We start from the raw sequence: 281,981 nt of genomic DNA on the forward strand, positions 1-281,981 counted from the left end.
GGTTTAATTGATTGTAAATTTTTGAATATGGTAGAAAAAAAAAAGTAAGAAATAAACTTTTAAAATAAATGATGAAACTTTGTATTTTGATCAAAACTAAAAAAAACGAGTCTCTGAATTAGATTGATCGTAAATTAGGTTGGTAGTAGATTACAAGTTATTGATAATTCATAATAAGTTCAAATTTGTTTTAAAATGATAATAAGCGAAATACAAGATATAAAGAAATAAAAAATGAAAAGAAATACAAAAATATTTTAAAAAAGGTCTGGAGGTGAATTTAGAGGATTAGAGAAAAACTAGAGTGATATTTTTATTACTTTGAATGTCGTTTGTATAAGAGATGAGAGATCTTTTATAGGTTTTACAAATAACTTCCATTTAACACTCTTTTTTAAGATTAATAAATGAAAATTCACAATTGAATTTTGAGTCATTTAATGTCGTGCGCATTATTTATAACAAAATTATTATTTTCATCTATTAGGAAATAAAATGAAATACAATAAAAATTATTAAGTAGTTTTAAATTTATTAAGGAATAATTTGAAAATATAAAAAAAAGTTCATATTTGATCTATTATAATATTGCTAAGGATGAGAGGTGTGGGACACCTACCATTCCATGGCATGGCCCCTGGGAAAAAAAATAGATATCTTCAAGGCACTTGTTATGGAGACAAATCAAAGTGACAATGAGTAAATGAGTGGAAGTGAAGAGAATTCCATTTTGGGCATGTAAAATACAATTGAAAGTAGCTGCAAAAAGTGGGGGAGTACTGGAGATTCTGAAACCCAAAGAGATCTTCTTCAACTTCTTAGATTCTCTCTCACGTTGCCCTTTCTCCATCACATAAGCTTTTCCCTAAAATTATTTCTCCATTTATTGGGTGGGGTATCAAAGGAAGCCATGCCTCTCTGGCCTTTGAGAAGGTAACAATTTATTTATTCAAATTTATATTTGTGTGAAAATGACATTGCATTTGGGCATTTCAAAGCCAATATTCTAGTGATAGAGACTCCCTCACATGTAGCCCTTTTCCCACTTTTCCCTTTTATTTCTCTCTTTGAAATCAAAACCCCCTTCCAACATACTTGGAAAATTCCAACCTCTTTACCTACTTAACTCAATTCAACCCCCTTGAATTAAGATGGTTTTAAATTAGGTTCATTCCAATCGGGTTTTGACACGTCATATTTTTTTTCTTTTCTTTTTAAAAGCTAAAAGTATAATTTTGATAGTGTAAATGTTTCGTTAAATTACTTAAGATTTTAAGCTCTTTTGTGAGTTAAATTTTTTATTTATTTAAATTATTAAAATATGTCCCAATCTTGATTATTTTCTAATATATTATATTCATTTTTTCATTTTCGAATTAAATTTCAAACATTTAGTCATCTCGATACTGAAGTCAAGTGTTATCACTAAGCTTTGAAAAAAATCTCATCCTCTTCATTCGTAATAATATGATGTTGAATGTTTGAATAATTATTTAAAAAATTCTCGATCTCTCAATTTCTAATAATATGATGTTGAATGATTGAGTGATTATTTGGCTTGAAAAAATGTTATTATAAAGTTAATTTTATATATAATAGCTTCCCTAAGAAGCAATATTTTTTTTTAATTTAAATTTTTGTATAAATAAATAATTTTAAAATCTAAAATGAGTCCACCTTAGCTTGGACCAATTTTCACGATTCTACTATTTTTTTTTTTTTTCACATTTGTGGTTGTAGGGGTCCTATTAGTGATACAAGTTCATCAAGTGGGTTGATGGATTGAAGTTGGACTCATGGACACCCTACCATACCTCAATCTATTATAATTATTCACCAAATCTTAGTGATAGTCAATATTAAATAAAAAAAATATCTTCAAAGTTATGAAACAAAATATCATTTTCCTACGTCCCAATCACCCTCTCCTGGCCCCAATAGTGACCAATTTTTCTCACCCATCATTAGCCATCCATTCACAAGTGGTGCACACAAATGGAGCATGTTTCAACTTTCTTCAACTAGTGTGAATAGGAATCAAGGAATAGATCACAATAATTAGCATCATATAACAAAAAATTTTAAATTATAAAATTTTAAATAAATTTTATTATGCTTAAATTTTTTTTTAACATATCTAAAAGAGAGAATTTAAAGAGACATTTAATAATTATTTTGTCAACTTAAATAAATTGATGAATAAAAGATTTAAAAAAAAATAAATTTAAGATATTTTGAAATATTATTTTAATGTCTTTGAAAAATAATTAAAAATAAGAATAAAAATAAAAAGCTTATGCATTACACATGAAGAGAGAGTGATTTAATAGAATATTTTTTCTAATGATTGAATTTAGGTTGTAAGTTTTTTTCAAAAGATCAAAAATTAAGTTCATTTATAGGATTGATTAAAAATCTATCAAAAAGTATTATAATAAGGTGATGTCACGCGTATAATTATTTAGGTCTTATTATTTTATATTTTAATTATGTTTGAATTTTAGATTATTATTAATTTAATATCTTAAATTTTTCTTTGAAAATTAAAAAGGAGGGAAGAAAAGGGGGGAGAAAATATGAAAACGTTGGAAAAAGTGAATAATGAGGTATAAACAAAGCCAACATATCAAATCAAACACCTTTTTACCTTGAAGAGGTTGGACTTTGGAGAGGAGAGAAGGAAAGCAACGAAAAAAATAAAGGAGTCATATTCCAAAGCGATGATGAATGATATGTGTGTGGGTGTGGGTGTGGCACTGTGTGGGGGGGCCTCCATTCTCTGCTGTCACATTCCACCTTTTCAATTCGAAGCGACCTTTTCTCCTGTGACTCGTTCTCACTCGGCCCCCAACCCGCCCTCTCCCATAACCCAAATCCTGTTAACTGGTCCTGCGACCAAGGAGTGAGAGAAAATGGGGAAAAGTTTGGTTATACGTCTACAGAAAGTGACACTGAGTGTACTGGGGTTGGCCCACTGGGTGAGTGGACACGGCATCTCCAATCTTCAATCCTTGTCATTCTCGCTCTAGAAAAAGGCAGGGAATGAATGAATGAAGAAGAAGGTGGTGAATTGCAGAGAATACGTGGAGATTGAAGGGTAGAAATGGGTGCGGAAGTCGTAGAATCTATGCTCAACATCCGTTCGTGAAAATGCCTCAATAAGGGGACCCACGACCCACCAGCAGGGGCGACCACTGTGGCTCTCCTCACGAATAAATAATTTGATTATTGTCTGGTTTTTTTAAAAAGAGAGTTTCTTTTTTTTTTTCGCTCTGTTTTTTAGTTGTTATTTATTTATGCTCGCCGGCGATGCCTACGTCGGTTAGCTTAGCCAGGCAATGCTTGACGCCCGAGGCGGCGCACGCGCTGGACGAGGCGGTGGGGGTGGCGCGACGGCGGGGGCATGCCCAGACGACGTCGCTGCACGCCGTGTCGGCGATGCTGTCGCTGCCGTCGTCGCTGCTCCGGGACGCCTGCGCGCGCGCGAGGAACTCGGCGTACTCGGCGCGGCTGCAGTTCAAGGCGCTGGAGCTGTGTCTTAGCGTGTCGCTGGACCGAGTCCCGTCGACCCAGCTCGCAGACGACCCGCCGGTTTCGAACTCTCTCATGGCCGCCATCAAGAGGTCTCAGGCGAACCAGAGGAGGCAGCCGGAGAATTTTCAGTTGTACCAGCAGCTTCAGCAGCAGTCGTCGTCTTCCATTTCGTGCATAAAGGTTGAGCTCCAGCATTTGATTCTCTCCATTCTTGATGACCCTGTCGTGAGTCGAGTCTTCGGAGAGGCGGGTTTTCGAAGCTGCGATATCAAGCTCGCCATTGTTCGACCCCTGCCTCAGCTTCTCCGATACTCCCGATCCAGAGGTCCGCCTCTGTTTCTCTGCAATTTCATCGACTCCGACCCAAGTCGCCGGAGCTTCAGTTTTCCCTATTCCGGGTTCTTCACTGGCGACGAGAATTGCAAGCGAATCGGGGAAGTTCTCGGCAGGGGAAAGGGGAGGAATCCTCTGCTTGTTGGCGTATGCGCATATGATGCGCTCCAGAGTTTCACAGAGATGGTGGAGAAAGGAAGATACAATATTTTGCCTGTGGAGATATCTGGGTTGAGCATAATTTGCATCGAGAAGGATGTTTTGAGGTTTTTCAATGAGAATTGCGACCAAGGGCTGATAAATTCCAGGTTTGAGGAGGTGGGTGTGCTAGTTCAACATTGTTTGGGAGCTGGGTTGGTGGTGAATTTCGGAGATTTGAAGGTTTTTATCGACCGCGATGATGCCTCTGTTGGTGTTGTGAGCTATGTTGTTTCCCAGTTAACAAGATTGTTGGAGATTCATGGTGGAAAAGTGCGGTTAATGGGAGCAGTCTCGAGTTATGAGACCTATTTGAAATTTCTTAATAGATATCCATCTATTGAAAAAGACTGGGATTTGCAGCTTCTGCCAATCACTTCTCTTAGACCTCCAATGGGGGAGCCCTATGCAAGATCGAGGTAACTGGCCAATCTCGCATTTCCATATTAGTAGGCTTCGACTCAATTCATATGTGTAGAAATTGTCTCAACCACTTAGTTTCAGCTCCATGAGGTAGTTTTTAACGCATACAGATCTGTTTATAACCACAACGAATTAAAATACTAAAGCATGTTAAGTATAGGATATTATGCTATTGCCCAGCCTCTCCAAGTTTACCAATTTTAAATTATGACTCCAATTTTATATTTTGAAGTGTATATACGACAAAGATCTTGATTGTCTTGTGAATTTGATACAGATACCTTCCGCTTTAAGTTATTTATAAATTTAACATAAGTTGCTTTGAACATCCTCCTTCTGAAAGGCTATTAGAGCCTGGGATGGTGAATCATGGTTTTGAGGGATTATAAGAAAAGGTTAATTTATTTTAATTTTGGGTCCTGTCATGGAATTTTCTTTTGTGATGATTCAAATAATTCCAGGATTATCTGGGTGAAGTTCCTGGAGAAGAATTTAAGACTGGTATTCACACAAAAGGAGAGGCTTAGTTGAATATGCTGTTCTTATTTGTAGTTCAGGCTTATGCTTCACAATTTTGGTATGATGTACTGCCATGAATTCATTACTCCAAAAACTAGGTTTGTTGAGAAAGAGTTGAGATAAATTAATATTTTGATTTTTCTTATTCAACATCTGAATGTTAATTTATAGACAAATATGTATAGATTACCTAAAGAGGTTTTTAGAGAAGAACTCTTTTACTTTAATTTTTATCTGCAATTATAATTTTGACCATGTGAGAACACTTCTTTCTTAATACTTCGAGTTGTTTTGTTTTTTATTTTATTTTCTCAGTGTTTGAAAGCATAATAAAATTTCCTTTGTCATACTATATATGTGCATGTGTTCTCATGGCTGTCGATGTCATGTCTTGATCGGAGAGTGGAAGTTTTGCTCCACACTAGTGAGTGGACCGTCACCAATAATATGAAAGCTAGGACTATGACTGTTAACAACACCATGTTGTGCGGTCCTAATGAAGGAGATTATGTCATGATCACTTTGTGTGAGCTGAAGAATCTACTGTAAAAAATAATGAGAGACACTTTTGCAAGAAGTGGCTTCAGGAACACTGGTTAGAGGTGACAATTGAAAATCTTTGGGCACTCAAACTGCCTAGTTAGGGCATCAGGTTTGTATCACCATAATGAGGTAGTAATGGATGCCTTGTTGTATGCACAAACCTCCACATGAAAGACGTGGGTAGCCATTGAGAATGTCAAATATTGATGTCCTATCCCAGGTAGCTGATATGACGAGGAAGTTACTAATTGAGAAGGTGTGGGCCCATATCATCGACACTCGGAGGATTATTAAGGAAGCTAACATGATGATCACCTTTAGCCATGCTTATCTAGATGGTGATACTTGTGTGATACCCTAATGAAAATAGGCCATGTGTTAATCTGGTAATTGGTTTTTACAGGGATGCTGTCAATTGTGATGACTGAGGTTGTGTCATGTTTAGTTCTTTTCCCCATGATAGAAAGATAGTTTTGAGACCATAGCATCCTTGTAAACGTCCACCTCCCCTTGAATATACTAATTTAACGTACCCTATATTTGTCTGCACAGGCTTCTGTTACAGTGGTGCTTTTATTCCACCATCTATCCTCATGTAAGTTACTAATTGTTGTTGATCTGGTGTATGATTGTTAGCACGAGTAATTAAGAAGCTTCAATAGTTTGTTAGAATTTGGATCATCTTATTCTTGAGGTTGGAAATTGTGGTTTTAGTGGTTGAAGATGAGTTTATTTCATCTGATCTGTTGTTGTGTAATTAACAATGTGGTTCTCTGATTTTTGTTTTTCCTCTTTTTATTAGGTGGTAGGCAGGTACCAAACCTTACATGTTATGTTTTACTCGAGTAAATTCTAATGTCATTTTTTACTTAGATTTTAGATAACGAAGAATGCTATCTATTTGTGATCAGGCTTCTAATTTTATTTTTTTTCCTTCAGGCCTTCTGAATATCTTTGGGTCCATTATGCAGTCTTTTTCCATGTGTTCATTTAACTTCTGACCATTTTGTGTCCATTGTATCTCACAGCTCTGTGCTCATTATGTGCTTACAGCTTGATGGAGTCATTTGTCCCATTGGGTGGGTTTTTTTCTTCCCCTTGTGAGCTGAAGGGCCAGTTAAGTGGTTCATATCAATTTACATCTCGTTGTCATCAGTGCAATGAGAAGTGTGAGCAAGAAGTGGCTGCTCTGTCAAAGGGAGGATTCACTGCTTCAGTTGCCGATCAATACCAACCTAACTTGCCTGCTTGGTTGCAGATGGCTGAACTTGGCAAAAGCACGGCATTTGATGTTGCAAAGGTGTGTATTTCCTTCAAATTTATCTCTGAAACTTTTATCAATATTCACCCATACCACAACTCAAAGAGCTACATGCTTCTTTGTTTGTTGACCCTAGTGATGGCCAACTTTAAGTGTCTACTGTGAACTAAGGTCTTAAAGTCAATATTTTTAATGTTATTATTAGCACATTTGAAACAATTGTTTTTAGAAAATGTTTGGATAGGCTTCATCATGATGGTTATTCTTTGACCTAAAAGAATTCCTTATTGGTGGAATCACCATAATATTATATATAGCGTCATGCTCTTACAATAGCATTTTTGGTCCATTATCCACAGTAATTTTTTGTATCTTGAGCAATATCTCGGTGGCTGTAATTCATTCATTGGAATTATATTGGCATTGACTTAATCTTGTGGGATTCATGAGAAAAGCTGATGTACCATCTGATGTAAACTGAGGAAATTTTACATTATTTATGTAAAAGCAGTTTCATTTTCTTCAGTGCAGGCCAAAGATGATGGCATGCTATTGTTGAATGCTAAGATTATGGGGCTGCAAAAGAAATGGGACAATATTTGCCAGCGTCTCCAGCACACCCAACCATTTCCCAAGGCAGATTTTTATCGAGTGGGTTCTCAAGTTCCATCTGTTGTGGGATTTCAGGCTGTCAAGGACTCGAAGGAAAATGCTGATAATCATCGCAGCAGCAAAACAAATGCATCTCCAAGTGACAGTGGGTGCAAACATGCAAATTCATGTGTGTCCATGGATCTACAAAAAGTTCCGGAATCGACTCCAAGCACTCCACTTCCTCTAGTTTCCAAAAATGAGAGTTTCCTATCCAAACTCTTTGAAAAATCTTCAAAAACTGAAGAGCATGAGCCAGGGAGCCTCCAATCTCGCACTTTATCCACCTCAAGCGTGGGTGATGGTCGAACATCTCCTACATCTGTGAATTCTGTGACTACAGATTTAGGGTTGGGACTGTTTTATCCACCAAGTAAGCAATTAAAGAAAGATGCAAAACAAACTCATCTGGGACCTCTGCCAGACTTTTCTAGCCGCTATCCTGCAAATGTTGACCTGGTAAATGGGAGCATCTCAAATCCATCTTCATCCTGCTCATGTCCTGATTCTTGGGGCCAGTCTGATCAAAGAGATTTCAAGACGCTTTTTAGAGCCCTTACTGAAAGGATTGATTGGCAACATGAAGCCATAAGCGTGATTAGTGAAACAATAGCACACTGTCGACTGGGTAATGAAAAACGGCATGGAGCAAGTCCCAAAGGAGACATATGGTTCAATTTCGTAGGACCTGATAGGTTCAGCAAGAAGAAAATTGCTGTTGCCCTTGCAGAGATATTGTATGGACGCAGGGAAAGTTTTATCTGTGTGGATCTCAGTTCCCAAGATGGTATGATCCATAAAAGTGCAAACCATGGTAGCCAAGAAATGAATGGATACAATGTAAAGTTCAGAGGAAAGAACGTGGTTGATTATATTGCTGGGGAGTTGAGCAAGAAACCCTTGTCTGTTGTCTTCCTCGAAAATGTGGATCAGGCTGATCTGCTGGCTCGAAACAGCTTGTTCCATGCTATTAATACTGGTAAATTTTGCGACTCACATGGAAGAGAAGTCAGCATTAACAATGCTACCTTTGTGACAACAGCAAGATTCAGGCAGGGTGACAAAGTTCTATCTTCAGGTAAAGAACCTGCTAAATATTCTGAGGAAAGAATATCAAGAGCAAAGGGCTTGCCAATGCAAATTTTAATTGGATATTCTCATAGGGAGGATGACCATGACAACTTTGGCCACAGCTTGAGCCTATCCATAACCACGAACAATGGCATCTCTAACCAGATTTTTCTGAATAAAAGGAAGCTGGTTGGCAGCAGTGAAACCCTAGAGCAGAGTGAAACTTCGGAGATGGCTAAGCGGGCACACAAGGCATCAAACACATATCTGGATTTGAACCTCCCGGCTGAAGAGAATGAAGGGCAAGACGCTGATCATGTAGACCCTAACCCCAGGTCCTGGTTACAACATTTCTCTGATCAGATTGATGAAACAGTGGTTTTCAAGCCATTTGATTTTGATGCACTGGCTGAGAAAGTATTGAGAGAGATCAGCAAGACGTTCCACGAGACCATTGGTCCAGAGTCTTTGCTGGAGATCAATACAAAAGTCATGGAGCAGATCCTAGCAGCTGCATGCTCGTCGGACAGGACCGGAGCTGTGGGGGATTGGGTGGAACAGGTTCTAAGCAGGGGATTTGCGGAAGCTCGAAAACGGTATAATCTCACTGCCCATTGTGTTGTAAAACTTGTCCCTTGTGAGGGGATTTTCATGGAGGATCAAGCACCAGGAGTTTGGCTTCCCTCTAGAATTATTTTGAACTGATGTCCCATGAAAACCTCATTCTTGTAATTACATGTATACTGTAGCATTTAGCCTCCAGAAACCCTTCTTTTTAGCCTGTTAATCCCATAATTTGTCTGGGGTTTTTTCGGGTTGGTGATTTGTGATTTACTTCTATATAGAAACTGCAGTTGGAGCTTGTGCTCTTATGTTCAAATACTAAATCAGTGCCTCCGGCATAGTTTCTTAGAAAACACCCAAGTTTTTCAGCGGATTGCTTCTCAGATTGTCTAAATGCCTTTTAAGTTTTGGAAAGATCTATGGAATTTTCCTTTTAATTTTCTTTAAATTTCTGTTATATTTTTCTATCCAACCAAACAAACCTCCTTTTTTTTTTTTCTCTTTTCTTTTTTTCTTTTTTTTTTAAAAAATTCAATAAAAAAAACTCGATAAAAAATGGTAGTGTTTAAAAAGAGTCAACGGAAAGTCTCGGTTTGGGTCTAAATAAAAGTTCGGGTGGGCTATAAAGTGACCCGAGGTAGAGCGAAAAAGAGCCCAGGCGGTGTGTCCGTACATCTGTTGGTGCCTGGATCTCTCTGTGAAAATCTCGAGCTGGTTTCAGATCTCGAACCCTCCATGAAATGGCTTCCATCGACTCCAGTCCTCGCACCGTTGAAGACATTTTCAAGGACTACAAAGCTCGACGCAGCGGCGTAGTTCAAGCTCTCACCTTCGGTACCTGTTCTTTTTGCTTATGTTTTTGGTCCTAATCTTCCGTTAGGTTGCCGAGAATTTGAAGAAAATGAAAAAAGAAAAGTGTGGAGTGTTGCTATAGGAAAGTAATCGAGTTGATTCTTGTTTTCAAATCGATCTGTGTTGATTTTCTTGACGGTTTGGTCCTTTTGTCTTGTTCTCAGATGTCGACGAATTCTACGCGCTATGCGATCCAGGTCAGTTCGTTGTACTTGTCACTCGTATTTAGTTTTGTAGCGTGCTTGGTTGCGGGGCGCTGCAGGGAAAATGAAATCGGAAGTTCTGCATTTTTGTGTTGTTGAAAATTTTCTGCTCTTTGTTTCTTTGCCTTTGGTTTCCGAGTTTCTGGTTTCTCGGAAACCGAACGGAGCATGAGCGCTTGTGATGGCGATTTTCAGCTTCAGAGTTTATTTTACTTAGGATATCTGTTATTGCTTGTTTTTAGAGAAGGAGAATTTGTGTTTGTACGGACATCCGAATGGGTCATGGCATGTGGCTATGCCAGCGGAGGAAGTTCCGCCTGAGCTGCCGGAGCCGGCTTTAGGGATTAATTTTGCAAGAGATGGGATGAACCGGAGAGACTGGCTTGCGTTAGTTGCTGTGCATAGTGATTCTTGGTTGCTTTCTGTGGCATTTTATTTTGGTGCTAGCCTTAACCGTAACGACAGGTGTGTTGATTTTGCCTCTATATTACTTTGAGGCATTGCCCAGATTATTTTCCTGTACTGCTGCAGAATTAATAGCACTATAATATTTTTCCTCACAGATATGATTATGATTTATGCAAGTTGAAATATCACCCCACAGCAACATGCGCAAATAGCCAACTTCATTAAGACTTCTTATTGCCATAAAGTGCTAGTATCCTAGCGAGCATTAGAGATATGGCAAATATTTCTTCCAGAATCACTGATTGAGGAGAGGTGTGGGTATGAACTGAATCCTAGTATTAAAAATTTAATGAATTGAAACCTAATAGGGTATGAAACAGGTTACTAAAAGAAGGATAAGGGGTATAACACTAAGAGACAAATGCAAATAATAATTTAGTGGTGTTCTGCTCTTACTAAGTAGCACATCAAGAGGCTGGTAAGACTGTTTTTTCTCAAAACAAGAATGGATTTTGAGATATAAAAGAACAATGTTGCTGTAGGGATGGATTGATCATGACCAAGAAATTGATCATCGATTTAGTTTGAGTTATGTTTTTCTGGTTAACAAATGTTGGGAATCCCATGTCTCAAAATGTAATTTTATCAATTATTGGGGATTTGATGGTGTTACTGAATTAATGATAAGTTGTTAGTTTGCTTGTTTTCATTTAGTGATTGTTTATATCAGTGGTTTTTGTTAAAGATTATATGAAATAAAACCCTAAGAAATTGACCTTTGAAGTTTAATATTATGGACAATAGGACTAACATGTATTATTTGGTGAACTGAAAAATGTTTTCAATAGTTTTTCTTCAAATGGTTAATGCTTTAACTTTCCCTTTTTTTTAATAGCCCCTCTGTTTATAGGAATGGTATTGGAAAACTACCAATGCTGTTGTGCTTGTAATATAGAAGTACAGGTACTTGCTCCATTACAACCCTTAATTTCTTTAAAATGATGGAAAATGGCTTCTGTTTTGATGTTTGAGAAGCCATTTTATACACGATAGCTAGATATTATTCCATGGTGAAGGCTACACTATATGATTTAACTCCTTTCTAATACCTTTGGAAGTTCATATCCTATGTAAGTAATGCGATATGTTTCTTTCTATTGATTAAATTGATATAAGTGAATCATAAAACAGGAAAAAAATAAAGTTTATTTACAAGTGACCAAAAGTGGAATGATGCTTTTTTTTTTCCAATTGCAAAGTCATTAAAACATTCATCCTCATTTACTATTTCTTCTGCTATTTACTGAATCTGATTCAGTTTACTTATTTGAGACTACTTGATGTAGGACAACCCTATGATGGTTGCCTACACTCAAGGGTAGGTGGGCTAAGGTTTTATCTTTAGGGTGTAAGGAGAGGAACAAGGAATAAATTTTATGGTAGAGAAAATTATAAGATAAGAAATAGAGAGAAAGAAGAAACAATGAAGAAAAGATGGAAAAACCTTAGAGTCTCACTAAGGCCTTCTAGGAGTCTCACTTAGAAGAAAATCAATGAAATCTCACCATTGAGGGTTGCAACCTTGCAATGAAAGAAAGTATAATATTATTCATCAAATTCATTCCTTTGATTTACATTGATTAGCCTATTTATAGGCTTCTCTAAGAAATCCAAGGTCTACTAGGACTCTAATAACCTATCATGACTCAAATTCTAATTATATTATAATTCAACTAGCTAATCCTAATTAGACTCCAACAAATATTAATCATAATTTAATTCTAAATAATATTAATCCTACTTTAATTAGGACTAATACTAATTCCCTTTTTTGATATATATCTTGAAGATTCATCCTCATCACTACTGTTTTCATTGAAGGTCTCCACCTATTAATTCTTAAAATCATGCTTAACATTCCTATGACTGACATTTTATCAGGTCCGCCCTATCTTAAATTAATTTTAGATATGGTTCTATTATGACTAGCTCAACTGATACTGTCACAAGAGGTATATCTTGGAACACCCTCTTGAGGTTCCAAACCAAACTCATTGATCTATGATTTGCTGGCTACAAGCCTACAACTTGGTAAGTTCATGTTAGGCTAAAGGCTGACCAAACTTTAAAGGGTTGTGCAGGTTATCCCAAATCAAATCCAGCTATTTGCAGTTACTCAACCCAAACTTGAGTTAGATAGGGTTACCTTGGGTGGAATGATGACCTTTCCTGTAGTTTCTATATCAAACCTTTTATGGACCATGTTCTGCAGAATATTATATATATATATATATATGTGTGTGTGTGTGTGTGGGTGTTAGGAAGGGAGGGTTTGAAGGGAACAAACTTGAAACTACTTCCCGTATCAGAAGAAAGGGGCAAAAATGTTTTGTAAAGACAGGGAACATACAAAGAACTAAAATGATACATAGAGTGCAACATTTGAGAACAGTTAGGGCTTGGTTTCTTGTCTTAATAATGTTCTAGCATATGTTACTAGTTTTTAAATTTATGTGTATAATAGTTTTTGTATCCAATTATCCATTAGATCTGGCTTCAGTTGGGTGGGATGCCTGGTTTTCAACTTGAGCCCAAGCCAACCTTTGGTTGAATGGGGATTTTTCAATATGAGTCCAATTATAAGTCCAAAAGTTTAAGACCAAGTTTCTCATTGGTTAGGGTAGGGTGGGCTAAGGTTGTGCCAGCCTGCCAGGTTAAATCTACCTAAGTTGCAGCCTTATCATTCAGAATTGTCTCAGAATTCTTGGACCTTATACAACATATTGTCTGTGTGTGCGTTTAGGTAACTGTTGTATATCCAATATCAGTAACTTAAAAAAAATTATTTACTTCTTATGATGCACCTATGATCCCTAAAATTCAAAAGAAGACATTCTTTGGGAAAAAGTTATGGCATATGTTCATGGTAATTAACAATAATACTTTAATCAGAAACATATGCATGTGTTGGGTGATATTGTTAACACAGTCTAGCTTCTCTAGGATGCTACATATTAAAAGATGACATATGAGTACAAGTGCACAGCACACTTTGAAGAGGTGATGATGGTACTGTGTGATAGAGAAGTACCTAGGTTCCTCAAGAGGGGGAAAATTATTATGTTTAATTGTTTCCAGAGTTGAGTGGAAGTTATTGGGCATTTTTTTGTATTCCTCCCCCTGGTTCCTCCCACTTCCATGCACACATTCTGAATAAGAGCCTTGTCTGGGCCAGAGCAGAGTGGGAGGCTTCCTCGAGTCATTTATGTGTTTGTTGCAGAACATAAAATGTATTTTTTTCTTGGTTTGTCGTGCCCCTTTATTTGAAGGGATTTTTGGATTTAGTGGTTGATTTGGTTAAGTGATGTTTATGCCAAACAATGCTATTTTTAGGGGATAATTTTTCACGATTGTATGCTCTTTGCTCTTCACTTAACAGGAAGCGGCTATTTAGCATGATAAACGATCTGCCCACTGTCTTTGAAGCTGTAACCCAAGGAAAACTTGTCAAAGACAAACCCACTATGGATAGTGGAAGCAAATCGAAGAGTAGCACGAAGGTGATCGTTTGTATTTAAACATTTTATAAACCATCTATACTCTTTTCCTAAAGCCTGGATTCACGATGCTGCCTTATCTTTGCAGAGATCAATTGATGGCCAGGTGAGAAATGACCTAAGGCCACGAGATGAGGGCTATGTGGAGGATGACGATGAACACAGTGAAACCCTTTGTGGTAGCTGTGGGGGAAATTACAATGCTGATGAGTTCTGGATCGGCTGTGACATCTGTGAGAGGTGGTTCCATGGAAAGTGCGTGAAGATAACACCAGCCAAGGCTGAAAGTATCAAGCAGTATAAATGCCCTTCTTGCAGCTTGAAGAAGGGCAGGCTGAACTAAAAAGGCTTCTGAAGGAGTTAACCTTCTTGTTTCATACCCATTTTCTTAGGATTGCTGGCTTTTCAACATCTTAATGTTCACCATAACAAATGCTCTTTTTAAGGGAATTGAAGTTCTGCTTCTTCCCCTACAATGCCTGTCTCAGCACTTTTTCATATAAGACAGTGTTTGGTATCATCTCATGAAAGTTCTAATTTCAGGATATGCTCTATGCCATTTGTTTGCAGGGCCTTCCTGGATTCAACTTCACTCAGTCTTCTCTGCCATGGCCCGTCCATCTCTGCTCTGCTTTTCAGGTACTTACTCTCACTTACTGACATACAAATGGTACCAGTTCAGGATTTTCTTGCACTAGGGTAAAGGATGTTATGAGATGATGAATATATCTAGGCTCACTGTAGATACTAGTAAGAATAGCCTGATAGAATCATTATGAACTTATAGCATGAACTAATTTGAACAAGAATTTTAATTTCTAAAGATTTTATGAAAGCGGAGTACTCTTTTTGGATCTAGGAAAAAAATTGGACTGAAAGTGGAGGAAAATAAAAGATGGGTTTGAATTTGTTGAACTTTTCTTGCATACTTTTTTAAACGGGTTTGAAACGTTATTTAAAAATAATTTATTTATTTATTTATTTTATTTTATTTTGTTTTTTTGCATTTTCTTTCAATATTTTTAGGACCAAACGTAGCTTAATATCTAAATAAGATTTCATTTGAATATGAGGGAAAGAAAATAGTGGGGAAAAAGTAGGAGGAAATAATAAAAAATAAAGCATAATTTTATATTTTAGGATAAACTAAGGTACCAAATTGGTAATTATCAAACTCTCAGCCTTTTTTGTTAAATGTGCATACAAAATTTGGGTCATTGGATGAAAAATACAAAGAATAGGAATATCGTACAAATGAATGAGATTAATATACAAAATAATAAGATTTAAATGTACATATGACATGAAATGGTTGAAAGACACCATTCATATGGTTTTCCATATTGGAAGATAACTTTTTAAAAAATAACTTCAATATAATTTTGGTTTTTGTGAAAATAACTTTTTTTTTTTTTTGTGAAAAGTAATTTAGGTGTAAATTGATTTTTTAAAAGATGAAATAGTAAATTTTTAAGAAAACAACTTTTTTGAGAGTTGTTATTCCAAAAAATAGTTTATCTGTAAATTAATTTTTCAAAATAAAAAAAAGAAATAGTAAATTTTTTAGAAAACAGCTAAATTTGTAATTTCAAAAAGCAATTTTTGTGTAAATTGATTTTTTAAAAATAAAATAGAAAATAAATCAAATTTATTTTTTTAAAAAAAATAATCTTATAGTGTTTTTAAAAATGAAAACTTGTATAATATAACTACATTTTTTTTTATGAAAAGTAATTATATTTTAGTATAGAAAGCGTTTTTTTAAAAGAGTAGAGTCAATTTTTTATTAGGAAAATTATAAAAGTTGTCCTTTTAAGAGACAATTTTTCAATATAGTCAAAATTGTTGTATATTCCTCGATGCTTTTACTACTCCCGCTTTTTAAGATTTTTGTTTTTTATTCGATTTGCTTTAGATGTTAAGAAAACTCTACTTTTTCGTTAGGCATCACATCTTTGATACTGCAGTTGCATCCTTCTTAAATTTTATGAGTATTGACATAAGCCATAAAAGTCATGGTTGCCTTTGGAGGTAGGGTAGATATGTTCCTTGTGCAAGCTGACACAGACATGTTTCCAAACACAGGGCGGCAAAGGTCCCTATTCCGGTATTCTCACATGGCTAATAATTTTGAGCCGACTACTCGGACCTTGTGACTTGTCAGATTTACTTTCCACTTTCCATTATATATCAATCACCTACTTATTTGTCCGGATCCATGAGAAATATAGAGCCAGTGTTTTTAAAAACAGTTTCTACCGTCCGCTTATAAATTATTTTTAAAAACAATTATTTATTTTTATGATAAAAAATAATTTCACCTGAAAAAAAATAGTTTTTAGACAATTTGGTACGAAAATAATTTATTTTTAAAAACATATTTTAGTTATTTTTTAAAAATATTTTGATTATGTTTCTAAAAAAATTCATTATACATCACTGAGAATACCTTTACCTTTACCATAGTTTTACGTCAAATATAATGAGAAAACTGTTTTGTATATTTAAGTTTTTGAATAGAATTTTATTCTTAAAAATTGTTTTAAAAAAATGTTTTTGAAAATAATTTTCAAAATAGTATCAAACATGTCCTTATTTTTTAGAACTGATTTTAAAACTTTGCCAAGCACACCCAGGCTATGAATGATGTTGGTTCTTTTCACGTCTCTTTATGATATAGATTTTTTCATAAAGACTCTTTGAATAATATTTACAAAATATAATTTAGTTACATATAAAAAATAAAGATTACTTTTTATGGCACTTAATCACTGTCATGGTTTGGTATAAGTCGATATTCGATGGTAATTTTATATCCGAATACCCCACAACCAAACCTAGCCTGCTACAATACAAAATACAAATCAATTTCAAAGTTCCCATATATATATTTATTTATTTATTTCTTGCTATTAATAGATTATAAAGGTATTCCCCACTGTTCCCATGGCAGCCGCTCATCATCGCTTATCTTCCTCTAATTTAATTTTTTTATTGTGGGGCTTCAATCATCACTCTTCACTCTTGCCAATTCTATAATCATATGACATGTGTTGTATAACAACGCATGGTATTTTTTTTAATTCTTAATTTTTGTGGGCTTACAATGAATCACATCATCATCGTGCTTCAAAAATATTAAAAAATAATGTCACTGATAGGATGAATTATTCGAGAACCTTATTTTGTTAGATTCTCTTGAGAAAAACATTTAAAAATAATATAAAAAAAAGCTTAAATTGTAGGACCCTCTTTATCAGTATTTGATTATTTGTATTTATTTTTTTAATTGAGGTGCAATAATGTTATGCTGAAGCTTTCGAGTGGGTGTGATGTTATATTGAAGTTATAAAAGATTTGATTTATATTTGTTTAATACTCATTGATTTTCATATAATACGATGTCAAACATTGCTCAAGATTTGTCACTTAATTTTTGTTTCTCAAAAACTTTATTATTGAAAATCAATTTCAACTAATTATTTAAGTTATTCTTAAAGCTTTTGAGCCTTTCCATAATGCAAACAAGATATTATTATCCCTATATTTAATAAATTATAATTCGATCAATATTATCGACATTGTGCCATCATAAGAATTGTAGTGTATAATAGAACACCTTATATTTTGAGTTTGATATTATTCATTTTTTGTGGGGTTATAAGGAAACACAATATCATCATGTGTTTTGTAACATTAATTAGATCATTGATTCGGTTGTTGTGTATATAAGATTTGGAAAACAACATTTGAAATACAGTATTATTAATTAGATGACTTGTTGGATAATCATATTATAGTTAAGAACATGAAAATTTTATGTTGTTAATGTTCTTATTAATGAGTTTAATAAACAAAATAGTATTATCTTGTAGAAACTATAGTGTCACTAAATTATAATTGGTTTATGTTTGGAGGTAGGGTTGATATGTTTCTTGGAGTAAGGGTATAAATAAGGTTGATTCAATTAGTTTTTGGTAAAAAATGAATTGAATTGTTATAATCGGTTTTATATGAGATAAAAATTGAATTAATCAAATTTTGAGTGAAAAACCGAACCAAACTAAGCTTTTTGAGGTTGGTTTGATTCAGTTTTCCTGGATTAGTTTTGATCCAACTTAATAGTCTTTTTTAGTTCTAAACTCAATTATAAATTTGTGTTTTTTTTAATCCAGAAACTTATTAATTTGAGTTTATATTATACCATAATTCTAATTTATTTTTAAAATTAATTGATATCAACTTGGACTTAATGTAAAAAAAATATATTAAATATAATTAGAATTAATTTGATCATAATATAAAAAAAAATGAATTACTTTAATAAAATCCAATATAAAAAAACTTATCAAATATTAAACAGTTATATAAAAGATTTAAAATATTAGTTGGTTAAATTTTTATTGGTTGAAAAGTAAGAAAATTGAAAATCAAATCGACAAAGTCTGATTTTCAAAATTTTCAAACCAAATCAATTTTTTTTATTATTAAAAACTGAATCAATATAATCAATTTTGATTAGATTGGATCAATTTGTTAGCTTTTGTCTATTTAAAGTAATAATTGATAACCTATCAAACAAATTATTTTTACTTCAATTTGCATAATAAAATTCTAACTCAATTCAATTTTTGTCACCCCAAGTAGGGTGGAGTTAAAAATATGGTACATGTACCACCATTCTTAAAAAACTACTAAGTCTAATAAGCATGAGATTTCCTCCACTTCGGAAATATTATATTAAAAAAATAAATAAATAAAACTTTTCAACGATAATTTTTTATCCAAATACCCCACTACCTAACCTATCCTAAGAGTGCTACAATACAAAATACCTAGTAGTATTTTATATTTATATATTTCTTGGGATTCATAGATCATAAAAGTATTCTCCACTTTCCTGATGGCAGCCAGCCATCATTTAATCCTTACATCCCTAATCTTCCTTTAGTTTTTTATTATATCCAGGGGCTTCATCCATCACTATTGCTAATTGTACACCTAGGTGATATGTGTCGTGTAACAAGGCATGCTATTTTTTTCTAATTCTTAATTATTGTGAGCTTACAATGAATCACATCATCATTGTGCTTCAAAAATACTAAAAAATAATGTCATTGACTTTGTTAGATTCTTTTGAAAAAAAAATGTTTTTTAAATTTAAAAAATACTTGAATAATAGGATTCCTATTGATTGGCATTTTGTTATTTGTATTTCTTAATAATGTCTTTTCTTAAGCCTTCGACTACATTACTTGAATAATGATTTCTTTTATGTGATATGATATTGAAACAATAAAAAATTTGATCTATACTTATTCCATACCCATCAATTTTTATATAAAATACCGAAAGTTTGATGCTAAATTTCTATCATAATAAAGGGTCATAGTTTCATCGAGTCATGACTCTTAAACTAATGATATTATCTTAGAATTGGGTTGAGTCATAGTTTCTTAAGTTTGGGAGATTAATATGTAATTTGAAAAACGTTCTTAAGTCTATTACAATAAGTTTAAATCATGGTTTTTTAAGCTCAATGAACGAGTTATATAAGTGATTTTCTTCTTGAACAAGTTTGATTCATGGTTTTTAAGTTCAAGGGATGATTCACTTTAACGAAATTCTTTCAAAATATAACACCAAGTGATTATGTTCTTTTAGAACTCATGGGGTAGAATGTCAAATATTGCTTAAAAATTTGTCACTCTATGTTCATTTATCAAAAAACTTCATTATTTAACTACTCATCTAAGTTACTATGAGCCTTTTACCTTTAATAATGCAAACAAGATATTATCTTTAGATCTAATCAAATTACAATTCAATTATTATTATTGACATCATACAACTATATGTGACACTTGTGGCTTAAAATGAAAGATGTTATATTTTGGGCTTAGTCTTATCTATTTTTTATGGGGTTATGAGAAAACACGTTATCATCGTGTGCAATGTAACATTAATTGGACAACTGATTTAATTAGTTGTTGTGTAGTTGAGACTTAAAAGATAATATTTAAAGTATAATATTATTAATTGAATGACTTAATGGATAATCGTATTATGGCTAAGAACATGACATTTTTACGTTATGAATGTTTTTGCTAGTGAATTTTAATAAGCAAAATATTTTAATTTTATGAAAACTCATGTGAAAAAAAAGAATTCAAAAGCTTATTATTTTTTAACAAAAATAAGACATTAACTACAAATGAAAAATAAAATATCTCCATTTTGGTTTCAATTGAAGATCATTGATAAGATATTTAAGGATACTCATTCTCTTTTTAGTAATTCTTCATTTGCATTTTTTAAAATATCTCTATCATTTTCATTGTGCTTTAAATTAGTAATATATGACTTCGATTAAAAAAATCATAAAAATATGTGAAAATAATACAAATACATGATTAATAACGCAACTATGATATTAGATATTTATTCTGGACTATCTTTGATTCCTATTCAAAAACATGATCATTTTTTTCTAATAAAAATGAGACAAAAAAACAAACTAGATTTTCATATTTCATTCGATTTATAAAGAAGAACATCAATTATTGAGAAAGTTTGAGTTTTAGGCTGACACGGAAGGATTTTGTCCGTAGGCCACACCATTTGTAATAGCATACTACTGTCTAGTGTCCACTCACAAAAATGAAGTACAACCCAATTGATAGAGGTTGAGAGGATCACATAAACAATATGGTCCCTACCCACGTTCAACTTCTCCAACCCATAATCAAAGGTTTTTCCATATAGGTTCACTTTTGGCCTCCCTTTCATCCTCCTCCACTCCCATCTCATCCACAATCTAGTAGTCTAAGTGGAGTCATCAAACATGAGGTATATGGTCTACTTTAGAATATGTTTTTTTAGGGTTGGACCATTCATTTTATACTTTTACGATTTTATTTTAATAATATTTTTATTAAAAGTATGGGTAATTTTAATATTTTAAAAAATTATAATTAAATTTTTAGATATAACCGAATGCAAAACGTGGTTCTTTCTGTTTTTTTAAAAAAGAAAGTGGCTGTACTTTAAGAATCTGACTTTCTTAAAAAAGAAAGTGTTTACTTATAATTAAAAAAAATTTATAAACATGAATTATAAAACATAAGTAATTATTTTATTATCTTATCGTATCTTTTTTTTTTTTTTAATAAAAGTAAGAGGCTATATTTTCAAAATATAGATAAACTACATTGAAAGATATAAGATTTATATTTAAATATCTTTAAAAATTATGTTTATCTTTTTAGCATTCTAGAAACTTTCATCAGCGGGATTCATTGACAAACACTATCTAATGTCATCAATCACCTCTAACATAACGACAAACATTATCTAATGTCACTCATCACTTCTAACATATTGTTACTATCATTCATTAACAAGTATTTACTTTGATTTTTCCAATCAATATAAAACACAAACAATAAAACAACTATTTCAATTCCAAAGTTTCAAATTTCAAACCAACTAACTACCCTTTTGATATGAATAATTAACACTTAGTGGGGTGGGGCCTCTTGTCATATTCAAAAGCCAGCAATTATCTAATTGAAAGTTAATAATTGATTAATGAACATCACACAAAGCTAAAAATAGTTTTTAACATGTGATTGTTTTCTGTTTTCAATATCAATTCTTTTGATATCATCTCTTTAGTTGACACTATTGACTAACAAAAGCATTATTGATACATAGAAAAATGGATATTCACTTGAGCACGACAATGTAATAGCACCCTTATATTATTATCTATTTTAGTGGTAGTTAAGAGCCATCTCGATAGGTCATTAAGAAAATATTAAGTTAAAACTCACATGTGATGTTAAGAAATAAAGTGGAATTTCTAATTTAGACTTCTATGGTACTCGAAAGCCATAGTCACATAAAATAAAGTTTTTTATTTTTAACTTAATTTTTATTATTTTATATTATAATAAAAAAAATTTAAGATATCATACAATGAAATTTAAATTGTTAGATCTTTGATACATTCAAAATCAATAATATCGTAACGTTGAAATTCAATCATACATATAAGAGATTTCGATTAATTAAAAATTCAATGTGATATCGATGGGGTCCTTTGGATTTCACTTAATTGATCATTAGGGAAATGAAAATTTGAGTATGGGGCTATGCTAGTAGGCCATGGATGCACCCAATAAAATGTTTTTAGGGACACATCTTCTCAAACCCTAAAGATTTTCCTGGTAGTGAAAGGGTGAGAAGGCTGCACTTTAATGGTGGAAAGTGCAGCCAAGAATGATGTGATTTATATGAGTACTAGCTCACTTTCATGCTTATGTATGCTAAAGCCTAATCTTTTCCTATTACCCACTAATTAATCACCTTAATCAGCGGAAATTGAATCAACGTAGAGGCCCCATCTCCAACATTGACAGTAAACTAATTGTCACATGTGATGAATGAGAGTTCCATCAAATTTCTGTATCTGTTCCAATTCTATTATTACTGTAAATCCCTCCATGATTACAAGATTTACAGTTAATAATCGACAAATGCGACTGATCATTATTGCTATCTGATCTACAACCAACGAACAATAGAGCTGGCTAGCTATGTATTGATATACATTAATTCATCTAGGGGACTTTAGAGATTCAACTTGGGATTTGCCTCTTGGACCCCTCATCCTTATGTAAAGTCTGTACTGATCAAATGTCATGCCTGGGTACAAGGCTGGTGTATCCGGTGTCACGAGCGCCTTCACTGGCTCGATCAGTATATCGCTCTTCGGGTTGTAGAAGAAGGCGAGGGACACGCGTTCTTTGAGCGAATTCACCATTACTCTATGCTCCACACTCTTGTAGATTGCATTGCTTAGAACCTAATCAAATTCCAGAAAAGAATAGAAAAAAAAAAGGTCAATCTATAGCAGTTTTTTCCTTTATTTATTTTGGGAATTAATAGCAAAATGATGAGAAAGTGGAGATGGAAAAAAAAGGGGCGTGTAGACTATATAAGAATGGTAGGACATACTGTGAGGACAAGTTGGTCAAGTAGGCTAGTGGGGGTGGGGTTGTTAGGTTGGGAGGAATCAAAGAGGAAATTCGTGCACCTCTTGTTACTCTTGGGGAGCCTTAGTCCTGAATATTATCTCTCTCCTTTCTCCTTTCTACAAGTACAAAAAAAGACAAGCCGAAAAAACACGTTTTTGATTTTTATTTTTTGACTAAAGCTGAAGGTGCCTCAATTGGCCCATCATCAAAAGGATGATGACCCCCTCCATGTGCCTATGGTTCATGCATCCCAACAAAATACTTCCCACCCCTAAAAAGAAGCTCAGAATAGAGATATTGGAGGTCCAAGTACCTGAATTTGATCCCCTATGTTGACTATGAAGGCATGCGGAGCTGGTTTAACAGTGATCCATTTGTGGTCCTTGCGTACTTGAAGACCGGGAACATCGTGATCCGGTAGCAGAAAGGTCATGCCACCAGGGTCTGAATGGGATGAGAGACCCAAAGTTAGGTCAGGCTGTGGACACCTTGGATAAAAATTCACCCTCAGGCAGGCCCCTATGTCGTCCCCACCAAACGCATTTTGTAGATACTCTTCCTTTAATCCAAGGTTTATAGACAAAACCTTCATTAATTTCCCGGCCAGTTCGACCACTTGTTTGCCATACTCCTCAATCACTTCCCTACAAAATATACTACTAGTTATTGCATTTTACTTCACTATGAGTAGTCTATTTGAGAAGCAGAGAGATGTTATCGAGAGTTGAAATTTAATTACCTCAAAGCAAGAGGTGGGGAAGGCCACTTGTTATGATCTTTTAGCGAGGAGGGCCTGTAGTGGAGGAAGTAGTAGTCGCTCCAATCAAGAATGGCACCTTTTTCTACTCCTAATCGGCTTCCATACCCTTCGTATGTCTTGGGGGAGTTTGCGTACACTTGCTTCATTTCCATTGGAAGATGAAAGAAGTCTCGCCATACCTCGCGAGCTTGGTCCATCAAGTCGGGGCTCACGCCATGGTTCACGACCTGGAAAAAACCCCACTCTCTACATGCTTGGTAGATTAGCTCAATTATGGAGGAGTTCAGCATAAGACCATGCTGATCATCAAAGAGACCTTCGAGATCAATTACAGGGATATTCGTCTGAGTGTTCTCAGAAAACCCCTCAGGCCTCTCCATTGATGGTTTGATATATTGATCAGGGATCACAGCCACGCCACTATCAGACAAAGATTGGACCCTGACTATTGGCTCAGGCCAATCTTGTGGGCAATTCATGTCTGGCGCCTCTGGCTTCCAAGGTTGATCCTTTAAAAGTACGATGAAAATTCAGCCTATCCAGAGAGAGAAAAAGAAAGAAAGAAAGAAAGAAAGAAAGAAAGAGAGCGAGAGAGAGGGGGGGAGAAAAAAAGGAAAAGGGATAAAAGAGATGAGGCCCTGGAGGGATTGGGATTGGGATGGTAGTTGAAGAGTAAAGCAGTGAGGCTTGTATTCATTCATCCAAGCGAAGTGGACGTGAAGGACAACGTGAAATTTGTGGGCATATAAAAAATGAAAAAACAAAGAAGAACAGCAGCTTCATTTGTATGTTTGCTGTGTGTGTCTGAGGTTGACAGGCCATTGCTCTGCTCATCTCTCTCTTTCTCTCTCTGCCTTGTTCAATTTGATTTACTCCACACCCACCATCGGTCAACATTGACATTGGGGTTATATAATAATAGTAATAGTAGAAATAGTAATCATATAAGATCAGCCCATCGGTACTTATCAAAGTTCAAATTAGGACATATTGTACCAATACACCAGACAAGAAATATCTGAAATAAACGATTCCAAATTATCAAGAAATTAAGTTCAAATTGTACAAATATATGAGACATAAAACATATGAAATAATCATGTACAAATAAACAAACCTAAATTATGATAAAATTAACCAAAATTAAAATCTCTTATATAAAATCATATCTAAACAAACAGACTCGATATATAATAAACGAAGTTTAAGTATTAAATAATATGTATGTATATCAGATATTGATTGATCTACCTTGAAATATTTGAAAACCAACCTCCAAGAAGAGTCAAATTCACTCAAACAATTTTTTTTACTAAAAATAAAGGAGATTTTATTCCCTTATCAATTAAGTAATGAAAATTGAGTTAATTATATATATATATATATAAAGTAAAAGGCGATGGAATAGGTAGTGAAGATATGACCTAAAATATTTGAAAATCACCAAAATAGCTTTGAAGCGATCTTATTACTGAAAAAGTGAAGATTTCCTTCCCTTGAAAGCGAGCCATTGATTTTTGAGCCAACGAACCCACCATAAAGAGCATTCAAACTTATATTAATCCATACAGGTATGCCTAAAAGGAAAGTGAGATTCCATTTGCATTCACAAGATGGGTTAATATATCAGATTCTTACGTTGGATTTTTGGATTTGATTGGATTTTGTAATTAAAATACTTTATTTGTCTCATTTAAATGTCATAAAAAACATAAAAATAAACTTAAAAACATAACAAGAAAATTGAATTTTTGTACAAGAAATTTCAAATAATAACCTATTAAAAAGAAAAAAAAATAAAATTTGGTAACTGTTTTTTAAAACTATTCTAAAAAATAGTTATTAAAAACATTTTTTGTAAATTATTTTTAAAATTTTTTTAATAATTTATAAAACAAAAATTTATTTAAAACCTGAAATGTTTTTAATATTTTAAAACATATTTTAAAAATAATTTTTATGTTTAAAAATTTATTTATAATTATTTTTTAAAAAACAAATGAAAACATATTAGAGATGTTTTTTAAAATAAAAAATAGAAAATAATTTTTTTTTATTAAACATATTTTTAATTTTTTTTCCTTTGTTCTTGTTTTTTTATTTTGAAAAACAAAAAATTATTATAAAAAACAATCATCAAACAACCCTAGTGAGAAAATAAATATCAAATACTAACCTTGTTTTTTTTCCCTCTCTGATATTACGTCCACAGTGTCGAAAAACAGAAAGTAAGAAATGGATGAAAATTGAGGAAGAGATCATGGATCTTTTATAATGTGAAGAAGAAGAATGAGAAATGGAAAAGGGCCACGTCGACAGAAAGCACCAAAAAAAAGGGCCATTCTGCATGCAATTAAGACAACACGTGGAGGAAATGATTTTCCATTTTTCCACGTGCCTAATTACATTAAATCCTACCGACCGACTTTCTTGGTTTTTTTAATTATACAGACTTTTAAAGCTATAGTCATTTATGACCTAAAGATGACAGGAATGTATGGGTACAGCTTTCCTTTTTCTTTTCAAGGAGTTGGTGAATTATTATATAGAAACTATGGGGATAGAAGGATACATTTTTTTTTTTAATCAAACCATTTAGATAAAATTTTATTTAAGAATTCAAATATTTTAGACTTTGTAAAAAATATATATATAAAAAAAAAACACTTCTAATTTATTCTAGAAAGTAATTTGTTTTTAAAACAAATTTTGCAAAAATGATTTTCTATTTGAAGTTTAACAAACATGTTTTATAATTTAAAAAATTATTTTATATTTTAAAAATTATATGTTTTAACAAATGGTTACCAAATAAGTTCTAAGTTTTTGAGAATGCCTTTTAAGAATAATTATTAATTAATTTTTAACAACAAAAATTTATTTGAGAATTCAAATATGAAAAAAAATAGAATTCTTATTGTTGGTGTATTCAATGTTTAATGAGATTCAATCTATCCATAATTGATTCTTTTCTTCTCTTTTATAGACAAACGTCCATGATCACACGACTAATCATCTCGATCTACTAGTACATATTTGGAGGCACATTCTAATCTTGTGCTTTGAGGACATGTTCGCCTTTATGCCCCTAAAATTACGCCACTTTCTTTCTTGTTTCAAGACTCACGTTTTAAGTGTTGTCGATTACCGACAGTTTCAAGAAAATATCAACTTCGATGCTTCATCCTGATTGTATTGAATGGTTTCAAGCAATAGAGTGTTAGACCCAAACCCAATAAAACGAACTGATTATCTATCAAAACAAAGTCGAAGTGTTCAAAAGTGCTCGCACACACACTTATTCTATTTTTTGTAAACTTATGGTATATTAATATATACTCAAAGCTCATGTTTTATTTGTGAAAATGAGGAGTAATACTGGATATCTCATTTATTTTCTTCTTCATTTTCATATAATTCTCATATTTGGATAATTTAAGAGATAATTAAAATGAAATAAAATTGACTTCAATAGAAATAAAATTCAACTTATAAGTGAGATTTTAATTCTTACTAGTTATGAAGTATTTTGATTCCCTAGTGCAAATTATTTTTAAAAATTTTAAAAATTAAAGACAACTTTTGGATAAGTTGTCTTTAAAAATAATTTTTTTATTTTGCATTTGTAAAAACTAAATTACAAATTCAATTGATATAATATAAACTAACTTAATCATGTTTTATTAGAAACAAAAATAATTTTGTAATTCAAAATAAATAGTTTTTAACAAAACATTAATATTAATAATATAATAAAATCATAAACTATATATATATATTTATAAATATTATATTAACATCTTATAGAAGCATAATTGATTTATTTTATTAAAAATAAATAATAATAATAATTCAAAATTAATAATTTCTAATACTAGTTTATATAATTTTATATTTTTATAAATATTATAAAATTTTGGATATTAACATAATGAGCCAAATATTTCATTAGATGCATAAATTTATTAGTTAATCGCAAAGATGATATTCTAAATTTTTTATTTAATCTTTCATTAATTAATCAATTTTTTGAGTTTCAAATTATTTATAAAAATTATAAGATTTATTAAATAATTAAAAACATTAATTATGTCCATTATTTTTTATAGTGATTATATGTATTTTTGGAGTTTCAAATTATTTTTTAAAATTATTAATAAATTTAATATAAAGTCTCATTTGATTTGAAACTCATTTTCTTTGGTGAAAAAAGATCAAAAAATTAGTTATATATTTTACTTTGTTTTTAAAAATTATTTCTAAATAATAACAACCAAATAGTGCTAAAATAATTTTAAAATAATTTTGTTTTTTAATCATAAGCCCAAATAAGTTTTTATTATTTATTAAAAAGAACTCTCAAAGATTTTTTTAGGTGAAAAAAAATATATATATTATGTACAAATATTATTGTCAATTTATTGTTTTTCATTTTTATTCCCGTTATTACTTAACATTGAAATAAAAACAAACTATGAATTGCTTCAGCTAACATTCCTATATGCTTCTGTGAAACCAAGGTTTGGTTAATCTCGATTTTAATGATAACAAAACAGGGTTTAAAACTAATGATTATATTTCAAGTGTGATTAGGCAAGACGATTTTCAAAGTGGCAATCACAAAGACAAATCAAGTCAAGGAGAAATCATGAACAAAAAGACCACCTCAAAGAGAAGTGTTTTTCAAGACCCAAGCTTCATAAGATCTATTTGTAAATTTGTTTGTGTACTAGGATTTTCATGCATTATATTCTTTATTTATGCACTAAAATCATTCAATAGTTATTTTGTTTTAAATATTTTAAAATTCGATGATTTCATATTTTCAACTAAAACCTTATGTCAAATGTTTTTCAAACTTGTTTAAAAGGTTTTAAGTTGAAAAAGTTAGCTGTTGAGCCAAAAACGGTTCAACCGGTTGAACTGGATTAGGAACTGGTCGACCCTCAACTCAACCGGTCTAGGAATAAGTCGACCCACAGTTCAATCGGTCGACCGCCAACTCAACTTGTCGAGGGGTGCAAAAAACTTTCTTTCTTTTCCAGAATGGTTGTTCAACCGGATGATGAACCGGTTAAGGTCCAACGATCACCTGCCAAGTATTAAATACTAACGGCTAGTCAACCGGTTGACCTCCAACAATTAGTTTGACTTTTTTCCTCTATTAAAAGACTCAAAATCTTCATTGTTTACGAGCTTAACCTTCCCAAACATTTCTTGAATATATTTGAGCCTTGAAAGAGTGTTTTTTAGTGCATCATTGTTCTAAAACTTGCATATCTTTAGTGCATTATTCAATCCTAATTTTTTTTGTATCATTTGAGCTAAAAGTTTTTGTACTAGGATTTTGTGAGATTATTTATTTATAAATCTTTGAGAGGAAGATTCTCAAGTGTGGGGTATCACTTGAGAGGTTGTTCACGAGTGGGGTATCTCTTAAGGATTGTAAAGGGTGCTTGGAGTCAAAAGTCCAAGATGGTGGATTGGAACCATAATCCAATTGTATTGCTTAAAAGCTTGGTTTGGAAGCCTTGAACTAGTGGAACCTCAAACTTGGAATTGAAGCTGGAGGAGAGTGGATGTAGGCTGAATTGCGTCGAACCACTATAAAATCTTGTATTTGCATTTTCTTTTCTCTACTCTTTTACTTTATATGCAATTGTCTTTGTATTATTTTATTATATATTTTTATATAATAAAAATATATTATATATTTTTATATTTTTTATTTTTAATAAATCTTGAAGAGTATTATTGTGGTTTCCACGTGAAAATAATGGAGGAGAGCAATATGGAGCCCATATGGTAGACCAAATTAATGAATCCACGTGAAGTGTATAACCTGTACATGCATCATACTCCACAATAAATATTCAAAAGAAAAAAATCGTCCTATTATGAATTAAAAGTCGGGGGGGGGGGGGGGGGGGGACATTTTGTTATAACTTGTTTACCTTTTTATCCTTAGTTTATTTGAATATTTACTAAATTGCCATTCTACAACACCTAATTGACTCATTAAAAATAATATTACTATAATTTCAATTTCTTTTCCAATTTAGACACTTTTTGTTATGATGATATTTTATCATTGATTTTATATTATATATACCATATTATTATTTATTTTGTTTAATAATTATATCATTAGGAATGATATTTCTGTAATTTCAATCAACTTTAATCCTCTTTCTTATTTAAACGTTGTGATTATATTTTATCCTTATTTTATATATATATATATTATATTTAATCACTCCAACCATTTTTCCCCACGTAGACACCACTTCTCTATTACCAGTGCCACGTCAGTTGCACCTTTTTGCAAAATGATAAAAAAAATATGAAGCCAATTTTACATTAGTCGCCAAAATATAAAATTTCTCAAAGTTTTATCCTTCATTAAGACTTTTCACCCCTTATTCAAACTATACATGAAATCTCAATATTTTTTTTTTTCATAATATGTTTGGAGAGTGGAAATAGAGAAATTATAAGGTATAAACATACTTGTTTGGATAAAAAGGATATTTTTTATGTTAAAATAAAAGTAAAATTAATATTTATTAAATGCAAATATTAATAATTTTAAAATTAATATATACCAAATATATAAAATTTAGATATAAATTTTTTATAATGTTAAATTGTTATTTTTATTTTAAAAAAATATGTATCTGACATAATCAGAAGTGTAGGCACAAAAGAAATAACAATAAATTTATATTTAAAAGATAAAAATATAGATACAATCTTTTAAAATATTCTTTAGAACAAAGAATTAATTCTCTTATTCCATAGTACAACAAAACTAAGAAAATTCTTCCCAAATATTTTCTCCTTTTTTGTGTAAATAATTCATTTATTTATATAAATTTATGAATTAAAATAGATTAATTTCAAAATTAAAATAATTATTTGAATTTAAAATCATTTTTTAGTATTTCAAAATACACAATACCTAAAAGCTTCCCCACTCTTTTTTTGTTGAAAATAAAAAACCAAATGAGTCACAAAAGCTAAATTTTAAGACAAATTGGAATCATTAACTATTACTATTAACTATGAATTATGAATTCATGAACAACTCTTGAATTTGAATCTCAAATTGCATTTCCCTTATGACATAAGGACACGTGGAACAAATCTAGTTTATGAACAGACGGAATGATGATGAATATTATAAATTTATATAAAATATAAATTAAGACAAAATGGTTACCATACATTTTAGTGATCAAGATATATATATTTTTAGGTACATATATATTTTAGGTCTCCTTCAAAATAAATGTTGAAAATGATCGTTGAAAAAACCAAACTTCTATCGATTGGAAAGGATTCCATCACATTAATTCCAACAAGGGAGGTGTGTTCCTAAGGGATTACCTTCCATTTCACACCCTAAACAAAGCGAGGAATTTTGAGGGGCCACAAGTTCGACAGAACCTATCTAACGACATCATGGCCTACAATAATTACTTAGAGGGAAGTCGTTGCAATTAAGATACAACAACTACCATTTTAAGAGATTATCCCGATTTTGAAAAATGAATTGAAAAGGTTTGTCAAATACATAATTTTTATAAAAACACACACCCAAACATTAATCATTATGTGTTTTTAACTTTTTTTCAAAATCATTCTCAAATGAATTTTAAATATTAATATAAATCAATATAAAAATGTTATTGAGCTAGGACATATATGTTTTATATATATATATATATATATATATATATATATATATATATATAGATAAAATATCAAAATTAAAGCCATACCCTACTAATACATTTGAAGTCTATAAAAAATTCAAAGAGATTATATTAGTCATTTTTATTATTAAATAGTAGAGTAAAAGTTGTGTTTTTCAAGTGCTATTAAGTTAGTACTAATGAGAATTAATTTTAAATATAACTTTATATAAAATTGGGGCTCCTTTTCTTTAAAAAAAAAAAAAAGAAAATGAAAAAAAATACGAATAATGACCTTTAGTCATAGGGAAAGGACTAAAGATGTGACCATATCACCCCATTGCCTACTTTTTTTTTTTTCTTTTCTCTCTCTTTTCCCTTCACTTTTTCTATTCATTGCAATGTTTTCATTGTGATCCAAATGTCAATTTCTAGTACCAAACTGTTAGTGCATGCTACCTATATGTTCAATCTAATCATCATGTCTCCTCAGGACCTCAACTTCATACATCATATATAATGACAAGGGACCCTAATAAAATCTTACTACCAAACACTTTGCTCCCTTTGATTATTGATTAGTTGCAATATTTACATCTAAAATTCAAGTGAAAAAGAAAATATTGTATATATCTATATTTAATATTTTAATATTTTTTTCTTGATTTTTTCTTAATTATTACATATAAGAGTGAATATAATATTAAAAAAAATATCATAAGATATAAATATTTTTGTTTTATGAAATAATGGGTTGTGTGTGATTATTTTGAAATCACGGTTTTTTGTCTTTAAACGTGTTATACAAATATCGACATAACTTATGACAAATTAAGATCTCACAATTTTAATTCAAGTATCATTGTTTTCAAAGTTTATGGACTTAGTCAAAATATTGTGAATACAACCGTGATCAAACAATTTTGGAACTTGTATTTTGAAATATAGATCTTTTAAATGTGCAGTATATAAAGATTGATATAAGTTGTAATAAATAAAGATCTCACATCTAATCTAAATGTCTCTGTCTTTGAAAATTATTGGCTTAGTAAAAATATCATAGAGATCAACATGATAATTTTCAAGGGAGGAAATTTCCACCACCCGTGGTACTATTCCTTAACTAGGGTTTTGTGGATTGTGATCATTTGGGTTAAAATTTAAGCTACAAAATGCTAAATTTGGGCAGCCATGAGGTTTGTTAATTACTTTTTGTAAGTGATGTCACAAAAAGACGGGGAAACGACATGTATGATGGAAGAGCTTGTTTCACGTTTATAAAAATAGTACATTTGAAAATATGGAAAGAAACCCACTAGCAGGTTTGGGCCATTTTAGTGGAATATTAGGTAGGCCAATTTGAACCCCTTCTAGGAGACCTTTTTGACTGAAGAGATGGGACACAAGCATATGGTTCCTTGTTTTCCTCTTGATTTTTTCCTATTGGATGAGGCCTTTTTGTTAATCTTATGCAAATTGCTTAATGTGAAAGAGAGATTAGATTGATTTAATTAACACATTGATTCAATCATACTAGGGGGATTATTATTAAATTGAATATATTTTATTTTTATAAGTTTGATTTTGATTATGGGTTCATCCATGTTAACTTTTTCGGTTTAATGAAATGAATAACATTTGCATTTTTAGGTTAAATTTGAATAGGTTTAATTGATATAAATTAAAGTATCATTAAGACTTTATATTTAAGATAGAAGTTAAGAAAAGAAAAATTCTCTTAGGGGGTGTTATTTTATTTATATTTATTTTTACTAAAATTAATTTATTTTCTTACTTTAGTTAAAAAAAATTTACCTTTTTTTTCTTAATTTAAAATTTAGTTTTAAAATTATTGATTGGATATAAAAAATGTTAAAATATTTAACCTTTCTTAATACTAAAAGTGAATTATCAAAAGTATAGTGAATCTATTGATTTTTTTTTTCTTTTTATTTCTTAATACTTAATAAAATACAATATTAAAAAAATAACAATTTAATACTTAATTTTGTTAATGATTATTTTAATCTTAAGTTCTAATTAGATTTAAGTAAAATAAATAAATATCACTTTAATGTAAATGATGAGTTAATTAAATAATGTTATTGATGAATATAAAAAATGTTTGACTTATTTTTACTTTCTATTTGCAACTCTAAATCCATATCAAAACACTTACTATTTTTGGAAAAAAATTATTTTCTAAATCAATCACTAACTAAGAATCTTTTATTTAACTAACAAAGTAGCTCCAAAAGTTGGGAAATTAAATAAAAGATAAATATACTCAAATTAAATGTGAAAAATCAGTGGTGGGCTTATGATTTAAGAAGATACGATCCTCTGTGTGAAAGAGAAAGTATAAATTGAAATAGTAGAAAGCTAGTGGGTTGTCACCATTGAGATGTGAAGTGTGAATACAAGATTTAATGTGTGGAACAGGAGATAGACTGAGGAAAAATAAAGGCAATAATTGTCACATGTTTTAATATTTCTTTTTTTCTTGTTATCAACTAGTTGGATTGGATAGAGATCTCATCCAAAGTAAGACCAACAAGTTTTTATTGATTTTTTATTACAATATTTTAAAATTTTGAAGTTGATTTAGAAGACATCATCTACCATAGAATATTAGGTGTCTGTATCTTGATTTTATTCATTTTATTTTTTTTCATGTAGATCTTACTTTAATAGCTTATATATGTAATCTCATTTTATTGTATGTTTAAATAATTTAAATTTTAGATTTAAAGTTTAAAATTATGTAAGATTTTCCTTGGAAATGAATAATCAAAGTAAATAAAAATCAGAATAATTGAAATGAGAAAAAAAAAAAAAAAAAAACCTTGAATTAAAGAGGAAGTGAAGTTTGAAATTTACATAAATTATTTAATAATTATTATTTTATAAGTTAAGATATACATCAAGTTGTGAGTTAAATATGATGTGGCAACATTGGGAATAATTTATCCTTTTTTTTTTCTCATAAGTTGACAATGCTACTATTTAGAGTCTTAGATCTTTGTACTGCGCCAATCATGCAATGAGACAATTATTCCAAAAAATAATAAATTTTCAAATAAAAACCATTTAAATTAAATATGGAATATTTCAAAATCAAAAAATAAAAATGACTGAATATATATATATATATATATAATTTTAATTATATAATTATTGTGAGCTGGAAAATAGAGCAATTTATTAATGAAAGTGACATAATAGTTTTGAATATGAACATTCCTACTATTGTGATGGAGTGCTTCTTTTGAACTCTGTGGTAAGGTCTTGTACTGCGCCTAATAAAGACAAGACAACCCTCCCATAGTTGCCAAAAATATTTGAAAATGAGTATGAAATATGAAAACCCCAATAAATTCCTATTTCTATCCTATTCCAATATTTGCCAAAATAATATGATCGGGCTGTTTATCCATGATTAGTTTTTATGACGCTTTCGCCTATAACCCCGCCTTATCATACCTCTCAACCTTATGATACTTGCAACGAATGAGATCTAATTTGTCACCTTCCAAGATTAAGTTATAAATCAACATAATCTTCATAATCTTTAAACTAATTGAAACTTTGCCATCATTTTGTCATAATTTTCCCTCCCTCCTCCCAAATTCCCCCTTTTCATAAGATAATGTTTATAGGATCTTTATACGTGTACAGTAAGAAATTTAACAAGTAAGATCTTATTTTAATTTCTAAATCAATTGCAACAAGAAGTTTTCGTGTTCTCAATATATATGGCTCTTGTGCATTTTCTTTAAAGACGCAATTTACAAGCCAAATTGTGTTATACTACTTAAATCATCAAACCCAGACTCTTCTAGATCAAATTTGTAATCGACAAGTTATTTCATTCAAAGTATAAATCAAGTTGAACTCCTCTTTGTATTTGTAAAGTCTCTACAAAGAATGAATTGATATTTTTTTAACGGAGAGATCAACTATGCATGCCTCACGGTTTGGAGATGACTCATTTTTATAAAGTTAATATATTTATTGTTAATGTATTGTTAGTAAAACTAAAACCTTTCTATTTAAGAATACAAAATATTTTTATATGAATTTTGCTTAATTTGTTGAGGATTGTTTGATTATAAAACTAACTTTTATAAAATTATTAAATTTGATATATTTACCTTTAAATGTTAAGTAATGAGTTTACGAAATAGAAAGAAAAAAAATGTTTTATAAGTAGTTGTAAGTTTTGGCTAATGAAAGGCACAAAACTATTTTGAATACTAACATGATTAATCACTTAAATTAAATCAATAAATCAATGTCTTAAATACCTTTTTAAATTATCATAATTGTTTTGTTACATTTAATTAATATTTGAAATGACAAATTCATCATGATTTGTATGAGTTCACAAGGGTCGATATCCTCAAGTTTTACTAGTCGCAAACCTAATATTACGTTTGATTAACATTGGGTTGAACAAGTTTTGATGTATGCATATTGCCATGTGTCATTTAAGGATTAGTTGATTTGTCATTACATATAAAGTGGTAGAAAAACAAAATTAAATCATTGAATACAAATTTTGTGAAGAATCTTACAAATTTTTCCAATGATGCAAGCTTGGAAACACAACTAGATAGGCCATTTAACTTCATGGCCCATGTTAACAAGCTAAAGAAAACCATATACCCACCTACCAAATAATACCCCATGTAGATATGAGATTCATCATTGTAGGGTAGGAACTTATCGTAGATCTTTTTTGTTTGTTTAGCCACATTATTTGGAGATAGAAAAAATGTGGATTTTTTCAATATATATGCATGTATGTATATTTTTCCTAATTTATTTTTGTTGTGGTAATAATGAATTAAAGATTTATTTTTCCTAATTATTTGATTTGAAAATTAAGAAAATGTTACTTAAAAGTTATAACTTCCTCGATGAAAAAAAGAAAAATTATTATTACGATGAGTTTTTCAAAAATTGATGGACCAATGTCTTAAAGAAATGGACCAATGTCTTAAAGAAAGCAAGTTGAAACTTGCAAGAAACGAATATACATGAAACTTGTACTCATAATTGAATTTAAACCTAGTAACTTCAATTATTGATTTGATGGCACAAAAAATAAGTCCTCTAATGCTTTAAACAAATTAAAGAATAATAATAATAATTAAAAAAAATGAAAATTTCATATGTGCTTTGCCTAGACAATATAAATTCTATTGTTAATGAACCTATTAACTACATATTTGAGATTTTCCCTTTATGTTGATTCTTAGAAAATTTGAGGGGGAAAATGAAGAAAAGAAAATAAATAAGAAATTAGAAGGAAAAAAGTGATAAAAAAAATAAAAAATAAATTTAAATTAATAAATTATTTTCACATGTTTTTTCAAATCAATTTAACTTATTTCCTTTTCTATATAAAAATTAAATCATTTGAGCATGTATAAGTTTCTAATTAATTTTAATTATATTTGATTTTCTCTTAAATTTTCTTGATAAACCAAAAATTAAAAAAAAATTATTTTTTATAATAACTTTTTTCTTTTCTTAGCATTTTCCATAAACCAAACATGATTTAAGAGTATAAAATTTTTCTAACACAAATGGGTTAAAGGTGGCGCACAAACCAGCTGTCCAACTTAGGCTAGTAGCAGAGGGTAGGACCGTACGGACCACACTAAAACCCAAGGAATCAGACTTGGATTGCAGTGGACAGCTCGGCCCATATCGTTCATGTGGATAGCTCAGCCCAAATCATCATGCTTGGGTCAAATGAAATTTCTCACCATATGGCCATCCATTTTAGATCATCCGAGAAATAATAGTAATAATAATATCAAATACTAACATTACGTTTGGATCATTATTATTATTATTATTATTTTAAAAATAAAAGCTCGTATTTGCTCTTATATCAAAAGATTATTTGATTAAAATCATCCCAATTTTATTAATATGCCCTTTTCCATATTTAAACTTGAAAAATAATCAGTTTTATATATATATATATATACATATAAATGTCCTTCAACATTTGTATCATTTTCATATATATTTTGGAAGAATAGAGGGTGTTTTGGTTAGAAAAAAGGTTATTTTTTAGGCTTGAAAATGCTTTTTAAAATTTGAGGAAGTAAAAGATTTAACTTTCTCATAGTCTTAAAATATTGAAAAGTGCTTTTAAGAACATGAGATAATTTTTTATTTTTTACATAAAAGTTCTAATATTTTGTATAGGAAAATCTTCTATTCAAAATATTTAGGAGAATTATTCTTCATTTAATTTGTGGTAAGAAAAAACTGTTTTATAATATTTCTTAAAAGCAATCACAATTAATTGGAATTTGATGATATAAAAATTTTGTGATAGATGATAATCTACTCTTGGTAGTTCCTTCTAGCATGTAGGTTGAAGTAAAAAAATAAATAAATAAAAATAATAATAAAAAGATAAATTTTTTTCACATTTTCCTAATGAAAATACAAAGATTTTTTTTTCATTATTTTTAAAAAAGCCATTTTTCTTTCTTTTTTCTCCTTTGTATTTTTTTATTCCCTTTTTTTCATGATGCCCAACATAAGAAAATATTTTTTTAAGTATTTTTTTTTATCTTAATACCTTTATTGACTATAACCTAAGATTATGTTTGGTTCCCGAAAAATGCTAAGGAAATAAAAAAAAATACAAAGAAAAATTATTTTTTTTATATTTGGTTGTCCTATGAAAAACATTAAAGAAAATCAAATATAATTAAAACTAATTAAAATTTTATGTATTTTTAAATTATTTAATCTTTATATTGATGAGTTAAAATAAATAAAATGAGTTTGAAGTAATAAAAATAATAATTTATTAATTTTTAATCTATTTTTTTTATTTTTCTTCAACTTTTACTTCATATTTTCTTTACCTTACATTTTCTTTCAAATTTTATGCATTAAACGTAGCTAATGTCATGCAATTAGACACCTTGAGAAAAGTGTGGGAAATAAGCCTTTTTTTTTTCATTTTTTTTTTTAGTGCTCATATTCATCTTCCCAATCATTAGGGTTAGAGTATTGTTTCAGATATGTGGGCAGGTGTAAACTTGGCTCAGTGGGCTTCTAAATGTTCATTGGGAAACTTCTTGGGTTGGGTGTCCTACAAAGGTAGAGCTTTGGGCTTTGCCATTCATGCTGCTCCGATCATCTTTATGCGTTGTCATGTCATGCTTTTAGGGCCCTTATCATAATATTGTGTTCATAAAATTCATCATAAAGAAGTGTCATGCAAAAAATAAAAAAAAACATTTTGTTTCCAAATCTAAACTAGACTATGCTATATTGAATTTTTGTTAATGGTCAATTTTAATATAACAATAAATTTGATTCTTTTGAATGATAAACGAAACAATTCTAATTGCAAAGTAATTTAATTTGGTAGTAATCATGTTAATCAAATTCTCCTATAATAACATTTTTAATGAAGGCACCTTATAGCATTTTTAATGGTACATAAACATGTCAAAGAAGTGTGATATATTTTATATATGACTTTTAATGACACTATTGTCGTGAAATTGTTCAAATTACACAAACTAGCTACTAAGTTTGAGAGTATTACAATGCGAGAAGTTAGGTGATATTATCAACTCGAAATTCAATTTAAGGAAGAAGATGTTTGAATCTAAGGGAGTTAGAAAAATCTTTGTCAACTATTAGAGAGGAGAATAAAGACATTGACTTATTTGTGAGATATCTTCAAACCTATGAGAAGTTACATAATTCTAAGAGATGTAAGGTTTTAGTTATGAAAGCTTTTGTAAATGAAGGTAATACCCTTTGAATAATATTTAACTTTTGTTGAGCTTTCTTTATTTGCTAGAAGGATTACAAAATAATCACGCAAACTCACAAAAAATATATTGCAAAACCATACTAAAAAGAAAAAGATATAAAATTAAGCAAAAAGAAAATGAAAAAGATTCATTTAAGAAAAAGAAGGTAGGGTGCTTTGTCGTAAAGAAAAAGAAAAAGATCTAAATTAAGCAAAAAGGAAATGAACAAGATTCATGTAGGAATAAGAAAGTAGGGTGCTTTAACAGTGGAAAGTAAGTTGCATGGTTGTTAATTGTATTAGGCCTAAAAGAATATCAAGAAAGTTATGTAAATAGTTTGTAGTGATTTCAAGCCTGACAATTGTGAGTTAGACAACTCCTATGAGAATAAAGATAATAATGATCTTCTTAGTGAATTAAATCAAAATGGGAAAAGTGGTGACCATGCATTATACAAGTAACATTAACATATCAAAAATGAATAAAATGACATCAAAAAGTAAAAAGCTTTGTTATGTAATAGAAAATTTGATTTTTTTTTAATTCTTTACATTGAACATAATTTTGTAATCAATAAAAATAAAGTTATAACAATTAGAAATTTAAAAAAGAAAAAGAGAAATGACGTGACCAATATCGACGTATTTCAACTCAAGCCTAAAATATTGAATAAAATAATTAGTAAAAGGAACAAACATGACATAAGATATATTACAAAGTTGAGATTCCTATTAGTAGGAAATTACCCATCCTATTCTAGTAAGTGACAAACATGATATAAGATATATTACCAAGTAGGGATTCTTATTAATTAAAAAACAACTTTTGCCAAGGCAAAAAAGGTGTTTCATATGTAAAAAGATATTTGACATCACTTCTTTTTACACCGAAATAAGTTTAGACATGATAAAAGTAAGTTTGGACATTGATTTTTTTAATTTCATATTTTCACATTTAATTTTTTAAAATATAAAATTATATATAAATTAATAGGCTTCTAGCTAGAAATGGCAATGGGGTAGGTTCGGGACGGGTCGCCCCCATCCCAACCTCGTCCCGTTTATTAAAAACAATTCTCATCCCTGTCCTGCCCCGTTTAGCTTTTTTTTTTTTTAATTTTTTTTAAATTACTTTAAAAAATTTTAATTACATTAAAATAAATATATTTTATAAATAATAAAATTATTATATTTTTTATAACTTATTTTATTAAATTTTTTTTATTATTATCTATATATTAAAAATAATAAAATAAAATTTTAAATTAAATTTAATTTTAAAATTAATTTTATATATAAACAGGGTGGGATAGGGCAGGGCGGGATGAGGCAATACCCGAATCCGTCCCGGATTTAAAAAAAAAAATCTCATACCCGTCCCAAACCCGTTTATTAAATTTAAACCACGTCCCATTAGGGGTGGGGCGGGGCGGGTACCCGAAAAAACCTGTCACGCTGCCATCCTTACTTCTGGCTTCATTTCTTATTTAGGTTTTTAAAATTTGAATTATTTGATTAAAAGGATAAATGGAAACCTAATTTTTGAAATTCAATCATCTATCATTTTTTTATTTTAATAAAAATATCCTCATTATTTTTTTTATAAAAATAATATTTTATTTAAAAATTTATATATAAATACTTAAAATTATAAAAAAGACTTATGTAAAAAATTATTTACTTAAAAAAAAAAAACTCAAATTCACAATTTGGGATTATTTAATTCCCTCTAACCAAATAGTTCTTAAAAATTTCCGCGTTGTAACCTCGACTTCTTACTTCGCGTTTCCGCCTCATTAGCGTGCCAACGGAGACCTAACGGATGGTTCCGATGTCGCAGTGAATGGGACGGTATAAAGTAATGAAATTCTTTTGATGACGTGGTAATTTATGATTGGATGAGACTTTTTTGTGGAGTATAGTGGGAAAAAGTCTATTAGGAAAATCCATCCTTTTCTATCCCTCCATCACATAAAAGATATTGTACTAAGTGTGCAGCAAAATGGAATATGACCATCAAATAAAACAAAAAACTCATAGTGGAAATCTGACGTGGCATCTACAGATAGTATTCCCCTAGTGTCACCCACCCACAGGGAACGCGTAAAGTATGACCCGCTTCCAGCCTTCATTACCCGGTCACAGTTGGTCCACACCCTTTGCTATCCAAACCCAAGACCCACGCGCACCCCGGCCACTCCGCCATCTCAACCCTCCACGTCGTTCCTCAACGCTCGGTATCGGGCGTGGTGGACAAAGAATCTGAAGCCCAAAACACGCGTGGACCCACGTGAATTTGTGTTGAATTTGGGCTGCATTTGAGTTTCATTTAGCAGCTAGCTCCCTTTGAAGTTTGACTTTGACTGAGGAGAAACTGCGAAGAAGGAAAAGTCTCACCTTCCTCCCATCTTCTTCGCTCACCTCACCGCCTTTGGAGAAGAAATATAAATTCATGTGAACTCTTCTCCTTGGAATTCAACTTGAGTTTTCTCCATTTTTGTTATCTCTGCCAACTACTACTCTTTGAGGTACGTTCTTGTGAAGGAAAGTTCAGGTCTGTTTGGTTGCCGAGAAAGTCTAGAAACCAAACGGATTTTCAGTTTTTTTTTTTTCTTTTCTTTTCTTGTTTTTCGGGAAACCAAAGAGATTACAGCTAAGTTTTGATTCTGGGTGTCGTGGAATTAGTCGTTCAAGTTGAATTTTTCTCCTCTGGGCTACCAGTTCTGACCGATTATTGGGTTGCTTCTATTGTTGTTGTTGTTATTATTATTATTATTATTATTATTTTATTGTTTGAGTCGGTTAGACGATTCTAGAAATGTTGAATGGGAAGAGCAAACCCTTTAAATCCCAGAAACTTTTGAGTTTTGTTTTGTTTTTCGGTTGATGAGGAGAAGGGAAATCAATTTTGAATCTTAATATTTTATGTTGGTGTTTTCAAGATGAAAAGCTCACCTCTTGTAAGCAAATTGGAGGTATTAGGCTGGGTTGAGTGGTAGTCTTTATTTTCTCAGCTCGCAATTAATGGAGATGATAAGATTCGAAGTTTTGTTTCTTAGCAACCAAACAGAATTTATTTTATCTGAGCTCCAGTTACAGCCTACTGTTTGTTTGTTTATTTATTTGTTTTCATAGGCTGATCACAGTGCTGAATATGAATTTATTGTCTTGCAGGGTTACATGTGCAGTGGTTCAAAGAGTAAACTCTGCCCATTCAATATGGTGATGGAGGGAAAATCTCCAAACCAGGCAGATGGGATTTCCTCTAAATGCTCAGTTTTGCTTGAATTATCAGCTTCTGACGATCTCAAGAGCTTCAGATGCGAAGTAGAAGAGAAGGGCATGGAAGTTGACAAGCCAGGCTTTTGGTATGGAAGGAGACTTGGGTCGAAAAAGATGGGGTTCGAGGAGAGAACTCCTCTTTCAATTGCTGCCATGTTTGGCAGCACCGAGGTGTTGAAGTATATAATCGAAACCGGCAAGGTTGATGTCAACAGGGCTTGCGGTTCGGACCAGGTGACTGCCCTTCACTGCGCTGCCGCGGGTGGGTCGGTCTCTTCCCTTGAGGTTGTCAAGCTCTTGCTTGACGCTTCTGCAGATGCTAATTGTGTTGATTGTAATGGGAATAAGCCTGTGGATATGATTGCCCCTGCTTTGAAATCCTCCTGTAATTCAAGGAGGAGAGCTACGGAGATGTTGCTGAGAGGTGACCAGGTGATTGAGCTAGAGGAAGAACAGCAGCCATCCACAGCTCCACAGCTATCCAAAGAAGGAAGCGAGAAGAAAGAGTATCCTATCGATATATCGCTGCCGGACATAAACAATGGGATATATGGAACAGATGAGTTCAGGATGTATACTTTCAAGGTGAAGCCTTGCTCCAGGGCTTACTCCCATGACTGGACGGAGTGCCCATTTGTCCATCCAGGGGAGAACGCCAGGAGGAGAGACCCGAAGAAGTTCCCCTACAGCTGTGTTCCCTGCCCGGAGTACCGCAAGGGTTCTTGCCAGAAGGGGGATTCTTGTGAGTATGCTCATGGTGTGTTCGAGTGCTGGCTCCATCCCGCCCAGTACCGAACCCGGCTCTGCAAGGATGAAACTGGGTGTAGTAGGAAAGTTTGTTTCTTCGCCCACAGGCCTGAAGAATTGCGGCCTTTGTATGCTTCCACAGGCTCAGCCATGCCTTCACCAAGGTCTCTTTCAGCTTCTGCAGTGGACATGGCGACACTGAGTCCATTGACCCTTGGTTCATCTGCCTTGCTACTGCCGCCTACTTCGTCGTCTTTGCTGTTGCCTCCCACCTCAACACCGCCCATGTCTCCATCTGCGGTCTCTTCATCGCCGAAGAGCTCCGGTATGTGGCAGAACAAGGTTAACTTCACCCCACCTAGCCTGCAGCTACCGGGTAGCAGGCTGAAGTCTGCTTTGAGTGCTAGAGATTTGGAGTTGGAGTTGGAGCTGCTGGAGCTGGAAAGTCAGCTTACCCACAAGCAATTGATGGATGAGATGTCTAGTCTCTCCTCTCCATCCTGCTGGAATAAGGAATTCAGTAGGATCGGAGAACTGAAGCCTACTAATCTTGATGATATGTTTGGATCTTTTGATCCTTCGGTATTGTCTCAGTTGCAGGGACTCTCACTGAAAGCCACAACCCCCCAGCTGCAATCTCCTCAATTGCAATCCCCAACTGGGCTTCAGATGCGGCAGAACATGAACCAACAGCGGGCGAGCTACCCGACCAAGACCACTGTCACCTCCTCTCCAGTGAGGAAAACCTCCTCATATGGGTTTGATTCATCAGCTGCAGTAGCAGCAGCAGTGATGAATTCAAGGTCTTCTGCTTTCGCAAAGCGCAGCCAGAGCTTCATCGATAGGGGAGGTATGAGCCATCGCTCACCTGGGTTCACTGCAGCTTCTAATTCTGCAACCTTGATGTCATCCAATCTTTCTGACTGGAGCTCCCCTGATGGGAAACTGGATTGGGGCATTCAAGGAGATGAACTCAACAAGCTGAAGAAGTCTGCCTCTTTCGGATTCCGAACCAACAACACTGCAACAGCAACACAATCCATGATGGCCTCAACTGATGAACCAGATGTATCTTGGGTTAATTCCCTAGTCAAGGATGTTCCTGCTGTCTCATCTGGGCTGTTTGGTTCCCAGCAACGGCCATACGGCATTGGGGTTCATGAGAAGCTCCCTCCATGGGTGGAGCAAATGTACATAGAACAGGAGCAGATGGTGGCTTAAGCCAACATATCTGCTGCAACTATCCTCCATTATCATCCTGACAAGTTTGATATCTTCAGAATTCTTATAAGGTATTCAACATTTGTATGTAGCATTAGAGAAAGGGAAAAGGGTAGAAAAACAAACCGCAGAACAAGAAAGATTGATGGCTCTCAGCTCATGTAGGAATAGGATTATGATCAAGGGAAAGCCCAGATGAAGCAAAGAAGCAGAAAGGATTATTTTTCTTTTCTTTTCTTGTCTTTTTTATAAATATTTTTTCAATTTTTCTCCCTTCTGGGAGTTGTTTTATATATTTCTCAGTATCAAGAAGATAAGAGAGCCTGCTGGCTGAGAAGTGTAGCTATTCTATTTGTTGTATTCCATTAAAATGGACAATTGTATTTTCACTATATATGCTATTCTTTCTCAAAAACTTCTCATAGTCTGTTGATTCTTTTTTGTGTTTCTGCATTCAATCTATACCATCCCATTATCATTTAGAAAAGTAATGTTCAAGGATGTTGCAGAGGCAAGAAAAGCTCAGATCTCTTTCTTTCAGAACCTTATCTACTCTTCTATAGCAGATTCAATCCCTGGAAACATCTTATAGAAGATACAGCAGACATGCAGGCCTTTTTGCCTTCGCTCAAGTCTCAATACACTTGCTCGTCAAGCAAAGTGGGGCAGCCTCCTTTGAACTTGCTGTTAGGTTTCATAAATACGGAAAGTAGACGTGTGATAAGGTTTGAACTCTAAAACCAGGAGTCCAAAAAATAATTTTTAAAAACTCTTCCCAAGATCAGTTCTCCCTTTTTTTTTAGGAATAAAATTTGATTTATTAACTTATTTTCAGAATAAATTCTCAAAAGACTGTTTTCTATTAAAAAGCTTGTCATTTGATGCCTTCTAAGTTAAAATTATTTTTCGACCTATGCTACTTATGAGTTATGACTTCTCGTATTAATTGACTTAAAAACTTAATTCGATAACAACATGTATTAACTTTAATCAAACTACAATCCTAGTTCTTGATGATAAATATTAAGATTATGTTTAGTAATACTTCGTTCAAAGTACTTCTAATGAAAATTCAAAAATTCGATTTTTTCATAAAATCGATTTTTTATTAAATATATTTTCTAAAAACACCGTAAAACGGAGTATAAATTTCTTTAACCGATGAAATTTAAGACCTCACATTCGAGGCACACTTGTTTGAGTTTGTAGGAGGGCAACAAAGATGAGGTTCAAATTCATGTATCAGGTTAAACTACGGTTTTATCCTAAAAATTTGAATTATTAGATAATAATAGATCAATAACATATATCAACCTTATGCTCTAATACGTATGAAAACGTGGTTTTCATTGAAGATTTGGCCGGCGCAAATCAATGAATGGATCGATGGATCAATCAATCAATCGATCAAAGTAACAAAAAAATTTGACTAAAAATGGGTGGAATCCGAGTGAGTCTAATCACCAACCGGTAGTGGGTTTTGGACAGACCCCAAAATTGAACTCCACGCCATGAACCATGAACATGAAGCGCCAATGGACAGTTAAGCCCTCAAGGCACTTTGCTGTATCTTTGGGTGTACTGGTTGGAATCATCCTGGAATTGTAGTATAATTAATCCGTGACATCAAAAAACAAGCGTGTGGGCCCTTTGATCCGACTTTTGGCCCATCATGATTTTTATATCTAATGGGCCTTGGCCACGTTGGACATTCACATTGGATAAGCCAATTTATTTTATTTTTAAAGAAAATAAAAATTAAAAACGCAATTATGAGCTAAGTTTGTCTTGGAAAATTTCTCACGATCAAAATAAGTACTAAAGGGGTCGTGTCAGTCTTGGAAAATCGAGTAAAGATGAGCTGGGTATGCTGGAGTCGCCCATGTGATGAATTGTCAGCCAGAATTATTGTTGGGTCATTTTCAAGTGGCCCTCCCTTAGAGCTTCAATAGTAGGCGTTTGCATTCATAGTGACAACCCCACTCACTATCATCTGTACGTTTTTGTAGTTTTCTTCTCTTTGAATAATCCTTCTCAGAAATGGTCAAAATGGGAAGATTCAAACTTTTTTAATGGTGGGGATTGGGGAATGATTAAGAAAATTGTGAGACATGTGAGGAGGGCATTTGAGATTTGGGTTGGTTGAGCCTTGTTTTCATGATTAATGGGTCAAACACTCAACCTTTTTTTTTTAGTTGTTTATTATAATTTTGAAGGTTTGAAATTTAAGAAATGATTTTTATAGTTAAGATAGAATTAAAACAAAATTAGGGCGGTTTGACTATGTTTTTTAAAATTTATTTTTAAGAATTAAAAACAAATTTTAAAAAGCATTGTGAAACAAGTTCATATTTTCCTTTTAGTGTAAAAAATTGATGAACACAACTCATATTTATTATTTAAAAAATATTCTTTATTTTATTTTATTTTTAAAAATTGTTTTTATAGAACAATGATTAAATAGTATTATAAAATTTTAAAAACAATTTTTTATTCTTAAAAATAAAAAAATTGTTTTTAAACCACGAGCAATAATTGTTTTTCTTGTTAATATTTTGATTAGAAGATCTAAAAATGATCAGCCAAAATATAATATAAGAATCTAGAAGGAATATTTGATGTGTTTTTGAAAAAGTTTCGTAAGTCACTTGCATCAAATTTTGAAGATATGGAAGAGGGCATGTATATTTAAGAAGTCTTTTAAAATAATTTGCTAATTTTGAAAATGTATCTCTCAACTAGTAATATGTCAATTTTTTTTAACAATTTAAAGATTTTTTCAATTATTTATTTTTAGAGAATATAAAATCTAAAAAATTATTTTTCCAAACCTAATAAGAATTGAATAATTTTGTTAAAAAATCTCCCAATAGAAAAATATATATAGAGTAATTGAATTTAAGAAATTTTCAATTATGAGTTGGGTACCTTTAGATTCAATCATAAATGTTTAGTATCCTTGTAAATGGTAAATGACCAAATTTCAATTAAAATAAATATTTAGCCAGAATACTTGTAAATGATGAATAACCAAATAAAAATGAGTATATATATATATATATATATATATATATATATATATGGACGCCTGAATTGTCAAGATATTTTTTGAGTAAACGATTTCACAATAGGTCCAAAACTTAGGCCCAACCCATTCAAATTGTATATGGGCCTAAACAAAGAAATCAAAATGATGCGTTTTGGAAGAAGACAACTTCCAAAACAGGTCAAACAGGCCCATACTTTCCTTTTATGCTAAAATTGGTGAAAACAACTTATATTTGTTATTTAAAAAATGTTATTTATTTCACTTTATTTAAAAAAATTGTTTTTAGAAACCGACGGTTTATTATAAAATTTTAAACCACACGAGCAATAATTGTTTTTCTTGTTAATATTTTGACTAGAAAATCTAAAAATGACTAACACTGATGAAATATTGGAGCCAAAATATAATATACCTTATCTAGAAGGAAGATCTAATGTGTTTTTAAAAAAGTTTGTATGTCACTTGCATCAAATTTAGAAGATTTGGAAGAGGGCACATATATTTAAGAAGTCTTTTAAAATAATTTTTTAATTTAGAAAATGTATCTCACAACTAGTAATATGTCATTTTTTTTTTTAACAATTTACAGATTTTTTTCAAGTATTTATTTTTAGAAAATATAAAATCTAAAACATTATTTTTCCAAACCTAATAAGAATTGAATAATTTTGTTAAAAAATCTCCCAATAGAAAAAATATATAGTAATTGAATTTAAGAAATTTTCAATTATGAGTTGGGTACCTTTAGATTCAATCATAAATGTTTTTCCTTGTAAATGGTAAATGACCAAATATATATATATATATATATATATATAGGCCTGAATTGTCAAGATATTTTTTGAGTCAACGATTGCACAATAGGCCCAACACTTAGGCCCAACCCATTCAAATTGTATATGGGCCTAAACAAAATATCAAAACGATGCGTTTTGGAAGTAGACAAAGCGCTCGGAAGCCAAAACAGAAAAAGGAGACGAAAAAACAAAACGGAAAAAACGATCTTACTGCAGACCCTACAACGTTTCTTGATTTCAGTGTTCTTTGCCTAGAGGAGGAGGAGGAGAAGAATTGAACCCAGTTCAAGGACAAGGCAATGATGCTCACAGGTCTCTTTCTTTGGCTTTTGGTGTGTTTTGTGTACGCTTTCATTCAATTGCATTGTGGTTGTTTGATGAAATTCCCCATAGAGTGCAGTGTTTTTGGGTTTTGATCAATGATCCATAAACTTCTATTTCATTATTGATTTCATCTTGGGGAGGGCATTTCTGAGGTGGGTTTTTCATTGTTTTTCAGGGTTAGCCCTCGGAAGTCATCTTCAGCTTCAGCCCAGAGTTTTAAACATGAAGAAAATGCCAATTCCTGGTATGTTAACTTGCTTACTGCATTACCATCTCGATTATTGGATGAATGGTAGCTGTATTGTAGCCAAATAGTTGTATTTGTCTTGGTTGAATGTGCAGTTATGAATATATGAAAGTTAAAGGAAGAATTTTTGTCTGGGTTTGGATGAACTGAACTACTTTGGAGGTGGGTTGGTGGTATAGGTGGTGTGCTTATGTCTCAGCGTTTTGGGATTGTTCGGGCAATTGGCCTTCACACATTGTATTGTATGTGTATCCACTGACCCATAATTGGCATAAGCCCTTTGTTTCTATGTTGAATTGGGTTGCAAGCTTATCTGCCCCAGGATGGTTTTGATATAATTGCTTTTAATTCATCTAACATGGAAAGAAGAACTTGGTGCAGTCGCTACCTGGATGCAGTCCCCACCTGGGACTATCCTATGGACATGCAAGAGCACTGTAATCCAAGCCCGGAATGTATTTGCACCATCACCATTTTCAAATAAAGTATTTTCTACGATAGCACCATGAATAGCATAGCAAAGCAGCGCCCAATACACTGGCAACTCCCATCATATGAATGGGTTCAACGTCCAATTATGAAACCCTTGGAAAAAGAGGATGAATCGAAATATAGTTGCTACACCAAAACTAGGTGCAAAGAACCAACCAGACTGACCTAGTGGATAAATTAGGAATATAGAAACAAAAACAGCAATTGGAGCAGAGAATGCGCTTGCATTATAAGGTCGCAATTGAACAGATTGAGTAAGTTTGAATTGACGTAACATGAAACCTATTAGTCCGAAAGCGCCATGAAGAGCAACAAAAGTCCACAGACCACCTAATTGACACCAACAAGTAAAATCTCTTTGTGCTTCAGGACCCCATAGTAACAATAAAGAATGTGCTAAACTATTAGTAGGGGTATAAACTGCGGTGGTTAAGAAATTGCAACCTTCCAAATAAGAACTAGCCAATCCATGGGTATACCATGAAGTTACAAAGGTTGTACTTGTGAACCAACCCCCCAAAGCGAAATAAGCACAAGGAAAGAGCAATAGACCTGACCAACCTACAAAAACGAAACGGTCGCTCCGTAACTAGTCATCCATAATATCAAATAAATCACTTACGTCTTTGGTGAATTTACCCAGGGCTATAGTCATAGTGATCCTCCTATTCAACCACTTCAACCATTTCCGAACACCTCATAGCGTTTAATGTATATCTGTGATAAGATGGAGCTTGGATTTATCCTTTGTTAACTGCTTTCCATATAAAATTTAAGGCCAACTTTTCTGATCTTCTTGACATACTGACAAAAATTTTGAAGGCAAAGTGAGGAAGAGAAGGAAAGTCTAAGTTCACAATATCATATTCAAGTCTCAGTTATGCACAAGTTTATTTTTATCACATATTGCTAATGCCACAGGTAATTCTAATATTTTTGGTACTTGGACCTTGGAACTTTCACAAATCGGCCCCTAACAGCTTCATTTTATAGAACTTGCAAGTTGCCGAGATATAAGCATTTATCCTGTTCATTCCCGGAACTTCAATTCCACGAGTCTACTTGTGCCTACATGATTGGTTCTTCTTATGGTTGACTTCTTAAATTCAAACTTAATGTTACTTTATCTTCAACAGCCACATTTGTTTGCAGAATTACAAGGGAGGAAGGAGCACTTTTCTAGAATCACATATTCAGAGACCATAAGAACATCTGTCATATCCCAGTCAGCAGAAGGCCCACCTTCGCATGAGGAATATGTAAAAAATCGTCCTTTAGTTAAGATGTGTGGAATTACATCAGCTAGGGATGCTGCAGCAGCAGCAGAAGCTGGTGCTAATTTTATTGGGATGATTCTTTGGCCCAACTCCAAACGCTCCATTTCTCTTTCGGTTGCAAAGGAGATTTCAAAAGTTGCAAGGGAATATGGTGCAGAGCCTGTTGGGGTTTTTGTTGATGATGATGCAGACACAATATTAAAGGCTTCTGATGCCACAAACATTGAATTTGTGCAGGTAAATATCTGTCTAACCTTGATTACTTCACATATAAGTTATTAAATTTCCATAAGCTTGTAACTGATCCAATGTTTGCAGCTTCATGGAAATGGCTCCCGTGCTGCTTTCCCAGTTTTGGTGCAAGAAAACCAAGTAATATATGTTCTTCATGCCAATAAAGATGGAGAACTTCTAAACCAAATTTCCAATGAAGAAAGTTCTCTAGTTGATTGGATTCTTGTCGATAGTGCAATAGGTGGCAGGTAAGCAACATCTCTCTTCACCTAGTTTCATTCTCAACCTTTGTTCTATATATTCATGAATATTAATATGCAATCACTTTAATTCCCAATTCATAGTTTATCAACCTCCTATATATTACATGGACACTTTTAGTGTATGTGAAGTACCTGTTTTGGATATGAAATGACAATTGTTTGTGTATTGATCCTATAAGTTGTGTCTCTAACATAAACTATTAATTATGTACCCAGTGGGTTTGCCCTAGAGAGAATAGGAAAAACAATTCCTAGTTTATTGTAACCATGGACTTATGTTTGACATTTTGTCTTGGCTATACACTTCAATTTGGCCTCAATAGAGAATGAGAAAAAAAAAATGCAAACTATGTTATTTAGCCATATCCCTGCCTTGAGATGTGGGGACGAAATGAATCCAACACCTAGATGCACACTAACACGTGGCATATGTAACACAGTCCCTTCTATTATCGCTGCTGCAACTACTTCTGCTTCTTTTTCTTCACTTCATCCTCTGTTATTATTTTTTTCCTTTACACTCACATTATTTTCAATAGAAAAAAGAGAATGGCCATATCGCAGAGTCTTTTTTGCTCTTTGACCACACTGGCTGCGTGTCTTCCTGTACAATCTCAAAAAACTGTGTTCTGTAGACACTTTGAAGCCCTGTCAGATGCTCTGGTGTATAATGTTGTGATACTACTCTTGTCTAGAAGTGCCTAATGCTACCTGTGTGCCCTTCTATTTTCGTATTGTCATTCAAAGTAGTATTTTTTTTTTTCTTCATGGTCTCTTTCTCTCCCCCCTATCTTGAATTCTTCTTAGAAGCACCTACTGCTACTTATTTTGCCCTTTTATTTTTATATTTTTCATTGCAAATTTCTTTTAATTTGATTAGATTTTTTCTTTTGTAATCTAAAAATAATTGTCATCTCCCTTGCACATGAGAAACATTGAGTGGGTTCAGAACTCAGCTAGTAATCAAGTATCCTTGTTCATTTAGGACCACAGAGCCATTCCTAGATCTCTCTTCATCCAATCTCACATTTTATGAATATTTTCATTGGATTTATTATGACATACCTGCAGTGGTCAAGGATTCAATTGGGCCCAGTTTAAGCTACCTCCAGTTAGAAGCAAACAGGGGTGGCTCCTAGCAGGTGGGATTAACCCTGAGAATGTCTACGAGGCTCTTTCTACTCTTAGGCCTCATGGAATTGATGTTAGTAGTGGCATTTGTGCCTCAGATGGCATCCAGAAGGACCGATCTCGGATATCTTCTTTCATGACTGCTGTAAATTCTGTACATTATTGATTGATTATGTAGGAGGAAAATGACTGTAAACATCATACACATTAGTCCATCAGTTTTGTTTATCAAATTTCACAACATCAGTGTAAAAGTTGGTTCAATAAATTAAAACTTAAGCTTTTGAAGATGGTTATAAACACATTCCCATTTTATTTAGGCTGTTGGCTTCTCAATAGATTGGTATGTACTGGAAGTTTTGACAGATAATGTGATGAAAGTCCCTTTCTTTGCCTTTATGTAGAGTTTGGATGCTCTTGACTTGTTGGCCATATGGGTTCTCTGCCTTTCAGAGTGTTAGAAAAAAATGCATACATTTGCCACTATGGGTTGCTTTTTGGCAGGAAAAATCATTTGATTGGGATGAGCTGATTCCAGTCTAGTGGTTGGCTAGGTTTTTTAGTGGACTTACCACCCACTCCGAAGGTGTACATGGAATCAAGTTCTTACACTCCATCCATATCCTTGTATAAAGAAAAGAGCATTCTCATCAACCAAGAAAAGAACACTATCCAATGACTCCAATACCCATTAAACCTTCAACTTGCAGCCTTACATCCGCTACTCAAAAAGTCTACTAACCATCCCTGAACAATTCTGTATCTTTATTTTATCCTCCTCTATTTGATACGTATCCCTCCCCCATTGTAGGAGATAGAATAAGGAATAAATTTAATATGGTAAAAATAATAATTCAAAAGTAGTTAAACAATTACTGATGAAGAATCAATAGCTCGGTTGGCTTTCCTCTGTACTTGATAAATTTCACAGCTTCATTCTGATTTCTGAGATCCAGGGAGCTGTGGGTCCTTCTGATAATACACAACATCCCCAGTGTCACTGACATAGTGATCCTGTTTCATGCTTCTGATGAGGCTTCCCAGTAGGTGAAACGGGAGAGGCCCCGATTTCTTTGGCTCCCGGTAGTACTTCCCAAGAACTGGCTTAGCTGCTTTAGTCTACAAGATTAAATTTCCAAGCATAGAACTAGATCAGATACAGTGGGTGGTTAAGAATAATTGCTGTTAAGCTGATTGTAGAAGGGATACTCACTGCTTCTACGAGGTGATAGTGTGGGATTTGTGGGAAGAGATGATGTATAACATGAGTCCCAATATCATGGTGGATGTTATTGATAACTCCATAGTCACGGTCAAGAGTTGTGAGCCCTCCTCTCAGATAACTCCATTCCTGTGAAAAACAGAGCCAGAAGTCGGGTTTTCAGTTAAAATGCTGAATTGTTTATTAGCATTCTCTTTTTTCCCTCTTTGTTGCAGCGAAGAATGAAATATAATCAGCAGGCCTAATCTAGAGAAACTGAATTTGATACCTTTCCACGATACCAAGGAAGCTTCTCTTCATGGCCATGGTGATGCAAGTAAGTCACTAAATCCAACCACATGACGAAAATCTGCATTCATGGAAGTTTCAAAGCTTAGCTGAGTAAAACCAACATGAACTCAACAGCCAAGAAAACAACAAAAACTAAGAAACTGCACTGACCCAGTAGGGAATGCCATAGAGTTTGAGCATTTGGACGGGACCCATCACAAAGGATAAGCATACAAGCAGTGCAGCCATTGCAGACCAGCACACAGTAGAGGTGATTACATCTTTCCTCTCATTTGGGATGAACAAATCGCTGTTCGGGTCAAAATGAGAGCCGGTCTTTCCAGGACTCCTACCCCACTGTAGTTGAAACCAGGATCATATATCATAAACCATGATAAACTCAAACCTAGAGCTTCATACATAAATTCAATTAACGAAAGGCAATAGGCTCACCAGATAAAGGGGATATGCAAGCATGGGAAAAGGCAAGGTGAATCTCAATGTTCTAGTAGCGGTATCCAAACTCCTGTAAATCTTTTCGGACAACTGGTAAAGAAATGGACAAAATCAATGATTCCTCATCATCCAAACACAAAAATTATAAACTCCTGAAATAAGAACAGAGAAAACAACTCACTGGATGCCATGATTCATCATTCTCAACATGTCCATGGTTCTGATGATGGGTCCTATGACTAATCCTCCTGGGAATAATGAATCGCAATTACAATTCAGCTGAAAATAATCAGGAGACTGTAAAACCATTGAGGGTAGAGCAGGGTTTTAGGGACAAACCATCCATGGTAGGGGACAAGAATTGAAGAATGAAGGAGATGACCCACCACGCTATTCAGCTTCGGATTGCTTGAAAAGCTGCCATGGCCGCTGTACAATCCAGAATAACACAATCCCATTAAAAACAGAGAATTGGGTCTTGAAATTCAACAGGAAAATCAAGAAGAAAATAGATTACCAGTCATGACCAAGAACAAAGAGAGCCCAGAACATGGTCCCCTGAGCGAACCAGTACAGAGGCCAAACAGCCCAATGGTTGAAATAAGCCGCTGCAGCCGCCAATCCAAAAACCACAGCAACATCCCTCACAACATAGCTCATAGATCTCCATGGATCCTTCATCCAACAATGCTTCGGAATCGCTGCTCTGATCTCCGCCAATCTGAAAGGCGGCGGCGCACCAGGGTCGAACCCACCGTCACCATCACCTTCCCCCAACCCCAGCTCACTAACTCCATTAATGGCCTCTCCTTCCCTGAATTCTTCATCAACAGACCCAACCATCAGTGGCGCACTCACTTTCAGCCCCCACTCCCTGCTTCTGCTCCCTCCTGAGACCCACAATGAAGGAGCTTTTCCATTCTTGCAGAGCGGTAAAGCTCTGCACTTCAACTGACTGGTCTCGGTAGACGATATTCCAGTTCTGGGTCGAGGGTAGATTCGAGGGAGGGGTCTCAGACCACATTCTGAAACCACCCAACTCGCCATTGAAGACCCAGATGAAGAAACTAGCAGAGAATTGAATTCAAACCCAAAATCAGTTCCAAAGACAACAATTTCTACAACACAGAATCTCTCAATTTGCGTTTGTATCGTAGGCGGATGCTCGTCTCTTTCTAGAACACCCAACTCTCTATTTATTGATACCTATGATTTATCCCACCAACAACAAAAAAATAAAGATCTCCCTCCACTGCAATGGATTGATCTTCAATATACCACTTCCCTTGCCTGGTCAATTGAGAAATGAATTCAAAACCAGTGTAACGAAGAACTATATAATGAATTTTTTTCTGAGTCTCATACATCAGGTCATCATCATATATTGTTTTTAATTCCTCTTCATCAATCCTTGGTATTAGTATTACTGTTACTATTATTACGGCTCTGTTCGTATATTCAATATTTCAAAATATTAATAATTATTAAAAAAAAAAAACATCAATTGACGGAGAAAGTCGGTTGGAGTTGTAAAAGGTTTCGTTTTCCCTTTTTCTTTTTTTTCTTTTTGAATTTTAAATTTATTTAATTATTTTGGCGCGTGAAAATCTACCGAGTTTAACTGAGGAGGTGGGCCCCACACATGTGAATCAGGCGACGTGGTCAAAGGTGGCTCTCTCGCTCGTTTCTTTTTGTACGTTTGGGTCAAATGCGAACAAGTCAATAATTTTTTTCTTTTTTGGAGCGTGTTTTCTAATTATGGGTTTCAACTCATACGACTCATGACTCGTGACTCACTCAGGACGACTGATTGTCCTGGCCGCTTGGGTTTAGCATTAGTGGCCCACTCGCCAAACTCCACCTTTTTTTTTTCTAATAATTTATTTTAAAATTTTCAATTATTCGTTAAAAACATGTTGATTAGAATGCATCGCTTTCACCATGCACCTAATTCACGATATGTCTATCAAAATCTAAAAAGGATTCTCAAAAACAATTTTTTTATTTTTCGAAGTATAGAAATAGTTTTTAAATTTGGAAACATTTTTAATGGGTTTCAATTAAAATGGTTACTTAAGGAATAGTAGTTTTTAACAAACAAAAAATGCTTTTAAGTGCTCATTTCAATATTTTTTATTTTTAAAGATATATACAACTCTTGAATAAAAAAGGCACGGAATTATCATATTTTTTTTTAAAAAAAATTAATAGAGTTATTTTTATATATAAACTTTTTTAAAACCTTTATCATTTTAAGAAATATATCCAAGTAATATATAAGGTAAAATAAAACAGGAAAAGTGTCTCATATGAAAAAAAAAAACATAAGAAAAAAATAACAAAAATAAGAATTGGTCCGAAAAATTTAAGAAAAAATATAAAAAAAAAATAGAAGATTAAAAGTAATATATTTTAGGCATAACAGATTATAACGAGAAAAATAAATATGAAATTGTAAATTTAATCTTCTACTTATTTTTTACCCAAAATAATATCATTTTGGGCAAAAATACCTTTTTTTTTAAAATAATATTTTTTTTAAAACACATAGGTAGATAATGAAAATATTGAAAAATATTTATATAAAAAATACGTTATTCTTCAAATTAAAAAAAATGAGAGATGTTAATTTTACTAATTTGGGATATTTTTATCTTTTTATCCATTAATCCTATATTTTATTAAGTTTGATAAAATTTCTTTTTAGAGTGAAATTCTAAGAATTTTTTAAATCGGAAGTGATGGCGAAAGGGAAGAGTGGGAATTTCCCTAATGAATAATTTATTTTGAAGGAGAAGAATGAGGGAAACGTGGAATGGTGTACAAAGCTGAAGAGACGACTACTGCCCAAAATTCAAAGGCGGGCGTCAACGCTTCAACCCCCCACGTTTTTTCACATTTTCCGTCCAAATTTTGTATCACACCTTGCAGCTGAAAATTGAGTTAATCACTTTGCAGCTGAAAATTGAGTTCATCACCTTGCAGCTGAAAATTGAGTTCATGCATCAAAGTTTGATTGACATATGTATTGTACACGAAACTAAGAATTCCAAATATTTAAAACGTTATGTTGGGGTTTAAAATAAATAAATAAATTAAAAATAGAAAAAGAAATATTATGGAAAGTAAATTTTTTATATTTGTTTTATTAAAAAATTAAAAATATTTAAATTTAATTAAATTTTAAACATTTTTTAATTATTTAATAAAGAAATAAGAAAACAAGGGATGTTCATCTACCTTTTTCATCCTTATCCCTCATCTTTGCTATGCAATCCAAACATACCTCTCTCATGGAATCTAAACGGCCCTCTTTGAAATCAATTTTGAATAAAATTGTTCTAACTACTTTATAAAAAAGGAATGTTATTAAAAATAATTTTTTATGTATTACCTTAATTTTAGTTATTCTTTCTATTTATACAATTATTTTTTAAAATAATTTTTTATTTTAAAGAAAAAACACTACTCTAAAAATCAATCATCAAATAACACCTTGTTTTTTCTTTTATTTTATTTTACTCTCCGTTTATTTTCATTATAGTTTTTTTTTTCAAATTTTTAATCACCTGAAGGTTAATAAATTACTTTTATATATTTATTTAAATTCATCTTATTTAATCTTTTGATAGAAAAACTATAAATAATTTAAAACTACATAAAATTTTAATTAATTTTATTTATATTTAATTTTCTTTTACATTTTTCATATAAACTAAAACAAAAATCATTTTTTTAAACATTATTTTTTTTTCGCCAAAACCAAACATAGCATGATTCCAATTTTATTTTTATTCTTCTTCACTTTTTTTTTTCCTAATTATTACCTACTCGACTTATCTTCCTTTACATCTTCCAAAAGCCAAATAAAGGTTAAGAATCCATTACATTTATATACAGGTGCGTTCTGTAAAAAGAGTAGTAGTGAGAATTATGTATGGTGGGGACTTGGAAGCCAGAAGAATAAGTACCGAGAAGTGGGCATAAGGTGAACAGATGGTGTGCTTGCTTCTGAATGGGAGCAGCCGCATATGGTGAACAGATGGGAAGCTTGTTATTTGTTCCACCATTTTCGATTTTCCATCTTCTTGGCGAGCTCGCTCGCCATTGATGCAAAGTTCTCAGCCCCACTCCGCAGCTCTTCTGAACGTTGGCTGATCCTCTGGTAGAAGCAGGAAAGGGAAGGTGTTCAGGGTATAAGTAGCACAACAAAATGAAGGAATTTATGCACTACACTTGCCTAATATAGTAGTAGTAGTAGTAGTTGTGGTAACGATGATGAAGGAAAGCCTTCAAATTCCAAGCTACTACACAAATTCTATAGCCAAGCATCCTATTTCACCTCAATGTGGGTCAGCGTTTATGATCCATAGGGCAAATTATTGGACTTGGGAGAATGGAATAGTCTGCCTTTTTTGGTCTATGCTAATCAAGATAAAGTTCTTTGAGTAGCTGTACTCTAAGAAGTGTCAAAGACGGGTATACCGCTTGGAAGAGGTTTTGAAATGGACTAAAAACACTTCCTAATGCTTGGATGCATTTTCTTATGAAAATTAAGAGCTTATTTGACGGTGCTTTTAGAAACACTCCTAGCATAAGAAGCACTTTTGAATAAAAAAAAGTGTTACACAAAATTTAGAAAATACCTTTTTAAAGTTTAAAAATCATTTATAGTGTTTTTTGAGAAACACTTGACTGGTGATCATAAAAAACACTTCCAAAGAAAATATTTTCATTAAAAGCACTTCAAATAGAAACACTATCAAACGCACTTTAAGAACTCATTTGATAGTGATTCTAGGAAACACTTTTAATGTTTCTAATACTTGAAAATTTTTATCATTCAAGTGTTAGAAATGTTAGAAACTCTTTCTAGATCACTCCCAAATGCACTTTTAATGCTGGTATTCTAATACTTTAGTTTCCAAAATCTCACCTAATTATATCGAGGGCATTGAAGCAGTGGTTGCCCAGAGGAAACTGAATTTCCCTCTTGAAAAATATCGTCACACATTCAATGATAGATTATATCTAAGGCATTCAAGAAGTAAACCTACCTCAAGTAGGCATTCAAGAAGTCAACCTACCTCAAGTTTTTCCTGCCGCTCTACAAGTCTGTCTCTTGCATGAGCAGCTGCTGTAGAGGCATCCTGGAATCAGAGAGATTGACAATGTCAGGGAAATATAAGCCATAAAAATAGAGAATTTACTGAGATTTTCTTATTGAATTACCCCGGCAGATCTATATTTAGCTATGATCTCTGCAGGCGTCCTCATTTTAGGTTTTACGTCAGTATTTGAACCTTCAAACAATTTTTCCCTCTCTGTTTCCTTGTCTGCAGAGAGGAATAAGAATGTTAGCCTCATTTGAAAGTTGAATAAATTTCCAATATTAAAGAGAAGTTGTAATGTACCTCTCTTGTCACCTGCGCTCTTGCGAGATGAAGATTCAACAACTAAGGGTCCATCAATTTCAATGTCATCTGTACCAAAACAGAAATGAACAGTTGGAGGAGGGGTCTTACGAGATGAAGATGAAACATGTGCATCTTCACGGTTTGATTTTAAATATACACAGGGGAAGAGGAGAGGAAAGAAGGAAGCTAGAGGAGGAGGAAGAGATAGAGAAACCTATGCTGAGCTCCACAACTCCTTGGCTGTCTGCAGTAAAGGTAGAAGGGTCTGAGAATAGAACCCTTGAAAAGATGCTGTCTAAATGTGAGAGATCAGTTTTCTGAGCTTCGGTAAGATCCACATTGTGCTCCATTTTACCCCCTGAGAAACCCTTAATAATGCCACCCAAAATCCCAGAGGTTGTATCCTGTGGCAACAGAAGACAGGCATAAGTCCTGAATTGTTACATAACAAATTTGAGAGAGCACCTAAAAAATTGCTACCTGTTTTTTCTTCTGATTTGGTGAGAAGCCAACAGCAGCATCAGCATCCTCTGCAAGGACTTTATTATGTAGACAAGGCAAACACTCCGGAATCCTAAAACAAAACAAGCCACAGAGTTCTCTTTAGGACTATTCCAAACTTTGCCTGCAAGTCACAGCTTGATGCATCAACAACATATATTAATATGTATGCATGGACAATACTGTGTGTGTGTGTGTGTGTGTGTCTGAGAGAGAGAGAGAGAGAGTTACAGCTTGATGCCTAAACATGTATATGAATATACTGTGTGTTCATGCAAGTCACAGCTTGACACATCAACAACATTTATTTATATTTATGCAAGGATAACACTGTGTATGAGCGTATGCATGTATGCGTGTATGTGTGTGTGTGTGTGAGTGGGTGAGAGAGAGAGAGAGAGAGAGACCTGAATTCATTTTCAGAGGCCAAAAGAGAAATGAAAGCAATTTCACAGCCATTTACCTATAAAACCAAAACGCAAAATTCAAGCCAGATAACAGACCAAAAGTCTATAACTTGAAAATATGAACTAGTCAATGAAACTCTAATAATTTATTAACCTACATATGATAAACAAATCAATTATGTTGGCACACTGTACAGTAAGTGTGTACCTTTTGCATGGATCCTAATTGTGAAAAGCATGTCCCAGAATCACAGCAAGAAGGTGAAGAAAACATTATGTTCATTTTATGTATATCACGATATGTTGAAACAAATTGTTACACTTCTCTAGAGAAAAAGGAGCAACGAAAATGAAACTGAAATATCAGAACCTTGAGCATATGTTAAATTGTAGCCAGGAAACACAAAGAATCAGATATAAGTATGCAAAATGCTTATAATATTCAGTTGTTGACTGTAATCATTCTATATGTCGTACAGTTGCTGCATGAACCCCTTCTAGTAAATTGAATAGCTTATAAATGATTTATCACTAACTAATAGATGCGTGTTCTGTGGTCCCTTGCCCTCTAGATGTACCGAAGGACTTCCAGGAAATTTGTAATAAATCTTCAGTGCAGGTTCAATTCATCTCAATTGGCCCTGACTTTATCACTTACTGGGATTTGGGGGACACAAATTACAATAATGGCAACCACAAATACATATATTGCTTGGTATTAGGAAGGGTCAAATGTGTATGAAACTTAAAGATAGACAAATCCATAAGTGCAGCAATATCCAAAACAGCAGGAAAGCACATGTAATGAACTCCTAGATCAGGTCATCTGTTAAGAATATTTGGCAAGTCATAAGTGGTAACCTGCTTATTTACTCTTCATTATTCCAATGTTCAATTTTGTTCCTAGTATAGCAATTTTTTTTACTAGTGTTGGGTGCATACTGAATAATAATGAGACACCAAATGATACTGGAGCAGCTTACTAAATTCTTTTTCTTCAGCATATCATTAATTTGATCTAGCTTAATTTTCTACTTAATTTAACATCTGTAGAACAGTTTCACTTGACCGATGCACATATATTTTCTTGATTGCCAACATTCTCAATAAAGTCACTCTAGTCTTCTTATCTTACAGAATTTCTCCTTTAACTGTCTGCAAGATATAGCCCATATTGACGAGATGGACCCTAGAAAAAGGGTTCATGTGAGGTTAGAATGTTGAATCTGGCTAAATTTCCTTTTTAAGTACTAATTCTCAGCACTTCAGTTCTGCACTACATAAATAGAGAAAATTTTCCAACATACAGAAGGAATTTTCTGGCATTTTAAAACTTCTTTCATTCTGAGATAAATGTAATACCACAGTACAACTGGTGCACAGGGTTAAAAGGTCTTGGGATATTTAGTTCAAGTAGGTGGTTGAGTATATGCACTGTGATTTTTGATTGCTACACTAGGTTTTTTTTTCATGTGCATAAAAAAAGACAGACAAGAAAATGTGGGTTCTAATTGAACTTGAAAAGAAATTAAAGGTCATAAAATAGATTAGTAACTGATCCAACTCAAAAGGCAAGGAAAATATCAACCAGAATAATCTGTCCCCTATCTGAAGAACTGATTGCCTTGTCCATGTTAGCCTTGAAATTCCATCTTATTATTGACATTAGAGAGTATTCTCCCACCACTTCAAGTTCTGGCAAAGACCTGTTCAAAGATGACAGCAACTACCGGTGAACAGATACTACTCTAACATCAGTTCAGAATAAAGGAAAAGAAGAAACAAATTTAGTACCAAAATCATTTTACTTTACATCATGTCAAAAAGCAATATGTGCCATTTGAATGTAAAAAACAGGCCACATAATATTGCAGCAAACTAAATGATAAAAAAACATGAAATGAGCATTGCACCTTATTTCAATATCTCCACTCTGATATAGTAAAACCAGTCCACTCTCTTTCTCATCTTTCTTGAAGGTTGTAGTCCAACGACATGGTTTTACAAGGTTGACTTTCTGAATAGAAACATTGTCCCCCTGAAGTAGAAATGTAACTTAATGCACCAAAAAAAAAAAAAAAAATAGATAGTAAAAAATATTTTAATGGAAAATTATAAGATAAAACTTACCTGAATCACAGACTTTAAAGAGTACAAGTACAATGCATCCTCACAACAAAGTAAAACAAGTAAGCCCATTAAGCTCTGCTCAGAATATCTGGCTCTAATAGGGCTGTGGGGCTCAACTTCCAATGGCTTTGCAGGTTCACTTTTAGCCTCAGAATTTCGAGGTGAGTTCAATGTATTTTTTTCACCAGACACTTTGGATATGGAAGTACTGCCCTCTGAAAACAAACAGTTACTCAGAAAAAAATCAAAAAGTATCATCAAAACCTAATTTTTCTTTTCTTTGAAAATATACTTGCCAAAGATGTACATGGAAATTGCAGTAGACTCTTCTGGGTGTGTCAACTGAGAGCTGATCATACTACCAGTGGTCCCATCTATAACAACAATATGAGCATCCTTGGTCAAAAACAATATGATCCCATTTCCAGTATCATTTGAACTTTTGAGTTCTGAGTCCTTTGGACTGTTTATTAAGTAGGGACTATCTGAAAATGTTTTTACTGCGAGAGAAATTAGAGGAGAACTTGAGCCGGCTATACAGCTTGTATGAAACAAAACTGATAAGGAATTAGTGTCAAGCACAGTGACCTGAAATGGGACGTTAAAAATGTTAATATTTGAAACTTGTTTAGCTTATTTTGCCAATCAATGAGTCAACCACAACAAATCAGCATTGCACTTGGCTTAAATCACTTGGACAACACTCACCCGGCCACATTCAAATCCTACAACAAGTCTAGCTCCAGAAATCGAAAATTGTAGGTGGCGTACAGGAGAATTAAGGAGGGAAAATAAAGCTGTGCATTGAGGTTCATTCTCTTGATGCAAGTTGTGGACTGCAAACAAATTACACAGCAAAGCACATATATATGACTGCAGAACTGGGGAACACTTAAGCAGTGTAAAGAGGAAAATCGACAGGAAAATTGATGAGAAACAGAAACTAGAATATCTCATGGTAGTGAACAGACAAACTGAAAAGTAAAAAGCTTAAAAGTTTTTTTTTTCCTTTTTTTTGTTGGGGTTGGGGGTGGTGGTGTGATCTTTACACTGAGCCTAAATTATTGTGCAATTTTCTTGAATGATCAAACAGAACAGAAAAGAAAAGTCTAAGGATGCCTCACATTTTAGTGCCACAGTTTTCAGGCAATACATGGAGACAATTAAAGAGTACATCTATCAATGAAAACCTAATCTAACAATAAGAAAGGAATAGGCAAGCACCCGCACATGGGCAAATAGCATTTATGAAATCATACCTTCATGTTCAGTTTCTGTGACAAAATGCAAATTTGTGTCATCTGAACTCCCAAGTAGCTGATATAGATGAATCTACACAATGAAAAAATAAAAAAATAAAAAACAGAAAGGAGCACTAATGCAAATAATTATCTTTGAAGAGGAAAGCTAAAAAACATGATTAGTTCCCACCAGACCACATTCATTGCCAATGGCTAAGCTTAAGTTGAGGGAGCAAAAATCCAATGCTGATACTGATGCGCCTACACCAGCAACTTCGATACCTTTCACCTGCTCATCATATAATATATATATATCCTATCAAGTGTTACTCTCCCAATCAGATTAAACAGTGAGTTATTAATCAATATCTCAAAGTGAAAGGGTGTGAACCATCCACCTTTGAAAAATAAAATTTTACAAAATTGATATAGTCTAACCTCAGATTTGAAAGCAAAAACAAGTGACAGGGCTGGGTATGTGGCATCCCAAATTCGAACAGATCCATCTTGATAACCTGCTATATACATTCTCTCAAGCCCATTATCTGCAGCAAAGGAAAGTTTGCAGGGAAGGCCACCAGTCAGAGGCCACTTCCTACTTCCCATAGCCAGGGTTTGTCCCACTCGAAGCTTCAAAGCTGAGGCTGTCTAATTCAACAAAGAAAACCTAAATTAATAAATGGGTGGTATCAGAAAAAAGAACGATTTTTATTAAAATACTGAACCATTCAGAGTTGCTTGTGCCACAATGCATATGCTATACCTCAGAAAAGGCCCTGGCCAACTTCCCATCTCCATGTACCAAACTGAGCTTTCCCACAGTCATGTATGGTTCCACAGTAGGCATAACCACAGGATATTGCACTGCAGGGACATGTGATCTTTTCTCATGCTCAGACATTAAGGCGGACAAGCAAGTGTCATCATAAACATGCAATTGCCCAGGGTTTGTTAATACAAATAATGAAGTACTGCCACTACTCCCTGGCACACCAGACTTAGGCAACAGAATCATATCCGCAAAAGAACCATTAAGTGTAAGGTCTAGACGGCCAACACACTTCAAATTTTCAATCCCAGAAGACCAATCAAGACTCAAGATCTGCAAAAGATGCTTTACATATTAAACAGAAGATAGAAAAACTTCTCACTGTTCTACAGTTGATATTTCTATGTTCTTAATAAGCAAAGCTAATATTATTGAAGATTGATTACATCATGTTATTTTTCACTAAACCACCAGCAAGAGTGAGTATTTTCACATAAATAACAAGAATATTATGCACAAATGAAGTCCCATTGAATAATCCAAAAGTAGAAGTTGGCCTTTCGAGTTGTTTAATCTGACAAAACAGACCCCGCTAATATCCAACATTCACTCTTTTACTTCCTAAGGAAGAGATAGAAGTAGAGTTCCACATGTTCCTAATTATGAATTCCCAATGGTAGCCACCTAAACAGGTTCTCTAGATGACACCCATCTGCGCCTACCTTAAATCTATCATTACACTACCCTAATCAAAGAAGAGGATATTAATGTACTTAGATATCTGATGAAGTCTTAACTCTGCGTGCTAATATCAAGCTAGGATGCCATATTTTGAGGATTCTCTCTGTCTTCTTTCCAAAACGCCCAAATGGAGGATACTAAAGAAGATTTTTGGATCACTAAAACCTGAAAAGCTCCAAACTGAATGTGTCATAGAAAATGGAATGAGATAGATGGTTCAATTCTCATTACTTGTTTTTTCGTAAAACAGGAAAATTTTCTTTTATAAAGAAAAATAAAATAATTAAAAGGAAGGATGAGATATCTCCAAGTGAATCACAAGGACCTAAAAAATCATTCTCACTGGCTTCTTTGCACAAGATGCAAAAAATAAATAACTCTTTATTGTCTAACATCACAAACATTTACCTCTTTTGAGGCAACCAATCAAGAAAAGCCTTGATCTTAAGTGGGCATTGCAGTGCTTCATCAGTTTGTCTAGAGAAGGTCTCACTTAAGATAAACTCAAACAGATGGAGAGGAGGAAAAAAGAAGTTACAAAATTTTTTTTTGGATGGGTAAAAAGGAAGTTACAAAAGTTACCAGAGGGATTTAAAGCCTTAACTCTTGAATGTTGAGGATGGAGCACATATGGTTGTGATACTGTTGCATATTTATCTTTTCCATGGTTTGGGCTATAAAGAAAGAAATAAGCACGAAGATCTTTGAGGGCTCAGCATTACCACGTTCTTGAGTGGATTGTAGAGAAACATTGTTCCATGACATCCTTAAGTATTTTACATATCCAATAGTTTTTTTGGGGTTCATTTTGGGGTTGGGCTTTGGAGCTAGCAACTCCATTACAGTTTCAGACGCTTTTATGCTACAAGAAGAGGAAGGCAAAAAATAACATGGATACACTTAGTAGACTGATCCTTTTACAAAAGAAATTACTTAAAATAGCAAAGTATGATTCACATTGGCATCCTGACCCCAAATAGTAGAACTAAGATGTTCCTACTGCTGATATTGTTATGTATCAAAAGAACATCTGAGTTGCAAATGCCAGAATACAAAAGTGCTAAAATGAATTGAAATTGTACCGTGAGAACTTCATCAGATCCAATTGCTTCACCACCATAGATAAAGAGGTGGCCCCCACAATCATCATGAGATCTGTCTTCAGACCAATATAGCATAATAACTGGGAGTCTTCTGCTGCCTGAAGATAGCTGTAGCTTAACAGCATTATCAGGCAAATTGCCAGGCTGATCTTTGGTAAATATATCAGTTGATAAGTTCCATAAAATAATATCCCCATCTACGTAGCCAACAGCAAGAATTGACCCATTTGCAGATGCCCAACAGAGAGAGCTTATATCTTTCTCCATTGGTATGTTTTCTGATGTATCATTAGAAAGTTCATGTCTCATATCATTTGGAGAATTAACCACTGTTTTATTCTTCACTTGGAGATCCTTGTAGCCTCTAACACAAACAACAGAATCTTGAAAGGCATCCCAGACAATAAGTAGGCCATTCTCATATGCAATCAGCATTCTGCAAAAGGATGCATTCTTTTAGATTCAATTGGAAGAACAATAAATCAAATGAATAAAAAAATGTCTAATAACCATCGAAACTTCCCATCCTGGTTTCTTCTGACAAAGATGCATAATAAAACTTCATGTGAATAGAAACACATAATACATGTGATTGTGTTTCATTGGCTGAAATAGATCTTTGGCATTTAAGCAGCTCAACTAAGAGAAATTGCTTAGAGGCTTCATAAGAAACTGGATGTGTGAATATGTAATCAGTCCTAAAACCTTTATTGCTACAAATACAGGATTTTATCCAATGCTTTTTATTGGATTCTGAGCTCCAAGACTATCTGAAGGATTAATCAGCTTTCATGAAAGGAAGCAGATATTTGACTTGCTCTTTCAGCTTGTTCACAATTTTCACTTCTGAATTTCTAATGTGCAAACCATCTCTTTCAATAAATCAATTTAGCATTATAAAATGAGACCCATCACTCATTGTGATTAATCATTCGCAAACCATATGCCTCCAGATGTCATGGGAATGAGATACAAAACCATGAAGGTGATTTGAAAAACTTTTGAGTAAATATTTTCTTGCCTATTCCCATGAGAACAGGGTTGGGGGAGGACTCCTACAATGGAATGATGAATAGGCACTGAAATCCCCGCAACTTCTGCAAAAGTGAGCAAAATTGTAGGATTAATTAGATATTGAAACATTACAGAGCTACATAGTTCTCCCAAAAGTAGATCCAACATAAATCACCAATATTCAGAGTTAATAGGTAATGCAATCAAGAATTACATTTTCATACGTTCCAGATTGGCATTAAAAACTACTCATGCATGAGATGCTGGCTGCTGAGAATAAGTTTTTAGAGTAGCTTGGCAAAAGGCCAGCTATTAGACACATGAGCTCAAACAACATTCTAATATAAAACAAGAATGTCTCATTTATGACTAGTTAATCAAAAGCATTTCAAGTAACAATTCAATTATATTTGCCTGATACACACACACATACAAGGAACAATAATTAACCAAGAGCAATTTCAAATTGACAGAGGGGTAGCTAAGAGAAATTCTCAAAGGGATTACTTTGGGAGAGCAATAGAATAGATGAGAGAAATGAACAAGAAGGCATGGAAACAATTTAAAACAGGATTCAGCTTCAAAGAACTGTATATAGATTATTAGCATATTGTGCCTCTACTTACCGATAGTCATCTTGAGGGTAACTAAAAATTTGGTATTGTCGTAACTTTTAAGAAAATCACTATTAATTTTGCTGAAAGAAAAATCAATTTAGCAAAAAGCAATTGAGCATTTGGTAAACTATAATTTCAAAAGTGTTGTGCTATGGTTCTAAAAGCAACAGTTGGAGTGTTCGGTAAACTGGAAAATAAGAACTACTACAGACATGTGTAATGACAAAAAATAGGGATGTTAACAATTTAGTCAACTTTCTCTAATTCAATATGAATCGCCTTTAATTAAACAAATTTTTATATCATTTAGGGTATGTCTAGTTACATTTTTTTGTTTTCAAAATTTTTAACTAAAATTTTGAAAATATTTTTTAAGACCATGTTTGAAACATGTTTTTACATTTTTTGAATATGATGACAATTTTTTTTTTAAAAAAAGGGATAAACAATTTTTTATTCCTAAATTTTAAAAATAAATTTCTCCTATAAATTCCAGAGGAGAATTAGTCATAGCAGCCATTCAATTAATCTAAATGTCATTTTGACAAGCCTTTAGCATGATTTTATTGGCTATCCAAGTGATAGAGCTAGATTAGATGAAAGTGTATCTTTAACTAAGTTGTCTTTTCACTATCTAGTACCAAGTTCTAAAATTTTGAACCTCACATCAATTGTGACATTGCTTGATGATGAAAGACTTGAAAATTTTGTAAGTAATATTTACACATTATTTGATTTGAAATGAACCAAAACAAAGAAAAGAGAATTTTTTGAAAAAATTTATTGATACTACATGCACACACACACATATAGAAGTATTCAGCATATCTCCATTTGGTTAGTTTGAATGAAATATTGAAGTGGAAGAAAGGAGGAGAGTGAAAGGGACAAGCTTCAAAAGTAGAAGACACTGAGAAGAGAAATATACATAGAGAAATCACGAAAGAAAATGATTTGATGACATAATAAGCAAATTCTTAAAAAATCACTTACAAAAAGCAACCTTTAATTTCTCAAAATTGCTGCCAAAGTAGGTTAGATTCTTTGACAATAACTTTTTATATATTTTAATAGTTATAAAAAATTATTATAAAAGTGATTCTGTGGGGTCTAGGATCAATCCCAAATGGTACCTTAAACTAATCTGAGACTGTAGAAATGCAATTACTTAACTGAGGAATTTATAAAACTAAAGAAGCAAATGATACAAGGGAAGCTTTAGCAGAGTATGGGTTAACTCCATGTGGGTGACATTTACTAGTAGTTACCAAGCAACAAAGCCATTACCAGCAACAGCATTTGCAGGAATGTGATATGGCTGATGCAGAAGCTTTCCTTCTTGATGATCATACTTTAACACAAACAATGATCCATGTTCATCCCCAACATACCTAAAACAAAATCAGAGAGTAACAGTGTTTACACCATGTACCAAGTCATCACAAACATTTTACCCAATAATGCCAAATGAAAATACAATAAAACAAAAATCCTTCCCAATATCATACATGTACTGTGTACCATAGATAACAGAGAAAGCAGTTATATTGGACTCCCACTGTAAATTAGAAGCAAGATGCCTGCATTCCAGATCCCAAACCTGCCAAGATCAAAGCCTATTAAACGAACAGATACTGGTTAGTGATAACAAAAACAAAGGATCAAGATAATGAGAATCTCCGTAGAAAGATGCAAACAATATCTGGTACAGAAGCAATTCACAAGAAACAGGAGGCCTATGAAAAATCATTACCTGCACTTCATTTTCATTTGAGACACTGACTAGAAAACCTTGGTTGCGTAGGAACTGTTTAGAAAAAAATACAAAACAAAAGGCAATGTATTAAACTGTCAAGTAACCTTGGCTAGGTTATGAAGCAAATGATGGTAAGCTGTTTCGCTAAAGCAGATACAGAACATTTCAGTTATGACGGTTCTGCAAAATATACTAAACTAAGCATTCAACATGATCCTTTCCTGGATGAATGTCTAGTCAAAATAACGATCATTTCCTATAATTTGGATAACCAAGTCCTCAAATCACCTATACAGAGCCTCTATATACAACACCCATAAGTTGATTGTGCATTTCAACCTACATACCTCTAGGTTCTTGAATGGCAACTGCTTGGGAGAAATCAGAAGGCATTCAATATTATCACCACCTATCACTTTTATCCTACCATCCCTGCAATAATAAAAAACCAAGAACAATAATTAAGAAACCTTAACTCCAGCCCTATAAAGCCTCCTTTCTTGATTCCCAACCAGTTCATCAAGTGCTCTATTCTAGTAAATAGAGCAGCTAAAAATCCATTATCATTCATAACAAAAACGCTCCACACGTCATAAAACTTGTATGCTTGAAAGGTGATTATTCATGAAGTCTAATACGGTGGTTTATCCAACCTTCATCATAAAGCATACCAGCTTTAATTTCTTTAATGTGCACAACAGAGAATAAATTCAATATCAATCATCTTATCCAAAAAACAATTTTTTTATCATTGAAAAATCCATGTCAGTAACCCATAGATGTTTGTTTTATATTCCACTCAACCATGATGTATTTATTATCAAGGAATCTCAATTATTGCATTAACTCACAGAGTTCCCACTGCCAAGAGTCCTTGAATGGGGTCGACGGCCAGAATGGACGCAGTAGATGGAATCCCATAATGAAGAACAACACGTGGATCCAAGTCCGCCGATGTGACACTTCTCCGTTCAGCATCATGCTGAAACAAAAACACATTGCAGAGAACCACATGTAAATGTAGCCATAACTAAAAAAGAATCCTCCTTTCTTGAGCTTCAGGGAAGCTCTGAAACCCTAGGCGATCATCATCAGCAACAACGACAACAAGAACAACATGAATTGAAATCAAAGAATTATATTTGTTTTTGAAAAATTGATCTAATAAGAGTAGAAATATGGATTTAAATAAAAGAATCACAGTTTTTTCGACAATGGGTTAGAAATTTGAGAAATTACGTGACGAGGTGAGAGAATGGATTTTTGGAAGAGCTTCGCCAACATGGCCGACCGAATCGGAGAGCTGCGACGGTGACGGATACGTGATTCTGCGGAGGTTCGCCGGAGATGATTAGTCGACGGTTGAAGACGATGTGCGGTGAGGTGTGGCCTGTTAGGTGAGATGGAGGAGTATTGACCGTTGGGTGAATGAAGAAGTGGGGGCCACGGAGAAACTACTTCTACACTCTTTTTTCACGGACTATGCTCGCTCGGAGATCGAAGATTTGTGAATTCCATGGAGTGGGTGGGGTCTCCGGTCAGTGTGGGCTTTGCATGCCTTGGGCCTTTTTCTAAACTTTGAATGGGCCGAGTCCACGGCCCAAACCAATAGTATTGCAATTATTTAAAAAGAGAAAAATAATTTTGGGTTTATTGTTCAAATTGGAACATAAAATAAGGGCCAGTCCGTAAGTGATTCATTTAAAAGCTTTTTAATCTGATTCCATTAAAAAAAAATTATAAAAAATTATTTGGATTCTATTGGAGTTTTGTTAAAGCATTTTTAATCCCTACCATTTTTATTAAAAATTGTGATATATTATATGATAAAAAGTTTTAATACTATATAAGTATGAGTTTTTTTTTTTAATCTTATAAATATGTTTTAAAGTAAAGAAAACAAACGATATTTACTGGATTGAGAGTAGGATATATCTCCAATGTGGAGGGTTTGTTAAGCTCCTTTAAAGGGTTCGTTTATTTCACTCGAAATCTGTTGAAAAACAACGATGACGTTATATTTACATAAGAGATGATTATAAATATTTCATATCACATCAAATCTGTTTGGCTTCAAAGTCCTATGTAACACAATAAAGATGTTGTGTTTGTATAAAGTGATTGTGATGACCAACATTAGATCGGAAAAAAAGTTTTCAACACTTTATATATATATATATATATATAAACTCTTTTTAATTTTATAATTATGTTTTAAAGTTGTGAAGGTATTTCAAATGAAACAATATCTATTCAATCGGAAGCGTGTTTTTATAAAAATGTTTTTCAAAAAAATTAGTTACATTTTGAATATATAAATATTTAATATATTATGCAATGAAAAATAATTTTTCTAAAAATCTCCTAATTTATTAAAAAATTTAACTCCACATTTACTTTATTAATTCCACCGTCTATTCAAAAGAAAAATATTCTCATACCTGATTGCACGCACGGGCGTGCTTTATATTTTACAAATTTTTGTCCCCATTTCTTTATTATTGCATGTATTATTTAATTTATTTTATATATTTTGTGGCCTTTGTTTATAGTTTATATTAATAAGTGCTTTTGCTCTAAGCAAAAAAGCAGGCAGCAGGGCAGAGCCACACCTCACCTGCCACCTCCACAAGAGGCACAACTCCCCTCACAACAGGGCAACAGCCTGCCACTTGCCCCCTAAAGTATCCATTTTTTTTCTCATAAACTCTCTACTCCCATCATAATCTTCAAATTAGACAACTCCCCTTACACATTTATTCTAAAGCACTAAAGCCTAAAAGCACATTACTTGCTTTGTTGCTTTAACTTCAAATCTACTTATTCCAAATATATAAATGAATATGCATAAAAAATGCTTAAGGTATATAGTAATTTTTATTCCATGTATTATATTCTTGCGAGTATTTGCAATGATTTGAAAAAAAAATGATTATTTATATTATTTATTAAAAAATGTGTGGACATGTTCACACGTGTGAGTGGCATGCTGGAACCATTCAGAAGATTCTATTCAAATAGACACCTAACTCTGAACGCATAGCCATCTCTCTCTCTCTCTCTCTCTCTCGTGAGTTAGTGAACATGGCGTCATCAGCTCACACGCCACCACCAAACCCATACGGCACCACCGTTGCTCCCCCGCCGACGCCGTCGACCCAACCCAGCCACGTGTCCACGTCGGACGCGGCCGACGCCATCTCCCGACTCTTCCAGCGCCTTCCACCCGCACTCTCCCTCCCAACTCGCGCCTCCCCACGCGCCACCTCTCCACCTTCCATCTCTTTCTCCGACCAAAACCTTAATCTCCTCAGCGACCTGCTCTCCTTCTCTTCTCAACACGGCTTCTTCCAACTCATCGACCACCCCATACCCTCCCAACTCGCTCGCTCAGCCGAGTCCGAGTCGCTCGCCCTCTTCGACCTTCCTCGCCCCCAGAAACAACACTCCTTCCCCAAAAACTGGCCCCTCGGCTTCGACGCCGATGAGGATGAGGAAGACGGAGCCGGCGAAGCTTTCTGCCTCGAATCCTCCTGTTCCACTGAGTCAACTCACCTCTCCTTATCTTCCCTGCGCGAATTCACTCGTGCAATGGAGAAACTCGGTCTAGACGTCCTCGACTCGCTAGCTCGTGCAGTCGGGTTCGAAAACCCTTTTCGATCCGGATCCAATCGGGTCTGTCCCCTAATGTGGATCTCTGAAGACGTTCCTGGTAATAAACCTGATCTATCGGGTCGTGTCTACCCGTATATAATCGGGTTACAGTACCAGATCACGAGCCAGAAGCATTCGTTGCTGGTTGACTCGGGTTGGATTACAGTGTCACCACGAGTCGACTCGGTTATGGTCACGGTTGGAGACATTGCCCAGGTGAGATCTGTTGTGTTTTCGAAATCACTGTGTTGTTTTTGTTTTTTGAAAGTAAAAATAGAATTGGGCCCAGTTGTTTGTTGAGAACAACTTTAGGAAGGGAAAAATGCTTCGAAAAAGCGAAGTAATTTCACTCAAAACTAGGAGCCGCCAACTGGACCCAATAATCATGGCGTATCTTTCATAAGGGCCCTCCACCTATATTTTTGGACGGCCACGCAAGCATATATTATTTCAAGATTTAGAAATTCAGGCATGATAGCGATTTTGATTTATAAAATAATGAGAATTTCCAAATTGTACTCCTCATCATGAAAACAGCTAAGGAAAACACTATGATTAATATTAATATTAATATATATATATATATATATATTAACTTAATTTAATTTAAGTCATCAAAAAAATTAAATATATTAAAATAGTTTAATGATATGATTTTAAATAATAAAAAAATAACTAATTTATTTTAAAATTTTTATTTTTATTTTATTTTTTTACCATTATTTCATATATTTACCTTCATAATCTCTTTTGTTATTTCATACTTCCATTATTACTTGGGTTTCTTTTGTCCTATTATGATTTATAAAAAATGAATATGTTAATTTGATAATTTAAAATTATTTTTAAATTTATTTTATTAAATAATTTTAATATTTAAAGTAAAAATTAAAAAATAAGTTTTAAGTTAATAATTTAATTTAAAATAAATTTAAATTATTAAATAATAAGTATTCAATTTTATGAAAGGATTCCCTTAATTTAAAAATCATTAATGTAAAAACTATTAATTATTAGGATTTAACTACTAAAAAGTAAAGACTTAGATCCCATTTTATAAGTTGCTTTTCGGTACAGTAATGTGCTTTTTGAATACAAAATTAAAATTAAAAAATTTTAAAATTCACTTACCTGTTTTACTTTTGCCATACGCAATTAATCAAGTCCTTTTCAGTGATTTTTAGTTGATGTTTAATGTTAAAACAGTAATGCATGGCAAGTCTAACTTTGGGTTCATTTAGGTGTGGAGCAACGGGAAGCTGAAGAAAGTGAGAGGAAGAGCAGTGGTGAACAGAGGATCAGAAGCAGGGAAGAGCTCTCGCAGCGTATCAATGGCGCTACTGCTGACTCTCCCTTTGGACACCCCTAATGTCTCTCCTCTTCCTCTTCTTCCTCATCTGCCTCCTGCTGATCATGAAACCCAACCCCACAAAGCTGAAGAACAGACTGAAGCTGGTTCCACATCTGGAACATCCAAAGAAGAAGAAGAAGAAGAAGATGATGAAAGGCCTTTGTTCAGATCCTTTAGCTTCGAGGACTACGCTTGGAGAATCTACCATGAAAGGCTCCTCCTCAAAGACCCACTTGACAGATACCGCATCTAAGATTTCTTGTTGTAATCCTTTATTTTATTTTTTGAATTTATTTCTTCATTTGGAGTGTGGATGATTTTTTTTTACTTTGGATTCTTAACACTTGCTTTTTTATCGAATTTTGGAAGGATTGAGAGTTGCATTATTGAGGGGAGAGAACATGAATTATTGATTTATTATTCTCATCTATTTGTACTTGGAATAGAATATCAATATTTTGGATTTAAATTTAATATATATCTAGCGTTATTTATAAAAAAATAAAAAATAAATAAATTAAATAAAATCATTTTTATACATTTTATATTTATATAAATTTTTAATTAATTTTAATATATTTAAATTTTTTTAATAGTGTTTTAGGAAAAATCAAATTAAAAGTTAGGAAATTAAATGCAAATCAAAGGGCTGAGGTGAGGTTCAAATCAAATGGGGTAAAAGTGGGTTTGACAGAATTGAAAAGATAATCCCAAAAGTGTTATTATTTTCTTCTTTCTTATCCACATCCACACCCATCAAGGCCCAAACCTCCAATCTTGTCTCCTTTTTTTTTATTGTCTTTTTCTTTCCTTTTCTTCCGTTTCATCTTCTCCATCAAAATTAATTTCTTTTTTATTTTCTTAAACTACATTAGTTTCAAGTTTTTGAATTTATATGTAGAATTAAATTCTATTTCAAAACATAAAATATTTTTATAAAATTAAAGTATATTAGTGAACGTGAAACCTATTTTCTATGTTTTTTTAAAAATATTTTAAAAATAAAATTTAATTATTCTTTATATTTATATAATTATTTTTTACATATTTTTAAAAATGTTTTCTACTTAAAAGAAAATAAAATTGCTCCTGTTATCTAATTCTTAAACTAATATTTTTAATTTTTGTAAATAATTGTGAAATTCACCCTTAGTTTTTGTATAATTATGATGGATAGCCCCCGCCCTAGCCACTTAGAGAAGTGTGCGGAAAAGGGCAAAATTGCCATTATATAAAATAGTCTGCTACCAAAGAACGGGTGCAGGCCACGAACGCGAGCTTCGAGGAACATTTTGGGCAGCGCGTTTCTTCTGACGATTTTGAGTCTTTGACCACCATGCATTCTCTTTTTACTTTTTGGGAATTAAAAAAATTTATTTAAAATAAAAACTTTTCTTTGTTTACACTTTTTGTGATATTAAATAAATAAAAATATTATATTTTAAAATAAAAACTTTTTTTTTTCTCATGTTTAATAAAAGCATGTTTGAAAATTATTTAGAGAAAAGAAGTTTTAATAAAAATTCTGATCTAAGGCTTGATATACGTGGGAAAGATGACCTAGTTTTAAAATTTTAAAAATTATTAATTAGAAAAATCGGCAACTACATATTGTGAAAATACTTAACATATCAAAATTATTTAAAATTAGGTGGTTAATAAGTGAAAAGCGAAAAAACAAAATTTAAGAATTTTAGATTAAAATTAAATCATATAGAGGGATTAAATAGATTAAAATTAAATCATATCGAATTCTCATCTCGCATCTCAAAATCATGACAATTTTTGTGATATTTTCTCTACTCACTTCTCAAAATCATGATAAATTGATGTCTATTTCTCAAAATCATGATAAATTGATAAATCAAATTATCTTTTACTTCTTCCTTCCATGTGGTTTTGATAGGGACAGCCAGTTATTATTCTAAAATCAAAACAGGGTAGGGGTTTTAATTTTAGTTGTATTTCAACTTCCTATTGAATTTCCGGTTATTGATAAGAGTTTTAGAGAAAATTTCAAAATATAATAATAGTCACAATATAAATGAAGAAAAAATATTATTTAATTTTAAAAAATTATAATAAAGAAATTATTAATTAGAAAAATTAGCAACTATATGTTATAGAAATGTTCAACATATATAACTTTTTAATAATCCTTCAAATTATTTAACATAGATCATTGATAAGTCAAAACTCACAACTTAATTAAGGATTTTAGTTAAGAATGAAAGAAGGGAGAACTTCATTGATAAACATCATTTAAAGAGATTAAATAGATTAATTAAAAAAAAAAAAAAAGAGTTATAGGGGGTTCAAAAGAGATAAGTCATGATTGGTAAATTTAAAACATTGAGATATTTTAATTAATGACTATTATTATTATTATTATTATTATTATTATTATTATTAGCATCATCCTCATCCTCGAAATTAATTAATAGAATAAAATATTTAACCATTCACTAATTCTAGGTTACATCAACTATAATTATTTATCCTAACTCTTGATGGTCATCCGTCATCTCCCCTCAATTGTAAGTCTCTTAACTTCTCCGTTTCTCTTTTCATCTCCATTCCATTGTAATCCTCTTCACTTCTCCACTTCCTACCATTTGTAAGCGATTGATTATTCATCCCAAACTCCTAATTATCATTCATTATCTCCACTTCATTATAGGTCTCTTCATTATCTCCACTTCATTATAGGTCTCTTAACTTCTTCGTGGAAGCAAAAAATCTTTAGATTTTGTAATTAACATTAGGTCAAGAACAAGAAAATGAGAATGTTTAATTAACCACTTATGACAAGTTGTTCAACATCCAAAGAAATGAATCATGATTAGGAAATTTAAAACCTCAATATATTTTAAGGACTAAATTATTATTATGATCATCATCATCATCATCATCATCATCATCTTCCTCATAAATAAGAAAATAAAATACTTGATTGTTCACTAATTCTAGGTTAGGTCAAATACAATTGTTCATCCTAACTCCTGATGGTCGTTCATCATCTTCATTCCAATGTAAATCTCTTAACTTCTCCTTTTCTTGCCCCTCTCCACTCCATTGTAATCCTCTTAAAACTCAGAGACATTTTAATGACTAAAATTATCATCATCATCATCATCCTTGAAATTGACAAAACAACATACTTAATTGTTCATTAATTCTAGGGTCATTGACTCATGACAAATGAGTTTGTTCGTCTATAGAGGCACAAAAACTCTAAGTATCTTTAACTCCAACTATTGTTGGTCATTCATCATCTCCACTTTATTGTAAGTCTTGTCATCTCCACTTCATTATAAGTCTCTAAACTTCATCACTTCTTGTAAGCCTCTTAATTTCTATATGGAAGCACAGTATCTCCAGATTTTGTGATAAAAACAAGTCTTTTACTTATTTGGAAGTAGAAAATCTAGAAATAATTTCACTATAAGCCTCTTAACTTCTCCATTCCATTGTAAGCCTCTTACTTCTCTATGGAAGTATAAAATCTAGAAATAGAATAAACGATTCAAGCTCAAGAACAAGAAAATGGGCACGTTTAACCACCAATGATAATAGATCGTTCAATATCTTCACTTCATCATAAGCTCTCTTAGCTTCTTTGCGCAACCTTTGCATGAAAACCTTTTTTCTTGGCTTTTTTCTATTGTATAATTATTCTCTTCCTCTTGTTCTATTTGCATTTCTAAATCTATTAGCTTATAATTATTTTCTCACTCTTGTTCTACTTGCATGTCTAAATAGGAAACATTAAAGTTTCAATTCAATTTTACGCCACCAACAAGCCTAATATCTTCTATTCAAACTATTTCAATCCAATTCTAACTCTAACACAAAGGGATGATTTCAAGTTAGAAATTAGAATAATTTGAACTTATAATGAAAAATATAAATATAAAGAAAAAAAATTAGGACTGAAAATTTTATGAAAACCACTTCCTAGTCTTTGTTTCAATCATTATTATTATGGCATTACTAATTATTATTATTATTATTATTTTCCTTGAAACTAACAAGACATCACACTTATTGACTGTTCATTAATTCTAAGTTAGAATATTAATTCATGGCAAATGCCTTGATTCATCCATGGTGCTGGAAAAGTCTAGAAATAGAATGAAGATCAAAGCCCATGGGGAAGAAGAAAAAAAAAAAAGAAGATGGCCATATTTGGCTCTAATTAGCAACTATTAAGTTTAATCTCATTAGCTATCCCAATATGATTCTAACTTTAATTGAAATGGGGATCTCAAGCTAAATATCAGAATGATTTGAACTTTGTGTATAAAGATATTATAAATCCAATTAATTTCGATTAAATTTCAATTGGGTTGAATTGATCAAATTATAATTTTGTTTGGTTCTACCTAATTGCAATTTAAAAGAAATGTGAATGAAAAAAAAGAGTAGGAATTATAACATAATTAAAAAAATTTTAAATTTATGGTAAATTTATCTATCATAATATATACCTTCCTAAATCAATATATTTGATTCCATCTTTGTCATATTGTTTGGTTAGTCCCACCTAGTTATTGATTTAAAGATCAAATTATAGTTGAAAAAAGAGGTAAAAATTCAATGATTCACTTGATAATGAGGAAAAAAAAGTCCTAAAGCATTGTTATATATGATTATTGACTTGAGTTACTAAGCAAAAGATCTTATATATTTAGGTGATGTTTGTTTTTTTTTACTTAATTTTACATAGAATCTTAATGTTTAATAGTGTTAAATATTAGGTTATTTGTTTTTATAGTATTTTATTTCTATTAAGTATTGAAAAGTAAAAAAAAAAAAAAAACAATATATTATTTTTTCTATTTAGAAAAAACTAATCTTAAAGCTCTTATTAGAAGAAATGGAAGGTTGTTGGACTTAATTATCTTGTTCCCAAATGGATGAATTATGATATTTTTGTCACTAATTAATTAGGAGACTCTAACCTAAGTGAGGGTATTTTGGCTATTAATTAACAAAATTAATTAGGAGAAGAAATCATTTCATGGCTTGAATTATATTTTCAGAGACAAAAATAATAATGAACAAAGAGATTAAAAGAACACAAAGGAATGATGAGTGAAAGAAAGATTAATAAAAAAGTAGAGAAAATATACTCAGTACTAAAATCAACAACAATGACTATTATTACATAAGCAAAAACATTCCATATAAAAATTACTCATGATCAAATTTGAGATTATTTAGTTAGGGTTTACAAATTTGAGATTATTTAGCGGGTAAACCCTAACTCCTAGGAGCTCATATCACTAGATTTTTCGTAGTAGGTGCATGACCTTTATTAAATTGTTCTAGGGTTGAACTTTGCTTCCTTGCAAAATTAGACCTAGAGCTGATCGAAGCTGAATTAATATGGGCATCTTTGCCAGCTGATACCATGCCCTTAAACAGCTTCTCTATGTATGTTGAGGTCTTGATAGGAAATTATAATTTCATCTTAATTTTAGAGAAGTGTTAATCTTAACACCATAAATCACCAACAACCTCAATATTCAATCATAAAATTATTAAAGCCTATATAATCCCATCTAGTTTAAGCTACTTTAATCTAATTCTAACCCTATCCCAAATGTGGAATATGTTAAATGGGAGATCTGAATATTTTGAACTTCAACTAAAGAACATACCAGTCCACCAAGTTAACTACAACCTTAGTGAATCAATGAATTATAGCCTATATTTGGATGAGCTTTTAAGGACTAGTCCCAATTCATTCAAATTATAGCTTTATTTAGTTGTATATAATAATAGAGATAGGAAATTTATTCAATGAATTAAAGGGAAAAAGCATTTTGGTGAATTAAAGAGAAGAGTCACCATTATGCAAAAAGAAAAAATAACTCAAAATTATTCAATGAAACTTCTATATATTGTCTTCAATAGAATATAACTTTGGGAAGCATCACATGCTTGAGTAGTTTCACTAAGTTTTTAGCTTTGTATTACCTTCTCAATTGATCAATACGTGTGATTGTTATGACAATTTTTATTACTTCTTGAAAGATCGAACACTTCAAAGATCTTAGAGTTATGGTTATAAAATAAATGAGAGATGAAAAGATAAAAGGGGAGAAATGAAGCCCTCATGTTTGTTTTATCATTGCAAATTTCTTTCACATTTGAAGAACAATTAATGGATTTTTATTTTATTATGCATGGGATTTTATTAAGAAAAAATGATTTAGACTATTTGGTAATCACCTAGAATGAAGACAAGGTTATTTAATGTTAAACATCATAAGTATCATATACATATAAGATCTGGACTAAATATATTTCACATAACCATAATCCATTCCATCAAAAGCTTATATTATTTGTTACAAAATACATACCCGACTCTTCTAATTTTAAGCTTCGACATATATTACATAGTAGATTCATTTTAGAACCCCAAACGTACATGTAACAAGAAGGAAACTCGCATGATGCCTCTGAAAGCACCACACCCCCAAAATTTTTCCTTGCATGAGACCTCCAGATGTACCATACCTTCAAAATTTGATATCCTAGGGTTTGAATTTCAATAATCAATATTGATGTTCAAATCACTTATATCTGGTAGAGAAAATGGATGTATACTACTCATCCATCATAGTACATACTATATATTAGGTTATATACTTAACTAACTAGTTCCATGATTCCATATAGGATGAAGGTGAAGTTGAAGGCGTCTCTAGTGGCGGCTGTTGTCAGTGCTGCTCTCAGCTTCTCTCTCCATGCGCCAGTTGCGAACTCGGCGCTGAAGCTGAGTTACGGCGAGCAAGAACTTCACATTCTGAGAAGGGTTGAGTATGCCCATGATCTTAAGAGCAGTTTTGCATCTCAGATAATCAGCACACTCCACCAGAATCTCCGCTGCTAACTTCATCATCTCAATTCGCTCATCCACCGTATCTCTTTCTCCATTCACCCGCTCTCTCGCCATTGTTGCCATCTCCACCAGCGATATAGCTGTCGGCCTCGTCCGCACCCTCGACAGCTCCGCAGTCAGCTTCCTCTCATCCTCCGCCGTTTCCGCCCTCAGCTGCTCCATCCTTTGCTTCTGCTCCTCTGTCAGGTTCGTTACATAATTCGTCACCAGCCGAAACGCGAACCCTGGCTTGAACCCACCAATCCAAAGTAGGCTTCGCTCGAAGGGAGTAAGCCATGGTGGTCCCAACAAGATCAGCACGTCCTCTCGCACCACTCTTTGCTTGGCTTTGTAGTACTCAGCGTAGTGCGCCACCGCTCTCCCTATCAGCTCTTGCAGCCCCGCCTCCTCGTCGCAGTCGCGCTCAGTTGCTTGGAGGAGTAGCTGGCGGAGTTCCTCTTGCCTGACCAGCCATCCTCGAAAGAACCTCTCAAATGGCCCAGGGTTTGGGTTTGGGTTGTTGTTTGCTAGAGGCATATTGAGTTACAAATGATGAAGAGAATGTGAGTATTGATGCTTAATTTATATAGGGAAATGCAATGCGGGGAATTCTGAAAGTTTCCGTCATCGAACTCAGGCGCATATAGAATAGAAGATAAAAAACTGAAATGATTTGTTGTGATGAAGCGGTGTAGCCTAGTGAAGACGAGAGCATTTAGTTTGCTTCTGCGGGGTGTCATGGCGGCGTGGAAGGTAAAGACAGAGATTATTGTGGGAGAATGTGAAGGATGGTCGGGGGGTGAATGTGGTCATCTCTAACACCAGAGGTGGGTCTTTTTTGTGGACACCAAGGGTGAAGATCCATGTACCTTGTGTGGAAGATCCAAGGTGGCTGCACCCTGCTCTGACAAGTGTTTTTGCTCTGCTTTATCACAACTTGGAAGAGTCCAGAATTTGATCACAAATTCAAGGATTCAATATTTCAGATTCAGAATGACCCAGCCCAATGCGCTATTCCTGGTGAATTGCATCCAAAGGTCATTTTCGGCACACGGAATAAAGAGTGAGAACCCATGTCTCATTCTTTTTTTCACTCACTTTTATATTTAGATGGATAGGAAGATGTTTAAGTTGTGATAATGATAATTACATAACAAAAGTTGTTTAAGATTTCATATGAGATGAATACGAAGTACATATTTGCATCCAAAACTTTTATATTGGATTGTAAAGTTTGAATTAATGTTATTGTACTTCACTCATAAGCCTCCTAGTTTCCTTGTAGAAACACAAAATCTCTAAATTTTGTGTGAATAGATCAAGACCAAGAAAATGGGCATGTTTAACCAATGATGATAACAAGTTGTTCAACACTTCACTCCATAGGAGGGTTTCTACCTATTGTAAGGCTATGTTTGGTTCTCGGAAAGTACAAAGGAAAGAAAAAAAATGCTAAGGAAAATGATTTTCTCATGTTTGGTTGTCCTATGAAAAATATAAAAAAAATCAAATATAATTAAAACTAATTAAAAATTTATGTATTTTTAAATTATTTAATATTTATATTGATGAGTTAAAATAAATAAAATGAGTTTGAAGTAACAAAAAAAATAATTTATCAACTTTTAATCTATTTTTTTATTTTCCTTCATTTTTTATTTCCTTCTACTTTTCCTTTGTATTTTCTTTCCCTCGCATTTTCCCTCAAATTTTCCTGGAACCAAACATAGCCTAAGTCTCTTAACTTCTTCATTTTATCATAAGCCTTCTAATTTTTCTACAAAAGCACAAAATCCCTAAATTTTATTATAACAAATTAAGAACAAGAAAATGAGCATGTTTAGTCATCATCGATAATAACAGGTCATTCAACATCTTCACTCCATTGTAAACAAGCTTTCCTTGGTAAGCTCTCTTAGCATTTTTGTGCAGATCCCCATGAAAAGCATTTTCTCTTAGCTCTTCTAAGTATTATAATTACTCTTTCACTCTTGTTGTGCTTGCATGTCTAAATAGGAAACACTGAAATTTCAATTTAATCTTAGGAAACCATCAAACCTAATACCATCTATTCAAACTACCTCAATCTAATTCTAAAGGTAACTTAAATGGGGATTTTAAGTTGGAAATTAAAATGAGTTTAACTTCGAATATTAAGAAATTTTCAAGAATTTGTTTATTTCTATATATCTATTAAAAAATAAAAATATAAAAATAAATGAAAAAATTTAGGACCTACAATATCATTAGCTTTGAAATTTTCTATAGACCACTTCTTTGAAATTTAATTGATAAATCAAATTATCTTTTATTTCTTCCTTTTCTGAACCTTCAACATACGATACATAATAAATTCTTTTAATATAAATCGAGGGTATTTTGGCCATTTAAGAAAATATAAACTATGTTAAAAGGAAACCTAATCAAGAAGGAAGTGGGAGATAAGAAATATGATCCATTCAAATTTGGATTTTACTTCCGTCAAATTATGATTTATTTAATTTTACCTAATTTTAAAATAAAAAAATCTACAATAAAGAAACCACCAATTTTCTGAACTATAAGCTCTAATAATACTTAGCATGAACTTTTGATAATCCTTTAAATTATTTAACATAGGTTGTTAATAAGCTTGTGATTTTAAATTCGATAATTAAGATTATAACTTTTTTTTTTTTTAAAAAAAAGAATTGTTCGAGTAAATTAGAGTTTCTCAAGGAAAATTAAAAATTTAAGGATTCAAGAAGGGAAAATTCTATCATCTTTAGATAAAATTTTTATAGAGATAAGAATAGTACAGAGAGATTAAATAAATTAAATAGAAATCATGAATGTAGAACAATAAATTATTTAGTTCAAAAAGTTACTTGTAATATAGAGTCTAGTATTTGAAGGTCAAATTTTCCTAAAAATATTATAAATTTTAGTTTTAAAGATTATTGTAACTTATCTTTCATTAGAATGTATAGATATTTACTTTGTAGTTTTTTTTTCTGAAAATAAATAAAAATAAAAATAAAAACTTTATAAACTTTATCATATAAAGAAACTAGGTTCTTTGTGTTGATGGATTAGTGTTTTCTTGTTATGTGTTAGATCTTGATAAAAGACATAAAAACTTTGACTTGATTTAGACAAGTATATAGTCATAATCTCATCCATTTTCTACTATCTTAATGCTTAATCATATAACAATCAAAGCCTAGTTCCATTAGTTTCAAATTACCATCATCTAAGTGTGACTCTATTTCTAATGGGGGTGTTAAGTTGGAGATGGAAAAGATTTAAACTTTGTACAAAAGATTCTAAGTCCACTAATTTGAATGGACTTTTGGACCCAGGGCATTCAAATCATAATTTTATTTAGTTTTATATAACACATTAACAGTATACAGAGACAAGAATGAATTTAGCAAAAAAAAAAAAAAAAATTCATTGTATAATAGAAAAAAATTATCATAGAAGATATAAATTCATTATATAATTTAAAAAGTATAAGAGAAGTTTGTGAATAAAAAAATTGATAAATCTAAAAGTTTGAGAAGTTATAAATCATAGTTTTTGCTTATGTAATAATCATCTTTATTTCTATATTTGGATTGATATTTAGTGAGACTCAATTCATTCAAACTAAAATTTTATTTAGTTTCATATGATAATAGGGATAAAATAAATAAATAAATAAACAAATACAAATTCATTAAATGCTCAAAAAAAATTATAGGCAATTTTTGAATAACAATTTTTGGCTTTGTTATTATAGTCATTATATTGATAATTTCAATCTTGCAATTACAATGTAGCCTTGTAATCTCAATCTCATAATTAGTCTATGTAGTATCTATTTAATTTCGAGTCTTATAATCATAGTTTCTATAGTATTTTTGTAATTAAATTATGTTGCCTTATCGTATTATCTTTGTATGCTTGTAGCTCTAAAATCTAAACTAAAGAACTAATGTTCTAAAAATTTAAAGTGTATTTGACAATGATTTTAAAAAGCGTTTTTAATTTTTTTAATACCTAAAAAATTAAAATTTTTAAGTGTTAGAAAGATTAGAAACTCTCCTTATAATCGTTACAATAGAGAAGTAAAAAGGGCAAAGATGCTCCATGCTGAAAATTTCAAAGTTATGTAGTGTTATACATCTTACATGATAGGTGAACGATCAAATAAGAACCTCACTTTCTTAGAACACTAAACAAAAAAACTTCACTCTGTCAAAAGGATCTATCAATGATCATCAAAGAAGTAATAATTTAGGAGATCTAAACTAAATATATTTCACATAGCCATAATCCATCTAATAAGTACTATCAAAAGCTTATATTATTTGTCACTGCAAAAAACATATCTGACTCTTCTAGTTTCAAACTTGGACTTATGTTACATACTAGATTCATTTTAGAACCCCAACCCACCAATCCAGAGGAGGCTTCGCTCGAAGGGAGTGAGCCATGGCGGTCCGAACAAGATCAGCACGTCCTCTCGCACCACTCTCTGCTTGGCTTCGTAGTACTCCGCGTAGTGCGCCAGCACTCTCCCTATCAGCTCTTGCAGCCTCGCTTCATCGCCTTCTCTTGCCTGGTTGCAGTGGAACTCATTTGCTTGGTGGAGTAGCCGGCGGACTTCCTCTTGCCTGACCAGCCATCCTCGAAAGAACCTCTCAAATGGCTCAGGGTTTGGGTTAGGGTTGTTGTTCGCTAGAGGCATGTTGAGTTACAAATGATGAAGAGAATGTGAGTATTGATGCTTAATTTATGTAGGGAAGTGAAATGTGGGGAATTCTCAAAGTTTCCGTCATCGAACTCAGGTGTATAGAGAAGATAAAAAGCTGAAATGATTTGGAGTGATGAAGCGGTGTAGCCAAGCCACAACGAGAGCAATTAGTTTGCTTGTGCGGGGTGTCATAGCGGCGTGGAAGGTAAAGACAGAGATTATTGTGGGAGAATGCGAAGGATGGTAAGGGGGTGGATGTGGTCATCTCTAACACCAGAGGTGGTCTTTTTTGTGGCCACCAAGGGTGGAGATCCATCTGCCCTGTATGCAAAACCCAAGGTGGCTGCACCTTTCTGTGACGAGTGTTTTTTCTCTGGTGTATTACAACTTGGAAAAGTATAGAATTGGATCACAAATTCAAGATTCATCAGAGCCCATGATGATTCAAATGTTTGAAATTTTTTCCAAATTTCTGTTCGGCAATCTTGTTTCAGTGTTAAGTCAACTTGATTAAGACTAGATCAGACAGTATTTAAGAGGCTTAATCAGAGGTGTGCATCATTTGATTTAATCAGTCTTCCTTCGGTAAGAACTGAAATAATTGAATTTAAAGAAGAAACCAATGGATTTGATTCGACTTTTGTGGAAGTTCGAAGTTAAAAGTTTCAATGTGTGAAAAAAGGGGGAAAAAAAAATAAAAGTAAAAGAGAACTTAGGTTTTATTAATTTAATTTTTTTATTTGTCATTTAATATGTTTTTATAATGATTTTAAAAAGTGTTTTTAATATTATCTAACACTTGAAATTTTTTATTTTAGAATCACTATCTACTTTTAATATTTTAATAATAATCTATTTTATTTTCACCAAAGCCAAAAATCAAGTTTTTTCAATTGCAAATTAAGTCTTGATATTAATTTTTTAACCATAAAAATGCTCAATTAATTCTTAAAAAAATATAAAAATGAATTATAAGATGAAAAACAAAGATGTAAAAATACTCTATACACAACAAATTTAAATCCTTTTATTAAACCAGATTAAGGCTATTTTGATCATCAAATTTAGATTATCTTTCTATCTAATTATAATTTATTTAGTTCTATCTAATTTTAAAATTTTAAAAATCTTCAATTAAAAAAATTGTCAGCTATAAGCTTGTGAATTTAAATTAGAAAACTTGAGATTACAATTCTTTTAAAAAAACAATTTTGATTTTGTTAAAAATGGAAAAAGGGTTCAATGGAAAGATGCAGGGCAAGGATCCTTTGATGAATTAAAAGAGAGGAGTCATGATCATGGAAAAAGAAGAAACAGTTGAAAATCATTCAGTAAATTAAACTTCCTGATGGGTTATCTTTTGCCTTGTGCTAACTAATTCTATACTATGATAGGTATATATAGTGACAAAGTTACACGGTACCAAAGGATGAAGATGAAATTGAAGGCCTCTCTAGTGGGGGCTGTTGTCATTGCGGCTCTCGGCTTCTCTCTGCAAGCCCCAGTTGCGAACTCGGAGCTGAAGCCCAGTTATGGCCAGCAAGAACTTCACATTCTGAGATGGGTTGAGTATCTCCATGATTTTAAGAGCAGTTTTGTATCTCAGACAATCAGCACACTCCACCAGCATCTCCATTGCTAACTTCACCATATCAATTTTCTCCTTCACCGCATCCCTTTCCCCATCCGCCCACTCTCTCCCCCTTGCCGCCATCTCCACCAGCGATATCATTGTCGGACTCCTCTTCACCTTCACTAGCTCCGCCGTCAGGTCTATCTCCTCCGCCGCCGTCTCCGTCTTCAGCTGCTCCATCATCCGCGTCTGCTCCCCGTTCAGGTCCTTTACATAGTTCATCACCAGCCGAAACGCGAACCCTGGCATGAACCCAGCAATCCAAAGTAGGCTTCGCTCGAAAGGAGTCAACCATGGTGGTTCGAACAAGGTCATCACGTCCTCTCGCACCACTCTCTGCTTGGCTTTATAGTACTCCGCGTAGTGCGCCACCACCCTTCCTATCAGTTCTTGCACCCTCGCCTCCTCGTCTTCTCTTGTCTCGTCGCAGTCGCGCTCATCTGCTTGCTGGAGTAGCAGGCGGACTTCCTCGTGCCTTACCAGCCATCCTCGGAAGAAGATCTCAAATGGCTCTGAGTTTGGGTTGTTGTTTGCTGGAGGCATGTTGAGTTACAATATAAAGAAGAGAAAGTGAATGCAAAAGCTGATATTATTGATGCTATATATATAGGGAAATTAAACCAGGGAAAGGTTTGGTTTTTGAGTCAATTAAGAGTTTGATATATTTAAGAATACTTATCCCATAAGGATTATGATATCATAATTGCATGTTAAGAGTTCTTGCATTATGAATTGGTTTTGTTGATGTTTAGAGTTCTGTTAATAAGTCCAGTTATTGTATATTAGGAGTCCTTGTCCGATAAGGATTATGAATTGCTTTTGTCGATGTTTGGAGTCCTATAAATAAGAGAGCATTTGATAATAATTTTATAAAGTGTTTCCGGTATTTTTAACACTTAAAATTTTTTATCTTTCAAGTATTAAAAATCATAAAAACACTTCTTAAAATTACTATCAAACGCATTCTAAAAATCTAGTCGTTATATATTAGAAACTTTATCCTATAAAGATTATGAATTGGTTTTATCTGGGCTCGGAGTTAGTCAGTTTCTCTCTAATCTCATAATTACATGTACTGAGGTGCATGTACAAAGAAGGCCAAAGCCAAGGTGACTGTACCCCTTCTCACACTAGTGTTTCGGCATTGGGTTCTTAGAACTTGGAAGAATCCAGAACTGGATCAAGAATTTAAGATTGATCCACGAGGATTTGTTTAGTTCAATTTTTGACAAAGGCCCAACCCAAATGCTAAATCACACTACTATTGAAGATCAAGTTCAAACTACCTAAATCTAAAATTCTAACTTTATCTTACAAGGGAATGTTAAGTTGAAAATACTTCTAATTTTTAACAACTTACAATACAGATTACATCATTCAAACATAAAATATTAAGGAAAATCCCATAATATATACATCTAAAAGCATCACGCGTCCAAAAGTTTTGCTCCGGGAAAATTGCATGATACCTCCAAAGGTATCAAACCTTCAAAATTTGAACCTGCAATGTTTAAAAATCAAATCTTAATTAGTTAATTTCAATTATCGATATTGATTTAGTCTAAAATATTATAAGTGATTTTTCAAAATTTTAAAAATATTTTCTAAAATTTTTCAAACATTTTTTTTCAAAAACACTTTTTAAATTAGAAATGCATTTAATAATAATTTTAAAATTTTATTTTATTTTTTCTACTACTTTAAAAAATAAAAATTTTGAAAGCACTTTCTAAAATCACTTCAAAACACAATCTAAAAGTACTTCCTAAATTGACTCTGAGATGGGCTCTAATTATGCTAACATTATAATTTTTCTTCTTCCCAAGATTAATATTTTAGAGGGTTTTCCTGTAGTTTCATAATACCTGATGAAGTTGAAGGCATCTCTAGTGGCGGCCATTGTCATTGCGGCTCTCAGCTTCTCTCTGCAATCCCCAGTTGCAAACTCGGAGCTGAAGCTGAGTTATGGCCAGCAAGAACTTCAAATTCTGAGAAGGGTTGAGTATGTCCATGATCTTAAGGGCAGTTTTGCATCTCAGATAATCAGCACACTCCACAAGCGTCTCCACTGCTAACTTCACTATCTCAATTTGCTCATCCACCTCGTCCCTTTCTCCATTCGACCGCTCTCTCCCCCTTGTCGCCATCTCCACGAGCGATATCATTGTGGGCCCCGTCTTCACCTTCTCCAGCTCCGCAGCCAGTTCCCTCTCCTCCTCAGCCATCTCCGTCCTCACATCCTCCATCATCCGCGTCTGCTCCTCCGTCAGGTTCGTTACATAGTTCCTCACCAGCCGAAGCGCGAGCCCTGGCTTGAACCCACCGATCCAAAGTAGGTTTCGCTCGAAGAGAGTGAACCATGGTGGTTCGAACATGTTCAGCGCGTCCTCTCTCACCACTCTCAGCTTCGCTTTGTAGTACTCAGCATAGTGCGCCACCACTCTCCCTATCAGCCCTTGCAGCCTTGCCTCCTCGTCTTCTCTTGCCTTGTCGCAGTCGCGCTCAGTAGTTGCTTGGAGGAGTAGCTGGCGGACTTCCTCTTGCCTGACCAGCCATCCTCGAAAGAACGTCTCAAATGGCTCTGTGTTTGGGTTTGGGTTGCTGTTTGCTGGAGGCATATTGAATTACATTGATGAAGAGAATGTAAACTATAAATCTGATATTGATGCTGTGATATATAGCTGCTTTATATAGGGAGATGAAGTGTGGGAAATTCTTCGGGTGGGATATATGAAATCATCCAACATTAAACTGATATAAAGTGCGTTTTAAAGTGTTTTTAGAAATCACTTCTAAGTATTAAAAATGCTTTGAAAGAAAAATCAATTATAAGAAAATTTTTAAAAAATCATTTGTAATGCTTTTTAAGAAGTACGCTAAAAACCATTTAAAAAAAAAATCAATTCCACCAAAAATACTTTCAATAAAACCATTATAAAACACTTATCATAGTCTAGCCAACATAAATAATTTCGACTCCATTTATTAGTGTTTTTAATAAAATTTAGAAAAATTTTATAAAACAATTTAAAAATTACTTGTAGTACTTATTAAAAAAATAATTGATTGAAAACTCTCTTAAAAACATTTTTAAAGAAGATATTTTCATTAAAAATAATTCAAATTAATAAAAATATTGTCAAATATGTTTTTATAATTAATTGGACAATGATTTTAAAAACCACTTAAAGTATAAAATATGTTTTCTTTTTTTTTTAAAAAAAAAAAAAGGTTAATATTTTGTCAAATTTGAAATGCAATTTTAGAAAATTTTGAAATTATTTATAACATTTTTTTAGAAGTAATTAATAGATAATTTTTTTAAAAACGTTTTTATAGAATTGGTTAATTTGTTTCTACCTGTTGGGTCATGGGAGAATGTGAAGGGTAGCAGGGAGATGGATGTGCATCATCTGAGGTGGGTACGTTGTTTGTTGCCACAAAGGGTGGAAATCCATGCATTGTGTGTGCCAAAACCAAGGTGACTGCACCCTTCCCCAAGGGTCAAATGTCTCTGTATCTCTGTCACACACCTCTTTAGGCACTATGCTTCTTACAACTTGGAAAAGTCAAGAATCAAAGATTTGTCAGAGCCCATGAGGATTGGGTCTTCAATTCAATATTTGACAAAGGCCCAGCCCAATGTGCTATTCTTGGGCTATTCTAAGCCATACATTGAAGAAAATGTTTTTGATAATATATAGAAAAATCGCCTAAGTAAACATTATTATGAGTTTATATTATTGCAATGGTGAAGACTCAACTCGACTCCTTTAAATTTTGACTTACAAGAGATGCTAAAACCATTTTAGAATTTCAAACATGTAAAAACGAGGATAATCATACCTTTGGGAAGAGGGGCGGGGAAGTCTGAAGGGAATGGATGTTTTCCAAGGTTCAAAAACAACAAATCTAGTGCAGGACAAAGAGGAGTGGAGTAGACTCTAGCCTTTGTCACTTGGTTTGGTTCCAGCCTAGAAATAGAAAGTGTCTTTTGCTATCTAACTTTGACTTATTACATATATTATATTCATTATATAGTGCTCAACATATCAAAACAAGAAAATTATATGACATCTTTAAGAAAATTGGTTATCCATCGTTACACATTTGTTTTACAATTTTTTTAAAGTATCGTACTCTTAAATTTTTAATTGGAAAGTGTGGACCCTGCATTTCATTCGATGTGTTTTCATTCGATGGTAAAACTCACTTTTTATTTTTTTGATGAAAATTATAATTATTTTTTCTTTAAAAAAAACTTGGAATCGTCACTTATTTTTGTTTTATTTTTAAGGGAAAAAAAATAAGAAAGAAAATCTTAAGTGTGACTCCTTATTTGAAAAAAAAAAGTCTGTAAAAATAGAGACGAATCCGATTATCAGATTACTTATCATGAAGGTACGACGAAAGACTATAACACCCCTCTAAATCCCTAAAAACGGGTTTCTACTAAATAAGATGAAGCGAGTGTGACAATTAATAAGAAAATCAATGAATACCAATGAAATGATCAAATAAAAAAAACAAATCGAGCATAAGAATAAATACATAAATTAAGTAGGATTGGGAGTGTACCTTACCAGCAAATAAGAACGTGCTATCATGGAAATAAGGTTAGCTCATAATGATAAAATTAGCACATGCATGTCAAAGAATATGACAAAAATCAGGCAATATTCATTAAGTATTATGAGCTTCATTGAACTCATCCTCATTGATTTCTGACTTAAGCTTTGGAAGGGCGCACCCAGACCACCTGTTTGAACATACTTCAGTGTAAGGAAGAGAGTACACTCGGATCATATGTCCGAGCATCCTTTTGTGTAGTAAAGACATCTGTCTGACTTTAGTGAAGTTAGACGGGCATAAATGATCATTTGTCTGGACATTCTTTTGTGCAGCAAAGACGTTTGTCTACCCCTAGTGAAGTTAAACGGGGATAAATGATCATCTGTCCGAATATCCTTCTGTGCAGCAAAGATGTCTGTCTGGCTCTAGTGAAGCTAGACATGCATAAATGATCATTTGTCCGGACATTTTTTTGTGTGAGGAAGATAGCAGGTCTGGATCATCTATCCGGACATCCCTTTGTGCAGTAAAGACGTCTGTCTGGCTCTAATGAAGCTAGACGAGCATAAATGATCATTTGTCCAGACATCCTGAGAGTTCCCACTAGATCGAAAGTGACTCACATGAGACCTTCTCAGAAGCACCCCCACTAAGATGGCCATTCCAAATGAGACACTTGATGTCAAAGGACAACTTTGTTGTCCACACTTCTTTCCTTATTTTAACCCATAATTGTTTTCTTATTTCTCCATTTATTATTCTGTATGGTTAGCATACATCATAGTTTACATGTATAGGGTTAGAATCATGCAGGAATTTATTTGCTTTTATTTGCTTTCCATGTATAGCATCCTTGTAAAGTCTATATATAATATACAAAACTCAAGGCCAAGGTAGTCGGTCATTCACAGAATATTTTGACATGGTATCAGAGCTTATGTTCTGAACCTAGAGTTTACACTCTTTCTAGTTTTTCTTTGGGTTTTCTCGGATTTAGCCCTAAGGGCTCTCAGATTTAGCCCTAGGGGCTCTCGAACTCTAGTCCAACTTTTGGGGTTTTTTTATTTTTTATTTTTTTTTATTTTTATTTTTTTCTGGTGGTTGTGACAACACATCTATGGTATGATCTTGGAGTTTTCTTTGGGTTTCTTCGATTCTAGGCTCTTGGAGATCTTCGATTATTTGAAGGTTTGTTATCAGATTTAGGCTATTTGACAATGTTTTTGTTTCTTAGGCTATTTCTGTCTTCATAATGTCTGGAGAATATTCTATTGTTCGTTTCAATGGCAAAAACTATCTTAGTTGGGAGTTTTAGTTTAAGATGTTTGTGAAAAGTAAGAAGCAAGACAGAGTCTTTAAGTCATCTACGAAATCTGAGTATCGGGCGATGTGTCTTGCTTGTTCTAAAATCATTTGGATTTGAGGTTTGCTTGCGGAGTTAGATTTTTCTGAGACCAATCTTACACTTCTACATGCCGATAATACAAGTGTTATTCAGATTAGAACCAATCATGTCTATCATGAGCACACAAAGCATATTGAAGTGGACTGTCACTCTATCTGTGCAGCCTTTGAAGCTCGTGTTATCACTCTTCCACATATTTCCACTGACTTACAAATTGCTGATATCTTCACCAAGGCTCTCCCTCGTCATCAACATTGCTTGCTAAGTAGCAAATTGATGCTTGTTGATCAACCTGCATCAATTTGAGGGGGACTGTCAAAGGACAACTTTGTTGTCCACACTTTTTTCCTTATTTTAGCCCACAATTGTTTCCTTATTTCTCCATTTATTATTATGTACAGTTAGTATATATTATTTGACAGATTATAGTTTACATGTATAAGGCTAGAATCATGCGGGAATTTATTTGCTTTTATTTGCTTTCCATGTATAACATCCATGTAAAGTCTATATATAATATACAAAACTCAAGGCCAAGGTAGTCGGCCATTCACACAATATTTTGACATGGTATCAGAGCTTGTGTTCTGAACCTAGAGTTTACACGCTTTCTAGTTTTTCTTTGGGTTTTCTCGGATTTAGCCCTAGGGGCTCTCGGATTTAGCCTTAGGGGCTCTCGGACTCTAGCCCAGCTTTTGGGTTCTTTTTTTTTTTTTTTTTTTTCTGGTGGTTGTGACAACACATCTGTGGTGTGATCTTGGAGTTTTCTTTTTCGATTCTAGGCTCTTGGAGATCTTCGATTATTTGGAGGGTTGTTATCAGATTTAGGCTCTTTGACAATGTTTTTGTTTCCTAGGCTATTTCTGTCTTCGTAATGTCTGGAGAATATTCTATTGTTCGTTTCAATGGCAAAAACTATCTTAGTTGGGAGTTTTAGTTTAAGATGTTTGTGAAAAGTAAGAAGCAAGACAGAGTCTTTAAGTCATCTACGAAATCTGAGTATCGGGCGATGTCTCTTGCTTGTTCTAAAATCATTTGGATTTGAGGTTTGCTTGCGGAGTTAGATTTTTCTGAGACCAATCTTACACTTCTACATGCCGATAATACAAGTGCTATTCAGATCACGGCCAATCCTGTCTATCATGAGCGCACAAAGCATATTGAAGTAGACTGTCACTCTATCCGTGCAGCCTTTGAAGCTCGTGCTATCACTCTTCCACATATTTCCACTGATTTACAAATTGCTGATATCTTCACCAAGGCTCTCCCTCGTCATCGACATTGCTTGCTAAGTAGCAAATTGATGCTTATTGATCAACCTGCATCAATTTGAGGGGGGCTGTCAAATGACAACTTTGTTGTCCACACTTTTTTCCTTATTTTAGCCCACAATTGTTTCCTTATTTCTCCATTTATTATTTTGTACAGTTAGTATACATTATTTGACAAATTATAGTTTACATGTATAGGGCTAGAATCATGCGGGAATTTATTTGCTTTCCATGTATAGCATCCTTGTAAAGTCTATATATATAATATACAAAACTCAAGGCCAAGGTAGTCGGCCATTCACACAATATTTTGACACTCAACACCCTAAGCACACCAAAACAGAGAACACAGAAGAGAGTAAAGAAAAAAAAAAAAAAACAAAACAGAGCATCTACAAATGAGACAAAACTGCTAAACCCACATAAAATGCATAAAAATGGTCTCATATTCTACAAACACGCACAACATCTAACGTCCACGTTCAAGCATCAAAATGGACCCAAAATCAGCAAGAGGTCGGATAGAACATTGTGAAATGAGAAAATATGAAGCATGTTTGGATCACACTTGGACAAAAACTGGCAAACCACTCACCTGCTACCCAAAACCTTTTATTCCCGCCCCAACTCTCCCTCAACTACCCTACTGCTCCTTTCTCAACCAAAAAAAAAGTCTAACTCCCTCAACCACCACCATGGCAAGGTCGTCATGCCTTTGTCACACGTCCCATGCAGCTTGCTCACCTATGAAAGCGTCCCCCACTCCCAAGACTCCCAAATAAAATGCTCAACTCACTCTCAGGTGTTTAGCAAGTGGTTATAGGAAAAGCAAAAAAAATTAAAATGAAAACAAGTGTCTCTTAGTTCAAAAAGAGGGGTCTAGAAAGATTTAAAAATCATATCTTAATTATTGAATTTCAACAATCAACATTAATTTTCAAACATCTTAAGATCAACAACGTACAATAATACTATCAGGTAGGTATACAATAATGCTATAGATTATGGATACTATTTCTTATATCATGAGTAATCAATCAACAAAAAGTTCAAACTTTGATGATCAATATTTGATAAACGGCTCAACCCCATTTATTGTTCAAAATTTTGTGAATAAAATGGTTGAAACTAATTCCAAAATTCCATTTTTCAATTTTGGCAAGTGTTAGTCCTACTTGGCTAATTAATATCCCTGGATAATACTAAGTAAACAAATTTGATTAAGTTTTGATAAGTATAAACCCATCCAAATTATAATTTGTTTTGTTCTATGATTGACATAAAAAAAAAAAGTTAAATAAAGAGTCAAGGTTTCAATCTTTAAATTATTATCTTAATTATTAAAGTAAAGTTTCTATTTCTGCTTAAAAGTTTACAATGAAAAGATTAATTTGAACCCAATAAAATTAAACTTAAATTCAATCATGATGAGAGAGATCATTTATCATTACAATAGGTGTCAAGATTGTGCCTAATATGGTTCGAGATTTTTCCATGATCCAAAAGAATCCCTCTTAATCCTTAGTCATTTCTATGAAAATTAATTTTACAACCTTATTTCCAAATCTCCAATTTAAAGCCTAGCATAAGATGCATCACAGGTTAAGAAAAATCAAGAACTCTAGTACGATATTTGGTTATTGAAAAAAATTTAAAAATAGATTAAGAAAAATGGTCTTCTTCTTATATTTGCTTTTACTATATAAAATACAAATGAAAATAAAATTAGTTAAAATTTTATATATTTTTTAACTATTTAATTTTTATATAATAAAAAAATAAGTAAATAAATTTTAAAAAATATATAAAAATAATTTATTAATTTTAAATCTATTTTTTACTTTTATTCATTTTTCCTCACCATTTTCTTTCCCTCAAAATTTCCACCAAGATGTACGAGTGAAACATGTGTATTTGAAGAACCCTTTAGCTGATTTTATAGCTTCATTTTTCTACATTCTCTCTCTCAATCTCTCTCTCTCATATATATATATATATATATAACCAGAAAAATTGTTTTCCTCACGCAGAAGCACTCTTGTAATGATGATGAAAGTTACCCCAGGGCTTTGAATTCTTTGCTGAAGGCTATATATATATATATATAACCAGAAAAATTGTTTTCCTCGAGCAGACGCACTCTTGTAATGATGGTGAGAGTTACCCCAGGGCTTTGAATTCTTTGTTGAAGGCTGCCTTAGCTTTGAAAAAAAGGGACATCTCAACCATCAAACTGACATCCAAAACAAGTGAAGTGAACAAGTACACAAACCAAAATGTTGGTATAGCAACTCTACATTGAGAACAAAATTCCAATAAAAATAAAGAAATAAAAAAAAAAAGAGGGCTTCCTTAGCCTTTACTTTTCTCAAACATAAAGTTACTCATAATTTGGATTTTACTGCTGGCCTCCAAACAAAATCATTGGGTTTTTTGCCTTAATAATGCACCAACTGCTCCTCTGTGGTTGTTGGGATACAGAAATATCATATGGTCATAGGAAAAAAGAAAAAATATTCAGAAAAAAAAAAAAAGAAAAAAAAAAGAGGTTAGTTCTACCTTCTACTTTAAAAACAACTAAAAAAAAGCAGGAGTAGAAATTATAACTTTTTGTTGTAATGTTATGGTTGAGAATTGTAATTTTGAGTGCGACCCATGTATTGGGTAGGCTTATAGCAAATCTTATAAGAGATTTCTTTGGGCTTAAACAAAACATGAAGGTCAAAGCAAGATTAGATGGATGATTGATTCATATTAACACTTTTGGACTTTGATATTGCAGCTTAACCCTACCCCTACCCTCCATATCATATGTCTCCTTAGGAATTAACTCATCCTCAACCTAATAATTACAAATAATAAAAAAAAAAAATTATTGGTGTCTTTGTCCAATATTTCTTGAATATCTCTAAAGATGGTAAGAGCCCATTTGGGATACAATTGTCATTTATTTATTTATTTATAACTAAAGTGAAAGTTATAATTTTTAAATAATAATATTGATATTTTAAATTTTTATTAAATATAAAATGATTTTTTGAATAAATTAAAATAAGATTTTGATGATTGCATTTTTTCCAACTTTTTTCAAATTTTTTATAAATAAATTAGTTAAATACATACAAAAACTTTTATTAAATTTAGAAACATTTTTTTTGCTTCTTAATATCAAGTATATAATTTGAATAGCAAATTCTAAAGGTCTATTTGGACACTTTTCTTGGATATAAATTTTTATTCTTAAAATAGAAAATAAATTTTAAACTTTAAAACCACGTATGGTCAATTTTTTTATCCAAAACAAATTTTCAAGAATTTATTCTAAAAGTACCATATTTTTAAAATAAATTTTAAATATATTCAAGTTTTGTTTTTTAAATGTTGTGTGAAATAATTAAAAATATTAAAATATACTGAAACTTTAAAAAACTATTTTTTTGAAATCTGTTAAAACCAAACATGGTATAAGAGAACTTAAAACATGTGCATGGCAGCATGGGATGCATAAGGGCCACCCATGTGACTGACCCATAAGAAAGAAGCTCCCCACAAAGACAAATGTAATTATTTCAAAAGTAAATTTTTTTATAATTAAAAAAAAAAAATTGGGTTTGGACTTTTCATTTAAAAGAAATGAATCTCCAAGGCTAATAATAAGCTTATCTGTGGAAGGTTCTATTCTGAATCTCATAGACAGAAACATGCTGTCTACCATCCTCCGTAACAACACCAAATCCTCCATATCGTCCTATTCAAGAACTCCTCCGAAAAGCACCAAACCCCCAACAAAATCAAAGCTTTGAATTCACTCCTCTCTCTCTCTCTCTCTCTCTCTCTCATGGTGAAGCACAAAAAAAGTAAGTAGTTAGCAAAGGATTATTGCGAGAAAGTCTGAGAAAAGACAACCCTCCATCCACCATACCCCAACTCAGTTTCTTGAAGACAACCATCTCACCAAACACTCCATTAAACAAACCCATTGCAGTAAGTCTTCTCCTCCTGATTCGTTTTCTTTCCTTTTCTCTCTTTCTTTCTTTCTTCTTCTCTATAATATATTGGTTCTCAATTCTCTCTTCTCCTCATCCGGGTCTCTTTTCTGTTCTTTCTCATGCAGACATCTCGCCGGAAAACAGCTCTCTTTCCAGCTGAAATCGTCGCCATGAAGCAAGCCGGGGGTGGCCGCAAGAGCAACAACCTCTCTGTCTTTGTGGTCGTCTTCTCCATTTTTCTATTTGGTTGCTTCATGTACAATGAGGACGTCAAGTCCATTGCCGAGTTCCCATTTTCAAGGCCCATGGGGCAGGAAATTCAAGAGGATGGATCCAAATCCGGCGACCCAGTTCAAGAAAGTAACAGCAACGAAGTCGATTCTACGGTTTGGATCGGTTCGAGAATGAAGCCCAGATCACAGATGTCTGAGGAGACCCAAGAACCGGAAAATCTGTCGCTGACGGTGGCCAAGCAAGAAGAGAAGAATATCGAATTGCCGGTGGTTGAAGAGGAAGAAGACGACTCAGACGTGGAGTTACCACCGGAGGATTGCGATGTCTTCAATGGAGACTGGGTCTATGACAACGTCACCCACCCACTCTACAAAGAAGATGAATGCGAGTTCCTTACAGAACAAGTCACCTGCATGAGAAATGGCAGACAGGATTCCACCTACCAGAACTGGAGATGGCAGCCCAGACAATGCTCTATGCCCAAGTAAAAAAACCAACCCAAATTCTTCCTTCATTGTATGAATTCATATATTTCTGTACACATTAATCTGATAATTAATTTTCCATTCTCTGTTTGGTTCCCGCGAAAAGGTTCAAACCAAGATTACTGCTTCAGAAACTCAGAGGCAAGAGGCTCATGTTTGTTGGAGACTCACTGAATCGAAACCAGTGGGAATCCATGATTTGTCTGGTTCAATCCGTCGCGCCTCCTGGCCGGAAAAGCCTGACGAAGAATGGGTCTCTCTCAATCTTCAGAATTGATGTATGCAATCCCTCTCTCTCTCTCTCTCTCTCTCTCTCTTTCTCTCTCTCTCATTTCTCAAATCACACGCAAAGACAAAGGCTTTTGACCCACAGTCTCAATCTTTCCCATATACTATCATCAAAAGTTCATCCTCCATAATCATCACACAGTCCTCTTTCCTCCCTTTTTATACTTTCAATTCATATCTAATCTTCCCTTTTTGAAGGAAAATGATTAGGGTTTCATACAAAATCTCCCATTTTCTGTCATTTTGTGAAAATTTTGAACGTATTTATTTATGTTCTGTTGAATAAGTTTAGACCATCGCCAATAATTTAGAATTTATGAGTTGAAGGGGTTTTAAGGGTTCTAGCTCTTGAAATGAAAAACAATAAATTATTTTTTATTTTATTTGATAAAATTTTATGTCCTCCACAACTTAATTGAAAAAAAAAGAAAATTGTTATTTTTTTAATAATAAAATTGTATGGTCAGCGATTTAATGGAAAATGGCATGGTGAGAGGGCCAAGGGAGGGCTTTTGCTTACAAGTTTTTATTAGGATTCAATTTATTGTTTGAATGTGCAGGACTACAATGCTACGGTCGAGTTCTACTGGGCTCCATTCCTTGTGGAGTCAAATTCAGACGATCCAACGATGCACAGCATTTTGAACCGCATCATCATGCCCGAATCAATCGACAAACACGGACAGAACTGGAAGGGAGTTGACTACCTGATCTTCAATACCTACATATGGTGGATGAACACTTTCAAGATGAAAATACTGTAAGTAACCGTGTGAGCATTTGCTCCGTAGCTTCTCCCCCCATTTGGTCATGGACCTAGTCCGCCTAACATGTGTCGTTTCTGGGCCTTATTTGCAACAGACGAGGATCCTTCGATCAAGGGTCCACGGAGTACGACGAGATCGAACGGCCGATAGCGTACGGGAGAGTTCTGAGAACGTGGGCCCAGTGGGTCGACCAAAATGTGGATCCTAACCGCACATCTGTCTTCTTCAGCAGCATGTCTCCTCTCCATATCAAGTATAGCTCAACGCCCACTTCACATTTAAAACTGTTTTTCAAAAGCATTTTTTATGTTTTTCAATGGCTGCTAAATTTTTGTTTATTTTATCTTGTTTTCCACAAGCAGGCTTGGGGCTGCTCTTGTCCTATCGATTCAATTTTGTAAATAACCAAAAACAAAACCATCGATAAAATTAATGATTTCAAACATATATTATAAATAATAAACATAGTATTTATAATTAATAATTTTTGTAAAAAATTGTTTGACGAATGTTTTTTTTTTAAAATAAAAAATAAGAAAAATTGAACAACACTTCCTTTTCAAAAGTTGTTGCCTATTTAAGAGATGATTCTTAATATTATTTTGTGGTTGTCGTGGAGGTGGGTGATATCGTCATGGGCCCACACGGTGGACCCGTGACCGAAGGCATGATTTGACCGTAATGTCGCTTTTAACCTAAAGTTTGGTAAACCACTACCTAATGTTTAAACATTAGTATCGTAGTTGATAATTAAATTATTTTTTATTTAAATTTAATAGGAGTTTGGATTGGGACAACCCGGATGGCATTAAATGCGCCAAAGAGACGTACCCGATTTTCAACCTCACGACCCGACTAGATGTCGGTACCGATCGGCGAGTCTTCGCCGTCGCTGTGAACGTGACTCAGTCGATGAAGGTGCCGGTATATTTCGTTAATATTACGAGCTTATCGGAGCTTCGGAAGGACGCCCACACCTCCGTTCACACCATCCGGCAGGGTAAGTTACTGACTCCGGAGCAACAGGCCGACCCGATGAACTTCGCCGATTGCATCCACTGGTGCCTTCCCGGGTTACCCGACATGTGGAACGAGTTCCTTTATTCACGTATTATCTCTCACTCTTGACAATGGCGGACTCTCAATTTTTTTTTTTTCCATTTTTCTAATTAATTTCTGTAATTTTTTTTTCTTAATGTGGGGACCATGGGGTTGAACCGATTTAATTTTTTTTTTTTCCTTTTGAATTTTGGGGTTCAGCCTATTAAAGGGGGGAAAATTTGGCAAAGCCTGAAAATGAAGGCTCGGGAATGGGAATGCAATGGGAATGGGAATGGGGTACATGTGAAGAAATTGTAAAATGAATTTGTTGAGAAGGAAATAAAGTGAATACAAAGTTGTACCTAATTTTGCAAATTATATTTATTTATTTATTTTTATTTTTGGGTTTAATTAATTGTTGGCTCCCACTGTCCACATCTTCTGAGGCAAAGACAGAAAGGAGATAAAGCCAATAAAAATAAAAATAAAATTTAATATTTGGAGTGTCGGTCGTATATTGTGCTATATTATATTTATGTATATGAATTAAAAAAGAAAAAAAGAAAAAAGGATAAAGCTTATTGTCCCTCTTAAATATTGGTATGAAAAAAAAAATAGAAAATGAAAAAAAAAAAAGGAAAAATAAGAATAATTTTTTTCTTAGAAAATTATTTTACTTAGACTTAATAATCAATCCTTATTTGTTTGAAAAGATAAAACCACGATACATAATTTTCAATGGCTTAAAAAAATTATATAGCAAATTTTATTAGTTACATTTTCTTAAAAAGAAATTATAACATTTAATCATATTATATTATTTTGGCTAACCATTTCAAGAATAAATTAGTTTTCTTATAACAATTAATTTTATAAAATATGAAAAAAAAAAAAAACTAGAATCTTTAGATATTGTGTTTATTTGGAATTTTTATCAAATCATATGTTTAAATTAGTAAGTTAGATTTTCTTAAAATAAATTTGTAACATTGAATTATATTGCATGATTTTAGTTACCATTTCAACAATAAAGTATACAAGCCTTTTAAAATATGAAAATATGGCAAGCATTTTTGTCATCATTAGTCATTACCATTTTTTGATATTATAAAAATAAAATTTACCAATATTACCTTACACTTACCACAATTCTTCCTTTTTTCTTATTTTTCTTTTTTTAGTGCTTTAAAATTCTTACTTTTATGAAGGTTCATGCATTTGTTAGAAAGGAAGAGTCTAAGGTGGTGTTTGTTTTTTGACTGAATAGAAAAAGCCAAATATTTTAGCTTTTTTTATTCAGCTAAAAGTAACTCATTGACATCAACTAACATAATTAAATTAAACTTATTGATAATAAGTTCACTTTAGTTATGTTGGTTAGTATCAACAAAGTACTTTTAGCTAAATAGAAAAAATCAAAATATTTGATTTTTTCTATTCAGTCAAAAAACAAACGCAACCTAAGTCCGCTTAGGCCCCGGGAGTACATTGTCTCAGTGGAAGCCTTCCATGTTCGTTATTGTCCTTGCATCATTTATGTCCCAAACACAGTTAGTATTCTAATGGTTATAGTCACCATGAACCTATCTCTAGATTATGAAATAGAGATGTTGACTCTTGCTATATCTCTCCCAATGATGGATCTTAGTATCTCGTTTTTAGGATTTAGATTCTAGGAAGAAATGACAGGATTAAGGTTTTTAAACTAGTTAGCAACATGCCATGGAATACTCCTCCAATGTCTGTTGCAAAGGGCGGTGATGGCATGATGACCCCTTCTTCCATTTGATCGAGTTAAAATTAAGCTGATTGGATTAAATTTGTGTTAGCCAAGTTGCATGATTCAAAATTCATTTATAATAATATCTAAAAAACTTTTTTCTATATATTTATATCAAAATTTAAATAATAAATAATATAAAATTTAAAAATAAAAACAAACAAACTTATATATCTTTTTGAAAAAATAAAAAATTATATAAAAAATAAAAATAAACTTATAAATCTTCTTTAAAAAAATAATATATAATTTTATTTTTTATTTAAAATCTATAAAGAAAATGAATGTTATTATATAGAATGATAAACATTATAAAAGTATTAAATCAAGCTCTCGAGCAACCTTGGTTCAAACCCAACCTAAATTGAGTTTGGGTCGAGAAAACTTAACCCAAACTTAACAAAAGTAATGAAAATGTTTGTCCAAATCTACCTAAATATTATGTTGGGTCAACCCATCCAAATTGCAAGATAGTTAAAAAAATCAACACAAAATTGAAAGGAATATTAATTACATAGTTTCAATCCCATTAAAATCTATAATTTATAGTAAAAATTAAAAAATTACATAGTATAAATTTGTTTTTCTCTTTGATAACGGCAATATATTCAGTCAAGCAAAAATGTTACTAACTGAAGAACTATATGAATTTGATGGGGATTTTGTTAGAATTAATCTATTGGGTCACTAAGGAAAGGAATCTATATAATTTGAATCCAAATCAGAAATATTTCCTTTTATAAATAACCAATATAGGAATTTCTCATGGGGATTTTAATTCCTTATGGGTTTTCTACTATTATTAATTAGAAATATATCGGATTATTAAGGCAAAGAATCTGTACAGTTCTAATCTATTTTGCAGTTTATTTGTGTTAGAAAAATCAATATAGAAACCATTGTTTCATGGTAGTAACCGAAGATGATCCAATAAAATTCATAAACATGCATATCACTAATTACCCACCAAAAGGAAAAAGAAAAAAGGGAAAAAATATTCCACTCTAAAAAGTAACAAATTGCATGGATTCATAAAAAGTTAGTCGATCCAATGTTTCCTTGATAAATAGAGCCAAAAAGAGCATGCAGCACCCAGTACTACTGTTTCATTGTCCATTGGTTAATCTCTACCAAATGGCTCCCAAGAGTCTCCTTGGTTTGGGCTTATCCCTTCTGCTTCTTCTTCAAGGAGCTGTTTCAGTTGATTATGGATCAGCCCTCACCAAATCTATATTGTATTTTGAAGCTCAAAGATCAGGGAAGTTGCCTTCTAACCAGAGAGCTAAATGGCGAGGAGACTCTGCCTTGAAGGATGGCGGTGATGCTGGGGTATATCATCATCACCAATACTTCTCTTTTGCATATATGTATAGAACTTCTGGGATGATTGGCTGGTAGGGTTTGGTGTTTGATTAACAGGTTGATCTAGTGGGAGGATACTATGATGCTGGAGACAACGTGAAGTTTGGATTTCCCCAAGCATTTACAGTGACGATGCTTTCATGGAGTGTTATCGACTTCGGGTCACAGCTATCAGCCAAGAAGGAACTGGACAATGCTCTTGCTGCCATTAAATGGGGGACAGACTACTTCATAAAAGCTCACCCGCAGGCTAATGTTCTATACGGCCAAGTTGGAGATGGTGATGCAGACCATGCATGCTGGCAACGACCCGAAGACATGACCACGCCTAGAACTTCTTACAAGATCGATGAGCAGCACCCGGGTTCCGATCTTGCCGGAGAAACTGCGGCCGCATTTGCTGCTGCATCCATTGCCTTTAGTAAATCAGATCCTGACTATTCTTCCCAACTTTTAGGCCATGCCAAGCAGGTATCTCATACATACCTGCCTATATTTTTTTTTTCCTTTTTTCCTTTTTACTAATCTCTAAAACAAATGTTTGACATACATAGATACATACATGCATGTATATATACACTCAAATGTTTGTCACCCCTTGATATAATGTTGTGATTCTAACTAATTAATATACTCTCAAGTCTCAACTAACTCTTTAGTCGAGAGTGATGTTGTGGTTCTAATCAATTAATACACTTTCTTGAATCGAGACTAGGGTGGTGTTTGTTTTTATACTTAATTTTAAATAGAACCTTAATGCTTAATAATGTTAAATATTGGGTTATTTGTTTTTGTAGTATTTTATTTCTATTAAGTATTAAATGTAAAAAAAAAAAATCAATATGTTATTTTTCTATTTAGAAAAAGTTACATATTTTGAATTTTTCTATTTAGTAAAAAGTTTATAATAAGTCATAAAAAAAGTAGAGAAACAAACAACCTAAATTTTGAAAATAAATTGTTTTTAACAAAAAAAACAAATACCATCTAAGGCTTTAATCCAACAAAAATTTGATCAAAACATCGTTGGTGAGTCTACTTTTCCATTTTTCACACACTTTAGAACTAGTCCAAGGGTTTTTAGTTTGGTGGCTAGTCAAAATATTGAAATGTACCCAAAAAAAATGCCCTGTTTTCCCAAATCATCAGAAAAAAAAAAAAAAATCCACTCTCCTGTGATTCTCTCGTTGATCATAGCGGCACTCTCTCCGAACCCTTTTTGTCTTTTAGTCTACTCCACTATCCTCTCAAACTCTTGTTACATTATTCTTAAGAAACAGACATGAACAGTTAGTCGTTTATGTTTTGAAGAAGATCAATCGGTGTACTAATGTGCTCCAATTAATACCGCATGCAGTTATTTGATTTTGCAAACAGTCACCAAGGCATGTATCAGAACAGCATTCCACAAGCGCACTTCTACTCTAGCAGTGGATTTCAGGTACTAAACGAAAGAATCTAAGCATTATATGCTTTAATTTGACTGTTTGGCTGCATAGAAAATTAACAGTTGGGCTTGGCACATAACTTCTTTTTGGCTGTGCTATAAACACCTGCAGGATGAACTGTTGTGGGCAGCTGCATGGCTGTACCGCGCCACAAATGATAAAACCTACTCAGATTATCTTAGTAGTTCCGGAAACACAGGCGGCACCAGAACCATGTTTTCTTGGGATGACAAGTACTCTGGAGCCCAAGTCCTCGTCGCCAAGGTCTGCAAGTAACATCTACATCGTTCCATATATACAACTCGAAAAAATAGCTATATTAATGTTTAGTTTTGGCATACATTTACAGTTTATTTTGGAGGGGAAAGCTCCAAACGATGGTAACTGGGGAAACTACAAGAATCAGGGAGAGCAGTTCATTTGCAACGTAATCCAGCAAGGAAGCAACAACGTCAAGAAAACTAATGCAGGGGCATTGTGGTGGGATCCATTCAACAATCTTCAGTACACCACCTCGGCTTTATTCCTCACAGCCTCCTACTCCGACTCCCTTTCTGCTGCCAAGGACAGCCTCAACTGCCCTGCTGGTTCCATATCTCCTGACGACCTCATCTCATTCGCCCGTTCACAGGCATGTGTAGACACTTTAGTTTAATATATATATGATCAAAATCTGAATTTTCTAATGGGGGGTGGTTTGTTTGTGATTGGGTTTCAGGTGGATTACATACTTGGGAAGAACCCTAAGGGTATGAGTTACATGGTGGGGTATGGGTCGAGTTTTCCGCAGCAGGTTCATCACAGAGGAGCATCCATTGTGTCGATCCACGAGAATGGGGCGCCAGTGACATGCCAGGAAGGTTTTGATAAGTGGTACAACAGGCAGGCACCGAATCCGAATGTGCTGGAGGGGGCCATTGTTGGTGGCCCAGATCAGGGGGACAACTATGGGGACTCTAGGTCTAATTTCCAGCAGGCTGAAGCTGCCACTGCTAATAGCGGACCCATTGTTGGGGTTCTGGCCCGGCTCGCCTGAGGTCTGCTTTCCCTCATTTTAAAATTAAAATAAAAATAAAAATTGCATTAAGGGTTTTAAACCCTTTTTTTAAAACAATAAATTTTTCTAAAAAGAATTAGTTAAATGGAAATAAAAAGGTTATTATCAAATAGAAGAGATAGTTTTCTCACTTCTCAAATATCAATCCAAACAAAACTTAATTCAATAAATAAGTCTTTATGAGGCTTAAAGTTTTCTTTTGTCAAAGAAAAACCCTATTTAAATCCCCATGGTGATTAATTTTCACATTTGCAAGAATCCAATAATGTGGATTAAATTGATATCTGAAAATTTAATTGAAATGCTATTAATAAAAGATTTTGAAACCTATTTAATAAATGAATTTAGAAAAGAAAGAAATTGGCCTTCCCTTCTTATGGGATTTATAAGTATAATTAAGAGAGTCTCAAAATTGATTTTCTTTTTCCTTTTTTTTCCCAATAAGTTAAAAAAAAGTTAATATAAAAAAGATATTAAGAAAAAAAAATTAATAATTATTTATGAAGACAGCCAAGGGTTGTAAACTTGTAATATCATTTAGCATATTTGGCAAGTACATAAGTCAAAATTGACATAAAAATGATTATAGTCTTAGACCAATCCATACACTTAATTGAAAAATTAATAGCATTTATTATATATCATCTAAAAATGGAATCAAATAGTAAATGCATTACTCCCATGAAAAAATGGTATCCTACAAAATCAGTTTCTCTTTAAATTCAAATCAACGCTAAGTAACTGTTTCCCTCAACTTCAGTCTATAAATTAATGCAGCCTTTGTTTCATTTCCCATTGCTCTCAAGTCCTACCAATGTCTCCCAAAACTCTCCTTCCCTTGGGCTTCTCCCTTCTGCTACTGCTTCAAGGCGCTGCTTCATCAAACTATGGAGCAGCCCTTACTAAATCTTTGCTGTATTTCGAAGCTCAAAGATCTGGGAAGCTGCCTCCTAACCAGAGAGTCCTGTGGCGAGGAGACTCCGCCTTGCAAGATGGCAATGATGCTGGGGTACTAAACGATCATCATCATCATCAACTCTCTCTCTCTCTCTCTCTCTCTCTCTCTCTCTCTCTCTTATATATATATAACTAAGCTGCATCTATAAGTAGAATTATACAACGTATTAATACCCTAGGTCTATATCAAACAGGTTGATCTAGTGGGAGGGTACTATGATGCTGGAGACAACGTGAAGTTTGGATTTCCCCATGCATTTACTGTGACACTGCTTTCATGGGGTGTCATCGAATATGGGCAACAACTCGCAGCCAAGAAGGAACTGGGCCACGCCATGGAGGCTATTAAGTGGGGGACAGACTACTTCATCAAAGCTCACACGCAGCCTAATGTTCTATATGGCCAAGTCGGAGATGGCGATGCAGACCATGCATGCTGGGAACGACCCGAAGACATGACCACGCCTAGAACTTCTTACAAGATCGATGGGCAGCACCCGGGTTCGGACCTCGCCGGTGAAACCGCCGCCGCGTTTGCGGCTGCGTCTATGGCTTTCAGTAAATCAGACCCTAGTTACTCTTCGCAACTTCTAAGCCATGGAAAGCAGGTGAATAGATTATTGATTTCAATTTCCATCACATAATTAATTAATTAATTAATAGTCTCTTCACGATAATTAATTGATCTTGCATGCAGTTATTTGATTTTGCCAAAACCCACCAAGGCTTATATCAGAACAGTATTCCGCAAGCGAAATTCTATGCTAGCAGCGGATTTGAGGTAAAAATAAAAGCGAAACAAGCAATCAGACTCTATTTGAAAAGTGTTTTCAAAAACGGTTTTTAAAACAATTTTTTTTTTTAAATCACTTTCTAGTGTTTTATAATACAAATTTCCATTTAGAAACTTTAAAATGTTTTTAATTTATTTTTTTATATTTTTAATATATTTTTAAAATAATAGTACTTTATTTTCAATCATTTCTTATATTTATATAATTATTCTTTAAAACAACACATAAAAGTAATCGAAAACAATTTAAAGATGTTTTTTGAAAATATTATATTTTTATTTTTGAGATCAAAAATTTGTTTTTTGTTTTGCAGATGTCAAATATGTTTTTCAATATTTTTGTTCCGAAAAACAAAACAAAAAATTGTTTTAGAAAATAATTAGCCATGTATTTGGTTATTACACAATAACAGCTTTGTAATTTCTGTGCGCCCTAACACATCCAGGATGAGCTGGTGTGGGCAGCTGCATGGCTATACCGCGCTACAAATGACCAAACCTACGTAAACTACCTAGGTTCCGCGAATACAGGCGGGACAAGGAGCGAGTTCTCTTGGGATGACAAGTACACTGGAGCCCAAGTCCTGGTCGCCAAGGTGGGGCGGTGTCTTCATCTTTGCTACCACTTGGTGACAATTCTATATGTACATATGATGTATTGGACTCAAAATGGATTTTTCTACACATGTTGCAGTTTATTATGGAGGGCAGACTTCCGAGCACTGATAACTGGGTAAACTACAAGAGCCATGCTGAGCAGTTCATCTGTAACACGGTCCAGAAGGGTTACAATAACGTAAAGATGACTAGAGGAGGAGCACTCTGGTGGCTGTCCTGGAACAATGTTCAGTACACCACCTCTGCTTTACTCCTCACAATCTCCTACGCTGACTGGCTGAACGCAGCGAGATCCAACCTCAACTGCCCAAATGGCCAGGTTTCCCCGGACCAACTCATCGCATTCGCACGCCTGCAGGTTCACAGAAAGCAATTCTCTGACATATCTGGATTCTGATTGTATGGAAATGGTTGTAAGTTGTAACGGGTTTATTGGTGGTATGCAGGTGGACTATATACTAGGGAGGAACCCCAGGGGTATGAGCTATATGTTGGGGTATGGAGCAAGGTTTCCACAGCAGCTCCATCACAGAGGGTCATCTATAGTATCAATCAAGAAGGACAAGAGGCTTGTGACATGCACAGGGGGCTATACAGAGTGGTTCAACAGGCAGGCACCAAACCCAAACATAGTGTATGGCGCCATTGCTGGAGGCCCAGATCAGTATGATAACTATAATGATTCTAGACCCAATTATGAGCAAGCTGAATCTGCCACTGTTAATACTGCACCTTTTGTTGGAGTTTTGGCCCGCCTTGCCTGATGTTTTCATGCGTTATTGCTGAGCTTTGGAATGCTTAAAAAAGAAAAGAAAAGAAATTTTGACATATTGAATAAGGGCTGATACAAACGACTCTACTTCTCAATCCCACCTATAAAATAGTGTCAACTATCTACAACTCAATTCAATGACACCTCCAAATTAAATCCTAAATCATTTCACACCTGTATGTATAGCGTTTGGATTATTAAATAGATTCGCAGGTGTGAGAATTTTTTATCATAATATATGTAGATGGGGATCATATTACAAAGCTGACTGCAATGGTGAAATACTACATAGTACATATGATACACATTTACATTACAGAGTTACAAAGGCCTAGAGGTGGGGTTGAGGAGGTTCAGGATCGATGTGTTGGCTTCTGCAATTCCTCTATGTTGTTAGTTGTAAAAATTCATCATATATCTGGAAAGGGTTGTGCATAATGACCTATTCCCGAGGTTTCAGAAGTAGGGTGTCGACTAAGACTGTGAACAGAGAAAGAACTTATCTATCTCACCGATAGCATTAATGTGGGTTTTTGGCAACAACAAGCGCAACAAGGGGATGGAAGAAGATCTTTTGAACTTGGGCCTGATTTTTTCCACGGCTGTCTTGACTATAGATGGAGCTGGCACACAGAACCACTGAAGGTACCAAGATAAGAGTATTGAATCTTTTCCTCCTTGGGATTCCTCACTGGGCCACTTTCCCAAGTTCAAATAATTGTAGAAATCATTCTTCAATCCTGGAGAATAATTTAGTAGACCCTCTACCCGTCTCATGAGAGATCCAATAAAGACAGGTTGTACGATGCCTCCTTTTGAAGCTGTCAATCTCCCACTCAGCAGAGCCTCATTGTAGGCTAGTGCAAGCTGCAAGCAAGGAGAATGCAATTTTTTTAGCATTTTTTTTTTGATGTAACCAACAAACACTTGCTTATTTGGAGGCTGAGCAGGCATAGCTGAGAAAAAAGAACAGGAAACTCGAGTTTTCACCATACATGATTTGATCTGAATCACTAGACATTCTACCAGACAAACCCAATCAATTAGGCATCCAGGGTTCAGTGCCTTGTATAATTTGGAAACACTCATGGTAGATAGTTTAGTTTTTATCAATTTAAAAGCAGACCATTTTAATCGTTACCACATGGAGCAAATTGAATAGCTGTGATTTCTAAGAGAAATAAGGAGTATAAAGAATAGAAGAAAGTGCTATGTTTACAGAAATCTACCTTTAAACTAGAGATGAAGAGCGAGTCTCCCAGAACAACATTTCCACAGGTAACCTGATCAGCCATAGACCCAATCGTTGTGTATAATGACAAGTAGACCTACATGATTATCAGCCAACCCAAAAATGTGGGCAATTTAGGTCAAAAGTTCCAGAAATTAAGAAATGCAACAAACAATAAACATGTTAAGTTCTATGCATCTGTCATAATAAGCTATAAATCGACATTTATACATGATAATAAATGGTGAAGATACCCCTATTGCTATGCTTATCATTATGAAGTGTACTAAATTCATTCAGGGGTACATTGCACTACACATTCTATTAATTAGACAGCAGCAAGGATAATGGCTTATCCTAAGTTATAAACTTACCTGTAAAAGAGCTGGTCTGTCCTTGCTCACACACTCGAACAGTACTTGCAAGCAAAATTCCTGGAAATCAGCATCAGATCTGCAAACATGTTTGATGACTAATTATTTCGGAGAACCATGGGCAATGACTACGACAAAAGAAAATCCCTGCTTATTTTCCTATTATAAGTGTCACAGTTGATTTAGGGTCAATAGAATTTACAATAGTAAGGTTTGCTCAGAAAAGAAAAGATAAGAATAATGCAATCCTTGACGATATGACAGATCTGGCCAAGAGAAATATGCTTATCCAGTACACAGTTGAAAAAATAATGGTATAAACAAATTCAGGTTTGCTAAGGTGATGGCCTAGTGGAATCTTAACAATTCTCATTACAAGATGCTTGGTTTGTCCCCTAAACACTCCATATAAAATGCCTAAAAAATAAGAAATGAACTTCACAAAGTAAAACAAACAAACTACCACTCATGAAATAGTAAAATATATATATACATTGATGTATAATTTAACATGAAAATTGGTAAACTTATCAAGTCTTTCTAGTATCTCAGGGAAAGAAACTCTTTATTATTTGAAATTATTTGTTATTCCCAGAAATTTTTCCAAGAAAATAATTTTTTTCCAAAACAAACAATGAAATGACTAGGAAGTTTCAAAAGTTCTAAAAGAAACTATTCAAGGTTCAAGAGTTTTAAATAGTGTCATCCTACTCAAATTACTTCCTCCATTACACATCAGCAAATTATTCGACAGCACTCTACAACTAGGAGGCTAGTCAAAAGTAGGATGTTAAAGGTTTGATTATATATGTCTAGATAAGATGCAAAGAAGAAGACAAATGAAAATAAATATTTGCATGCTTACCTGCCATTCCAAGAAGGGTCACAACAAAGTTGTGCAAAAGCAATTAAGCTTGGATCAGATGAAAAGGTGCTGACCAACTGATCAACTGTAACTGATCCTGGTCCACTCTGATCACTGGTACTTGAACCACTAGTTCTGAGACTTGTCAGACCAAAAACCTGAATCAGGAAGTACAAAATAAACTAATTATATAATCTGATATAAGATGGTGGAATGTCAACCATAGTAAAATAAATTGTCTCCACAACCTTGTGCATTGCTCGTGACAGCAATGACTGACACCCTATGGGGTCATCCACATATGAACAAGCTCCAACCTTCCGCTTGATATACAGCACACCAGAATTAAAAGGATTATTCTTGTCTCCAAAACTCCACCATGGTTTATCTGTAAAAGAATTAACACTTGAGATTTGCAGAAACATCTTTAATGAATATATGTAAAATATGATAAACATGAGGAGTAGCATCCACTCTACCTTCATGAACAATCTCTATTAGTTGAGGCCAATATCGAGGGCCACATACACGCACTCTTTTCAACTGCAAGTAACACATCAAGTAATCTGTAAATGTTGAAGTTCTAATCTTATTCAACAGAAGCAACTAAGCAGACAGGCTCCTTTCAAGGTCAGTCAAGTAGCAAATGAGCAGATAGGATCTTATCTAGGTCAGTCTTCTGGGGACATAACTTGGGACTGAGATAAAGGATCTGATTGCATACTATTCTAGGCCGATGTATGTTATAATAGACACAGAAACTCAAACTGCTTTATCTTGGAACTTGTAATTCAGAATTTGGCAACCTCAACTAGAATTTCAAAAAGTGTAGATAAAATCATGCAAAGACAGCTGGTTGCCCAAGATAATTTTTCATGTTAGTTTGAAGAGAGAAAATACAAAAATTGGAGAATCAAGAAATCCAATATCCATCAGAATTTCTAAATGAAACTTGACAATGAACCGGAATTCTATCAAACTTACAGTAGCACGTTCTGGCAGTATGCAAGGGGTGACCTCAAAAAAACTTGTTTCTGCAAAATGTTCCGTTTCCCTAACAGTGACTTCAAGAGGGGCATAAACTGGTAGGCCTGTGTCAACATCAACTGTTTGAATCCAGCGAGCTTCTGTCGCAAGGACGTACAAATGCCTGTATGCCTGGAAAAATAAAATGCTTTCTTTGGAACCTAGATGCTAAAATAACAATAGTTGACCAGACAGCAGTACAGGAGGAAAGAAAACGAATCCTTAACCATTCCGTTTACATAGTAGCGGAGCCAGAAACTCATTCTGGGTGGGGGGGAGGCATGGGACCCCTCTAGGCCCTGTGTAGATCCACCAATGTGTTTACACAACATGGACACAGGAATTTAGGCATATGGTATTATGAAACCCAAAAAATAAAAATATTTTTGGCCTAAAATTAATCAGAAAAGTGTTCCCATTTCTCAAGATTTGTGGAAGGACAATGCTTCACATTTCACAAACAGACCAAAAAAGAACAGTACAGAGAAAAATGTTAGCACCAATAGCATTGATTGTGTGACCATCAATATGAAATGACACCTCCAAATGGCAGGTCTAAAACCAGTTCAGTTTTTGCCATGTCCTTTCTAAGCCTCATACCTGAAGATGACAACGATTGTCATTGGGTCCAGTGGGTAAGCGTGGATATAGAGTAATCAGCAAAGCAGCAATAGAACTGTTGCTAGTTGAAAAGGTTCGCATTCCTCCCCCAAGAAACAAGAAACCAATTGCTAAGCTTACCTAAAATAAATGCAGAGACATAAATATAGAAAACACTGATAAGCCAAAACTGAACCCAAATTATAAAGTTCATTCTCATTTAAATTTAAATGTAAGATACATGCAATGGTGCAGACTTGCTAAAATTTATCTCAAAGAAGCTCAGATGAATGCAGAATTTATCTCAAACACCATTATGATGCAATCAAATTTATTTTCTGGTCAACAGTCTATAATGCCTTGTACAATACCCTGAGGTTTAATATTGCTAGTTAAAAAATTGTACTTTTCCACGCTTGAATGATAGAATACATGGCTGACTTTTAGATACATGCTAGAGTTAGCAAGTAATTTATCAATATGGGGCTGAAAATTGTCAATTATCCTTAATGGCCATAAACATAATGATGAAAGCATTTAGTGGAACAGATTAAAAATATCATTTAAATATTAGGATGTTAAACGATTGGGTTGTTTGGAGGGAAAGAATGCTAGGATTTCTGAGGACGATACAAGAACTTCAGAGAGTCTTTTCATTTCTTAGCCTCCTTGTGGGCATCTTGCACCACAACCTTTTAAGGGTGTTCCCCTTAATTTGATCCAACTTGATTGGATGGTGTGTAGTTCCAAGGGTGTGGGCTAGCAAGGATAGATTATTTTTTGTGTATTCCCACATGGGACATAGTATGTGGAACCTCATAATTGTTAAGATTCTTGAACTTGGAGGTTTTTGCTTTCTTTTTGTGTACTTTTTGGAGGATCTCTCATCCTTCTTTGTACTTTTTTTTTCTTACCTTAATATACTATATTGTTGTTTCTCATAAAAAAATAAAAAAATAAATGAGGTTAAATGAACCCACAAACCTCACAAACTGAATAAATTCCAGCAGAAATCTGATGGCTTGCATTTCTTCTGAATGCTCTTTGTACAAGCCAATCAATCTTAAAAATTTGAAATATTTATTGTGATGTACATAAGTGATTCAAAGGGACTTCCTTTGGGGTGGGGGTAATTTGGAGCGAAAGCCTCATCTAGTAAGATGGGAGGTGGTGTGCTTAAGTAAGAAGAAAGGGGGCTTAGGGGTAAAAAACCTATCTATTCTCAACAAGGCTCTTCTTGCTAAATGGAATTGGCGGTTTGCTAATGAGAGAGAAGCCTTATGGAATCAAGTGATTAGAGGGAAATATGGAGAAGAGAGAGGGGGTTGGGCCTCTCGGGAAGTGAGAGAGGCTCATGGCTTGGGGTTGTGGAAAGGGATAAGGATGGATTGGGAATTAGTGAGCAATAGGATGGTCTTCATTGTTGGTAATGGTAGGAGGGTGAGGTTCTGGAGAGATAAATGGTGTGGGGACTCTCCTTTGTGTTCGTCTTTCCCGTCTCTATTTGCTTTGACTGTTGATAAGGAAGAAAGTGTGGCAGATGTTTGGGATTCCTTGGCGGAGGGGGGATGGGGGGGTTGGAATCCATGCTTTTTAAGAGCTTTCAATGATTGGGAGATAGAGGAAGCATCAAGTTTTATGGAGCAGTTACATCGTAGTAGAGTTATTGAGGTTGTGGAGGACAGGGTATCATGGACTGAAACTAAGAGTGGTAATTTCTCGGTTAAATCTCTATACTTGGCCATGGAAGCGGGGGGGTCGGCTCGGTTTCCTTCTAGCCTTATTTGGAATGCGAATGTGCAGCCCAAGATCAGTTTTTTTGTATGGGAGGCTACGTGGGGCAAAGCACTAACCTTGGACAAGGTGCAGAAAAGAGGATGGGCTTTGGCAAATAGATGTTTTTTGTGTCTTGAGAATGAGGAGACCATAGATCATCTTCTTCTTCATTGCTCAAGAACAAAGGTTTTATGGGATCTTCTTTTTACTGTTTTTGGGGTATCTTGGGTGTTGCCTTATTCTGTTAAGGAAACCCTTCTAAGCTGGCATGGATCTTTTGTGGGCAAAAAGCGTAAGAAGGTGTGGAGAGCGGCTCCTTTGCACATTTTTTGGACGGTTTGGAAGGCGAGGAATCGGTTGGCCTTCAAGGATGATACGTTGTCAATTCAAAGAATGAAATACTCTTTTATTTTTTCTCTTTGGGCTGAAACAAAATTGTTCATAGTTGATTGCCCTCTAACTATAGCTAATTTTATTGATTGGATGGGCTCTAATTAGGGGTGTATGTTGGGGCTTTTTGTTTCTTTTAGTATTCTCTTGAAGGAGGGTGTATAGGTTTGTATTTCTTGAGCTGCCTTCTTGGTGTCTCTTTTTAATAGAATCTCTTTTACCTATCAAAAAAAAAAAAAAAAAAAAAAATAAGTGATTGAAAATTACAGAATTGACATTTAAAATCTAATAGAATTGTTTGTTCCCATGAAAGTTTTTGTGTCTTTGGCATTTTTCAGGAGAGCTAAGAAAATTTTGAGCAATCCCATCAGTGAGGTTTGACCTCTTAAAATATGATATTAAAAGCATGATGCAAGGGGCAATTCATCTTAAGAGGAGATCTCCTGATAATGTCATAGAAAAACTTACTGCCATTTGAAAACCATAATTAGCATGTCCATCTGCTGAGGTTCGACTGCGAAGAAACCTCAATAATCTAAATGTTTGTAAATGCCCAGAACCTGCCATAACCTGATTCCCAGAATCACACAATTAAACGCTTTACCACATTTTTTATATCAAATGAAAGAAAACAGAAAAGAATATTAAAAAAAAAAAAAAGTACTCACCACAGACAGGGAAAGAACAATGAGGTGAAGGCAGGTCTCCAGTGAGCCTCGATCGACATAACGAGACAATCCTTTTGGTAAAGTATTTCCACTTGCAATACTAACAGGCTTTATCTGCTAACATAGAAATGGACAATTTAATACCAGTGAACTGGTAAATGTGAGTTGAGCATCATCACAATGAAGATCAGACCTCATTAAGAAAGTAGACAGCATACTCATAAAGTAACTCCTGTGCATTTCCATTTTTTGTACCAGCAAACCTCAACCCTGCCAACAATTGAGCTAAAAAACATCAGGACAAAGAAAGCATCTAACTACATCACCCAATAATTTGCTGCGGGAAATTCCAAATCCAAGAAAGCAACTAAACATATAGTAAAACTAAATCAGCAATTAATGGATGGCATAATGGCAGTTGGTGACTTATACTTCAAGCAGGAAGACATAAGAAACACAAAAGACGTTACCAAGGGAAATGCAAGCTCCAGCTACTATATTGACATATGCCTGAACAAAAGCTTCTGCATCCATTTCATCAGTATCACCAATCTCATCACCCAGACCTTTGACCCCATTTTTGATAATTTCAGGGATCTGAGACTGAATCCAATCTTTAGACGGATGAACCCTATAACAAAAAAAGGTTATGAAAGTGAAAATCTGATGAGTAAGTTCACCAATTGACTAGTTTGTATGAATAACATTACCTGCTCCACATTATCAAATTCCGAGCAATGACGCGAAGCATTATGAAATCAGGCCTCACATATTGCAAATCAAATTGTGTATGAGGGATAGAAAGCCTAGACACCATCACCTCTGATTCAGTCTGTAGTAAGGAAGTGATAGATGAGAATATATTGAAATATGTTTAGCAAGATGTCAAGCATTCTGAATTAAGAATAAAAACAACTGTGTACATTTTTGTGGAAGTATCTTATAACAGCCATTAAACAGCATCCCTATTGACAAAATTACCTTCAGAAATATTAAAGCCAGAGCAATTATAGCTCCAGGAGCAGTGACATCAACATTGACTGGGGTTCCATCCATCACCTAAAATGCAACAGCATCACAAATAGAAATTAGAAAACAAAATCCATTAAAACCAGCTGTTGTGAAAAGGCTTTCTTATTTAAGCATATTTTCAGATCCAAGATGTAAATTATGGAGACATCATTGCACCCAAAAGTCGGATCTATAATTTACCAACCTGCCCAGCACCACGATAATGATGATCTGTGGATGATGTCAAGGGTAGGAATCTCTCCTGGTGAACATAAAATAAAAATTTATTGTGTAGCATTGAAGATAGAAATGTTGTAATGGCACTAAAGTTTCAACCTGTATCATCCACAATGAAAAAAATATTGAGGAAAAAAGGAAAGTGAAAAATAGAACCCGAAGTTATACATTATGGAGTTCTTTGCCACCAACATATTGAAACAACCGATCAACTAAAGTATCCATGAAACCAAGCGCATCTTCCCCTCGACCTATGGTTGAACAGAAGATGGTTAGTTATAAGTAAAATTTTCATGAGATTAATTAAATAAAAGCACATACCCAATGCAACAAGTCCCAATGAAAATCCTGCAGAAACAGCATAACCCTCCCTTTCAAGTACATTATCACCACCACTTAAACGGCCTATTTCACCCTGTAAAACAGCAACATCTGATGATAAATGAAGAATCTGGAAGTAAAGAAACGATCCCCATTATGTTGCATAAGTTCATCTGACCAGAGTATAAAATATACTACAACATATAAATATATCAAGAAACAACATGAGTAATCATTGATACTATTAGAATCTTGTGTCTGCATGTATTTTTGGCATCCATCACAGAATTTGAGTTTAATATCCCAAGGTTTATTTGGGATGTCCAATTGCCACCTCTTTGGATTTGATAGATACATCAAAATCTTTGTTAAATATTGTCTTTTGAGTGCATTTGAGGGATGGTAAAAACTTGCCTGTGAAGGAAATGTTTTCCAAACTCAAAAACACATTTGGTAATTTTTTGATAGAAAACATTTTTTTGACAAAAAAACAGTTTTTTGAGAACTTGTTCTAAAAGCAAGATGTTTCTGAAAACATATTTTAAATAGTTTTCAGCTATTTTTACTTGTTTTCTAGAGAGTTATTTTAAGAAATCATTGTACAAATATGGAAAGCGATCAAAATAAAACATTACCAATAAAAGTAATTTTTTAAGGAATATTTAAAAACACATAAAACAAATTGAGAACATTCCAAGCTCCCAAACAAACTTTTGTTTTAAAAAAATCAGAGAATTGTTTTTGAAAACTGTTCATAAAAACTATTTTTTGAAAATTGCTTTCAAAAATGTTCCCAAATATACCCTTAGAAACTTCTTTTCATTCAAGAAAAATAAAATAATGTTTCAAATTTTTTAAGTTGTTTTGCCAAAAATCTGGGTTGGAATGTCCATTGCAAGGTATAATGAGTTGAAACTAATATTTGCTTTTCAATTGGTTGAATGATTGTTTGGAAAATCAACTTAATGACTTAATGAATTAATTTAAATCATTAAGTAAATTAAGCATGTTTGGTACAATAATTTAATATTACAACCTAAAGTCAAAAATGACTTTAAGTATTAGGTCAAAATAGTTAACTTATTCTTAATCTCAAATCTCTTTTACCTCATTTACCAACATTTAATGAAAATATATTTCACAACTATGACTCTACATTTACAACTCATCTTTTATAGTAAATATTTTTATAGTTACCTTATGTTTCTTCAATAGATTAAATACAAGTTTTTAACAAATAAATTTATTACTTAAGATTAGTAAAAGTATAAGCATTAGTTAAAATTAACAAGGGTAAGTAAGTCAATTTGATGATTTAGAATAAAATTAAATTAACTTTACCAAACAACCCTAATGCTGAAAGTAAAAAATAAGTAATAAGTTTAAGTCAACAACTTAAGAGCAATTTAACTTAAAGTCAACTTAAGTCATTAAGTAATTAGTACTAAGTTTTACAAAACAAAGTCTCTCCAACTTTAAGGAGGAAATTTTTTTGAGCTTAAAGAAATCATTGGGTCTGTTTGGGAATGTTTTCAAAAACAGTTTTTGAGAACAATTCTTAAAAATAGTTTTCTATTATTTTCAAGAACAAAACTATGTTAAGGAACTCAAATATGAATAATAGTTTTAAGGTCTTATTCTCAATGAAAGTACTAAGCATTTATGTACGCTGTAAAAGTTTTTAAAACAACTGAAAATGCTTAAAATTTGTTCTCCAAAACAGTATGTTTTCAGAACAGATTCTTTGAAAACTGTTTTCTTCCAAAAATGTGTTAAACATGTTTTCTAAGTTAGAAAACGGTTTTTAAGAATAGTTTCCAAACAAAGCCTTTATTTCTCTTTTGTCTCTTCATTAAATGAACCAAACAAAGACAATGGACTTTGTAAGACTCTTCCTCAAGTACAAAATGGAGTATGAGCATAAAAAGAAAAACTGTTGGGTGAAGGAAAACGATCTTTCTCTACCTCTCTCTCTCCATTAGAAGAAATAAACAAAGAACTGAAGCATTAAGACTTGCTTATTCCCGTACTAAATGGAGTGTGAGAGGAAAACAAAAAAGCATTGGTTACAAAAAAGGATAAAGATCTCTCTATGGGTGTGCCTTTGCAAGCGTCTGTGTGAAAGCTTTCCAACCACTTCTGCATGTTTGTCAAAGCCTTCAAACCACTAGTGTGTGTAAAAGCTTTCAAACCACTTGTCAGAAGCTCAAATATAGTGGCATGCATATCAACAAGTTTCAATAGTTATACATATATAAAGTAGTGATTAAACAGATTTCTTTTTCATTTTTCTTTTTCCTTTCTTTTCATTTTTTTAGGCGCCTAATAAACATGCTTTTTGACCATATATGGAGATGATAAATGAGAACATTCAAATACAAAGTCATCAAGGAACAAGGAAACAAGATAACACAAAGTACCAGAAGAATTTGCATAGTTTGTGGGTGAGCAGATCCTTCAAAAAGAATCCCAAGAGACATGAGAGCTGCTGACTGGAAAATCAAACAAAAAGATAGTGAAAGATCAAAATCAAGGTCGGGAGAAACACTAAATAATGCAGATATTAACAAAAAGATAGTGAAAGATCAAAATCAATGTCAGAAGAATCACTAAATAATGCAGATAACCATTATTTTTGCAGTTTCAATCATAGTTCAAAGTCGCGGTATCGGTCATTGACTCGGGAGGTCCTGAAGCACATCGGTCTCGGATCGGTATCGGGTGATACGCAAAAAATTATAATTTAAGAGCTCAAAATAATTTTAAAAAATTATGAAAATTATTAAAAAATTAAATACAAATAAGTAGAGTAAAAAATTAATAAAATAAACTTCTATTATATTAAAATTATTCAAATTATAATAAAAGCATACTTTTGGGATGATTTATAATAATATTAAAAATCTCTAAAAATATTTTAATTTAATCACTTGATAATAAATATTTCTTATTGAAGATGAAAATAATAAAAAGTAAATTTTTTTATAAAAAAATGTTTAAATTAAACATTTTGAATTTTTTAAAAAATATTTTCAATTATTAAAGAAATAAAACCATGATTCATCTTTAAAAAAATAAATATAATTTTTCTTATAAAATATATTCATTAATTTTAAATTTTATATAAATATTCATTTTGCTATTTTTTTTATATAAGTCTAATATTCATTATTCATTTTTTATCATTATAATTTTCATCAAATTATTTAAAACCCAAATCCCCACCAAATACTCATTATCTACTTAAAAAACAAATACATATTATTTAAAACCCAAATCTTCATCTCTATTAGTTACCCATAACCCCCATTCACCGTTCAAACACCTATCTCTCTCAAGATGCCCATTTCTCCTCTATACCCAAATAGCTTGAAAAACCAACACCAACCCTAGCAGGAGAGCCTGTCACAAAGCAATGACCAGTGGATTGCTTTGAACTGATAGTTTTATTAATAAAAGTTTTGTTATATTGTATTTAACTTTAGAAAATGAAGCATGTGTGAATTTAAGACAAAATTAATTTCTCATATATACCACGTGCTCAGAAATAGCAATAGTTGTCTCCCAATTTCTGAAAACAAAGAAGTTTGGAATTTTACAAAGACAACAAAGAGAGAAGGTCGGGTGTAAGAGCTAGGGCTTTTGCACTTTTCTCTACAATTCAAATTCATTGCTGAATATCTACCTGGTAGGAATCCTCTAATGGCTTCCCCATTCTCTTCATCTGTTCCGATCATTCTAAGTTTCACACTCTCTACATGTTGTTTCTTATTCTCTGTGTGAATTCATGCCTAGGGCTTCAATTCGGCTTTCCCTATTTTGCTTCTCTCTCAAGATACCCATTTCTCCTCTAAACCTAAAGGATGAAGATGCAAATTGGAAAGAAGATGCAGGGTTCTAACTCTCTGTATTTTTCATTTTCGTGGATTTTGATCCTCTCATCTTCTCCACCATTTCTACCCCAATATTACCTTTTCTTCCATTACCAATTACCCAAATAGCTTAGTCTCAACATGATCTTGGAGTTGTCTCAAAGTTTCCATGGGATTCACTCCGAGACTGTTCATTTATCTTCAATTCAACCGAGTTTGTTCACAAACTGAAAAAATATCCAACTTGGGTATCGATCTGGTACCGGCCATGGCCGAGGCGAATACGACTTAGCCGAGTCGTACCGATCTCGACCAAGATTTTGAACCCTGGTTTCAATCCAAATAACCATTTGAGGTAACAGTGAAACCAGTGGCAAAGCCAAGTGATGATGAGGGAAGGGGACCTGGCTCTCCTAAAATTTTAAGAAAAATTATACAAAAAGAAGGGTTTGATCCCTTTGCCAAATGGTTTGAGGTAAAATTCCAATCACCACTAGGCGACATAAGATCTTTGTTCCATTTTCTATGCAGACCCCAACATAGACTTTGCCATTGAGCATAACTAAAGCAAAAATCAACAGAATGATGATGGAGAGACACATACAAATAGACAACTACAAGCCCAGAAATCAATAATTCTTTAAATCAAAATGATTATGCATCCATATAAATAGAAGCACATGCAAGCATTAACATATATGGGAATGTAAGTATAACTTCACACATATAGACATCATCCATTTGAATCTAGTGTATACACGCTCGCATATGGTGCAAATCCATGATGAAGAACCAGATCTAGTAATAAATTTCTACAGAATTGCATGAGACAAATAAATTCTCAAGAAAAAGGTCACAAAAAAGTAATTTCCTATGCAAGAATATGCACTTGGCTTCATCCACCCGAGATGCGAGAGTGTGGTCATTGACCTCTTCATGATTTAGTCACAATCAAATCTTTCTTCATGGCTTTGTCCAATACTTCAAATTTTGTTCTTTTCTCCCTGGCCAAATTTATATAGAATTCAAAAGTCTCATCTAAGGTTAAGGCCTTGCTTGTGTTTCTTTTAAGGACAAGAATCATAGAAAGGTTTGGCGGGCAGCTCCTCTCTGTTTATTTTGGACAGTTTGGAAGGAAAGAAATAGGATAGTCTTCGATAATGAGACTTGGTCGACTCAAAGATTGAAAAACTCATTTGTTTGTAATCTCTTATCCTGGGCTAATTCTTCTATAGTTGTAGGCCCCTTATCTTTGTTTAACTTTGTGGATTGGTTGGGTTCTTGTTGAGGGCCGGTGAGTGCTTGTGTTTTTGTTGTTTGTTTTAGGTGTCTCTTGTATACTCCTTGTATGCTCCGGGTTGCCTTTCAAGCACCTTTTTCTAATATATCTTTGTGCTTTTGCCTATCAAAAAAAAAAAAAAGGTTAAGGCCTTGCTTGGTTAGTGGCACATAAGGGAGGGACAACTGAGGGGTTGTGGGATTTACTTCACTTCTATTCCTCTTTGTGAGCCTCATGCACCAAGGCTTTTAAATGCATTCCTTTGAGGGTTATCCAACTAAACTGGCTTGCAGTGTGTAATTCAAAAGAGTGTGGAGATCCTTGAGAGGAATGGCCTTTGTAGCTTAAACCTTTTGCATAGACTCCTTGTATGGTAGAGGACGTCAACCATATTATTATTAGGTTTTTTGTAATCATAGGACGGATTCCTTGTCCTTCTCTTGTTTTCATTAATATAAATATATACATCTCTTGTTTCTGATAAAAATAAAAATGTAATTTCCTATGCGACACCAACCTAGACTTAAAAGTTGAAATGTTACAGAAGAGAGGAAAACCGACATTCTACCAGTGGAGAAAATGAAAAAAGAATGGCCTATTCAGCTAAAAACATGAACATATATGTGTGTGTGTTGTGAGTATTATTTTTTATTCCACAACAGGGTTGAAATAGGAATGATAAAAAAATAAAATAAAATAACACCCAGAAGAATAAAACTTTAAGGTAAATTTCAAGAGGGCATATAACAACTGCAGAATGATGCTACATACCTGCAGAAGGGTCGGCAATTCCAATTCTGGAAAGGAAGATGGATGGCGAGCAGGTATATGAACATAAAGAGACTGCCAGAGAACAATATAATTAGTTCAGAACAAAGTGTTAGCAACAAATACTTATGGAGAACATCATAAAGAATGGAAATATATAGCCAGACTTCAGTAATTATTATTCTGTGTCTTATAAATTTTTATTTTAAGTATTAGCTTATCGGTCATCATTTAACTGGCTCTGATGACAATAAACCAAAAGCATATATGTAGTCAACACCTTAGAAGTTGGTTTTATTATTTTTTTGTCATGAAACAGAATGATACGAAATCCAAAAAAAAGTATACTATAGGAAAGCATTACAGTTTTGTTGCACATGCTTTTACCTTTGATATTGCTGGTTGCATGGTCCCCCGATAAGAAGCTGCCAGGCCAAGCATTAATCCTACAGTTGTGCTTTCATGTACCTATCAGGACAAATTGGAACACAAATCAAGAATGGACAGGAGAAGAGAGTTGGGGGGGCACTGGCATGCACTAAGTAGACTCGTAACTTTGGAGTCTTAAGTAGAACAACCAAGTGTAAATGTATATTGCAAATCTTAAAAATAGGCGTGGAGGTGTGATACTGGTAGTTATTGTCATAGTGATGAAAATGGTAAAAATAGTTAATAACAAACCACTCAAGAATATCCTATGAGTAAAAAAAACAGTTTGGAATTATGGATTAAGAAGAACAAGATGACATCAACCACTCATGGAATACTAAACCTGTGCATAATACTGGTATATGTCAGTTATGGTTAAAACACACAGATATCCATGTAATCCTAGCGCAAGGAGAAGTCCAGCATGAACAACATTTGGCTCCTCAGGTTTGTTGTATATTATCCATGTTCTTGACATTTTTCCCTGAAAATGAGTAACTAAAATGTAAAACATAAAATATGGAGTATAAAACAGGGAAATAGGGGAAAAGAGTTCAACTCATTGCTTAAACAAATAGAAATGCCTAAAGAATTAGATACCACTTTAAAGTATGTATATCAGTTCTATGGTAAAGGTTACAAAACAAAAACAAGTAATACTACTACAAAAGTAATTTGTTAAAAAATCTTTAAAAGAAGTCCATTAATCTGCAAAATGCGTTTTTCTTTAAAAAAAAATTAAAAAATAACAAAATTAAAATATTAAAAAAGGAAGTGCTATGTGATCTTGAGATATAAAGGTAAACCTGAAGAGGGGCCAGCCTAAGCCCAGCAGCTACAGCATTGTGAAACTCTGGCCAAGATTTCAGTTCTTGTATATTCCGTATATTTGGATCAAGATTAACCTACCATGGGAAAAAAATCTCTATGTAAAACAGAAAGTACAAAAGGATTAAAAAAATGTATTAAATCATGCAGGATGGTTTGCAGCATTTCTGAACATAAAACCAAAAACTTACTGCTACTACTAACAATAATAATGAAGAAATATATATCCCTCAAAAGCCAATGCTACTGTGCAAAAGAAAGTTTCAATTTAAACAGCTTCTTCAAAATCATAAATAACACAAATCAAATATAAGAAAATTTCTCATGAAAGATTTTTTTTCCTCAGTTCACCATAACAAGAAAAAACCCAGTGAACTTAATAGCATCTGAACATTACACATACAGCATGACCAAACCAAAACCAGTCACAGAAAAAAAAAAAGGTCAGTAAACTACTAAATGAAATTAATATGAACATACAGTTGCATTTTGTTGAGCAGGCAACCGACCTGCTAAAACAAGCTTTGGGACTGCGAGTGCCTGCAAAGAAATTTCAAGGGATTCTATTAGAACCAAAAATGTATTCATAAGAAATCGATGGAAGAACATAAGACCAGAAAATTACAAGAAAAATCGAAATGTAAAAATAAATCCCCAAATTAAAACAAGGCAACTATAATCTCTGACAGGAGAAGCATTTGGTGAAACAAAAGGGAATACCTCTGTTAAAAGAGTACAAGTGGTTGCAAGAGTAAATGCTCCTCGACCAAGAGGAAGAGCAGTAGTTCTTTGTGCAAGCTGCCATAGCTGAGCCTTTACAAGTAAGAGCATAACAGAAGCAACTAAATGAGACAAAAGCACATAAAGGAAGGTGCATCCAGTAAAGAGGGAAAAAGGTCATAGAAGGAATATCAAGGGTATCAAGATTAAATTTTTTTATTTTTTTTTTTCTTATAGGTACTCAAAAACATTTTATAAGAAGTAACGCCAAAAAAAGCGATTCAAAGTACATAGAACACATACAAAGAAACACATTAAGGCAACACAAAAACAAAGAGGGACACCAACAATAACCCCCTCAGCCGAACCCAACCCCTCCACAAAAGTCTACAAAGGATAGAAGACTAGGAACTATATACAACTTGCACTAGGCCCAAAGATTACAAATGAAGGAGAACTTCAACCCTTAAATCGACCACCCCTCATTGTCAAAGGCCCGACTATTTCTTTCCTTCCAAACAGTCCAAAAAAAGCATAAAGGAGCAGCCCACCACGCCTTTTTCCTTTTCTTACCCACGAAAAAACCATGTCATCCTAGCAAAGCCTCTCTAACCGAGTAGGGGAGCATCCTCTCAAGATTAAAATATAAAATAAAACTAATCATTTTTATTCAATTTCATTAAGTATCTTATACATGTCCAGAAAACACAGTCTGCATTACTTTCCAAGGTGCTTGCCATGTTTGGGCAAGTCTTATCATCTCAAATAAAATAAAGATAGAGGGCACAAAAGAAACAGATCACTTCAGCATAGCTCTGTTAGTGCTGCCAGGCAGCACCAATCCTGCTTATAAAATACAGAACTCGCCTGAAAGCTACGATCAGGATAGCACCTGCCTCCAATTCTACAATTACAAGTTTCTTCATAGATCAATATGATCTCAATAAATCTTTTGATAGTTCTGACCATTAGAAAATCATTGATTTCATCAATTCTTGGGACCTCTTACCCTTTAACTTGAAACCTTATCTTCCATCATAACCTCACCAATGCAGAGATAGAGGGCTTGGAAAGACTCATGTACTCTCTCTCATGCGCACTTGATTCCGCTTGTCCCTCACAAGAGAGCTTGGTCATTCTCTTCTTCAAGCATATTTACAGCAAAATCCTTCATTTTAACCTAGTCCAATCCACCAGCTCTTGTTCATTTCTCTCCAGCAAAATTCATACAGGAATCTAAACCCTCATCTAAGGTCAAGGCCTATGCATGGTTGGTGGCCAACGAGAACGTCAACACCACCAACTTGCCACAAGTGAGAAGACCTTACAAACCCCTTAATCCTCACTATTGCACTATGTGTATGAAAACTGGTGAATCGATTAATCATCACTTTTTACACTGTCCAACAACTTTGACTCTTTGGCATAAATTATTCAAGCTAGTCAAGCTTGATCGAGCTCCACCCAAGAGCATAAGTGACATGATGACCGTTTCCTTTAGAGATTTGGGGGTATAGATAGAGGCAAAACCCTTTGGCAAATTACATGTCTCACTTGTTTGGGTCGCATGGCAGGAAAAAGAAATGTAAGGATTTCTTAGGATAAATGGGTAAGTACAAGGTCGATATGGGATATAATTTACTTCCATTCCTCTTTTTGAGCCTCAACAATTTTAGCTTTCAAGGGCATTCCTCTCAATGTTATTCAGCTTAACTGGAATGTGTAAATAAAGGGTTAACATAGCAAAACTTGTAGCAAAGTTTCTGCCACTTTTGCATATGTGTTGATCTCTAAGGAGAGCAGAACCACAATTTCTTTGTATAGTTTTGTGTGGTATATAGGAGAAATCTTATTCATCTGTTTTTGATCAAAGTTTGTTTATTTGGGTAGGATTTATCATCCCTCTCATGTACTTCTAAATCTTTATAAAAGAATATCTTGTTTTTTTATTAAAAATAAAAAACCCCTTCATATATCCAAGTACATCACTGCCTTCTAGAAAAAACCAACTTGATCGTTCCCACAACATCATGTCTAAGGGTTGAATTGAGTTGCAAAATCAAAAGTGTAATTGAATTTTGCTTTACCTCTACTGTAATTATTTTATTACAAAATGAGTTGATGAAATTCTGCAAGACCTCTCTTCATTCTCAAGAGATGATGAAACTGTTCAATACTAGGATCACTATGATCAGTCTAATGGTGGCCATCAAAAATCTGGAATTTCCTATGCCACAACAGTTGATACGTTCCAGTAGAAGCATCATGAAAACCGGGTCCAGAGCAATTAAGAAAAAAAGCAATATGTGTTGAGTTTGTAAACTTGTAACTAGCTAATAAGTGGAAAGGTATGCTTGTATTCTCTCTTTTCCATTAGAAGGTGATGTCAGTGGACACAGTCAAGCAATTCTGGTTCTTTTTTCCTTTTTCCTTTTTTTTATTTTCTATTCTTTTTTCTTTTTTCTTTTTTCTTTTTCCTTTTCTTTTCTACCAAACAACTATGGGAACTCTATATGAACACTCTAAAATACATTTTTAGGGCACTTAATCCTAGATGATCCTCACTCGCCCAGCAACTTTACCATCTTGTCCAATATGTTGGGAATCTTTGCATCCATTATTCAAGTTTCAACTTACATAAACAGAGAACTTCATTTAATGTTTAAAAATGTTTCAGCCCAAGATCATGCAAACCCTAACTCGCAGTAGAGGCCCTGAAACTGTTTGGTTGCATTTAAGAGATCCTTTGCATTAAAGAATTGTGACCTACAATCTCTTTCACTAAAAGTGGCAACAAAGTCGCTTTTGCTAGAAAAGCTGCCAGAAGCTAGTATTGATTTAAAAAAATAATCTGTCGCACAAATGTTTATAACCTCATAAAATTTATCATATAAATGTTTATAACCTCATAAAATTTTATAAAATGACAAAACTATTCATTTATCCATAAAAAGTCCTAAAATTTGGTATTCCAAAAATTTGGTAACCAAAGACTAACCAGTAAGCTCTTCTACATACAAATCTTCTCAATTTTTTTGATAAGTGAACGCAAATATATTAAACAAGGCAAAAAGCCACAAGACATACAGGACGTATACACAGTAGCTAAACCAACAACCAACACGCACCACCCCTTAGGGAGCGGCGAGCCATTCCAAAAATCCTATAAGCGAAGAGGACTCCTCTCCCATATACACCCTAGCCCAACTCCACAACTTACACACAAAAGAATTCTTTAGCTTCTGAATAGCTAGAGAGCCCCCCCTGAAAGCTAATCTATTTCTCTCCTTCCAAACCGTCCAAAAAATACACAGCGGAATGGAAGTCCAAATCCTTTTCCTCTTTCTCCCCACAAAAGGGCCCCTCCGACTGACTAGCATATCTTTGACTTTCTCTGGGAACACCCAATTAGCCCCAAACAAGGCCAAGACAATCTCCCAGAGAGCCCTTACAACTGTACAGTGTAAAAGTATATGATTTACATTTTCCTCTTCACAACCACATAAAAAACACCTGTTAGGAAACTGCCATCCCCATCTTTGAAGCTTGTCCAAAGTTAAAACTTTCTCCCAAGACGCCTCCCAAGCAAAAAAAGCAACTTTGGTTGGGACCTTGTCCACCCAAATGCTCGTTTTCGGGAAGGTAATGACATTAGACCCTGACAAGAGCTTGTAGGCATCTCTAATCCGAAAAAGGTCATGACTATCTCCTTTCCAAATCACTGCGTCCTCTTCAAGAGAAGTCCTCAAATCCCTCAACAAATGCAGTAGCTCACCTAAAGCGTCCAGCTCCCAATCATTAAAGTTTCTAGAGAGTCTTATATTCCAACCTCCTTGGCCGAGGCTAGAATCCCACATTTCATTTACTGAGGCGTTCCTTTGGACTGCCAATTCAAACAACTGAGGAAAAGTTTGGGCCAGCACCTCATTACCACACCAATGGTCAGTCCAGAAGCTCACCTTAGTCCCCTTTCCCACTTTGAACTCAATATTATCCCAACACCAAGACGACTCCTTCAATATATCCCTCCAAACCCCCACCCCAAACGTTCCGCGGGCCTCCTTTGTTCTCCAACCAAAACCCAACCGACCATACTTCACCCCAACCACCTGTCTCCAGAAAACATCTTCCTCAATGGCGAACCGCCAAATCCATTTCCCCAACAGAGCCTTATTCAAAAGATCAATTTTCCAAATACCTAGGCCCCCACTCTCCTTTTGGGTACACACCACCGCCCAATTGATTAGATGAATCTTTCTTTCCATCCTTCCCCCTCCCCAAAGAAAGTCCCTTTGAAGCTTTTCAAGCCTTTTAACAACTAGCTTAGGCATGCGGAAAAGAGACAATTGGTAAATCGGCATGCTGGCCAAAGTGCTTTTGATGAGGGTAATCCTCCCACCCTTTGACAAATATTGTCTTTTCCACAATGCAAGCCTTCTTCTCATTCTTGCTTCAACCCCAATTGAGGTTTCAGAGGTATTATATTAGTCAAATTAAGTTAATTGAATAACTAAAACAAAAGCAAAAATGCATCAGAGAAAAGAACTGATAATAAAGAATGCAAAAAGGATAAAAAAAGAAAGTGTGTACCTGTTGGACATCTTGATCAGAGGCACTGGGGTTAACTGATGTTTGAATTGACACGGGTCTTGCAGAGCACAAAAGGCGTCTAACCTAGTAAAAATCAAACTAGCTATCAAGTACAAGGATGAAAACGGAAAGCAATAATTACTTCTAAAACAACATAACCAAAAATGTGCAAGGAAAAGCATGTAAGATTGAACAGAACTAACCAATGAATATTGTCTATAGGAATTAAGTTCAGCTCTTGTCAGGAAGTGATGTGTTACAAACAAATTGAACATGAAGATTATATTAGCAGCAATTAACTGTGATAGCCCACTCCAATAGATGCACAAAAGTGATAATTACTGATGACATAATTTCTTGAAGTTGTTGGTCAAATTAGATAGACTCGGATAAATGAATATTAACAAACAATTACAATCAAGGAGACAATGGATTGGGAAAAGGAGATCTATTAGCTCTGCATGTGAATATTATAGGTGAAATTTGACCATCTGACGACCAATCCATAGAATTGAAAGTTGGAATAGGAATTGTCTCTCAGACCTGAAATATGGATAAACAACAGGATACATGCAAACCAAACAATTCATAAAGCCAAAAAATAACCATTCTCAGAAGAATTTTTTACTGCTTAATTGTAAAATTTTCCACTTCCATAAAATATCTTTCCATAGGCAGTCAAATCAGCTGATCCAACACCTAAATATTCATCTAAATTTTCTGATGCAGAAATCTTGCATTGAACTGGTTCATTAGTAGACTATTAAATTCTGGCCACAAACCACATATGTATAGATGCACCTAAGCCCAAGTACAAGAATTGAGTTCATTTTCTACTCTCTTTTTTTTTTTTTATCAGAAATGAACAATTGTATTAATTGAGAAAAAACATGAGAAGGATGAAAAGTGCTCCCCATGATGTACAAATCTAACCAAAAGAACTAAGTAAACCTCCACCAAACAACGAGGGCTATACAAAAAAGACAAAAGGCCTATACAAGTATAACAAAACCAGACCTGTAAACCCAACCCAAGGGTGTACATATTGACAGCTAGCTAAGTTGAACAACACTCAAAGGATAGGGTTTTAAAATGTTTATACAGTAAGCTTAAAAAGAAACATAGAACTGAAGCAAATCCCACATCAAGTCCAGCGTCCTCAAAGTATTCTGGAAAATCCTAGCATTCCTTTCTCTCCACACATTCCACAACAAAGAGAGACACGCTATCCTCCAAGGAGTCTTGCCTCTAATAGAATTCCCAAAACACTTCAAGGAAATCACCATCATATTGCTAATATTGCCTGGCTAAACTCAATTCATCCCAACCTGTGAAAACATCCTATGCCACAATCCCAAAGTAATCGAACAATGCAAGAAAAGATGATCAATCGTCTCATTACTCTCCCTACAGACGATGCACAAATCAAGGTTAAGGGTTTTGTAAGGTCTTCTCAACTATAACATATCATTGGTATTTACTTTCTTATGTGCCACTAACCATGCAAAGGCACTGACGTTAGATGGGACTCTTGATTTCCACAAAATTAGTTGGTTAGAAAGGAACAAAATTTGAGAAATAGGATAAGGCTGAAAAAAACGATTTTACTAAGAAAACTCTTGAAGATGATGGAACCCAAGCTTTCGCATCTAGAACAGAAGGAGATAAATGAACATTGGAAAGTAAGAACACTAGTCTTTCAAGATCCACAATCTCCGCATCAATTAGATTGCAACGAAAGGTGAAATCCAAAGACAAACAAAAATTATTACCCACAAGATAGTTGAAATAGGAAGGTTTTTAGTTGTGATGACTCTAAAAAATCTTGGAAATTGTAAGCAAAAAAGTTGATCCCCCCACCACAGATCTCCTCAAAAACAAATTTTGATCCCATCATTCACCACAAAGCGAGTGTGTGTAGAAAAAACTTGGAGCATATGTGCAATGGCCTTCCAAGGGCAATAGTGTGACCATCTGACTATATTGTTGGCGTCTCATCCATTAGGATATGTCCCATAGATACTCAAGTTAACCTGGTGTCAAAAGGCAGAACTTTCCTTAAGGTGCCTCTAGAGCCACTTCCCTAATAAAGCTTGGTTCCTCAGAGAAATTTTCACAAACCCTAATCGACCAAACTCCTTAAGCCTGCATACTAAATCCCACCTAACCAAATGATCCATTTTACCATCCCCAGAACTCGACCATAGAAAATCTCTTTGCATTTTCTCTAACCTCAAAGCTATTGAAGTTGGAATCTTGAAAAAAGAAAGATAGTAGTTCGAGATATGCGACAAACAAGATTGAATTAGGATGATTCTACAGCCTAAGGACAAGAAAGTTTTTTTTCATCCATCCAACCTCCTAGAGACTCTATCTAGCACAAGGCCCCAAAAAGAAATCGAATTTGGGTTCCCCCTAAAGGAACCAAATACATTAAAGACCATTCAGAAATTGCACAGTCAAGCAGAGAAGCCAACCTGGCGATTTAGTCTTAGCCAATGTTGATTCCAAAGAGAGTGCTCTCATTTAGATTAATCCTTAACCCTGACGAACGCCCGAACACCAAAAAAATTAGTTTAAGAGACTGCAATTCATTTTCTACATTATGGATGACATATAATTCATAGTAACATATGAGCACCTCTAAAAAGGTAGATCAGAAAATATTATGCAAATTATATAACACAAACACCCAAAGAAGAGGATCCAAGAACCCAGGTCAGTAGAACAACAGACAATTCCATGCTGCCACACAAGGTATCATACTTAATATGAAGGAGCAAACCACCACCGACTGAATCCCATAAACAGATTTCTGCAGTAGCATCCAGTAAAGGAAACAAACAATAGAACTGTAGAAGCTTTTTTGTGTCTGACTTCAGAAACAAAAATCAATTAATATAGATTGGAAAATGCAAGAAGGATTAGTTGACCTTCAAAAAGATTACAGAAAACTGTCACTAGAACTTGCATAGGCTTGGAAAATAAAGATAAAAACATGAATTGCTCAATATCACCCTGTCCCTAAGTTCTTCTTGTTGAAGTTATTTGTGAACTAATATAAGAACTCCTATCTAAACCATAAGAAAACACCACAGTCCCAGACATATCAAGAGCAAAAAACACAACCAAATTTTTTTTTTAAAAAAGGCATAACATGTTACTTTCATAGAAAATGCACATATTTCAAGAGAAGAAAGTGAAAACAGACATGCCATCTCCTCTTTGGGTATCAGTTACTTCCACTTTCTCGAGTAATCCATTTAGCATGATTTTTTGTATTAAAGATCTGATTGTTCTAATAAGAAGTTTATGGAGGGTTTTATGACTGGAAACCCACTTCAATGGGATCCCTCATTTGGCTTTGATAGGCACCCACCATGAAACTTGGGACAAATATGGATTAGTGGAACCTTCAGGGATCACTGAGCAGAGTGATTAAGTTTCCCAAACCTGCTACAGTGGGGTTGGCCATAGAGACGGTGATCCTAGCCTTGTTGGAAGGGTTTGCTTCAGGCAAGATTTCTAGGTTGCAACAATCTCTTTGTGGAAGGAGACTCAGACACAATACATCATGAATGTCATATGAAAGAATCAAGGTGAAATTGGATGCTTGGTTGTGCAAAGTCAATGATATTCCACAGGATTGATTTGCTCTTACATTTGCATTCGTTGTTTGGCTGACAAAGGTGCCCCACAGTGTGTAGGATTTCTATTTCTCCCTTTTCTTTGTGTGCGTGTGGAGGGGGGGAGAGGGAGGAGCAGGAGGGAAGAGGAGATGTAGTTGCCATCCATATCCTAAATTAAAAACCGTAGCAATCAAGATGTAGTAGGCTAGCACTAAACTATCTATTCAAACAATTTAAGATAGTCCATTCCTGATACATCTGCTTTGTACCGTTTTACTATTATTTTTTTTTTTTTGATAAGTTACCGTTTTACTATTATTGACTCAGGTGAAGGACCCAAACTGACCTCATTCAATCGGAGATCCCGACCATATCGCAACTGAGTGCTAGAATTGAAAATATGCTCCATGCCATCTGTCATGGATCCATCAACAGAATCTGTATCCTCAAACTTGGTATTGTCCAATCCAATTGTATCAGAAGATGTGGAAGGAATAGTAACTGGATGCAAAAGTAGCATATAAGGAGTAGACATAGAAATTAAATTCACGTTGGTTTGGATCTCAAGTTCCTTGTATTTGTGTGAATGAGCCAAACATGACAAAGCCAAATCCTCTCGACCAAGAAGAACATATGCAGCTGCTGGCCAATCGGAGGGAGGAGATTCCCGGCACTTATCCAATGCCTATGAAGAGTGAAAAAAGTACTTCTTAGCAAAGTTGCAAAGTAAAATATGCATATAGAATGATTATCAAGAAATATAACATGGGTCTGAAGAGCCCCAATGACACCTCAATAGAAGCACAGAGGAGATGCAGATAAAAACAAGCGACTCTTCTTGTTATTTCAGTAAAATGTAAATGAAGATGATGGCAAAATCATTCATCATCCTGAATTTACCTTGTCAAAGATATTTTATTTGCTAGAAGGACACATTAGACAACAATCAAATCCTTCTGATATGCACCATGCATTTGTGCATTATCACCATGAGCTAAACAATCGGTAAAAAAGAATTTCCCTGATAGGTAAATTTTTGCCCTCATTGGGACTTGAACCTAGAACCTCCCACAAATCCTCCCAACCCTTCACCACTTAAGCAGTTGAGCCAGGCCTCAAGGGCAAAAACTATGGGTAACTTAAGACCATAATAATTGTTCTATGATTACATTTTTCCAAGCAATTTAGAATTTGACAAGTTTTCACAAAATGATTTGGAGCTCATCATACATTTTGAAATTATCCAAACATATCTTACATGTCGAAGAGGAAGGGATACACCAGCAGGCAGTAAGTCCAGCTGTTGAAGTCCAAATTTTTCCCCAACCATTGCCAAGACTGTCAACTCCTCAGAACTGGAAGATGATCCTGTAGCAAGATTACAATAAACACCAGATGAAAGTTTTCTCCCCGCTTGTTTCGCACCAGATAACAGACTATAGAAGGAAACTATCTTCCGGGCCCAGATAACTGAATGGCCATCTTTACGAATCAGAGGTGGAAGGTCATTTATATTAGCAGAATTACATCCATACTGCAAGCAGTGTTCAAGCCATCTGAATAGACTGGGAGGAGTTGTCTGGGAAAGACAGGCTTTACACATCCCAAGTTTCTTGGAAATACCAGGAAAATCACGAACATAATGGTCCAAATAGCTTCCCTCTCCTAGAAAATTAGCAACATTACATAATAGAACCACCAGAAGTCCCAAGTCCCTGTAAACAAAATTTGAATTTTCAGACAGTAACTCATCAATAACAAGTTCATGAAATACCACCACAAATTTTTGCCTCAATTTATCTAAGGATTGGAAAGTGCGACTCAAAATGCAAATAGTGAGCAGAAAGAACAAAAGCACCAAAAATTCATTTCATCTAATGCCCCAATGATAAATCAACAAGTGAAAAATCAGTATAGTACTTAGCAAAAGTCATGCAAATTTAGTGAGACATCCTAACTTGTACCACACTGAGCCAATCTAGTCTGTAACTTATCATATTATTGATTCTTCCAACTTAACCAAGTGGAGGCATGATTCCAGTCAATCACTGAGCACAAATTCTGCCCCAGTCGGTAGCATCAGGTTTTCAGAGCATAATGCATATCCTCCCCAGTTTCAGATACATAATCTTTATTAAAAATTTTATGAGCACAACCTAGGTACATAGTAAGAATACAAGGAGCATTCAAACACTATCAAGAACGATAAAGAACAAATCACTCCTGAAAAACAGCTCAACCCAACCCCAACCCATCAATACAATCTTAGAGAGTAAGAGTTTCATCCGCAAAAGATACATCTAAAAAACAAGACCCTTAACCATTCAAACAGAGATTTTCAAAAAGACATCTTTAAGACAAGGAACCAATTGCTCTACACATTCAAAAATCCTTCAAATCTTCACTTTCCATAATCATCCAAAGATGCTCAAAGGGACTGCCTTCCAAACCTTCAACTTGCACTTCCTCTTGAAATCACCATTCCAACTCACCAAAGCTCCTTAACTAAGAAAGGACGGAACCATGAGACACCGGACATTGCAAAATTCAAAGCCGATAAACTGTGAGCCACTTCATAACAAAAAAGAAGAGGTGGCCGACACCATCTTTTTTAGGCATGGAACAATTAACCCAAATTCTCCCCCCTCTCATGAGCAGATCAATAGTTAGAATCTTCTTGCTAGCCTATTCCTATGCAAAGTACCCTACCTTTAAAGGTGCAAACAATCTCCATAACTTCCTTAACAGAATGGAGGAAGAAATGGCCAGATAAAGGTCCTTAAAAAAGACTTATCAGTGAAAGAATCACCCTTAGTATAGAAGTGATAAGCATCACCCTGGAAACGTTGTATACTAACCCATCCTCCCTTCCCTAACTGACCACATAATCCTGAATAAAATAAAAGGACATCTCAAGCTCCCAATAATTAAAACTTCAAGTGAGCCATGGAATCCAACAACCATGGCCCCCTTCCCCATGCCAATAATCTGCTATCATTGCTGCTCTATTGGTTGCAATATGGAACAAATTCAAAAAGTGATCCTTCAAAGGAGACTCTCTGCACCAAATATATCAATAAAAGGATTGAGTTCACTTCATTCCTTTCTAATGGCTTTCCAAAGTTATAAATCAAAACTCCACTTGCCTCTATTGATAACCAGGCCCCTCCTACTCCAAATTTGCTAACCATGGCCTTCCTCCACAACCTGTCCTCCTGACAAGCAAACCTCCGTAGCTACTCACCTGATAGAGTTTTGTTAAGGATCAACAGGCTTCCAATACTTAGACCCCCTTCCTCTTAGTAGCAAAAAATAGATCAATTAAATAACTGAACTTTCCTTTCCACATCTCCAATCCCTATTGGAAGTTTCTCCAAAGCTTCTTGGCTACAAATAACACTGGCATCAGGAAAGGGGATACAAAGTACACAAACCGGACAAGGAACTTGCTCTAAGGGTCAGCATACCACCCTAATAGAGATACAGCCTCTCCCAAGAGGCAAGTTTTCTCTCAAACCACTCCTCAATTAAATACAAAACTAAGTCTTAACCAGTAACTCGTTCACATTTTCCACTGTCCTTATCAGAATCAGCTCGCTCTGCATCAAATAAAGGATAATGGCCCACAAATATAGCATCCAATCACTGTTTGTATCACAAAACAACAAAGTCTCATCATCAAAAAGCAAGTTCCAAATCTTCAATCCCTACCCAGTTCCTTCCCCCCATCTTAAAGCCCCTTAAGAACAACCACCCCTCCTAACAGCCCATGAAATGAAAGTCACTCAAAAACCTCTACACCAGCAACAAGCAGTTGCGAGATTTCCAAATTCAAAAGAGTTTTGATCAGATTATCTTACACTTGATTCGTCTAGCAAGCAGAAGCATCTCCCAACATGCCACCTTATACAAGTACAATGTACAAGAATTTAAAAAAAAAAAATTAAAAAGGCATTTATGAATCTATAATATCCAGTGAATCTCTAAGGCTATGACAAATGTAAATATCCATTCCTACATATACATACTAATTCAAACCTACAAATTTGAATACCCATTCCAATCCACAAATCAAGGAGATATTTTTTTTGATATGAAACCATACTTGCATGGTATTAGATAAATTTAAGAATGAACAAAAGCAAAAAGGATCAGAAACCCTTCAAGAATGAAGCATGCACAAGAGAATAAAAGGAAGAAGAAAAACAGAAGTCCTCACAGTAGAAAGCCTTTGGCTTCCCACTCCTAAGAAATCAAAAAATTCGCTAGTTGAGCTTCATACAACATGGTCCGAAGGAAGAAAGGTAGGTCAAATACAGATTGCCACAACCACCAAATTTGAGTTAAAAAATCCAAATTTATATAAAGGAATGCTTTCTTTCTCAGGACTAAATTCAAGCAAGCGAAACAACAAATTGATATAATGGTGCTAGAAAATTAACAATCTGAAGTATTCTGAATGCTAGGTCCAGAGAAAAAACAGATCATATCTTCTCCATCACACATCACACAACGGTACTTCAAAAAATTTCAATCTCTTGCTGGCATACACACTATCCACTTGATTTTTTCAGGTGGTTGATAAGAAACCACAACCATTTATAAAGAGAGCAGGGAATCTTCCTTCACCAAACAAGAGATCAGTTCATTGTACCCCAAAGGAAAATAAGGTCCACTTTATCTTGCATATATTTTTAAACCCAGGATAAAGCATTTTCCATCATCAAGAAAATGCATGCCATCTACTTTTTAAATTATCGTGCAAACACACGAGAACCTGTTTGTTGCTCATCCTGTCCATAGGGTTTCAGGTTAGGGATCATCCTGTAGAATGATGCAAAGAATCAGAATGTGGCTTCCTTTTCAATTGTCACACAACATACATAACTAAATGAAAAATCTTTCAGTTGTACTGTAGTGAAAGCAGAAAACTAAGAAACCAAAGAAATATAAATTATCAAGGGACAAGAATATGGTTACAGAGACAAAATCAGTCAAAGCCTCAGCAGAGAAAGAAGATATGTGCATATATTATAAGAATCCAAACTTCACCTTTTGCGAAGATTATCTAATTTCAAACTTTCATATACCGCATGGAGGGAATCCAAAGTCTCCTTCAAAGGCTCAGAATATAATAATTTTTCTAGGCCTCGTCCACCATCCGAATATGATTTAGAAGAATCTGATTCCTGCAACTCAAGTGACATTTTGGAAGAAATTCCAGTGATCAAATTAAGTTTAGAGTAGTTCTTGTGAAAGTTGCTGTTAATAAGAAACTCCCAGGATGTGTGTGGCACTGTATCCATGAGCTTTGGAGGAATCAATCCTGACTTTTTGCACATATGCATTATAATACTACTAAAAGACTCCCATTCTGAATCAACATTAGAGTCAGCCTTAGACAAAGAGCCAGCATCACCATCTCCCCATAGAAGAGCAAGAAAATGATTATAGGAACTGGAACTAAGCCCCTCAGCCATTGCTGCAATGCAATCATTTGCCAAGGAAGATGAAGGGCTCCTTTGCAATGCACATCTAAACATCTACAAAGTTAACAAGTTAAAAATGTAAAAACCACAAGAATAACATCAAAGCAATTACCATGGAACCATAGATGCATCAAACTGGTCTGAAAAGAAACATTGGTGGATTCAATTATCAAAATCCAAAGCCTTACCAACAAGCAGTTACAGTCTACAAGTTTTAAGAAGTATTGTATTTTATATTAGCCAAGAGAAACAAACCTAGTTAGTTATTTAAAATCTGGGGACACCCTAATCATATGAATTTGAAGAACTTTAACATGATGCACTCAACACAAAGTCTGGAAGAGAAATTCATAGACCCATCCAGTTCAAGACTACCATTTATAATCACTCTTTTGGGAGAGAAGAAAATCTGGCTAAGAAAACGGAGAGAAGTAAATATGGGAGTAGATTTAATACTGACATCATTATTTAATGCCAACGCAAAGCAGTGCTCCTCCTCTACAAGATGTCATTCATAATCCTCCAAAAGTAAGGGGGGAAAAGAGAAAGGAAGTGATGTCCCACGAGGTAACCTACTTAACACTAGCCATCTTGGCTAAACTCCAGAAGAAAGCTATCACAGAACAATGAAGAAACTCCTAAAGCACGCTACAATCCATTCCTCCTCCTTGGGAGGCTTTTCTTGGGGATTCCACACCTCCATGAAGGCTTTGGGCTATGCAGACATTTTACATTTAGGGCCTCAATTTTTCTTCTCTCTCTTTCTCTCTCTCTCTCTCACACACACACACATATTTTTGGAAGGATCACTCATCTTTTTAATACCCTTTGCCATTTTTATTCAACTAATATAGTTTTCCTGGTTTCCTTTTAACAAAAAGGAAGAAGAAACGGGGTAGGCATCTGGCTTGAAAAACAGACGTAAGGCCATATTTTCAACCTTGTGAGAACCTCCAGGTAAACAATGAAAGAACCCAAAAGTGCAACAATGCTAAAGCAGGTAAACTCAGAGACAGTTCAGAGAAAGTTCAATCAGAAATATTCAGGTTAGATACGGAATGGATGAAAAACAAAAGTTCCTTTCCAAGTAACAAAACATGCATGACAACTAATGAAGGAACCCACAGAACAGCTAAGTAATATGGCAACAAAACAGCAAATTCGTGGTTAGTTCAATTCCAAATAGCAAACCAGAATAGGTAAGGAAATTAGCATACCTGCCCATTGTTTACGATTACATTGACGCGCCCGTCAACAGCATCAGCTAATCCTACAATCTTTAAGTCACGGAAAGAAGATGCTGGTTCTGAAGAATCCAGAGTATGTGATGACACCAGCCTGTTACCCAAAGAACAAGGCAACAAATACCTACACAGGCATTGCTTCCCTGACTGCAGTTAAAAAAATCCATATGTTCATGTTCATTGTTTACAGAATATTCAGCATCATGATATTAACCAAAAAAGCAAAATCAACATCTGCAAAAAAATCTTCAATGTACCAAAAAAAGGGTGAAAAGGTAAAACTAAACATATTAAAAGAGAATTAAAAGAAGAAAGACACTTGGACAACAAAATTTTCAAGGAAGAAAAAAATTCTATGAAGAACAGATTTTCAATGCAGAAATGAATCGAAGAGAATAATTTTTTTTTCAGGTTTAATATGAAAATCCATTATTAAGGAAACCCCGTGCATCAAAAAGCCACCAAATTTGTTACATGTAAGCTCCATGATAAAGTCAATCCCTCGGATATACTTCTTTTTCTCTCTTTTCAGATGAAAACAGTATTGCAAAGAAGATTTTTCTAATCAAGTTTGCTCTTTGCATCGTGTTTGATAGGGATACAAAGGGAGGAAAATTAATTGAAATGCCCTTTGTTTCATCTGTTTGGTTTACTGGGTGATGAGAAAAACCAAGTGACAGAAGTCACAGAATAAAAGAATAACTCCTATTCTCAGGCCTAACAGAACTTTCACCTCAAGAGAGATTTGGAGAGAAAGTTTACAATGGAAGTGAGATTATAAACTTTCATATGTTGTTTGGATATATTCCTATTTTTATAACATTTTAGGTTTTGTTCGGATACATTTCTGCTTTTTTATATTCTTAAAAACAAAAAACAAAAAAAATTTTGAAGGCAAATAAATAAATAATATTAATGGTGTCAAGCAAAAGCACACCAAACACCTTAGTTGTTTGGTTTATCACATGATGAGAAGATAAAAGAGGGCCAATAAAAAGAGAAACTATTCTCTGCAGGTCTATTAGAACTTTCGCCTCAAAAGAGATTTTGAGTAAGGAAGTACAGGTCAAGAGGTAGAAGTACATCACAAAGGACCTTGGTATCTTTTTTCTCTACTTTGTCAGCCAATGAACAAGCTGAGGAGAAAAATCAAATCCTCTTTCCCCATCCTTCTTTTTCTATTTTCCCACCTCATTTCACTTCAAACAAACTAAGATATTGTACCCCTAATCTCTGTGCACCAAACCATCAAGTAACCCTCTAGTTCAATGCATGTCAACAAGAAATCAAACCCAAATGGTATAAGAGAGCACCAACTATGATATAAGAGAGGGCCAAATGAAAGAAATAACTGACTCCCTATGAGGTGCATATTGGTTGGGAATTATCAAATTTTTTAGAAATCAGTCTATCCATGGTAAAATCCTTTTTTTTTTTTCCTTTTTTTTTATTGGTATGGTAAAATCTTGTCAAGGAGAACAGAGGACTAAATAAAGAATCTTTGGATGGGATGGAAGATGTCAAGAAGAAAAAGCAGGAAAAAAAGAAAAATGAAAAACACCTGCTCCCAGAACATCCAAGGAAAATTAAAGAACTTATAAGCTAATCAAAGCAAAATTGGTTCCAAAAAACCCTACTTCTAAATTTCTGGAAATACGGAAGGTGATCCACTACTTAGAGCAAAATAAAGAACTTTATGTCATTTCAGCAAATTACAGCACTTTTGCATGCACAGAAAAAAGTCTACAATGATATTAATAAAAAAGAAAAATGTCCTCAAGAAAGTCAAATGTTAAAAACCGGATATTAACCCTTTTGGTCCAATACAAGGTAAGGTCGGTCTAAAAACAGCTCAAAAACAGGAGCAATATCTATCCAGAGAACATTAGTTTATAAGACTAACATATTTTCAATGCAGGAAAAGTTAATGGCTACATTCCACTAATAAATACAACTTACATATAGAAGAAGGGTGTTTTCTGAAGCCAAAACAAGGATATCTGCAAATGGCAGCAGTCCCACTTTTGCTCTAAAAAGAGATTGGGGGAAGTCATGTCAATAGATAATTGAGCAAACAGTCAAGAATTGTAAAGAAAAAATAAAGTGTAGTTCCACCTTGGACGTGTCACAATCACAGGCACAGCGGCAACTGCCGGTATACTCCAGCTCATGTCAGGTTTAATATCAAAGACAATCTCATTATTTATTTCAACACTTTGAAGCCTCACGGACAACAATTTTTTTTGTTCTTGCAGAAGAAAACAAATCAATGGTGCCGCATCATCATCAGTAGCCAGAAAAACCTGATAAAAGCATCAAAGTGTCATTGCTAACAATTTTGTGCACAGTTCAATCATATACTTTCAAGCTACCATCAAATATAAGATGTACCTCAGTAGCTAGGAGCAAATTATCTATGAACACCAGATGGCTTCTGATTTGGCTTTCTATTGAGTTAAGAATCTACATGTCGTTTTTATGTTATTTGTAGTTTTTTTTTCTTTTTCTATTACATGGAACTGGACCTGGACCATGAACCTTCCCCATCACCACCCCAACCCCTTTGCCACTTGAGTCAGCCTCAAGGGCAATCTCTACATCATATTACTTAGCATATAACTGGCAAATTATTTTTATGTTTCTCATGTGGGAGGAAGGGGAAACTGTTGCTCCTGTCCATCATATTGAGTATGTCTCCAACTAACCGGAGAGCTAGGTTAGAAAATTAGCTTCTGTGAGGGTATTGGGCGATTCAAGTTTCCCCAAGTTAAAGTTTTCCAAATCATCCACAAGGTAAATTGGAGCATTTAGCAAGAAAATCCTTTTCCTCCTGCAAGTCCTTCAACTCCATGTGAGTCTTCATATTAAGTTAAAGAGTCAAGATCAAATTATGCCCAGTGTAAAACTTCTGATTCAACAACTTTATTTCCGATATAATTATAAAAAAAAAAGACACTTCCAATAGCTTTTTGTGGAATCCATGTCTCGTGAACCATAATGATGGATAAGATGGTACTGTCAGGCATGCCAAACTCCCAGTCAATTAGGTATTCATATCCATGCAATCAATAATATCACATGTCTTTTTTATAAACAATCAAATTGAACTCTAATTAGAGCAGCACTATATGGAGAAGATAACTTTTAATCTTCAATCAAATTGATATTCAAAAGTATGACAAGCATTTAAGAGGTATCTTATCCAATGGTAAACAAAAACAAAAGCAAAACAGAAACAGGAAAAACAAAAGAAAGAAATTGAGTACTTGAATAATCTGAAAATTTTTCGTTCTCATCCTTTGGTGGGAGGATTTCTCATCCTTCTCTTGTACTTCTTTTTTCGTTCATTATATCTCTTTGTCGTTTCCTATCAAAAAATAATCTGAAATTTTTGACTGAGGAAGGTGGAATTATTTAACATCTATTTCATTATGGAATCACTCGATTAATGGAGCCAAAACCTTATGCTTGATTAGACATTCTCAACCCAAATGTAAGTAACAAACATTAAGCAATGGACATATAAGAAAGGAAAAGAAATTTTCCTCCCACAGGATGATGATTAAATGGGTAAATTGACTTTGAATTGAGAAGCAGAACTAAATATAAAGTCTTTAAGGTTCAAATACTTTTTTCTTCTTCAAGCATGTGGATAAGGAGAGGCATATAATTGTCTTTAAGGCTCTAACTTCATTCTTGACAATTATATGCTCTAACTTCATCCTCAAGATTGAAGACAAAATACAAAGTCTCTTTTTTTGGATGGAATTTACCATGACTGCATTAAAAATTACACTAAGAGGAAAACATAAATGGTTAGATGAAACAATGATCTCAAGACTGTTAACTTTCAAACCAAGGATTCATCTGAGAGACACCAAAAAAATCAGTAAGTTAACTGGCACCTTACAAGCAGCTGTCTGGGCACCCTTCCCCTGCCAAATCCTTCGGAATGAGAATTGTTTTGGTAACACCCCAGCAGGAATTACATCAGATAAACTGGCATTTGAGACTTCAAGGCTAGAATTAATGACTTCTGCAACCCACACAGAATGTTGCATCTTTCCTGCAAACAATATCATATAAGATGAATGTGGAAGAAAATAAACAAGGGGGACGCAAGAACAAGAAGGTAATCATTTAAGAGGAAGTAATATGAGAAACCTTTATTATATGATGCCATTAGAGGAATAAGATCACTAGTCCAAATTGTTCTTTCATCAAACTCCTTCATTATGTTCAATTTTCCCCTTTCTTCAATATAAGTTGACTGAAAACATCATATAACAAGATTTATTTAAGAAAAAAAAGTATTGCAAAAAGGAAACAGGAAACCGAGTAGTAACCGCAATAACAAGTGAGATTAAAATCAGAATCCAAGCAAAGAGTTTCCACATGAGAATAAGCAGCCAAAATGGAAATTCTGAGCAATCAAAGGGACACAAATGTTCATACATGGGGTTCTTCCAGAGGGTCCTTCAGAATCAGATGTGAAGAGAATGAAGCTCCATCTCCTTTGATAATGTAATCAAATGTGTTCAGTAAACTAAAATTCTGTCGTGGACTATGACCAATTTCTCTTTTTGGACGGGTTATATCACGTCCACCTAATAGTGGACTAGAAGATGAAAAAGGAAGATGTGCTGGTGAGATCCCTTCAGTAGCCTGCTGGAGGAGTAAACCAAATGGAAGAGGCCATATTGATGTGACGGTACGAGCAAGTGGAATAGATACAACTTCACCTGCGAAGAAACATATTTCACAGCCATTTCAGAAAAAAGGGAAAAAAAAATATTGACAGTTGAATTCAGCATATATATGGAAAACATATATATATATATAAGAAAGAAAGAAAGTCATAACGTCAACCATTTCAGTTTCCTGGTGTAACAAAAAAAAATAGTGTTGTGAGATTACGGATGTTCTTTTGTTAACTTCAGCACACATAAGGAAATGTGTTAGCCATGACAGAAAAAGGTCTTCACAATACCAGCTACTTCAGTTCTCTGGCACAATTAGAAAAAAATGGTTCTCTCGATACATACCTTGCATTCTTTTGTTGTTAGCAACTTGGGAAACTGGGAGCATTAAGAAGCTATGTCTCCTTTGCTCCCTCCTTTTTTCTTCTTTTCTTTGTATAGCTAGAGTTAGTGCAGTCGAAGTATATTTCCCATGCATATGGTCTATACCTCATTTAGCACTTTTTTTATATATTCTCTTTATCTATCAAAAAAAGGAAACTTCTCGATAGATTGGGGTAGTTTTTTCATAAGAGGTTTCATCCTTGAACTGTCAGATTGAGTATTTCAGTATAGTGGAATGAATTTGTATCCTCTCCAGAAAAATCCATTTTATTTTGTTAAGGCATTGTGTAAAACTGAATAGACCAATGATATTTCATATAGAGTGCAGATTGAATTTGTACACATGTACTCACCAGATGTGTTATAGATTGTCAAACTATCAATCTGTAGGACACAGAGAAGAGCTTCCGACATGTCACCCAGACGACACCAGCATGCCTAGAATTGGAATCGATATATTCATTAAAAGGTGGTTACTGTAACTTCAAATCAGAATTTACAAACAAAAAGAAATACATAAAACTTCTTTTAATAGGCACAGAGAAGATGTATTAAGCACTGCCCTACAAGGGCGCTCCCTTGGTACACAGGTGCTATAAAATAGGCACCAATATACAGAGGAAAAAATAAAAACTTCTAGCCAAGATAGCCATAATAAAGACCAAACTATCCACAGTTAAGGCCATCTAAAAAAACCAACAATGTATGGTTCTCCATTCCATACAGTGCATGAGACGGCTCCAAAAGGGATTTAATCAATCTCTGCTTCAATCTTTGATCAGGCAACTCCTCATTGAAAATCCTGCTATTACACTCTCTCTACATTGACCAAAAACAAGCATAGGGGAGCCATGCACCAACCTTCTTTCGCCTCTTATATAAAACCCCAATCTTCCATCCTAATATTACTAAACCTGGAAAAAAAAAGAAAAAAAAACCACTGCAGCTCAAAAAGTGCTAATGATAAATTCTACAACTGTCTGGTTCTACCACAATGGATTATAATGTGATTTGCTAATTTTTCACTTTCTTTAAAGAGGTAGTCTCTATTTACCATAGTCCATCCTCTCCTCCTGAGAATGTATGTGGTTAGGATCTCCCCCCATACTGCCTCCTAGGCAAAAAAACAGGCTCATAGAGGAACGCAGGAACCCCAAATTTCATTGGCATGGAACAGCTCATTTTTCCATATATGAAAATTAAAATCACTGCAAAACTATCATAATGGGATCTAATCATTTCCACAATGATGCTACAGCAGCTTTATTGAACTTAACTACAATTTTTTCTTCTACTTACATCATTTCCATTTATAATCTAAGAGAAGTAATTATATCTATGAAAAAGCATTGAAGAATTGTCACATGAAAGGTAGTGACTATTTGGTTTTACAATACAAGGGCACAAAATAAATGAATAACCGGATTTTTGTTAGAGCAAAAATATATAAAATCAGTACCTTAACAACTGAGGAAGGTAGGGTGAATCTCTTGTACACTCGTGAACCTGTGGACCATATTATCCTGTTGCAAATGCACAGTGAATAATGAAAGATAAAAGAATTTTGTGAACCATTATACTGGTGATTTGCTCATTAGCCAACTAAATGACCCATGGTAGCAAATACACAATGCAGATCTGAATACATGATGAGCACAGAAAAATAATAAAACCCAATCCTTGAATTTTGAAGTGAACATTCTATCACCAATATTAAATATCCTATGAAGTTCCAATATCAGAAACAAAAACATCCTATTTTATACAAATGGGTAAATTGAACTCGAATATACTGCCAAAAAATGTGTCCCTCCTTTTGGCTGCAATCCTTCTGTTTGGAATTCGGCAAGTAATTGAGAGGGGGGGGAAATCTCAAAATCTCTTGTTTTGGTGCCATGGAAAATACAAAGAAAAGTAATATATAACCAAGATCATGATAAACTCGTACATTTTAAATTCTTTATTTTGTATTTAAAAGGACAATAAAATGAAGAAGGATCCAAAAAAATTTATTGAGCCCATTCTTTTTATCTTCAATTGTCCTTTCTTTTGCTGTTCAATTTATGACAAATGGTAACACTTTCACAACAAGTGAACCTTGATAAGTCCTAGAAAATGAAGGGGGGGGGAAGGAATACCAAAATGAATATACATTTTCAAATTCTTAAAATTGGAGAAGGATCATTTCCCTCACAATCCAAAAACAAGAATCTGTTACTCAATTAACCTTAAAATCAAAAAAATGCAGACATCAAACTCAAAAATTTCTTTCCTTTCCTCGATTTTATTACCAACCAATCCAACGTCTGAAATTGTAGAAAGAATTACCGATTCCCTCTGATGAACAGTTCATGGTCGCATCGGTCGCTCAATGCCGAGACTGGCGCGTCATCCGCATCGGATTCGTCTCTCTCCCTCGCGACTTGGGGATCGAAAACGAAGTAATCGTAATTATCGAGGACGGTATCAGAAGGCTTGCCGTCGAGAGCTTCGGAGATCAAACCGAAGGGTTTGAATTCGCCAAGCACGCTGAGGCGGCGAAGTCCGACGGACATTTCTGACTTCAATCGGTCACCGGGTCTGGGGAGTTTGGGAGGGAGATGAGATGGGAGTAGAACTGTAGAAGTGAGACTCTTGAGGGAGGGACCCTGTTTCTCTCCCGCCCTTTTTGCTCTGTTTTGAGTGAAGCAAATAAAAACCCTAACGATTACATGGGCTTTTCTTCGGTTTTTCAAATGTGGGCCGTCCCTTCAGTTTTAGACCGTTGGATGTGCTTAAAAGGGGAGGAGAACTGAAAAGAGCCAAAAACACGAGTACATGCTTGCGAGCTCCAACGCTAAATTCTTTTTATTTTATTTTATTTTATTTTATTTACTTCAACATTTTTCCCATAAATAAAAGCCAATATTAAACAAAATAAAGAATGACATTTTAATTATCAAACTCAACTTATAGTAAAAAAAACTCATTATCAATTTAATTTTTTATTAATTCAAATATCAAACTATTGTATACAAATTATCAATAATAATATGGATGTAAATATTTTTGGGACAATTGTGTTTTGAACCTAATTAATTCCAAAAACTAAGTTTTGATTCATATAAGTTTACAATTTAAACTCAAAATCCAATAAAAATTGAAAAGAAATATATGAATTTTTTATCTTTTTTATATATTTATTAACTATAAAAAAAGTAAAAAAATTTAAATTTAAATTTTATTTATTTTATAAATCTCAATAAAATTTAATATAATTTAATAATTTAAAAAAAATACACTTTTTTTCCAAAAAAATAAAAATAAATTATTATTATTATTATTATTTAAAAATCAAACATTTGAAAAATATATATTTTTAAAAAATATGTATATAAAAAATAACTAAAAATATGTAACATTTATTTAAAAAAAATAACATATTTATTAAAGAAATTTAAAATAATTTTCTAAAAATAAGAAGAAAAAAATTATCATGTAATTTAAAAATAATTTAATTATATACTTATCTCTTTATATTTTATATCATTCTCATTTATATAAGTGTGTCTTCTAAAAAACAAAAAAAAAAATTCCTTTGGTGTCTTGAGTCGATTATATATGGAGATCCATCAGTTTCTTTTGTCACGGAAATACAGGGACTAGAGTAAGCAAAAACTAGCGCTTTACTGAAAAGTCATAAGCAACCAGTCCTATACACGACCCTCTGAGAGGCACCAACAAGAGAGTGGAGACCACACATCAGAGAACAACCGCCTCTCAGCCCACACAAAACACTCACAACCCACATATCTCAGACTCGCTGACACGCAGAAACAGCAACTACAAGTCTACAAAGACACTAGCTAGCTAAATTATCAAGAAAGCTCATTTGATTTCGCTCTTGGTCCTGGACTTGGACTCGTCAATCGGAATCCCTTCCTCCTCCGCACGCTCTCCACCAGACTGGTCTCCGGTGCTCAGCCCGCCCTTTCGACCCATCTCATGATACCCTTCTGTCCCCAGCTGCTCCTTCCTCGTCTGCCCCCCTCGGCTCCTCCCTTCAAAACAAAGCATATATGAATAGTGATAATTAATGGGAGCAGCGAGAGAAAACAAACCTTCAGCGAGGTGTTCCTGGGCTTCGAGGCTCTTCCCACCAGTACCTCCAGGTACCACGGTCTCGCCCTGCCTTGCTTTGGCGTCGAGTTGAGATCTCTCCTTCTGTGATGCCATTTCTTCTTCTTCAAAAACAACTGCTTCACACAAACCGAAGCAAACACTGAACGATAAGCTATCCCAAAAGTTCAAAACTCACGCCTTGCTACAACGATGGAGTGAGGGCGTCCCGGAGAAGGGCTTTTATAAAGAAAATGCAGCGGAGAGTGGATGACGCGTGGAGGGTGGCGTGGCTAGAGAGGGCGAATCCGACCCACACTCGTACTGTGGACTCAAGGAGAGTGCCACACGTTGCATTTTACCTGATAAACTTCATAGAAAAACTAAAAAGAGAGATTTAATATTTTTATATATTTTAATTTAACATTGGCTATGCCGACTCCTGATTTTTTTTTTCTCTTTAGTAATTATCAAGTTCTTGAAATAGGATGAAATTATTTTAAAATAAAAATAACTTTCTCTTTTAAAAAAATAATAATAATTTAAAAAATACATTCCACAAATTTTCAATACAACAAAAAAAAAATTTGATATTATTTCTTAAATGACTTTCAAATATTTTCAATTTTTCGAACTTTTTTTAGAGTATTTTTATCAATAAAACATCAAGAACTCCAATTTGAAATCCCCATAATCTCGTATGTGTTTGTTGAATAGCCTACATTTTAAAACATTTTTCGGTTTTTCAGAAGTTCTATCTTAGAAAAGCTTGGCAAGCACGTCTTTTCACGAAGCGCAAACTAAATGCAAAAATGCTGTAGTGGTGCATGGGCGATAAGTCAATAGCATTCTGTTATTTCTCGAGTTCTTCGAAGTTACCCATCAATGGCGTTAAAAAGACCAACGAGCAAAAACAAAATCATACAGCCAAGATTCTAGAAGAAAACTTATTAGACAAAATATGAAGCAAGCATAGAAGCCCACTCTTTATTTAAACTCACAAGCAAGTACAACGTACATGAGGAGAAAGGCACCGACGACATGAACACAGACTCAGCGTCTCTCCTGGATCAAACACACAGAGAAACAGCAACTATATATCAACTAACCCTAATCAACCACTCAGCCTTAACTACTACTACTACTACTACCATGTTCATAACAGTGCTATGGTTAACCAAGGGCCATTCAAGTCTTGGTCCTGAACTTGGACTCGTCGATAGGGATCCCTTCCTGCTCCGCACGCTCTCCGCCGCTCTGGTCCACGGTGCTCAGCCCGCCCTTCCGCCCCATCTCCTGGTACCCCTCCCTCCCAATCTGCTCCTTCCTCGCCTGTCCTCCTCGGCTCCTACCTTTCAAACACAAAAACACACATTTTTAGTAGCTGCAGTGAAAAAACTATAGAAACGAGATACCTTACTGCTAATCCCAGAAGAGAACCAACCTTCGGCGAGGTGCTCCTGGGCTTCTAGACTCCCTCCGCCGGTTCCTCCGGGCACCACCGTCTGGCCTTGCCTTGCTTTGGCGTCGAGCTCAGCCCTGTTCTCCTGCCGTGATGCCATTTCTTCCCCTACACCAACCAAAAACACTCCAGATTTTGCACTAAATTAAATTACAGCCCAAACGCCCGCTGCGTGACGGTGAGGGGATATGTAAAAGACGTGGGTTAGTGACGAGACGCGTGGAGTTGACGTGGTATGGAAGGAGAGGTAAACATGTGCCACGTAGATGACTGGGGTCAAAGAGAATGACACGAGTCTTATACTCTATGACGAACTTGTGTAACTGAGTGGCACGTATCTTGCTTTTTCATAAGGAAAAATAATCATCATCCGATGATCTCGATGTTTCTACTTTCTATAAACAAGTTGTACATTTTTTTTTTCTAAATAACCCCAAATAATTAGGTGATAATTTTACCCATTCAATCGAAAAACAAATTTGGTCATTGATTTTACCTATTCAATTTGAGCATCACTTGTGCACATTTGAAATAGTATTTAATGGGATTATCTATAAATTTTATTCACCGTTTAAGCCACGTTGAACTTTAAAATCTAAGTAAGATTAAACTTAAGCTAATGACGGTATTCTAACTTGATCAATTCATCTTAGTAATAATTTATTTAAATCATGTTTGGGTTCTTTTTCACGATGTTGGAAACTTCTTTGAAGTATTTTAAAAACTTTCATGCGTAAAACAGTTTTATAAATCACATAAATATTTAATATAAAATATTATATCTTGGTTATTAAAAAATGTAGACACTATTTGATAATTGTTTTTAAAAAAATTATGATGTTTTGTAAAACAAAAATATATTTTAAAATATAAAATATTTTTAATATATTTTAAAAATAATTTGTATATCAAATATTTTATTTTTAATTATTTTTAAAAATAATTATTGAAAAACAAGTTAAAATAACAAAAATAAAAAACACTTTATTTCCTATTTTTAAGAATATAAAATATAAAATAATTTTTAGTTGTTAAATATGCTTTCTTTTTTTATGAAGAACAAAAACCGTTTTCAAACACAGTTTCCAAATAAAATATTTATTTTATTTTATTCATAAAAAAGTATCAAAATAAATAAACAAATACCAACAAAAAAAATATACATGTTTTTTAGTTTAATGAAAAAAAATATTTTATAAAAAATGAAATATAATTTAAATTGGGTAAAACCTTATATTTTTCAAAATGATTTAATATTTACATTGAAAAAATAAAAAGTAAAATCAAGTTGAAGAAATATATAAAAATAATTTATTAATTTTAAATTTATTAAATTTTCTTTCACTTTCTTTTTATTTACATGTTTTCTTTCTTTTATTTTTTTCAAATTTTCTATAAAATAAATATATGGTTAAAGAAAAATATGAAAAAAAGAAAAACTAAAAAAAATTAAAATATATTTAAAATTTTGTAAATGATTTCTATATACATTTTTCACGCTCATTTTTACTTGAAGCTTTTATAGGCCAATGAACTATCTCTAATTTGATGTATAATAAATTGTTCATCATTTTTTAACAAATAAATGATGAATGGGTTAATTGGTTTAAGGGGTCAAAATAACCCCCCCATATTACAAATATAACCCACTAGTCAAAAAACAAAAAAGTTGACCTGGTTGAAACAAATATGTTCTTCCTCTTTTTTCTCTCCAACACATACAACTTCTCATCTTCTACTTCATTTATAGAAGGACTCCTCATATTTTTCAAAAAAATTATCTAATCATCTTCTTCTACTTCATTATCTTCCTTTGGTGTACAAAATGGAAAGGTCATCATCTCCTCTTCCGCTTCATTTATAAAATGAGTCTTCATCTTTCATCATCTTCTTCTATTTCACTATCTTCCTTTGATGTACAAAACGTAAATTTCATATTTCCTTAAAAAAACCCTATAAAATTTATCGTCTATCCTCTCATCCTCTGTTTCATTCTGAATCCTTGGAAAAATTGTTATTCTATTTTTTTCAAGTTATCACATATTATATCTTCAAATACGAAGAAAACCATTAGTTCATTGAAGAGTGATAAGAGAAACATATTTTTAAAAATGGCGAAAAAGCAAAAATGGCAATTGCGAATAGGAAAAAAAGTGAAGTAGAAGAAAGTGAAGCAAAGGAAAGCGAAGTTATTGAGCAAAAATCCCAATTACCAACAGAAGAGGCAAGTGATTCTACTAAACCGGTAAGTGTAGTCTTCACATTTGATAAATTATTAAAATTTTTAGAAATGTTATACAATAATATTTCAGTATGGTCACGTTTATTAGTTAAATGCATGAAGAAAAATTTAGGATTTATTGAATTGTATTCAAAGTATAAAATTGTTATATTTATGATTTTTTTTAGTTCTCCATTGTTATCAGTTATGTATTTTGAGTGAATAAATTTAGGTTTGTTAACTGATGTTTGAAAATATTTGGGAACTATTACAGTGTGTTGAAAAATAATAAATTCCGTATTAATATTGTTTTAGTTTTCTGTATTATTATCAATCATGTGTTTATAGTGAATTAGATATATTCAATGTAATAACATCTAATTAGGGATAAGTTTGCATATAATTTATGAAATTTTAGGGATTTTGGAAATTTTAGGGGTATTATACAATGGTGTTTGAGTAGATCTATATTCTTTACTTGATATTTTTAAAATTTTGGGAACTATTGAATTGATTTCAAAATAACATATGGTATATTTATAATTTTTGTAGTTATATATTGTTGTCAATTATGTATGTAGAGTGAATAAAAAATATATAATGATTTCATGCAATGACATGTAATTAAGGATAAGTTTTTAAAGAATTTATGAAATTTTAGGATTTTAAAACTTTTTAGGGATGTTATGTAATGACATTTGAGTAGTGTTAAATTTGTTAGTTAATGATGTTTTTAAAATTTTGGGAACTACTGGAGTGTGTTAATCAGTTATTGTATAATATTTATAATTTTGTATTAAATATTTACTAACTTTATTTTATTTAAAGTATAGACTACTACTCCCTCGACATGTTTTAAAGTTAAAATACCTATAGAAGAGCATTTCCCATCAAAGGTTGCATGTCTATCACACCTGAGTGTAATGGAAAATATTAAAAAGAAACTCAATAAGGAACAATTGGAGAGATTCAAGGATTTTTGCTTTGACCATTTTTTGCTTATGACATAACTTAAATTTTCCACTCAAATTGTGCACCACATGTTATTACGTCAATGTCTTATAAAGAAGGATGATGAAATGTGGTTTTTAGTAAATTCAAAGAGATTAAGATTTGATGAAAATGAGTTTGGATTAATCACTGGTTTAAGTTTTGGTCCTATTCCTCAGCATGAGGAAACATCAATGAGAATAAGGGATGTTTACATTAATAGTGAAAACAAAGTGTGTAATGATCAATTGGAGAAAGTTTTTCTTTCTTTTGGTGAAGTGAAAAAAAAAAACAAAAGAAAAATGTTGATAATCTTAAAGATGAAGACATGGTGAAATTAGTCTTATTGTACTTTATTGTGCATGTTCTACTTGGGAAATAAGGGAAAAATTTAATAGACATGCAATAGGTTGGTCTTGTTGATTGTTTGAAAGTTTTTAATAAGTATCCATGGGGTAGGATTTGTTATGAAATAACAATTTATGGGATGCAACGAGCCTTGGAGAACTAGGTGACAAAATACCAAGGTAAAAATGAACAAATGGGTAATATAGCACATCAAGCATATAGTCTTGTTGGATTTCCACATGTCTTCCAAGTTTGGGTGTATGAGACTATTCTGATTATCGGAATGAAATATGTTAATCATGTTGCTAAGAGTTGCCCACGAATTTTAAATTGGAGAGCTACTTCCACACCGATGTTCACCAAGCTCCAACAAATATTTTTGGACTGCAATATGAGTATTTTTTTTTACCATATATTTTGATAGTGTTGTCACTTACATATTTGTATATGTCTATGTTTGTTAATTAAATTACTTAACTTGAATTCAATAGTTATATTTGTGTTCGCTGCTTAAACCCACTCTAGATGAATGCCAACAAGATTATTACAAGTATCTGAATAAGTTAGTGTCAGTGAATGGTGTTCCTTCATAAATTTTAAGCCAACCAACGACCCCAGAACATGATACTATGGGTGACCTAAAAGATGAAGATCACCCACTCGAAGCTATTGCATATGTTGCTGCTACAATGGAAAACAATAACAAAAATGATTATTCTATCCTACTTTCAATTGAGGTAACTCCACTATCATACATTCATCTATAAATGTCATTTTTAATGTTTCAATTATAATACAAAGTTCAAACAAAAATTCAAATTGAAAACTTAACCGAGGTTAAGTTAATCATCAATAAAACTTAACCATAGTCAAATGAAAGTTACTTTGATAAACATAACAGAACTATCATAAGTACACATCAATTTTTTAAAATTATGACTATAATTTTGGTGTACAATGATGTATGAAAAATTAATGTTTCATTTGTTTATAACATGTGCAGAATCTATGGATACGGTTCATAAAACATATAGAAAAGTTTGAATCAAATTTCAATTATTTAAAGAAAAAACTGAAGGAAGTGAACAGAAAGATTGATAACTTAAGACAACTTTTATTGGATGTTAGTAATATATTTATTCAATCAAATTATGTATTTTATTTATATATTTCTACTATCTTATTGTAGGTGAAATGGCAAAATGAGTCATGTGCTACAAATAATACAAACTTTTCAAATTCTGGTACAAAAAGAAAAGACACTGGTATGGATTTTAATTCATTGGATGACAAGTTTGAGACTCCGATGGAAGATAAGGAGGATGAGAACCATGACCATATAGATGTGAATACCAATACAGAAGAAATAACAAATATTATAGCTGCAGAAAAACACATAATAAGATGGAGAAAGACGATGATGTGATTTTTGATCTAATTGTTGATATTGCCAAATTATTTGATACCCCTACTGTATCAGACAATTTTTCGGTTTATGTATTTCCAAAGCAACTGTCCCCCACTATATTTAAGCAAAGACATGAGTTGAAAAAAGTCTTATTTTTTGCAGCCTCCTTTCACAGACCCTACAAAGAGAAGAAAAAATAGAAAGGAAGGGGAAACAACATCTGACTTTAATCATTTGCAATCTATTTTTGAGGAAGCAAGAGAAGTCTTTCATAAGTGGTTGAGTCTTCAACAAGGGTAATTATCTTTACTTTAAACTTGTAATAGTTTTTTTTTTGGCAACTTATTTGCTTGATCATGGTTTTTTTATATATTATTACAATAAAGTTTAAGGTTGATATTGATTACTTGCATGCGGACAAAGAATGGTTTGAGTCACTAGTTCAACATGGTTCATGGCTCAAAGACACGGTTTTTAAATGTTCTTATTGTGTTTGCTTTTACTTATTAGTATATTGTTATTATAATGAAATAGTATAACTAATGTTTTTCTTTGTATATGTTGTCTAGCATATTGATGTTGCTTTCTACTTTTTCCGTAAGCGGATAATAGAAAAGCCCCATGCATTTTCTCAAAATTTTACCACCACAAATATAATGTTTTGGGTATGTATAGTTTATTTTTACTATTGACCCTCATAATACTAGTTAAATTATGGTAGTTTAACTATTCTTTTTTACCTTTTCTTATATAGCAAATGTGAAAGCAATGTGGGAGAAGCATGCTAAAAAGTGGAATCAATTCCAAATGCAAGCAAATGATATTCTTGTTGACTATGTTAATGGGCTTCACCCAACTCCTTCCATGAAATTGTCCGAGGTGGACATCGTCTATGTCCCTATTAATGTCCGAAGTATGTATTGGGTCTTGGGAGTAGTTTACCTTTCTCAGATGAGAATATTTGTGTATGATTCATTGATAGGCATTAATAGTGATAACAAACTAAAAGGTGTCATAATACCTTTAGCTAAAGTATTACCGCGTATTTTGCATGCTACATCATATTATGGGAAGAACGGTGATCCTAAGAGTGAAGAACAGTGGGACATTGAACGGTTGCATGATGTTCCTCAACAAGAGTATGAGTAAGTAAACAAATATGCAAACTTCATTTTATCATTTCACCTTTATGCCTTATACAGTAAATTTTTTTTAGTCATCTTAATTATGATTACTTGTGTTTCATGCAGTGGTGATTGTGGGATATTCCTGATTAAATATGTAGAATACTTAATGCATGATCATCCATTCAGATCACTGACCCGTGCCCGCATTGATTGGTTTAAAGAGAAAATGACAATTGAATTGTTCTACTTCAAAAATTTACCCATGTAATGGGTTTCATTTTGATTATGTAAAAGGTTTATATGTTATTGAGTGTTGACTGTTATTTTAGATGAATTTGACTTGATGCTGAAAGTTACAATTTTTGTAATGTAACTATAACTGTCAACTTAACTATAGTTAAGTTATTTTTTAATGCAACTCAACAATTGTTAAGTTCAGGTGAATATTCTGAGTGCGAATTTAACCTCAATTAAGTTTTTTATTAATGCAACTGAACCATTGTTAAGTTTAGGTGAAAATTCTAACTGTGAACTTAACTGTGGTTGAGTTCTTTGTTAATGCAACTCAACTACGGTTAAGTTTAGGTGAAAATTCTGACTATGAACTTAACTGTGATTAAGTTCTTTTTTAATGCAACTCAACTACTGTTAAGTTCATGTGAAAATTCTAATTGTAAACTTATCAACAGTTAAGTTATTTGTTAATGCAACTCAACTACTGTTAAGTTCACGTGAAAATTCTAACTGTGAACTTATCCACAGTTAAGTTATTTGTTAATGCAACTCAACTATTATTAAGTTCAGGTGAAAATTCTGATTGTAAATTTATTCAAAGTTAAGTTATTTGTTAATGCAACTCAACTATTGTTAAGTTCAGGTGAAAAAATGAACAAAGAACTTAACCACAATTAAGTTATTTATTAATGCAACTCAACCATTATTAAGTTTAGGTGAAATTTATGACTGTGAATTTGTTTACCATCATTTGAACTTTCCATATGGATAAATCTTTTCAACTTCTTTTGAAGAAACTTTTCACATTTTCATAACTAACAATGGACTCTCTATTTTTTACCAGATTTTGAATTTTTAAGAAATAAAAAGATAATAAAAAAAAAAGAAATTATTGGTTGCTTACATTTTTTTTCATATTTTCGTGACCAAGAATGAAGAATAGATGAAACACTGGTAAAAAGTTAAACTTGTTCTCTGCAGGAAAAGAGAGAGAAAGAGTAACCAATGACCAAATAAAAAAATTAGAACCTAATTTGCTATAAAAGGAAAAGTTGTCTTGGAGGGAAAAATGAGGGTGGAAAGGGAAATGATAAGTTGTATGTGTTGGAAAGAAAAAAGAAGGACATTTTTGTCTCAAACCAGTTCAACTTTTTTACTTTTTAACTGGTGGGTTATATTTGCAAATATGAAAGTTATTTTGACCCTTTTAATCAATTAACCCTAAATGAATTGATTCAATAATAAATATACATACATACGAAAGAGATTTTAAAACTCTAAAAATAAAAAAAATAAAAAAAATTAACTTTCCTAAATATTCTAACCATCAAGAACAATTTTTTAAAGTACAAAGTACATTTTTAATAAATATTTTATATTTTATATAAGAATTTTTATTTAAAAAAAATCATTTTTATTTTTTTTTATCCCTTTAATACCTGCTAAAATTGATTTATAAAATTCTAAGATTTGAACATTTTATCCCAGCTGAGAATATTTAACGTTCGAAAGAACCATTCAATTTATCCAACTTTGGGTCAAAAAATGTAACTCCTCCAACCTCCAATCCATCCTGTAGTGAGAGAGTCAAGTCAACGGCGTTCGTATTTGTTGGTTGCCAACTTAGGCTAGTAATGGAAGACGAATTCTTAAAATCCTTTTTTTTTAATGTTGAAGTCTAACTCACTATTTTTGGAATGGTCAGACTCAATAATAATGTCATTTTCTTTTTCTTTATTTTAATCAAAGAAGAAAATGTGCAACACGACAAAATGTGTATCAGAACAGAGAGGTTTGTTCAAATTTTACACTTTCAGACCAAGTCAAAGTTCCCTTTGAATTTTTACAACAGAAGTACAGTTAAGACTTAAGAGGCGAGTGGAAAGAATTAAAACGAGAGTTGGATTCTTTGACTGAATGGGGGAGTGTATATCACTATTTTTTACTATTATTTTTCACGGGTAGTAATAGAAATTTGAAATAAAATTATCTATTTATTAAATATACTTAAATTTTGAAGAAATAAAATAGAGAGTAAAGATAAAAGAAAAGAAGAACTAAAGAAGAATAAAAAAATACATTTAAACTTAATAAATTATTTTTTTATATTTCTTCAAAATTTTTTTTACTTATTTTCTGTTATTATATAATAATTAAATAATTTAAAAATATATATATATATATATTTGTTGTTAAACCAAATATGAAAAAACTATTTTCTTAATAATTTTTAAGAACCAAACTATAATTTTTTTTTACATTAAATCCTTTAAAAGTGATGGTATGGAAGGTAATGGATAGAAAAATTATTATTGTTTTGAATGAAATAATAAGTAATAATATGTTGTTTTATTAAACATTAATATATATAACAAAATTTGTAAGAAAATATATGATACGTAAAACACATTTAATATAGTAATGATATTTAATCATATGGCATAAATAACTATATATGTATAATTATTATTATTTTTGTCAATTTAATAAAATTTGAAAATGAACATATTTATATTTTTTTATTTACTATTATTTACTAAATGTTTTTTATACATTTTAAAAATAAAAAATAAAAGATGATAATAAATTGTATATAAAATCTTAGGTGGGTATTTGACAATCTAATCTAGTGATTTTTTATTTCGATTTTGATAATTTCATTTAAAAACCAATTAATATTCATTGAGGGTAGTTCAATCATTTTGGATATCACACCCCACTTCTAAATATCATAATATAAGTGACCCATCATTAAGCTTAAAAATATAAATAAATATAAACTATTATCTAAAAGTGTTAGTTTACTTTGTCTTTTAAAAATTACTTTTAAAAAATTTATAATCTGAGTTAATAAAAAATATGATTTTTTTATTTTTTAAATAATTCACAACGGTCATTATCCTTAGAAAGCATGAAGTGTGTCCAAATGGTGCATAAAATTATATTTTTAATATTTTATTTTTTTATATGTATGATATTGAAGTTTTGGGTTTAGAAAACACAACATAGGATTACATTTGCATGCATTGTATTATTAAGGTCTAATTTTTTATTGTGATATACCCAGTTTGACCCCTCTCCCCTAACCGGCCAATTCGTCGCATTTGTAAAGCTAAGGTCATCGCTTTGATTTCGGTAGCTACCTTTTCTCTGTTTATGAAAATTTTGTAGGACTGTTCATTGAATGTGAGGAAAAAAGACAAATAGATTTTCCATTTCTTGAAATCTCACTTTCAATTCAAATTTATGGTGTAATGTGTATCCCATGTTTTGTCGGTTTGAAAAGTCATTTTGAATTATTTGATTTTATCAGATCTCAAAATTATTAAATTATTGGATTTTATCATATCTTATAATTTTGATGAGAGGGTTAACAATATTGGAAATTTTATTCACAACAATCGTCTTTGTCTGTTTGATTTATTTTATCATATTAAAAGATTATTTGACAATATTTTTTAAAAAAAGCTTTTGAACTTGAGTGTTTTTTAAGAAAAATCTTTTTATAGTGTCTTTTAAATGAATATTTGATAAATAATTATTTTAAATACACTTTCAAAAAATCTATATTCCATTAAAAATATTTTTGTATAAAAAACTGCTAAACATACTCTAAATATGTTATCGATCAGCATTTTTTTTCCTTAATCAATCAATAATCAAGAGACATAAAAGTATATGAAATTGTTTTATCACTCTTGAATATATAATGTATTTTATCATTTAAAAAATTATACATATTTTTTATATTATTATATGGGTGCTTGATAAAATTTAATATTAATTAATTAATAACTTAAATTGATTTTAAATTAATAATTTAAAATTTATTACTTTAATATTAAGATTGTTTGATATTAAATAATTAAATTAACACATTGTGGACCCCGCATTTCGGCTCATGCGTTTCCCACTCGATGGCGAGCTCGGTTTTTATTGTTTTGAAAAATGATTTTATTGATTAGGAAAAATGACTTGGAGTCGCCACTTATTTTTGTTTTATTTTTTTTAAAGTTAAACAAAATAAGAAAGAAAAACCCTAAGTGTGACTCCTTACTTTGGAAAAAGTGGTCTGTGAAAAACCGGATCGGGTTCGGGGGTCAGGTTACTTATCAGGAAGATACGGTAAGGACCGTAGCACCCCTCTAAGTCCCTAAAGCGGGTCTCTACTAATAAAATGAGGCAATCATGACAATTGATTAATCGAGCGTGGATACCAGATAAATATTACTCAAAACAAAATAATTGAATGAATAGGAGAAGTAAAGAATGTACTTGAGTGATGAACCGGTTTACTTCAATGAAAGCGAATGCAAAGCCCAATTTATTGTTCATGCACTAGTCCCCTTTACTAACACGCGACATCGCTCATTTCACCCGGACGAAAATTCTCGCTCATTCCACCCGGACGGGAATTCTCATTCATTCCACCATGACGGGGATTCTCACTCATTCCACCCGGACGAGGATTCTCACTCATTCCACCCGAACGGGGAATTCTCACTCATTTACACTCGGACGGGAATTCTACACGGCAGACAATTCACCTTCTTCGGATACTTCGCAATCGCCGCCTGTCACCGGATGGGAGAGGAGGACGATTCACCTTCTCTGAATAGACATGTCTGGATCCTCTGGCAACACTTATTCGAATGCTTCACAGTCGGCGTCTGTCGTTGGATGGGAGAGGAGGATGATTCACCTTTTCCGGATAGACATGTCCGGATCCTCTGGCAACACTTATCCGGATGCTTCACAGTCGGCGCCTGTCGCCGGATGGGAGAGGAGGACGATTCAATTTATCCGGATACTTCGCAATCAACGGCTGTCGCCGGATGGGAGAGGAAGACGATTCACCTTATCCGGATACTTCACAGTCGACGCCTGTCGCCTGGTGGGAGAGGAGGATTTAATTTCTCCGGGTAGACATGTCCGGATCCATTTCCGTCAGCACTTAGCTCCTGGGGTTTGAACCACCAAACTGAGAAGTGATGATGGCTCTAAACGCCAAACTGAATAAGCGATGATGACTCTGAACACCAAACTGAAAAGTGATGACGACTCTGAACGCCAAACTGAAAATAGTGATGGCTCTGAATGTCAAAATTGAGAAGCGATAGTGACTCTGAACGCCGAAACTAAACAATGGCTTTGAACGCCAAATGGAAAGCAAGCAATGTGATAACTCTAAATGTCAACCCGAAACCGTGGCTCTGAATGCCAAACTGAAACGACAGCTCTGAACGCCAAGTGAAAAAAAGGGTGTGATGGCTCTGAATGCCCAAATGGAAAGGAGGGTGTGATGGCTCTGAATGCCAAACTGAGAACGAAGATGACTCTCACCTTCAAACCAGTATCCCCCCCCAAAAAAAACGCTATCTAGATCCCAAAAAATCCTTATCCTTTTTTCTTTCTTTTCCTCTTTTTTTTTTCTCTCTCTAAAACCCTTCGTTTTTGTCTGCTTCCCGGAAAATCCGCACCTGCTCTGTTGTTCCTCACCTCAGCAACCCTGGAGTCCCAACCACCACCATGGCTCTAGTCACCTATTCTGCTACGCGTCTCCAGCAGCTCCATTTCCAGAATTTGCCCCCCACTCGTAAACAAATATATATATATATATATATATAAACAAAGCCAAAAGAGGGTCTACACACATTCACCTTTATTAACTTTAACCTATATTTGTTCTCATTAATTTTAATTTATAATTATTTTCATTACTTGTAAGCAATAAATCTATTTGTGGAACATTCATATAAAAATAAATAAACTTATTTATAAAATATATATACTTAAAATATTATGATATGTGATATAACTATAAAATATTTATTATAAAAATTTAATTATTTTGACTTAAAGTTAAAAATAATTTTCAGTTATAATATTAAGTTATTTTATTTAATATTTTTTAATTTAAGAAATTTGTAGGTAAAAAAAAATAAAATAATTTTCAATTTATTTTTCTTACAAATTTTCTTAATTCTCAAGATCATAATGAAATAATAAAAATAAAAACTAGAAATTAAAATCATTTTTTAAATGTTAATATGAAATAAGAAAAATATTTTTATTACATAAATATTATTTAAAATGTTTTTTCATGAAAAATAATTTAATTTTGTTCCTTATACCTTGAAACATATCTAACATTAACCTGTGCTATTTTTACTTTTTTAGCATAAAAAATAAAAATAAAAATAAAAGAGGATTAAAGAAAATAAAGGAGGATGGAGAGAGCATCGCGTCATTTGACACATCACTTGACACCGACTTGACCAAACTAATAATTTTGACCGACCAATGAGAACCGGCCACTGGACGGTGACGACCATAAAACAACCAAGAACTTGAGGAGACTCAGAAGCGACTCGGTCACCAGATCTCACCTCAGCCATAACGTTTCAACGTTGAATTATTAAGCATTCAATTAATCTAATCATTAGTACCCAGAACCGGCAAATAAACACCTTCACAACGACGCCGTTTCATTCGAAACGGCGTCGTTACATTCGTCTTCCAACGGTCTATAAAAACAACCTGTCTTCTTGGGGACGATTCAGAAAGAAAGAAAGAAAAGGATACCAGAGAAGGAACCGAGAGACAAAATGCAGTGCGCTGTGGCTGTAGCGAGCTCTCCCGTGTTCTCACCGTCCAGGGTTTCTTCAGTCTTCTGCAAATCATCGGTTTCGTCTCCCGACCTTCGGAAGCTTAATCTCCTCCGCTCTCCGCCACCGTTGACACCCTCATCGTCACTGTCGTTGCCGGCGTCTCCGAGGCTACACAAGCAGGAAATTGTGCACAAGGAATTTCAGGAGGGGTTGTCGGTCGCGCCAACTACGGCTTCGAAACGGAAGAGGCCGGCGAAGTTGAGTATTCCGATGATTCCGGCGTGTTGCTTCGCGCTTGATTCGCCGGCGAGAGTGGAGAGGTTGGATGAGGTGGAGGTTGAGGGGGAGGGATACTCGGTGTATTGTAAGAGAGGGAGGAGGGCTGCCATGGAGGATCGCTACTCGGCTGATGTTGATCTCGGAGGAGATTCTAAACAGGTAATTTTCCATTTATTTACCTAGAAAAATGATGTTTTTCTCCCTTTTTTTAAATTTTTTATTTTTTATATTTGAATTTGCTTCGTCCTGAGAATCAAATTCTGTAAATGAATACGGATTTATTGGAATCTTAGTTGAAGTTGAATTTCGGATGAAACCGAGCTAATTGAAATTGATTTAGGATGAAAACAATTTAACTAACCATGGAATAGGTGGAATTTCAATGGCATTAATTGGGGGATTCTGATGACAAATCATGGTTTCAAAGTTCAGGTTTTCCTATAGATACCTGTAGATTTTGAAGTCAATGGTTCAACAAGAGTTTGGGTGGTTGAAATTACATGGGAAATTAGTAAGGTGTTAAAAACTTGAAATTCAAGGCATGATGCTATAAAACTAAGAAACCCTCGTTGTATCTTATGGTGTAGAAAGCATAAGTTCATTTTTGTTGGAGAAGTAGCAAAGCTGTAGGGCATTACCTGTTCCTGAAGAATTTAGAATGATTCAAAGTTCAAAACATCAAATAATGTTATATGTGCTTTTATTTATGGATCATGTTTTAGAATGGTTCATTTTTTTAGTCCTTGGAGCTTGTCTTGACCATGTTCTGTAATTACAGGCTTTCTTTGGTGTTTTTGATGGGCATGGAGGAGCAAAAGCTGCTGATTTTGCAGCAAAGAACATTACTAAGAATGTGATGGCTGAAGTGACAAAGAAAGGGGATGAAGGAATCGAGGTGGCAATAAAAAATGGTTACCTGGCCACTGATGCAGAGTTTTTGAAGGAAGATGTTAGTGGTGGTTCTTGCTGTGTGACTGCATTGATTCGGGAAGGTGAACTTCATGTCTCAAATGCAGGTGATTGTCGTGCTGTTATGAGCAGAGGAGGAATTGCTGAAGCCCTCACATCTGATCACCGACCTTCAAGGGAAGATGAAATGGATAGGATTCAAACTCTGGTGAGCTGCTATTCTTTTTCCACTTGTGCTGGGATTTTAGTATAAATTGTTGCATTCAGACTGATGAATTTTTTTTCCATACCCCTTTTGTAGGGTGGATATGTGGACCGTTGCCATGGTGTTTGGAGAATACAGGGTTCTCTTGCTGTGTCAAGAGGAATTGGAGACAGAAATCTTAAACAATGGGTAACAGCAGAACCAGAGACAAAAAGTTTAAAGATAAAACCCGAATGCGAGTTCTTAATCCTAGCTTCTGATGGCCTATGGGACAAGGTAAATTACCCTAATCGAGTTCTTCTATTTGTCTTCTCCAAAAGTAGAGACTTATTCCATACTGAAATTTCAAGCCTTTGGCACTGAATGATGTAACCATTTTCCTCTTTTTCCAGGTTACAAATCAGGAAGCAGTAGATGTAGTCCGGCCTTTATGCATAGGAGTTGATAAGCCAGAGCCATTTTCTGCTTGTAAAAATCTTGCTCGCCTGGCAATAAGGGGAGGCTCCACGGATGATATAAGTGTGATGGTAATCCAGTTAAGTCACTTCCTTTCATGATTCATCCTAAGAGGAAGGAAATTCAGAGGAGGACAAGTTGATTTTGTTTTGCCTTGGAAGCTAGGAAGGTAGGAATTTTATTGATGTTCCTCGCCATCCTGGAGCTGTTACCAGTAACGGTAATGGTGGTGGTTTTGCAGCGATAATGACCATGTACTAACTGCCTTCGATTGTGAAATTGTCAGAGCCGCCATGGGTAGTTTATTGAAATAACTGTAAATCATCCCCATTCCAAGTGAATGGATTACTAGTGATTATTAACTTACCTAGAAACACTTATTGAATCAAATTTTGAATTTTTTGCATGATAAATGCTTGTGTATCCACCAGCGTGAATGTTGTTTTATAGTCATTTGTATTCTTTGCTTTTGATGTGCACTTTCTGTTTCTACCCTTCAGGCCATTGAATAGATTCAAGAAACAGAATTTGTTTGGATATGGCCACTAGAAGAAGAATTGGCTTTCTCTTGATTGATCGCTTTCTTGCTTTGACTTTAGGAGGAATCACTTGTTTACCACACATCGTTTATTTCGACGTATGCTTTTGTTTGGTAATCGGATAATTGGACTTGGTCAGTCTAGTTAGGCAGCTGGCCCATGGTCTACTTCGATGTTGGATACAGGGTGCCTAGAATGGAGAATCTAGATTTACTTGGTCAATCCATACAAAACCCAAAGTCCGAAAACCTATTCAAAATTTGTCTCCATGGTCAGTATTTTATAATTGGAGGGCATTTTTTTTTTCAATGACACTTTTTAAGTTAAAAGCATTTTTTAAAAATGTTACCAAACTGATCCTTAATTACCTTACCTATAAATCATTTGTATGTGATTCAATGTCATACTCATTCACACTCGTTTTCAATGTAACTATTCAAAGGGTCACAATGGGGCTTAACCATTCTATATTAGAGGTCCATACGAAGGCTTCACCTTCTTGGGCTTTCCATACCCATCCCGATATCATTTCTTCGATTGCCATTTTCACGGGGAGCAAAATTATTATATGCCTAACAATTTATCCTTCAATAGCTTCTATGTTTTGAATTCATAACCTTAACTCTAATACTAATTATTTTTAAATAGTAAAAAATTGACGTAATAGTCAAATATATTTTATCCAAATCATAGCAGCAGCATATTAGGAAAATGATAGTTGACGAGAAATAATGTTAATCCTTAGGAGAATGACAATTGAATAAATGCCCATAAGATAGATGTGTAATAGTGAAGATGGTTATGCCTCAAGACGAGTGTGTTATGTGGGATGATCATGTCTCACTGTGAGACTTCAGGTAGAAAATATGACTTCATGTACTTCAAAATGAAACCAAATTTCCAATTTTTTTTAGGACGGGTTCAACTAGGGGAAAAGAAAAGGACTGTATTTGAGAACAGTTGTTGATTTGATCCAAAATAAAGACAAACCTGCGATCTAATACGACAAAAGATTACATGCTTGCCCACTCACCAAAAGCCTACAAGTAGGCAAGTGGGAAATTGCGCAGTCAGATTTATCGTCCAGCACTATCCCTGAAGTACCAAAATTTTCCCACGCAAGTTGATGAAAGATCTTCGAAGAAATTCTCGCAGGAAAGCAACCTGACAATTATTCTTGGAATCTTTTATTTGGAGCCTAGCAGTGGATTATAGGTTTTGTGAGAACATGGATATGAACCGTTTTAGTGCATAACCTGGTTTGATTCTTAACTCTCAAGGATAATAAGAAAAGGAAAGGAAAAAAAAAATTAAAATAAATTATTATATAAACTATAATTATATTGAAATGTTTAGTTATATTATTTCAAAATAAAAGCAATGTATAAATATATTATTTTATAAACATTTTGTTTCCATGATCCATTTATTCAATTCAATAGTGTCAAGCAGTTGCATTGCCTTCGTTTTAATATTAAATTAAATCGTGGTAATATAATGTGTATAAATCATTAACGCAACATTTAATCAGATCAGATGTTTGATATAAATTAATATTAAATATCTATTTAGAAAATTCATATTTCTTATTAACGTAAATGATATTATTATTAAATATTACAAAATTATATCATGTCAATTTATTTAATAAAATAATTTCAATATATCTATTATTATTTATTTATTAATTTTGAAGTTTTTATTTGTCCAGTGATAATTTTTTATTAAAATTTTCTTGATATTTTTTCCAAATTTTTCATTGAGATAATATATATATATATATATATATATAGATATAATTATGACATTTTTTTTCCTACTTATTTTTCTTTCCCTTAAACTTTTATCAATATGCAAAATGCAGAAAACAAAAATCAATACAAATAAAAAAGAGAAAAAAATTAAAATTAATAAATTATTTTTATACATTTCATTAAACTCATTTATTTGTTTTCATATAAAAATTAAATAATTTGAAAATATACAAGTTTTTATTAATTGTTTTATTTCCTTCGTATTTTTTCATAATAAAATTAATTTTCTTAATAGTTTATTAAAAGAAATGAAAACAAACATAAACCAAGTTTTTTTACAAACTCTGTATGGTCTCGTTTCAAGTTTAAAGGGACCAAAGAATATGTAACAAACTTACAAGAGAGTGGCAGGTGGACCAAAAATGATGTACTAACGGACTTAAAAGATCTTGTGGGTCAAGCAACTACTTTTAAAGCCAAGTCATTATTATTTTTTTAAAAAAAAAACTAATTTATTTATTTATTTTTATTTTATTTCTGTGGCTTCGTGATGAATTATTATTATTAAATATACTAACAAAATTATACTTATATATATATATATATATATATATATATATATATATATATATTTATATTTATATAATTTTAAAATAATAATTTTATTTACAATTTCATTTAAAGCAATGTTTTATAAATGAAAAAATTAAATATTTTTACTAAAATTCTCATTTTCCTTTTTTGAATACCTTAATAGATGTATACATATAAAAATTAATTATAAGGATCTATATTTTATATTTTAATTGATAATAAATTATAATATTTTAAATTTAGTTTATTCTTATGTCATGTTAAATTATTAATTTTTAAGTATTATTTTAATTACATAAAATAGGAATAAGCATGTATAATGAACAATGATAAATAAAAAATAATAATTTAAATTTCGTGAAGTATAGTCTCCTTATTTTTGAATAAATAAAATTATAAAATAAAAAATATGCAAATATTTTTATTTATTAAAAAGCAAGCTTATAATAAATACAACCATGTACACACCATGCACCTAGTGTTTCGCCCATCCACGAGCAACAGAGGTTACAAGGGTCCGAAGTCGGCGCCCGGGTCCGGACCACGAACCCGGTGTCTATAAAAGCCAAACCACCACCAGATGCGCCCAAGCCACTGAGCCACTTTTTCTTTTTCTTTTCATTACTTCCATTTTTCTTTAGATGAGATCTGTGCCTATTCTCGTTTTGATTCCTTTCATTCTCTCTATTCATTTCTCCTAGAATTACCCAACTCCTTCGCTCCATCTCTCTCTCGTGGAGGGTTCAAGGTTTTCTTCGCTGCTTCAGATCTTGCAGCGGCTCGAATCCTCACCGACATTGGAGCGCTCTCACCTCTCAATTCTCGATTCAATCGCATCTCCGCATCGGATTTCGGTTCTGAATCGTCGATCTAGCCGCCATGGCTGCCGCAAACGCCCCTATCACCATGAAGGAGGTTCTGACGGTGAGTCTCTTCGCTCTCTCTTGTGCACTCTCAGCTCAATTCACGGTTGCGGATCACGTTCTCAACTGAATCGACCTCTTTTTTTTTTGAGATTTCTGAAGTTTTTGTTCTTTAGTTCGTGACGGAGTTTGTATGGATCTGATCTGTTGAGTATTTGTTTGGATCTATGCGCTGATGGTTTTACGTGCTAAAAATCTTGCATTTGTGTTGTGGTTTGGAGAAATGGAATTGAATGTTGGGATTGTTTGATTTGATGTACTTGCAGTTGCCGAGTTTGGGAATTAGTCCTCAGTTTATAACGTTTACACATGTCACGATGGAATCTGATAAGTATCTATGCGTTCGGGAGACGGCTCCACAGAACAGTGTTGTAATCATTGATATGAATATGCCAATGCAGCCTTTGAGAAGGCCGATCACTGCGGACTCGGCGCTAATGAATCCCAATACCAGAATTCTTGCATTGAAAGGTGAGGGATATGGTGATCATTTGGCCATCATATTTATTTTTTGATTGGAAATACTTATTATTAACATCAGATTTGATTCCATTTGTGCTTATTAGAAAGAAGATATCCAACTACTGTTTATTGTCCACTTTGTTTATACACGGCCCATAAAATGGGATCATTGATGTAATGGAACAATTTATTATCAAATCTAGTGTACTTATATGTTTAAAGTATTTGCTTCCCACTTTATCATAAGTTTAAATTGAGGTTTGTACTTCATAGTGTTATTTCTTATAACCAATAGTGGAGATCTGCAATCTTCAGTTTCAATATGGGATCTAGGCTGTGATGAGCTCTCTGCTCTAGGACTTTGAATTAGGCAACTCGGAAAATTTCTCCTTATAATGTTTATTATATTTCCTCTTTACTAGGCAAGCATAGGAGATAATAAATTCAAATTCAATAGAATGTTTTTTTTTCCCATTTTGCTTTTCTTTTATTTCATTGTGAAGTGTATCCCAGAGGTTCAAGTGGCCATAGCACCTCAAGAGCCCAGTGGAAATGTGCAGTCAAAGATTGTGCTTTTTCATGGTTAATTTATATCCTAACACGTTTTGAAAGGAACTAGGAATCCCATGCACATTGAAGTTCTCTTTTATAATCCTCATCTATTTGTTAAAGAGGGACCTGATCTTGAATCTCAAGTGTACTGACAATATAATCAACTAATAAGTGTACCCCATCATTCAAAATTCTAGAGTTGTTATGCTTTCTCCAAGCTACCATGTCAACCAATGTTCTAGGTAACTTCATTATAATATAATAAACAAATAAAATAATTGGAATAACAACTTACATTGCTGATTATTTATGTTAGAGAGGTGATGCAATCTTATTCCAAAGAGTGAAGGTCTAAGGTGATTTTGATTGTTTTTATGTTGCTCTTTTGGATAAATTTTCTTCACAAAGTTGTATTTGTATGATTTCATAAATTTTGTCAGTGCATGTTCCACTCAGTAAGTAGTGGTGGCTTTTCCCAATGCTATTGTTAATTCAATCATTCTTTGAGTTTGTTGTTATCCCTTGATTTATGTGCTAGTGATGGTTGTTGTGATGAAGGTTTTCTAAGTGATTTCTTGTTTTCTTTTGTTTCTTTGTTGTTCATGATTTCAAATTTGCTTATCCTACTGATTGTCTCATACAGTTTGACATCTTTCCCTAAAAACAGAGTTCATATTTAGCATTCATGGGGGAAAAATCATGGTTTTATACAGTACTCAGGGTGTGCCCTTCCCTTTGGATTAGTGGTTTTTAATGAAATCTTCATATGCCTTTTTGGAAAAAGGCATGGCTCTATATTGTCATTTAGTAGTTTCATTGGTGGTCTATGTGTCAATTTCAAAGTTATTTGTTTTTCATATACTTTCTGGCTCATGAGTTTAAACATTCTTTTGAAGCTCAACTTCCGGGAACCACCCAGGATCACTTGCAAATATTTAATATTGAGATGAAAGCCAAAATGAAATCATATCAAATGCCTGAGCAGGTGAGAACTTTGTTCTTTAGCATTTCTGTTACATTTCTTGAGCTATTTTGACATCCTACATTGTTAACATTGCTATTACAGTTAGCTTAACTATGCCTTGTTGTTTAAAATAGATTGTTTTCTGGAAGTGGATTACCCCAAAGATGCTGGGCCTGGTCACGCAGACCTCAGTATATCATTGGTCAATCGAAGGTAAGATGCCTTTCTTTGGCCTGAACAAGGGTGGCATTTCCCATTCTTTGGGAGTTGAACATTTTTATTTCATGGGTTGATTCATGTTTATGGTATATTTTCACTTGGTGTCTTTTGGATTTGTTGTTTCCAATGGTTTTGTTGTCTCTCTCATTTAGGTGATTCTGAACCTGTAAAAATGTTTGAGAGGACTGCTAATCTGGTAAACAATCAGATAATTAACTATCGATGTGATCCATCTGAAAAGTGGTTGGTTTTGATTGGAATTGCTCCGGGTTCACCTGAGGTATGCAATTATTTTAGTTCTGTCTTGTGCCAAGTGCTTCAAATTATTTTTTTGGACAAGCAAATGGAATAATGTGTACAAAAACTCACTAGCTGATTCATGTTATGCTCTCATATGCTTTAGTATAAGGTTTGATGCTTCTTATTTGGATCAATTCAATAAAGTTGTGAGTCCAATGATTACCCATAAGTGAGATAAATGCTGGGCTACCAGGGTTTGTATGTTCAGTGGCTCCTTGTTGAGTTTATGTTGTTGGTTGTTTCTTGAAAATGTTTATTCTGGTGGTTGCAGTCTGATCCGCTGCTCTGGCTCGGCCCTCAAGTAATGCCCATGTATGATTAAATTATTTCTTTCCATGATTGATATGATATATGGAGCCTTTAGATGTGTCTGCATAATTGGTATGACTGGTTGGCTGAGCCATGAGATCAGGAGTGTCTAAACCCTGTTGGGAAATCTGCAGAACTGGGTTCAAATTATTATATCTGAATGATGCATGCCAATTAAAACCCCTTTGGGGTTATGTTGGATTTGATACAAGTGCTTTGGTGATTAAAATCATTTGGCTGCAGGAGAGCTGATGAATTCAACTAGATGAGCTGGAATATTTTCTCAGCCCTGTTTTAACACTGGACCATCTCTGAACATTTGTCTTGTTGCACAATTGAATAGAAGCAAATTAGATTTGATCAATCTGTTAAAATGTATTCAGAAAGTGTCACCTTAACACTATGCCACCCTGTGCTTCCATTAGACAAGGAAATGGACCTTGTTCCACTTTGTTGCAGAAAATGCACTTTTTTCCATGGCAAAATGAAACTGTGAAAGAAATTTCCCAGTTTCCATGACTTCCCATGTTCAAGTTTCTAGATCATTGTGTGCTGTGCCGGATCAATCATGAAAATGCTGATTAATGTGATTAGTGAACAATGATAAAAGAATATGATTTAACGAAGTTCAGTCGCTATAGTGCACTATAGATTGTATTGCATAGGTACCAAATCTGTTGTAAAGATCTGAATCTAGATACACAAATTCCTTGTGGTTATCTTGGTTCAACACAGTAACATTGATGATGAGATGGTAGTGAGGGGGAAAGGTAGTTAGAAGCAATTCAAGTTATTTGAATCATCTGAAGGAGAGTATGTTTTTGGTTTCTACAGTTTGAAGTCAATATAAAGGTTGGCAACTTTGGTAGCTGGCAACTTGATTTTTTCTTTTTTTGATAATGAAATTTATAAGAATTTATAGTACTTGGACAATTACAACAGCTGTTTTTCAGTTCTTGAGCATGTTACGGTGGATTCTATGCCCTCAATGCACTTTGATGAGTTTCTTGATGGACTGTTGGCCCACACGACTCCTAAAGACAAGGAGGTGGGTGGCCATGTTTCCAAGAGTCCTGCCCATCTACAAATTAGGCTCTTCAAGTTTAAGCGGCCTTGTGTAAGTGGTGTTGGTGTTTTGCTAGTGAAAGAGATTTGTTGTGGAAGAAAATCATATGGGGAAGGTTTGGGGAGGAGGAAGGAGGATGGAAGTCAGGAGTGGTGAGAGATTCCTATGGGGTTGGGGTATGGAAAGAGATTGGGAAGCAATGGGAGCCTTTTAATTCAATGATTTCCTTTGCAGTAGGTAATGAGAGGAGGGTGAAGTTTTGAAAAGACAGGTAGTGTAGTGAGGAGCCCTTATGTGAGACTTTTCTGTTCTTGTTTGCCGTATTTGACTCTAAAGAGGCATTAGTAGCTCATTTGTGGGAACATTAAGTAGGAAATTGGAACTTCCAATTTTGTTAGGAACTTGAATGATTGAGAGTTGGGTATCATGGAGTGTTTTCTTTCTAAACTCCAGGGACATTCAGTGAATAGGGAGTAAGAGGATAAAGTAGTTTGGAAATGCGATAGTAAAGGGGGGTTTTCTTTGTAAGGGGGCTTTATTATTTGTTGTAGATTGATGGTACTATCCTTTCCCCCCTAAAGATAGTTTGAAACCCTTGGATTCCTTCAAAGGTGAGTTTTTTCACTTGGGAGGCTTGTCGGGGGATGGTTTTGATGGTGGATTAGTTTCAAAGAAGAGGGTGGATTTTGGCTAATAGATGTACATTATGCAAAGAGGAGCAGAGTCCATTGATCAATTTCTTTTTCATTGTGACAAGGTGAGGTTATTATGGTTGCTGATGTTCTCCATTTTTGGCGTTCGGTGGGTTATTTCTAAGTCAGTTAGGGAGACCCTCTTAGGATGACATGATTCTTTTATAGAGAGAAGGTGTATTAAGGCTTGGAGAGTTGCTCATTCTTGCATTTTCTAGATGTTCTAGAAGGAAAGAAATATGAGATGCTTTGATAGTGAAGAATTGTTTGATTAAAGGCTAAAAAATATATTTCTAAACAATTTCTCTGCGTGGGTTAAGGTGTATATAGGTGGTGGTTATACACATTTAATTGATTTTATAGATTGGTTGGGTCTTGGTTGAGGGAGTATTTTTTGCACCCTCTTTTTTGTGTTTTGCTTGATACTCTTTGTATAAAACTTGTATACTCTTGTGCATTTTTTGCCTTTTTTATTAATACAATCTCTTACTTATTAAAAAAATAAAATAAAAAATTCAAAGCGGGCTTGTGCTTAATAGGCCAACCTAGTTCATCAGGTTTTGCCAAAGGGTTTTTATTGCGTTGTCCCAAAGCATTTAAGTTGAACCCCAGGTCAAAAAGGAGCTTTGGGGGGCTGGCAAACAGCGGACCAAGGGCTAACACTTCTCACAAGCTTAACAAGGTCAAGGAGTGTTTCCAACACTCTTAGTCCAATAGAGAGAATGACAGCAACAACAAGGTTTTTGTCGATCCCTTATACAAGGGTAGTTTTAGGGTTCAAAGGAGAGTGTTTTGGGAGTTGATGACACTCTTTTGGTAGAAGTACTAGGGTTCGAAGGTAGGAGAGTCTCTTTTCTTTAGGGAGGGTTGTCCCCTTCTTCCTTTGAGGTTTCATCGATTGGGATGCTAGCTGATGGTGATAGGCCTTTGAATTAACTCTTAGTAAACGGTCGTGGCTGGGAGAAGAAGTCTCAGTTGAAAGAGGGGCTTCCTAGTGGGTCTTTGGGAGGAGAAAATTGATTGCTTAAAATGCTGTTCAAAGATGGTTCTTTGCTGGGGTTTCTCAAGAACATTGTGGAAGACCCTTTTTGTAAGGATGTTGTTGTCAGATCTGAGGAGTCGGAGTCTTCCAAATTGAAGTCAACTTGCTGTTTGACGAGAGAGGTGCATCCTTCAAATGGCCTCTTTAATACGTCGACTATTTTCAATAGCTATGTGGAGATGCCATTGGTGGGTTTTGGGAAGGAGATTATCTTCCTTTTGAGGAAGATGAATGCAAGGAGAGGGAATGGTGTCTTTTTTGGGCGGCTTTAACACGAGCAAGAAACGTAGAAAGGTGTGGAAGGCAGCCCCTTTGTGTCTTTTTTGGCTGGTTTGGAAGGAAAGAAATAGGATTGCATTTGATAATGAGAAGCTTTCAATTCATAGGTTGAAAAATTCTTTTGTATGTAATCTTTGGATGTGGACTAAGTCGGTTGTAAATGAAGGCCCTCTTCCTTTATTCTGTTTTTTTTTATTGGCTAGGTGCTAGTTGAGGGCTGGTGATTTTTGTATCCCCTCTTCTTTTGTTTGTGCCTTTTGGCGCCTCTTGTATACCCCCTGTATGCTTTTGGGTCAGCCTTAAGGTGCCATTTTTCTAATATATTTCATTCTGTGTGTTTACCTATCAAAAAAATAAAAAAAAAATGGTGTCAAGGCTTCGTGGGGCAAGAGGAAACCAAACTCGTCTTCCCGTTTTGAGAGGGAGATCTAGAAGTTGGAGTGTTCGGTTAACTGCAATAGGTCTCCTATGATAGTTAGGAGCAGGGGGGGACCCGGGGAGGAGTAATGGGGATCAAGATCTTGTTCAGTGAGGATTTCAAGTTGAGTCATTTTTTGATGTGGTAAGCAGTGGGTGCTTCAGAGTAGGCTGGGAAAAACTTGAGGAGGATTTCCCATGTTGTTCTCTTTGCTTTCATTTTGCCTTTGGGCGCTTTTTGTATACTACATGTGTGCGTTATTGCACTCGTTCCTTGTGTTTTTAATATATTCTCGTATTTTACCTATCAAATAAATAAAAGACAATTACAATGCTAGTTTGGGTGCAAACGTTCATGGATATTCTTATGCTTTTACTAGTCTTTTGGCTAAAATCAGGTGTATTCATTGATATTCTTTATTTTGATAAGAGTTGAATATTCATTTGTTTGCTGTTTGCTTGCAAAAGTTCATGGATATTCTTATGCTTTTACTAGCCTTTTGGCTAAAATCAGGTGTATTCATTGATATTCTTTATTTTGACAAGAGTTGAATATTCATTTGTTTGCTGTTTGCTTGGTTTCACATGCATCCACTTCTATTTTCAGTTATTTATTTAGCTTTTTTTGCTCATTAACTTGCTGGAATTGTCTTGTTGTTTTACTTGGTTGTTGGGAAATCTTTCTCCTCAGTTTTTTCAGAGATTTCCTGGTGTTCTGATTTTAATTTCCACATCCTATTTATGCTTACAGAGGCCACAGCTTGTCAAAGGGAATATGCAGCTTTTCTCTGTTGAACAGCATCGTAGTCAAGCTCTTGAAGCTCATGCTGCATCATTCGCCACGTTTAAAGTGCGATGATTTCCTTTCACTTTTTCCTTGTGGTCTCACATTAGATATAAAGATGATGTCCCTTTTTATGAATATTTTACTATAGCCATTTTTATGACTTACACAGGTTCCAGGGAATGATCAACCTTGTACACTCATTGGTTTTGCCACAAAGTCCTTTAATGCTGGACAGATTGTCTCAAAGCTACATGTCATTGAACTTGGATCCAACCCAGGTCGACTTACCTTTTATCTGATGTATTTTTGTCTGCTTTTGTCATTATCCCCCCCCTTCCCCTCCCCTGGGGACCTGAATTGTCTGTCACTGTTTCATGTTATTCAAGCTGAAGGCTTTATTTTCATTTTATTTGAAAAGAAACTTGTGATTTTTACATTATTTCCATGTCTTTACAGTATAATGTAATTAGGATGGTGGGTTTGTATTTGGAAGAAGTGCCAATGGATTCAATTTGTGGACTAAATGGATGGAAGTTATCAAAACTAGAGGTTCTTCATTTTTTCTTTAACACATAGCAATGGTTAATAAGAAACACATTAACAAATGTAACCTTACTATTTGTGGTATCTCAGTGTGGAATGATGGTTTATATCCAGCTTGGGAGCAGGGCAACAAGTGGGTCTCTTGGTCTGAAAATCAGTAGAGAAGTTTCGTAAGATTGGACCAAGTGCCAATCTAATGGCACAAATTGAGTTGAGTATAAATTTGATGACAAAGAATTGGCTTCTTTTTCTTTTTGGAGTGTGTTAAGGGTTTATTGGTGCTAGTTCAGCTGGATAGCCGAAAACTCTAAAAAAATTCTAGAAAATATTGTTGTTTAGTATTTCCAGTTGGGTTTCTATTTCGAAAATTAATTGTGAATTTAGGGGAGTTGGAAGTAGATTGGTGATGGAAAAAGTTGTGTGTCAAATTTCATGAATTTTGGTGTTTTGGAAATTTGTGAAATCAAAGAACCCTGATTGATACCCCATTGGACGTGTGCTGGTGCCAGATGTGGTTGTCATGCTTTTAGTCATGCAAATGATTTTGATTTTGTTCTAAAATCTCAATATGGACTGGGATTATGACAAGTTGCTGTCTCCTGAAGCAGTATTCTAATTTGATCATTGCATCATAAGTTTGAACTAGTGTTAACTCCTGCTGGGATATGGGATTGATGTTTGCCTCAACTACATTTATGATGATGACTCACTACTCTTGGTGGAATCATTATGTTACCTTTTATTTTGTTTTGAATTCTGTTCTTATGTTTATTCCTGTTCTAACTTCAATAATTTCTTAGCAGGGAAACCAGGATTTACAAAGAAACAGGCTGATCTTTTCTTTCCTCCAGATTTTGCTGATGATTTTCCAGTTGCAATGCAGGTATTTTCTATGTTAATTTTTGAACCCTGTCCTGGCTCAATTCTGTATGAGTACTAAGTTACAAAGTTTCTTATGTGGCAGATATCGCACAAATATGGCTTGATATATGTGATTACCAAGCTTGGATTGCTGTTTGTGTATGACCTGGAGTCGGCTTCTGCAGTATACAGAAACAGGATTAGTCCAGATCCAATATTTTTGACTGCTGAAGCTACATCTATTGGAGGTTTTTATGCCATCAATAGGCGAGGGCAGGTGTTACTTGCTACTGTAAATGAGGCAGCAATTGTGCCTTTCGTCAGTGGCCAAGTATGTTTCTGAGCTGATTTCCTTTGTGGCATGTCAGAAAATTATCTTCTGTGCTTATGGATGTTATCTGATTCTTATTGTAGTTGAACAACTTGGAGCTAGCTGTCAATCTCGCAAAAAGGGGAAATCTCCCTGGTGCAGAGAACTTGGTAATTTTTTTTGCATTTGTTTCTGTCTGTGATCAATCTAAGGATTCTACTCATTGATATAATTCCTAGTGTTTTCAAAGAAGTTTCAAAAAATGTTATTTGTACATGAAGTAGCTAAGCATTCAAGTTGAGTTTTGTGATGTCACAAACCTCTTTAGATGTTGCCAGTTACGAGGTAAGTACCAGTTGCAAGGATTGTTTTTGGGCTCCACATCATTGAAAATCATTTCAATATTCTTAATTTTCCAGTGCATATTTGTTTAACTTTTATGCATAGAATCATGTTTCATATAGTCATGGTGGAAATTTATACTGTTAAATCATTATGTAGTCTTTGCATATTTGGAATCTGATAGCCTGCCATTTCTATATCAGGTTGTCCAGCGTTTCCAAGAATTGTTTGCTCAGACAAAGTATAAGGAGGCTGCTGAGCTTGCTGCTGAATCTCCACAAGGAATTCTCCGTACACCGGACACAGTTGCCAAATTTCAGGTGTCTATTTTGTTAACTATTTCACATGTTCCCCACAGTGCTTAATGTTATTCTGTTGATTGATTTCTTTGCAACTGGACTCCTGTAAGGAAGGATGGGAATGCTGATAGTTTTGACCACAGCTGCTGATATGGTCTGCATTTTAGTTCTAACCTTTTATAACAGGCCATACTTGTATAAGATCAATCCTGTTTAGAATACAATATCAAGGTCTCAAATACCAAAAACATGTGAGGCTTTATAAAAATGTAGTTTAGTGGGCGAAGTGGGCCTGAACGACCTTAGTGGATTGGATTGATGAAGATCAAATCTGGCTTTGTACAAAATAGGAGTGTCTGCTTTCCTGTTTTCTACTGATATGAAGCACCCCATCTATCCTAGCCAGGATGAAATAAAATTGAAAGTAATGGTTTTGGTCTTTCTTTTCTCTTTTTCCACCTTTCTTTCTTCCTTTATTTTTTATTTTTTTAAAAAACCATTCCCTGGAATTTTGGGGTGGGAAAGATGCTAACCACTTTGTCTTCTTCTGGTGTCTAATTTTTGCAGAGTGTTCCTATGCAATCTGGGCAGACTCCACCTTTGCTACAGTACTTTGGAACACTTCTAACTAGAGGAAAGCTCAATGCATTTGAGTCATTGGAATTATCACGCCTGGTTGTGAATCAGAACAAGAAGAATCTTTTGGAGAATTGGTTAGCAGAGGACAAGCTGGAGTGCAGTGAGGAACTTGGGGATCTAGTGAAGGTTTGAAATGCAATTGGAGATGATTATTTTTTGTCCACTTAAGACAATTCTTGTTGGGATGCTAATTTGAGTTTATTTTATTATTTTTATCCTGCTAATTTAAATGATTTTTTTTTTTAAATATAATTTTGACATTGAAAACCATGTTTTTTTTGTAGACTGTGGATACTGACCTTGCACTCAAAATATATATTAAAGCGAGAGCAACTCCGAAAGTTGTTGCAGCCTTTGCTGAGCGTCGGGAGTTTGACAAAATTCTGATATACTCAAAGCAGGTGAATAGCATGATCTAGGTTTTCGTTGCCTCTTAAACAAAATATATGTTTTTTTTCTTTTTCCTGTAAAATTTGTTTCTTATCTGTTACTACTTTTTTTATCAGTAATATTTTATTATTGAATTATGGGCATTTAGAGTAACTGTGTTTTCTTCGTCGCTGTAGGTTGGGTATACTCCTGATTATTTGTTCCTTCTGCAAACCATTCTTCGATCAGATCCTCAGGTATGCAAGCCTTTTTCTAGTGTTTGCAGATTTTCCTTTTATGAAATTGTTCCAGAAAGGATCAGCTTAAATTTCAAATTGGATAAAATTTTCCTGAGTGGAGGCATTTATTTTTGGGTTGCAGGGAGCTGTAAATTTTGCGCTAATGATGTCTCAAATGGAGGGAGGTTGTCCCATTGATTTTAATACGATAACTGATCTCTTTCTTCAGGTTTGTTATGTGACTGCTGCCTCTATTAATTGAATATATAATATCATAATCACTGATCTTACATTTTTTGGTAACCAATCTTGTATCTTTCCACACCGCAAGTCATGCTGATGCTTCTTTGAAGCTTTTGTTCCTTTTTGTGACATGCTTCATAGGACTGAACAGTATTGGGCATCGTTGCAATTTGCAAGATGCCAAATTACCAATTAAGCTTAAGTCTTTATTATTGTATTCTTCAGAGGAACTTGATACGTGAAGCAACAGCATTTTTGTTAGATGTTTTGAAGCCAAATTTACCTGAGCATGGTTTCCTGCAAACAAAGGTTACTTTTTTCCTCTGATGCAATTTTATTTTCACTATTCATCATTTTTTTTTCAGTTCCATAACATTTCTTGTTTTACAGGTCCTGGAAATCAATCTGGTAACTTACCCAAATGTTGCAGATGCTATATTAGCAAATGGGATGTTTAGCCATTATGATCGTCCACGGATTGCCCAGCTTTGTGAAAAAGCTGGTCTTTATGTGCGAGCCCTTCAGGTGAAATTGGTTCTTGCAATTCATTTTATTTTATTTTTTACCTTTTTTATTGTTACATGAAATTAATTATACGTCTTGGTTAAAACACTTATATTTTGTGCAGCATTATACTGAGTTGCCAGATATAAAACGCGTCATTGTGAATACACATGCAATTGAGCCACAGGTTTTTATACTTCAACTGTGTTTCTTGGTTCACTAGGAGGTTGTAAACTTGCTATTGAATACGTGGTTCTCTTCAGGCACTTGTAGAGTTCTTTGGTACGCTTTCACGAGAATGGGCTTTGGAGTGCATGAAGGACCTTCTTCTGGTCAATCTAAGAGGCAACCTTCAGATAATTGTTCAGGTACCCATCATTGTCTTCTGATGGATGATCCAGATCGACTTGTAAACTTATTTCTTGCTTTCGCTAATATTGGTCTGTGCAGACTGCCAAAGAATATTCTGAGCAATTGGGTGTTGATCAATGCGTAAAACTCTTTGAGCAATTTAAATCATACGAAGGATTGTACTTTTTTCTGGGTTCTTATTTGAGCTCAAGGTAATTTGTTTAGTAAGGAAGAACTTTGCTTTCTTTAGGTGCGGTACATCCAACTTATTTTGTGATTTTCATATCGTTTTCTTTTGGTTCATGGAACAGTGAGGATCCTGACATTCACTTCAAGTATATTGAAGCTGCTGCTAAAACTGGACAAATTAAGGAGGTTGAGCGTGTGACTCGAGAATCAAACTTCTATGATGCTGAAAAAACAAAGAACTTCCTAATGGAAGCCAAGCTTCCAGATGCACGGCCGCTGATTAATGTGTGTGACCGTTTTGGTTTTGTCCCAGATCTCACACATTACCTATACACGAACAACATGCTTCGATATATTGAAGGTTATGTTCAAAAGGTGTGAGTTCCTTCTAGAATTCTAGAATTTTGGATCCCCTTTGGGTCATGATGAACTCCTGTGGATGCTTCAATGCCCTAATTAATTTTAGTCTTCAATTATTTGATTAAATTAATTGCTTTTGCTTCTCTTGATAGGTGAACCCTAGTAATGCACCTTTAGTTGTGGGGCAGCTGCTAGATGATGAATGTCCAGAAGATTTCATTAAAGGTCTAATTCTTTCTGTCCGGTCGCTGCTTCCTGTTGAGCCCCTTGTGGATGAATGTGAGAAGAGGTGATGTGTCCCTACCATATGCCCTGTTCGGGTTCACTTTCTTTTTACTTCAATTGCTTATGCTTTGCATGTGGTTTTCAGAAATCGACTCCGTTTACTCACTCAGTTCTTGGAGCATCTTGTGAGTGAGGGAAGCCAAGATGTGCATGTCCATAATGCTCTGGGTAAAATCATTATAGACAGCAACAATAATCCAGAGCACTTCCTCACTACCAACCCATACTATGATTCTCGTGTTGTGGGTAAATATTGTGAAAAGCGTGATCCCACCCTCGCAGTTGTTGCTTACCGGAGAGGACAATGTGACGAAGAACTTATAAATGTCACAAATAAGAACTCTTTGTTCAAACTGCAAGCCAGGTTTGTGACTTGTTTACTTCCCGATATATTATCATATGCATGGATTCATTTGGTACATGGACGCTACTTACACATACTTCCATTTCAGATATGTAGTTGAAAGGATGGATTCTGATCTCTGGGAGAAAGTTCTTGACCCTGATAATGATTATAGAAGACAGCTCATTGATCAAGTAGTATCTACTGCTTTGCCAGAAAGCAAGAGTCCAGAACAAGTTTCTGCGGCTGTTAAGGCTTTCATGACAGCTGATCTACCCCACGAGCTAATTGAGCTTCTTGAAAAGATTGTGCTTCAAAACTCTGCATTCAGTGGGAACTTTAATCTGCAGAACCTTCTTATCTTGACAGCCATTAAAGCAGATCCATCTAGAGTGATGGATTACATTAACAGGCTGGATAACTTTGATGGTCCTGCCGTTGGTGAAGTTGCAGTGGAAGCCCAACTGTTTGAAGAAGCATTTGCAATTTTCAAGAAGTTCAACTTGAATGTCCAAGCTGTCAATGTGTTACTGGATAATATCCAAAGCATTGAGCGTGCTGTGGAGTTTGCATTCCGTGTTGAAGAAGATGCTGTTTGGAGCCAGGTGGCCAAGGCTCAACTAAGGGAGGGGTTGGTTAGTGATGCAATTGAGTCATTTATTCGTGCAGATGATGCCACCCAGTTCCTAGATGTTATTCGTGCTGCTGAAGATGCAAATGTTTACCATGACTTAGTGAGGTACCTTTTGATGGTTAGACAGAAGGCAAAAGAGCCCAAAGTGGACAGTGAGCTCATTTATGCTTATGCGAAGATTGATCGGCTGGGTGAAATTGAAGAATTCATTCTCATGCCAAATGTTGCTAATCTCCAAAATGTTGGTGATCGGTTGTATGATGAAGCCCTATACGAGGCTGCAAAAATAATATTTGCTTTTATTTCTAATTGGGCCAAGTTGGCCTGCACACTTGTGAAGTTGAGACAGTTCCAAGGTGCTGTTGATGCAGCACGGAAGGCTAACAGCTCAAAGACATGGAAGGAGGTTTGCTTTGCTTGTGTTGATGCAGAAGAGTTCCGCTTAGCTCAGATATGTGGTCTCAACATTATTATACAGGTAATGTATTGTTTTTTAAGGGTAGGGTGGGATGATAACATCATAAAAATGGATTGTTGTTTCAAAATTTCCTTCTGTATGAGCTTCCAAGCCTAATGTTTTCGCTTTTTTATTATCAGGTCTAATTTCCTAGTGTATTGATTTGAATTTTGTAGGTCGATGATTTGGAGGAGGTCAGTGATTATTACCAGAATAGAGGATGCTTCAATGAGCTAATATCACTCATGGAGAGTGGTCTGGGCTTGGAGCGTGCACATATGGGCATTTTTACTGAGTTGGGTGTCCTGTATGCTCGATATCGTCCTGAGAAGCTTATGGAACACATCAAACTGTTTTCAACCCGTCTCAACATTCCCAAGCTTATACGGGCTTGTGATGAACAGCAGCACTGGAAGGAACTCACTTACTTGTATATCCAATATGATGAGTTTGACAATGCTGCAACCACTATAATGAACCATTCTCCTGATGCATGGGACCACATGCAGTTTAAAGATGTTGCAGTCAAAGTTGCTAATGTGGAGCTCTATTACAAGGCCGTGCACTTTTACTTGCAAGAGCATCCTGATCTCATTAATGATCTTCTAAATGTGCTTGCACTTCGAGTAGACCATACTCGTGTGGTTGACATAATGCGGAAGGTTTTTGTTTGTGCTGGCTTTTTTGTTTCCTTTCTTCTTCTTCTGAAGTATGTTACTTGTTTCCTTGACTCTTCTAGACGTTTATGTACTCTTTTGGTTATGCGTTTTTTGTTGGATTCCAGGCAGGTCACCTTCATCTTGTGAAGCCATATATGGTTGCAGTTCAGAGTAACAATGTTTCTGCTGTGAATGAGGCTTTGAATGGGATTTATGTTGAGGAGGAAGACTATGACAGACTGCGTGAATCAATTGATATGCATGATAACTTTGATCAGATTGGCCTTGCACAGAAGGTGGAGTATAATTTCTTTAGGTGCAATTGTTTTTCTTTGTGGTTCTATGCACTGGTTGATTTCATAAGCCTTGTTGGTATGTGTTTGAGCAGATTGAGAAACACGAGCTTCTTGAGATGAGACGTGTTGCTGCTTATATTTACAAGAAAGCAGGCAGATGGAAGCAATCAATTGCATTGTCGAAGAAAGACAACCTGTACAAAGACGCGATGGAGACTGCCTCGCAATCTGGTGACCGTGAACTTGCAGAGGAGTTGCTTGTTTATTTCATTGAGAAGGTACCCAGAATGCTAGAGCAATCTGAAGACATCTCTTTAACTAAAGCCATAGTCTTCCACAATATAAAATCAATCACACACCTTCATGCACTAGCATAACCGACAGGGTTTAAATCTTATTGGACCTGGAAACTCCATTCAAAATATCCATGCATCTTATGATTTACTTGCACTAAACTTCTTGTAAATTTAGTTTAATGTTGACTTAACCACTGTTGTATAAAACATAAAGCAGTTGAATCTCCTTTTTGATTTTCCTTTTTTCCTTTTTTCCTTTTTTCTGGTCCTTTTGTGGTGTTTCCACCCTTGTTGTCAATGCCTCTGGATTTTCCAGTTCTTAAACATCCTCACTTAGATCTTATGTATCTTGTGAGGTTAAGGTTTTCATTCTATTTGGTCTTTTATCCATTGGGTTACACCCTTCTTCATTAATGTGGGCATGGTTCTAATATCTTTTTGTTGAATTTCTGTGGTATGGTGCTTATTTTTATTATTTTAAGTCTAATTTATATTGATGTACTTTTGCAGGGAAAGAAAGAATGCTTTGCATCTTGCCTCTTTGTGTGCTACGACTTAATTCGTCCAGACATTGCTCTTGAACTTGCCTGGATTAACAATATGGTTGACTTTGCCTTGCCATATCTGTTGCAGGTGATCTGTTTGCTTCTTCCCTTGTCATTCTCATATATTAGGAATTTTAGGAGGGAAATTAGCTTGCGACTTTCCCAGCCTGTGGGCCTTTTTTAGAGCTGAGATGATGAGCTTGCAGCTCGAGCAACCAGATTTACACTTGTTTACCTTCCACCACTCCACACCCTTTGAAAGTTGTACTGGGGGTTTGATTTACTTATCTTGGTCCAGTAGTGTTTGGTCAGATACATTAGATTTTGAGACTTGGGTTTTGCATTCTATGTCCTAGCTACTTATTTGGGCATCATCTCTGAATTGTTAGCCTGCATCGTAGCGAGTGGAGCTTGATTAATTAATGAACCATTCTTCTTGATTTTATTTTGTGGTCACTTTCTAATCTTTCCCTTTCTTTCAGTTTATCCGCGAGTACGCAGGCAAAGTTGATGAACTTGTTAAGGACAAGCTGGAAGCTCTTAATGAAGTTAAGGCTAAAGAGAAGGAAGAGAAGGATGTAATCGCCCAGCAGGTATTTTGCTTTGAAAATCAATTTCTTTGTTTTCCTTTGTGGTTCTCTAATGCATACCAGTAATCTAGTCCTTGTTCGACCTTTGCTTAGAATATTTTAATCGTGTATGCTTTGTGCAATCTACTTAGTCGAACTGCTGGTTGATGTTGTCATTGTGTCTTACCTTAGACACCATAACTAGAAATTTAACTGATTCTGTAGTTATGAGTGGCATGGCGTTTTTCTTCATCCCCTTCTGTTATTATTGACCATCTTAATTTATAGCTGGGCAATCTAATAGAAACTAATATGTTACATTGGCTGCAGAATATGTATGCTCAGTTGCTGCCCCTTGCTTTGCCTGCACCTCCGATGCCCGGCATGGGAGGAGCTGGGATGGCAGGAGGTTTTGTTCCACCTCCCATGGGTAGTATGGGAATGCCTCCAATGCCTCCTTTTGGAATGCCGCCAATGGGCACTTATTAATCTGCTGGTGACTGTTGAAATCAGAATTAGTGGTGGATATTGATTGCTTGAGGAGGAAAGCGAACTAGCAGTTTGGAGTTCCATTTTGTGTTGGTGGGATTTTTGCGCTTCCACTTCTCTCTCTTTATTATTATTTTTTTTATAATGTGGCAAGTGAAGGTCTAGTCCAAAATAATGTCAATTTTCTCTGGTGTTTTGTCATAAGGCGTGGATATATTTCTTTGTAATATTCTTTTGGTAGCGGGAGGCAATTTTTTTTTTGCTGCTGGCAGAGGGCAAGCTGAGGATTTTCTGTACTTATTTCTTGCGGTCCAGGACATATAGCCAAGCATAATACAAGGACCCTTCATACAGATTATCAAGTGTTCACTTGATATGTCCCGGACTGTTATTTCCAATTTGTTGGTTATTACCATCTCTGGTTTATATCCTTTTGTTTTGACATCCTAGAATTAAGCGTCTTGTGTTCCCTGGTCACACATTTGAGTTGTCTCTCATTATTTGGTTGTTGTTCATACATATTTAGTGTGAATTTGTTTATGCTAGTTTCATTTTTTGGATCAGAATTCTGAGGCCTTTAGCCAATTACATTGCCATGGTGATTGATACCTCCCAGTTTTCCATTAATTTCTGCAAGTTAGCACTGCCACAAAGTCCTTAATCGAGGGCTCGTACTTGTATTAATAATTAACGTAGTTTTAACACCAGTATATATGATTAATAATAGATGCTTTAACATGGGTTGCTTCCTAGGTTTTTCCTTTTATTAATAATTGTTTATTAAAATAGAACATTTTCATTTGCAGTATAATAATGTATTGATAATGCATTGGCTTCACTAATTTGTCTCTTTTCCTTCTAAATGGTCTGACTAATCAAGCACAAATCTTCTGGGATATTATTTATATGTACTTTACACCCAAAAATCGCAAAACACAAAAATATACAATTTTACTGAGCACAAAAATGTTCTGAATCCTTGGCCAGAAAACACATCGGAGTTTTCTCCGTTGCCATTGAAGATCAACCACTTAGAAAACAATGATTAAATTTTTTTAAAAAATATATAGAAATATTTGTAGAAAAGACAAAATAGTTCCCGCTTGATAAAAAAAAAAATTATATACTGGTTCTTAAAAAATGTGATGAATTTTCCCTTATTTTCAATGAAGCAGAGATTATTTTCCGGACTAGGGCAATTTTGTCTTTTCAATCAAATAGCCCTATTAATACTAGCAACGTTGCAAACCAGGCTGCAAAGATCATGATTAATTCAATTCCCAACTAAAAGATGGCAATTGAATTCATATAAACTATCTTATATACATTCCCAGTTTCGAACTAGAGAACGATCTATCCCACACAAAAACAAACTGAATAATTTACGTTTATTTTAATTTTGAATATCAAGAAGCTTAATTTATTGGTAGAGTTAATTAAAATGTTAAATAAAGACTTTAGAATTTTTTGCTTCTTTATTTCAGGGAAGTATTCACTAAAGAGATTTTTTTTTTTTTGTTATTAAAAAATCTATATATTTTAAAATTATTTAATGTTTATATAAAAGAAGAAAAATGAATAAAATAAATTTAATAGAAGTATAAATGTAATTTTTTTAGCTTTTAAAAATTTAATTTTCCTTTTTTTTTCTTTATTTTTCCCCAAATTTTCTAAAAACAAAACAAAAGTTTAAATAATCGAATACTCTAAACAATTAAATTCTCTTGCGCTGGTTCCGGTATTATCCTCTTGCTACCTAAAGACTTTTGAATCGTTTGTTTCCTTTAAAAAATTGGGATTCCCTAAACGATTCACAATAAAATTGTACGGGCAAAATCAGACTATATGTAACAAAGTGTTGGAAACTTTCATTTCTTGATCGGATATTATATAGTGAAAATTTCTTTTATGGCTCTGTAAAGAGTTCTGTATCAAGTCTTAAGACGATCTCTTCCCATTTTCCCACATCTTCGATCGTTTAATCCACTGAAAATAAGAAAAATAAGAGATCAATGGCGAATGAGGTTGTGGTATGGTGCCTAATTTCAGGTGCAGTAGCCTTAATTTTGAGTTATATTTCACTTTCAATTGTCAAAGGCAGGAGCAACAGACGACATGGGGTTGCATTCTTCCATCCATACACCAACGATGGCGGTGGTGGTGAGAGGGTCTTGTGGTGCGCCGTCAAAGCCATCCAAGAAGAAAGCTCCGATCTGGACTGCGTCATCTACACCGGCGACCACGATGCTTCTCCTGACAGTTTGATGGCTCGTGCCGTTCAACGTTTTGGGGTCGAGCTTCTATATCCACCGAAGGTTCTTCCTCTCTCTCTAAAATATATATATTTTTTTTCTGTTGTTTGGGTTTATAGTGAGATAAGTTTTTGTTTGGTTTGGTTTCTATGGTTGACTTTGGATCGATCAGGAGATTTTTGTATTGAGAATTGCTTCTTATGGGTGTCTGCTCAAAGGGGAATTTTTTTGAGGATTTTGTTGCAGTGGTTTGAATTCAAAACTCCCCAGGAAAAAAAAGGAATAAAATTTAGGAAAATTGGTGATTGGGTATGTTTCAATTTGCAAGAAGATACTAGAAATGGTGTGATTTTTGTCCCAATCTGTTCTTTTTCTATGTGGGTTGTACTGATTTTTTATACCAATATAATCCACCTGTAACGGAAGAAAGAAAAATTATTTCTTAATCCCTTAATTGTCTTGTGATGATGCCAATTTTCTAGTTCATAGTCTGAGAACATATGAATACTCGAAACTCGGATTTTTTGCTGTTATTTGATCTTTCTCCTATTCCAAAGGAAATATGCTAGAAAATTTATTCAACTAGGAAGTTATCTGGTTTTGATGTTTTCAGTTGTTTCCTGATATTTTTTTGCTCTGTGCTTGTCAGGTGGTGCATCTATATAAGAGGAAGTGGATAGAGGAAACCATGTATCCTCGCTTTACTATGATTGGCCAGAGCCTTGGTTCAGTTTATCTTTCTTGGGAAGCCTTATGCAAGTATACCCCTTTATATTATATTGACACCAGCGGATATGCCTTTGCATATCCGGTTGCACGGTTGTTTGGATGTAAGGTTATTTGCTATACCCATTACCCAACAATCAGTTTAGACATGATATCTCGCGTTCAGGACCAAAATTCGATGTATAACAATGATGCCTTGATTGCTAAGAGGTTTGTTTTCTACTTGCTATACTGTGCTTTTCTTCTAAGATATTTTCAGGTTTGATCAAAATTTGGAAGCCATGGTTATGGTTTTATGGCAATGGCTGTGTTTGAACTCTTAAGACATGGTAGCTTCCCTGTCCCTTCTCTGCATGAGACACAGGTCGAATGATTTATTGGACTGCTATGATTGTTTCTTTCCCCCTTAGTTTCCTTGTGGTTTTTTCCCCATTGAAACCTCAATGCCCATGGTTTAACACTTACACATATAAGCAAAGAGGAGTAGCAATTGCGGGTTACTAGGAACCTAGTGTTTCGATCTGATTCTGGTCTGAGTAGGTCTTGTAGATTTCATGTGGCTGTACTATGATCTCACTGATTGCGTAAGATTTTGTAGATTTTTGTGATTGTTTGCATGAATTGTATATGCCCTTTTTGATAAATTTAGGCACCTTGTGGTTTACTCGTCTTGTCTTAATGTGGAGTCTCACAATTTTTTCAACCATGGCAGCACTTGGTTATCCCTATGCAAAGTCATCTATTATAGACTATTTGGTTGGATGTATGGAACTGTAGGCTCTTTTGCACACCTTGCAATGGTCAATTCTTCATGGACTCAATCTCATATTGAAAGCCTTTGGAGAATTCCAGAACGTACCAAGCGAGTCTATCCTCCTTGTGATACTTCTGGACTTCAGGTTTGTAATCCTGTGTTTCTCCTCTTTTTCATTTAATATTATGGTACGAGTCTGTCTGGTTTAATAGGGTGCAGTTCAAACAGGCTCTTCCATTGGAAAGACTGAGAAGTTCTCCAGCAATTATCTCTGTTGCTCAATTTCGTCCAGAGAAGGTGGGCATACTTGTATAAACCTTAAAACCACTAGGTATTGCAGCTTTAGTGGCTTATGTCTGGGTCCTTTGTTACTTATAGTATTCCTGTTAAATTTGATTCTTATATCTTAGGCACACACCCTTCAACTCATGGCATTTTCAGTTGCCATTAGGAATTTGGATGCAGACTTGCCCAGACCTAAGCTCCAATTTGTGGGCAGTTGTCGGAATAAGTCAGATGAAGAAAGATTGCAAAATCTGAAAGACAAAGCCATTCAACTGAAGTTGGAGGGGGATGTGGAATTTCATAAGAATGTGATGTACAGGTCTGTGAATTGTTACTTTATATCCCACTCACTTTTCACAGCTATTTAAATCTTATGTTGAATCTAGAGGAATTTATATGAAAAATATCCAAAATAACTCTTCTAATTTACTTTTAATTCATGAGAAAGAAGGTGTTTTTAACCATACCTTCCATGCAGCAGAGAAAGACGATTTGTCTAGCAATATGAGGGTTCTCAAACAGAGGGGCTCGGTAACTATCTAGGATTTTCCCATAATGTACCTAGGTGAAAAATATTATCTTATTCAGATCATAGTTGCATATAATTAGACCATCCAAGAGGTAAAGAGAAACTTGGTGGACTCAATGGCATGATTGGTTTGACTTCTTCCTTCCTATATCGTGGATCGGGAAATTGGACACCTTGGGGCTAAAATCCCATCATGTGCTGAGCCATTTTTAGGGTGATAAATATATTCTATTCCTGCATGTATTATATCGACCATGTGCATTTGAAACTTACCAGTGGGATGGTAAAACTATAAATATTATCATGGTATTGCACAATTCTTAGAACTTTTATGCTATGTTTGGTTTGAAGAAAATAATAAGGAAAGAAAAAGAATTGTTAAGGAAAACAATTTTCTTATACTTGGTTTTACCATGGAAAATATGAAACGAAATCAAATATAATTAAAATTAATTAGAAATTTTGTACTTTCAAATTATCTAATCTTTATATAAAAGAGTTAAAATAAGTGAAATGAGATTAAAAAATAACATCTAAAAATAATTTATTAACTTTAAATTTATATTTTATTTTCTTTCACTTTTCCTTTCCTTCTTCTTTTCCTCTTTATTTTTTGTCCTTACATTTTGCCTCAATTTTTTCAAGAACCAAACATAGCCTTTAAGGTGATATCTACCTTGTACCTCAGTTTTTTTTTATATAAGACAAACGCAGAACTTGACATGAAGCTCAAGCTAGAAATTTCAAAATCTTGTACTATGCTTTTAGAAAATGCCCAAAACAAAATCAAAACTCAACGTTATTGGCTTCAAAGAATTAATATTGTTGACTTGAATAAGAATCTGTAGGTGATAAATTGGAACTTATTTTGCAGGAAGTAAATTATGGTGAAATGCCTCTGAGATGGTTTTAAGTAGTTAGTCTCCTTTTATGGTATTGAATTCCATTATCCCAATTTTATTTATTTTTTCAATTCTTAAATTCTCACCATCTGCAGGGACCTGGTGGGACTTTTGGGAGGTGCTGTTGCGGGGATCCATGGTATGATCGATGAGCACTTTGGCATAAGTGTTGTAGAGTACATGGCTGCTGGTGCCATCCCAATTGGTAGGCATTACAGTACTCTTCTGTAGGCTATTTTTGGTTCCTAGAAAGTACAAATGGAAGAAAAAAATGTTACGGAAAATAATTTTTCATCTTTGGTTTTTTTATGGAAAAAAAGAAAGAAAATCAAATATAATTAAAATTAGTTAGACAAATATGTATTTTAAAATTATTTAATCTTTATATAGAAGAGTAAAAATAAGTTAAATAAGTTTGACATAGTATAATTTTTTTTTTTACTTTATATCTATTTTTTTATTTTTCTTTATGTTTTTATTGTCATTTTTATTTTCTTTCTTCTGCATTTTCACTCAAATTTTGTGAGAACCAAACATAGCTACAGTATAAACATGCTTCTATATGCATCATGGCTGCTGATACTTTTCCTTTGTGCTTCAGCTAATAATTCTGCTGGCCCGAAAATGGACATTGTTTTAGAAGAAGATGGACAACAAACAGGGTTTCTTGCACAAACTGTGGAAGAATATGCAGATGCCATACTTAAAATTTTGAGGATGCCAGAAACCAAGAGACTGGAGATGGCTGCAGCTGCAAGAAGACGTGCAGGCAGATTTTCAGAGCAAAGATTTTACGAAGATTTCAAAGCTGCAGTAAGACCCATTCTCAGCCATGCTTCCTAGTAATGGAAAAACATTAGATTAGACACTGAAAATTAGAGAACAGAGAAATTTTAGATAGCTAGTTTCCTCTTCATACCTGTCAGAAAGAAAAGGGTTTATCCTTGAGATAATAGGTTATGTTTTCCAGAATAATTGAGACACATTTTGTAACAGTGATCAGGGATAGATTTTACTTGGAAATAATGATTCTTGAGCTTCATTTGTTTCCTCTTGAAGGAGGTTGATATTTGAAAACCAGCAGAGCAAAGAGCAAGGAGATCAAATCACTAGATGGCTTGAGATTGGAGAGAATTGAATTCAGTGTTCTGTATTTGTATGTTTTTGATGGGAATCTAGGGATCTCAATTTTTTTTGGCCATTTTGGAACTGGGAAATGTCAGTTTGAGAATTTATATTTTATATACCAACTTAAGCTTTTTCCGAGAAAATCTTTGTAAGGATTGAGTTTATACTTGTGGAAATAGTAACGAATTTGACACTTTCTCCATGAGTACTTTTCCTCAACGCTTGGTGCTGGTTGGTTTTCTTGTCCATTGACACTTTCTCTCTGAATACTTTTCCTCAAAGCTAAGTGCAGATTAAGGAAAAATGATTTCTCCATGTTTGAATTATCGTTATGAATATATATATAGAAGTCTAATATAATTAAAAAAATATGAATTTAAATTATATAATTGTAAAATGTGTTTGGATGAGTGTAAATATAGTTTATTAACTTTTTTTTATTTTTCTTTTCTTTGTATTTTTCTTCAAAATTTTCCGAGAATCCAGGGCTCTCTATTGGGTCTCCTGGACCCAAGCCCGTTGTTTGGATGAGTGTAAATATGGTTTAGAAAACAATGGGCTCCCTATTGGGCCTCCCGAACCCAAACCCACTCCATCCTTACACCCCATTAGTGGGCCTCGCAACCAGCTGGTCGGCCCAACTCGTGTCTCACAAGCGCTATAAAACAGCGTGACGATAAGAAGAATTTGCGACCCTCCCTTATCGTCCACCTCAAACAACACCCCGACACACTCTCTTAATGGTTGGACCTTAGATCTCCACAACAATGGCTGTTTCTCTGAACTCAGTCCTCGGCTTCAACTCTACGGTACTTCTCACCTTCATTCTCCTTCATCTGCTTTTTGTTTTTTTTTCCATTAGGCGATGCATTTCTTGATATTTGAGTTCTGTTACAAATCTTGAATTTGAGATCTTTGGATTGGCATGATTTTATCATATGATCAATTCGGATTGAAAATTAAAATGTAATTATGTTGATTCGGCTCTTTTTGGTTGAATTGATGGAATTTTATTCAATTTCGAATTCATTTGTTTCGAAATGAAGCTTTTTTTTTTTTTTCAACAAGTGAACCGCTTGATTCAGTGGAGTTTCCAATCATGGCCTGTTTTCAGCAGATTCAAGCGGAGAGGTATGAAAATAGTCAAAATACATAACAAAAAACAAAAAAAATAAAAAAATAAAAAATTTCGAAATAGCTGTTGTTGTTGTGTACCCTCCGAGGTCGAACCTCTCCGGGTCCGGGCCTAGAAGCTCAGGGAACTTTGGGTGCTAGTTTTTAGAAAATATGGGCTTGTTTAGTTTTGTTTTCTTGGAAAACAGATTTCTGAAGTGCCATTTTCCCCCATTTTTGTAGGAAACAGATAATATCAATTTACTGTGGTCCGAAAATGTATCCTACTTTTCAACTCTGTTTGAAAAAGAACCGTTTTGAAGAACAAGTAGCTGAACAAATTTTTGAAGTTTTTCTGTCCTTATTTTGTTCTCTAGGATACATTTTCAAGGAACAGAACCATGACTCTATTTTCCTTGTTCTCACAACTGGTAATTAAAAATCAAGGCTCCCTTGTTGATATATTTAATTTTTTTTTTTTTTTTCTGTCATTCAAACAGTAACATGGACCCAAGGAATTAACTTAAAAGATTTGGTAAACTGCTATGCTGGCTGGTTCACCTAGAGACATATTAATTTTATAACCTTATTTTCCACATGAGGAGCATTCTGACGTTGAAAGTGGATCATGATTATCCATGCTGCACTGGTGACTACCCTCTTAGCCGACTGTCCACATATTTAACTAGAATGTTCCAATGATTTTTTCAAAATGATTTCATATTTTCCAAGCTTATTGATATAAAACTTGCAATTCAGTGCGGGGGTTTGAAGTAATTACTCATCCTTTTACCACTTGCTTCTTCCTTCATGTTGAAAACCCTTTATTTCTATTTTGGAATTTTTTGTAAATAAGGTGGGAACTTGGGTTGGCTAAAAAGGGATGAGAGGAAAGCCTTGGGGTATGCTCAATTCTGCAATTTTGTTTAGGCTTTTGAGATTCTCAATCACTCTTTTTGATGGCGAGGAATAGTGAGTGAAGACGGTTCTTAGATGAGGGAATCATTCCTCTCTTAAAAAAAATGGACTAGAATGCTTCTATTGATAGAGCTTTCACATCTGTGTATAAAATTGCTTTTTGCTGTTCCATTCCAGAGAGTGACTCTCAATGAGGCTTAATCTGCCTTTACTAAAGATCTTGATTCAGAATGTTGAGATATATTAGGTAGTTTTAACATTTCATAAATGCGACCAAGGACATGACAAATGTGCTTTTGCTCCACTCTTATATTGAGTTGATGATAGAAAAGTTGTGTGAATTGTCTCTGGAAATTGATAACTCCAGAGAGGTTATGCCACTTTTGGAGTGTTTTAGAACCAAAAATGATATCATGTTTCTTCAAGAAGTCGTAGGACAACCCTAGGATGGTTGCCTACACTCAAATAGGTGGGCTAGAGTTTTTATTTTTAGGGTGTAAGGAGAGGAACAAGGAATAAAGTTTATGGTAGAGAAAAATAAAATACAAAAAATAAAGAGAAAAGATATGACGAAGAAGAGATGAAAACCTTAGAGTTTCACTAAGGCTTTCTAGGAGTTTCACTTAGAAGAAAATCAATGGAGTCTCACCATTGAGGATTGCAATACTTTGCAAATAAAAAAACATAATATTATTAACATCAATCAATTCATCATCGATTAGCCTTATTTATAGGCTTCTCTAGAAATTCAAAGTCTACTAGGATTCTAATAAGTTATTATGATTCTAATTCTAATTATCTTATAACCTGATTAGCTAATCTTGATTTGATTCCAAATACTAATCATGTTTTAATTCCAACTAATTCTAATCTTAATTTAATTTCAAGTAATACTAATCTTATTTTAATTGCAATTAATACTAGTTTCCTTTTTGATGTATATCTTGGAGATTCATCCTCATCACTATTTGATATGTAGTTTGTTGGGTCTAGAGAAAATATGGCACCTTTTAGGACTTGGACTATTTGAATGAGAAGAAGCATCAACATGTCTAGCTTCTTATGTTGTATTCATTTTCTCATGTAGGAGAGAAAACTTCCAGCTTAGTGAAAAGATGGCAGTAGATTCAATTAAAAATGTTAGATTCATCAGTTTGGAAATTCTGATTGTTAAATTCATCAATATGGACCTTTTTATTCTTTGTTAACAATTGTGTTGCTTAATGAGCTTCGATGGTCCAAAGAGGTGTTTCTATCCATGATAAGTATGTGTGATGCCCAACAAATGATTGCAGATCTTCATTTTAGAAGAAAATTAATGCATTTCAATTTTGTGGTTGGACAGACAGAGAACTTACCTTTATGACTTATAATTTGATAGTGTAGAAATTTTGCAATGCCTTTTATGCCCCTCATTTGTTGACAATTTGTTTCTCCTTGCAAAGCTTCAAGCCAAATACCAGCATGTTTCGAGATCTCCTGTTGGAGTTTCACTACTGAAGGTCACCCCTAGCTCATCCTCCTTGGGGGTGTTTGAGTCAAAGAGATCCATAAAGCACAAAAGATGGGACTCGGGTCTTTTAGTTGCAGATAGTGATCAAGTTGCTGGGGAGACCAGTGAGAAAAGCTCTGGAAGTGTAGATTCTGAAGATCAGGTCTTAGCAGTGAATCCTTCATCCTTGGATTATGCAGCAGGAAATGGCCAATTTCAAACTAATATTGTCAATGAGTCAGAGCCTCAAACTTTTGAGGCTTCTAAGGGTTCTACTGTTTCATCAGATCTGAAGCAGAACACAGGATCCTCTCCTGATTCACAATCTAAGCCCAAAAGATCTCCATTAACTGCAAGAGAGAGACTAAGGGCAGCAAGGGTTCTCAGCCGTTACACAGAAACAACGTCATCTAAATCAGAACTAGGCAGCAAAGTTTTGGATGCTCTAAGAGCAAGTGATAAAGGGAAGAGAAGGTCTGGCCTTCCAGAAGCCCCTACAAACTTGTTTGATGACAGCAAGCGAGGGTTGCCGAAACAGGGCCTGACCTTTCAGTTTCCAGGCGGTGTTGATCTGTTTATCATTGCTTTCTCATTTGTTTTTATCAGCACAGTGATGTTTGCAACAACTTACATAGTGTGGAAAGCCGGTGCCATCCATTTTAATGAGTACTAAGTTGGATGGCAATGGGTTTTTTTTTTTTTCTTCTAGATGGGCTTGCCTCATCCATGAGAACCACAAGCTATCTTCACTTCAGGTACCTTAGATGCTTTGCTTTTTGTGGTTAGGATTTTACCTCTTCTTTCAGGCAAGGTATATACTTCATTGTACAAAGAATTGGTCGGCCGACAATGATATACAATGTCATTTTTATTCGCCTTTCTGCTTTGTATTCTTTCTTTCTATTTTATTTTATTTTTTCTTTTTATAGGCAAACAAAAATTATATTAAAAGGTGAAGGGGCACAAAAGCTTATATGGTTATACAAAGATACCAAAAGGTCAAACAAAGAGGAGAGAGAAATGAAAAACAACTCCCTCTCCCTATTTAGAGCTGGTTAACAAAGTCTATATGGACATTGAGCAATCTCTTATATACATTCTAACCCACTTCAAAAAAGTATATATAAAGGATTATTTAATTGCTTGGTCAACTCTATTAGAATTTTCACATGCTCTCTTATTTATCTCCTTTCATATGATTCAACATAAGCACAAAGGAGCAAATGTAAGCTTTCTTCCTCTTTATCCCAACAAAAGATCCATGCTAACTCAAAAGAGCATCTTCACCTAATGTATCCCAAATAAAGAGTAAATCAACTATCATAAGATGGATGCTTTTGAGCAATGAGGAAGGATATGATTAATTATTTCTTCTCCTCTAGTGTATATGGTATCTGTTTAGAAACTTTCATCCCCTCCTTTTAAGTTGGTCCAAAATTAAGATCCTTTCCCAAACTGCTTCCTAAGCAAAATGCAGATCCTCAGGAAACCCAATGATTCCAAACTATACTTGCAGGAAAAGACTTCATTCTTCTATAAGACAAAAAGAAGTTAAGAGATTTAATTAAAAATTTGCCACACTTTGAATTTAGCGAAACCATTTTATCTTTGTTGTCCCTACAAATTGACTACACTTGTAGTCTCCTAAAAAAAAGTATTCATTCCATCTAGTTCCCAATCACGGGTTTGTCTTGTAAAACAGGGGTTCTAGTAGTCTCCCTCCCCAACTTGCTCCCACACCCTGCTACCCATTCATCTTTGGCTAGGAAAAGACTATCCCAATAGGACGTTATTATACCAATTATTTTTTCAAAATTTCACCCTTTAGCTATTGCCTACCTTAAACTTACTTTACTATTAAATGCTATATAATTTCATGAATCAGTTGAGAGTTGACTTGCCCTTGAGGCTTGGCTCAAGTGGTAAAGGGAAGAGGAAGGTTTGTGAGAGGTTCTAGGTTCAAGTTCCAATGGGGACAAAAGTTTACCTATCCCCAAAAAAAAAAAAAAAAAAAAAAGAGGGTCGAGAGTTGACTTACTGAAGAGCTATTCCCTAACTGTATTATTTGGTCTTACAATCACCCAACCCATGTTTTACTCAATCAAGATTGTTTTTAGTTTTCTCATGTTTTACTTTATCAAAATCAATTTTAGGTTAGATGCAAAGGAACCTTAGATAAACATAATGTTTGGAGATGAGGCTGAACTAGACAGGTCCACAGCTCACCATCTAGTTCAGCCTGAGATTTATCATTTGTCCAAAGGCGAGATGTAATGGAAACTTGGTCCTTAAGGTGAAAAGTTTCAGATATTATGCTTGCAAATTGTTGCTTGTTGTCTTTGCTTCATCCAAATTTGGGAGTATTTCTGCTGTATAGAAATGACATGCAAGGGCTCATGCAATTGAGGAGGGTAAACATATCTCAATTCCAACTATAGCTGTGATTTATGTTTTCATGTGAAAACAGATATCTTTTTGGATCTTTGTAGCATATCCATGCTCTAGGAAGTTATGCTTTTATCTCTTCTAAATCAATCAATGTACCATACTCATTAAAATTGCTTCTGGACATTCGTAATATGCCCAAAGGTAATTTTCCCTGAACTACGAACATCCTCACAGTGAAATTCTTGATTCAATTTGCCAACTCATCATAAGCTGCTGCAATGATTCCTACCTGATATTTGGATTCTTTTGGCATAGGATTGAATTATTAACTTCAAATATGCCTCAAGACGGTGATGTACCCGATTAGCTGGACTTCAATTAGCTGGATTTTTAACTAGATGTAGACCATATGAAACAGTACTTGTTGAGTTTTTTTCTTTTCACCACAGATCTGGAAGCCGTGAGTCCGTGACTTCCTTTTCTTGTATGGTAGGCAAGATATTAATTAGACTAAGAAAGGGAAGAGGATACAGAATAAAAAAGTTGTGTCTTTGGCATGCTGTCCAATCAATCTAATGTATTCTGTTTCTGCTTCATTTCAATCTCACCTAAGTGCCGTGCCTGACCACCTCAGGCCAAGTTGCCTTTTGTCACATCTGGAATTACAGGTTTTGTAGGTAAAACTTTTCTTTTGTTGCTTAGGTGGCCACAGGATTTGTAGCATCTCCTCAATCTATAGTGATCCTCAAATTTTTCTTATAGCTGTGGATAGACTATTCTGCTCATACAGCTCTAGTTTGAACTTTTATGGGAAGTTAGTTATAGAGCCAAAGTTTTGACGGAGACATGTAGGTGTAGCTCAAAGTTTACCTTTTCCTTTTAACTCAACTAATACAGGAGACCAAGGTTAACTCTCTCTCTCTCTCTCTCTCTCATTCATTAGAATGAAGAATATTTTCAGTGATCTTCTATGGTGATTACAGTGCTGAATAGATATTACAACACTACTTATGTGCTAAACTACGTGTAGAGTACAGTGAAGTAATGATTATCCTTTTCTTTTCCACTTCAACAAGTGCTCAAACACCCCATATGAAGCTTAAAATGATTGAAATTATTATGCTTGCTTCAAGGTTTCTTGTTGGTTGTTCTATAATGATCTGCCATGTTTATCACTCCTGAGTTCTTATAATCTGTCCTCTCCAATCAACAAAATATCATAGGCACATGGGTTGGCAACTTGTGCCATCTAACCGATAAAGGCATACTGGTTATATCCATTGTATGCCTTGATTTGGCACATTTTCATTGTGACCCCTGCCGACGATGTCAAAGTCTTTTGCTGTTTGAACAAGAAATGGGGGCAATGGGACCCAAAATGCTGCACTGAAGAATCCAAACTCCTAGCAGAGAGTAGATAAAAGGAAGAAGAAGAGATGGGAACCATAAGCACCACACGTTGCTCAGAGATAGAATTTACAGAGTGGTTGATTGGTAGTCGTATCAATCTTTTAAGTCCTCTTTATGGTGATTTACAATGATGAATGAGATTTGGGTCCTACCCAGAGACCAGTTGGTGATTCTGGTTGAAGCCCCTTGTTTTCTTGTGCAGTACTATCTTTATCATCAGGGAAAATAAATGAAAGTGGACAAGCCAAGCCACTAAAATGAGTGGCCTCAGTAGAGATCAATCTGAGAAAACTTAGGATTGTCCCCGTTTGCTTACCCTCGGTTGTTCGGTTATAAGGATATACTAATCAGGTTGCGAATAAGTTTTACAAAAACCCTCCTCTGCTCTGTTCCATTTAGCAAAAAGCAACATCCAATATAGGGTTTCACTGTCCTTAGAGCCAAACACAACTCCACTCCCGACACACAATAATACCATGGTTGAAAATGCATGTACATGTAGGAGAAAGATTGCCAAAGAGCTGCATAAATGTGATGGTGATTGCAATAGAGTGAATAATTTTAGGCTCTGTAAATACAAAATTAAAAAAAAAAGAAAAAATAAAAAAACTCAACCAGAAGTACCATGAAGATACTTACACCACTTTGTATTATGGTGATAAATTTCTAGTTGCTATTTCTCATTGTTTACTAGATTGATGTTCTTGCCATGTCTATATATGATACTTCTTCCCATCTGTTCTTGACACACAGTATGTTTCGATTTCTTGTCCAGTTTTCTGTGAGCATGGGATGCTTATCTGCATCACCATTTTTCGGTAGTCATGAAGATCCTTTTAAGATTTAGCCGATTTGTTTTCATGAGTAAAGGTAAAATTTTAGGTTTGAGGTGACTGGCGGATAAGGCCAAACACAATTTGTATTTGACCAATTAAAGGTTACTAGATATCACACCAATCGCCATCACGATATAAAGATCACATATTAGTAGTGCAGAAACAGTAGGCGTGTGTGTGTGTGTGTGAGTGATAAAAAGGAGATAGATTTGTAGCTGGATATGAGAGAGGTTGTTTGTTGGACATGGAGAATTGCCTTTATTCTGGTTGGGCTCAAGAGGCTGATTGCACTCAATGTGATGCAGCACCTGTACTTCCATGGCTGCCACCTCCTCATGTTTCTGCCTCATTCCAATTCCATGGATTCCCTTCATGGTCTTTACCCGTTGAAAAGATGGCAACAGAGGATAGATCAGATGAGAGGACTGCAACAGCTTCCAAGAGCCACAGCCAGGCGGAGAAGCGGCGTAGGGATAGAATCAACGCGCAGCTTGCCACTCTCAGGAAGCTAATCCCCAAGTCTGAAAAGGTACTGCATCTTTTTCTCTTTCGATCATCCCTTTTTTCTTGATTACTTGAGTCAGCCCATGTCTGGAATTCTTGTGTTTATGCATGTTTTCCGGTATTATCTTGAGAATTAGTAGTGGAAAACAGTTTGGTTGGTTATGCTTAGTCCTTAAAAATGTTACGAAGCCTACATATATCCTTTGTTAGAGTCTGAGCAGATCGATATCTCTTTACTGCAGATGGACAAGGCAGCTCTCCTAGGAAGCGTAATCGATCATGTCAAGGATCTGAAGAGACAAGCGATGGAAGTGAGCGACGTTTTCACAGTTCCAACTGAAGTTGATGAAGTGACCGTGGACTGTGAATTTGATCAAGGATTAGTCCCCAACAACACCATTAAAACCCCAGAGAATATCTTCATCAAAGCATCCGTCTGCTGTGAAGATCGTCCAGAGCTGTTCTCAGAGCTCATCCGAGCTCTCCAAGGCCTGAAACTGACAACGATTCGAGCAGATATGGCGAGTTTGAGTGGCAGAACTAAAAGCATTCTGGTTCTTTGCAGCAAGGATGACAGCAACAGTGTCTGCATTAGCACTCTCAAACAGTCCCTTAAAGTGGTTTTGAGTAGAATTGTTTCATCATCCACAGCTTCAAACTACCGCATTACAAGCAAAAGGCAAAGGTTCTTCTTGCCCTCTAATTTCCCACAATGATCTTCTTCTTCTTCCTCCTCCTCCTCCTCCCTCAGATCTTCCCCAAATTTCTGGTTTTTCCTCTACTGTAAAAAATGAAATTTCCCACCATTTCTGGTGAAGAAATCAATCATGTGGTGCATACTATTCATATGAATGATATGGGTTATTCTCCCCCTATATAAGAAAAAGCAAACTTCTCATTATATGATCTCCTTTTACCTCTTCAAAAGCAAAAGTTTGTAGGTCCCCCCATTGTTGTGTAAGTAGTAGTCTGAAAGAGTATCAAACTTTCGATTATTGAAAGCATTGGGTTTTATTTTTATTTTTATTTTAAAATTTAAATACATATTAAATTATAAATTCGAAAGAAAAAAATCATCAAGCAATATGGGTGTTCTTCCCACAAACCTTACTGCATTTGTTGTTTGATCTACTTAGGCATAATCCCGGATGTAGCTTCCATGTTTTTCCAAAGGGTACCTGGCCTGGGCCTGGGCCTTAGTCCAAAAGCCCATCCCTCAATTGTCACTTTTTTTTTTTAGGGTCTCATCAGTTGAATAGTATCGAATCAAAACAGATTAGATTGATATCGAAAGAGATAAGAGATTGATGTTATTTGAAAGGATATTGGATTGATTTGAACAACAAGCTTCATTTGAAATAATTCTGGGTTTATTTAGACCATAATTTCAAAGTAAAATCTTGATGGTGTGACGAAAGTTTAATCAAACATTTAGAGTTATGAACAAAATTCTTCATTTTCTCTATTGTTGCTTAGACTGCTCTACAAAGAAACAATTCAAAGCACTTTAGATTTGTTCTAAGAAAATAGAAAATAATGTGCTTCATTTCAAAAAATAACGAAAAGGTTATGAAGATTAATTAAAAATAAAACATTATATATAAAATTTATTTTTTTAAAATATTTAGAAACATAGATAAAAAATTAAAAAATATTTCAAATTCTCAAACAAAACGTCAAAATTGTTCTTAAACTATAAAATTGTTCAAACACATCCTTGAGCTGCCCACCCTCTAATTTAACAACTAAGATTTAACTTGATTGATTATAAATGTATAACCCCTTTTCAATAATTGAGGCTTAAGAATATGGAAGGATGGAAAAGGGGTGGGGAGATGATGCAGAGGCAAGAGAGAGAGAGAGAGAGGGAGGAAAAGAGGGAATTAAAAGGCAGTTTCAAGAAAGGGAGTGCGGAGTGGAGGCCTTGGCATATACGGCGGTTTTAAAGCAGAGTCTGAGTAACGCCCGGCCCCAATCTCCAATGTCGCACTGCCTCCCACACTCCCCCCACCCCTTTTACTAGTCAAAACCACCAAAAACAGAAACCCAAAAGTCTTTTCAATTTTGATGGCTCACAGTGATTTTAATATTTTATTGCCCATCATCACCGTCCGATCAAGATAAATCCAAACTCAAAAAATAAACTAAAAAAAATTAAAAAAAATATTATTTTGATAATTAGGAACCAAAACTGCCACGGTTTCGGAGTTGAATAACGCATATATAGAATAGAAGAATAAGGAAAAGCCGTTACTGAATCAGTTAAAAGAGGAAGTTATAACTCCCTTCGTCATCTCTCCAACCTCATGCATCAACTCAACCCCAAACCCTAACTGAATCTTTACTCTATACGCGCTTATAACGACTCAATGCTTATATATACATTCATCTTTGACTGCCCTTTTCGTTTTAGATGAAACCCAACTCATTTACAAATTTTTAATTAATTTTTTCGCCGATGACTCTGACCACCGGCGGTGATCGGATCAAGGGTTCTTGGAGCCCACAAGAGGATGCTTCTCTTGTCAAGCTTGTTGAGGAGCATGGTCCCAGAAACTGGTCTCTGATCAGCGCCGGCATACCAGGTCGTTCCGGCAAGTCGTGTAGGCTGAGGTGGTGCAATCAGCTTAGTCCGGAGGTGCAGCACCGGCCATTTAGTCCGGCAGAGGACGCCGTCATCGTTCAGGCGCATGCCGTTCACGGCAACAAGTGGGCTACTATTGCGCGTATCTTGCCCGGGCGGACGGATAATGCGATTAAGAATCACTGGAACTCGACTCTCCGGCGGCGTCGGGTTGGGGAGCTGTCGTCGGCGTCGTCAGAGTCGAACTCAGCGATGAAGCGCCCGAGTTTTGATGCAACAGTGTCGTCCGAGTCGGACTCGGGACTAAAGCGGCAGCTCGTTGGCGCATCGCCGGAGCACAACAGCTGCGATAGGGTTAAGGCCGAGCCGGAGACGTCGCTAACGCTATCCCCGCCGGGAGATAGTGTGGTAACGTTACCCGTGGGTGATAGAGTGGAGGATGCTCGAGATGAAGGGGCGCGCATCACGAGGAAAGAAGGGGAGAGGTGTGCGGTGGAGATGGCGGACACGTGCTTGGTAAAGATAATACAGCGTATGATAGCGGAGGAGGTTAGGAATTACTTCATCGCGTTACGGGCAGAGGATGGGCTTCGGGTTAGGCCTGAGCTCGACCCAGCGGCCCAAAATAATCCCTAAAATCTTATACCAAAAGTTTCAGTCTCACAGCTGTCTTTCTTTTTATACCGACAACGTTAGAGCTGGGTGGTTGAGGAATGGCAGCTGAAATTTTAGATGAATCAGTAGTTTTAATACTTGTTTTTTAAAAAAAAAAAGAAAAAAAAACTTTTATTTCACTCTTTTCTAACCTTACATCTACCAACAATGGAAAAGGTTCTACTTTGAGAAAAGTTGATGGTAATTTGAAGATCAAATCTTCTCTAACCCCTCTCTCATTCACGGATGGGTATGCCAATTATTTGTACTAGTTTGAATGATGAATTGAATACCAGATTCCGGTCTAGGAGATCTCGGTGGATGGATCTGCGTATTAAAAAAAAAACAATGGCAACCTATTCTAAGGCATCAATGGGTACCAAGCCAAGGACCTAGAACCTTCCGGGGCATCCAACTGTTAGGCTGTGTTATTATTCCAACACGAATAGATCACAAATGTGCGTAATGTTACAGAGAATCTGAGGCTCCAAAGTTCACATAGTACACAAAAGGACCCCAGGCAGCAAAGCTAAGGAAAAACCCCAAAGCCCCTCCCCCTCTCATCAATCAACAAAATAAGAAACCCCATCTAAGAAATTCAAAGAGAGATTAGAAAACATGTTTCAAACCCTAAGGCGAGGAGTCATCCACATGTTTCAGGTCCCTGGCAAATTTAATCCTCTTTTTAACACAATGATCAACTAATTTCTTTAGTCCATCACATATTCCACCAAGATACATACTTTTCTCAAGGTGCATCCTTTAATTTTAAAGGATCCAAATATAAAATTCTCCCCCCAACTGCATTCCCTTTGAGAATTGTAATTACAATTGTTTAGGTTTGCTGATGGGAAAAAATAAAACAAACAACATTCTCCACCCTTGACAACAAAATTAATGTTGATGACTTCCAGAGAGAGTCTCCTGATGCATCTTGAAAATCCATTCACACATTTCCCCTTATAGAGGCCCCATACCAAGGTAAAAACACCCATGAATGCTTAATAATATAACAGAGCCATATACATATACACAACACCGGCAAGATGATATACAGCAAGAGAGGCTTTCCCGCACTATCCCCAAGATATGTACTGACCCAACACTAGGCTGAATAATCATGATAAAGATTAAATGTCTAGATTGGTGATCAAGTACAAAACCCAACCTCCTCAAGAAAGGCCAGATGATTATGATAGAAATTTAATTTCAAGATTGGTCAAACATATGCATTCCCGACCCCTAAAAATACCCAAATCTGATGCTCTTATGCTTAATGAAACAACTCCTAAAGCGGAAAATTAGAACTTATTTCTGTAGAATCTCAAAAGAGAAATTTCCTGGTAACATGGAGGGAAAACAAGACAGCAAGCTTAGGTAGAAATTTAAGCCCAACTGTAATTCCCTTACAATCCCCTTTGTCAAACTCCAAATAAAAAGAAAAATCATCAACAGAGAAACTTCCTGGAAACTGCAGGAAAACCCCGCTATAATCCCTTTGTGAAACTCCATATTATTTATATAGAGCACCAGCAAACTAACTTCCTGAGAACAATGGGAAAACATGACAACAAGCTTAAATTGGAATTCAAACCAAATGGAAACCCCACTACAATCGCCTTTGTGATTGGGCTTAAACCATGGTTCTACCAACTTTTTAGTTCCATGACATCTGCAGTTACAATAGGAGTCACAGTTTCCATATACTATTCCAGGAAGGCTAAATCAAACCCAAAAAACCCTAAAAAAATTCATCAGCAATTCACCCAAGAAAATGAGATTCATCAACATAAAGAAATCTTAATAACCAAAACACAGTAGCATAATCCAAGTGTGAAGATTCTCCAAACTGAATCTAAACAAAATGTATCAGAACATTAAACAAGATAAAACTTCGACCAAACGGTACTGACTTATAACAAAAAAAACGACTCTAAACGGAGAAAACGAAACTGATGAGGACCGTTCATTGGTTCGCCTACTTGGATCTCTGCCTCATCTTTCGGCGCTTCCTCTTCAACCTCCTCATACGCTTCTTCTTCCACTGATAAAAAACCAACAAACGAAACAACAACCGAATCAATCGTCGCCATTCAATTACAAACCGAAGTTCTAGAAACAAAAATCGAAAGGTTCATATACGTAGAGAGATCGGTGAAGAAGACATACCTTAGCTCTCATGGTGATCGGGTGATGATAGCCTTCCTTCTCTGTAAAACCCTAATTTTTCTGCTAGGCTGCTGGTAAAGAGGGCAGAGATTTTGGGTCTTGAGGGCTGTCGAAGTATTTATAGGTGAACCCTAGGGGTGATGGGCTTATTTGGATGTTGGTTTTAGGCCCATGTTTACTGGGCTCAATATCAAGTCATATCACTTGTTGGGTCTGAGCCTTGCATGAGGGACGGGCTCATATGACCCAAAAAAAACAGGGGGGGCGGCGGCTGTACCATCTACGAATGGGTCCATTCCTTTGGTCTTGGGTTTTGGGCCGCCCTCTGTTAGGCCAGGTGGGTCTTCGGATCACACCTCTTTGACTATATTGCTGAAAATAGTTATTGAAAACACTTCTTTAAAACAGTTTTCAATTGTTTTTAAGAAATAAAATTTTATTTCGAAACTTAAATATAATACTTTGCATTCATATACAATATAAAAATTCACAAAATATTCTTCATATTTCCAATTTTTGTTTAGAATACTTTAAAAGAACACCTAAACATACTTCAAATTTGTTTTTTTTTTTTTAAAAAAAAAAACTTATCTTCATAATCAATTTTCAAAAAATTGTTTTCAATATTGAACATGCTTTTTAATATATAAAATTGTTTTCAAAACAATTTCCAAATATACCATCAATTTGTAGCTCAACCTCGGTTTGGGTTCGAGAATTAAATTCATTATTTTTATCACGTGAAACATTATAAGAAAAAAAAAGTGAGAATATTCGGTTTAGTGGCATTGTGTAGAAAGGTTGAAATCCCTAATCATATATTTTGAAGGCTTGGGCCTAAGAATTAGCCGCCCATGCAGGCTGGGCCTTGATCTCAAGTTATTGGGCTCAATTAGTGTTTTGAGCCAATCCATCAAACTTAAAGCCCAACGTAGGAGCAGGTTAAAGTGAGGAAAAAATTTGACTTACGAGATGTTTTTGAAAGACGTTCGATGAAAGGAAAATGGTAAGGCATCCATTCAATTCCTATTAAACTTTCAATATTCGTCGTTGAAAATGTATAATGAAATTTACGTCTTTAAACAAGGATATAAATGTATTGAACCATGATACAAATAAATGGGATTAGATAAAAGTAAATAGGATTAAACTATATAAGAATATGACTATAATACAAATAAATGAGACGGAAGTGCAATACAAAACAATCACACTCATAACATATTATAATTAGTCCAAATTTTCAATAGTTGCCAATTCGGTGTCATAGCAAGACCCTTGATGAAATGTAATATAGGCATTTGTAGACCCCTCTTCAGGTGGCAAGTTTTTGCATTTTGCCATTATTTTTTTATTTATCTTCTTGTCAACCCGAGGATGGGCTGTATGTGTTGGGCTTTGTGGAGCCTAGTTTTGTTTGATCCGGTTTGACGACCCGACCCGAATAATATTGCATGGCTTTTTTAATGGGAGATTTATTGAGGCCTGTTGGGCTCGTTTAGCCCATTGTGGAACCACCCTTTGTAATTAGGGTTTTTTAGTATGGTAGGGTTGCCGTGCTATATATATATAGAGAATATTGTAGCCGCTAGGTTGTACACTCTGTATTCTTCCCTGATAATAGTGATATCCCTGCAACTCCGTGGACGTAGGCAAATTGCCGAACCACGTAAATACTGTCTTGTGCGTGTGATTGTTTTTTTTCTTTGGCGTGTGTTTTCTCTAATTTTTGTTTCTCACGGGTTGGGAATTCGGTTTAATTCCCTACAACTGGTATCAGAGCCTAGGGTTAGGTTTGAGTGGGAGCAATGGCAGAGGAAGCAGGAAAGGCGTCTGGAATAGAAAAGTTTGATGGCACAGACTTTGCGTATTGGAGGATGCAGATTGAAGATTATCTCTATGGGAGGAAATTGCATCTGCCTCTTTTGGGGACAAAACCTGAGAGTATGAAGGCTGAGGAATGGGCGCTTCTTGACAGACAGGTTCTAGGAGTTATTAGATTAACTCTGTCTAGGTCTGTTGCACACAATGTTGTAAAGGAGAAGACCACAGCAGATCTGATGAAGGCTTTGTCCGGTATGTATGAAAAGCCGTCCGCAAACAATAAGGTGCATCTGATGAAGAAATTGTTCAATTTGAAGATGGTAGAGAATGCATCAGTAGCACAACATCTAAATGAATTTAATACAATCACAAATCAATTGTCGTCTGTAGAAATTGATTTTGATGATGAGATTCGTGCTCTGATTGTCTTGGCTTCTTTGCCAAACAGTTGGGAGGCAATGAGGATGGCAGTAAGCAATTCTACAGGAAAGGAAAAGCTCAAGTACAATGATATACGAGATTTAATTCTGGCTGAGGAGATTCGCCGAAGAGATGCAGGTGAAACCTCAGGATCTGGTTCTGCCCTAAACCTTGAGACAAGAGGCAGAGGTAATAACAGAAATTCAAATCAGGGTAGATCAAATTCTAGAAATTCTAATCGGAACAGAAGCAAATCTAGATCAGTCCAACAAGTACAATGCTGGAATTGTGGGAAAACAGGTCACTTTAAAAGGCAATGCAAAAGCCCTAAGAAGAAGAATGAAGATGATTCTGCTAATGCTGTAACAGAAGAGGTACAGGATGCATTACTTCTTGCAGTAGACAGTCCACTTGATGATTGGGTTTTGGATTCAGGAGCTTCGTTTCATACCACTCCACACCAAGAAATCATACAGAATTATGTTGCAGGTGATTTTGGTAAGGTGTATTTGGCTGATGGTTCAGCCTTGGATGTTGTGGGTCTAGGAGACGTTCGAATATCATTGCCCAATGGGTCTGTTTGGTTACTGGAGAAGGTTCGACATATTCCTGACCTGAGGAGAAATCTGATTTCTGTTGGACAACTTGATGATGAAGGACATGCAATACTATTTGTTGGTGGTACTTGGAAGGTTACAAAGGGAGCTAGGGTATTGGCTCGTGGAAAGAAGACTGGCACTCTGTATATGACCTCATGTCCAAGAGACACAATTGCAGTTGCTGATGCAAGTACTGATACAAGCCTATGGCACCGCAGACTTGGTCACATGAGTGAGAAAGGGATGAAGATGTTGCTGTCAAAAGGAAAACTACCAGAATTGAAGTCCATTGATTTTGACATGTGTGAAAGTTGCATTTTAGGAAAGCAAAAAAAGGTGAGCTTCTTGAAAACTGGCAGGACACCGAAGGCTGAAAAATTGGAACTAGTACACACTGATTTGTGGGGGCCTTCTCCGGTTGCATCCCTAGGAGGTTCAAGGTACTACATCACCTTTATTGATGACTCAAGTAGAAAGGTATGGGTTTATTTTCTAAAAAATAAATCTGATGTATTTGTAACTTTTAAGAAGTGGAAGGCCATGGTTGAGACAGAAACAAGTTTGAAAGTAAAATGTTTGAGGTCAGATAATGGAGGAGAGTACATAGATGGAGGATTCAGTGAGTATTGTGTTGCACAGGGAATTAGGATGGAGAAGACCATTCCTGGGACACCACAGCAGAATGGTGTGGCTGAGCGCATGAACAGAACTCTCAATGAGCGTGCTAGAAGTATGAGGTTGCATGCTGGACTACCAAAAACTTTTTGGGCTGATGCTGTTAGCACTGCAGCTTACTTGATAAACCGAGGACCATCAGTTCCCATGGAGTTCAGACTTCCTGAGGAGGTTTGGAGCGGTAAAGAGGTGAAGTTTTCACATTTAAAAGTTTTTGGTTGTATTTCTTATGTTCATATTGATTCTGATGCTCGTAGTAAACTTGATGCAAAGTCAAAAATATGTTTTTTCATTGGCTATGGTGATGAGAAATTTGGCTATAGGTTTTGGGATGAACAAAACAGGAAAATCATCAGAAGTAGAAATGTGATATTTAATGAACAGGTTATGTACAAAGACAGGTCATCTGTAGTGTCAGATGTTACAGAGATAGATCAAAAGAAATCTGAGTTTGTCAACTTAGATGAATTGACTAAAAGTACTGTCCAAAAAGGGGGTGAAGAAGATAAGGAGAATGTAAATTCACAGGTAGATCTGAGTACACCTGTAGTTGAAGTTCGCAGATCTTCTAGGAACACTAGACCTCCGCAGCGTTATTCACCTGTTTTAAATTATCTCCTGTTGACTGATGGTGGTGAGCCAGAGTGTTATGATGAAGCCTTGCAAGATGAGAATTCAAGCAAGTGGGAGTTAGCCATGAAGGATGAGATGGATTCCCTGTTGGGGAATCAGACATGGGAACTGACTGAATTGCCAGTAGGAAAGAAGACTTTGCACAACAAGTGGGTATACAGAATAAAGAATGAGCATGATGGTAGCAAACGTTACAAGGCCAGATTAGTTGTTAAAGGGTTCCAGCAGAAGGAGGGCATTGACTACACAGAGATATTTTCTCCAGTTGTGAAGATGTCAACAATTAGACTTGTACTTGGAATGGTGGCCGCAGAAAACTTACATCTTGAGCAGTTAGATGTGAAGACAGCATTCCTTCATGGTGACTTGGAGGAAGACCTTTACATGATTCAGCCAGAAGGGTTCATTGTTCAAGGACAAGAGAATCTAGTCTGCAAACTGAGAAAGAGCTTGTATGGCCTTAAACAAGCTCCTAGACAGTGGTACAAAAAGTTTGACAATTTTATGCATAGAATTGGGTTCAAGAGATGTGAAGCTGATCATTGTTGCTATGTTAAGTCCTTTGACAACTCTTACATCATATTACTGTTGTATGTGGATGATATGCTTATTGTAGGGTCTGACATTGAGAAGATTAATAATCTGAAGAAGCAATTGTCCAAACAGTTTGCAATGAAGGATTTGGGAGCTGCAAAGCAAATCCTTGGTATGAGAATCATTAGAGACAAAGCTAATGGTACATTGAAGCTTTCACAGTCAGAGTATGTGAAGAAAGTTCTCAGCAGGTTCAACATGAATGAAGCTAAACCAGTGAGCACACCCTTGGGTAGTCATTTCAAACTAAGCAAAGAACAGTCACCAAAGACAGAAGAAGAAAGGGACCATATGAGCAAGGTGCCCTATGCCTCAGCTATTGGCAGCTTGATGTATGCTATGGTGTGTACAAGGCCAGACATTGCACATGCAGTGGGAGTTGTGAGCAGATTCATGAGTAGGCCTGGAAAGCAGCATTGGGAGGCAGTCAAGTGGATTTTAAGATATCTGAAGGGTTCATTAGATACATGTCTTTGCTTCACAGGTGCAAGTTTGAAACTGCAGGGTTATGTAGATGCTGATTTTGCTAGTGATATTGATAGTAGAAAGAGTACTACTGGGTTTGTTTTTACTCTAGGTGGTACAGCTATATCATGGACTTCAAATCTACAGAAGATTGTTACTTTGTCTACTACAGAAACTGAGTATGTTGCAGCAACTGAAGCTGGAAAGGAGATGATTTGGCTACATGGTTTCTTAGATGAATTGGGTAAGAAGCAAGAGATGGGCATTCTACACAGTGACAGTCAGAGTGCAATTTTTCTTGCCAAAAATTCGGCTTTTCATTCAAAGTCGAAACATATACAAACAAAATATCACTTTATCCGTTATCTTGTTGAGGATAAACTGGTAATACTTGAGAAGATTTGTGGATCTAAGAACCCTGCAGACATGTTGACTAAGGGTGTCACTATTGAGAAGTTGAAGCTGTGCGCAGCTTCAATTGGTCTTCTAGCTTGAGGACAGGAGGATGAGTTGTAGGGATGAGGGATCGTTTCTTGGAGGATAGCGGTTTGATGTTGGTGATTGGACTAGTCTCCAAGTGGGAGATTTGTTGGGCTTTGTGGAGCCTAGTTTTGTTTGATCCGGTTTGACGACCCGACCCGAATAATATTGCATGGCTTTTTTAATGGGAGATTTATTGAGGCCTGTTGGGCTCGTTTAGCCCATTGTGGAACCACCCTTTGTAATTAGGGTTTTTTAGTATGGTAGGGTTGCCGTGCTATATATATATAGAGAATATTGTAGCCGCTAGGTTGTACACTCTGTATTCTTCCCTGATAATAGTGATATCCCTGCAACTCCGTGGACGTAGGCAAATTGCCGAACCACGTAAATACTGTCTTGTGCGTGTGATTGTTTTTTTTCTTTGGCGTGTGTTTTCTCTAATTTTTGTTTCTCACGGGTTGGGAATTCGGTTTAATTCCCTACAGTATGGAGGGCGGCGGGACAGGACTGAAAAGTGAGACTGATGTGGGTTGCCTAGGGCAGAGAAAAGGAGAGGCTGCCAGGAGAAAAGAAAAAAAGAGAGGCTGCCAGGAAGAGAGGGAAGGAGAGAAAAAACAGAGGAACCTGGGGGGAAAAAACAGAGTCACCTGAGAGGGATTCCGGAAGACAGAAGGAGGGAAAAAGAGAACAAAAGGAAAAGGAAGGAAGATAACTAGAGGGAGGGGGAGCAGCCCGGAGGGGATGGAAGTTGGCTTAAGAGGAAAGGCCAGGTGAAAGCAAAAAAAGAAAAAACAGAAAAGGAAGGGGAGCGTTTTAAGGTACGACTGCTAAGCCATATTTTTTTATTGCCATTGAAATCTTTTGGGTTGAGGTTATTATGCTATAATGTATCCGCTGCTTGTTCTTCATGTGAAATTGGATATAGAACTAATTCTTCTTTTGCTCTCCTTTGTGTGTTTGAGTGATACCTTTGAATCTCCATTTCCATAACCTGCTCTTCTCATTTCTCCATGTTGCAAGTCTCCTCATTTCCATCATCACGTCCATTTTCTCATGCCTCATACCCAACCAAATCTGTTAGCCGCATCCATTCCAACTTCCATACCCATCCATCAATCACCATGCACACCAAACTCACACCCGTGGTCATCTTTCTATGCTCATTAACCCCTCATCTCGCTTAAACTGATCCCCTCTCTTCCTCGTTTTTCATACCCACTGACCATCATCTTCATGCTAATATCAGACCCATCTTCTATCAATAATACCCATCGTTACCATCCCAACATGCTCAACACTATGCACCTTTCATCACTCTCCACGCATGCAAGGATCATGCACCCTTGGCTGCCATCACGCCCCTCCACACGCCATTTCTCTCATCACCTCTCATCGTTTGATTCATCAACGACATCCCGTATCCTTCCCGAGCATCCATCAAACCCGTCATCCACCTGCTGGTGCCGTGGCTTCGAGAGCCATATATCTCCACCGTCTCAGCGCCGCCCTTGAAGCCGTCATCTCTTCCCGTCTCCTCTACGTCGCTGCTGGTGGAGGCCTCGCCTGAAGGAGCTGCCCAGATGGAGAGGGATGCCTTGGGCTGTGATGGGGTTTGTGTTGGTGACGGGCTTGGGCTTGCCCATGATTGACCTTGGGCTTGAGAAGAAGCCCAACCCTGGCATTGTTAATGGAAGACAATATTCTCTTAAATGAATGGGCTGTGTTGAAAAGGTGGGTGCCTTGGGCTTGGGTTGGAGCACCAAGCCCAAGTTTGGGATCCAGTTAGCCTATTGGGCTTGCCCATAGTATCAGATATGGGCTTGTTTTTGAAGCCCAGGCCCAAGCGGAAAGATAAAAAAATAATGAGGAAGAGAAGGCCTCACTGAGTTATTCACCCATTTTAAAATTGGCCCATTTGCTTGCATCTACTTTATACGAATCATTTTCTTTAAAGCACTAATTTCTTAATAAACTTTCTAACTTCCAATTTCCAAGCCCAATTTATAAAAATTCAACCTTCAAATAATACTTCAAAATTCCGATCTTTAAAATTCAATTCCAATTTCCGAAAATTCTCATACACACTTTAATCTATTTAATTATTATTATTTTATGTATTTATTCTAAAATTCCATTTTAAACAATTCTTTAAAATTTCCGACTTTCAAATTTAATTTCTAATTCCAAAATTTCAATATTCACATTAATCTATTTAATTATTATTTTGATTATTTATTTCAAAACTCCATTTTAAATCAAATTCTCTAAAACTTCTTATTTTCGAATTAAATTCCTAATCTCAAAAATTCCCATATTCCCATTAATTTATTTAATCATTAGTATTTTATTTATTTATTTATTTTAAAACTCCATTTTAAATCAAATTCTTCAAAACTTCTGATTTCCGAATTAAATTCCTAATCTCGAAAATTCTCATATTCTCATTAATTTATTTAATCATTAATATTTTATCTCCATTTTAAATCAATTCTTTAAAACTTCAGATTTACGTAAATCCCTAATCCTGAAAATTCCTATATTCACATTAATTTAATCACTAATAGTTTGTTTATTTATCTTAAAATTCTATTTTAAACAATTCTATAAAATTTCTGACTTCTAAATCTAATTTCCAATTTCAAAAATTCCAGCATTCCCATTCATTTATTTATTGCCATATTCCTGTTAATTTATTTAATCATTAGTATTTTATTCATTTATTTATTTTAAAACTCCATTTTAAATCAAATTCTTCAAAACTTCTACTTTCAGAATTAAATTCCTAATCCCGAAAATTCTCATATTCTCATTAATTTATTTAATCATTAGTATTTTATCTCCATTTTAAATCAATTCTTTAAAACTTCAGATTTACAAATTAAATTCCTAATCCTGAAAATTCTCATATTCACATTAAATTAATCACTAATAGTTTGTTTATTTATCTTAAAATTCTATCTTAAACAATTCTTTAAAATTTCTGACTTCTAAATCTAATTTCCAATTTCAAAAATTCCAGCATTCCCATTCATTTATTTATTCCCATATTCCCGTTAATTTATTTAATCATTAGTATTTTATTTATTTATTTATTTTAAAACTCCATTTTAAATCAAATTCTTCAAAACTTCTGATTTCCGAATTAAATTCCTAATCCCGAAAATTCTCATATTCTCATTAATTTATTTAATCATTAGTATTTTATCTCCATTTTAAATCAATTCTTTAAAACTTCAGATTTACAAATTAAATTCCTAATCCTGAAAATTCTCATATTCACATTAAATTAATCACTAATAGTTTGTTTATTTATCTTAAAATTCTATCTTAAACAATTCTTTAAAATTTCTGACTTCTAAATCTAATTTCCAATTTCAAAAATTGCAGCATTCCCATTCATTTATTTAATCATTATTTTCGTCCTTATTATTATTATTCCATTTATTTATTTCAAAATTTCATTTTTAAACTTTTTTTTTGAATCCCAATTTCTGAACTTAATTTCCGATTTCTAAAATTTTAATTTCTTTCAAGTTTGACATCCTAAAATTCCAACTCTTAAATTTAATTCCCAATACTCCAATTTTCAAATAAATTTCAAAAATTCAATTTTCTCTCTAACAGTTTTAATTCTCTTCGGGTTTCAAATAATCTTCGATTTCTCTTGATTTTATATAAGCATGAATGCTATTTTCATAATTCCAGAATAATGGAATCTGTGAGACTAATTCGTGCAAAATAGAATGGGCTTTGGTAGGGGCCCCACATATGAGATTTCATGATTGATTGACTGATTGATTGATTTAATTGCCATGCATGAGATCGTTCTTTAATTGTGTATTAACCTCTCTCTCTTGATAGCGCATGATGGTTCGTTGCCCAGGTACGCACTCATTCCCAATCTAGTTAGTCTATATGCATTTGTCTGACTCCCATATGTGCATGATAGTTCCGAGTATTCATTGATCTCTTAATTAATTGCCATGATTGCTTCATTTTATTAGTAGAGACCCATTTAGGGACTTAGAGGGGTGCTACGATTTCTACCGTACCTTCCCGATAAGTAACCTGACTCCTCGAACCCGATCCGGTTTTTCACAGGCCGTCTTTTCCAAAATAAGGAGTCACACTTAGGGTTTTTCTTTCTTATTTTGTTTACCCTTTAAAAAAATAAAACAAAAATAAGTGGCGACTCCAAGTCATTTTCTAATAAATAAAATAAAAATCAATTTTTCAAAATAAAGATCGAGCTCGCCATTTGAGTGGGAAACGCATTGAGCCGAAATGCGGGGTCCACAGCATTCTAAAAAAAAATATATATGACATTAAGGTGTTTTTTGGATACGTTTTTTATTTTTTTAAAAATAAAAATAAATAGTAACTATTGTGTAAAATAGATAAACTCTTGGAAACCGACTTTAAAAAGATAATGATTTTTAAAGCCCATTTGAAAAATTTTAGGTATTAAAAAATTCATTATTTCAAAATTTGAAAATAATTTTTAACATTATAAATTAAGTCCCTATGTCCATTTATTTTATATATGAATTACTATAATTTTTTTAATTTTAAAAATAAAAAATATATATATACAAGCACCTAAGTTAGAAATTCTTTGTAGGTTGAAAAAAGTGAAGTTGAACTTCCTTTGGAAGTATTTTTATCTTTGTTTTATTTCTTGTTTCACTAATCAAGCCCAAAAACCCCTCTATTGATTAATGAACCATCATAGAGATATTCCATGGTTTTTCCCATTTTAGAAGACTCTTTTCCCAAGTAAATAATGCTCCATTTTTGGGTTTTAATTATTAACTTAATTCTTACTTTTGGTTGGTGTTAGGTAGTAACACATGTTTTGTATAAAGATAATAGCGTCCTAACACTATGGTAGGGCCAAATAGATGTGGCTCAAAAGAAGGTTAGCCCACTAATATTCATATGCTCCAAGATATTGACCTCTCAATTATTTCTATGTCACAAATCAGGTACATATTTCTTGATTTTACTGTTGAAATCAAATTTGATTGGATTTATCAGCTGACCTATGGGATATATTTTTCACTTTTCGGCTTTACTTCAAGGTTAAAACTTAAAACTCTTTGTTATAGTCATGAGTGGAAAGAAACAATCTAGGTTTTAGGTGAGACAGATGTGAACTTAAACATATTTTTTGTATTTTTTATTAACTCTAAATTATGGTTATGAATTTAAAGAGACAATCTTGATTTTATGAAATTTAACTTGTTTAAGGGCAAACCATATGAAAAAAAATGTCACCTAAAAAATAATATATGTTTATTAAATAATTCATAATTAAGATCCTAATGAGAAATGAATTAATAACTGTTTTTGCTTAAAATGATTTTTATGCGATGGGACATCATTCCCATCATATGTTTGGACCTTATTTTCAAATCAAAGGACTCGTGATCTTTTATTAATTACATGTTAATCATGCATAGACAAGTTTGACTCACTTAATAACTCATATGATCGAGCTTACCACTTACCGTAACAAAAGAAGGGGATGCAACATATCACGAAGGTTCTAATCTCTTCAAAAAAATTCATTATTGGATTAGTTATATACTTCATTTATTTCTAGTGATTTACTCAATATTCATACAATATCAAGTATTACGAATGATACAAGCCTTGATAAGAATCCAAAACGTGATTCTTTATTACGAAGCATCAAAGGGTAGTTGAGTTGAGAAAAAAGGGTTTTATGAAGAGTAACATTGAATTATACTCCAACCAAAAACAAGGAGCAGTGGGAGTAGGTCATTAACCATGAGTCATGAGGAGGTCTCATTCTCACCGGCCACCACCAACCACGGGCAGGGGTGCCATATTTATTAGTCACAAGTTAAACTGAGAGGGGACGTAAATGGAATTGGCTAATGAACCAACCACAAGCCCTGCAAATCAGGACCCCCCACCCCTCCCCCATCACTTCAAGGTAGGAATGCCATTAGTGGCTACATGGCCTCACCACCCACCACCACCATTCGTCTGCCTTTCACCTCCAACGCATGGGCTACGCATCCGCTCATCAATGCTTTAAAAAAATATAAAAGAAGAGAGAAAAAAAAAAAAAAAAAAAAGGCAGTAAAGCAGCTTACATCGGCATGGTTCCCACCATCCTTCAGCTACCATTTAATCCAAAAGCTTAGAAGATGATTGGAAACTCTCCGAACTTAAAAAAAGATGCCGATTAGGGAGAATTTGTTTTAAAAATATGCGGATGAACATTTTTCAAATTAAAATCTCAGTCAAAATGGTTTTTAATAGGTGTTTAAAGAGAACTGCTTTATAAAACATGGCCAAAATTTCGTAACTTCACAAGAATCGATACTTTACGGGGGCATTTAATAATATGGGATAGACTTCATTTCCCATTTATTCCGATGGATTAGTAATGATTAGAAATGAAAATAGAAACAAAAATCATTATCCTATACCTAAAGTTCCGGAAAGTGTTTTCAGAAATAGTTTTGAAAAACATTTTTTTATACAATGATTCTTGAAACCCCAGTACGAGATGGCTCAAAACCCAAGTACAAGTCTTCAAAACAACAGTAAAGATCAAATAGTTGCCGACACATACTCCAAACTTAGAAATTTAATAAAGAAAATAACTTTATGCCATTCACAGAGTACCCAATTGAGTTCGAAAGGCAACCCATAATGAAAACCCGACAAAGAAATTGATTAAATTTGGGGAGAAGAGCGTTGTTGTTGGATTCATCATCAAGCTCAAACTCTACCAGAAAAACAGAAATCTCGCTTTGGTAATTTCATCGAACAGGTGGAGACTCTGAAATTAAGCCAAACCAGCTCAAGCTACAGAGTTTGAAAAGGCGACAAATCTCATCAAATCCGACAATGGGTAACCCAGATTTGCAAAATATGATAAGATCAATCAATAATGTACAGAAAACGATGTGATTGGGAAGAAAAAAACTACACATTATTATAATTATTGGCTGAATTATACACAATTTAAATATCTAAAAAGAAAAAAAAATTCACATGTCAGACTCAGTATAAATGGGTGGTGTCGGTAACGGGTTGTTCATCATATCTTTGGAACCGTGGAGTCAAGGGAGCGAGTGGACTCGGACAGAAGCGCGGCAGAGTGGACAACTCGTGTGAGTACCGAGCCACCGGTCCACACACTCAGAATGATAATAATGGTGACATTGAGGTAAGATTTTAACCTTATCCCCTTCTTGGAATATACCAAGGCATATACAGCAGTCTTCGATGGAAGAACCCGCCGGGGATGGCGACTGCTGGTGTAGGACAATTGGCAAGCTGCTAATGATGGCCGGGTCGAGGCCCTGCGGCGGCGGAGGAGTGGGGGCGGGCCTGACGGAGGTGGCTGGGACTTGGCGGTTGTAGCGGCAGACCCAGCGAGCGTAGAGGAAGAGGAGGGTTATGATGAGGATGAAGGAGAAGAGGACGATGATGAAGAAGAGAGTTCTGCCGCGGATTTCGAAGCTTTGGTCGTCGAACTCCGTGTAGCGCCAGCGGAGGTGGGAGGTGTCTTGGGAGGACATGGTGGGGGGGCACGTAGTTTGGTGGTGGCTACACGGCGGAGGGTTGAGGATGTGGGGGTGGTGAATTGGCCATGGCGGAAGCAGCTGGAGAGGGTCGAGTTTATGAAGATTAGTTGAAGTTTGGCAACTTGTAACCGTTTTTTCTATTATTGCAATAGAGGCCGCATTGCCACTCCCATTCACTTTTAGAAGCGCGTGGACGAAAACGTTTGGCCTGTTTGTTTAAACTATTTTGGCAAAAACATTAACGCTGTTTGTTCAAATCTGTTTTCCTCTTAAAAAAAAGGCACAAACCAAATTTGATAACAACGCATTCTTTAATTTTCAGAACTGAATCAAGTCAAACATCAACTTAAAAAGGATAAAAGAGAAGATATTACGTAGTTGGTGATAAATTATCTCATCATTTATCATATTTTATATTCAATTAAATATGAAATAACATATATTTAACATAAATGATGTTAACGACATAAAATATGAAAGAAAAAAATATCCTTAAAGGAAATAAGGAAAAATGAATGTATTTGTAGATCCCATATTTCTAATTATTTCAAAAAGGAAAAATAGATATATTACAATTGTTTAGTTATATATTTTTATATTTTATAATTGAATAAGTTAAATTTTATATAAAAGCAAATATTTTCCAAAATTTAAATTTACTTTTACTTTTATTTTTATTTTCTTATTTTATTTTATTATTAACAATATAACATTTTAGTAAGTTGAAAGTAATTAATAAAATTTTCATTAAAACTTAACATTAATAATAGTATTTTTAAAATATAATTTTTAAATATTTAAAAATGGTAATAACTATTTTTTAATATATTTTTTACATATATTTTAAAATTTTCATTAGACATATATTATTATTATATGAAATAAAATTCATGTTGAAATCATTTAAAAATAATTTTAATATTTTCATGCACGTCACTAATGATTTTGATTGCCTTTACAAAATATAGATTAAATAATAATAATAATAATAATAATAATATATTAAAATAATATATATACGATACAACATTTTAAATCGATATTTTGTGGAAGCAATCAAAATCATCAACAAGTGGCGTGTATAGGATATTTTTTTTATTCAAGTAATATTTTGGATCAACATTTAGTAGATGTTTTCTTCTAAAAAATATTTGTGAGCAAGGTTCCATCATCAATGCCTTTCAAGTATTTGTCTGTTTCTCTCCAGCTTTTGTGTAAAGGCATTGTTTGTCGAGGGCTCTACGTGCCCATCTGATCCTGAAAAATCGCCTCCTGTTGTCTCCTTCCTAATTTTCCGGAAAAAATTTCGGATTATTACGGTCCATTTGAACCAGGAAAAATAAATTATTTGATTTCGAAAAATTTGAGGGGGAAATGATCGGAAAAGAAAATAGAGGGAAAAGGATAAAAAAATAAATTTAAAATTCATAAATAATAACAAAAGAAAATTAAATATAATAATTAGAAATTTATATATTTTAAAATTATTTAATTTTTATATATATAAAAATAAAATAATTTTTTATTTTTGAATATATTTTCTTCTATTTTCCTTTTCTATTTTCTTTTCGAACTAAAGATAACTTTAAAATTCAAATCGAGTCACGGGTCCTCGAAAGAAAAATTTGCATATCTGAAGAAATCCTTCAAAGGCTTCCTCTTCTTTAGTTTGCAACATCTGAAATGGCATTAAAAAGATACAATTAAAGCTAAAAAGTCAAAATATAAAGTCCCATTTGAAGAAACACAGATCATGGTTCAAAATCTCGGTCGAGACCGGTACGACTCGGCCGAGTCGTATCCGCCTCGACCATGGCCGGTACCGGACCGATACCCGAGTTGGAGTAGAAATTGTGGAGAAGATCAGAATCATCAGATGAGAGGATCAAAACCCACGAAAATGAAAAATACAGAGTTAGAATCCTGCATCTTGGAGTCGCCGGCGAGGTTGAAGAAGCACGCCTGCTTGTTCGGATTGCCCAAGTTCCCGCCGGAGATGGAACTGAGCGACATGAGGAGCAGAGTCGCCGGACTTCGGCACCGCTGTTATCATCGACGGTCCTGATGGGTTTGCAGTCGGGACAAACTGTGTTATGGAACTTCTGCAAGGATTTGCCTCCAGTGATCATGTAGGCTGACATCCCACTTCTACAATCACCTGTTGAGGCACCACAATCCAGAGGGGCAGAGGCCAAGCTTTTCACCGAAGGCATGCTGTCCTAACTCACTCTCAAATCGCTTTCCAAAACCATTTCACGCCGGAGGGTTATGGGTATTTGGAGGATTTAGGTTTTAAATAATTTGTATTTATTTTTTAATTAGATTATGAGTATTTGATGGGATATGGATTTTAAATAATTTGATAAAAATTATAATGATAAAAAATAAATAATAAATATTAGACTTATATCAAATAAATATTTATATAAAAATTAAAATTAATGAATACATTTTATAAGAAAAATTATATTTATTTTTTTAAAGATGAATTATGGTTTTATTTTTTTAATAATTGAAAACATTTTTAAAAAAATTAAAAATATTTAATTTAAATAATTTTTTATTAAAAAAATTTACTTTTTATTATTTTCATCTTCAATAAGAAATATTTATCATCAAGTAATTAAATTAAAATATTTTTAAAGATTTTTAATATTATTATAAATCATCCCAAAAATATGCTTTTATTATAATTTGAATAATTTTAATATAATAGAAGTTTATTTTATTAATTTTTTTACTCTACTTATTTGTATTTTATTTTTTTAATAATTTTCATAATTTTTTAAAATTATTTTGAGCTCTTAAATTAAATTTTTGCGTATCACCCGATACCGATCCGAGATACCGATACCGATGTGCCTCAGGACCTCCCGAGTCAATGACCGATACCGCGACTTTGAACCCTGACACAGATTCACAATGCTTGAAATTATTCAGAGGGCACTGATGATATTGTTCCCCAAAGCACAAAACATTATTCAGACCCAGATGATGAGAAATGCCATAGAAGCACACCCAACAACAAAAAGAAAGAAGCACAGCTTCTTCATCCATGGCCTAGACCCCATCATCACCTTGCTGTAGAAGAATTCAACCGCTGTAAATTTGACAAACGCCATGTATAGCAGTATGCCAGACGCTAGAGACCCCGATATTCCTTCCATGATCAAGGCATTGGCGCTTCTGGGCTCATAACCAGTGGCTGTATATAATATCATGCCCAAAACCATCCCAATTGGTGCAGTTACTGAAAACACGATGCACATATATGCTGTTGTTCCGAAGTTCAAGCCTGCCTGTCATTATCACCACCACAATCACACTGTTTATAAGACTTTTCTATCTCGGGTTTTAAACTCTAAACTCTAAACTTGCATAATTATAAATACTTGTATTAAATCTTTTGGGCATAATTTTGAATCAGGCCACTATATAATTACCCTTCTGAGGTCCGAATTCAGATTAATTAAATGAAATTTATTGAGTACATTTAGGCACGCGGTGCTGAGGTGTAATGTGTAATGCTTTTTGATCAGCATGTACACCAACATCAAGGGTTTGGTTGAGTGGGGCGTTTCAACCCATGGCCTAAAAAACCTTTTGGGGTTAGAAAATAGGATTAATTGATTAACAAGATAAAATAATCTTCAATTTATAAATTTAACCTTTTTCATGTTTGATTTTAAAAAACATTTTTTTTGAGGTCTTTTAACATTTTAACTATTTAGATTTAAGTTTTAAAAGAAAAAAAATTATTTTTACAGTAAAAAATAAGGGTATTTTTGTTAAAAATTGATATTTTTTAGGTTGAAAATTATAGAAGATTGGACAATGTTTGAAAAATGATCTTAAAAATAGTTCTAAAAACAATTTTTGAAAAATAATGCTTATAATGTTTTATAAAATAAAATTTTATTTAGAACTTGTTTTTAATATATTACTATTTTAAAAATAACTTTTATATATAATATTTTATCTTTAGTCATTTTTTTAATTATTTTTTAAAATAGTCTTTAAAAAATAAGTAAAAACAATTAAAAAATATTATAAAAAAAAAAATCATGTTTTCTATTTTCAAGAATTAAAAACTGTTTTTTACTTTTAGATGGCCAAATACCTCTTTTTTTTTTTTCTTTTTTTTTTTTCTAGAATAGCAGGTACCAAACAATGCCTTATATCTACAATCATGGAATATTTCATCCCTATGATCTAATAACCCTAGAAAAATATGGCCTGTCTGGGTTATGATTCATGTTTCCACTATCCCACCTCAACCCACAATAGGGAGACAAATGGGTTTCAAGGTTAGTGGTATGGTGGCGTGGCCTAGCTTTCCGAAATTTTTTAATAGATGTAACGGCATATCAAGACAACCTAGGCTCTAACATCATATCGAGCTATGTTAATCTGACCAAACCTTAAACCATTAGGTAATGGAGTATCTCTAAAGCCTAAATAGTAATGTGTGAAATTTTAAGTTGTGAACTTGTACGTAGTTTAGGTAAATTAAAGAGTAGAATGATTTGTGTCACCTGTGCCATGCAGCCACCTAGCTCTATTCCTTCAAAGAAATGGTGAAGCACCAGGGCAGCAACCAGAGCTTTTACGGTGCAAAGGTTGTGAGAAACTCCCGTCATCAGCCCTATAATCACCGGGTAGAACACTACCCCAATCTCCAAAACTTGAGCAACCAGCCTCTGCTTCAGTTTCGCCATCTCCTCCGCTTGCCGATCATGCCACCCCATTATCCCCATTTCAAATTGAGTAGTCACAGTTTTCTTCCCATCAGAAGAAGAATCCTCGTGTGTCTTCACGGGCGCATAGTGACTGCTCTTATCATTCCCATAACAACTCTGCATGATATCCACCAGCAATGCCGTGACTGCTCCGATGATCGGAACAATACCCGAGAAGGGTAAGTCCTTCCATGGACGGAGGGACACGACTTGGCAGTCGGAGAGGGAATCAAATGAACGAGGAAGGACATGGACAAGTGAAATAGAGAGAATTACACCAGCTGCCAAGCATTTGATAGCTAGAAGAAGTTTACTGTGAATGGGCTTCCAGTGAATGAAATGAGAGAAAATCAAAGGTGAAGAGATGCTCACAATGCTGGTTCCAAGCATTACAGCCATCACTATGAGCTTGAGCTCTGCAGAGGCTTCACTGTCTTGGCATGACCATGATGGTGCAGTGGTCCTTGGCACACAAGCCATTGATGAAAATTAACTTGGCCAAGATCTAGAAGAAGAGAAATAGAGAAAAACTAGACGGAGGGTGATTGGGAGGAGTGGCTCATTTCCCTCAGTTCTACTCAATATTTATTGATGTAACAGACTCTACAAGAGCTTATTATTTAATAACTATTAATTATCACCCTTTACTTTCTTCAGCCTTTCCAATCAATGTTGTCTTCAGTGCACAGTACTGCTAAGAGGAATGAATGGCCTGTGAATCATAAAAGAGTGTGGGGTTCACCATACCAGGTGAGAAGAAGGTTACATATACAGAGGGACATGGAACAAAGGGGTCTTGAACTCAGCCATGGCACGAGTCGCTGACTCATTAGATATGCCGACTAAATGTACATGTTCTTTGACACCGTGAGAGTCTATATAATTTTTTTTCTAAGTTTTCCGATAAAGATATGCATCAAAAATCAAATAAAAACTTAATTTGATGTGCTCAGAGGGGTGAGTCAATCTCTATACCATGTTCTCATAAACCATCAACCTACAGTGAAACACAAAAAGGATATGCCTAAACATTATATTAGAATTTCTATAGATTTCCACAATGGAATAACTTCATTCTCTCAATTTTGTTTTCCTGGCTAGGATCTCCAAGACAACATGCAACTTCAAATTATCAATTCTTTTCCCAAATGGAAGGTGTACGTACTTGGAATCGAAGCCCAAAGACTGTGCCCCTAGAAAGCAAGATCCATAGGTAATATTGCAGATGAAATGGTCCCCCATGGAACCATACACCATTGTGAAAGTTCTTGTAGTCTTTTAATCTCTTTTTGCAAATAACTTGTTCGAACGTACAAAAAAGGGACTAAGGACTAACCAGAATTCCCACCTTATCGCTGAAAAGCACTTGCTATAAGTAAAGAGAGGGATTAAACCTTGAGACTTTACCTAAGTTTTCCTATCCCATTTCAATCAGATAGAAGGGAAAATCTTAATTTTTATTACACTAGCCTTATATATATAGACACACACTAAAATTTACGTAAATTCACAGCAGAATTCAATAAGAAAATGCCATATGTAATATGCATCAAACACTCTGAAAGCAGTATCATGCATAATGTACTAGGAAACTTCAAATTGGCCTAGAAAAATTATCATTAAAAACATGCATGTTAACTGCGTCTTAAATTCTTAACACTATGAACAACAAGAGTTTAGTGTATGTTTTGCAATGGCTAATCACCTTAAAGTAGACACTCCTCATTGATCATCTTTCTAATTATTGAGGTAATTTGCTGCCTGCAGCATTTTATGTAGAATTGCAAATCAGTCTCGATTTGATCATTTGAAAAACTAGCTTGACCTATGGCTAACCTTCATTTACCTACATTAAATGCCTCAACTAGACAGATATCAGATAGCATAACACTGTTAGTAAATGCCTTAGTAGATAGAGGAATATCTTCATAAGAGGATTTGAGAATGAAAAACAATATTTCAAATTTCATAATGGCAATTTCCAAAGTCATTTTCTAATCTATGAGGTTGTGTCATACAGGATATCAGATGGCATACATTACCATAATAATCAATACACCTGAAAATCAAGCACAAGTCATCAAAATGGAGTGTAGTACTAAGTCAATGAAGGCATTAAATTTCTTCCAATTAGTCTCCACAAGCATTCTACTATAGTATAATGGATACCAGTCTTCACTAAATTTCTTTGTATTCATCTTTCATTTGAGACAAACCAAAGGAGCCAATCACTTGAAAAATGAAATCACAAAGTCAATATTACTTCAAGTCATTACTAAATTGATAGATAATAGAACACATTACAAACAAGTACTGTTCTGTCATGTTGCATCAAGAAGACTCATTTTAAATGATAATTTCAAATAGAGAATGCATTGATCTCACTTTGCTGCCAGGCTTTCAAAAGCCCCCTTGTTTGAGCCATGAATTGATTTCCCCAGATGAGAAATCCATTCTTTGAAATCAAAGTATATATCACACTAGCTGAACTTATGCACAATCATGAATCTGTGCCCCCGCAAGTATTTAACACATAAACTAGATTCACAAGTAGGGCAATTCATCGATGTGACCGGCCAGACTGCCCTCATTATCAAGTTCTGAACTGTGAAATCAAAGCTAGATAATCGAAATGCCCAAATTACATGATACCTTCTATTTTCCACTATATTGAACTAAAAAAAAAAAAGGAGGCTAGCTTTTTTGCCATTAAAGAGAAAAGGGTACTTTTTCCCCTCAAATTAATTCAATAGCTTGCTTTCTTACATCCCAAACTACATATATAATAAGTAATAACAACCAAAACCCTAATACAGTAAACTGCAGTTTCCAATAAAAGACATAAAATCTCCATTACTGCATGAGAGGAGAGCAGAAGTAGGAAATCGTACCTCGAGAGCTCTCTTCCAACCTTAAGAAGACAATATCAAAAGCAAGACATCTAACTGTATAAGATAATCATCTCTTGCCCAAAATTAATCAGAAAAGCAGTATGCATGAACGAGCCTTGAATCATTGGTGCAGTCCCTTGTTGCCTTGTCCCCTCCATCCTTCAAATTTCAACAATCTAGTACTATACTGCCTCCATTCATACTATGAAAAAGACTAATACTAGATTATGAAGATAATCAATAAAGAGCAGAAAAGCTTGAGAGCTTGCATGCAAGCCAGTGCAACAGTGGAACAGGTTCGCTTGTTATTCAAAAGAAAAATGCTCGGTTTCAGAAACTCTCAGAAATCAAAGAAGGGATCTCCATAGTCCCAGATACATGAAGGTGGATACTCATCCTCGTCGTTCAACGGCCACAGAGACGGAGATCCAAGGCCGACGGAGAGAGCCTGATCCGGCTGCGCCGGTGCAACCCCAGGTTGAGAAGAGAGAGACAAACTCGGTCCAACTGAGCCCACCAATGAGTTGATTTCATCGTACAAACAATTTTGCTGATAAGGATGATGGTGGTGGTGGTGATGATGATGATTAGGGTTTGGATAAGTTGTTATTGTTGCTGTCGTGATGGGATCAGCAGCAACATTCATATCAGACGGTGGATATAGCAGCTGATGCTGCTGTTGCACCAGTTGCTGTTGACTCTGCACCACGTTTCCACATAGTACGGACGAATCCATACCGTGGCTGAACCCGTACGGCACGTATCCCCCCGCCGTGTGCGGGGTGGCAGAGGGAGAAGAGAAAGTGAGGCCGAACCCAGATGGACGAGGGAGCAATGGGCGGAGCGTTTGAGTGCCGCTCGACGACGACGAGCTTCCGCGGCTGGAGGACGAGGCGGAGGAGACGGACGGTTGGAGGTTGAGCTGAGCTCTGCTGCCGTAGAGAATGATGGCTGCACGGTCGTAGGCTCGAGCGGCGTCCTCAGCGGTGGCGAAGGTGCCGAGCCATTTACGCGTGCGCTTGCGAGGCTCCCGGATCTCCGCCACCCACTTCCCCCAACTCCGCTGTCTCACACCTCTGTACTTGAACTTACTGTTATCAGGCCCTCCTTTGCCCTTACACTTCCTACTATTCCCGTTGCTGCCGTTATCACCACCGCAACTGGTGGCGCCGGCGGTTGCGGAAGAACTGTTGCTGCTATTAGTCTCGTTAGAAGTGGTGGTGGTGGTAATGGGCTTGGTGTCTTGGTCTTCACAGTCCATAACCTCTACGCTTTAAAGCTTAAAACAAAACTAAGTAAAGATGGAGAGTCTACCTCGTTCTGTGTTCTCGATCAGTCGAAATACACGACTCTGTAGCCTGATTTGAATCTCATCTCTGTAAATGGTGGATGAGGGCGGTGGTCGTTTATATAAAACCTTTTTCTTATATATATATATTCAAAGAGAGAGAGAGAGAGAGAGGAGAGAGAGAGATTGCTGCTCTCTGAAGAAACAGACCGAACTCGTGCACATTGGGCAGGGGGGTTGTATATATATTCCTTTTATGGGTTTTTCCATTTTAGGTCAGATTTTTGGAGGTTCTCCATTTGGAAATTTCTACAAAATGAATATTAAATCACCATTTTGCCTTTTCTAGCATAATATTTATTCATTAAACAAATTTAATACTTAGAAACTCTTCTTTATAAAGAAAAATACTGTTATATCATCTTCTAACCCCTCTGTTGGGCCATTGACTTCCCATGATAATGGGATTACTAGGCTGTAAAGATTGACCATACTCAACTCTAATGAATTATTTTGTGTACTCATAATAGCTCTATTGACTTTAGTCATATCCCTCTACTCACCCAAAAAAAATCATTTCACCATTTCTTTCTTCTGAAAATTGTCCAAATGAGGTTTGGAACTTTTCCATGATCTTCAATCAATATTATTATATGTATATATAATAGTTGCTGTAAAACCATGGCAGCAACCAAGGTACTTCTTCTGTCTGTCGGCTAACCCAGCCCCTTGTTTTGCTGCTATGTTTTTGCTTTTCATTTCATTACAATTCCAGTAGTACTACCTTTTGGATTGTTACTTCTCAAAGAACTTGCTTGGTCAATAAGGTAAGACTGTAGGCTATGGGGGTGTTGCTTACTCATCATAATCATCATTTAGCCTAGTAACTTGGTGTGAGAGTTAATGGCTAATTGGCTATGGTCATGCGTGGTCTGAAGGCATTAAAGATTTTGAATTTAAATCCAATGCATGCAGCCACCATCGTCTAATATATATCACCCTTTTCTCTTCAATTGAATTTTTGCAGCAAAGCAGCCAGTTTAACTAGTTAATAAATTTAAACAGAGAAATTAATTTGAGAAAATTAAACCATTTATTTACATTGAACCCAAATCATCCAAAAAAAAAAAAAAAAAACCCATTTGTCATGGTAATGATGAGATTAATTTGTACTATTGTCATGGGCAGCAATTTTTTTACGACATATCCCTAAGTTTTAATAAGATAATTTTCAAGGTTTTGTAATCCTAATTAATGATTAGGTTACAGTGGAAAAGCTCCTTCTAAGTTTTACAGAGCAAACTATATATACATATCCCAGTTCTAAATAATTAGTTTTAACCCATCTGGGGTGGCATTAAATCAATGAAAGTATTCGTTGAGATGTGTCGGAGGGTATGCGTAGATCTCATCGTGCTGACTCCTGGGAAAAGGAAGAAGGTAGCGTGTGATGGTGGGGCTAGAATTTCTCCTTTTAGGCTTTGCAGATTGATCCTTTTTGGAAATGAGCAAGCTTTCATCTACTTTTTTTTGTGGATTCCCGGAAATTATTCGTTTCTTCACCGTCATAATTAGAAGCTTGGCAGTCTTCGAATTCATGGATCGATCCGTTTCATACATGCAGTTCACTTCAAGCATTTTGAGTGCAAATTCTCTCTTCATATCAAAAGCTTGTGAGGCTTTTTTTTAAATAAAACTTTATTTGTTTTTCTTTAATTAACACATTTTTTCGATAATAGTGGAAAAGTTTAGATCTAAATTCGGTCACTGTAAACGGAATTTTCTTGTGGTTTTATAATGCGAGCCTTCCAAATCATGAGCCATGCATATTCTACAAGACTAATTTACAGGGAGCTTTTTTTCCTTTTTACATGCATTTGCATTAATACTGTTGTTTCATAACTCATATATATATATATATATATAATAATTTTTTTGATGTATTCTTTATGAATTTTTTGTTCATTTATATAAATCTATGATCGTGGGGATAGTTAAAATATAATAGACACAAGGTGTGAAACCTTTAACAAAATTAACTTATTTTAAATTATTAGATTATTGGGATGGAACGATATCGCTCTTAAATCTAAATACGAGTCATTCGATTAATGATGGTAATTGAATATTATAAAAGACTTCCTATTTATTGTATTTGAATCTGTTTTCAAATGAAATAATTAAATTTTATCTAAGAATTAATATTAAAGTTGGGATCATGAGTTGTAGTCACGGAAGTGACATGTTGGAAAAGGATCAAAGTCTTGAAAGTTCGGAGAGGGATGTCAAAAATTGATTAGTCAAAATCCCCCTTAGACGCCAATTAATATGATCAAAGCCAGGATCATTGCATGACAGGTTGATTTGAAGGATTAACTCTAGCCAGAAAATGAAACAAAATATGACCAATAAAAATGCAGTGCTTAATTCGGGGCCAACTTCTTGGACAAAACCAATTTGACTTTTATGATAATTTCCAAGGTTTGCATCTTTTCCTTGAAGAGAGATGCCATTTCACGAGTGGCAGCACAGAGCTGAGGCCTACAAATTTTGACCGACTTTTGCATGTCAAATAACACTTCTTGGCCATTAATGTAAGCTGTGTTGTTGTCTCTAACATCATCTCTATGGCATCTCAGACAAGTGGGGTCACATCTCTCTTCCTTTAAAACCTTCATTGATGCTTGCACATACTTTAGTTTTTGCTTAGTTCCTAGCCTTCCAAGTAGTTTCCAAATTGGTTGTTCACTCTTGGATAAAAAAAAAATATATATAAATAAATAAAATAATAAACAATGAAAATTAGTTTAAATTTAATAAATCATTGTTTCATATTTTCTCAAAATTTCTTTGTTTTTTTTTTCTTTTTATCTAAAAATATATGATTTTTTTTAAAACTTGTTATATTTAAGTAAAATTTACTGGGAATTGTTATATATGATTTTTTTTTTAATAAATTACTTTGAAATAAGAAATGGAAATAGAAAATTCATTTATTATTTATTATTCATTATTATTATTATTGTTATTAATTTTAAATTACTTATTTATACATGAGAACCATGAAAATAAAAACCTAGCTACTTTTATAATGTGAAAAGAAAGGATTAATTATAAATGAGAATGGCCCATGACTTTATACGAGTTTTAAAGTTGGAAACTTTATCTGCCCAACAGTGATGCACTAGGGGATGTATATGCTATGTGTCAAGGCCCCAGAAGGGCACATAAGGGCAGAGTCTGAAGGTGAGTCGAGGCTCACGTGACCTGATGAAAGGGCATTGGTCGATGATTGGTCGAACGGGTGAGGGGAGAAGAGCAGAATGATGATGGTGCAGTAGGTGTCAAGCACATTGCCTCAGCAGCTGCTGCTGCCTACTGTTTAAGGCTGAATTCAAGCAACCTAAAGAGACTTAGAGAAATGCATGAATTTGAAGACGTGGCTTTATAAGAATTGTGCAAGTAAAAGCCACATGTGGTGGCCACCCACACCCACTGCCTTGGAACTCTCAAACCAAATAAACAAAAGCCAAACCCAGTTGGACCCTCTCTCTCTCTCTCTTTCTTTCTCCCTCTGCCCTGAAGTCTTGTGATGTATTTGATTCTCAGTTTTGCCAACTTTTTATTGTTCTTTTGTTGTGGGCTGTGGAATATTAAGCATTTGGTGGGTGGAGGTGCTGTAAGGTTGGTGGGGAGCTGTTCCATTCATGGCCACAACTTCTTTATTATACTTTACACTATTTTTAAATTTGTTTTGTAACATCTTTTGTAGGTGTTTGAATTCTTCCTTGTATATGGATTAACAAAGACTAGTTGATTATGATTATAAGATGGAGTGCTTATGGAGGATAATGTTAAATACTAGGTGAGCTACAGAAAAGAATTGGACGGGATAATATTGATTGATCCAAGCCAATCAAACTGGCCAGTGCAGTGCTGCTGTATTTCTATTCTCTAAAATGATTCTCTGATCAGCTTTTTCCAAACAGATTCCAGTGAAGGAGATACATGCTTATAGTCTTACGCAAAGAAAAGAAAAATGTGAATGAAATTGAACAAACTACAATGGTTATGAGTGGATTTGTTAGTGTATTAGTATAATAAGATTGGGTTGACAATCTGTTTTATGACTTTATGTTTATATATATAGAATCGATTAGAGATAGTATAAATAAATATAGTCACGGAAAGGGTAATGACTTTTATAAACGACTTAAAATGGACTTTCGAAAATTAAAATTTGGGACATTATATTTTCATTAAAAAATGATTTTTAGAGAAACTTTCAAAACTATTCATTTTCATTTTTGGGTTCGTGACAAAGAATCACATCCTTTGAAGGTGTTAGGAGTCTACTAATGAACATAGTAGTGTTGTGTATGCGTGAGAATAGGTATAAATGAGAGAGAGAGAGAGAGAGAGAGAGAATCACATTCCTTTAAGGGGTTGAGACATTTTCAAAGAAATTACCATTCAAATATGAGAGTAGATGTAGGACTCAATGAGTAGTAACCACCAAGTAATTTTGTGTATGTATTTCTTTATAATTAGTAGATTATAATTTTAAGATCTTTGACCTCATATCTTACTCAGTGAATAGTAACCATCAAGTAATTTTGTGTATATATTTCTTTATAATTAGTATATTATAATTTTAAGATCTTTGACCTCATATCTTTTCCATCTACAAAGTCCTCCCGAGAATCTTAATAGGTGATTTTCTACGTATATTATTTATATGCTTATGCGCTTTGAATTCTTGAACTAGTTAGTAATTATTAATTTAATCAAAGAATTCTTCAAAAATAAAAATTTATAATCTTTGAGCAAATTAACAAAGGACTACCTATTCGCCTCTAATTCCATGAAATTGGATCTTAAAATTTTCAACATTGAATTTATAGAGAGGTTAAAAGCGAGAAAGGTAATAAGGAAAATATTTCAAAAATATAGGATGGGTGGACATAAGTTAAAAGAGAAAGCAAAATTCCAAAATCATATCTTTTAGATGATTTTGCTTTTAAATTCCTCCGGAAAAGAGTCCCCAAACTTTTTTTTTTTTCAAATTCTTTTAAAAATTTGAAATATTTGGCTAAAAAGAAAAAAAGGTTGTATGGGACTTATTAAGGACTTCAAGAATTATTAAAATTTTATGCTTATTCTTTTATGAGGTAGCGGCCATGTTTAGTTTACCAAAAATAGGAGAGAAAGCATAAAGGAATGAAAATAAAGAAGAAAGTAGAAAAAAAGAAAAATGAAAAATGAAAAATAAATTCAAATTTAACAAATTATTTATATATATTATTTTAAATTTATTTCACTTATTTTAACTCTTTTATATAAATATTAAATAATTTTAAAATACACAAAATTTTAACTAATTTTAATTATATTTTAATTTTCTTTGTCATTTTCTATTATATAATCAAATATATAAAAAAAATTTAATACTTTTTTATTTCTTTAGCATTTTTTGAGAACCAAATATAATCTTAGTGCTTCATAAAAATATTTAAGCAGTTATAAAAGATAAGAGAAAATTCAAATTTAATAATTTAAAATAGAAAAAAAAAAACTCGATACTTCTATATTGTATATAAGTATAAACTATCTTTAAACCAATTTTAATATTGAGTTTCTAAATAAAATTTTGTTTCTCAAAACATAGGTTGAAAATTCTATTTTAAAAATTGTTTTAAAATACCTTACCAAACCCATTTTGTCCCTTTCTACTAAATACCATTTAACAATGGGCCTATGTGATGGTAGCTAGGTCCAGTCTCTTTTAGACCCTAACACTTCAAGAATCTAGGTCATCTACGGAGCCATTCTTTAAGGCCCAAAAGTGGCCTTCCTTTTGTCCTCGTTGATTTCGGCCGCATAAGATGAAATCAATGAAAGAGAAACATTGGGCCCACAATTTTACCAATTGGGCCTTCAAAGTCTCCGGATATAGACAAGGAAAAGGGGAATCAACCAAGTCTAGGACGCGACTATCAAGGAACTTTGACCAAAAATAATTTATTTGATAATAAAAATTACAAAGTAGGTCCCTCTCAAAGTAATTATTGAATTAACGTCTCTTCTTGTTATAAAACCATAGTTGATAATTATCATTTTGATTTTTTTTAAATGGTTAAAATTATATTTACTAACTAAGATTTTAAATTTAAACTTAAATTATAGTCATCGATGTTATACTTTAAAAAAATTATAACCGTGGTTACTAATTGAGAACTCAAAATTCCTAATTAAGAGTTTATGTCATTTTACTTAACAAGTATTCCCATTACTCTAAAGTAAACCGATTACATTTAGAAAATAACTTAATTGATTTATGTATCCTCATAATATTATAAATAAGTAATATTGTTACAATAAACAAATAACTTAATTTAATTACTTCTTAATATTATTAACATGAATTTAATGATTATTTAATTTTGATTTGATACAATGATTATAAAATTGTGATATCTTATATCAAATTAGGGAAAAAGTTTTTAAAATATATATAATGGACTCGTAAGTATTTTTAAAAGTTGTAAGAGCCTGTATCTATATAAGAGGGAGCGATCATTAGAAATAACATCGAGATTGACCCTCTACTTGAGTGTGAAACTCACGCACGAGGAGTGAGTTGTTACAAAAAATACACCCTCTATTACGCATTAGCAAAAAACTTCTTATTTGTCAATTTTATCAATAAAGGAATATCAAATTTCGCCCGTTTGACCTTTTATCGTGACATTTTGCTGGTTTTTATATCAGCGATGTGGCATAAGCATAAACCATATCTTCAATATTCAATCTCAATCAGACGTTTTCCCATCTGTGATTCGGCTTATTACTAGTAGGCAAGCTCCAATCTCGAACCCAACTCAGCCCAGTCTAGACTGGGTCGAGCCCAGGCGCTGGTTGGCCCAAAGCCTGTTACACACCATTACTCAAAGCTTGGGCTCACCAAAATTCGCCCCAAAATTATTAGTTCCATAATATGAAGAAGAGTGCTTTGTACAGTTGCTTTCTTCCCACATTGGCAAGGGCTTGTGTCATGTAAGTGACGCAATTAATAATTATGTTAAAAAGCGTTTTTATTTTTTTTAATATTTGAAAGATGAAAATTTTCAAATGTTTAAACTGATAAAAACGTTTTTTAAAATCATTATAAAACAAACTTTCAATATTATTTGATCATTTTAACTAACATAAAAACGATGAAATAATTCATTTACCTATACATCATTTGAATTATGACCTACCCAACACAATTATGATTTATTTAATTCATTGCAAGCTTCAAATTCAACAAATGATGTGCTTAATATTTAGTTGTGTCTAATCCTACTTTTAAGGGATGATATATATTCAAACCATGAAATTGAATATCTCATATTAATATACAAATATATAATAAATTAGTTGAAATATTTTTTGAAACATTAATTCTAAAGTGTGAGTAACTTCCAAATCCAAATCTACAATTTTCTAATAGATACTACTAAAAAACTTCATGTTAATTACATTTCGAGCTTAGCAGATTAAGCTAGTTCTATCACTAATCTTACCTAAATTTAAATTAATCAACACTTGATTTGAACATAAGCCCAATTTAATCTTTAATTCAAAGTACTTAACCCAAATTTAACATAATCTTATTTTTCTAAATAATATATATATATATATATATATATATATATATATATATATATATATATATATATATTTGGATTTGAGTGGATTTACTTGAAGTCATGCTTGAAATCCAACTTAAATTGAGTTTAAATTCAAAAACTCAATTCAAGTAGTTGGTTTCATCAAGGTAATTATAATTTATATCTTGTAGGGATTTTTTATTTATTGATCTTAAGCTAATAAATTTTTGCGTTATTATAAAATTTAAAATAACTCTAATTATCCGTTTGGGCAGTTTAATGAATTATGAAATTATGAGAGGGGAGATATTGGGTGTGACGACCATATTCCTAAAAGAGAGAGCAAAACGCATATGGTCCACTCACTGAAATCAAAATGGAATCTACCAATAAAAAAGAAGTCAGTAAGCAAAAAGTCAACGATCTTAAGAGTAGGGACTCCCTATCAAATGTATATATTGGTCAACGGCAGATGTGGGGACCGCCACCATAACCTTCACGGCGTCCCTCTGATCAGACACCGGCAACATCAAACAGTATCTATCGCTGCATATGGGTCCTACATTGACTGGTATCCCCATCCCAAAGTCAACCCTCTCTAGCCCTAGCCTTGACCACTGTGACAGTATCAGCACTCCCACTGAGTCAGGACTCGCCCTCGACTCGCCACTCACCATATCCACCACTCTCCTCACGTACTCATCTCCTACTCTCTCCTTCGCTCGCTTCACCAAACCACACATGTGTCCCAAGCCTTTCTCTGTTATCTCCTTCACGGTGGTTTGGGCGCAGCCAAGTACAAACGCGTTGCCGTAGTAACCCGGTGGGAGACTTGGCTTGACTCGGTTTCGAATGTTGATGCTGAAGAGGAGTTTGAGGGTCTGGTTTGATGGCATATTCAGAGCTCTGGCCCAGCTTCTCCATACGTGAGCTGAGAGGATTTCAAAGGACGTGTATGAGGACTCGCTGGGTCGACCCGTGCAGGAGGCGAGTTGTTTGAGCTCATTGAGGCATCGTTTGTCGAAGGTGATTGAGGTGGGGACGAGTGGTTCCTGGGAGAAGCGAGTTACGAAACCGGAGAGGTCTGGGACTGAGTTGAACTCGGGGTGAGTAGATGAGGAGGCTCTGCGGGGAGGTTCGAGGGGTTTCGGATCGAGAAGGTGGCGGTCCCACACCGGTTTGGGCTTGAACTCAGAGAGGCCGCCGCGGCCGGTGGCCAACTCAGCGAATGCGTTGAGGAACTCGGCGCTGCCGATGCCGTCGCAGAGACAATGGTTGATGCCGACACCTAGCGCAGCCCCGCCATCGGCTAGCCACGTCAGTTGAACCACCAGCGGCGGCGCGCCCCGGAGCACATCCTCCACGTACAGCGACAGTAGCTTCCTCCACTGCGTCACGTGCCTAGGGGTCCTCTCGAAGTCGGCGACGGTGAGGTCCGAAACAGCCTCAATGAACACCGCGCCCTGAGCTCGACACACCACCTCCAGATTCGAACCACTCGACCCAACCCTAACCCTCCCCGCCAGCGGATAATACGGAACCAGGGCTCGACCCAGTGCCGCCTTGACATGATCCGCGGTCACCCCATGGTCGGAGCAAGGACGAGACTGATACACCAGAAGGTACTCAATGGAGAACCGCAGAAACAGCTGAGAGTCCAGAGCCGAAAGAGCGAGAACACGAGACGGCGTGGTTTCAGAAGGAGCCACCAAAACCGCCTCTTTGACACGTACAAAGTTGGTCTCCATGATGATGATGATGATGATTCAGATAGGAAGAAAGGGCAAGAGATGGAGAGAAGAGCTGGCCCTTTTTCTATTCGACCCTTTTTCTTAAGGTAACGCAACGCAGCCCACAGCAGAGAGAGGAAGAAGATTATTAATATAATAAGCGACCATGTGTATCTTCTCTCTCTACAGTGAAAGATTTGTGTGTGATTCTCCGGGCATCGCTTTATGGTAAAAGAAAATGAATTACAAACAAATCACAACAGCTTGGCTTTGCTTTCTGTCTGATGATAGCTATGATCACCTCACAGCCATTTTGCACTTCAAGCCCTCGTTTTTGTATTGAGTCTTGATAGACATGGATGCTGATACCTGTCTCAGCTCTTGTCTCCAGTATCTAACAAAAGTATATATTGCTAGAGTATATATATAGATATAGATATAGTAATATAGACATAAATATAATACCTGGTTGAATGTATCTAAGATTATGAGAATTTTTTCGTGGGGTCTGGTGGATTTCAGGAATTTTCTTTTCTCTCAGACACAAAATGTGGACCCAGATCACACTAATCATTGATGGGGAACGGTATTTTAAGAAGATGCTCAGCTGGTTATGCCATAATTCCATGTGCCAAGACCAAATATGTCTGTCCATCGGGATAATCTTGGTTCCGGGAAAGTCACTTTTTTCTGGGTATTACATTCCGATAAGCACTTTATGAACCCCAGAATGACTACTCCCTCGAAGGATTAATTCCATCCTCCTTTCAAAAAATGGGGATATGGGTTGTGGAAAATTTTGTGCTATTTCACCTGGGTTCAGTCCCAATGATGGTGGGTTTGGCCATCAAGTTGTGAAAATTTGATCCGTTGGCGTCAAGTGGGAGTTGCAGGCGGTGGTTGTCGGAGCCATGGACCCCAGTGTATCGAACCGCGAAAGTGGTCATATCAAAGCATCTCTACCATAAAAACTATGCTTTTCAGATTGCAGTATATATATATATAACTGGTGAGTATTTGTAAGATCATAGAGATTCTGATTTTTAACAGACCATTGGGCTCTTAGAATTTAGACTCGAAAGGGACCTAGACTGGAATAATAATGCTTTCTAGGAGTGTAATTTGAGTTAAAAAAATTGGACACAAAGCAAAGCCTAGGGTGCCCAGCTAATATTGTAGATAAAACAATATTTGATCGGTGCCCAAAAGGGACCTGTCCTACACTTGGGGGCATGTCTCGAGGCCACAATTTGATACTTTCAAATGATTCACCAAAGGATGGTTATTTTCACTCTCTACAAGAACAAACACACAAAAGTGCTTTCAATAATTTTTTTAACTTCTCATGCCCTGAAAAGCGAAAACAAGCTGCTCAAGACTCCATGTGGATGCTCATACAAAGTAGAGGAATCTCACAAATTGCACTCCCTTAAAAGAAGACAGTTAAAACTTTTAAATTATTTTTTCTTCTGTGGCATGTGGTATGTTGTGATTATTGAGCTCTCATTGTAGATACAAGTAGTCGATTAGACGTTTTCCTCGGTTATTTTACAGGAATTTGTTTGATAGAAAGACTGTTATCTCTACATTTTGGCATCATGGAGGTTGCTTTAATGCCATTAGTAAACCCTTGCCTGCCACGAGAATATGACATGCTGAGCTATTTACACTTTAATGGACCCTCTCTAGTAATGAAATTGTGGAGGAGCATCTAGTAATGGGGTTTTCATGTCTTTGTCACAGTAGGGCAAGGTCAAGGATCGCTACCTTTTTGAAATTTCAATGTAAATATTGATGGGGTAGGCAGTACTGTCACAGAAAGATGTAGGGCATCACAGAGGCGACTTAGGAGTCGTATGTGGTCCTTTGCCTTTTGAAACTTGAGCTACAAGACACCAAAAATTCATCACTGAATGACACACATGGAGAATAGATAGTTTGGATGATTGCACGACTAAGTCACAGAGTCTGAGATGCCCAACATTTACTCAACCTTCAACCTAAACTTGAGGACAATTCAAGAAAAGCTTCTTAAGAAAATCAGTCAGTTCTGCCTCACTGCCTCAAATTTCAAGCCTGTTAGGTGGCTTGCCTGGTCCATTTTGAAGAAATGTTCATTGTTTTATCATCTCAAGTCCAATGACCCAAAGAAAAAAAAGGGGAAAAGGGGAAAAGGGGAAAAGGGAAATCATCTAATGGAGAAAATTCTTGAACAGTAAAGGCTAGATGTGGTACTTAGGTGATATATCTTGTCTCCATGGGAGGCATTAATTTAGTACAGATGCCCTACACCCACAGTGTAAATATTGACCACCAACACCGACCTAATAATATATTGAGATGTACTGTCTGGAGAGGAGGCAGATTAGGAAGTAGGAGGAGGAGGAGGTTGTAGAAATGGGGGTGTGTGAGCATATGGTATATCAGAGGTCATACTAGGCCCCCCATGGGACCAGAGATGATGCAGTTCCCTCAAAAGGCATAAAGCTCAAAACACATCACACATGGGCATTGGATGAGATAAGAGCACAAGAGATTAGGCTCTCTTTTTTTGATGGATATGCATGGATCTGCATGCTCACGCTTCTTTCTCCATCTATCCTCCCTTTTTTCCAGCTGGGTCTTGATGAAACCCCTTCACATCTTTTCACATAAAGCTAAACAAAGGCATAAGATATTCTTAAAAAAGATTGATTTTATCTAGGAGAATGAGGTTTCACCTGGGTGGCATCCAATAATATACTGGGTGTTGGCAATTTTAATACGAAATGTTCATCCATCTTTTGATATTTAACATGGGAAAATCTCAGCCTCTCTCCGATTCTTCAGTTTCTCCATCTTTGTGATAGATGAATTTCATCAGTGAGATTTTGTGTGGTATAATGTAATGTCACTGTGTAGCCATACCCCTTTTGGCACATTAATTTGGCCAGAAGGTTGTCTCCTGGGCTCTGTGGTGACCATGATATGTGTGATACCTAGTAATCCTAACCAATTTATTGTCACAAACAGAAAGAATTAGGTCACTCTGACAGATCAGATTTCTTAGTTGTCACACTGCTGCTGCCTCTCCTACACTATAACTCAACATACATTAAAGAGAATTGCAGTAATAGATAAATATGACTACTCCGGATCCAGGAGTCTCAAATCGAAGTAGCCATATCTGAATGATAAAATGAAGTAATGCTCTACAAGTTTAGTAAGGATTCAAGTTTTCTATAGATCCTGTAAGGGGGGATTTCGGGTTGAGTCTCATAAAGCTGTAGAGGCACTTTCACATTGTAATTTATTATCCTCTCTTGCTATTGAGTAAAGCTTATACTATGTCACGACTCCGATATGATTCTTCTACTGTTAGGACCTGCAATATGATTTGCCTTCAACATGTCCTAATGATAAAATCAAATGAAGTATATAAGAGCTTTACCCAGTAGCGAGGACAACAGTTTTTCAGGTTGTACATTAAATGAAAGAGCCCAATGGTTGAGACTTTTCGTGTAGGTATAATATTGATACAGCTGTGTTACAGTTCAAATGGTTTGTTCACTAGTCTTTATGCCTTGGACTACAGTCCTGGGGGACCCCTTTGCAAATACCAATGGATGTGCAAGAAAATTTCAGGAAAGAATAGTAGGAAAACTTAAACTCTTTATGATCTTAGAGAACTCATGTTAATCTATATCATTCTATCTCTTTATTTTGAATCTGTAAGGTCCATCATCTCCTCCTATAGCATATTAATGCAAGCCAAGTAGTTGTTGCAACAACCAAATTAAGAAACAGAGAGAATCATCAATTTGGTAAAGTTAATGGAAATCAAGTATGAATTCTTTATCAAAACACAGCATAGGTGTACAAGTAAAGAAAAAAAAAATCAAATCAGTTATGATTAGACAAAAAATTCACCCTGAAAGATCATCACAGACCCATGATCCCCCATTCCTCACATAAGGTAAGTTGAAACAAAGGTGGAGCACCAACTGCAAATGCAGCCCTCTTCATGATGCAGCAGCAGCCAAGAGGACCTTGGCTGGTGGACGAAATGCAACCCCACTTCTATGAGGCTGAGAGTACTTCCTATACACAGCCTTGATCAGCTTGTTTTCTGCAGCCATTGAGTGGAAACTTGCAAGGAGCTTAGCACAATCCCTGTTTTGGGGAGAAATGTTAAAACATTCCTATTTCACAGACTCAAGAGAAAGGAAGGCAGTAGTACCATTCACTTACAGTAGCTGTGCTTCTGAGAAACCAGTATAGGCTTTTAGTGTTTCATCCCAAACAGGGCTTTTGTTCAGGGCACACCGCGCAGCATACACCGATGAGGCAGCAAACATAGATGAGCAGTACATCATGGTGGCATAGTTAGCCAAGCCAAGTTCAGCATAGAAGTAGACCATATGTTCCATCTACAAGGACAGCAGTACGCAACAAGGAACAAGCAAAAGCTTTAAGCTTCCCAGGCAAATCACAAGAATCAAAAGAGGCTACAGGCATCGGAACTAGGACAACATTCTAACCTCCTGATCAGGAATGGAGGCCTTAATGAAACGAACAAGGAAAACATAAGGCGTCGGAACTGTCAAGGTCCATTCTAGCCTGCCCAGTATAGCTTTCTCCATGTTCCTTATCTGCTGATCACTATAAGCTCTGTCTGAGATGCAGACAAAGTCATTGACCTGAAAATTTGGGTTCATCATACAATTAGCTAAATCAAATGTACACTCAACCCATCAATTCAGCGGGGGGGAAAAAAAACAGGAATTGGGCTTAAGAGAACAAACCTCTGGGGCCCAAATTTCTTCGTATTTGGAGGCTATCAGCATGGCACTGATGCCTACCAACTGCAGTTCCCTCCTTGGCACAGTCTTGACTGAAAGGAACCGGTCGATTATGTTGATTGTAAGGTAGAGGGTCTCTGGCATAAGTTCAAATTTATGGTGAACTTCAATTAACCAATCCACCAGAATTGATCTCATCTTCTCATTCATCTCAGGCTGGGAGTCCATATAGTCATGAATGTGGCTCTCACTCTGTAATATTTCACTCACTCATCAGATATTCGCAATATCCTAAACACAAACCAGAGAGGACCAAAAATTAACAAACCTCAATCAGTTTGTAGAACTTATAAATGTCCTCAACGTATTCTACCACAGCCAACTCATTATTAGCATCAGCTGCATCAATATCAACAATCTGCTCCTTCGGTTTTTTATCGGTCAAACCACAAGCTGCCTGCAATATAATCAAATTTTTATAATAAAAAAGCCAAGCAATTTTCCCAACAAAACAGCAATTATCCGAAAATAACCTTGCTCCTAGAAGTAAGGATGGAAGTCATAGTCTGGACTTTCTTCCTCGAGGATCCTTCTCCGGTCTTTTTGGTGTTTATTGGCTTCTCTTTCTTAACCTCTTCTGTATCTGAGCTCAATTCAATCACTGCCTCAGGCTTTGTCTTGACTGCAACCTTCTTCTGAGCTGCCTTTTCTGCCTCAGGTCCTTTACCTGCTGCAGCTCCATTGGTAACAAGAAGAGCTCCATCCACATTAGCACGGAGTTGAGCTCCATCCACATTAGCACGGACTGCTTTCTGCAAATTAATTAAACCCGAAAAAAAAAATCAGAAATAGTTCAAATTCTGTATTCCAAAATGAATAAGGAATGCAAGAAACAAGTGGTTTGATAGATAAACCTTGTTGTTTTCAGCTTCTTTTGCTTTGGCGAGTAATTGTGCACAGAAACCCCTGTAACAACAGAAGATGGAAATCAATGTAAGGGAACAGAACTGGTATAGAAGAAGAGATTGATATAAGGTTGAGAGCCAAACCTTGTAATGGGGCGAGAGATCTGAGGCTGTGGCTTGCCATCAACTCCAATAGTTACAAGATTCCCAATATCGCCTAGTGCTTGCCGGTTTCTCCTCTCTGCTGCAACAATCTTCTTCTGCTTACCATTCCCAGCAACTGCCTCCCCTAAGAAAATTCATGAGATACCCATCAATATGAATATGTGGGGATCTCATATACTCTGTTTGATTGCCAAGAAAATGTGGGAAAATGAAGGATCCTAGAACTTTTGAATATCAGAAAACTAAGATCTCCTTTGTAGTACAGGTCCTAAGACCAATTAGGTTGGGTAGGGAGAGTTTTTCATACTTTAAAACCAAAAGGACATATGATGTAAGATTCAAATTATTATTCTCTGTTAAAGGGCATATGATCCAAGATTCAAATTATTATTCTTTGTTATATTTTCCTCAGTTTTCTCATCAACCAAACAAGGGAATGACGAAAATCAATCAAATGTGAAGAAAATGTATAAAACAAGAGAGATTAAAAAAAAGTAACGAAGCCTAATATAAAGGTAAAGAAATTAAATCAGAGATAGAAGAAAACTCGAGAATATATGAATACTTTTCAACACAGAAGCAGAAAGAAAAAGGTCTCAAGAAGCATTTAAAACCCAAAGCCCCTAAAAATATAGGAGACAAAAATCACCAATTTTCTCATCACCAAAACCCTATTTAAAAAAAAAAAAAAAAACGAAAGAAATGAAAATTTCAACTATCAAACGTGAATCTTTTTCCTGATTCAGAAATCAAATCAACATCATAAAAGAAATGAAATAAGACCCAAAAGTATATCTATTTTTTTTTCTTTCAAATTCATTCAAAAACCAAAAAAAGAATAACCCACAACAAGAAGATTGAGATCATATCAAGAAATAATACCTCTGGGTTGTTGATGGTCTCGTGGAACAACTGCTCTTGAAGCCATTTCTCTTTCTCTCTCTCTCTCGCTCCTCTTTAGGGTTGTGTTCAGAAACATGAAATGAGGAGAAGCTGACCAACGGTCTTATATTTTTGAAATTTCGACCGTTAGACGCTTATTTTTGAAGGTTAATAAGAACGGAGGCTCTACCGTTGGCCCATTACCAATTTACCACTTTGTTACCAAATATGATATTTTCCTTTTTCTTGCATTTTTTTTTCATTTATTTTATTTTATTTTATTTTTTCAAAAAGATAATTTTTTTTTCAAATTGGGAGTAGTATTTTTATAGTTTCAAAAATACCCTCACTTTTTTCTTACAAAAATCATATTTTTTTAAAGCACATAAAAATAATCGTTCTATTAAGGGGTATTTATGAAATTTAAAAATATGAGATTTTGTTTCCCTTTTAATCAATTTTTTCTATTTTTATTTAAAATGTGATCACAACTGAAAATCGCTTTCTGCCACATTTTTCATTAAAGCCCAATTGGATTATTAAAAATATTCTTAAGTAAATAAGCATAAAATTAAAATTATATTAAGAGAAATTGAAAATATATAGATAGTAAATCATGAGATTTTTAAGATTTCAAATAAAAGTTGAGATTTTATATGTATTTTTATATTATTTAAGTAAGTGTTTAGTAAATTAATTTAATAATTTTAAGTTACTTAATAACTTAATTTAAGCTATTAAATAAATTAAGTATATTTGGTAAAATAACTTAATGATTTGACTTAAAATAAAAAATAGCTTTAAATAATAAATACAAATAATTATCTTATTCTTAAATCTACATTTTCATTTTACATTTTTATCTTTATTTGTCCTAATTACCTTCACAATCTCTTTTGTTATTTTACGACCTCCGTTACTCAATCTCATTTACCCTAATTATAATTTATAAGAATAAATATATTAATTTAATAATTTAAAATCTATTTTAAGTTCATTTCAAACAATATTAATACTCAAAAGTAAAAATAAGTAATAAGTTAACAATTTAAGTATTATTTAATTTAAAATCAACTTAAATCATTAAGTAATAAACATTAAGTTTTATCATACACCCCATAAAATTAAAACTTAACTTAAAAAATAAAATGAAACTAAACATTAAAAATATATTAAAACTTAAAAGACCAAAAAATAAATGGGCCATAATTTTATATCTCCTTTCTTTTTTTCCCAATTTTTTTTCCCTCCTACTTTCCCATGATCCAAACAGAGCTTAAGTATTATTATTATTATTATTATTATTATTATTTTGTCATTTTATTTTAAGTCTCGCGCGTTGATCCATGAGTGTGACCGTGACCAATATACTCCTCACGCCCAAATACTAATATCCGTAGCCCAGTCTGTATTAAATGGGCCCAACCCAGAAGCCCAATCTCTAGTCCTTTGAATAAGAGAGATCGAAAAAGGCCCTTCGTCTTTGTCTAAACCCTAAACCATGTCAATCCTTCGCAAACTCGCTCGTAAAAACCCTAATTCTCCATTTCTTCTCTGCAACACCTCACGTTTCTTCAACACCCAAAACCCTAACCCTTACGAACCCACCGTCGCTTACTACGACAACCTCATCAACACGGCGGGGCGGAACAGAGACTTCGCCTCCGTCTGCAACCTTCTCAATAAACGCGTGAGAGACGGGTGCTTCAACACCAATCACACCTTTGACTTCATCACCAACACTGACGCCGGCCTCTCCGTACTCGACGAGCTCTCCCAAGCCCTAGCTCATCTCGACAAAGGGTTCCTTCGGAAGAGCGCGTATGATTCCCTCATCGCGCGGCTCTGCAGATTAAAGCGTGTCGATGAGTCCCTGCGCTTGGTGGATACCATGGTCCAGTCGGACCACGGCGTCAACGCGTGTACGTTTCACCCTATCCTCAATGTGCTCACCAGGAAGAGGAAGATGGAGGAGGCGTGGCGCGTGATGACGATTATGAGAGAGAGCGGGGTTTCCCCTGACGTGACAGCTTACAACTATCTTCTCACGGCGTACTGCTTCACCGGGAACCTGGAGGCGGCCGTCGGAGTGCTGACGGAGATGGAGGAGGAGGGAATGGCAGCGGATGCCAGGACGTACGACGCGCTGGTGCTCGGCGCGTGTAAAGCGGGGAAGGTGGAGGGGGCTATGGTGGTGCTGAGGAGAATGGAGGACGATGGAGTGCCTATACTGTACTCCACGCACGCGCACGTTATCAATGGACTATTAAAGCTGGGCTATTATGCGCAGGCGGTGGAGTTCGTGATGATATGTGGAGGGAAAGACAAGAAGCTTGATGAAGAGAGCTTTGGGATCTTAGGAAGCCGTTTGATAAATTTGAAAAGGTTTGAAGAGGCCAAGTTGGTTTTGAAGGAAATGAGGAGAAGGGGTATAGTGATGAGAAGTAATGAATTACAAGATTTTTATGAATTACATATCACTCAAAATTTTTGATTTCTTTCCTTCAAAGATTTGGGAGAGATGTATAAGGGACAAAATTAAGGTCAAGAATAACAAAAAAATACCCATTTCAAATTGGTGCCAAAAAAGAAATATATAAATAATTTTGTGGCACCAAAGAGTAGTTCCATAGTTTATATCTTTTCTTTCATGTGATCTATATAAATAATGATAAAAAATAAAATAAAATTAGATTTTAAATTAATAATTTAAAAATACACAATTTTTTTTAAACTAATTATATGTATAAATAATTTTTTAAAAAAAATTATTTTTCTAAAACACTTTACCCTTTCATCATTTTATTTTTTGTCACATATTCTCTAGGCCATACTCTTTTTTCATATTAGGATTATAATTTTTATCTATCAATAACATCATATGATTATATTGAAAGATTGTTTAGGGTTTTATGCTATATAATATAAAAAATAATTTTTATTAAATATAGCATATATTGAAAAATTATGTTTAAAATAGTGATTAAAATGATTTATAAATCATAATAATACCTTAAGGGGCAAGTAGCTCTGCAACTTTAGGTGGGTGTTTGAAACGTAAATTATTTTTATAATTCTATTTTTAATAAATATATATATTTTTTTAAAGCAGAGAGAGATTAAATAAAAAGACATTATAGAGGTCATGCCATGCCGTAAAAATGAAAAGTTTACGGTCAAAATATAAAGACAGAAAATACAATTTCCGTCCGACCTTCAATAGGGAGCTGATGTCATCGCCGGCGGATACACGGCCTGCATTTCTTCACCTCGTTCTCTACGTTCCACTGAAATCGCCCCGCGTCGCCTCCGGCGTAACTTAGCATCCGCCGCCGCCGCCGCCGCCACCACTACCACCACAAACCCTTTATATTTAAATATTAGGACTATGGAGAACCAGAGGGCGCCCAGCGCACCCCGGTCCCTCCGGCCCCGCCACGGCGGCGGCAGCGGGGGAGGTGGCCGGGAAGATTGCTGGAGCGATGTCGCCACCGAAACCCTGATCGAAGCATGGGGGGACCGTTATGTGAAGTTCAACCGAGGGAACCTTCGGCAAAAAGACTGGAAGGAAATCGCCGGCGCAGTCAACAGCCGTCACGGCGGCGCGATTCGCCGGAAAACTGACGTCCAGTGCAAGAACCGTATCGACACCTTAAAGAAGAAGTACAAGCTCGAGAAAGCGAAGCCCACGCCGTCAAAGTGGCCGTTTTATTACCGTCTTAACTCTCTCATCGGCACTAACGCCCTCACTCTCACAGTTAGGGCTTCCAACCAAAAACCAAACCCTAACCCTAACCCTAAGACCTTAGTTCATTCAAGGGCGTATCGGTCAAAGTCGAAATTGAACTCAGGTGGATCCATCGAGGGCTCATTTAGTGGTGATGAAGATGATGAATTAGGGTTTGATGGTAGTTTGAGGAAGCTTCCCATGGATTCCGCTGATTTTTCCGGTGAGGCGGCCTGCCGGGAGTTGGCGAGATCCATTCTCAAGTTTGGAGAAATATACGAGAGAATTGAGAGCTCCAAGCAGCAGCAGATAATGGAGTTGGAAAAGCAAAGGATGGAGTTAACAAAGGATGTTGAGCTCCAAAGGATGAACATGTATATGGAAGCTCAACTTGAGCTCCAGAGAATGAAGCGCACTGCAGGTGAAATTCAAATCTTCTAATTTGCTCTTGTTTCGGCTTAATGATTTTAGTCGTGTGGATTTTCAATCGATTTAGCATTTGGATTTCATAGAATCTTCAGTAGTTTCTATATAATGGGAAAAATGGTAATCATAGTGTAGCAGTTTCTGAAAATGGGGCTTTTAATATAATATCAAAGAAAGAAAATTGATTTTGGGGCATCTGAATTTATTTGTTTGAGGGTGTTTTAGTGTTGAAAATTTACTTATTTGATCTGAAAGGGGCTGATATTTAGTTTACAGGGTGTGGGTAGTGCAAGCATCTGAATTTCGAAACTACCCAATTAATCGGCCTGTAGAAGAATTACTTATCCAAAAAAAAAAAAATACATCGTCTTGTGGAAGAAATGGTTGAAGGATTTTGAACCCCTGTTAAGCCTTTTGGCTATCCTTTTCTTGGTTGTTAGTAAATATCTTGTTGAGAGATGCTCTCCTTGTAATACATTTTTTCGATGAAACAGTGGCAAACAATGAATCTTCTTCCTAATTAGGTAACCCTATCAGGCCTCATGAGTAGGCGGGTATCTTTTCTGGCTTCTATTTGTCCTACATTTGGTAGGAATAACACAGGCAGAGGCATTAATCATATAGCATGAGTTGGTGAAGATGTGCAACTAAAGTTTGGATTAGGGGTTTAGGTTTATTCCTTTTTTAGGAGCTGTTAGTTCTTAGTTGGAATCACATTTCCTAATTTTTTTTTATAGTAATTTCTTATTTTATTTGCAATGATTTTCTGCATACTTCCATTTTCTATTCCTGCTTCGGCTGTATGCCTTATCATGGTGAAATCATGCATAGGTTTCTTCCAGAGATTGGTTTACTTCTGAGGTGCTCCTGCTAGACCATTTCTAGAGCTACAAATTTCCATTAAGAATGTCAAGCAAACTGAATCTTCCTGTGATCACATTAATTTCATCCGAGAAATCTTTCCCCCATAAACTATTGAGAGATCTACACAACTATCCATCATCAGGCTTAGATTTATATGTGTACATTGAGATAGGGATACTCGAACATATAGTTTATAACATATTCTCTTATAACAAATTTCCTTGGATAAATTCTATTGGCTGATCTTTGATTTTTTTTCCTGAAGGACCTGACTATTTTTTTTTCTTTCTATTTTGACAAGAAAGGAAAATATAGTTGAGGAAAAGGATGATAAGATAGGGATGAATACACCTCTTAGTCAGTGTGCAGATCCATCACGTTTGGTGGGGCTTGCATGTTGGCAACAGAGCGCCAGCCATTTAAGTTGTAGGAAAAATAAAAAAAAAGATTGTTCTTTGGCTTATTCATTTTAAAGAATCATGTTTAATTCATGGTTCTCTATTTATAGGTTAGTCTCTCTCTCTCTCTCTCTCCTTCTTTTATTTTTTATTTTTTATTTTTATTTTTCTGTTTCATCCTTCTTCCTTTTTACTCCTTCTGTTTCTGGTCTTGTCTATTGAATTGACATCAACCTGCTAGTAAGTTTGGTTCATGGTCCAACTGGTGAGCTTTTAGAAAACATGGTATGGTACAAGGTAGGTATGGTTTAGGAATTCCACCATTTTATCAATTCTGTTTGATTGTAAAATTAAGGTAGAGAAAACTTTTAAGTTGAGACCAAAAGGAGAGATGGAGAAAACTAGGGAATTGTATATAAACATATGTATATATATTTCTACACACACAATGCAGAGCAGGGAAGCATGTCTCAAGGAAACATGTCTCAATGCTCGTGTTCAATCTTCTAGATTCTTTGGCATGTTTGATGTATATATCTCAAATGGTGAAAAGGTTGAAGACAGTTTTGAACTTGATTATCTGGCACTGGAGACTTGCAGAATGTAGCTTATCTCATTACATATAGACTCATCTACATGAAAACACCTTGGCTAAAACTCTGACTCCTCAAGTAAGTTTTTAACAGATCTGAGATGAAAATATAGATCAGAGCTTTGAGATTACTTTGCTTGGCTCAAAAGCTCTCTCTCTAACACTTCATGACCTCTCACTTGCAAGGAGTTGGTAATGGTGATTTAATTACTCTCATCACTACATTTCTTGGGGCTTCCATAAAATGTTCTATCAATTTGCAATGGCAGTTTGAAACCATGTTTGTACTGTATCTTGAAGTATATGTTGCTGCTAAACATAATTTCGTTTTCCAAGTGGAGTCTGATAAGCATTTTGCTGAAATGTCAAATGCCTCAAACAGGGAAGAAGCCATAGTCAGATGGCATGAACACCCTCAATCTAGGGGGAGGACTGTCCAAGAAAGATATTTCCATGGAGACTCTTTCAGCATCTGAATCACAAAAACAAACAATCCCTGGCAAGGGTTTTACACAGAGTTGCATATTTGGAGCATTTCTGGGTGTCATTCATTGGTTAAATCCCTTTCTGGTGAAACCCATATTGTATCTTTCACTTTCATGTTTATTGTAAATGGTCAGTTGTGTCACTACAGAGATTTCTTGCGGTTCTATTGTTCTGAAGTGCAACTCAATATCTTGTATCACTTTTTGCATGTAAAAAATGGAAATTAGAACCCTTGATGCTGTAACCTTAACATGGTAGTACAGCAAGCTGTGAGCTACTGACCACTTGTAACTGTCTTGATTGCTTTTTATTACTCACACCCCCCTCCCGGGCCTCCCCCCACTCAGAACCATAAAGCAGATGCCCCTGAGCTTTCAATGCCCTACCCTAGGAGTAACGCCCTTTTCATGAAAATGTGAAAATTTGAGGAGAGTCCACAACCAGATATGGATAAACACTTGTTTTGTATCATGGGCTTTTCAACAGAAACACAAAAGCTTCCTCCAGGCAAAGGGATCAAGGGAGGGGGGGAAAGGGGGGTTGGGGGTTTGAATTCATCCTATTGGCAGGGAAATGGAAGATGTGACATTGAAAGCATAGTGGGTGAGTGGCTCTAGTGTCACACAAATTATTTGGTACTTGGGGGGCTGAAGGGTGTAAAGAGTAATGGGTGTGGGTTGTGGTTTGTGGGGTAGGCGACAGTGTTGCCAGATTAAGATGTAACATTGTTATCACATGGCTTCACACGAGCCCCTGGAGTTTTGTGGGCAGAGCTAACAGTACATTATTGTTGCTTCTGGATTGAATGGTTCCTGAGATTTGCGGGTCACAGTTATCTTCCATGGATTCTCTCAATAATCTCCTTTCTTTGCGCTGCGGTGCTTTTTTGGGTTGCTGTTCAATCAAAGGGGTATCAGATCACTGTGTTCTTTGTTGAGATTCCTACCATGCTCATTCAAAGCATCCGAGAGAAAACCCGGATCAGAATTCATGCAAAATTTGATTTGGAAGAGGTTTGCAGAAGCTAAGGAAAAAAAAAAAAAGTAAACGCTAAAGAAAAAGAACCAAAAAAAAGAGAAAAAGAAAAAGAAAAAGGAAAAACAGTAGAGAATTCAGTACTAACTTTCTCAGTTCAAACTCCCTGATGAAATTGTAGATTTGATGCACATGAATTTATGGAGAACAAGAACTTGAAAAAGAAAGCAATAAAACACTAGAGAAACAGAAGAAGAAGAAGAAGAGGAAGAGGAGACATGGAAGAAGGAGAAGATCACAACTGAAATGGGGGTTGGCTGAAATCATTGATGGCCACAGGCTGATTCAACTCCATGGAATTCAGGTGGCTGAAACCGTCAAATATGCCGCTGCAGCCCGGAAAGTCTTGGAAACCGGCCATGGCCAGGCTGCCATGGAAGATGGAAGAGGTGGAGGAAGCGGGCATGGTATAGCGGGCGAGACGGGCTCTGGCAATGGCGAGATCATGTTGGAGCTCAACCATCTTTCTTTGGAGCAAAGCTATGGCGCCAATGCAACCATATACAGGGTCTCTAAGCCTGGCCTCAGCCTCATAGGCAAGAGAATTGACAGTGTCCTCACGTTGCTCCTCAGGGACTTCAACCAGGATCTTGCTCACATTGCTGGCACCAAACACCTTGTGAACTTTGGCGAATTTCTTGGGCTCATCGGACCGGAAGTAAGGTGCGAATATACAATTGGGAGTGCATCTCCTTTTCAAGAACTTGCAAGCTGCACAGGAGGAACTTGAACGGGGCTCATGACCCTTCATGGCTTCATCACCTCCACTCGTTAAATTCGTCCGCACACCCACCATATAAATAAGCAAATTTGGAAGTTGCACATTTCAATTTTTAAGATTCATAATTAAACTCCCTTATTAATCTTGATATATGGCCTATTAGCTCAGTTGGTTAGAGCGTCGTGCTAATAACGCGAAGGTCGCAGGTTCGAGACCTGCATAGGCCACATAAATAATTTATTTTTCAATTTATCATTAAAAATAGCAAAGCTTGGTGGACCTTCATCATAGAAACTTAGCACATTTTCATTTTCAAAGTATAAAAACACAACCTTTTTCACTTCCAAAAAACCATTTAGTTGACAAAACAATTCTACTTCCAACTACCCTCCATACCTTTCAAGTATTTTTACCTACCTTTCCAAAACCTTTTATCACTTCCAAAATTTTATTACATGATTAAAGAGTTGGAAAAAAGTTGAAAAAGACCATTCAGAAAAAAGAAGCATGGAGAAAGAACAACATCCTTTTTCTCTTTCAAACATTTGTTAACTCCAGGGGAAGAAACGGGTCCACCTTATTAAACATACATATACACGCTTGTATATTGATAGGTTTACATGGGAAATGATAGTTCACCATCACAGGAAAGACGAGACGTTTCATTGTTGGATATGAAATTTCACAGGAAAAGGAAATCCTAGAGAAACTTGGATTCATCCAGGATTGGGAAACCTAGGGATACCCGGAGGGTGGAAAAAATCAGCCCGGAATATACACTAGATATTGCAGCCAAACAGACCTCTATAGTTTGTGCATTCCTTATATTCTAAGTCACTATGCATCATGCCTGTACAGAATCTAAAATTTGTTTTACTGTTTTGATATGGTTTTAATTTATGAAAATTGGTTCCTAATTTGCCTTTTTTTTTTTTTTTTTTCAAAACTAAGGATGTGCATATTTTTATCAGACTACTTTGACTAAAATTTTAAAAATAAATAAATAATTTGATTTAGGATAAAATAGTCACCTAATTATAAAAAGAATTTTCTGATTTATGACTAAATATTAAGAAATTTTTCTTAAAAACATCTCCAATGGATTTCTTTCTTTTATCATAAAAGATATATAAATAAAAATATTTTTATCCAAATAAAAGGTTACAATTAATATTCAATAAAATAGTACAAGCTTCCTTCTCAGATATCATAAGCTTTAAAGCCGTTGGAAATTCTAGCAATGATTTAGTCTCATAATGAACTCAACAAAATTTAAAAAAAAAAATCGAAAAACTCAGAAAATAGTCATGTCAAAATTTGTGGTAGTAGAAGAAAAGGGACAAAGAAGATAACGCTCCTCCAAACACCCACTTGGAGAGCAAAGTATGCAAATAATGCCCGTCGTTTTCCACAAAACACTCTGACCAAAAACACCACCCCCGAACTCCCAAGCCCCCCGATCCTCACGCGCCAACCGTAATAGCAGAAAGCCAAATGAATTTCCATGGAGCGTGGGAGTCGGGCGCTGGAGATGAGAGTGGGGGAGGATTAAACTTAAAAAGAGTCTTGAGAATGGGCCGGCCCACGTATGATTGATTAGAGAAGGAAGACTTGAAAGAGTGGGCACTTTGATTGATATTTTGCTCTCTCTCTCTCTCTCTCTCTCTCTCTCTTTTTTTTTTTTTTTTTTTTTTTCATTTTTCATTTTTCATTTTTTTTTTAGCTTAGGGTTCTTCTTCTTGTGTTGTAAAACTGTGGAGCACTTAGAGAGGAAAAGCTATGAGGCACGTTTCGGTATATTTGACTTGGGAAATAGAGGGAGGGCCACTATGTGTGGAGTATGGGGTGAGACAGGGAGAGAGAGAATGAAGAGACGGTTTTGAAGAAATGGGCCTGAATTATGGGCTTTGAATTTACAGAATTGATGATGAGAAATGAAATGAGGTTGACAATTCGTAGGGACTTTGGGGAGTTTTTTCGTGTGGGGATTTTCATGGCATGAGTGATGAGGCTATAAAAAGGTTGCTCATGTCATCTCTCCCTCCACTTTGTGCATTTTGGTCATTGTATTTTTGGGTAATATTTCATCCATTTTGTGATGTAATATGGTATTGGAATATCTCAAAAAACAAATAAATAATAAAAAGCGTGCTATTGAATAGTGAAAATGAGACGAGTGAAAAAAAAAATCCGGTGTTTATCTTTCTGAAAACGAGACATTTATCCCAGATGCTATGGGTGGATCTATCTCACTTAAATATGGAGAAAGTCAATAGCATGGAACCACACTCAAAGGGCCTCATCGTTTATTCCTATTTTGTATAAAGATTTCTTATTATATTTTATTTTTCTTCATATTTTCCATGACAAAACATATTTTCCCAAGATCCAAACAAAACAATAGAATTCATTTATTTATTCTTTTCTTCCTCCAACAATCAAAGATCCATTTTTAGAATGTCCAGAGTGTTGAGATTGAGTGTGGTATGAGTAGCATGGAACTTTTGCACAGTACTCAAATGGAGAGTAGAAGCAAAAGCATGTGAAGAAACACTGTTAGGCCATGATCAAGGCCACCTACCACTCTCTAGACACGACAATCTTTATAAGATCCTTTCTTCAAGTAAGGGAAAAATCTTCCCCTGTGGATCCAAAGCTAATGCCTCTGCTCTCACGTGTATTGTTCTGAAATCTCTGGACTATATGGGCCAGCATAATCACAGTCCTAGGCCCACTAAATGAGTGGGCCGGTGCCCAAGTACCCGCATCCATAATGAGCCCACCAGAGTGGGCTCACCATAGCCCTAATTTCATACCACAAATGATGAAAATACATGTTGTCCTGACTCAGTCTCTCACCAGCATCATATTGACTTGTATCTTGTTTTTGATCTGTAATGAACTCTATTATAATCATTCAGGGTTAGAAAAAGGAAAGAAATTTGGGATTGATTAAAAAAATGTCGCCTGGGTGCAGATAATCCAAGCAGAAAATTCAACTTCTGGTGATGGCAGAGTCAAATGTGGGGGTGGTTCCACTCTTTAAGATAAAGATATTTGGGAGGCAGTGGCTGAGGAGGATGGAGGCTGATGCATTCAACTACTCAGAGCCACTTGATTAATAATTTGAGACCCGGATTGAGGATAGGACAGTTTGATCCAGAGAAAACCGATATCTGCTAAACAACAGAGGAATCATCAATCTCTACTAGTCTGAATTGGAGCATCAAGTCCATTTCGGATTAATGAACATGGTATAAATAGAATGGTGGAAGATATTTCAAGACAGGATCTAGCAGTAGCCGCTCTTATGTTCAAATCATAGCTTACAAGTTGAAGAAAAGTACTTAGAAATAGGAAAGAAACATAAAACAAGATGATCAAATGATTTCGAAGGTGGTACTTGTTCCTTTCCTTTCCAAAAATCTTGTAATGATATATGTTATGAAGGGTCTTGCATTCCTATATACTCAACGTCAAGGCCCTACGTAGTACCTTTGGTTTTCTTCAAGTTTTTGTATTTCTTCCTTCTGTCTTGTTATTGATAGTGTGATTGGTTTTACTCTTTTCCAGATCAGGGAAGTTTGGGGTCTCTTATATTTGATATTTAGATTAGATTTATTTTTTCCATGATTTCAAAACAACGTGCATGTGGGCCTATGGTCTATGTCAAGTTGCAGTGCTTCAAATAATTCACAAATTTCAGCCCTAAACACCTGATCTAAGAGACACCCTAATGAGACAAAAAAGTTTTGGACAAGGATATTTGCAAGGAAGTAGCTGTCGCCGAATGCGGCTTTGACACGGCACATTCAATACTTTTGTATCTTGAATTAAAAAACTGGCGGAGAATAACTAACCAAAGAAGGCTGCAGAGTCCTCCAAATGGCAGCACCCCAAGAGTTAGGCAGTTTCATCGTCTCCTACATGAATAATACAAACAGAAACAGTCAAGACTCCATGAAATTATTTTATTTGCTTTCACAATTGAAGAGAAAATAACAATGGGAGCTGGAACATACTTGCATAGCGAGAATCAATGGATGTTGCTCTTCCTACTCTCATGGTCTCTTCGGGCTTTCTTCCAACAGGGTCATTGCTAGAATCATTGATACACATATCTAATGAAGTTGCATCAATGGAAAGGCTTCCTGTTATACAGGTTAGAAATATCTCAACCATGATAAGAAGGATCAAACTTCTTTCCTCTCTCTTTGAAGAGATCCATGAAATGAATACCCCACTTCCCCCATCATCAATCTTGTGTCTCACTGAGCTCTTTTCTGTGATTCGGAGAGTTAAGAGTTTCATACAAGGGTGCAAGGATGCTAGCTCTCTGTGGAGCCTTGTGCAGACAGAACTTATCTCGAGTCAATTCCATGTGGTAGTGAAGGAGATGGGGAGGGCACTTGACATTTTACCTCTGAGCTTGCTCAATATAACTGCAGACATTAGGGAGCAAGTGGAGCTTCTTCACAAGCAAGCGAAAAGAGTGGATTTGTTTGTTGACCCTCGGGAGCTGCAAAGAAGAGAAGAGCTTCTCCAAGTAATGGCCACCAACAATGAGAAGAATGCCAAGAACAAGGCCTTGGTTGATTTCAGAGAAGTGAAAGAGATCTTGAGCAGCATTGGCTTGAGAAGTCCATTAGATTATGATGAAGAGATTTCAAAGCTAGAAGCAGAAGCACAGAAGCAGGCAGGCACAGGGGGACTGATTGTGGTTTCCAATATCAACAACCTCATCTCTCTGGTCTTGTACTCCAAGTCCATGATTTTTAGTGAAGAACATAATGAGAAAACTGATGAAGCATTCAAGAAGCGCTCTGCATCTTTCAGGATGAACAATGATCATTCCTCATCCTCCCAATCAGCAATTCTCAACATTCCTGATGAATTCCGCTGCCCCATTTCACTTGACTTGATGAGAGATCCTGTGATTGTTGCTTCAGGGCACACTTATGATCGAAATTCAATTGCCCAGTGGATCAATACAGGACATAATACCTGCCCCAAGAGTGGGATGAAGCTAATTCATATGGCCCTCATTCCAAACTATGCACTGAAGAGTCTAGTTCATCAATGGTGCCGTGAAAACAACATCCAATTAATTGAATCTACATCATCATCTTCCTCAGACTTGGGCAGAAGCAATAGCATGAGGAAGTCATGTGAGAAAGCTGTTGATCACATATCTGCCACAAAAACTGCTATGGATGCTGTCAAAATGACTGCAGAATTTTTAGTGGGTAAATTAGCAACAGGGTCACCTGAAATTCAGAGACAGGCAGCATATGAGCTCCGCTTATTAGCCAAAACCGGAATGGATAATCGTAGGATAATTGCTGAGGCAGGAGCTATTCCATTTCTGGTGACATTACTAAGTTCCCATGACCCAAGAATTCAGGAGAATGCTGTGACTGCCTTACTCAACCTTTCCATCTTCGATAACAATAAGATTTTAATAATGGCAGCTGGAGCAATTGACAACATAGTAGATGTTTTGCAATCAGGGAAAACCATGGAGGCAAGAGAAAATGCAGCTGCAGCAATCTTCAGCTTGTCAATGATAGATGACTGCAAGGTGACCATTGGCGCCCATCCTAGAGCCATGCCTGCATTGGTGGCACTCCTAAGAGAAGGTACTTCAGCTGGGAAAAGGGATGCTGCAACAGCACTTTTTAATCTTGTGGTTTATAGTGCCAACAAAGGAAGCGCTGTGGTTGCTGGGGCAGTTCCTTTGCTTATTGAGCTGTTGATGGATGACAAAGCGGGAATTACAGATGACGCCTTGGCAGTGCTTGCTCTGCTTTTGGGGTGTCCCGATGGGCTGGAGGAAATAAGGAAGAGTAGGATCCTAGTTCCACTTCTTATTGATCTCTTGAGATTTGGATCGCCCAAAGGGAAGGAGAATTCTATAACTCTTCTTCTGGGTCTGTGCAAAGATGGAGGAGAAGAAGTTGCAAGAAGACTCTTGCTAAATCCACGAAGTATTCCTTCTCTTCAAAGCTTGGTTGCAGATGGGTCTTTGAAAGCTCGAAGAAAGGCCGATGCCCTGCTTAGATTACTCAATAGATGCTGCTCTCAGTCTCACAGCACTGTTGGATAACAAAGAATACAAGGGTTTAGAAAAGGAAAAATGTAAATTTTTAGAAATGATATAAACGGAAATGGTGTTCATTTATTACTGTAATTGGAGCTTCATGAATTGTTCCTTACCTGATGGGATTTCTTATCTGTCTTCAGCAATACTTTTTTCATGGGGATGGAACTAAAGCTATAAAAAAAAAAAATGTTTATTTGGATCCACCAGTTCTTTCTCACAGGTTTTTTGAGCTCTTCATCGTTGAAACCAGTGGTCTCTTGCACATCAAAACTCAGGTTGAAATCCAGTTGATATGCAGGTAGCAACTTCTTGTCATCAACTATGATTAGCCTGCTCATATATATTTTTCAGAACATGAAGAATGAATATCATCCAGGAAACAATAGAGAATGAAAAGGAGCGACTGTGTTAACAAGACAACCAGGAAGTTACAAACAAGAACAGAATTCAAGGTCATAGCACTGGCATGTTCAAAACTCAAAGAATACATTTGCAATCTGTATTGGAGAATAGAACAAGATCTCAGAAGATTTGCCTGGTTGCTAGAATTAATTCCGGTGAGTATGCAATCTCTGTCTTGCAGGTATTCAACCCTGAAACTGAAAATTTTAAATCTAACCATATTACTAAATGATATGATACAATACAGAGAAAAATCACAACAAAGAAATCTTACATACCTGAAATAACTCCATGGATATTTGTGGTGATTGCAAATAAAAGGAAATAACTTCAAGATAATGCATCTCAATAATGTGATATCTTCGAGGCAAGTTTAAAAAAATCAACTTCTATTAATTGAACTCTTAACATTGTTTTTACATTTATATTGAGTTTATTTTACATAAGCTGAAGCCGGGACCATCCAGGTCTTACAAGGCTCTAAGCAACAATATTACAACAAAAGAGATCCAGCTGTGGAAGAGGTTTAACTCATGTTCAACCAATCACAATAGGACAAATGACAAATATGAAGAAGTCAGCCACCAAACTCCACTTACATCTGTGAACCATAGTTCACATATTGTGGGGTTACAGATCTAATTAGAATCTCAGAACTCTACTAATTCCAGATGAATATGTGTGCCACTTATCTTATAATTCCAGAACCAACTGCCGCTATCCATCATTTTCTCTTCAATAGGATTTAAGTCAACTGCCAAACCTGAGTGTCCACAAATACCATGAATAAGTAAACTGATTAAAAGTTTTCACAAACAACTTCTGCATAAAGGATGTATAGACTCACAATAAGAAAATGAAAGGCAATGAAAGTGTGATGATGGAGATGGCGTTCAAAGATATTGCAACTAAACACCACAAGAATCACCAAATGTGGCACTATGAAAACCACACTGGTAAATAAGGATTCTTGCAGTTCACCCTAGTGAAAAAAAAATTAATAAATGATTATTTTCGAAACAGAAAAAGTAAGATTTTAAAAAATAGCCCACCAAAAATTGCAAAAATCCTTTCCAATAGCAAGTCAAAATATTAAGAAATAACTTAAACACTATGATGGTAGTGGATGGAAAAGCTAATATGGCACTTCCAAACTCCAAGAGAACAGCAGATGAAGGAACCTGTTCAAGTAGCAACTGCAACCAGGTTTCATTATAAGTATATGCCTTGGGTTTTATAGAGCTTACAACTGATGAGTGGCATCAATGTAAGGTCAAGAATACTGGCTTCTACACTACATGACTAAAAAGCCAGATAAAGAGGGAAAAATATTATCATTTACACAATCATGTGCTGGTGTTCACATGCTCCATAGAATGAGTTGTCACAGGCAAAAGCAAACTGCATGCCCATATCATTTACACTTGCACATTTCAAGACTTGAGTCAACAGTTAAATGATCAATCATGCTCCAGATATTAAGTTAAATTTACTTAAGAAACCTGGATTTTTTGATGAAATCTTCATCTTGTAGCCATTTGGAACTTCAAATACATGATTTCTCTGCATCAGGAAAAAAGCAACAAAAGGAGCTTTTACTATTTTATATCATAAGATATACGCATAAACAGCTGATGAAAAATCAGGGAAAAAGGTGCACATCAGGCAACAGTTACCCTTCATCGACCATATTTCATTGTGCAAAATTATTAGGTCCCCATTGAATATTGTAAATTTGCAATGTGCTGTTTTATATAGGCATTTCTAAATCAACTGCTTTTGGGCTGTATAAAAATATGCAACTGATTGGACCAACTACACCATTTACTGACCTATAGAAATATTAAATGTAGGAAATATTGCCATGTGTCCTAATCCCTAGCATGTTATAATTCATTACACTCCATGAGTTGCAGTTATCTTCCATTATTATTATTATTATAATATATATATATATATATATATATCATGCATATCTATACTGTTCTCATGTCAATCTAACCTGTAGGATAACATCAGTTGCTTCAAATTCAGCATTTCCATGGAGTATGATCTTTAATGCCTCAAACCGTTGCACATCATGCTTCCAATATATATTGTCACCAGAATTCCAGTTAATTCCTTTGTTCTGTACTTTGACGTTTTGCAACTTACATCTTCCACACCTACACAGTTGAACTCATTCGTGATAAATCAAATTTAATTTCCATTGTTCAGAAAATTATTTTTGAAATTACGGGAACAGCATATTACCTGTGCCCATACTGTAGCATGGGCTCACCATTTTCATCAATCCTAGTTGAGCCCATAACATTTTCAGCAATGACAATCATGCTTCCATCCAGCTGAAATAGAGGAACCAGATCAGTAAAGAGCGTAATTTTGCATGTCTTAGTTTATTATCTACTTGATATTGTTACCTGAACATTCCTCCACAAGAACTCTGCAATCTCGAGTTGTAACTCAGAACCCATGGAAATGGAACCTCCATAAAACTGGGGCAATTCAGACATGGAAAAATAGTTTCAATTTGTTGCTTGACCGTTGCATCCTTCACTTATTGAATCATTAACTAAAAACAGAAAACTGTGAGCTTACCTTTTGTCTGCTGACCTCCCAAAGAGGGCCCAAAGCAGGATGAAGAAGGACAAGAAACGGTGGTCCAGAGTCAGCATATCTGTCATTACCTTCAATCTGCAGATTATGATGCAACAGAACACCAGAACATTGCTTCAACAGAAAAGCCAACAAAAATGAGGCTTTGCAAACATAAACTAAGTAAATAAATATTACACAAACAAAGTTGAAAGCAAGATATAATCAGCAGTCATATCCACTTCCAAAAGGGAGAAATTTTGATATCAATCCTGGGGGAGATTTATGATGAAATACCTCAGGCATTTTTATATCACATTGAGAAAGAAGATCATAAGCATTCCGCATGATATCTAATAGTGAACCATCTGGAGTCTGCAAAAGAATTCAAATTTGAATATTTTAAATGGTAGAGCACAACCAATATGTCAGGCAGAATTAGCGTTTGAAATTCCTGAGACCCATAGCACAAATAATCAGAGAAAGACTAACCTGGTGAAGAGACTTGTCTGCATGTTTTCTTTTCTTCTTAGCGGACGAGGTAACCCTTCTTCGTTCATTATATACAATAAAAGTATCCAGCACATCTGCTAATACAGTAGCCAACATAGTTTTCCATGAGCACAAACACACACACAGATGAGGGAAGCAATAAGTGACAAACTTTACACAGAAATATAAACAATGCCATACCTTCTACACCTTTATAACACCGAGATGCATATGTATTGAAAAAATTATCTGCAATATTTTGCATTGTGCATTCCAGCCTACCACCAGAAACACTAGCACAAGTAAAAAATACTTAGAACATTGCATCATGATTAGGTATCCTGATATAGCAGTATGATTATTGAAAAATAAAGAAAAGATTTCAGAGAGATCTTGTTACAAGCTGTAACTATTCACTTTCTTATATATCATTTACTGAAACATTATAAACTAACAAGTTTATCCTTGCTAATAGACAATCAATACAAACAATTGAGGCAGAGAAGACCAACTGAATAAAAAAAATAACTATGCCAACAACTTGTTTACAAAAAGCAGCAAACATTCACCTTTAAATTATAGAAACTTATTGATTTGGCCTCAAGATCATCAAAACCTGACCTAGATTTTAAACTCTTATGATTTCCAATCTTTGTACAAGACATTTTAATCCAGCTCCCCTTGAACATTGGTCAGTGGAATCTCAATGAAATCATAACTGAAAAAGTAGAATTGAGCATTTAATCCTTCAAATTCAGTAAGCAATACTATATACTGTTTTAATTTATAAATCACTTGTGTCTTCCTTTCTTCTATTGTTTGTTTAACAAGTTCTCCAGATGATTTTTTGTTAATTTCCTTTATATTGTGAGAATAAAAAAATTATTTCAATTAGTATTCTTTTGATTGACTATATGCCTTTTGTCGCTTCAATGATAAAAAAAATTACATCAGATCTTATCTATATGTAAATTTCTATAAGCTTTGTGTTTGTACTTGATTCCCTCGCCCCCCACATAATGCTTTGGGGGCAGCACAAAAGGAGGGGGCACCAATTTATAAATTTGTGCATATTTTTTCCATTGTTTTATTCATTTTGCATAATCATATGGGCTTCATTTATTGCCACCTGACCTACAGATAGAAAATTTTAACATCACTAAAAGAATGTATGTTCCAACTATAGTATTAATTTTTACTTGTCTTTTCAAGATTTTGGACACTTTAAGATCTATCCAGTGTTGTATATACTCTTATTACTCTCTCTCCTCTCCACAGAATCTTGCAACTCTAAATTCAAACCTAAGCACCACTATCTATCAGATCTTGGGTTCCAATTTTGAAATCTTCTGTGAACTATCAGAATAAAGTAAGATTATATCACAAATGGAACTACAGATACCAAAGGAAGGTACAAGCAACTTGCTGGCAGTAATTAGAATTGAAATAGGTGGTGGCTAGTTATACATATTAAGTCAATTTCAAACTTTTGATTAAATTTAGACTTACATTCAGAATCTGGTAATTAGGCCAAATTAGAGATAGATATTTGATCACTTCATTTAAATTACAAATAATTGTCACAAGACCACCAGGCGCCAACCCCTGCCCTGCCTCTTTCCAAACAAATACAGCAACATATGAATATGTATATTTTATGATTGACAACAAAATAAGCTTCCAGAAAAGAGAATAGTAGGAAAGATATAAATGGTTAACAAACGTCACCGGTTTGGTTTCTATCTGTTTGTGCATAAGAGGTCAATGTCAGAATTCATGAATCTGGAGACACCACCAATGATTAACTTTATATCACAATCTTACTGTATCATTGAACTGCCCATCAGTGTCTTACTCCGTCTTGGATCTAGGCAGGTTCTCATTAAAGTCATAGAGATAGATAAGATATCATGCACAGATTATCACAGGAGGATATTCACCATGCAGACATTGAAGTAAACTGAGAAAGCTTAGACACCTGCCCCAGATGTTCAGTTCATCTATTTTAAAAGTTGTCCAACTCTTGAGTCTTGACATAGGTGTAAATTGCAAGAATGTGCATCTTTTGCAGAATATATAACACCTATTTAACATATGTGCAAACTGAGGTTTTTTTCTGTCATTTATTGAACTTAAGATATCTGGCAAGATGCACCTCATGCAGATTTAAGCAATGATGATTAGGAATGAAAAGATAGTTAAATATACATAAAAAAAAAAAAGAAGTAAAAATACTACGTAATCAAAAGTTCTAAAAGGAAGTACACACCTATGTTGGAATCCAAAATAGTCTTCATATACAATCGGCTTTTTTATATTTAGCACCATTCCTGGTAAACTCTTTTCATCATTACTTGATCCAACCAGCTCTGCAGAAGGTAAATCCACATAGAGAATATTTGTATTGGCTGGAAACCCGGCCTGCAAACTTAAACACAATGAACAAGGTTGATGCGGGAGTATTTCCTAAATCATAAGCCAAAAGTATGTTTAAAAAGAAAAAGAACATGATGGAAGAATTGAGTGAATAAATTAGTTTATAGAAGGGAGACATTATAGCCAGGATAGGCTTAACATTTTAGAGAAAAGATATACGACATAAGCATCCATGATCCAAGAAGAAAAACTAGAGAGAGAGAGAGAGAGAGATCTCAATTTCACAAACCACAATCAAATAAAAATGCATCTCAATTTCAGATGCAGTGAAAAGCTCTCAACAAGTACATGCACTTTTAAAAATTATATTGGTTTCCTACAAGAGTTCTCTATGTGTACTCCTCTCCTCCTAATGTGAGCTTATAGGCAAAAAGTATTACAAACTCAAATTGCTTCTCCAGCAAGCTATTTACATCACCACAGAACTTGGCCCCTCATCAGCTTAGCACCCAAAAGAAGTCAATGTAAACTGCTAAAGGCTTGTTCTTACACCAGCCACGGTGCCACTCCACAAATACAAATTCTGGCACCAGGATACCAATAATTCCAAGTAAAAAATATGAGCATTAAAACCTCCAACTTTATGCACATTCCAGAACTTGAAAGACTAGCTTATGTTGTGTTTGTTTCAAAACTCAGTGAAGCAGACGTGTTATGTATCAGATGGTAATACTACAGGTCTTCCCCTATCTAGAGATCAAGATGCAGTGCATGCACAATACCTATGCAGTTCACTAGCTCATATAATGAGATCTTTAAGCACACTAGGCCTTTAGGCATGCATATAAAATGAAGTTCATGAAACAAAATACTGCTTCATCTAGATAGTTTTATGATCTTTGTGGTAATCTCACATTATTAAATATTCTGCCATACCACGATCCCTAATATTTCAAATTTTCCAATTCAATATTAACCGGTGCCTGTGACTGTACCATGCAATATAGCAGATTTTAAGATTAGTAACCCATAACAAGCATTTCTCAGGCAGGTTACAGTGCTGGAATTCACAGAGTGACATTCAACAACTCCATAGTTGTTGCCAATCGTCTAATAGAACATATGTAAATTTAAAAAATAAATACATAAACAAACTGCATAAGTTAGAACGTCAGTATGACAAACTGTGAGAGTGAGCATATGCATCAAGTTGTAAATTTTGAGAATGAAAGATGTCAAACCACATCAAATTATAACATGGACCTAAAACTGACCAACAAATAATTAAAATACCTATTAGAAGAAAGTAGTCCATCTGTGATTCCAAATTTATCAAACTCGGTGTACTCAATGCATGACAACCCATATTCCCATTTCCCATCAAGATTCTTCTCAATTAGAACATTGATCCCCTCTGTTGCTCCCGAGTTCCGCTTACAGGATGCAAACCCCATTTTCTGTTTCAGGTATAATTAGTGATGAGAACAAGATGAAGAAAAAGAAAAAGTATAGGTCAATATCAACCATTCAAATAGTCAGTGATGCCCTTCTGCAAGTAAGCAATGAACTCCTAATCAGAACAAAGAGGACATTCTCTAAATTGCCAATTTACATATTCCATCCTTTTCAAGAATTTGCATCTTTTGAAAGGACTACATTCCGGTGTAAAAAAATTAAAGATGTCTCTTTTTAACTATTTGAAATTCTCTTATGAGCTTCCACTCTACTTACTATGTACAAGCACATGTATCCATTTCAGACACAACAATGAAATGTCCAACACTTAGCTGAACCAACCTTAAATTCATATGTAAAAAGAATATTATAATGTAGGTAGCTTTGAAAAGAAAAATTGATTGCACAAGAAAAAATATAAGAACAGCAGTAATTCACACACGTACACATGAATCAAGATTTTATTTTATGCTTCTTTTCTTAGGGGGGTAGGCTACACATATATCTAGCTTTTATTTAGTTAATTCCAGAAAGAGAAAGTATAATTAAATTTCTCAGTGAAACCTACCTTCCTGTGGCGTAATCCAATCCCTGCTAAAGCCAAGAGGGTTAAGTCTGTAGCAGCCACAACATTACTGCAAGGTAACTGATGTCAATGTAATACCCAAAAATTTGGCATGCATATTCAATCAAATCTCACAATGAAAGAAGGTTAAAGTACTTAAGTCATATGTTAGTAAATGCTAACCTGACTTGTCGAACGGTTGCTCCCTTTCTTCCATGATCGTAAAACCACTGGAAGATGCCTTTGTCATAAGCAAGTTTCCATATTACACCATGACCACCAGGCTTGCATACAGGTGTGAATGGTTTGGTTACAAGCCATTCACCATCTTCTGCACTAACAGCTGGAACAAGAGGCTGGAAATTAACAAATTAAATCAATGAATTCACAGCTATATTCATATAATCCCAAGAAAATAAATAAATGAAATATAAAAAATTCATTTGTCACAAAGGAGCAAAAGTTTCATTCTTATGGTTTCATATAAAACCTGTTCAAAAAGTTGGAAACTTGATTGACCTCTTCCGAACCATTGATGTCTTTCACAAAGAGAAGTGATATGTTCGTGGTTGTTCTTTGCTGCACTTGTCATAATTGCAACAGGAGTGATGCATTGTTTTCCATAGATCTTGAAGTAAAGGAACTCCCTAGCCTTGCAGTTGCAAAAAATTAGATAAATATCATTTGAAATGCATATGCATAATTTCATGATTTAACTAATAGTTCCAGTACTAACTCGTTCTTCTTGTCAAGCATCAAAGGCATAAACAAATATTCAAGCTTGACAAACAGAGATCCTATACCTGAAGATCTCTTATAAGACCTTCCAATAAGGTCCGTCCACAATAAGGAAGCATTGCAGCAGGAAGACATTCACCTGTGTCAGGATCGACCAAACCAAGCCTGTCTGCAGAGCCTCCCAAAGGATAAATTTCACCCAGTTCAGGCAAACCCTGGAAAACATGAAATAACATAATTCAGAATAATCACTCTCACATCCTTAAATTTGAAATTAACAATATACTTCAGACACTACCTCAACTCCCCAGAGAGCTGCTTGAGATGCATAAGCTGTATTTTTAGAAAGATCAAGTCCACAGGGAGAATGTAGCTCTAGAAGCTGGCATTGCATTGCTTCATTTATGTGTTGGATCCAATTTATATGTTTCTTGGATAATGATTGGGTAAGAAGCTCTAATACCACAATCTGATATCTGCAACCAACATTTTCTTTGAGCTACTATGAACATTTATTACATTTTCATCTTCATATGCTATCAGAAATTCGAAAAGCTAGACCTCTAATAATTGAAATAGTTTCAGAGTCTTCCAACAAATTCAATGAAAACAAAACAAGTTTGCACAACAAACCAGATAGTTCTTTAAATTTTAATGATGCTTAGGCTACTATTGGCGCCACGCTTCAGTCCTTGTTCTCATGTCAAACCAGATGCTCTAAGACAAGAACTATAATGAATCCCCTACCATACAGTGAATTCTTACTTTCAGAACAATGTAAGGACCTAAACAATAGATGGAATAGAAGTGATAATAATAGAATGATATAGTGTAATAAATTACTGGACAATGATTACAATAGCACAATTTTCACCATTTTTAAAAGGCAACTAAAATGCTATGCAAGCATTTGTAATGTGCTCAGGCCCCTAAGTTTTGAGTTTCCAATTACATATAATCCCCGTCGTTCTTTCCTGTCAAGAGCAGTTTAGATAATCCAGGTCATTCTCCAATCAGCATTGGCAAAAAATTACAATAGGACAGATGGTCCACCAGCAAACCTAGGCAAGATAGGACAGTAAAACAGGTCTTGTGTGTTAAATTTTAGTTCATCCAAATTCCATCACTATGATTCCTTTCCATGACAATTCTGCCCATTCCTAGCAATGGAGTTCAAAATTTTTATGCAGTTCATTTTCCATTCCATTGGCGATGCTACACATTCATCAAGACTGAAGACAGAGTATATAGAACCACCAAATTGTCAACAAAAGACCAATTCAATTTTCTTATTATGCTTCTATAGTTAGTGAATTACTTTTGAAGAGTGCAACGACTATTCCAAGACTCAAAACAACAATTCAATTAAAAAATTAATTTAAATTTAAAAATAACAGCTCACCCAATGATTCCTCCAATGCAGTCATAGAACTGTTCAATCTCTCTTAAAGTCTTCAGCAGCTTTTTCAATGCTCCAATCTCTTCATCAGCCACACCATTCTTCTTCCCCAAGCCCTCAGCACCACTCACTTCCCATTTCTCAATCATCTCCACCAAGCCATAAAACACACTCCTCAACGCGCTCCTCTCCGACTCAAACTCCCCCTCCAGCAACCCCAAACCCGAACTCAGCACATGCTCTTGCCCCGCTGCAACCAAACACTTGACCAAAAACAACTCATACGAATCACAACTCACACTCCCCAAAACCCTAGAAACTCCGCTCTTCCCCGAACAGAAGAACCGCTTCACCCTCGAATCCCCGTCCACCACCGCAAGCTTCTCCTCCACGCTCTTCGCATTCCCAATCGCCGATCGCAGACTCTGAAGCCTCGCAATCTCCCCCTCGAAATCAAACTCTCCCTCCTGCGACTCATACTCCACCGGTGCCGTCGACACACGTGGCGGCCGACAACACAAAGCCGCCGACGAAGACGAAACCGACGAGAGTGAGAGTGAGAAGAGAGGCCTACTGAAAGAGAGAGAAACAGAAGAGGTAGGATTGAAAGAAAAGAGACGCTGGTGGCCGTGGTATCTGAAAATAGAAGTTTCAGTTGTGCGCGCCATTTCTCAATCAAGAGAGAGAGAGAGAGATGGGAGGTGAGGGGAGATGTTGAAGTGGGAAAAAATGAAAGAGGGAAGTATAAAAAGGGATAAATGCAGATGCGGGAGCATATTCCGATGTGGGATGCGTTTGAAATGTTATGTGTCTTGATGTGATGAGTTGGTTTGGTCCTGTGGTGGTGTGTTCCAGAATCGAAGCCTCATCCCCTGCTCTCTATTTGGATTGGTTGTTCGACTGTTCTGGGTTTTGAGTCAGTCGCTTTGAAATAACCGTTTTTGTTACTCCTCGACTTCCTAACCATTTTTTTAACGTGGAATGAGAGGTTGGGCTTTGGGCTTGGGCTTCAGCCTGGCCTATTTAGTCTAGTTTTTTGGGGTGATAACTTTTTCCTTAGAGTGCTTTGTATTAATTCTTGACATATTAATTAAAAAATAATTGTTTTAAAAAAATAATTAAAATAGTTTAGAAAACACTTTTAAAAATCTAAAAAATCATTTATAATATTTTTTAAGAAAACACTTATAATATTGAAAAATGATTACGATTCAGTTTTCAATCCAATTTATAAAGTATTTTGCTTTGTAATATCTTTTCATAAAAAAATTTCTTTAAAAAAAAAACATAATTCCTTTTTCTTTTGTTTTTTTTACTACCAATAGGTGTTTGGTAATATTTTTAAAAGTAGTTTTCAAATCAATTTTGAAGAACAATTATTTAAAATCAAATTTTGAAAACACTTATAAAACAATTTTTTAATTATATAGGAACTCGATTATAAAACTATCTTGTTCTATGTGGTTTAAAACAAGACAAAAATAAGTTAAATTTAGTCCAATTGATTTTTATATTAGCCTAAAGAACACAAATGAGCACGGCTTGGTTCTACCAACTTAATTTAATAATAATAATTAAAAAAAAGCTAATTTTAAAAATATTCTTCAAATAAACCCTAATTTTCTCCTTATAACTAAAATTTCCAAATAGATAACTCATCTATATACAAAATTTGTAAGTTGTGGGTTATTAGATTAAATTTTTCATTAAAAACAAAAAACCTCATGGAAACATCGAAAAGACACATTTGCCCTTAAAAAGTTGAAAAACCATAGAAGCCATTTTCTAGCTTTTCCCTACAAGTGGAAGGAATCCTCTAATGGAAAGCTTCTCATAGATTTTATTCCCCAACTTATCATCTGTACTTTTGTTCAATGAACGGGAGTTGATAAGTATTTTCGAAAATAGTTTTTGAAATTTGTTATTTAAAGTTTTGTACTATGAAAATCTGTTTTTAATACTTTTAAATATATTTAAAAAAATAATTTTAATATCTTATATTTTATTTTTAATCATTTTACATGTATTTGTAAAAAAATTAAAATTAAAAATTAAAAATATTATAAAAAATAGAAAATAATTTTATGATTGTCAAACACGGTTTTTTTGTTTTTGTTTTAGAAAACAAAAAACTGTTCTTAAAAACAATTATCCAATATACCCTAATAATGTGTTTACGTTTTTAAAACTTTACCAATTCCCTAATTCCTTTCTTTAAGAACTTTTGCTACATCATATGTGTTTTTTTAAAGCACTGCCAATCCAATCAGATTCTAAGACTCATAGCCCAACTTCAAGAGACATTGGATTCTCTTCCATCACATATATGATATATTCTAATTGTCAACTAGGGTTTATTGATCAGGCTGATAGTTAACCTGCTCAAGACAGTCCATGCTGATCGAGTTGAGAATCAATTTGGAGCTCATGACACATACAAATTTATGGGAATTGAAACACATTGTGATTGTTTTACTTGTTGCTATTGCAGATCTAGCAATTAAAATCCAAAATTTCTATGCAAGCATGTGAACTATACATAGAATTAAAGTTATGCAGCAAAGATGGCTAGATAGCTAAAAATCTCATCACTACTAATGAGTTCCAATGCTCAAGTCTATTACTTTGTGAATTAGTAGGAGCCTTTTGCTTTGTGTTTGATATTTTGTGTAGGCTTCAAACAAACACCTTGAAGGATGCTGTGGGATTGGGGGCTTCTGGGCTCAGATTTATATATATATATAGATATTTATTCAGGACTGACTGAATGTATTTTCTCACCCTACACAGCAGCTTACTCAATTCTCACAAATGCCCAGATGAAATATTGAATAAGAATTATAGCTTGATGACTAATTAATTATCAGTAGATTTGGCACCATAGAAATCATAGATTAATTGCTTATATATTTTGATCTTCTTTCTTCTTCTTAGATTATGAACATTCAACTCTCTCTCTCTCTCTCTCTCTCTCTCTCTCTATATATATATATATATATATATATATATATAATCACCAGTTAATATGATTTAATGACTTGATGACGGGAAATATGTTTGGAAAAATAAGTTAATAGTATTGCAACTTAAAACTAAAAATAATTTTAAATAATAAGTTAAAATAATTAACTTTTTTCTAAATCCTAGATTAGTACCTTTTGCATATGTTTTTCGAAAGTTTCCATGGCTATTTTCTTTTGTTATTTCTCATGATATTAATAAAGGTATATACTTCAATTCAATAATTTAGAAAAACAAAATTAAATTGATTTTACTATTAATAACATAATTATTTAAAAATAAAAATTAAGTAATAAATTTTAAGACAACAATTTATTTAATATAATTTGACTTAAAATCAGTTTAAATCAATAAAAATTAATTATTAAGTTTTATCAAACAGAATCAATATATACTTGACACTTACTAATCTCGGAAGATTGAACTCCACATATGCATCTTCATGCCACTTAGAATGTGGAAAAAACAAACCAGGTAATGTGGTTTTCTCTCAAAACATTACTGAAAACATTTTTCATCAAGAAAATTAAGCCAAATATAAAGTGAAAGAAGAAACAAATCCAAGATATAATGTATTAGGTAGAATTTGTTTTTTTTTTTTTTTTAATTTTTTACTAAAATCAAGTTTTTAGTAAAATCAAGTTTTTAGATTTTAGATTATTTATTGTTTTATTTTGTGTTGACTTATTATTTATTTCTTAAAATTTTTTATTAAATAAAAAAATTCAAATTATTTGATTTTTTCTAAATGTTAAAAGTAACATATTTATTTTTCTTTACTTTTTAATAATTAAAAGAAATAAAATATTAAAACAACAAACAATTTAATGTTTAACACACACACTCTTAGGCATAGTTTAGTTTTAAGTTTTATTTAAAATTAAGTCAAACAAAAAGGAAAAAAAAAACACATCATCTTACTCAACTACCTTACTCTAATTAGGGTTTATATTATACATAGAAAACAATGGTGAGGAAAAACACTTTAGAAAATTTGATTCATTTTTACAATTCTGCTGATAGAACCCTCATGCCATTATGTCATCTAATGAAATTCAAGAACCATGAAAAATCACAGATCATTTCTATTATTCATGAAACTTCAGAAAATTTTGAAAGGGATGGATACTAAAAATAATGCATTCACTAATGTTTCTGCCCATAACTTGTCTTAAACCCTAAACAGACAGGAGATTTGATCTTTCAGTGATCCTTTTCTTCTTTCTCCATGTCTTTGAACCAGGATCAAGATTTTTAAAAGCTGATCATCTGAATGGGGTTATCATAGTCAAATAGATAAAGCTGATGAGAATTTCGATATAACTTTTGTCCCTTTAGAATCTCCAGAATGATTAAGTGAAAACCCTTGTCGTTTGCAGTGACATGGTTTCAGAAATAACTTAATAAAACCATTTTTTTTCTCTCTCTCTCAAAACAATGCCCAGTACCCAATGTGCATATACTTATATTTGTAGTATTTCTAGATATTCACCAATTGAAGCTTTACTATATCTATATCTCTTCCATACAAATTATCCATAGAGAAACAACAAAAGAAGAAGAAGAAGAAACACAGTGGCTATTACCTTCTGTCCCTGCTGCTACATGACATGACAATGAACTAATATTGCATAGCTTTTTTTGGGAACAAGTACCTCAAGATCTCACTTAGAATACGTTTGTCTCTATTCATAGAGTCAGATCTAGAGTACTTGCCCCTTCTGCATGCTTCCTACTACCATCTCCTTCCTTCACCCTGCTAAGCTTTGAGGGTGGAGGTGAAAATAAAGAAAGAGATAAACTGCTATCGATTTCAGTACTGTCCATTTTCTCCAAATGATGGTCATGGCTTTTTGGTGCTGGTTTCAGAGAGAGATTCAAATCTAGGTCGAAGTTTGAGTCTGAACTTTTTCTTTTCAGCATGGTCTTTTGATTTTCTTGAGGTGGGGGAGGGTTGTTCAAACGATTCACTTGTTGTTTTCTGCTTTCAAGCACTTGGGGTTGGAGATAATTGGATTGGATTGAGCTTGGTCTGATTTGGCTTCTCCAGGATCCATGACTTTGAGAGTACAATTGGAATTCTTCTCTGGTGTGATGGGCATTATTCCAAGTAGCTTGTCCATTGAATGAAGAATTACCCACATGGAACTCATAGTTGAGTACTGAACTGCCTTTGTTGCTTCTGAAAATCCTCTCAGAAACCGAACTGTAGCCGCCATTTTTGGATCTATCAGATGCATCTCCACCCCTGTAAGGGCTATAAGTCTGGTTTGCCATACTAGCTCTCCAAGAAGCCGAAGCACTGTCATATCTTGATTGAAGGAAACAGCAAGTCATGGGGTTGAATTCATCTGATAAAAGTCCAACTCAGCATCAAAATCAAGGGTGGGTTTATGGTACTAATATTTTTCATACCTAAAACCGGAAGTATCAGGCCTTCGGTTAAAGCTTTGGAGCATGGGGAGATGGCTAAGCTTGTAAATATGATGGTCTCCACCTTCAATGAAAAGCCCTTGCTCCATCATAACTGTTACAGAAGCCAAAGATCTATGAATTAAACATAGGCCTCGGACAGCCATCATCAATTAATAAACCCTAAATTTTTCCGATGATGATCATCACGACTAATATATATGATTACCTTGATTGGGGTCGTCAATCTTTTTGCTCCTGTACATCTAACAAACCACAACCAAAAACCGAAAAACTCGAATTTAGAACATTAATTGAACCTTTTTAAACAGGAAAACTAAGAAAGTTTTGTACACCAAATTTTACCTGCAGATGGCTCTTGACATGGGATATGCTAAGGCCTTTGATGTCCATCAATTGAAGAACCAACTTGGGTGTAGCTCCTGCAACCATAATAGAATTAATTCACATTATAATTAGAGAACTACACCTTCAATTCCCACAAGTGGGTCATTTGATAGCTTCAAAAAAGGGCCAGAATTCAAAGAACTCACTGTCTTGTCCTCCCAGTCTTTCAACAGCATGGAGAAAGCAAAGATGGAGATCAGGCGTCCACCGCAGCCTAGGCATCTTGGACCGAACATATCGCCTCACAGATCCAGAACCCGCCTTCCGTTCACTCTCCTCGACTGTGCTATTGCTCGAGCTCCCGCCATTCTTCGTCTTTTTATACTCGTCCACCTCCTCTTCCTCTCCCTCTTCTCCCTCCTGGTTAGAAAAACTTGTGGTCTTGGAGCCTTCAGTACTACTGTCGCCAGCTCCCTTCATTTCTTTCATCTTTTCACGAACAATTCTGTGAGTGGCCAAGAAAAATATACAATTAGGGATTAGGGTCTAGCTTCTAGTTTTCTGAAAACTGATATATCTTCATCCTTCTTACCTCAGGCCAAAGAAGAAGAAGAAGACGACGAGAGCAGTTGCAGGACAAGGTTCAACAGCATTTGGGAACTGAAACCCTAGCCCTTGACATGTGGAGAAAGACTTCTCTCTCTCTCCATTTGTCTACCTCTTTTTTTATACTTGTGTGACTTGCATGCATCATGTGTATGCATGCATGCATGCATGTATGTATGTTCATGTAATAGTGTAAGAGAGAATAATAATAATAAATGGATATATATAAATCCTTTTTGATAATCATTCTTTGCTCTAAGATCTTAAGTTCATACTACATGTAATTTACTTAAGGAGTGCATGGATATTCTACCACTAAACTTCATTTAAGGCCATTAAATTCTATGCTTGACCAGTCCCATATTTTATCTTTATAAGAAGATTGGCTTGTCATCCTAACAAATAAGTCATAGCAAGGAATACAACATGCATGTATGATTAATAAAAGCCAGATCTTTACTAAGATTAGGATTAGGGTTTTAGTTTATGACAGTAGTTTTCGATACTGTAACGAATATCTAAATATTTTGTAACATGAAAAAAGATACTCAAGTGAATAGACAACGTCACATACGAATAAAAAGTAATATAATTAAAATATAAAAAATATAAGAGTTAATTTTATTCATCTCCCCCTCAGGTTTTAGTTAAATACATCGAGTTTTTATAAATTTTAAATTTTATCATACATTGCACTTATTTCGATCGAGAGATTAAATATATTTAGTCGAAACTTTCATGGTAAATGAAATTAACCCAAAATATAATTAAGTAAAAAAATTATAAAAATTATTATCTAGGAGACTAATTACATATGACCCTTTCTACGACCCATAATCCAAAAACACATGCATATATGTATGCTATGCATCCAAGGGAGGTATTGTTAGTGGGTGATTTTGGAGTCCAAACCCATGAAAAAGCCGCCTCAAGAATCACGGATTTGTCTCTTTTTGGAGTCAGAATTTATTTAAGTTGAAGAGATCAATCGATTTGATCATCATACGTCAGTGGAATCAGGGTTTAATATGGTAAGGGGCTGTTTGGAAAAGTTAAGACAAAGGTGTCAGCTGTAGATATGGCGTTCTTGGAGTTTGTTGAGGGGGGAAATAACCTGCAGCTTAATTTGAAATGATTATGAAATGAATGATTCCATCCCATTCTCGATGCAATATGATTTCAGAAATTACTCGGAAACTACTCGAGCAATGCACGCTAATTTTGAATCCATTCTTCGCCTTCCCAAACGGCCCTTATCACTCTATAAAGGTCACCATCTCATCGATAGGGGAAGCTCGACCTTGAGGAGGAAAATAGAGGAACAATGAAAAATAAATAATAAATAAAAAATATATATAAAAATAATTTTTTAGCTAAAAAAAGCATAAAAATATTTAAGTTCTAAATATTTAAATTATATATACATATTTTTTATTTCCTTTCGTATATCTCTGCTATCAGAGTATTTATCATGGCCCAAGGAGGAGTTATGTTTGAAAAATGAGAGAAAAAAATTAATTTATAAAATGAAGAAAAGTAATAAAAAAATTTCTTTCCAATTTTTTTTTAAAGAGAAATGTGGGAAAAGTTTGAAAAAAATTTAGAGGGTATTTGATAAATCAACATAATGATTTAAAATTACTTAATAATTTAATGACTTAATTTATATCAATCTTAATTTTTTTTTATTAAAATAATTTAATATCAAAACTTAAAATTAAAAATGACTTTAAATATTAAATCAAAATAGTTAATTTATTCTTACTTAAATCTCAAATTATATTTTAAAAACATTTGAAATTGATATAAATTAATTTATTATGTCATTTTAAATCATTAAACTGATTTATCAAACACTCTCTTAATATTTTTCTTATTTCTTTTAGGAGACAATTTGTCATTTTCTTTGTTATTTAAGAATATTGCTACTTTTTTTCATTTTTCCTATCATTTAGTTTACAATCTTTTCGGAGAAAAGTGAATAATGAAAAAGAAAAATATTAAAAAATTTATAAAAGTAAGAACAAATGAATCCTAATTACTTTTTGCATTTTTAGATTTAAAAAAAAAAATTGTTCTAATGAATGAGAAATAAACCTTTTCAATAGTTAAAATGACGTATTTTTTAAACAAAAATAAAAATAAAATAAATTTCATTTTCAATTATTTTATAATCCTAGACCAAGTCATCATGATTTTAATATTAATCATCTAGAAGGGTATAAAGTTTTCTATTTTCCATTTGACCATCTCTAATAATCAAAAGGACTTTGGTCCACCCATAAGCTGCAAGAATAGCAAATTGTGTCAACCTTTAAACATCTTATCAATTGCCCATCAATCTCACAAAATATATGGTACATTGTAATTTCCCTTTCTATAATTTCACCACAAGTTTTCCTTTTCTTGTTGTCCACTCATCTTAATTAAATAAGAAATTAATATTTTTTTTTATAGTTTCTTTTGGACCTTAGATTCAAATAAAGCTTTTAATTAACTATATTTCTTAACAAATGATCAAATAAGTCATTTGTTAAGAAACATTAAATAAGTCATTTCTTAAAATTTTCATTACTAATCCATGAGGGGATGGTATGGATATAGAATTTAACGAACATTAATTCTATCGTTTTACCGTTTGTATGTTCAAATTTTATCTCAAGTCAATTTGATATAAATTATTGGTTTATCATCTAATAATTTAAACTTTTAGGTTAAATTAATAATATAATATGCTAATAATTAGCCCAAAAGCCTATTACTATATTAATTAGTAGATATATTTCATGTATTTTAACTTTTTATATATTTAAGTTTTAGTTCAAATTAACTTAGAGTCGGTACTATTAGCTTAAAAACTATTTTTGAAAAAAAAAAAAGAAAATTATCAAAAGGTAAGTTGTTTTAATCTCACCATATTTATTTCCCGACTTTCTACACATGTGAAGGTCAATTACATAACAACTTAAACATCGAATTTCATCTCTGACTCCCATATTAACTAAGTTTACAAACTTCCACCCATAATTTTCACTTGTGAAAGCATTAATATTTGCAACATGTTTGTTCCAAAGCAATGAAAAACCTTTGTTGTCGGAGGATGAAAAGGCAAGTGTGGTATAGATGAATCATGCGAAGTTAGGCTTCCTCATAATTGTGACGAACTTTTGAGCTGACCTAAAGGAGAAACTCTATATATTCTACGCTCGTGTATTGTATTTATGGGCTACAACATATGAGTTTCTTCTTCTACATGATGGGTAACTACTAAAGGTTGTCTCCCTTTTGGTGTCACTTTGAAGCTAGCATATGCACACCCATCACGAGGGTCTTGAGAAAATTCACCACTAATTTGTACCTCGGAACACAAAATATGATATGATTTTAGATGAAAATTAAGATTTTTTTTTTAAAATTATAGTATATGGTATAATGGTTGGGAAAGAAAGTGTGACAAATGTGACGGAAAATTTTAATTGATAGTCTTTTAAATACAGTGAATTAATGTAAATTTAATTTATGGATGAAAATGACATCATCTTCACCATTGTGAA

At 34.6% G+C, this 281,981-nt stretch overlaps 34 protein-coding genes, 1 long non-coding RNA gene and 1 other non-coding gene across 48 annotated transcripts; 18 read left to right on the top strand and 18 right to left on the bottom strand.

Moving 5' to 3' along the window:
- Positions 1-2,730: 2,730 nt before the first annotated feature.
- Positions 2,731-9,450, top strand: LOC100260392 (protein SMAX1-LIKE 6). The gene is made up of 3 exons (XM_002272074.4): positions 2,731-4,484; positions 6,604-6,850; positions 7,343-9,450. The coding sequence occupies exons 1-3, from the start codon at positions 3,310-3,312 to the stop codon at positions 9,236-9,238; spliced, it is 3,318 nt and encodes a 1,105-aa protein (XP_002272110.1). The 5' UTR covers positions 2,731-3,309; the 3' UTR covers positions 9,239-9,450.
- Positions 9,445-14,647, top strand: LOC100251933 (PHD finger protein ALFIN-LIKE 1). Its single transcript, XM_002270454.5, has 5 exons — positions 9,445-9,931; positions 10,114-10,146; positions 10,395-10,617; positions 14,000-14,120; positions 14,206-14,647. Exons 1-5 carry the CDS (start codon positions 9,838-9,840, stop codon positions 14,458-14,460), a joined length of 726 nt encoding a protein of 241 aa, XP_002270490.2. The 5' UTR covers positions 9,445-9,837; the 3' UTR covers positions 14,461-14,647.
- A 7,924-nt stretch (positions 14,648-22,571) lies between these two features.
- LOC100245030 (jasmonate-induced oxygenase 2) lies at positions 22,572-26,159 on the bottom strand. Of its 2 annotated transcripts, XM_019223988.2 has the most exons (4): positions 26,095-26,159; positions 23,898-24,936; positions 23,472-23,802; positions 22,572-22,986 (listed from the first exon to the last, which is right to left on the bottom strand). In XM_019223988.2, the coding sequence occupies exons 2-4, from the start codon at positions 24,395-24,397 to the stop codon at positions 22,738-22,740; spliced, it is 1,080 nt and encodes a 359-aa protein (XP_019079533.1). In that variant the 5' UTR covers positions 24,398-24,936; positions 26,095-26,159; the 3' UTR covers positions 22,572-22,737. The 2 variants fall into 2 exon arrangements, with proteins under 2 accessions (XP_019079533.1, XP_002272995.1); XM_002272959.4 differs by having other exon boundaries at positions 23,898-26,159.
- Positions 26,160-41,797: 15,638 nt separating this feature from the next.
- LOC100246707 (zinc finger CCCH domain-containing protein 29) lies at positions 41,798-45,087 on the top strand. Of its 2 annotated transcripts, none has more exons than XM_002269394.4 (2): positions 41,798-41,950; positions 42,597-45,087. In XM_002269394.4, exon 2 carries the CDS (start codon positions 42,603-42,605, stop codon positions 44,670-44,672), a length of 2,070 nt encoding a protein of 689 aa, XP_002269430.1. In that variant the 5' UTR covers positions 41,798-41,950; positions 42,597-42,602; the 3' UTR covers positions 44,673-45,087. The 2 variants fall into 2 exon arrangements, with proteins under 2 accessions (XP_002269430.1, XP_019079979.1); XM_019224434.2 differs by lacking the exon at positions 41,798-41,950 and adding an exon at positions 41,968-42,397.
- Positions 45,088-48,655: 3,568 nt separating this feature from the next.
- On the top strand, positions 48,656-52,790 carry LOC100255311 (N-(5'-phosphoribosyl)anthranilate isomerase 1, chloroplastic). Its single transcript, XM_002272104.5, has 5 exons — positions 48,656-48,830; positions 49,018-49,086; positions 50,734-51,095; positions 51,177-51,340; positions 52,427-52,790. The coding sequence occupies exons 1-5, from the start codon at positions 48,818-48,820 to the stop codon at positions 52,650-52,652; spliced, it is 834 nt and encodes a 277-aa protein (XP_002272140.2). The 5' UTR covers positions 48,656-48,817; the 3' UTR covers positions 52,653-52,790.
- A 365-nt stretch (positions 52,791-53,155) lies between these two features.
- On the bottom strand, positions 53,156-55,820 carry LOC100260414 (omega-3 fatty acid desaturase, chloroplastic). The gene is made up of 8 exons (XM_002273738.4): positions 54,952-55,820; positions 54,774-54,863; positions 54,616-54,682; positions 54,432-54,524; positions 54,150-54,335; positions 53,977-54,057; positions 53,700-53,837; positions 53,156-53,605 (listed from the first exon to the last, which is right to left on the bottom strand). The coding sequence occupies exons 1-8, from the start codon at positions 55,479-55,481 to the stop codon at positions 53,420-53,422; spliced, it is 1,371 nt and encodes a 456-aa protein (XP_002273774.1). The 5' UTR covers positions 55,482-55,820; the 3' UTR covers positions 53,156-53,419.
- Positions 55,821-58,303: 2,483 nt separating this feature from the next.
- Positions 58,304-71,614, bottom strand: LOC100250143 (uncharacterized). Of its 2 annotated transcripts, XM_002272146.4 has the most exons (24): positions 71,370-71,613; positions 70,982-71,112; positions 70,478-70,562; positions 70,128-70,181; positions 69,883-69,974; positions 69,662-69,765; positions 67,765-67,840; positions 66,723-67,179; positions 64,894-65,232; positions 64,569-64,778; positions 64,321-64,419; positions 64,149-64,221; positions 63,598-63,725; positions 63,186-63,477; positions 62,890-63,104; positions 62,673-62,797; positions 62,348-62,465; positions 60,760-60,815; positions 60,332-60,425; positions 60,066-60,255; positions 59,849-59,917; positions 59,667-59,770; positions 59,522-59,584; positions 58,304-58,596 (listed from the first exon to the last, which is right to left on the bottom strand). In XM_002272146.4, exons 1-24 carry the CDS (start codon positions 71,412-71,414, stop codon positions 58,489-58,491), a joined length of 3,327 nt encoding a protein of 1,108 aa, XP_002272182.1. In that variant the 5' UTR covers positions 71,415-71,613; the 3' UTR covers positions 58,304-58,488. The 2 variants fall into 2 exon arrangements, with proteins under 2 accessions (XP_002272182.1, XP_059597556.1); XM_059741573.1 differs by lacking the exons at positions 58,304-58,596; positions 59,522-59,584; positions 59,667-59,770; ... (1 more) ...; positions 60,066-60,255; positions 60,332-60,425 and having other exon boundaries at positions 62,315-62,465; positions 71,370-71,614.
- Positions 71,615-73,109: 1,495 nt separating this feature from the next.
- Positions 73,110-75,609, top strand: LOC100245010 (gibberellin 2-beta-dioxygenase 1). The gene is made up of 2 exons (XM_002272183.5): positions 73,110-74,000; positions 75,026-75,609. The coding sequence occupies exons 1-2, from the start codon at positions 73,215-73,217 to the stop codon at positions 75,386-75,388; spliced, it is 1,149 nt and encodes a 382-aa protein (XP_002272219.1). The 5' UTR covers positions 73,110-73,214; the 3' UTR covers positions 75,389-75,609.
- A 6,244-nt stretch (positions 75,610-81,853) lies between these two features.
- Positions 81,854-82,567, bottom strand: LOC100267321 (protein ZW2-like). The gene has a single exon (XM_002272223.1). The coding sequence runs from the start codon at positions 82,565-82,567 to the stop codon at positions 81,854-81,856; it is 714 nt and encodes a 237-aa protein (XP_002272259.1).
- Positions 82,568-86,435: 3,868 nt separating this feature from the next.
- Positions 86,436-86,744, bottom strand: LOC109123648 (protein ZW2-like). The gene has a single exon (XM_019224032.1). The coding sequence runs from the start codon at positions 86,742-86,744 to the stop codon at positions 86,436-86,438; it is 309 nt and encodes a 102-aa protein (XP_019079577.1).
- Positions 86,745-88,203: 1,459 nt separating this feature from the next.
- Positions 88,204-88,926, bottom strand: LOC100257046 (protein ZW2-like). Its single transcript, XM_002272300.1, has one exon. It carries the CDS (start codon positions 88,924-88,926, stop codon positions 88,204-88,206), a length of 723 nt encoding a protein of 240 aa, XP_002272336.1.
- Positions 88,927-89,707: 781 nt separating this feature from the next.
- On the bottom strand, positions 89,708-91,061 carry LOC100251914 (protein ZW2-like). The gene is made up of 2 exons (XM_002272342.2): positions 90,249-91,061; positions 89,708-89,884 (listed from the first exon to the last, which is right to left on the bottom strand). The coding sequence occupies exon 1, from the start codon at positions 90,999-91,001 to the stop codon at positions 90,270-90,272; it is 732 nt and encodes a 243-aa protein (XP_002272378.1). The 5' UTR covers positions 91,002-91,061; the 3' UTR covers positions 89,708-89,884; positions 90,249-90,269.
- Positions 91,062-99,296: 8,235 nt separating this feature from the next.
- LOC100243314 (xylan O-acetyltransferase 1) lies at positions 99,297-102,801 on the top strand. Of its 2 annotated transcripts, XM_010659959.3 has the most exons (6): positions 99,298-99,615; positions 99,746-100,338; positions 100,446-100,617; positions 101,188-101,387; positions 101,489-101,647; positions 102,174-102,801. In XM_010659959.3, the coding sequence occupies exons 2-6, from the start codon at positions 99,791-99,793 to the stop codon at positions 102,520-102,522; spliced, it is 1,428 nt and encodes a 475-aa protein (XP_010658261.1). In that variant the 5' UTR covers positions 99,298-99,615; positions 99,746-99,790; the 3' UTR covers positions 102,523-102,801. The 2 variants fall into 2 exon arrangements, with proteins under 2 accessions (XP_002269697.1, XP_010658261.1); XM_002269661.4 differs by having other exon boundaries at positions 99,297-100,338.
- Positions 102,802-105,307: 2,506 nt separating this feature from the next.
- On the top strand, positions 105,308-108,061 carry LOC100251838 (endoglucanase 14). The gene is made up of 6 exons (XM_002269582.2): positions 105,308-105,544; positions 105,635-106,048; positions 106,935-107,018; positions 107,137-107,289; positions 107,375-107,656; positions 107,744-108,061. Exons 1-6 carry the CDS (start codon positions 105,350-105,352, stop codon positions 108,059-108,061), a joined length of 1,446 nt encoding a protein of 481 aa, XP_002269618.1. The 5' UTR covers positions 105,308-105,349.
- Positions 108,062-108,896: 835 nt separating this feature from the next.
- Positions 108,897-111,385, top strand: LOC100246784 (endoglucanase 13). The gene is made up of 6 exons (XM_002272372.4): positions 108,897-109,091; positions 109,234-109,647; positions 109,737-109,820; positions 110,279-110,428; positions 110,527-110,808; positions 110,897-111,385. Exons 1-6 carry the CDS (start codon positions 108,897-108,899, stop codon positions 111,212-111,214), a joined length of 1,443 nt encoding a protein of 480 aa, XP_002272408.1. The 3' UTR covers positions 111,215-111,385.
- On the bottom strand, positions 111,257-150,350 carry LOC100241661 (anaphase-promoting complex subunit 1). Of its 3 annotated transcripts, none has more exons than XM_010659957.3 (37): positions 149,982-150,350; positions 149,113-149,176; positions 148,007-148,091; positions 147,025-147,311; positions 146,734-146,839; positions 146,475-146,635; positions 144,685-144,872; positions 144,529-144,598; positions 142,543-142,716; positions 140,889-141,379; positions 137,095-137,551; positions 136,183-136,521; positions 132,208-132,291; positions 127,618-127,710; positions 127,378-127,437; positions 126,876-126,974; positions 126,413-126,553; positions 126,028-126,108; positions 125,644-125,715; positions 122,142-122,213; positions 119,722-119,815; positions 119,569-119,651; positions 119,369-119,425; positions 119,134-119,211; positions 118,863-118,984; positions 118,623-118,783; positions 118,346-118,422; positions 118,153-118,269; positions 117,953-118,054; positions 115,319-115,459; positions 114,677-114,850; positions 114,172-114,235; positions 113,941-114,080; positions 113,693-113,850; positions 112,828-112,906; positions 112,452-112,550; positions 111,257-112,089 (listed from the first exon to the last, which is right to left on the bottom strand). In XM_010659957.3, exons 1-37 carry the CDS (start codon positions 150,206-150,208, stop codon positions 111,697-111,699), a joined length of 5,490 nt encoding a protein of 1,829 aa, XP_010658259.1. In that variant the 5' UTR covers positions 150,209-150,350; the 3' UTR covers positions 111,257-111,696. The 3 variants fall into 3 exon arrangements, with proteins under 3 accessions (XP_010658259.1, XP_010658260.1, XP_059597610.1); XM_010659958.3 differs by having other exon boundaries at positions 118,153-118,266; positions 149,982-150,349; XM_059741627.1 differs by lacking the exons at positions 146,475-146,635; positions 146,734-146,839; positions 147,025-147,311; ... (1 more) ...; positions 149,113-149,176; positions 149,982-150,350 and adding an exon at positions 145,836-145,891.
- Positions 150,351-151,300: 950 nt separating this feature from the next.
- Positions 151,301-152,014, bottom strand: LOC100265515 (protein EMB-1). The gene is made up of 2 exons (XM_002273582.4): positions 151,754-152,014; positions 151,301-151,693 (listed from the first exon to the last, which is right to left on the bottom strand). The coding sequence occupies exons 1-2, from the start codon at positions 151,866-151,868 to the stop codon at positions 151,521-151,523; spliced, it is 288 nt and encodes a 95-aa protein (XP_002273618.1). The 5' UTR covers positions 151,869-152,014; the 3' UTR covers positions 151,301-151,520.
- A 687-nt stretch (positions 152,015-152,701) lies between these two features.
- LOC100263962 (protein SLE2) lies at positions 152,702-153,422 on the bottom strand. Of its 2 annotated transcripts, none has more exons than XM_059742127.1 (2): positions 153,192-153,422; positions 152,702-153,099 (listed from the first exon to the last, which is right to left on the bottom strand). In XM_059742127.1, exons 1-2 carry the CDS (start codon positions 153,311-153,313, stop codon positions 152,940-152,942), a joined length of 282 nt encoding a protein of 93 aa, XP_059598110.1. In that variant the 5' UTR covers positions 153,314-153,422; the 3' UTR covers positions 152,702-152,939. The 2 variants fall into 2 exon arrangements, with proteins under 2 accessions (XP_059598110.1, XP_002274326.1); XM_002274290.4 differs by having other exon boundaries at positions 152,702-153,103; positions 153,196-153,378.
- Positions 153,423-165,867: 12,445 nt separating this feature from the next.
- LOC100248525 (probable protein phosphatase 2C 25) lies at positions 165,868-168,414 on the top strand. The gene is made up of 4 exons (XM_002272558.5): positions 165,868-166,590; positions 167,210-167,548; positions 167,642-167,821; positions 167,938-168,414. The coding sequence occupies exons 1-4, from the start codon at positions 166,150-166,152 to the stop codon at positions 168,100-168,102; spliced, it is 1,125 nt and encodes a 374-aa protein (XP_002272594.2). The 5' UTR covers positions 165,868-166,149; the 3' UTR covers positions 168,103-168,414.
- A 3,055-nt stretch (positions 168,415-171,469) lies between these two features.
- Positions 171,470-189,075, top strand: LOC100256972 (clathrin heavy chain 1-like). Its single transcript, XM_002269869.5, has 30 exons — positions 171,470-171,812; positions 172,078-172,282; positions 173,722-173,810; positions 173,924-174,002; positions 174,161-174,288; positions 178,865-178,963; positions 179,070-179,178; positions 180,247-180,326; positions 180,408-180,635; positions 180,719-180,784; positions 181,160-181,276; positions 181,823-182,020; positions 182,179-182,295; positions 182,461-182,520; positions 182,645-182,731; positions 182,971-183,054; positions 183,136-183,270; positions 183,374-183,436; positions 183,513-183,617; positions 183,700-183,812; positions 183,912-184,164; positions 184,302-184,438; positions 184,520-184,798; positions 184,887-185,889; positions 186,045-186,530; positions 186,653-186,823; positions 186,916-187,101; positions 187,630-187,752; positions 188,147-188,257; positions 188,564-189,075. The coding sequence occupies exons 1-30, from the start codon at positions 171,768-171,770 to the stop codon at positions 188,720-188,722; spliced, it is 5,115 nt and encodes a 1,704-aa protein (XP_002269905.1). The 5' UTR covers positions 171,470-171,767; the 3' UTR covers positions 188,723-189,075.
- Positions 189,076-190,032: 957 nt separating this feature from the next.
- Positions 190,033-195,441, top strand: LOC100250164 (GDP-Man:Man(3)GlcNAc(2)-PP-Dol alpha-1,2-mannosyltransferase). 2 transcript variants are annotated; one of them, XM_002271514.5, is made up of 7 exons: positions 190,033-191,037; positions 191,624-191,910; positions 192,413-192,599; positions 192,683-192,751; positions 192,865-193,058; positions 194,266-194,375; positions 194,772-195,441. In XM_002271514.5, exons 1-7 carry the CDS (start codon positions 190,735-190,737, stop codon positions 195,011-195,013), a joined length of 1,392 nt encoding a protein of 463 aa, XP_002271550.1. In that variant the 5' UTR covers positions 190,033-190,734; the 3' UTR covers positions 195,014-195,441. The 2 variants fall into 2 exon arrangements, with proteins under 2 accessions (XP_002271550.1, XP_010658256.1); XM_010659954.3 differs by having other exon boundaries at positions 190,200-191,037; positions 192,674-192,751.
- Positions 195,442-195,968: 527 nt separating this feature from the next.
- Positions 195,969-199,698, top strand: LOC100255332 (uncharacterized). Its single transcript, XM_002270630.5, has 2 exons — positions 195,969-196,107; positions 198,775-199,698. The coding sequence occupies exons 1-2, from the start codon at positions 196,066-196,068 to the stop codon at positions 199,492-199,494; spliced, it is 762 nt and encodes a 253-aa protein (XP_002270666.1). The 5' UTR covers positions 195,969-196,065; the 3' UTR covers positions 199,495-199,698.
- Positions 199,699-203,402: 3,704 nt separating this feature from the next.
- Positions 203,403-204,860, top strand: LOC100265720 (transcription factor bHLH51). Its single transcript, XM_002272632.5, has 2 exons — positions 203,403-203,984; positions 204,202-204,860. The coding sequence occupies exons 1-2, from the start codon at positions 203,700-203,702 to the stop codon at positions 204,673-204,675; spliced, it is 759 nt and encodes a 252-aa protein (XP_002272668.2). The 5' UTR covers positions 203,403-203,699; the 3' UTR covers positions 204,676-204,860.
- Positions 204,861-205,945: 1,085 nt separating this feature from the next.
- Positions 205,946-207,597, top strand: LOC100260493 (transcription factor MYB77). The gene has a single exon (XM_002272670.5). The coding sequence runs from the start codon at positions 206,418-206,420 to the stop codon at positions 207,177-207,179; it is 762 nt and encodes a 253-aa protein (XP_002272706.1). The 5' UTR covers positions 205,946-206,417; the 3' UTR covers positions 207,180-207,597.
- Positions 207,598-208,977: 1,380 nt separating this feature from the next.
- LOC100852682 (uncharacterized) lies at positions 208,978-209,530 on the bottom strand. Its single transcript, XR_787117.3, has 2 exons — positions 209,367-209,530; positions 208,978-209,241 (listed from the first exon to the last, which is right to left on the bottom strand). It is a non-coding gene; the product is annotated as an uncharacterized LOC100852682 (long non-coding RNA).
- A 16,025-nt stretch (positions 209,531-225,555) lies between these two features.
- LOC100267220 (zinc transporter 6, chloroplastic) lies at positions 225,556-227,911 on the bottom strand. Its single transcript, XM_002272813.5, has 2 exons — positions 227,166-227,911; positions 225,556-225,929 (listed from the first exon to the last, which is right to left on the bottom strand). Exons 1-2 carry the CDS (start codon positions 227,847-227,849, stop codon positions 225,612-225,614), a joined length of 1,002 nt encoding a protein of 333 aa, XP_002272849.2. The 5' UTR covers positions 227,850-227,911; the 3' UTR covers positions 225,556-225,611.
- Positions 227,912-230,182: 2,271 nt separating this feature from the next.
- On the bottom strand, positions 230,183-231,653 carry LOC104881092 (ethylene-responsive transcription factor ABI4). The gene has a single exon (XM_010659951.3). It carries the CDS (start codon positions 231,519-231,521, stop codon positions 230,601-230,603), a length of 921 nt encoding a protein of 306 aa, XP_010658253.1. The 5' UTR covers positions 231,522-231,653; the 3' UTR covers positions 230,183-230,600.
- A 7,877-nt stretch (positions 231,654-239,530) lies between these two features.
- Positions 239,531-241,432, bottom strand: LOC100262051 (alcohol acyltransferase 9). The gene has a single exon (XM_002272850.4). The coding sequence runs from the start codon at positions 240,949-240,951 to the stop codon at positions 239,629-239,631; it is 1,323 nt and encodes a 440-aa protein (XP_002272886.1). The 5' UTR covers positions 240,952-241,432; the 3' UTR covers positions 239,531-239,628.
- A 3,276-nt stretch (positions 241,433-244,708) lies between these two features.
- Positions 244,709-247,802, bottom strand: LOC100253549 (G2/mitotic-specific cyclin S13-7). Of its 2 annotated transcripts, none has more exons than XM_010659948.3 (9): positions 247,667-247,802; positions 246,764-246,899; positions 246,629-246,680; positions 246,248-246,526; positions 246,043-246,171; positions 245,718-245,966; positions 245,454-245,612; positions 245,164-245,342; positions 244,709-245,085 (listed from the first exon to the last, which is right to left on the bottom strand). In XM_010659948.3, the coding sequence occupies exons 1-9, from the start codon at positions 247,761-247,763 to the stop codon at positions 244,935-244,937; spliced, it is 1,431 nt and encodes a 476-aa protein (XP_010658250.2). In that variant the 5' UTR covers positions 247,764-247,802; the 3' UTR covers positions 244,709-244,934. The 2 variants fall into 2 exon arrangements, with proteins under 2 accessions (XP_010658250.2, XP_002273378.2); XM_002273342.4 differs by having other exon boundaries at positions 246,764-246,908; positions 247,667-247,795.
- A 1,365-nt stretch (positions 247,803-249,167) lies between these two features.
- Positions 249,168-250,367, top strand: LOC104881091 (pentatricopeptide repeat-containing protein At3g56030, mitochondrial). Its single transcript, XM_010659949.3, has one exon. The coding sequence runs from the start codon at positions 249,168-249,170 to the stop codon at positions 250,158-250,160; it is 993 nt and encodes a 330-aa protein (XP_010658251.1). The 3' UTR covers positions 250,161-250,367.
- A 75-nt stretch (positions 250,368-250,442) lies between these two features.
- LOC100251820 (trihelix transcription factor ENAP2) lies at positions 250,443-254,403 on the top strand. The gene is made up of 2 exons (XM_010659947.3): positions 250,443-251,814; positions 254,056-254,403. Exons 1-2 carry the CDS (start codon positions 251,055-251,057, stop codon positions 254,067-254,069), a joined length of 774 nt encoding a protein of 257 aa, XP_010658249.1. The 5' UTR covers positions 250,443-251,054; the 3' UTR covers positions 254,070-254,403.
- Positions 254,404-255,270: 867 nt separating this feature from the next.
- Positions 255,271-256,112, bottom strand: LOC100243201 (LOB domain-containing protein 21). The gene has a single exon (XM_002272785.4). The coding sequence runs from the start codon at positions 255,988-255,990 to the stop codon at positions 255,430-255,432; it is 561 nt and encodes a 186-aa protein (XP_002272821.2). The 5' UTR covers positions 255,991-256,112; the 3' UTR covers positions 255,271-255,429.
- TRNAI-AAU (transfer RNA isoleucine (anticodon AAU)) lies at positions 256,069-256,142 on the top strand. Its single transcript has one exon. It is a non-coding gene; the product is annotated as a tRNA-Ile (tRNA).
- A 3,638-nt stretch (positions 256,143-259,780) lies between these two features.
- On the top strand, positions 259,781-262,130 carry LOC100246680 (U-box domain-containing protein 1). Its single transcript, XM_002272960.4, has one exon. The coding sequence runs from the start codon at positions 259,955-259,957 to the stop codon at positions 262,019-262,021; it is 2,067 nt and encodes a 688-aa protein (XP_002272996.1). The 5' UTR covers positions 259,781-259,954; the 3' UTR covers positions 262,022-262,130.
- A 662-nt stretch (positions 262,131-262,792) lies between these two features.
- Positions 262,793-272,967, bottom strand: LOC100241552 (UTP--glucose-1-phosphate uridylyltransferase 3, chloroplastic). Of its 4 annotated transcripts, none has more exons than XM_010659943.3 (17): positions 272,044-272,967; positions 270,940-271,117; positions 270,707-270,856; positions 270,394-270,555; positions 270,087-270,259; positions 269,907-269,973; positions 269,177-269,340; positions 267,777-267,935; positions 265,709-265,800; positions 265,508-265,605; positions 265,313-265,390; positions 265,019-265,150; positions 264,841-264,915; positions 264,674-264,765; positions 264,423-264,585; positions 263,923-263,983; positions 262,793-263,183 (listed from the first exon to the last, which is right to left on the bottom strand). In XM_010659943.3, the coding sequence occupies exons 1-17, from the start codon at positions 272,706-272,708 to the stop codon at positions 263,071-263,073; spliced, it is 2,622 nt and encodes an 873-aa protein (XP_010658245.1). In that variant the 5' UTR covers positions 272,709-272,967; the 3' UTR covers positions 262,793-263,070. The 4 variants fall into 4 exon arrangements, with proteins under 4 accessions (XP_010658245.1, XP_010658246.1, XP_010658247.1 ...); XM_010659944.3 differs by having other exon boundaries at positions 265,508-265,602; positions 272,044-272,966; XM_010659945.3 differs by having other exon boundaries at positions 265,019-265,114; positions 272,044-272,966.
- Positions 272,968-276,548: 3,581 nt separating this feature from the next.
- On the bottom strand, positions 276,549-278,514 carry LOC100263821 (uncharacterized). Its single transcript, XM_002273013.5, has 6 exons — positions 278,414-278,514; positions 278,028-278,326; positions 277,840-277,916; positions 277,703-277,739; positions 277,477-277,588; positions 276,549-277,372 (listed from the first exon to the last, which is right to left on the bottom strand). Exons 2-6 carry the CDS (start codon positions 278,308-278,310, stop codon positions 276,751-276,753), a joined length of 1,131 nt encoding a protein of 376 aa, XP_002273049.2. The 5' UTR covers positions 278,311-278,326; positions 278,414-278,514; the 3' UTR covers positions 276,549-276,750.
- Positions 278,515-281,981: the final 3,467 nt, after the last annotated feature.

This window comes from Vitis vinifera, chromosome 13, assembly GCF_030704535.1.
Source record: "Vitis vinifera cultivar Pinot Noir 40024 chromosome 13, ASM3070453v1".
Taxonomy (NCBI): domain Eukaryota; kingdom Viridiplantae; phylum Streptophyta; class Magnoliopsida; order Vitales; family Vitaceae; genus Vitis; species Vitis vinifera.

Bases quoted from the DNA above. Each gene is read 5' to 3' on its own strand.
- LOC100260392 (XM_002272074.4), top strand. From the start codon at position 3,310: ATGCCTACGTCGGTTAGCTTAGCCAGGCAATGCTTGACGCCCGAGGCG. The intron at 4,485-6,603 runs GTAACTGGCCAA...ATGTGCTTACAG, and splicing joins GAGCCCTATGCAAGATCGAG to CTTGATGGAGTCATTTGTCC. The intron at 6,851-7,342 runs GTGTGTATTTCC...TCTTCAGTGCAG, and splicing joins CGGCATTTGATGTTGCAAAG to GCCAAAGATGATGGCATGCT.
- LOC100251933 (XM_002270454.5), top strand. From the start codon at position 9,838: ATGGCTTCCATCGACTCCAGTCCTCGCACCGTTGAAGACATTTTCAAG. The intron at 9,932-10,113 runs GTACCTGTTCTT...TCTTGTTCTCAG, and splicing joins AGTTCAAGCTCTCACCTTCG to ATGTCGACGAATTCTACGCG. The intron at 10,618-13,999 runs GTGTGTTGATTT...TTCACTTAACAG, and splicing joins AGCCTTAACCGTAACGACAG to GAAGCGGCTATTTAGCATGA.
- LOC100245030 (XM_019223988.2), bottom strand. From the start codon at position 24,397: ATGAATTGCCCACAAGATTGGCCTGAGCCAATAGTCAGGGTCCAATCT. The intron at 23,803-23,897 runs GTAATTAAATTT...TATATTTTGTAG, and splicing joins TCCCCACCTCTTGCTTTGAG to GGAAGTGATTGAGGAGTATG. The intron at 22,987-23,471 runs GTACTTGGACCT...GAATTTGATTAG, and splicing joins ACATAGGGGATCAAATTCAG to GTTCTAAGCAATGCAATCTA.
- LOC100246707 (XM_019224434.2), top strand. From the start codon at position 42,365: ATGAAAAGCTCACCTCTTGTAAGCAAATTGGAG. The intron at 42,398-42,596 runs GTATTAGGCTGG...ATTGTCTTGCAG, and splicing joins CTCTTGTAAGCAAATTGGAG to GGTTACATGTGCAGTGGTTC.
- LOC100255311 (XM_002272104.5), top strand. The intron at 49,087-50,733 runs GTATGTTAACTT...ATTTGTTTGCAG, and splicing joins GAAGAAAATGCCAATTCCTG to AATTACAAGGGAGGAAGGAG. The intron at 51,096-51,176 runs GTAAATATCTGT...CAATGTTTGCAG, and splicing joins CAAACATTGAATTTGTGCAG to CTTCATGGAAATGGCTCCCG.
- LOC100260414 (XM_002273738.4), bottom strand. From the start codon at position 55,481: ATGGCGAGTTGGGTGGTTTCAGAATGTGGTCTGAGACCCCTCCCTCGA. The intron at 54,864-54,951 runs GTAATCTATTTT...TGGATTGTACAG, and splicing joins TTTGTTCTTGGTCATGACTG to CGGCCATGGCAGCTTTTCAA. The intron at 53,838-53,976 runs GTATCAAATTCA...TGTTTTTCACAG, and splicing joins TTCCTTGGTATCGTGGAAAG to GAATGGAGTTATCTGAGAGG.
- LOC100250143 (XM_002272146.4), bottom strand. From the start codon at position 71,414: ATGTTGGCGAAGCTCTTCCAAAAATCCATTCTCTCACCTCGTCAC. The intron at 70,563-70,981 runs GTGAGTTAATGC...TTATTATTGCAG, and splicing joins CTCTTGGCAGTGGGAACTCT to GGATGGTAGGATAAAAGTGA. The intron at 69,766-69,882 runs GTATGATATTGG...ATTTTGTTTTAG, and splicing joins ATCTATGGTACACAGTACAT to GTATGTTGGGGATGAACATG.
- LOC100245010 (XM_002272183.5), top strand. From the start codon at position 73,215: ATGGCGTCATCAGCTCACACGCCACCACCAAACCCATACGGCACCACC. The intron at 74,001-75,025 runs GTGAGATCTGTT...GGGTTCATTTAG, and splicing joins CGGTTGGAGACATTGCCCAG to GTGTGGAGCAACGGGAAGCT.
- LOC100267321 (XM_002272223.1), bottom strand. From the start codon at position 82,567: ATGCCTCTAGCAAACAACAACCCAAACCCAAACCCTGGGCCATTTGAG.
- LOC109123648 (XM_019224032.1), bottom strand. From the start codon at position 86,744: ATGCCTCTAGCGAACAACAACCCTAACCCAAACCCTGAGCCATTTGAG.
- LOC100257046 (XM_002272300.1), bottom strand. From the start codon at position 88,926: ATGCCTCCAGCAAACAACAACCCAAACTCAGAGCCATTTGAGATCTTC.
- LOC100251914 (XM_002272342.2), bottom strand. From the start codon at position 91,001: ATGCCTCCAGCAAACAGCAACCCAAACCCAAACACAGAGCCATTTGAG.
- LOC100243314 (XM_002269661.4), top strand. From the start codon at position 99,740: ATGCAGACATCTCGCCGGAAAACAGCTCTCTTTCCAGCTGAAATCGTC. The intron at 100,339-100,445 runs GTAAAAAAACCA...TCCCGCGAAAAG, and splicing joins AGACAATGCTCTATGCCCAA to GTTCAAACCAAGATTACTGC. The intron at 100,618-101,187 runs GTATGCAATCCC...TTGAATGTGCAG, and splicing joins TCTCAATCTTCAGAATTGAT to GACTACAATGCTACGGTCGA.
- LOC100251838 (XM_002269582.2), top strand. From the start codon at position 105,350: ATGGCTCCCAAGAGTCTCCTTGGTTTGGGCTTATCCCTTCTGCTTCTT. The intron at 105,545-105,634 runs GTATATCATCAT...TTTGATTAACAG, and splicing joins AGGATGGCGGTGATGCTGGG to GTTGATCTAGTGGGAGGATA. The intron at 107,019-107,136 runs GTACTAAACGAA...AAACACCTGCAG, and splicing joins ACTCTAGCAGTGGATTTCAG to GATGAACTGTTGTGGGCAGC.
- LOC100246784 (XM_002272372.4), top strand. From the start codon at position 108,897: ATGTCTCCCAAAACTCTCCTTCCCTTGGGCTTCTCCCTTCTGCTACTG. The intron at 109,092-109,233 runs GTACTAAACGAT...TATATCAAACAG, and splicing joins AAGATGGCAATGATGCTGGG to GTTGATCTAGTGGGAGGGTA. The intron at 109,648-109,736 runs GTGAATAGATTA...TCTTGCATGCAG, and splicing joins TTCTAAGCCATGGAAAGCAG to TTATTTGATTTTGCCAAAAC.
- LOC100241661 (XM_010659957.3), bottom strand. From the start codon at position 150,208: ATGTCCGTCGGACTTCGCCGCCTCAGCGTGCTTGGCGAATTCAAACCC. The intron at 149,177-149,981 runs GTAATTCTTTCT...CATTTGCAACAG, and splicing joins CTGTTCATCAGAGGGAATCG to GATAATATGGTCCACAGGTT. The intron at 112,090-112,451 runs GTAGATTTCTGT...CCTTGCTTGCAG, and splicing joins TCTTCATCTCTAGTTTAAAG to CTTGCACTAGCCTACAATGA.
- LOC100265515 (XM_002273582.4), bottom strand. From the start codon at position 151,868: ATGGCATCACAGAAGGAGAGATCTCAACTCGACGCCAAAGCAAGGCAG. The intron at 151,694-151,753 runs GTTTGTTTTCTC...TTTGTTTTGAAG, and splicing joins CCAGGAACACCTCGCTGAAG to GGAGGAGCCGAGGGGGGCAG.
- LOC100263962 (XM_059742127.1), bottom strand. From the start codon at position 153,313: ATGGCATCACGGCAGGAGAACAGGGCTGAGCTCGACGCCAAAGCAAGG. The intron at 153,100-153,191 runs GTTCTCTTCTGG...TTTGAAAGGTAG, and splicing joins GAGCACCTCGCCGAAGGTTG to GAGCCGAGGAGGACAGGCGA.
- LOC100248525 (XM_002272558.5), top strand. From the start codon at position 166,150: ATGCAGTGCGCTGTGGCTGTAGCGAGCTCTCCCGTGTTCTCACCGTCC. The intron at 167,549-167,641 runs GTGAGCTGCTAT...CCCCTTTTGTAG, and splicing joins TGGATAGGATTCAAACTCTG to GGTGGATATGTGGACCGTTG. The intron at 167,822-167,937 runs GTAAATTACCCT...CTCTTTTTCCAG, and splicing joins CTGATGGCCTATGGGACAAG to GTTACAAATCAGGAAGCAGT.
- LOC100256972 (XM_002269869.5), top strand. From the start codon at position 171,768: ATGGCTGCCGCAAACGCCCCTATCACCATGAAGGAGGTTCTGACG. The intron at 181,277-181,822 runs GTGTCTATTTTG...TAATTTTTGCAG, and splicing joins ACACAGTTGCCAAATTTCAG to AGTGTTCCTATGCAATCTGG. The intron at 184,165-184,301 runs GTGTGAGTTCCT...TTCTCTTGATAG, and splicing joins TTGAAGGTTATGTTCAAAAG to GTGAACCCTAGTAATGCACC.
- LOC100250164 (XM_010659954.3), top strand. From the start codon at position 190,735: ATGGCGAATGAGGTTGTGGTATGGTGCCTAATTTCAGGTGCAGTAGCC. The intron at 191,911-192,412 runs GTTTGTTTTCTA...CAACCATGGCAG, and splicing joins GATGCCTTGATTGCTAAGAG to CACTTGGTTATCCCTATGCA. The intron at 194,376-194,771 runs GTAGGCATTACA...TTTGTGCTTCAG, and splicing joins TGCTGGTGCCATCCCAATTG to CTAATAATTCTGCTGGCCCG.
- LOC100255332 (XM_002270630.5), top strand. From the start codon at position 196,066: ATGGCTGTTTCTCTGAACTCAGTCCTCGGCTTCAACTCTACG. The intron at 196,108-198,774 runs GTACTTCTCACC...CTCCTTGCAAAG, and splicing joins TCCTCGGCTTCAACTCTACG to CTTCAAGCCAAATACCAGCA.
- LOC100265720 (XM_002272632.5), top strand. From the start codon at position 203,700: ATGGAGAATTGCCTTTATTCTGGTTGGGCTCAAGAGGCTGATTGCACT. The intron at 203,985-204,201 runs GTACTGCATCTT...TCTTTACTGCAG, and splicing joins TAATCCCCAAGTCTGAAAAG to ATGGACAAGGCAGCTCTCCT.
- LOC100260493 (XM_002272670.5), top strand. From the start codon at position 206,418: ATGACTCTGACCACCGGCGGTGATCGGATCAAGGGTTCTTGGAGCCCA.
- LOC100267220 (XM_002272813.5), bottom strand. From the start codon at position 227,849: ATGGCTTGTGTGCCAAGGACCACTGCACCATCATGGTCATGCCAAGAC. The intron at 225,930-227,165 runs GTGACACAAATC...TGATAATGACAG, and splicing joins TAGGTGGCTGCATGGCACAG to GCAGGCTTGAACTTCGGAAC.
- LOC104881092 (XM_010659951.3), bottom strand. From the start codon at position 231,521: ATGGACTGTGAAGACCAAGACACCAAGCCCATTACCACCACCACCACT.
- LOC100262051 (XM_002272850.4), bottom strand. From the start codon at position 240,951: ATGGAGACCAACTTTGTACGTGTCAAAGAGGCGGTTTTGGTGGCTCCT.
- LOC100253549 (XM_002273342.4), bottom strand. From the start codon at position 247,763: ATGTTTCTGAACACAACCCTAAAGAGGAGCGAGAGAGAGAGAGAAAGA. The intron at 246,681-246,763 runs GTTTGGCTCTCA...CTGTTGTTACAG, and splicing joins ATCTCTCGCCCCATTACAAG to GGGTTTCTGTGCACAATTAC. The intron at 245,086-245,163 runs GTAAGTGAATGG...TCCCCAAAACAG, and splicing joins TTCTCAGAAGCACAGCTACT to GGATTGTGCTAAGCTCCTTG.
- LOC104881091 (XM_010659949.3), top strand. From the start codon at position 249,168: ATGTCAATCCTTCGCAAACTCGCTCGTAAAAACCCTAATTCTCCATTT.
- LOC100251820 (XM_010659947.3), top strand. From the start codon at position 251,055: ATGGAGAACCAGAGGGCGCCCAGCGCACCCCGGTCCCTCCGGCCCCGC.
- LOC100243201 (XM_002272785.4), bottom strand. From the start codon at position 255,990: ATGGTGGGTGTGCGGACGAATTTAACGAGTGGAGGTGATGAAGCCATG.
- LOC100246680 (XM_002272960.4), top strand. From the start codon at position 259,955: ATGGATGTTGCTCTTCCTACTCTCATGGTCTCTTCGGGCTTTCTTCCA.
- LOC100241552 (XM_010659943.3), bottom strand. From the start codon at position 272,708: ATGGCGCGCACAACTGAAACTTCTATTTTCAGATACCACGGCCACCAG. The intron at 271,118-272,043 runs GTGAGCTGTTAT...TGTTGGTTGCAG, and splicing joins TGCATTGGAGGAATCATTGG to ATATCAGATTGTGGTATTAG. The intron at 265,391-265,507 runs GTTAGTCTTTCT...ATTCTTTTGCAG, and splicing joins CAGACAAGTCTCTTCACCAG to ACTCCAGATGGTTCACTATT.
- LOC100263821 (XM_002273013.5), bottom strand. From the start codon at position 278,310: ATGAAAGAAATGAAGGGAGCTGGCGACAGTAGTACTGAAGGCTCCAAG. The intron at 277,740-277,839 runs GTAAAATTTGGT...GTGGTTTGTTAG, and splicing joins ATGTCAAGAGCCATCTGCAG to ATGTACAGGAGCAAAAAGAT. The intron at 277,589-277,702 runs GTAATCATATAT...CTTCTGTAACAG, and splicing joins GATTGACGACCCCAATCAAG to TTATGATGGAGCAAGGGCTT.